This window comes from Metarhizium robertsii (assembly GCF_000187425.2).
Source record: "Metarhizium robertsii ARSEF 23 chromosome Unknown MAA_Scf_1, whole genome shotgun sequence".
Lineage (NCBI taxonomy): Eukaryota > Fungi > Ascomycota > Sordariomycetes > Hypocreales > Clavicipitaceae > Metarhizium > Metarhizium robertsii.
In genome coordinates, this window is record NW_011942149.1 from 4,118,543 (window position 1) to 4,349,300 (window position 230,758).

Consider the following 230,758-nt stretch of genomic DNA (forward strand, 5'->3'; position numbering starts at 1 on the left):
AAGCCAAACTTCTTTGAAATAACAAACGATTCCATTCGATCCTCAACAGGAACATTTTTCACCCCTTCACAGACACACACGTTGCCGCTTAGTAGCTCGTAGACAGTGCGAATTGCCTCTGAAAACTCCGAGAGCATCTTGGAGTCATGCCAAGCCTTGAGCTGTTCACGGATGTCCTTCTTCGCCACGACGCTCGTGCCGATCAGAGGAACTAGAGTTGCCAAGCGGAAATTCTTACCATCGAGCAGGAATTTGCACGCCTCGGTGATACGGTGACCAGCCAGACTTGCTACGGCCTTCTCTTCGCTAGAACCAGCAAGACCAACATTAGTAGTCGACGCTTGTTCCACGAGCTCAGTCCAAAATTGTGACAACTTCTGTTTTCTTGACACGTGGTCGGACCCGGGCTCGCCAGGGTTTGCGGCACCGTCAAATAAAATGCTTGCCAGCTCCCAGACACGCTTCTCGTTGACGTGGCCCGGGTCAGTCATCTCCTGGTGGTGAAAGACGTCTTGCAGACTGCCCGCACGTAGCGTAGCCATTGGAATATCGCCGACTAATCTGATTTCTGTTACTTTGTCCTGAGCCCGAAGAAATTTCTTGGATGACTATCCAGATCAGTATCTAGGTGTATTTTTGGGATGGGTCGGCCAGAAGAGCATACCTCCGCGGAAAGCTTGGCAAGGCGAATGTCTTGCCTGTCGGTTTGAATCCCAGAGCGTTGGAACTGAAGAAGATCCGAATTGCCACGGAAACTTCGCCGCGATTGCATTGTATCCAACGGCCGAGTTACTACCAGCGTCTCGTCGGGACCCCAAGTTAGGCGAGTGGCGTTATGATATGCCTTTTCTTCACTGTTGACGGGGAAATTCTTGTCTTGACGTTCGTAGGGCCACTAATTTGAAAGAAAGTAAAATTTTAGTATTCGATTTATTTCCAAAGCTGTTAAATACATGAGTATCGAGAATCGCCAAATTTTTTCATTCTGACGTGAGCTCAACCCGAAAATTTCAACTGTGGACTAGGGCACCAACCTGAGGAAAGCCTTTGGCTGGCACAGAAGCGCGAAGGTTTTGCCGCACTGGCTTGGGCTTCTCGAATAGAGAATTCATCAAGTCGATGCTTGTCGCGAATCCACGTCCCTTATCCGCTGCCATTTGCGTGCTTGCGAGACCACTTGTTCTCTCTGTTTTCGACATGCTCTTCCCCCAAATAGACGATTTGCGCAAGTCTTGTTCAACGTTGTCGTCTCCACCATCCATCCCTAAGGCAAACTTCAAGGGGGAATCATTCATTTCCCTCAGCAATTGACGGTCTCGCTTCACAGGACTGACTGTTTTCCTGAGCATTTCCATCCAATCATCGCCATCAGCGACTTCGAGAGTCACCGGGCCAACTTGATCCTTCATGGCTCTCATGCGAGCCCTAAGAATGCCACCAGGAGTACTCCTCTTGGCATCCTGTTCATTCTCTGACGAGGTATCGTCGAGCTCCGCGGCAAGATGCTGTCCAATGAAAGACCTCGTCATATCTTCATCCTCGGACAGATCATATTCGTCGCCCCTTTCACTGGCGTAATCCTCCTCCAGTGAAAGCCGAACATCATTGGGCGCCGAATCCGCGGAGCTAATCCCTAAAAAAGACTGCTTGTCGATGTTTTCACGTTCATACAAATCATTTTGTTCATCGAATGCTCCTGGCAAGGCCGCGTTCTGGCGGAAGCGCGGCCGGCCGTCTTCACGGTTTGAGACATCCATGGCAGCGGCGTCGTTGGAGACGCGCTGAGGTGGTGTGGCTAGACCAGGTGGAGGAACCATTTCCTCGTCTGATTCTTCATCAGAGTCGTCCAGACCATACGTGGTGAAATGCTCGACGCCAAAGGTCCAGACGCCTGTTTCCTTATCATAGCTCTCGAAAGTAGTATCTGGGATTCTCTTCAGTCTCTCGATGTGCTTGTTGAATCGCTTGGGATCGCTAGTGATTCTCTTGTCACGGCCACCGCGAGGCCAAGACTGTTCTAGGGAAATCTGGGCGGGAACGTTAAGACCCTTGCCAACAGGAGGCTTTTTAGCTTGGACTGGATAAACGGTAGCCGATCGAGGCTCCAATTGAATGATACCACCGCACAGGTCCTTCAGCTCGATGTTGCTGATATCAACCGGAACCTTGAATTTGATATAGCCAACGTTGTCACGGCCAACCGTAAAGTTATCCACACGCTGGCGCTGCATTCTGTTCATGTTTTGCAGCTCATCTCGAGTTGGCTGCATCCAGTAATCGCCAGGCGCATTCTCAAACCCGAGTGGTGCGCGTGCTTCTGGGGTGGCAGAATTGTCCTCCTCGTGCACGATAGCAAGTTCGTTGCCCTTGACCTGTTCCATTTCTGGGGTCTGTGAACCGTTCGTACCGTTAGTAGTTCTGTTCTGACGGGGAGTAGCCTCGTCAGGCTGAGACTTAGGGGTGTCCTCAGGAGCAGGAAGAGCGTTCCGGACAGGCGTTCCGTCTTCCGACTCAACATTACTAGTATCGAAGCTCACGCGCTTAGACAGCTTGCGAGCACTTCCATTGACTTCAGTCTTATCCTTCTGGGGGGTAGAAAACAGATCACTTCGAATATCCCGATTGATAACAAGCTTCTTGGAGCCCGTGCTGCCATACCAACGAGCACTGGAGCTGGAGGAAAAGGCACCCGGGGCAAGGATGCTGTCTTCGGTATTGAAGTTACGACGGAGGTTGCTCGCAGAGATACTCTTGCTTAGAGAGCCACTAGAGCTCGCACCGAGAAGGCTACGGCCCATGGCACCGGGCGTGCTGGAAATGCTGCTAGCAGGGCTGCCACCAGGCGTGCCATAAGAGCTGTATGAGAACCCGAATCCTCTCTTCTGGGGTGTTGCAAAGCGCGAGGCAGCGGTAGCTGGGGCCAGCTTGTACATTGGGAGAATGGAACTCTTTCGTGGCTTCGAGTTGCCATTCAGAGGCGTAGCGAGAGGTCCAGGGTTGGCAACGTCATTTCCGCCAAGTCCAGCAAACAAAGACGGGCTTCCGTATGCCGAAACATCGCTTAGGTTAGCAGTCAGGCTTTGGGGAGCATTGTTGCTCTGTTGTGTGTTGCCCAGGAGGGAATTGCCCAGAGCATTTTGGTTTTGTTGCTGGTTGGCGCTTCCACCGAACAGGGAGCTGCCCTGTGCTTGGTTATTCTGGGCACCAAAGAGACCTCCCGTCTGGGCAGAGCCACCAAAAAGACCACCAGGCTTTTGCTGATTAGTACTGGCTCCAAATAGGCCACCGCCCGTAGACTGCTGTTGTTGATTGCCGCCACCAAAGAGCGATGATCCGCCTGTCGTCGTCTGGGCAGTGTTGCTTGCCCCAAAAAGACCGCCGCCAGTAGCTGGTTTGTTGCCGCCGCCGAACAAGCCTCCTCCAGACGTTGCATTATTGGCGGCTCCGAAGAGGCCACCGCTGGTATTCTGCTGTGGCTGTTGTGTATTGCCGCCTCCGAAGAGGCCACCGGTTGTTCCAGTCGCTGTGCTGTTCCCAAAGAGGCCACCGGTAGCGGGCTTTTGCTGATTGCCAAACAGACCACCACCCTGTTGATTCTGGTTTTGCTGACCGAATCCACCACCAAAGCCTGTTCCCGCATTTTGTTGCTGGTTGTTCTGGCCACCAAAAAGGCCTCCTCCGGTCGCCTGCGTGTTGCCAGCATTGTTCCCGAATAGCCCTCCTCCAGTATTGGCTGTGTTAGATCCGAAAGCAGTTCCGGCTGTGTTTGCCCCAAATGTAGATCCCGTATTCGTATTCGCGGCGTTGGTGTTTCCGAAACTGAATCCGGTTCCCGTAGTCTTATTAGCAGTGTTGCCGAAGAGTCCACCACCAGCGTTGTTGGTGGTGTTGGCTTGTCCGAAAGCTCCAGTGGTGTTCGAGCTACCAAATGCTCCTGTTCCGCCACCACCAAACAAACCTCCTCCCCCAGCCTGCTGAGTCTGGGTGTTGGTATTGCCAAATAGACCGCCAGCAGGCTTGTTCCCGCCACCAAAGAGGCCACCAGTAGCAGTGTTAGTAGCGTTGGCATTTGCGCCAAAACCGCCGCTTCCAAATCCGGTGCCTGTCGTGGTAGTGTTGCCAGCATTGTTTCCAAAGAGACCACCAGTGTTTGTATTGGTGTTAGTCTGGCCAAAGGCGTTGGTGGTCTGATTGGCATTTGCGTTGGAGCCGAAACCCCCAAAGCCTGAGCTAACGCCAAAAGCACCGCCCCCTGTGGCATTCCCATGTCGGCGTCCCTGTGCGTAGTCCACTAATCGAAGCTCTTCTGATGACCACTTCTTATAAGGTTCCTGGAATAGAATGTTTTGGAAGGAATTAGTCGTGGACGTATTAGGCTCCTTCTCGGTATATGCGTTGAACGGTGTTGTTGCGGTGCCTGGCGGGTCGCCTACAGAACCAGTCGCGAAACCAGTGCTCGTGGTGCCGAAGCCACCTGAGGTCGTATTACCGCCGCCAAACAGGGAATTTCCAGTGTTGGTCGTTGTACCAAAGCCAGACTTGTTCGCGCCAAACATTCCGCCAGATGTACCTCCGCCACCACCAAATGTCGAGCTGGTTGAGTTAACAGCGGTGTTGCCTCCAAAGCCGCCGAAGGCGGACGTTGTATTGGTATTACTCGTGTTGCCACCGAAAAGACCGCCCGAAGTGCTGGTGCCAAATGCAGGTTTGCTTCCAAAGCCGCCACCAGTATTGGCTCCGAAACCACCTACAAAATCCGTCAGTGAATCGTTCGAAAGTGAAATTTGAGTGGACCAGCCAGATCCAAATTCCCATCCCAAGTGGCAGATAGTACATGTGTAAACGTATTCGCCGTCACGACTTACCAGTCGAAGCACCGAATCCGCCGCCAGTATTGCCTGTGTTTCCTCCAAACAGGCCTCCTCCAGTAGTGTTGTTTTGTGCAAACCCGCCAGAAGTGGCTTGTCCAAAAGCTACAGAGCCGTGTCAGTCATCAAAATCGCATCCAGTGTGCCAGGAGTCGTCAGCCTATGCAAGAAAACACTTACCTGATGGAGCATTATTGTTGGACACAAATCCACCGAAACCAGACTGGGCATTATTATTGTTCTGGCCGAAGCCGCTGAAGCCTCCGCTACCGAACGACATGATTACCCCGTATCTATCGGCAGCAGAGCCGCGGGTTTCAGGAGTCGATTCGATAGTTGGGCCTCAAGAGCTCCAATCGCCCGTCTGAGGCGCGATTTGAACTGCAGGCTCTCGGCGTGGAAAGAATCCGATGTTGGTCGCGGTCGTCGAGTAAAAATCACCAATGCAAAATTGGTGTCGGCCTTGATTCCACCACGACGACGTTGATGAAAGTCGAGTCCGACTCGATTGCGTTGTCGCGAAGTTCTGGTCTGGGAGGCGAGGCGCGAAATTAAGCATTCCAAGTCTGCATCTGTGGCCAGGCGGTTCCCAAGAAGTACCTGCCTGCTTCGACCCACTTATTCCTTAGTTTATCAGGCTCTGGCGAATCACCTTCTAGTGAACATCAAAGATTCAATCCCAGCAAAGCCAGGCTGCTAACAGTGGGGCGAGACGCTGTTGCCTGTCGTTCTGTACAACTACGATGAACCATGATTTTTAACTCGTACTTCAATGTTAGTACCACCCTACCTCCAGTCAGTCCTGGACATGATTGGAATTAGAACCAACATTTGAAGCTTCGGTGAAAAAGCCACATGCCCAAGCATTCTTTCCAAGAGTCCCGTATCCCCAGCTGTATCACCTCGTCCGCGGCTCTCTCAATGCCATCTGTGTATTAAATCAATGACGCAAAACGTAGACAAAGCGCAGCTTTGCCTAATTATAGTCCATTGCGTCCATCTCTTCATAAGCAGCAGAGACACGACGGCTGACTACGTCAGGGACCACGCAAGGGGTTCAAAATGAAGGCACAGGAGCTCGTCATGCAATTTGGCGAGTGTGTATTGCAGGAGAGCTAGTAAAAGAGAAAAGATTGATCACGATGCGAAAGGAAAAGAGCTAGCTAGAAGGGCGTAGCAACAATGATATGGTGCCTCACACATGGGCCCTAACAGACTAGTCCGCAAGTCTTTGGCTTGTCACCAACAAGTTGGAGATACAGTGGCAGAATATATATGCCCATCAAAGAGTATACCAAGTTGTGTCACCCTCGAGGCAAATGATAATACAAGCATGATACAAGTATCGTGCAAACGTAATATCTGAGAACACAGTATTAGGCTGCACCAAGCCAAAAAAAAAACAATACGAGACCAAAGAATACACCGGCTGCGCATCGTGGCGCGTCAGACACGCTAACACAATTGGTAATTTACTGAAGCGCGCAGCACCAAAAATGTCGCTAAACCAGCAGCCGAGGGAGCCAATAAGGCAACATAAAAGCTGCCAAATAACCCAATATTGCTAGTTTTACCTCATGCCGGAGGGCCATCAAAAAGTATACAATAATATAATGTAGTATTATGATGGTATGGAGCGCGATAGCCAGGTACCTGATCTGGTCAAATAGTCTATGCCTTCCACTCTGTGCCATACCCATGTGACTTTTTTTCGATAATATCTGCGGAAACTTGTATGATAGAACAGAGGGTTTTGTGGGATCTCGCAGCATTTTCATAAACGTTACTGCCGAGCCCAGAAACGGAGACAGGCCTGCCAGAGGTGTATATGTATATTTTCCTCGCAGCGGAGCGTCGACTCGGGGTAGTATTTCGCAGTATCTGTACCGTGTGATATGGTTCTTGGCATTATGTTGAGGGAGTTATGTGGAAAAGACGAGTAGAAAATGATTGAATGTATTGTTCATAGTATCGACATCTTCCCGTAGTTCGCTTGGTTGCTTTTGGCCTAAACGGGAAGTCAAACTCTTAGAGTCAATTCATAGTCAGCAAGTATAATAGAATATACTAACCGATATCGAAGTAGCTTCAAAATCCTGACACAGCCTGGCACGAGCCTATTGAATGATTCAGTCTTCCTCCATGGAAGGGCCTGCAAGCCCAGAGCATGTCAACCTCAAATTTACAGATAATAACAAGGAGACTGTTGAGGATCATACAGCCACGGGCATGGAACCACACAAGCATTGCTAGCAGGCGCAGTTCATAGCTTAGAGAACTCTCTTGCCATTCAACTTGTCTGTTATACCTCGAGCGCGCGGTTCCGCGCGAAAAGCCTGTGCAGGGGGCATTTTGTATCGAACCTTCAATTCGCCATTGACATCTATAAAAGCCCTCAGATCTACCGCTGGTAGATTGAATACCAAGCACAAAACCGCTCTTCGTAATAGATGAGCTAGCTACATCCTCTTCAAGGCTATTTTCTCTGCGTCCCACCACCTCTGATACTCCATATAGGGAGCTTTCATGCTGACCAGACCAGAACATATCCTCCCTATTTATTGTATTTTCTTCAGCTTCAGAAGCCTTCGCATGTAGTCGCTGCGCCGAGTGTTTCTCAGAAACACTGCTTGGGAGAAACCATCTATATTTATTTGAGTTGGGTAGCAATGAGGACTACAAACTTCCTTCCCCTAGAAGGTGATTCGCTGAATCGCGACAAAGCAGGAAATTAGTGGGTCATCGGCGCGCATAGCGATTTTGGGTAGCACGAATACCCAATACTCTCTCTCCTCTTGGCTGCGAGTCGCGCGTGGTTTCGACCAGGCGCGTCGCAAAAGCTTCCTTTCCCTCCTCGGCGTAATCAGCAAACATCACCAGCCCTTCCACATCAGGCCCGCAACGAAAATAATAATAACAACAACATACACAGCCGCCCTCTTTCGCTCACGTTCCTGAAACCTACAGGCAACTGGTTGGAAGCTAGTTGCTCACGCGCGACACTATTTCTAGCTGCTTCTCCAACCTCGACACTCGCGTTCCGCCAGTGCACTATCTTCAAGAACTCGACTCCTCAGTCCTACAACCATGAATCCTCACGCCACGCCGCGCCCCTTCCCGGGCCGCTCGATAGGACCTAGCTCCCTCCAGCATCAATTCCAGCAGAACCAACAGCCGCAGCCGCAGCAGCAGCAGCAGCAACGGCAACCCCTAGCTCCGCAAGTATCCGCCAACGAAGAATATGCCTCCATCGCCGACGAGGATCGCGAACACATTGACGAAGTCGTGAGTTTTGCGCCGCGAATGCAACTTTGACTGCCCTCCCCGTCATGCCTTTACTAACAAGCCATGGGCCGCCAGTTCGATCTAATGGACATGAAGAAAAAGGGCTGGCTAAACTCGTACGAATTCAAACACTCCCTGGCCGCCCTTGGCTTCGACCTAAGCAAGCCCGAATACTTCCGCGAGCTTCAGTCCTACGGCTCCGTCCCCCCAGACTGGCATGACCAGCAATCCTGCCCCGTCAACAGATACTACGTATACCTCGACCAATTCCGGTTATGTGCCGCCAAGCTTATTGCCAATCGAGACCCACGCGAGGAGGCAGCCAAGGTGTTTGCCATGTTCGACTACGACCAGGATGGGTTCATATCAGTAGAGGACTTGCGGCACCTAGCACAGGAGATCAAAGACGAGCGTACCTTGTCGGATGAGGAGATTCAAAGCATGATTGATCACCTGGATCACGATGGCAAGGGAGGCGTCAGCCTGGATGAGTTCATGCAGATGATGGAGGAGGCCGGGTAGACGAAGAGGCAGCCGAGATTGCAAACAGTCTAGTCAGGTCACGCGCGGCCTTGCAAGCCAGCAGACTGTCTGGTTCAAGCTCATCGCGGTCGGAAACTGTTCATCGCCGAGCCCCAATGAGGAGGTCACGAGGTCGCTCAGAGAACGCCCACGGCTAACATCAACCGCACATGATTTGTGTGCTGCCGCAGCCCTTCAGCACAGAAATTCCCCTTGGGCTACAGGCTCTCGAATGATTCAAGCAGCCAAGATTACATACCTGTTCTTCACCTGAGCAGCATGACCATGTAGAGTCAAAAAGCAGCCGCCATGACAAGGCACCGTCCACCCATTTGGGTATCATCACAGGCGACAAGGCGTTGGGGTGTCAAAGGGAAGTTGTTCACGTCGTTAATCATTGGGCATTGGAAAAGTAGGGAATCACGTTTGCATCAGATCTAGGAGTTTTAATTGGAAAGAGCGCTCTCTAAATAACCCGTTACAAAATAAAAGTAATTTGGGACCACCCTACCACACCTGTGCAAAGCAAGTCTTGCCCAACTCCCCAACACATACAGCCCAGGTCTGACTTCCAAAATATCCTCCCTAGATGAAGATGAATCAATGGCAAAAACAACAGGTATGAGTTTGGGTTTTTGGCTCCAACACGATAAGTAAAGCATTCTTCATTGCCTTTGAGAAAAAGAGAAAAATTCGTGATTTGACAAAGGGGAAACGGTGGGTAATGTTGTAGATGTTTGGTGGTTTTACAGTGTACTGTCACAACAGCATCATCCACTCACTGTAATAACGATACCAACAAAAATAACAAGGGGCGGATCAAGGGCTCAGGAAGTAGATCAAATTAGAATTGAATAAGGTCTTGGCCCTGACCCTGTTGCTGCTGCGGCCCAGCACCAAAGGGGTTGTTGCTGCCCTGGCCGTTGGTAGGCTGGCTGCCGTATGTGACGCTTGGCATACCAGTGAACTGTTGACGCATATATGGATTGCCCGTAGCATTGGCACCAAGTCGCTGAACGCCGGAACCTGCACTGTTGGCAAACATGCCTGGGGCCGTGTGCTGAGCAGGAATGCGAAGCTCTCCAGTGTTGCCATAAGTATCCATGCCGTCTCCCGTTGCCAAGAGATTGTTTAGCTTGCTTTGGTAGTCGTTCATTTCCTTCTGCGGGGGAGGGTTGAGGGTGTGCTGCGGTTGTTGCTGGGGCTGCTGGTGCTGCATCATCGGCTGGTTGTTGAAGGTTGACAAAGTCTTTTGCTCTGGCAAAGCTCCCAGAGTGGAAATAGGGTTCGAGGTTAGCGGGCGGTTGTTCTGAGCGAAAGGGTTGTTTGAGCCTGTGGGGGTTGGCATCAGGGATGGCTGTTGTTGGGATTTGTTGGTGGCCCAGGGATTGTTGCTGCCTGGTTGCAGCGCAGACTCCGAAGACTGTTGAGAAAGCTGAGGCATTTGCTGGGCATATGGGTTGAAACCAGTCGCCTGCGGCTGGAAGCCAGTCATGTTGTTCTGCTGTTGACCATAGGGATACAAGCCCATACCAGTGGGTTGCATACCAAAGGCCTGGTTGTAGTTTGGCTGGAAACCGGTTGGTTGAGATTGCTGATATCCAGTATACGCATTGTTCATGAACCCAGTAGGTTGGTTCATTACAGCGTTTTGGTCGACAGGGTTGGCAAAGAAGTCTACCTGGTTGCCCTGCTGGTAACCCTGGTTGAACCCGGTGTACTGGGGTTGACTTGACGTGGATGGCTGAGGAGGATAGTCATCGAACAGAGAGTTGGCGTTGCTGTCTTCGAGTTCGCGGCGCCTTCTTTCTTCTTCCTCTTGGCTGAGTTTGATAGCTTTGGCCAGATCATTGTCGTCGTCATCATTCCTCCTACTCTCGCGCTTTTTCCTGTCTTCTTCTTCTTGAACCTTGCTAGCCTCTATTGCTAGTCTGTATTCTGCGTCATTTTCATCGTTGGCCAAAGCTCGCCTATCGCGAGGTCGGCGGGACGCTGACGGCTCGGCATGCTGTGGTTCATACTCCTCCACCCCCGTTACGCGAGACTTCCAGTTTCTTCTATTGCTTCGCTCGTCCCTCAGTCGCGCATCGTCCGCAAGTAGGGAGGACAAGTCCTTGGCGGCCACTCGTACTATTGAACCTGCGTCAGTATACCAGCCGCCATTGTAGCTGTCGAAGAGTCATCCTACCATTCTGGCCGACATCTCGACCCTCTTCATCAATGTATTGAAACTCTCTCAAGGTCCTGACAAGATAATCGTTCTGGCGTGCCCAAGTAACAACCAGCTCCGAGCCCTCATGAAGACAGTAATCGAGAACCTTGAGTGCTTTAAGCACGTGTCTCCAGTTCTTGCCCCTGTCGTTCAGACGCCTGTCAAGCATGTCCATGATGTCGTAAAACTCGGTCGACCTGTAGACGGCAAGAAGGTCAATCATGGTTTCGTTGGGTACAAAGTCAACAAAGCTTACGTATTAAACGTCAACTGAGCAATTTCGCTCATCTGAGTACCGGTTGGACCCCATGGATCGTTGCTCGTGGCTGTTAAGGATCGAAGACACTCCATTTAGAAAATAGCGCTAATAATATCACAGGCCGTTCTAGGGAGTCGCTCACCTTCTCTGACCTTGACCTGGGTACTGGAATACCCCTTGGTCACATTCTTGACACTTCGCATAACCTTGGACATGATGGGCGATTGCGGGGCTTGAATGCCTCCGTAGACTTGGCCGTGCTTGTAGGAAAGACGAAAAAAAAAAGGTCGACGGTTCGGAACAGGTCGCGGCTTTGAGTCTGTCCAAATTCACCCCTCACAGTTGTCTTCGATGCTGAAAGACAAAGGGCGGAGACGGCGAGACCGGTTCACACCGTAGAGTCGAAGGCGAGCGAAGTTGGACCTACTGACCGAGGCGGCGCTGCGAAACAAAGGCGTATGAGCTTCGGGTTTGTCCCTCGTCGCAGAAACACAGAAGCACCTCTCACAACAAGCCCTCTAGTTGAAAGACTGGAAAGGCAACCTGTCTCGGATGGCCAAACGACGACGGTTGAAAGGCTCGTCACCAGGAGCCGAAGGGCGGTGGTCGCGGGGGTTGCTTGGTTGCCCCCGTCGCAAGTACAAGCTCGATGCAAGTGCACGTGGAGAGGGAGCTCAGGTGGCCGCGCGACGGACAGAACAAATGATGACGAACAGGCCAATGCCAGCAGGGGTGTTGTGCAAGCTGTGTTGAAGGATCCCAGTCGAGCGCAGAGAGCGGCGGTATGTACAAGGTGAGATTCTCTTATGCTAACGCGGCTTGTCGACAGCGAGACAAAGGAGGGAGTTGAATGGTTCGAGGTTTCAAGCGGCTTCCCGGCCTTGGGAGAGGCGAACCTCAGAGAGTGTCGCAGCACTCAGCCAGCGTTTAAGTGGCTTGTCCTGGCCAAGACTGGACGCTAGACTGTTGCGACTGGGGCCTGGCCGCCATACTCCATCCCTGTTCTCCGTACTTCGTCTGGTACGTGCTTGGGTACCGACGACAGGCCGGGTACTTTCGCCCGTTCGCTGCGGATTACGTACTCGTAGTTGCCGCTGTGTGTAACTACATAATGCTTCGACGTCATTATGGACGGTGCTTATCCTTGCGGGAAGCGGTTTCAATAGGGATGCTGTCAAATTACTGGTACCAGACTTTTTGTTTTCTTTGCACCGAGTCACAGAACTGCACTGCCCTAGCTGGCACGGCTTGCGATTGATCGTCACGACTGTCCGACAAACACCGCTTGACCACCTGCCAAGGATACCTGCCCAGGTAGGTCGTCTCGTTGGCAACTTGGGCGTGGCGCATGCGCATCACGGTTCACCAGATGTAATCTCACCGTCAATTGATTCTTGACACAGGTTCTAGGGCCCCAATGCCGCAAACTCATCCGCCGCTAGTTTACCAACATTAGCGCTGTGCATCCTGCAATGTCGACATGGAGTCTTCAATGCACTACGTCACAAGCGCAACGGCCAATCCACCCCAGCCACATCCACTTGACATCCCATATTTGCTTAGGTCAACTGGTAGTACTTAGAACTTGTTCTACGAGCGGCAAATCGACGCGTACATACATTCTTATGTACACGTAATAGCAGTCGACGGGTGTCTGACTCGCGATGGCGGCCCAACGCCGGGCATGCCGCTACCACCAAAAAAATCTTCAATAAAAATTAATGATAGGTGGCCTTGATTTACGCTCGACCGACTGAGGAAGTTGGAAGCTGCACGTCACCTATTCCTACGACGGTTTTTCTACATGTAGATGTACATACTCCGGAGAACACATAAAAACATTGTTCTCGGGTGGCGCGACCCGCTTAGAGGGATTGAACTCGACCTGACGCTTTTTTATCTCTTAGTAACACGGTGGGAGCACACACACTTCCAGACGGGTAAGGATCACACTCTACACCTCAAAACGAAAAAGGCAATTATGGCATCGCTATTATTACCGTGATTCTTGTCTATATGCAATATAGTTCTGCGTCTATCGTTTATTCAAACCTCAATGAGCGTTGAGCGTCTCCATCATCGCTGCATTGTATCTCCATTGGCCTCATGGTCTAGCTGGGGTATATGTTTATGACTGCCACTTGCGGAAAGTATCCATGACTGTAGTGAAAACGACGAGTAGAATGCCACCTCCGGGTCCGAGACGGAGAACCTGATTGTACGTGTCAGAACGTCATGTGCAAGTGACTCTACAAGGAAATGCGTCTTACCTTTGGCAGGAAACCCTTGTACAGGGCACCAGCGCCTTCTTCCCTGAACACAGTAATGACGGATGGCCAAGCCCAGTTGTACTTGGGAACCTGTCCAGGGACCTTCGGGGTGTTCTGAATTCGGCTCTTGACGACATCCATAGGCGTGTTCAGAATCGTGCCGACCGTACCACCAATGGAACCAGAGATCAAGTCGTTCGTCATCTGACCCTGTTTGGTGCTTGCCTTGGGCAGCATCTGTCGGACCTGGAAGATGCAACCAAAGTAACCGGCGTTCCAGAGAATATGTCTCCACAAAGTACTCTCCAGACCTTGGTACATGGTCAAGATACCCTCATTCTTGACGGTCTTGACAACGCAGTCAACCATGCCGTTGTACTTTCCAGCAGAGGCCTTGTCTTGAAGACGAATCTTGACAAGCTCGAAGGGGACGACGACAAATGATTCAGTGGCACCGGCAGTAGCACCAGTCAGGACAGAGAGGGACTGGTTCATAGTGTTCATGCCGAACATCTTGCGGTAAACCTTGCCCCATTCATCGTTGGCGGCGAACTTTGTAGCACGCTTAGGGGCCTCCATGAGGATGGGAGCCGAGATTCCACGGTAGAGACGTGAGAAGCTATGAAAATGTCAATGCCGTGACTCTCCGTGTTCAGGCTAGAGTCCTCACCCTTCATTCTTGATGATCTTGCGGAAGCAGTCCAACATGCCATTATAAGACTCGGCGCCACTGCCCTTTCCGGTTTGCAGTTGACTGGCAAAGTTAGTTCACGGATCGATGACACGGTCTGGAGGAGGCGGGAACTTCGTACACGCGAGTCTTGACGACATCCAATGGGTACCTGTGAGATGTGCGTCAGTAGGTTGTCATGGGAGGTTTATGCCAGAAAGCAATCCTTGGGACACACTCACATTACCAGAATCTTGACAAAATTCTATGTTAGAACATGATATTTCTCGTGTGTATTACATCGCGTGGAAGGCATACCTCCGACACACCGGCAATGGCGCCTGTGGCATTGTTAGCAGGTTCCGATATATCGGAACATTTTGGGCTCGTCATCAGCATGGCATACCTGCGGCGAACTGGTAGATGAAGGGGAGAGGCTTCTCCTGTGACATGATGGGCCAATGTAGAGGCTTTTCCAGTTATTTTCTGAACAATTGACGGGAAGCCTGCGGGGATGTCACAGGAGCAACTTTGAGCGCAAGGTGCGAGAATGCAAGAGCGAAGTCGGTGATGGAGCGGGTAAATGTTACAAGCGCACTGGTGGACTGGTACACTGCACTCCGTACCAAAGCCTGGGTCCAGCCCGCTTCCGAAATTCCGTTTCACCAGTTGACGTGCCTTTTGCCAGTTCCCTTGATGGCCGCTAGCGCCTTTTTACCGGCTGTAAGCGAACCGATTTCCCCACTCAAATTAGCGGCTGTCCGCGGAGCCCTACCACGGTAATTCAAGGCACGCGAGATTGTCATTTATCTGAATACAGGGTAGGGACGTTTATTTCGACTATAGCATCGTCGTTCGTCGTAAATAATGTTCCTTCCCAACTCTTGGCCTTTGCTGACACAGTTGCCCGTCTCTCACTCTCTGCTTCTCACTTGCTTGATTGCCTACGTCGTGGTATGGGTTTAGACAATCATGAATTGACTGTGATAACGAGCCTATAGGTAGTCTGTGTGCGATCCTAACACTCTTCTGTATATTACTTGCAATTACAGTCCGCGGCAGAATAGATCTATACATATCCATCGAGAAGTATACATTAATATACTAATATATTAAATGGTAGTTCAGAGCGCTGTATTTGGGTACCTGACCTGGTTTTATATAGTTTTGCCCCTTGCTATATAAAACACCAGCCTCCGGTGGACGGAAGCAATGGATTCTTTGTTAACCTGTGCTCTTGAAAAGCGAATACATGAAGGCGTAGACGCGACGACCCAACACCAGGCAGCCATAATTTTCCGAGACTGACTCACCCCGCAGCAGGATCGTGTTTCCCCATTTTCCCTAGTCGGACGAAGTACATACGTACATAAGTATGTAGGTGACAATCAAAGACACATGCAGGGGATCTAGTTCACGTCCTTTAGTAGCTTTGGCCTGCAGCAAAGCACAGCGGGACCAGGATGTGCTCAGACGTCAACGTGGGGAAGAGAGTATCGGATCGAGACGAATTGGTGGCGGGGCAGAAAGAACAAACAATTGTTATGTACTTAAGTAGTATTCGTGGAACCCAGGAACCCAACATAAAATCCGGGTACTTGTAAGTAGAATGCATTGTCTCGAGAAGTCAAGTACTTAAGTACTTAAGTACACAATACCGACTGCCTTCAGTGCACCCATTTGGTAATAGTACAATGACAAGCAAGTGTACAGCGCGCGTCTGACCTTTTAATCCATCACTACATACCGAGTACATATCTTACGCACTCCGCGCTGTTCCAGACATTATTCGTTGCTCATAAATACTTAGTATGTAATCACCCTGGGTTCCAAAAGAGTCTGGTTCGTCTGACGCTTGAAATCGAGCAAATAGGAATGTACCAATACACGCATGTGCGAAGCTTTGTGACCTCTAGCTTAGCACAAGTTGGCAGCAAGGGACGCTATTGGCTGGACTGAGATGTGCACATGTGGGCAAAAAGCTCCGGAGTGAGCACCGGATGCATGTGCAGACTTTAATGTCGAGCTTGTGCGCCCAGGGCTACACGCCACTTCAGCACTCCAATGCTGCGCCTGGCCACTCCCACATGCGCCAGCAAGTCCCCTGTCCCACCAAACATTGAACCAGATTTCAATGTCCACACATGCATGTGCACTCCGGGCCTGCGAACCCCGCTGACGCGCACAATCCCAGCACCAGACACGTCGAGTCTGGTCGGATTTGGAAGCTGAGGCCTGCAGCGACGGAGTGTCACTCTGTTCTTAACTCCATCCTGCCCCCCCGTCCCCCGGCATCATCATCACGACATACTTGGCCTCGCCATAATTTCCCGATAATTTGCATTTTCATTTGCATCTGCATCGGTTTGCCACTCTTCGAAAACTGACCCCAATTCGGTTCCCTTCCCGGAAATACTTTTGATATCCAGATTCCATATCTCTCTCTCGGTCAGCATTTACACGACTACTGTGACCCGTACGACCCGTCGCATAACGTTCTGCAACGACCGACGCCAACAGACACCGTGGCAACCATCGCCGTTGTCATTCCAACTCTCCGGCGCCTCAAATAACACCTTTAAACAAGCCGTGATCCCCAGAGACTCACAGCGAGGTGTCGTTTCAAGCGCTTGGGAGTTACCCCGGCCGTCACGGTACTTCGCAGCTGCCCATGAGTCACCTTGTGTGGAAATTTTATTGGGAAAATGATGTCGAAAAGTTTCGGCGTCTGCTGGCCCCGGCCGGCCCCAATACTCACGCAGTAACGAAGAGTCCTGGGATAGGAAATTCTGGAGGTGGACTTCTAGGCGCAAGTCCCGGTGGCCCGTCCTCGTCTCCTCGGACGACTCCCAAGGCGCGCAAGACTTCGGGATATACATATGGGCTTGGAAAATTCAAGGACGGCGGAGCTATGCTTAGCCGTCATGAGATTAATAGTCGCGACCACGCCGGTCTTACTGTACTCCTACGCGCGGCCTCTTCTACTCATCCGAATGCTAGAGACTTTGTTCAAGCCCTCCTCGACCACCCTTCCCTCGATCTCTATGCCCAAGACTCCGAGAGTGGATGGAATGCCCTCCATAGATCTCTTTACGCTGGAAACATCTCCATAGCTCGAATGCTGCTGGCCAAGGAACGAACTGATTTGACGAACCGTACCAATATATCGTCCGCTGTGAAAGTTGGTCAGCTCATAAAGACAAAAGACCACGAGGGCAACAGTCCATTTGATCTTTATAACTCTACCATCGCTATGCGGTCGTTAAAACAAGATCCGTCTTCTATGAAATCAAATGATGGGTTAGACGATGAAGACAGTGATGCCGAAACTGCCCAAATGTATGGCCCTTGTTGACATCCTTACCACATTATATGGTCTGACATTTCTGTGCTAGGGTTGCAAATGCTGCCTTTGGTATCGGCCAACCTGTCATGGGCGACGAATTTTATGTGTTTGGAAGCAACAAGAATTTATCGCTCGGGGTTGGCGACGAGGATGATCGCCAGTATCCTGAACGCATTGTTCTGGAACGGCCGGATGAGCTGCTACTCAAGTTTCACAAGGAATACTTGGACAGCCAAGACATTGAATCACCACCCAGCCAGCCCGATCTGAACGACATTCCTACCTTGGTACGCAACCAGCGTTTGGCTATTCGAGATATTGTTATGTCGAAATTTCATACTGCTGTCCTGACTGATGACCCAGTCTCAAACCTCTATATTTGTGGTGTAGGTCGTCGAGGAAGATTAGGGTTGGGTGATGAGAACACTCAGTTCAAGTTTGTGCCCGTACAAGGACCATTTATTGATCGGAAGATCCGGCAAGTCGCTCTTGGGCAGGATCATTCTATGGCTGTTACAGAAACCGGCGAGCTTTGGACTTGGGGCCTCAATTCGGATTCCCAGCTTGGCTATGCTCTCCCACCAGTGATGAGGTCCGACGAGGAGCCGATGAGCCTTTCACCACGGCAGGTGTTTGGGCCTTTGAAGAAGGAGATTGTGCAAGGCATCGCTGCATCGGCTATTCATTCCGTAGCTCACACTGGGTCTTCTCTTTACTGCTGGGGTCGTAATTTGGGGCAGCTTGCCCTCATGGATGCTGACTCAAGGTCGTTGGAATTACAACAGATACCGCGCAAAGTTGCAGCATCACTGCTCTCAGCCCCCATCGAGATGGTATCAGCAATCGACAAGGCCACGACGTGTTTGCTGTCCAACTATACTGTTTGGATTTTTACCAATTACGGCTACAATCTGGTCAAATTCCCCTATCCTGATGTCTTCAGCAACCAAAATCTATCATCTAGCTCCTATACACATCGTTATGAGGTGGGCCGCCGTAACATCCGGTATATTGCGTCCGGAGGCGAAACGATAGCTGCGATAACAACTTGTGGTGACTTGTTTACTATGCAGCTGAACAGCAAGATGGATACCAACCAGCTTGCTGGGTCTACGACTAATCCCGTTAAGATCAAGAGTGCCGTTACCAAACCTCAGTGCGTATGGGACTCCCGAAAAGACGGCGTGGCATCTGTGAGTGTTGGTGAACATGGTTCTGTCATCATCTGCACGGAATCGGGCGCAGTCTGGAAACGAGTCAAGCGTGCCAAGGGGAAAATCACGGCATTCGATAGCGCTCTCGATGTAAAGAAGAAGGATTTCAAATTCGAGCGTGTTCCATACATCACCAATTGTGTTGGTGTTCGCAGTTCGACTTATGGCGCTTTTTCGGCTATTCGTAACGACAGCAAAGTCATGTCCACGGACATTAACATCACAAGCCAATCTATATGGGACGATGTGGGCTCACTTCTTTGCTTGAACGACTTTAGAGCTTCAACTCTTGACGCCGATGAGAAGAGATCGAGGAAGAAGTGGGATGCTGTGATTGCAAGAGAAAAGCCAGGATCTGTACCCCATGAGATTTTGCGCTCAGCAAATATCGAACAAGATCTACTTCAGTGGATACAGGTAAACTCCTTTCAGTATGATGACCTCAATATGGAGATTCGAACTTCTTCAAACCCGGACCTCCGACTTCCCGTCCATAGCTGGCTGCTGGCAGGACGAAGTTCAGTTCTTCGTGAAGCTCTATCGACATATCAGTCCAATGGAAATAAGGGGACTCTCACAGATGTAATTACGATCGAGCAAAACAACGACAGGGAGCTCCTTACGTTTATTGGCATTGACATATACACGCTACTCAATCTTATTGTGTACGCGTATTTAGATGTAGTCATTCCGGTGTGGAAGTACACGAAGGAAGCACCCACACTTGCCTATCGCTTTCGCCAGGTGCGAACGGAGCTGATGAAGCTTGGAACCAGACTTAACATGCCAAAACTGGAAGCAGCTGCCCGGCTACAAGTTGGTTTGGAGCCATCCTTGGATCAAAACTTGCGAGAGGCTATAGCGGACCCTATTTTCTTCAATGATGCCGACATGATCATTGAGGTGGATGGAGACGAAGTTTTAGCGCACAGCCACCTCATCTGCCAGAGATGTCCCTTTTTCGAAGGCATGTTTCATGGACGGTCTCAGGGTCATTGGTTAGCTGCACGTCGTAGCACATCTCTCGAGGCAGAGTTGATCTGCGTGGACCTCAAACATATCAACCCGGAAACCTTTCGCTATGTTATGGAATATTTGTACGCAGATGTCGGGGAAGACGTATTTAATAATGTTTGCATGGATACTCTGGATGAGTTTTCGGAGCTGGTTCTCGACGTGATGGGCGTGGCTAACGAGCTGATGCTCGACCGCCTGTCGCAAATTTGCCAAAGCTTGATAGGCAAATTCGTCACAACTCGCAACATCGCCAACCTCCTCAACGAGATCAGCCCTTGCTCAGTCACCGAGTTTAAGGATGTCGGGTTAGAGTATATCTGCCTGCAACTGGAATCTATGCTTGAAAACCATCTCCTAGATGGCCTTGACGAAGATCTTCTATTACACCTGGACGAGGCTGCGCGCAATAACCAGTTGGCCAGGCTTCCTTGTGCGCGCAGTGGGCGGGCTGAGCTGCTACTCCACGAGCAGTACCCAGATTTGGCTCTCGATATTGAAGAGGAACGTCGACGTCGGGTCAGGGAGATGGCGTTTAAACTTGCCCAGAAAGATGAAGAAAAGAAATTATCAGCTTCATATAAAGCACGCGTCGGCAGCCTTGACGAGTCAGTACTGGCGGCCCAGACTCTGGAGCGGTCTCACCACAGATCGAGGGCTGCACAGAATGAACCGTTCAGCCCTCATTTGCGACCAAAGGATTCCATTGCAGACCTGATATTCGACATGGATGACGAGGATGGTCCCAAAATCAGCAGTCCGATGTCACCTGCAGTGTTAGCGTCTCTAGATGCCAAGAACGAGTTCAATTTGGATAATATACCAAAGCTTCCAGAAGCATGGCGAGGTGCCAAGGGCAAGTCATTGGCGGATGCTGACTCCGGAAGCTCACCAAGCTTGGATCGAATTTCGCCCTCCCAGCTTCCTGGACCTAGCATCGAGCCAGTACGCCGAGCGGGCAGTTCTCGTCAACCAATATCCCTGCCAGCTAGACCTGCCAATGCTCCATGGGCGTCACCTATCCTCCCTGCATCAAAGCTGGATTTGAAGGACATCATGCAGGAAGCCACTTCCAAATCGGCGCTTACGGCTGGTTTGGCATCCCAGGCTGAGAAGGCGAGCTCCTCAAACAAGCCACAGGCACGAATGTCTCAGAAGGAGCGCAAAAGACAACAAGTACAGCAAGCCGAGGCCGAGGCTGCAGCAGAGAAGGAGAAGAATAATTCGGTGCCTTGGCAAGCTGTCCATTCTGCAGCTCGGCCAGCAGCATGGAAAACGACACCTTCGACCCCAAAGACTTCATTAAAAGACGCTATGCAATCAGAAAGCGCACAGGGAGGAGGACCGCCGACGTTGTCCAAGAAACCTCTTGTCGCTGCCGAATCCAATCCTCAATTGTCAAAACGGAGGACAGCCTCTCCGGATACCCGTTTCCCAGGACAGTGCCGAACGACCGGCTCACCAGCAGCACCCGCAGTATCGTATGGCCCATCATCTGAGAAGAATCCGCCTGTGACACAATCAAAACCGTACATCAAGCCAGCGGTCAAGGCTGAACCTACGCTAGGAATGAGCATGGCCGACATTATTGGGCAACAACGGTTAGAGCAGCAACGGGTCAAGGAAGCTGTAGCTAAGCGATCACTGCAGGAGATTCAGGAAGAACAAGCCTTCCAGGAGTGGTGGGACCAAGAGAGTCGCCGAACACAAGAAGAGGAAGCCAGGAGGCAAGCCAGAGACAAGGAGAAGGATCAAGGTGGTGGCAACCGACGAGGACGAAAGGGCAGAGGCGGGAAACAAAAGCCGAGCGGAAACTTGGGCGGAGCTGAGAAGACTGACGAAGTTTCTACCAAGCGAACAGGTAACAACACAGGTCCTTCAAAGGGTAGGGGAGGCAGAGCCAGGGGAAGCAAACATGATACCGGCATATAACTGGGATACTTGAGCAATAGAATACAACGGACTATGGCGTTGGCGTTTCGGGGCCACCGGGATCACTAGGTGGATTTGAGATTTCTTGTTTGATACCTGCTGTATGCGCCACAGTATTTGTTTTTACAATGATGTACGAAGCTCGAAGCCTAGAAAACACGCATTACGTGAGTCAGTTTTTTTGTCCTGCAACAGGCAGCAATGCCACAAAAGCATGGAATCCAATTTCCCTCGAATGAGAGGCCAAAGCAAAAGATTGGCCAATGCCGAGAATCGAGCTACGTACGTGAATGACTCTTCTGAAAATGACCTGCTACGCGTCCTACGGTGTGGTTCACAATTGGAGAATCCCTGCCGTCCCGATCGAGAACGTTGTGTGACGTGCAAATCATTAGGGTATCAGCCAACCACCGCGCACACATTCCACAAGTGTGATTGCCGACAATACCAATAAAATATTACAGGGACGGCGGGCCATCATTGAGGTTCACGAGAGGGGAATGGGCAAAGATGGCAGCCTCGAATGGGGGGAGTCGGAGTCATCGCGTTGGAGCAGATGCAGAGATGCCTGGGGTCATGGCATACGGAAGTATTCTGTAGGCAGCCCTCGACTTGCAGAGGTGGTGGCCATTGCCGCCTGCTTCCTGGACTCGGAGCGGGAGGGGGAAGCAAACAGCTCTTGGGCCCTGGCTCGGAGTCCTGGAATGGATGAATTTGTTCTTCTTGTTTTCATGATTGGTCGGTCGGATGGTTTGCTCAACAAGTGAGTTGAGGGTGGTACGGAGTAGCCTGGCCTGATGTGCAGGCTGATCTGAGGAGATGTGGAAATCGTAGAGTTCTTTGGCACCAGTTGACGGGGGATACGTTGACTTGTGGTGGTCGATGGAACCCGGGCGTGAGTGGTGGTTGGCGCCACGGCATTCTGGGATCTCGGGGCAATTTTTGCATGTTGCCTTTGGTGAGGGTGGCCGTCGCCGTGTGCCAACCACGATGTACGATGTGCGAAGGGGACGACGGATGGATCCACCGTGCAGGTTGGGACGCATTTGCCCTTGAGTCTGGAGTAGTTGGGACGTTGTTGCCGTGAATTCATGTTGCTTGACGGGCTCATCGACTCTTTTTGCTAGGTGCGCTTATACCCCTTCTATTTACTGTATTTAAATACCTATCTCTCTGATGGCTGGTCTCTTTATATACGTGGGTAATTCGTGGTAAAATATAGTATTTACCTATTTTACAGTATATACTACTATATTATAATATAAAGCCTGATAGCCAGGTATCTGGTAGGGCGTAAGCGCACCTAGCAACAAGAGTGAGCCCGCCGAGCCATTGGCGTTGTTGCCGGACAGATTGTAGATACGAATGTTCAATGCTCGGGACATTGACGAGATGGAGCCCAGGAGCGTCACTGGTTGGCGAGGTCGTCACTGTTCGACGCCAGTGAGCCTGGGTTCTGATTGGCCCGTCTGTTATCACCTGGCGTTGCGGCGCGTTCTGTGCACACCAGCCTCACTTCAGATCAAGCCTGGCGCCGACCACGGAGGAGTCTTGCTTTGTTCTTTGTCCTACGGCATGGAGTGCTTTGCGCAGACGTACTTGGAGGCATCTGCAGGAGGGTGCAGTGCACACTGTTCGTTCGGACGAAAACAAAAGGAAAATGGACGAGATGCTATTCCTGGGTGCTATTGCATCGCTGTCGAATTGGCCGGTGTTTTCGTCCTTTTCTTACTGCTCACTTGTTTGCTGCATGCCGAATGCCTGAATGGATCCCCCCGTGGCGAGATGGTAGCTAATCGCGCTGGCTAATGACGAAAGCCGTGGCCGTGGGCCCGGCAAGGGTCATCTAGATCACGAGGACCCTTGGACTGACCAGACTGCTCCTGCGGCTAGTGACCTTTGTTCCTCGGGGCTACGAAGTGACATTGATGCAATATTGTATGTACGTTATGTACGGGAGTACGGGAGTACAGCTTGTCTCCTGTCCAAGCACTGGGCCTGCGACTGCATCTGTGCTCGCATCTGCGCTGCATCTGCTTCCCGGACTGCACCGCACCAGACCAGGGGCACGGGCGCCCCCTGTTCCGCTCTCGTTGTGGGCCTCCAGATAATACATGTAGATGCCTTGTCGACCCTGTTGTCTCTGTCTTCCGCGTCGGTGAGTCCAAGACTCGTCTGCATCCAGATGTCGCGCTGTGACACCCACGGCAAACTACTAGGTAATATGCAGGTATCTGGCGTGAGTGCAAGAGGTATAGGTACCCCGGCACCGAGTACCGCAGTAAGCATCTAGGTACCCAGATAGGTTCAAGTACTCGGTCCTCCGTCCTTGAGTACTCCGTACACACCAGATGCTTGACAGAGTTGGAGTCGAGATAACCTAGAACGAGGCACCAGCAAACTCTGCCTGCAATCGCGCTGCCGGCACCCAAGTACCTCCTTACCAAGATTGGCTCCGTCTTAAGTACTTAAGTACTTAGCCTGTGCTAGGAATGCCTGGCGCCACTAGGACTCGATGTCAGTGCTCCATCCTCCGTACTCCCTGGCTCGCCAATCCTCCGTGCTATCTTCTAGGTGCCTTCCAAGTTGCGGATCGCCATCAATCACGGACCCGTCAACTCGACCCAGCTGGTGCCAGTTGACCACTGGCGCACCCCCGGCTTGTCAACTGCCTGGCCCAGTTTGTGGGGTGTGGATTGAGCTCCTCGTGCTGCTACTCGTGCAGGTACTCGTGGCTAACAGCACTCGTGCCTCTTCTGCCTCTGGCACTGGTCAACTGGTGCTACGACTATCGCTCGGCTTTCCTCTGCTGCTGGAGTCTCTTCTTGCACCTCTATGGTATCGCCTACCCGGCCGTCCCTCTCCTCCTCATCTATTCATCGTCATCTGGTCAGCTGGCCCGACAGCACAGAGCCAGCGTCGATATATTTCCCTTATACAGCCCTCCGTCAGGGCCGTCGCCTCTTACCACTCCCAGTCCCGACGTCTTGCTGCACTACTACTACTGCTGCTGCTCTGTACCCATACAGCCATTGACCATGGAAGAGCGTCATCCCGATGCACCGTTCCATTCCTAATCGATTCCCGTCCATCTCCCGCACTGGTGCTCGCCATCTGGCCAGTCCTTCCATCTGAAGCCGAGCTGCTCGTAGCTCGAGCTGAACACCATCATGCATCAACAGGCAAGACCGCCGCCGAGGCCATCTGTGTCACCAGCGTCGTCACCGCAGATCAACCAAATCAACCAAATCAGCCAGACCCGACCCAACACCGCCAGAGATGCTGCGCAGATCAGTCGCCAACGCGCCGGCTCCAATGTCTCCGGAAGAGATGCCATGGCGTCCCCAGCTGTGGAAAACAACCCGGCCATGGGTCCTCCGGCCGATTCCATCAAGAAGCTGGATCAAATCGTCCAGGTATGTGCGATGCTATGTGCTACGTGCCGTACATACGACCATCAAGGCACCATCCCCTTGGGTCAGCCAGTCAGTCTTCAGTCACTAACAATCGCACCTAGAACTTCTTCAACAAAGCCGCCGTCCTCATTCTTGAGTCGAGAATGAAAGTCAAGCCCACTCGTAATGCAAACGGCCAGAGGAAAACGAATAAATGGGTATGTATCTTTGTTATTGATGAATTGGAATAAAGTCCGGGCCCCCGCTAATTGATTTTTTTTTGTTCAACAGTTCCAAATAGAGACGGACGAAATAGATGACTTCAGGGATGAACTCAAGACGTGGAAGACATGCGGGAGCTTAGATCACCGCCCGCCGCCATTGATAATCGAGATATTCCTCGACACTTCAAGTCTCAAAGAGAGTCAGAGCCTTGTCATTCTTGATGATGATGGCAAGCGCTGGGATGTAATGGAGCAGCTGAACTCGTCCGAATCATCCAGTGGCAGCTATCACACTGCTCCAACGTCAAGGAATGCAGAAGTCGTATTGGAACGATGGCGTATAGATCTAAAGACGACAGGAACCCTTCTCACCGATGACTTTGGCCCAATACTGCCCACCATCTACAAAAAAGCCATTGTCTTTTTCCGCTCACTTTTCATCACAACAAAGCTTCTCCCGGCTTGGAAGTTTGCAAGCCAAAGCCCGGCCAAGACATCGCATCCCGCCCTCACTCCTCGATGCCGAATCCGCACCTCAGAACCGGGCAAGTTAGCTACGGGTCTATTGAAGCACCCCATTGATGGTCGACGAGAGCCTGTAACCGAGTATGTGTTTGGCGACCTTGAGGTTCCGGTAGGGCGTCTCAGCACCGCTGTCACCTATCGAAACTACTGTGGCTTTCGGATTGATGATTCCGAGTCATTACTAAGTTCTCGTTTCATGGGGGCCGATGAAAACTTATTCAAGCCTTCAGTCACGCAGAGGACCGACCGAGCGCATGGCCGAGTCGCTGAGGTCGGTTCGCTACGTGATCATCGCCGTGGAACAGCACTGAGCGATCTTCACCAAACTTATGGAAGCTTGTCAACATTCCACGGTGACGGCCCATTGGGAACAAGTCCTTTATCAGCACTCAGATCCATCAAAGTTCCTGGCTCGGATACTAGCTCTCCACCGGCGTCCTTACCCAGGGGCGCTGGGACTGAAGTTGCCCCTAGCTCTTTGCCCATATCAGGCCGCATTTCAACCCCTCGGGCAATGGCCAGTCGACCCGGGGAGAGCTCAAGCAGGAGAACGTCCATATCCTTTCAACCTTTCAAAGCCGGATCACTTTCCGGATCGCCGGTTCCACGACAACCGGAGCCCGAATCTCCTTCGTCGGCACATTCACAGAGTCGCCCCGTGAATTTTCCCATAAGCTCACAACCTCGCAATAGGAGTTCATTGACGGCAGGGATGCCCGCCTCCCTCCGTGGTGGGCCACCCTCGACATCTGTTGAAACACCGACGGTTGGCTCGCCTAGGCCGGCGTCCACCGGCCGATACAGCAGCAGCTTTACACATAGACGAGGGCGTATGTCCATAGGTCGAGCTGGGGACGACGAACAAAACAGTAGCGGACGACAGAGCCTAGCGTCTTCCGTCGCTCAACCGGGATCTGGCTTACTGGCGGAAACAGGGGGCACCAGTTCTGGGTCATTGCATGCTGAGGAGGATGCCATCTCAGATTTCTTGAAGGCTCTGGATAGCCGTAAGACCCTCAAAAGCTTTGAGCCAACCAAACGAGGTGAATCGGCGACGAATCGAACGGTAGCCCAGCTATCCAAGTTCCACTTGATGAGGGACTCGAATAATGCTCTGACAGAGTCCATGACCTCGTCAATGCAAATGCAACGGTCGTCGAGCTCTTCAAGCCGACAATTGACAAGCGTTCCCGGCATGGTTGCTCCAGCCTCCATGTCTGCCTCGTCTTCTCCTGGAAAACCCGTGTCTCCCCATACCCCTCATACACCTGCTATTCCGTCTCGACTGAGTGAGAACTCGATCATTGATTACACTGCCACGGGAAGAATTACTTCGCGAGGGGGGCGGCGGCGGCAAGAGCCTGCTGTGCCAGAACCACGCAGAGAAAGCACTATTACGCAGGAGGGCACAACTGCCATCGATATACCATTGTCGCCTCGCCTAGGATCATACCAGAGGCGCTCAAGCTCAGCAGCCCAGCAGACCCGTGCGGTGATTGAAGATGACGACACGGAATTGGCATTTGCCGGCGGGAATCGTAGCATCAGCCTCGGGGCCGACGACAGAGAGCCTCCTACTCTGAGTATCTTGTTAGGTCGGCAGTTGCAAATGGAGGACGAGGCGACCGGTGGTGAAGGTATTACCGGCAGCCTACGACCGACTGCCGATGTTCAACCGTCAGACGCATCTGCACCCGATGCTATGCAACGTGGGTCTAATGAAGATAATTTGCCTGATGGGTTGATACCTTCGAGCGTTCAATCAGGATCGCTGTTCCCGCGACGTCGGTACGCCGGCATGGGGGCAGCTTCCAAAGCGACACCACCGCAGTCGTCACGGGGGAGCTTCACAGGGTCGCTCAGCCGATTGGCAAGAGCGGATGATGAGTCAGTGGGCGAAGAACCACTTGTATTTGATCTATCAGAGATGGACGCGCAAGGCAGACGAAGCCTAGAAGAAGGACGAGGCGGGGGCAACCCAAGCAACGAACGGGGTGCATTCGAGCCGAGGGGAACGACACGAAGAGGGTGGTAAAAACGGATATTGATCAACTGGATTTCGTCTATTATTTTTGCATCCGCATGAAAAAGAAACATATATCATTGTTGCGTTGGATATTCGCGCAGAAGAAGAACTGGCATTGGTGAATGGATTTCATCTGTTAAAAGCAGATGCTTTCGGGCGTGAGCACCTGTTGTGCCGTGGTTTTTTATTTTGGCGTCTTTGGATTCTGCTAGCATATATATTTATATATATCCCCGAATCGGTTTTGTGTCCGGAAACGGCATTTGAGGAAAGGGGCGATTTGAAAGGACTCAGGACAGAATGGACTATAATTGGAGTTTTTTTTTTTTTTTTGGATAAATGACGTACGGAGGGGAAGGCGCATATACGGATGAGTGGAAGTATGAGAATGGAAAAGAAAGTGTATAGGGACCAAGACGGCATTTTGGGTCGTGCGGCTTCAAGTATTAGCAATAGCGTGGATGAAATATTGGTTGGACATGAAGAACTAACATACAGACGAAGATGCCTACCATGGATAAGACATACGCAGCAGAAGTATGCGACGAAGACATAAAAGAGATGGGGTGCAAAATAATCTGGTCAAAGTATTCCGTATTTCGATCTTTGTCTGATCCAATCTGACACAATGACTACCTAGCTAGGCTATAACGATGCTATACTTGGGCTTGGTGCTTAGATTACGCGACGATAATAAGAGAAGTAGTAATCATATTGTATTGCGTGGCGCAAGATGTGTAGAAGTGTCAAGGATAACAAGATGAATGGGTAATGGGCATGAGACATGAGGCATACGGCATACGGCATACGGCATGTTGAGGCATGGTCATGCGAACCGGTCGCAGGCCTGTGGAGTGAGTGGCGCGTGGCAACCACGTAATGGCGACGGCATAACTTGGGGCTGGTTCATCCGGGAGACATGGACATGGAAGGTTCAAATGCTCGGGCTGAGTGAGTCCGAGAGCACTTGGGACTCGGGAGCTACCAGTGACCCGTCAGCGACCAACTGGACGAGCCACTTGGCTGACGTGCCTGCGAGTAAGCAGCTGATGTGTAGGAGCACCAACACTGCAGCTAACTGAGTGACGTCGTGCTAGCGCAGCAAGAGGCGTCGGGGGCGACTGCTGAAGTACCAGAGTACCTGGCACAGCGCTCCCGACTATCGCCTTGGATATATCAAAATATACTAGCGTCGATAGGGCACTTTGCCAAGAAGCTGTACACTGTACCCGTCAGGCCCGCCCCAGGCCCCATGGCTGCTGGCCTAAAGTCACACCAGGTATGCCGTCACAGCAGCTCAATGTTCAATGTTCTCTTCCGGCACCCGCCCGCTTCAACCTCTCCACCACCAGCAAGCAACTCCGACACCTACAGACCCTCCTCGAATAATCCATTCCTCGTGCTGCTTTACAACTGGTCGCATCCCTATAACAGACACCAGAAAATCAAGGTGCGAGGCGGCGCTGAGCTTCAGCAACCACCAAGCGGACAAGCCGACACCAGTCATTAGCTGCCTCGCAACGTCATCGCCTACCAGCCAGCGTCTCCCGCCATGTTTCGAGCACAAGCCGCCGGACCGTTTGATGATGTCGTCGGTACGCTTCACACGGGGTCCTTTGGCCTCAATAATCCTCCCCTGGGGACCATAGCTGACATGCATCTGCTTCGTAACTCAAAGCCAAGGCGACCGACGAGAACCTCACCTCCGAGGACTGGGGTGCCATCATCGAGGTGTGCGACAAAGTCGCCAGTGATTCCAACGGGTCCAAGGAGGCCGTCCAGAGCATGATTAAACGCCTTGCACACCGTAACGCGAACGTACAGCTATACACCCTGGAGGTATGATTTTCTGCACAATCACCACGCAACAGGAGACGACGCCGTCTCGTGGGTCGCGTTCGCAGCTGACCTGTCCCTGCACCACCCAACAGCTTGCCCACGCCCTATGCCAGAACTGCGGTAAACCCATGCACCGCGAAGTTTCTAGTCGAGCCTTTACCGACGCGCTTCTCAAGCTGGCGAATGACCGAAACACCCATTCCCAGGTCAAGGCCAAGATCCTCGAGAAGATGAAGGAGTGGGCCGACATGTTCAGCAGGGACCCCGAGCTAGGCATCATGAACGATGCCTACCATCGCCTCAAGCAGACCAACCCGACGTTACAAGCCCCCAGCGCCCCGCAGAAGCAGGGCCTCACCGACGCCGACAGGCAAAAGGAGGAGGATGAGCTCCAGATGGCTTTGAAGCTCAGCTTGCAGGAGGAGGAGCGAAAGAAGGCAACACCGCAGGCGGGGCCCAGTACGCAGAGCAGCGGTACCAGCCAGCAAGAATCCGCGCCCGTTCCGGCTGTTTCTGCTGGCACCACGGCTGCAACCGTAAGCAGAGTGCGAGCCTTGTACGACTTCGTGCCGTCCGAGGCTGGCGAGCTCGAGTTCAAGAAGGGAGATGTGATTGCAGTTCTGGAAAGTGTGTACAAGGATTGGTGGCGAGGCTCTCTCAAGGGAAACACAGGAATCTTCCCACTGAATTATGTGGAAAAATTGACGGACCCTACTCCCGATGAACTGCAGAGAGAAGCGCAGATGGAAGCTGAGGTGTTTGCTGAGATCAAGAATGTGGAAAAGCTGCTGACGTTGTTGAGCGCGTCGAATACGGCTCCCCGAGAGGAGGACAATGAAGAGATCTCGGTCAGTTTGCTCTGTCTACACGTGCCGCGTGTGTCCGTGGTGATTTGGTTGAAACATTATGTTAACCCGAACACAGAAACTATACCACCAGACTCTGGCTATCCGACCAAAGCTCATTAAGCTCATCGAAAAGTACTCACAGAAGAAGGGTAAGCACTCGTGCTTTCATCTCTTATCAAGGACGCATAGTTAACCATGATTTATAGATGATTTTACCCAGCTCAACGAGAAGTTCATCAAGGCACGAAGAGACTATGAAGCTCTGTTGGAGTCGTCCATGTCTCATCCTCCTCAACACAGCTACCAGCAGTACGCCATGCGTCCGGCCGCTCCAGGCCAAGGCTATCCTGGTGGCGGATACCCTCAGGGACAGCCGCCTCAGGATCCTTACTACAACCAAGCACCCCCATCCGGTATGCAACCTCGGACTTCCTCAACAGTAGCAATACCTTCAACTAACGTTCCCAGACCACCCTCACTATCAAGCCAGCTCTCCAGCTCCCAACAACTTCCAGTCGCAAGGCAATCCGGCTCCCTTCTACGTCGCCGGAGCAGAAGTGCCATCCCAGGCTCCCGGCGCCCAACCTCAACAACAGCAGCCTCAACAATACCCGCCAAGAGATGACACGCCCAGCCTTGGACCACCCTCCGGGAAGCAGCCGGCACCCGTCAACCCATCCTCACCTCCTCCGCAGTCCTTCACGCCCTACTCCCCGCAGCCTCCTCAGCAAAACGCCGCTCCTTACTCCCAAATGCCCAGCCAGCAACGACCACAAAGCACGTACGGCGCACAGGAACTCGCCACCTCGGTCTACGACTCCCCCATTGCACCGCACAACCCCAATCCCGCACCCTTCGGGCAACAGCCGTACCATTCCTACAACCCGCCCGAGCAGGCTCCTCCACCAGCACCGACGGGCCAAGCGCCGCCTCCGCCGAACTCCATGTCCCCCGCGCCGCTGCAGCCCGGTGGCGCTGCGGCGTACGATGCTCGTCACGGACTGCCTAGCCAGGCAGCACCGGAGACTCACCCCCCACAGCCGCAGTATAAGCCGTACGTGCCGCCTGGCGATGGACCGTCACCGAATGACTATTATAGGCAGGGGACTCCGTACTAGGTGTCTGTATGGGGAGAAGAAGGGGCCGGCTGGTGTAGCTAGTTAATGTGATATGATGTTGACTCTGTAATATCTTTTCATGTCAGATTTGAAAGTACCAAGTGTAGATTGTAGCTGCAAACGAAGTGGAGTTATCGACAGTCTATCGAAGAATCAGAGCTCGGGCGCCACGCCCGCCAATGCCATCCATTTCCTTTGTCAAAAAACCGCGCCTGTCCCGCCTCCCAGTGAAAGAAAACAATACGAATTACAGCCCGTCTACAGATACCAGACCACAAAGTTGTAGAGCCATCCAAGACAGATACCAGGTCGTAAAAGCGTGTAAAAACCTAGAGAGCCCTCCCCGCGTAGTCTTATCATAATCATCATACAGACATCAAACAATGCCCCTGGAAATCACCACCTCCTCCCAAACACGGCACTCTCCTCCCTGACAGGCTTCCGCCCCAACAGGCCTCTGCCTGCACGCTCGCCGGTAGCCTTCCTCCTGTCGTCCAATGGCCCTGGCTGCACGTCCTGATGGTGCCCGCCAGGCTTGAACAAGTCAATAATCTCATTGATACCCAGCTTCATGGCCTCCTTCTTGGCGCCGCCCTCGATCGTCTGTTCCGCCAACTCACGCTTTTTATTCTGCAGGTCAATAATTCGCTCCTCAACGGTATCAGCCACGGTGAGTTTGTACACAACCACATCAACGGTTTGTGTGAGGCGGTGGACGCGGTCGATTGCTTGCTCCTCAACGAACTGGGTGCCAAATGTCAGCTTCTTTCCCGTCACAGGAGAAGGCATATAGTCTTTTCCGACATTCCTGGGGTATCGTATTGGCCAAAAAGAAAAAAACCTACCGGATTCCAGAATGGTTCAACAATAATAACACGCGTAGCGGCCGTCAAGTTCAACCCTAGGCTGCCGCACTTCAAACTGCACAGTAGAACTCTCGTGCTCTGGTCTTCGCGTAGTCGGCGGAGACTCTCTTCGCGATCATCATTCTTCATGCTGCCGTCGTAGCGCGCGTATTCGAAGCCGTCTTTGTCAAGAAATGGTTCGACAAGATCCAGCATGGATGTGAATTGGGAAAAGACGATGAATTTGTGTTCCTCGGCTTCGGCGTGAAGAATCTTGGTCACCTCGCGGATTTTGGCTGATGCGAGGACTTGCGTTTGCTTGCCGGAGCGGAGCCACCCGCCATTATCTTCATCGTCTTCAGAGGAGTATGGTTCTGACTCTGATACATCAGATTCGGAATCGTCATCCTCTTCAGAAGTAGATCCAGCATTCGATGTAGAAGCCCCGGGCTTTGGTTTCTTGTCCTCTAGCGTTTGTGAAGCCATTGCTTGTGTTAGAGCATCCACGGATAGGAGTGAGTCGTCCTGAGCGGCTTCGTCAACGGACTGATAACCATCCTCCTTCTTGGCCGTCTCATCATCAACAACAAAGCTACTCAGATTGCTTTGATCCTTATCGTCTGCATCATCCTCTGAATCTTCTGTTCCAATCCAGTCACCACCACCCTCTGCATTTTCATCTTCTTCGCCTCCGGCCTTGCCCAAATGCACGTTGCCGCGCTCGCCTTCAGGTACAAGCCAACTTCCGTCACCTTCTTCTTCATCATCACTGTCTATGATGGCATTTCTGTTTCGTGGCCTGCGGGTTCGGAGTTTTGGTTGCTCTTCTTCATCGCCCTTGGCCTTGGCCGCCTTCTTTCCTTTTGACTTCTTGCTCCTCTTTCTTGTCGATCTCTTTGGCTTCTTCGTGTGTAGCTCCTCATTGTTCTTGAAATACTCCAAATCATCATGGCATTCGGCACAATTCTCCCGACCCAGCGTAGTATCATCCAAAGTCAGTTCCCTGCCACATATTGAGCACGTCTTCGTCACAATACCCATGCCCGCGAACATATCTACAACAGCATTCAGGTCGATATCCTGCGACTTTTGACTAGAACCGGTAGAAAGGGCGTCCTTATCCTTTTCCAGCTTACCCTCCACCAGTTTGGGGTGATTGCAGGCTTGACGAAGCCGCAGTAGGAGGGTAAAGGCGTTTGCGTAGCTGAGTTTGTTTTGCATCATCATCTCCATGCTTTTATCCGCACGAGCCTCGAGCCGGTCATAGAATTTTCGCTCAGCAGGAGGCAGCTTAGCAGAGACAGTGACCACTTTACGCTCCGTGTGTTTGAAACCCGTTGTCGAAGCCTCGCCAGCAGCGCTTGGTTTGCCACCAGGGTTCAAAGCACCTTCTTTCTTCAAAATCTCCTTGGTGCGTCTCTTCATGAAACAGCGCAGAAGACTGTGTAGTCGGCGAATGGCAATGTGACCTTTGCCATTCTTCATGGGCTGGTCGATGTGCTCCCTCCACTGCTTTAGGTCGTCGTAAGGACTAATACGGAGGAATTTGATCAATGACTGGAGCTCATCCAGATTGTTCTGCATTGGAGTTCCGGACAGACACCAGCGATATTCTGAACGCAATGCACAACATGCCTTGGTAGCCTTGGCATTGCGATTCTTGATGCTATGAGCCTCGTCCAGAATGACTCGCCACCACCGTAGTCCAAAGCAGCCCGCTTTCACACCATTTTCGGCATCCGACGAGGCGCCGTGCTCTGAAACCAGGATCTGGAAAGTGGTGACGACGACGTCGTACAAAGCCAGCTGTTTGAAGTCCTTTGTTCTCTGAGGCCCATGGTGAACCAGAACCTTGAGACCGTGGGATTTCTCAACCTTGTCCTTGATTTCGTGCTCCCATTGCCGAATGAGGGCGAGAGGGGCGACGACCAGTGTCGTTTTTTCGAGGCCCTCAAAATGTTTCTTCCATCCAGTGCTGTCCTTTTGAGGCTTTTGGTTAGTGATGATGAGTGACACACTCTGCAGTGTCTTTCCCAGTCCCATATCGTCGGCAAGAAGCCCGCCTTTGGGCACCTTACCACGCTTCACGGGACCAAGCTCACGGCCTCTCATCCACTCCACACCCTCGACTTGATGGGGCAATAGCTTCACCTTGAGGCCGTTGACCGTACCATCCTTGCCGATAGGACTTCCTTTTTTGGCCTTTTGTGTTGGAGACGGTATTCCTTCACCTTGGGTTTGATGTTGGCTTTGGGAGCCTTTTGGCTGTGGTTGCGACGGCTGTGAGGCCGCAGCATCTTCTGGTTCTTCTTCGTCGTCGTCCTCCATTCCACCTTCCAATAGAGCTTTGAGATCTTCGTTCGCCTTCTTCGGATCGGTGTAGAATACTTCGTCAGAATAGGTAGCCCTCGACTTTGACGGGCCGTTGGACTCGAAGATGGGCATCGCAGGAGGCTTGCGATCTTGATATACTGGTGGTCTGGGACCAGACATCTTGGTGCCTCCAAGGTGATGCTCCGGACGGCTCTTTTGGTGGATGAAAACGTCCGCCTTCTGCTTACGAGACGATACCATTTTCGTAGGATGACCAAATGTAGGGTGGCCGGTACTGGCGTTCCTTGCAAGGCTTAACGGATCCATGCCCTGCGTATGCTGGGACTTGACAGACCCGAATCCGCGGTGTAGTTGATCAAAAACTGCATCGAAGTCGTCTGGAGACTGTTCTCTCTTGGTATGAGAAGGTTGGCCCTCCTTGGGAGGCTGTCGTTCGTTGACCATGGCGCCTATATCTCGAAGCGCCGGATCTGATTCGAAACTGTCTTTGCTTGCAGACGCTCTGGCAGCACTGGTTTGTGCTGGAGGCCCGGAGGAGGAGTTGGGGAAGTCGGGCTTTCCCCAGGAGGCAATGTTGTTCCTGGGTTTAAATGCAAAACTTGCGCCCGGTTTCTGGCGGTCATTGGCAGTCATCGGAGCGTCGTGTGTGAAGTTGGGCACCAGTAACGAGCATTTGCAGGGTTCGTTGTTCACAGCTGCAATGTTTCTTCGGTGTTGGGCGACAAAGTGCCCGTCAACACGCCATGACATAATTGCCCCGGCAACGTTGTACTTGCCTTGTACCCGCTTTGTACCGCCTTCACCCTCCCCGCCCTGCACCAGCAGACACATATGCGCGGAGATACTGTGGCCGACACCAAAAAAGACTTTGGTTCTCCGTGCAATCCGGCGCGTTGCCCACTGTGCTACGGAGTACTGATTCGAGGGATCTGGAGTCTGGGCCCTGTATAGTGTACAGCATATCACACCGGTTGACTTGCTTACCCATGTTGAATGCCAAGGCTGCGTGCGCGACTTGCATATTTTCGTGCTACGTGTATGTCATTTTCGAACCGAAATCAACATATCTAGCAATATAGCTGGGCGTCGATCCTGTGACTAGATGCATGAAGCCTACCTAGTACTTTGGTTGTGGTACCGTAACATGAAGTGAGGCGGCAGACACCAAGTAGGACAGACTGAGGGCTTCCAGAGCAATTGGGGCCATGATTTACCCTCTGGGATTCCAAACCGACCTAGTAGCTCCGACCATTCCCTAATGGAGGGCTGAAACGGTTGGTCACTGTCTCAAACATGGCGTCGCGGCTGTCCATTGTCTCACGCGTAGCCGGCAATACACTTGCAGAGCCCGTATACATCATTTGATAGGCCCGTCAAGTCAACTTGTCGAGGGGTTCTGATTTCTCCCAGGACGAGGCCACCAAGAACATTTGAGAAACATGTCAATGTACTACATCATTTACAACCACACAAGGCGCGTACATAGCATAGATTGGTTGATTATATTGAGACTTGCTTATATGGCTGGTCCAAGCGGCTGCAGCCGGAAAAATTGAGAAGATTGTTCGTCTAAGCCAACCAAGCATCTTGATCAAGTATCTCGCTCCGTATGCATCCTGGCCCCTCAAATCCGCACTTCATAACAAGCCGGCTCCCCGCCTAACAATAACATCATGTCAACGACGAGGGGTCCTCTCATATCGGTCCTCGAAAAGATTTAACCGTAAACCAGCTTGAAGATGTCGTTATAGACGTAGTACTGGCCGCTGGTGTCGCGGCTAAGCTGGAAGGACTGGGTGTAGTTCATGGGGCGCTGCTCCTCATCGACCTGTTACGTGTGTTAATCATAACCATCGAAATGTGCTCTTGGCCCCTCGGTGTGGTTGTTTCATACCAGGAGCTGTCCAGTGACAAGAATGATGATGCCTCCATCACTGTTGGAGGGCTGGGCATCGAGGGTCGAAACCTGGTGCTTGACTTTTTGGAAGGGAAGACCCTGAGTCATTGGTTAGCGCTAATATCCTGTTTGATATCGGAGAGCTGAGGACTGTCGCATACGGCAAGCTTCTCGACGATGCTGTTGGCTCCGAGGGAAGAGGCTGACTCAAAAGTGAGCATGGAGTTTTCACGCTATGAAGATGCGTTAGCGCCTGGCCGTTGTTGTTATATTCGCGCAACAGTAGCTCACGTAGAGAGAAGCCAGGCCTTTGCGGTCGGTGTCGAAGGTGTTGTAGTAGAATTCAATAAATTGCTCTACACCAAAAGGTCAGATCCGAAGGGGGATTAATCGGAAGCGCGCCACAAAAGCATGCTATTATCCCACATACTAGCAATGTCTTCGAAGTCTAGCGTTGAGTGGTTAGCCAACATGTTGGTTTGCTTCCCTGTTTTTTTCCCCTCTCACGACACAAGGGCAAAGGGAAAGGCTTACTGGTGGCCATTTTGAAGGATGGTCGGGCCAAATGAGCCGCTACCAGAGACTAAGTGACAAAGACGAGAAGCTAGAAAGAAACCAGAGAGGCTAAGAAAATCAGATTGTTGGGTTGATCGCAAGATGTGTCCAAGGCGAGAATCAACAACACCAGTATCGGGTGGTAGTGGGGGTTGAGGGGCACAGTGCAGATTTGCTCATTTGACTTATTAAGCGCGGGGCGTCTTGCAGGCTGACGCGCTGTTGTGCTGCAGCCAGCCCAGCGCCTTGCTTTCACAATATGACCCGACAAACACATGAATGGCGGGACAGCTCGCTTAAAGGGGCCGTGCATTTATCCGAGCATGCTTGTTTCCTGCCCCATTGAAAAATTGCAGCTTCGTCTGTCCTCCATAAATTTGTTGACTTTTCTCCTTCTTCTTCAATGAAGCACAACAGTTCCAGGAAAACGCCTTCAACATGTGAACAATGAGTTCTAATTGGCATGTTCAGGCGCTACGCACCGCTTAAATGGTATCCAAACCGCTTCATCCCGTGGTAAGCATGCTCCAGTCTTTGCATTTTATTTTGCTGCACCTTGCTCCCTTGACCCATTGCTGGCAGCCTCTGCCTTGTATGATGACACATTCTTCTTAAGAACGGCCAACTGAATTTTCATGTTGATTTTCAATTTATCAAGCTCAACAGTCTGACTTGAAATAATCTCATCTATTAATTTCCGCAAACTTTGCCTAAGCCTCCTTGCTAATTAGAGACAATTGATAGGACCACCGCTTTTATTTGCTTCGAGACTCCTCGTCAGACACTCTGTTCAAGATTGTGAAGCCTTGATGCATGCTGCCCATCCGGCTCGCCCACGCAATCTGTAGCGCAGCGACTTTGCCGTCCATGCCACGCTTGAATTGGGCCGGATGGCACTGGCTGAACAGAATAGGATTCAACGGCACAGTAACCACCACGGCCCAGTAGTCTCTAGAAGCGTGGTGTAAAACACCAACTCGGGTTGATAGGCCACAAGAATCTTGTCAAGCTTGTCAAGATGAGCTTCGTCGCGGAATGTAAATGTGCCGCAGCCCGTCTCATTGTAGGATCCCCCAGGTTCGCTGATCTTGAAGGACGGAGGGACCATAATGTCCGGGCGATTACGATAAACCTTATTCACGAGGTCCTTGATGTCGCCGCTGATAGCCTTGATTTTGTCTTCCCATGTGTGTCCTTCGAGCAAGTATTCCTAGCCCTGACCGCCCAAACGTAAAACGTACACCTTGTCAAAGTCGAACTGATAATTCTCTGAAATACCAACTTTCTCCTCCATCAAGTGATAAACAACAGTAGCCCCGACCACATTCGACGTCAACGCCGTATTCCAAACGCAACAACACCAACAAACTTGGCATCAGGCGGATAAGCTTGCAGTCCGTAGGCATGCATCCCGTTACTATGCGTAAACACGGACGGCCCTTATACAGCCTCCGCTGCCAACCCAGAGAATAAAAAAGAAATATCGAGGCCGCCCCTAGGAGCCGTAAACCTAGGTAGATTAGGTTTCTTGATATCCTCGTGGACATCCTTGGGCTCTGGGATCGGAGAGACTTTGGGCGCTCAGTGTTGCATCCCTTCAGGTGACTCAATGAAGCCCAGCGCGGCGCCACTTGCCCATTTCAGTCATGAGCTCAGCTTCTTGGCCCACCAAGACACATCCCAATGCTTCGAGTTCAACAATCCAGTCCCAGGTTGGCAAATTCGACACTCGATGGTGAACTCCTCTTCCGCATCGTATTGCTCCGAAAACCACTTGGTTGTGTCTCTAGATTAGGGGCGCTCTCGCAATCACCATGGTACGACCGTTTGTTTCTCTTGGCTGTCCTGATCTTCGGCGCGTCATGATGCTAAAGTAACACCTTCTTAGGAAACCCTTGAAGAGACTGCGCGAGTGATTACCTCGAAACCGGCACAGAGGGCTGCCGTGAATGTAGCGCTTCTGGTTTCGAGTGCAGTGACATTGTTTGGTCTGGCGTCACTTGCAACAGCACTCTTCTTCCAGAACTTTGTGCCCGATCAGTTTATTACAACGCCACTGTATCTCCAATACCAGTATGTCGCGCCCATTTGTCGAGGGGACGGTTGAAAATGCACCGACTGGGGCTGATATAATGGCCGTCACAGATCAGGAACAAATCCGTACGGAGTCGCGCCACTTATATATCCTTCCCCGAAGCTACAGCAAGACTATGATATTTCGCTAAGCTTGTCCATGCCACGATCGCCCCCGAATACCGAACGAGGAAACTTCATGGTGTCCCTGTATCTGGTCAAAGATTCCGTCAACGACTACAAATCTGACTCGAACGGACGAAAGGCTCTCGATGACCGACACTACCTCGAGGCCAAAAAAGTGCTCTTCAAGGCCCGCCGATCCGCATTGATGCCGTACGAAGATCCTATTCTTTCGGTGGCCAAGCGTGTTCTCTTCATGGGCTATTATCTTCTCTTGCCGCGTTCACAGGCTCGTAGTCTTACAGTTGAGCTTGCTGAGCGAGTTAGCTTTGACAAAAGCGCGCTGCAGCCAACAGCCGCGTTTATCGAGATTGAAGCCGGACAGGATATACAAATTTACAGCGCCTCGCTGACCCTGACGGCACAACTACGGGGACTACGATGGTTGATGTTTCATTATCGGTTGATCACATACATGACATTCACATTCTTGTTTTGGGTTTGCGAGGTTCTTTTCATGTGTTTGGCTTGGGCTATATGGAGCGCAACCACGACACCCCAAGATGGGAGAAACAAGGGCATCACCTTCCGAGATGGCGAGGGGGATGACATAGACGACGAGCATGATGACCATCCTGACCGCACTGCGGGCCCTGTTGCTCATGCTAGATACGCAAGAATAAAGAGAGAGCCTGAAATCAAAAAGGAGGAGGAAGATGAAGAGCCGCAAAGATTGATATATAATATACCAATGGGCGAGGCGGAAGCGGATGATGAAGATGGCTTTGACGATGGGAATATTGTCGATGGAAGTGGAAATAGGAGCGATTCGGGAATTGGGACGAGTTACAAAGAGGAAGGCAGTGAGAGCCTTCGACGACGAGCTTCTCGAGATATGTTGGAGTGATTGATGGCACGTCTACTTTGATATGGTTTAGAAAGTTTGTATGATACCCTTAGCTTTCTGTTTTAAAGTAGTTTCAGCCCTAGTGATAGTCTGTATGTGGGCTTTCTTTCGTTTTCTTTTATGCGTTCATGTTCACAGGGTGTGAACCACGAGTTGAGTTTAACTCTTGTCTTGTTTTTCGATGCAGGATTGTGCTTTGTTCCTTTCGTTTCTCTCTTTTTCAATTCTTCTTTGAAAGCTAGGGCCAGACACAGAGACCATTACGAGCTGGTTCCTGTGAAGCCCAACGTTCCCAGTGCAGCCAATCACAAGCTTGATACGGGGTCACCAAACAGACGGGCCTCGGAGCCGGTCAAAGCAAGCAAATAGCCAGCGGATCGAGCCGCACTGCCGGATCAATGGGATGGTGGTCCGTCGAGTTCTGAGACTTGCGTTGGAGGGGCTTGGAGCGGGATTGGGCCAGACACCAGACCTGCAGTGCCAGTCCCACTGCGCTTGGGCAATTCGTTGCAAGTATTCGACCAGATCAGTACCTGGCATCACGTTCGATACCATGATATACCAGAGTACATTCGTGTACAAGCTACAAGACTTTTTGATGGGCTACACATAATATTCTGCCAGAGACTGTAGGTCCAAGTACACACCGTTAGGTACTTAAGTACTTAAGTACCTGCGAAGCTAGCCGCTCACCAGAAGCCTTCCGGAGCAGGACCTGACCCTCAGAACCTCCGAGCACCATTCATCAGTGAGGAGAACTTGACAAGTTGTTGAGCCCAATCGACCCACGGGCAAGGGTCAACGAGGGCCGTCCCCTGGGGGCAGTTCAGTGCCCAGTGCCGCCGGCTCAACTGGTCCGCTCTTGGAGGGGCAGCTCCCAGTGCCGGCTTCAATGTTCATAGCTGCCTGGCGTGTGCAGTCTGGTGCTCCGTTGCTCCAACATTGAATTTGACATTATGCTCCAGTGCTTCATTGCTCCTCTGAGCGCCCAACGCTGTCCACCGCCCAACTGTCAGGTCGAGGCCACAGTGCCCCCGGCGAGCCCTGAAGCCGTCACCCACCAATTTGCATCGTTCAATGTTTGTTAACTGTTCTTGCTCTGTGTGTGTGTGTGTGCGCGTGCGTGCGTGTGACTGTGACCTTTGATTGGGACTGTGGCTGCAACTCGTTCCTGCTCCAGTCGGGTCGGCAACCTTGGCTGCTCCAAATATTTAAACATCTGCCCCAAAATCCATGTCGTTGCGTCCGACGGTTTTACGGTGCAGCAGCCTCGTCTTGCATGGTTTACCACTCCACGTCGTCCTCTTTCTCGACTAAACGACAACGCCAAACGGCCGCTGCACGTCCCGCCTCCTGCTCATTTTTCGGGTTGTGTGCTGTATTGGGGATGGCTGCACGCTGAACGTCACCACTCGGTCATCTTCACAGAGCTCCAATTCTCATCCTAAACTACTCCGAGCTCTACCGCCTCACACCGTCTCCTCTCCGTGAGGCGAGCCGTATCGCGCAAAAACGACGCCCAACGACCCATCCGCCGGCCCGTACCGGTCTCTTGCCATCTGAAGCATCTGGGCGAGACGCGTTGACACTCCCCGCAGTCGGTCATCTCCCACCACCATGCCCTGCTTCAAGGGCATTGCGGTGAGCATTCACGCAAATGGCGCCCCGCTTCCTGAATACGGCATGCAGAAGCAGTCGAGAGTTTCCCGCATCAGTACCTATATCCCCGTGCCTCAGCCGAACCTTACGGCAGATTCGAACAAGCCCGAGCCCGCCAAGTTTGCCATCTCCATCACCCTGCTGACTGCTGGCCTCGCGATTCCGTACTCGGCCCCCAAGCCTACTGACAGCAATCCGTATCCCAAGCCTCAGTATGTGGGCAGCCTCCAACCTGCTTCTGGCCGCGACCGGCCCAAATTTGGTGGCATGGTGAACCCGTATATTCCCATGACGAACTCGGAGAACGAGACGATTGCCGCTTATATTTACTTTGATGGCCGAGCCAAAGAGGAAGTCGCCACTCTCCTACGACCAGGCGAGGAGACGTGGGTGAATAGTCGTTGGGTTCAAGTTCCTGATGCCGAAGGCGGTGGACTGGCCGAACGAGAGTTCTTATTCCGCGAGGTTGGCTTGGAGCGTTGGCTGAACGGGCTTGATCTACAAGGCCATGATGCTGCAGAGAAGCTGGAGAAGCGCCGCCAAAAGTTTGAAAAACGAAGGCGGCGACAGACGCTGGTACAGGAAGCAGGTACAGGCACGGATACCTCTGGTGGCCAAAAGGATACTTTGCGGTACGGTGCGGACGATGCTTCACCAATCGAGGCAGTATTTGATTCCGATTCGTGGTCCGATGATGACGACGAACCCCCCGAGGCAACGGGCCAGATCAAGGTGGCCATGTTCCGAGTCCTGGCCTCTGGTGAAATAAAAAAGGGCGAATATTCCCCTCAGTTTGACGCTCACGACGGCGATGAGGAAACTGGTAATGGTGAAAACGTCGGCGCCGATGTTGAGCACACCACGAGCTTTGCCAAACCGAAAACACTCGATCCCAAGACGATTAGTACTCAGACGGTGACGGGAATAGATGGCCCTGATAGACCTTATGCGGTGTTCACCTTCTTTTACAGAGGTGACAGTACGTTTTTCTCACTTCTAATTTGCGTCTCTTTCCCGACAGACTAACAGTTGTGCTTTACTAGGGCAATTGCAAAAAATCGGCGTCGTGCAGTCTTCAAAGAACCCTCAAGCCACCCCCGGTTCCGCTAAAAGACGGTCTGGTCAATTAGACTTCTCCAATCTAGGGCCCCTTAAGGCTGGCGGGACGGTTGGGTTCTCTGCATTCCGTGATCAGACCACTGAAACGTCCAGGCGAAGAAAGGCACGAAAGAAGAGTAACGGAAATATTGCTGAAGATAGTGACGATGACGACGACGACGACGATGACAGCACGGATAACCTTAATAAGATGGATGATGATGACAAAGATGGCGAAGGGAAGGAAGCTTCTGAGGACTCCAAGTTTGGAGGTGAACTTGCAGATGGTGTCAATCGTATTCGTGTAGGTGTATTGCGGAATGCCCTTTTTTTGCTTTGTATCTTGAACGCTGTTCACTAACAGAGAGACACAGCTCAAGCGGGCGCATTCGGCTGATCCAGACAGCCACTCAACTCCAGAGACCTCTCAGCGAGGCCAGGCCGAAGACAGTCCAGTGCCTCAGGTACCGCCGAGCCTTCAACCACCTAGTTTTGTCCAAAGTGGGAGCGATGTACCCGTAGACGCTCTCATTGGGAGTCCACTGAAGAAGGCTCGACCCAGTGTGGACGTCACGAACACGGGGGAGAAACTGAGCACGACACAAAGTCTGAGTGCGGCCCTAGATGCCGCTGTCTCTGTAACGTCTGCGCCAGCTACAACGTCTACAACGACAACGACAGCACCACCATCCAAGGTGGACGAGGAAGAAGAGCTGTGACCGCTCTGTTTGGACAGCAGTGTGTTTCACAATTATGCTCGCGTGAGAATTGTCCATGATACTCTCACTTGCACAAAGACTCCAAGTCTTTGGATTGACGAGCGCAAGATGTGGCTGCCGTCCTCTTCTTTCCCGGGAAGACAAACGTATCATTATCAGCGACGGCATAGATTTGACACACCAAGGAACCACGAACTATGAGGCATATTACCGATGCTGGAATGAAACCTAGAGTCAAGGACATATAGCCCGCAAGAGTCAGCGGGATTGGCATGTGTTGCTATTGAATTAAATACACCAGGATATGAAGAGATAGTATCATCCAGGCAGTCGCCCAGCCATTGGCCTTGACTTGCTCGAGGTTGGGGAATTGGTTACAGAAAATAAACGTATAGGAACAAATTTAAGCATATCTTGCCCAAGAATGTAGACAATGCTTTGTGTTGTGATTGGGATAGCTGCATCTAAACTTGGAAGGAAGATGAGATGTTGTGTCTTGTTGGAGATGAACTGGCATGTCTTTCAAGTCTCTAGATGATAATCAATCACACTGAAAGCGAAAATCATAAATGTAACATTTCTGTTGGCTCGGATTATCACATAGTCTTCTAGGAATGCAATTCCGTGCTCAGGTTCATTCAGCCGCAACTCGTTGAATTTCCTCATAGAATACATCTAGGTAGATAGTATCTCGTACATGCTCATTCATGACTCCAAAGCACCGGCGTAAAAGGCAGCGAGAGGCATGCCAACACTCTCAACCACGATATTAACCCTGCAACGCGAGACATCGCCAAGTCTTGACCCTAACCAGCATCAAACGATACTCTCTCTCCATGTGATGGCACATAACAGACGATCTACTGGATGCGCAGGTTCAAGTAGGTTGACGGCTCAGACGTAGATGCAGAGGTACTCGACACAATCTCACCACCTCGCCGATCTTCAACAATCTGCTCTATACATAAGACGTCAAGTAAAGCCGGTTCTGAAAAAGAATAGGGATATGCCTACCTTTCTAGGTACTTAAGTAGGTAGGTAGATACGCCACCCTCCCAGATACATGGGCCACCCCTGCAAACGGTCTGGTTCTTTGCGTCAACCACAAAGGCGCTCATGGCGGCGCTCCTCAAGCTGTGCCAGCTGCCTAGGCATTATGTATGTGGAAGCATTATGCGTCATGCTAGAGGGAGGCCGCATATCCCAACAATACGTTAGCTACCTAGGTAGGTAGGTAGCCGATGCCATCATAAATTACTTCAAGTCATATCCCCAGCTCATCAATTATAATCAAAATACAATTTGCAATCTAAGCTCAACCCAGCTATTTCCGTGACCCCAGATACACTATTATTCCCTTGTTCCAAAGCGAGCGTATACCTCCAGCACGTGCCACATACATAACCAACAGAACATATACAGAGCCCTCATCCTGCTCGCAGTGATTCGTCATGCATTCCATACCATAACAATATGTACAACATTCATTATATCTGGGAGTCAATCTAACACGGTTGAAGATAGTTACTGGGGACCAGCCCAACCCGTCCATTGCCGCCATGGACCTCGGCTTCCCACCAGCCATCATCCTGGTGGCGGAGTACGGCCAAGTAGTCGCCCTTGGCAAATCCAAGCTCCTCGGGAATAGCGGCCTGATACATGTACAGAGCTCGAGCTGTTCAAACAATTAGCCAAATTTTCTGTCAGCTTTGGGGAAGAACCTACCGAAATGCAAGATGGGTCTACCATCTCGCGTGTACTGTCTGGAGGGATCAGCAACGCTCTTGCTGCGAGGTCGTGATCCTCCGTCATATAGGTCAACGGCGCCTCTGCCTCTTTGAGAGCCGTAGCGATCATCTCCAGCCGGGGCCAATTGCACAGCCATGTCAGATCCACCACCATAGCTGCTACGAGGTCTGTCATAATCTCCTCTAAATGAAGCCGGAGAAGCGCCTCGAACAGAGCCCCGAGTTGATCCGTGGGGAGATCCCGATCCATAGTAGCCCTGGCCCGATCCTCGCTGCTGAGATACGCTGACCTGGGACGCATTTCGATGATGACCACTGTACGGGTTCGGAGATGCAGACCGGTACCGCGAGTCGCCGCTCATCCGGGGCTGAGGAGATGCGCTGCGAGTGGGTGCCGGTGAGGCAGCCCGAGGCATATCGCTCCCACGAGTCGCGGGTCGCGATGCCGGCGATGCGCCACGATTTCCGGCATTGCCAAAGACAGCACGGCTCTGATCCGTCGCTTTTTTTGTTGCTTCCTTCATAGCCCGAGAAGTAACGGCGGGTGGTGGAACCCCCAGTCGGGAGACGGAAGCTTGAGTATTGTACGAAGGGGGTGCTTCACGACCACTGGATCTACCAGATCTTGGATCTGCTCCCGGACCTGGGGTAGCTATGCCATGATAGTGGTCCGCAGACATCCTAAGTGATGACTGCTTACCCAAATTGACATCCTTCAATTCCGCCAAAGCCATGGCAATGGGGTCTGATTGATCAACGTCTTGTTCACGCCCCTGGCCAGGTCGTCTGCGAGTGTCAGGGGTAGTGACGGGAAGCACGTTCTGACCGACACCCAAAGCCAGGCTTGCATTTGCATCAATAGGCTCAGGGCTTGCAGTACGCTCCTATCGAAAAGTTAATCTCCACGGAAGAGTGTACCCGAGGAAACATAGACTCACCAACTCTGCTCTGCCCGGAGCAACATGCCACGTGCTTCGGTTTTGGGACGGAGCTTGCACTTCTTTGGTGCTTTTCCGGCGAAATGGACTGTGGTTCTGAAAGAAACCACTCTTCTTCTTCAGTACTCGCTTCTCTGGGCTCCGAGTTTCCACGGGTTCTTGCTTCACGGGCGAGGCTTGTCCGCTTGGAGGTTCAACACTGGACAGGGAAGTAGGAATAGAATAGTCGCTGTGAGATTCACGGCTAGAGGGTCGAGCCGAATGTGGTTGTGAGCTGCGGTCCGACTGGGGACCCGGAGGCCCAGTTCGGCACAGCATCGTCATGCCGTCCATAGGATAGGGATCATGAGGGACCGCAGCTAGAGGGCCATGCTGATTTACATCATACTGCGGCGGCTTTTGCTGTCCCTGCCCTCGACGCTGTTCGTCCACAGAGTTTCGCATTGGCGGAGGCGCCTTCTGAGGCGTCACTGTTGCCTCGCGGCTGGTTGGCTGCGGGGGCTCTCTGGGTTCCCTGTGTGCCAAGTTGTTTGCCAGCATGGAGTTTGGGTCGTGGTGAGATTCAAAAGTTGATGGTTGAGGTGAAGAGGATCGGAAGGCTGGGTTGATGCTTCGTGGGAACTGGGCCACGGAGTAATTATCATCCTCAGACACTTCAGACTGGCCATCATTGACATCACCTCGGCAGAAGTTGATGTACTTTGGGGGATCAGGGATTTCTTGGCCTGTTCCTCTCTCTGTGATGAAATGGATGATGTCCTTCTCCACCTCCATGTTCTCAAGTGATAACCTGATTTTCTCGCATGATGCGTCATCACTAACACAGACTGTGGAGGAAACATTGGCAAATGTCCACAGGCTGCTCTTGGTGAAGTCCAGACGCTCCTCTTCGAGGTCTTGGAATTTGTCTGCCGCAGCCTTCCATTCTCGGTTCCACCTGGTTGTAGTCTCCTCCAGTATTTTCACGGCACTCTCGTATTCAGTGTTTGCAGTAGCCAGAGAGATTTGCGTCTTCTCCAGCTTTGCCTTGTTACGACGCTCTTCCTGTCCCATCACCATGTGTCCCTGGGCTAGGTAGCCTTTGATCTTCAAGCACTCTTGCTCATACTTGTCTCTAGTCTGACAAATCGAAAACCATCAGCATTTTATTCTGGAAATTTGTCCCGTAGGTTACGCAATGGCCTACCTTGTTCACCTGTTGCGTCTGCTGAATTTTGGTTTTGAGCAGCTTCTCAACCGTATTTTGCACAATCTTCCGTCTTTCCTTCATGCCGCCCGCAAATGCCGCCAATGGCTCTTCCAACTCTGACTTCATCTGGGCGGCGATACTCTGGTGTTGTTTGGCCATTGACTCCACCTCCACTCTGACAGTATCCAATGATGTCTTTAAAGAGCCCATCTCGTGGGAGCCCAGAGACTTTCGGCTGAGGTGCAGTAGCTTTCTAGCATATTCGTCTTCAATTGATGCGCGAGCTAGAGTTTCTAGAGCATCAGCGCTTACTCAAAGAGGTAGTTTTGAACAATCGTACCACTATAGAACGACTTAAGCTCGTCCGATGTAGTCTTTGCACTTTGCATCCGCTCCAGAAGCGGCCCAACTCCTGCATCTTCCTTACCCCAGAAATTATTTGCAACTGTGATATGAGATCATTAGAGTGGCTTGATTCCAAATGCCGTCATGACATTGCACTCACAGGACAGCGCGACCGCTGGTGCTTCAACGGTTGGGGCAGGCATCTTGCCCGGGTATGGGATGGTGATCCCTAGCGATCCTAATATCTAAGAAAGAAATGATGAAAATGGTCAAAAAGACAGATCAAATAGAAACATGCGATTAATAGTTACACCATATAGGTTGCCTTTCTCTTCGCAGTTGTGTGCTCCAAGAGAGGTGCCGCACTTACAATCGCGGAATGCCGCTGGGATCAATGTTGGGGTTGCATGCCCAGGTAGCTCCCGATCGTTGGCAGGGCAACGCCTCGCATGCTCACGTGATCACTTCAGCCCGAGCTCCGGGAAGCCCCTGCTTCAGGGCTCGGCGGAACTTACCGCCGCTCTCGTGCATCGATTTCTGTACGCCGCCTTGCCTCGACCTCACTGCCCGACAACTATCACAACCCACCACTTAATCACCGCCCTCTCAACATCGAATTCCGCTCCTAGCTGCATCACGTACGGTCTCCCGTATTCTGACGACGACGATCACGATTGTTGAACTGCCGCGGAGCTTGCCCCCCCAAGCTCTCCAATCCTGCAGCATTCCTTCGCGACTCGCCCTCGCCTGCAGCGTTAAACCGCCAGTGCTGTAACGAATTGTTCAGACCGACTCCAGTAACAACGATCAAATCTGCCATCCTAGCTGTAGGATCGCGTCCACCACAGCTTCACCTACGACTATCTTGCCGTCGTACCGCGAACAAGCCTACAAAACGAATCAACCCCCATGTAGGAACTCTCCTGACGGTCCTCTTCCTACGACTATAACGTCCCTCGTCCCTGAGCCTACCTGCCTGCCAAAACTCCACAGGCAGGCGCTCCACAACCAAATCTCGATTGCTGCCAGTATACCTCCATGGTCCCTCCGCAAAGAACGGGATCATTTTCTCCAAATCCAGCTCAGACTCTCCAAACTGGAAGTAATCATTCTCCCCACCCATCGCACGCTGGTGTCCTCAGTGCTGGCGCAAGCCCCAGCACTAGCAGTCCGACAGGGCCCAGCTCTGTGGCGAAGATCGTTGTCGCACAAGTCTACCTTTTACTAAGTACTATCAAGGAAGAAAAGGAGGAAGTCAAGTGGGATTCTAAGGGTGCTCAGCTACAAAAGCTCATCGATGAGAACGGAATGGAAGTTTTTTCAAAATACTTCACCCGGCTAGTTGCCGGAAATGCCTCCCAAATATTTCCCAGCCTCAATCGGCCGGTCACAGGTTCTGGCAATTACCATATCCTTGTAGCCGAAATGCGAAAGATGGCACACGAGCCAGATCAGGCCAGGAAAATAGCCGAGTCAGTCGAGAGTGGAACGGAGGATATCTTCCGGGATTTTGATCTCTCGACATTCATGGATAACTTCAAGCTTGATGCATTAGAGAAGACGCTTCTAGCCTTGGCCTTCAAAACTGGACCGCGCTCGGACCTGAAAACTAAAGGTATGAACACTTAAGCTGCAAAGCAAAAGCTCCAGCAAACACCTATCAATCATACTGTACTGACACAACGCTCTACGGGGCTGATGCGACAGCTGATGCCATTTTGTCTGCAAATTTTTCTACATTTCTGGATATCATTTCGCGTCCTGACATCGAAGCACACGCGGACCTATCCCCAGCCTTCGTAGCTCTCGTGGTCGACCGATTCATACAATACCATCCCCCCAGCTTCAACGCCTCCTCTCGACGTGATTTACAAATTTACGTAACCAAGCGATATCTCAGTGTCGACCAGGCCCCTCCATCTGAAGTTTTAGCAGCGCTAGACATCGGTCGAGTTTTAGCTGATCGGCCTGCGAATGCCCTGGCAAGATACGTTCAAAAGACTGGCTCCGAGTTCACTAGGGACGAAGAGGCTTGTCTTTTGTATCTACAAAGTCGACCTAATAACATCCAGCTTAATTCCGAACAAGTCTCCGCCGCTCTCACATATGCCACAATTAGCCAGTCACCCGATCACGACCCTACTATTCTCGTTTCTGCGCTTCAACGAGTGCTTCCAAAATCCTTTGATTGGAATGAGACGGTCTTGTTCTTCGATCAGCCATCCGCACGAATTTCGTCCTCACAATTCCTTCGACTTTATACTGCATTGCTACCAATTGCAAAAGAATCGAAATACAACTTCGATATCCAGAGACTTTGGGGAGGGTCTTGGAGTGAACCAGAAGCTCAGCTATCTTTTGTCAGTGCGTATGCATCTTTGGCACCAGATCAACTGGATGCAACAACCATTCCTGGCTTGAAGAGAAGTATCTCAATCGAGGATTATGTCAATTCTCCGGCAAACGTGAGAGAGAGAGCAGCAGCAGCAGTCAAACACCCACTAGTGTCTGTCGCTGCTCTCTCCGCAATTTTCAACGTTGCATTAAACTCTGTCCACGCGTCGCAGAGCGTTGAGGCCAAGCGGTTATTTCAGGAAGTCGTTGTCCCAAACCTGGACATCTTCTTGGTGTCTGCTCTTGAGGTTCCACGAGACACTTGGGCCCCAATGGCCGTGGATACTGTAACTTCACTGTTCGAAAACTTTTTATACAAACGGTCCCCTGAGTATGATTTTGTTTTGGACAGCTTGTGGAGGAAGGACAAAGAATGGGTGATTCAACGATTGATTGACGCACATGCGGTTAAACCCGTGGATCTTCCCCTCATCTTTGAACACGCATTGCGGCATAACTGGCTCGACGTTCTGGTCTACCTCCCAAACGGCTTTGGCGTCGACATGGCTGCTTTAGCTCATACCGAGGGCTACTTGGACTTAAGCAACTGGGCAAGCATTAACGCAGAGAGAAGTGTGGAAATGTCTCGGACACTTTTGCAGTTTCTCTTAATCAAAGCAGAATTAGAGATACGGTATCAACGGCCATCTGACAGCCAACCGCCAGCGAAATCAAGTACCAGCCTTCAAGTTCGTACAGTGTCGGCTCTCTTACAAATTCTGGAGGACTTCTTGCCCAAGGCACCCGTGCAAGACCTTATCATGGTTCAGCGTCTCTGTATCACGGCATACCCTCGATTGATCAATTATGGCGAAGGTTACGATGATATTATCGATGAAAATGGGAAAGATGGCAATAGCTTGCCGGCCACAGCTAACAGCAAAATGGAAGATCATTATAAGAAAATGTATGGAGGCGAAGAAGATGTGCGCACCATTGTGGACATCCTGAGGGAATACAAGCACTCCCGAGATCCTTTAGATCAAGACACGTTCGCCTGCATGATCCATGGCTTGTTTGATGAGTACAATCATTATCAAGATTATCCCCTGGAGGCGTTGGCTACAACTGCTGTACTCTTTGGTGGCATTATCTCTCACAAGTTAATATCAGACCTACCATTGAAGATTGGACTTGGTATGATCTTAGAAGCCGTCCGAGATCACTCACTTGACAAGCCAATGTATAAGTTTGGTCTCCAGGCCCTGATACAACTCTACGTCCGTTTCCAGGAGTGGCCAGGTTTTTGCAGACAATTGCTGCAAATACCAGGTCTTCAAGGTACCGAAGCCTTTAAGAGGGCTGAAGATGCTGTCCATGATCATGAAGGAGATCTTGTTCACTCCCGCAATGGAGCTGGCACACCGCTTGCGCTGGCATTCAAATCCGATTCTTTTACGAATGGTAGCTCTGAAGAGCAACCTGGGGCCGACACGCAAGCTCCCGCTTTTACCGCAATTGGCGTTGATCCCATCCCCCCTGGTATTGAGTTTGAAGAACCAGGCGAAGAAGAGCAGGGCAAGATCCAGTTTGTGTTAAACAACATTACTGAAGGGACTATCCAGTCTATGCGAAACGAGTTACGAGAGATGCTTGAGTGCAAGCATCAGCAGTGGTTTGCCAGTCACCTGGTGGAAGAACGTGCCAAAATGCAGCCTAATTATCACCACGTTTATCTGGAGCTTGTTACTCTTCTACAAGATAAAGCGCTATGGGATGAGGTTCTCCGGGAAACATATATCAGCGTTTCAAGAATGTTGAATTCGGAAGCGACAATGCAAAACTCCACCGAGCGAACACATCTGAAGAACCTGGGTGGTTGGCTCGGCTTGCTGACTCTAGCCAGAGATCGCCCAATCCGGCATAGAAACATTGCATTCAAGCAGCTGCTCATCGAGGCCCACGATACGAAGAGGCTCATCATCATCATTCCTTTCGTTTGCAAGGTTCTAACCCAGGGTGCCAAGTCTACGGTCTTCCGACCCCCGAACCCTTGGCTTATGGACATCATTCACCTGTTGATTGAATTATATCATCATGCCGAGTTGAAGCTTAACCTCAAATTCGAGATCGAGGTCCTCTGCAAGGGTCTGAACCTCGACCACAAGAGCATCGAGCCGTCAGGTGAAATTCTAAATCGGCCTGCTTTAGAGGAGTCAACAGAGGTACTGGGTCCCGAGCAACTGGAAGCATTCGAGAATATATCATTGAACGGACTTGGGTCTTCTGTTGGCGCGGGCATATCAACCCAGGCCGTGGCGGCTACTATTCCTGATCTGGGTCCCCTGATCACTATTCCACCTACCAACGAAATGGTTATCAGCACGACACGACTGCACGAAATTGTCCGAAACGCTATGACCCGAGCGCTGCAAGACATAATCCAGCCCGTCGTAGATCGATCCGTCACTATCGCGGCGATATCGACGGCTCAAATGGTTCGAAAGGACTTTGTGGCAGAACCAGATGAGAACCGTATGCGTGCATCCGCGATAAGCATGGTCAAGGCAACCGCTGGCGGCCTCGCTTTGGTGACTTCAAAAGAGCCCTTGCGAGCCAATTTGACCAACCACATGCGCAACCTGTCCAACGAGCATACATCCGGACTTCCTGAAGGCACCATCATCATGTGCGTAAACAGCAATCTCGACCTTGCCCTCAGCATTATCGAAAAGCAGGCAGAGGAACGAGCTGTACCAGAAATTGAGGATATGATTGAATCAGATCTTGAGACCAGACGACGACATCGCTTGCAACACCCCAACGAGCCGTTCTTTGCAGCTACTGTGAACCGTTGGGCAATGACTATCCCAAATCCATTCAAGTTGTCTCCCACCTCGAACGGTCTGAATCCAGAGCAAATGGCTATTTACGAAGATTTTGCTAGACAATCCCGAACCACACCAGCCGCAGCGCCCTCGCACGCTACATCAGCTTCAGACGCAACACGAACTCTGGCCAACGAAGTGCTCCAGGAACCGTACACAAATATTCCCAATATTCCCACGCCTGCAGAGACCCCTTCAATCCAGCATTTAGGCACACAGATGCAGCCTTATGCACCAGTGCAGAGTGCTGCTGCCAACGCCATACCCAGTGGGCGCAATGCTGGTTTTCATCAGATGGATGTTCGGGGGCTGGCTGATAAAGTAAATAGATTGCTCCAGGAACTGCTGAGAGTGGCAGGCGAGGCTCGGGAGGATCACTTCTTGGATCTGCCCAGACCACATATTGTCCTCGACGTTGTTGATGCTCTTGTTCAGTTGATCATCAAGACCTCTCAGAACTCGGAGGAATTTGCCATTTACGCCGCTGAGCAGATTAGTGCGCTCATCTTCCAACAATTCGAGGATAACCTGACGCTTGAAAGTCTGGTTCATGTGTTGGAAACACTTAGGAAAATTTCTGGCCATGCTTTGAATAGCCGTGTGCGTGCCCTTTTCAGCCAGCAGCCGGGATCGAACTTTTTGAGTCTGCAACTCCTTGCTGCGCTCATCCGCACTGACTTGCTTGATTGGAGAAATATTGATATGGCAATGTCCAAGGCCATCGAAGCCCGTAAGGATGGCTCACTCGAATTCCTTGAACACATGCTCGACCTCGCATTACTCAACAACCGGCCAATCGCACTATACGCCGACTTTGTTCGAACACTAGAAACTGCCTGGGCTTGGATATCTGAAGACCCTAACAGTGCCGCTGGACAGAGGTTGAAGACGAAGCTGATGGGCTCAGGACTGCCTCAACCATCCCGTGGCCCTACAGACGCGGAAAGTCAGGGAACAGCCTTCCGACAAGACCAAATGGAGTATGTGTTTGAAGAATGGGTCCATCTCTGGAACAACCAGAACGCACTCGACAAATCCACCGCCGTCTTCATTCAGCAGCTGCAAGCCAAGCAAGTTATTCGGGATAAAAATGACTTTTTCGTCTTCGTTCGGACTGCCATTGACTTGTCTGTTGACCGATTTGAGCATATTCTCCATGCCGGTGCTGTAGGCGATGCATATGTGATGGTGGATGCCCTTGCCAAACTTATCAGCATGTTCATTAGCAGGAACGAGGATGCGTCAACCTCTCGTGCTTCATTCCTTGACTCTGTTTTGGTGTTGATTACTCTAGTTCTCAACCACCATCATGTCAAGAGAGGCGAACAACTGAATCAGAGAGTATTCTTCCGCTTGTTGTCAATGTTACTGCATGAGGTGCACAATGAATCTGAGAACCTCTCAGAGCAGGAACAGCGTAACATGATGCTGAAATTCGCCGCTAGATTCAATGACTTGGGCCCTCTTCGACTCCCTGGTTTCACTTTCGGATGGCTCTCTCTCATCCAACACCGGGTCTTCTTACCCGTCATACTGCAAATGCCGGACAATGCTGGATGGGGCCTCTACGCCAATCTCGTGGTCCAGCTTCTTGACAGCCTAAGTGAACAGTTGAAGGCTTTCAACATTTTGACCGTATCAAAAGAAGTCTATAGGGCAACTCTCAAACTTCTGGTTGTCCTGCAGCATGATTTCCCCGACTTCGTCGCGGGCAACCACGTCAGGCTTTGCGCCAGCATTCCTCCACATTGCACCCAGCTGCTCAACGCTGTGCTCTCAGCGAATCCCCAACAGGGATATACCAAATTGCCCGATGGAAAGGAGGAAATCAAGACATATCCTGGCTTGATTGAAGAAGCCAAATCAATGTTGCAAGAAGGTGGGTTATTGGATTTGGTAGATCAAACTCTCCAGGTTGGTCCTTCGGAAGACGTTGTTGCCCAGATTGCCCATGCCATGACACAGAGCGAGCCGCAAGAAACTGCGTACGGGCATATCGGCGTTGCGGCCAACCCACACGTCATCGGCTCCGTCGTCATTTATATTGGCAACCAAGCCGCCGAACGACTATCCCAAACATCCTCATCGATTTCGGTTACCGGCAGCGAGCCAGAGGTATCAACTTTGTCACTCCTCATTCATGAACTGGCTCCAGAGGCTAGGTACTACCTGATTGCCAGCATGGTGAATCAATTACGATTCCCGAATAGTCTTACAGAATTCTTCAGCCAGGTCCTTCTCTATATTTTTGGAAAGGATCTTAATGATCCTGAAGAGTCAGACATTCGTCAGGAGATTACCCGAGTGTTTCTGGAGCGACTGGTTGGATACTGGCCTCAGCCATGGGGTCTCATGTTGACGGTTTTGGAACTTGTGAAGAACGAAAAGTACATGTTCTTTGACCTTCCTTTTATTAAATCAACCCCAGAGGTACGCTCCAAAACAGCACTGACCCTTTGAGAACCGGGCAAAAAGATTGCTAACCAACGAATGACATTTAGGTCGCAGATCGGTTCGCCGCTGCTCTTCAAAGAGCTTAAGTTGGGGTCACTTTGGTGTGCATGTCACGAGAGCAGTAACGTGCACCCAAATTTTTAATGGAGTAGTAACGCCGTAAAAACTCGGGCGGCGCAAGATTCAGGGAATCAAAGAAGACATCGTGTCCATATTTGTGACTAATTTGAATGGGAACAACGACAACAAGAATAGCATGATTTAGGAATGGATATGACTCAGAGCCGGGTACACACGACTTGTCTTTGTTTTGGGGGAAATAGAGACAGGGTACACAGGGGCTGGAGCATGCTGTAATACCTGTACTAATGTACGATAGACGGGCGTCTGCCATGATGTAGTGCGGAGGTCAAATATCACGGCGTATCATTTTGTTCTTTTTTGGTCAAGAATCAGCATGCGGCGCGGGAGTTGGCTTTGGGGAGGTTGTTTCCGGCGGGAAAGGCTAGCCGGAGCAAAGTAGAAACGCACATACTAGTTGAATTGCAACTCTTTTTTGTCTACCAAGACTGCTCGCGCTACTACCGTGTTCATTCAATCTTGTTTGCGGCTTACAATAAGACGTGCCCACGCATGACCTGAACAGCGGTACCAGCCAGCTGTACATTGTCAATCTTGTCGTCTTTCATCTCCACCTCGACAACAATGTTGCTCTCTTTGCCCATTTCAACGCCCTGCGTGATCTCATATCGCCGCTTGGGAGTAGTCTGCTTGTCTCCCTCGATGCTAAGATAGCTGCTGAGACAGCACGCCGCCGACCCGGTAGCCGGGTCCTCGAATGAATGTTCCATCATCCTTGTCCGAAGCACCTGCACCGGGGAGCCGGACTCGTCCTTCTTCTCCCCCGTCTTGACGAAGTAAAGCCTCGCAATCAATCCCTTCTTCCAACCCTCGTCCAGCAGCTCCTCGGGCGGGAATTCGACACCCGTCTGCTGCACCTTTGCCAGCTGCTCCAAACTCTCCAGCTTGATCAACAGAAAAGTGACGCCGTTGACGATACTAACCACCGGGGCACTGAGCTCCCGCTCGCGAATCTCGTTATCCGCCTGCAGCCTTTCCACGGAGTACAGGTTCCCGGGCCCGAGCTGCCTCGCTGTCTTGGCGTGGACGTGCACGTCGTGCGGTATGCTGGCCTGCACGAAACGCTTGCCCGTCTGCTTCAGGGGAATGGGGCCAGCCTTGGTGACGAGCGTGTCGACGCCCTGGTCGAGGAGGGAGACGGCGGTGCCGATGGTTGGGTGGCCTGCAAAGGGGATCTCTGCAAAGGGCAGGAATATGTCGATGTTGCGGGTCTTGGTGGTTTCAGGGTTGGCGACATCGTGGATGAAGACGGTCTCGGAGAGGTTGAATTCTCGGGCGATGGCTTGCTTTTGAGCTTGGGTGGGAGGAGGACTGAGGGTGGACGGGATGGTGACTACGGCGAGAGGGTTGCCGCGGTAGGGGGTAGTTGTGAAGACGTCGAGGGTGACGAAGGGGAGTTCGGTGGGCATTTTGGGGGTTGTTGAGCCTTTGCTGGTTTATGTAAGTGGGTGTTGTGGTGGTGGTGTGATGTTGAGTGAGATGTGATGATGTGCGAGGTGGCGGTGAATTCAAGTATTTAACCAAGTAAAGAGATGGGATCTAAATCCTGATTTCGGCTCAAGAGATGTCGTGAGGGACAATGTGAAAGTTGAGTCAACCTACGTCACGATTTCGGTCAGTCTCGGCTGATGGCGTCTTAACTGAAGCCATCTCAGCAGCTTCTCCAAGCTGGAACTGTGCAGATTCCAATTAGCCGAAGTTAGCCAGCAAAACCACATCTTATGTACAAGGCGGCCCAGTTCCAGCCTTGGGCCCCCCTCTACTCACGACGATGGACATGCTTATTGGTCAATTCTTCAACATGGTCCTTGGGAGACCCAGCACAAGGGCGTCCTGCAAGTCAACCGCAAGGCGTGTCCTCGGTGTGATGGAGTTGCTTTGGTGATGGACACCGGCAAGAAAGCTCCGCGATTGCCTGGGAACACGTATCGATAAGTCGATAAGGAATTGACATGCGGAAATGAGCACTCTGAACAAAGTTCCACACCCACGAGATGGACCGGAAGACCCCGTATAGGCATTTATTTGATGGGTCGCTGGCCCCGTTCCGCCGAGACCCTGAAGATGTGGGTATTTGTTCCGGCTCGAATCTCTTGAGACGCGGCATGACTCGTGGAGACTCCTCTGCCATACAATAATCTTATGTAAGCAAGTCTCCACGAGCCATTCCGGGTCTCAAGAGATGTGCGAAAGCCTCCAGGTCGGGGCCGTTGAACTGGTGAATAAATGAGGTACTTCCTGGTCGCCCCATTTCTTTGGTGAAAGAGGTGAGCCGACTCCAAATGCATGGCCGGGACCCTGGAACTTGAAAAAGATGCACTCCGAGCATCCACGTCTCGACCTGTTTCTGCAGAAGCATGCAAGCAATCACAGATCGAAACTACTACCATGTTCTCCGTATGCAAGACACCTCTGATCACCTACATATATACATATGGTGGGTGGCCTATATTACTCCTGGTCGATTGAAACCTTTCGAATGCTGCATAAAGCGACCAAGCACATCCGTCCTTCCAGGGTAGGTGTTTAACGTGTGGGAATGAATAAGTGAAAAGAGGGGCCCGCGTATCTTGATGAGGTCACGACTCATGCCAACTCCAGGCCAAGACCAGACCAGACCAAACAAGAAGAATAAATTAACATTACATCGTTGGCGGACGATTGGCGTGAGGAATCGCTCGAACGCCAACGGGCGCAAAAGTATCAATTGATGAAGAATCGATACCAAAAGGAAAGTCGTACTCGGCTTGGGCCAGCTTCGTCAGGTCGCATCCCAGCTCAGCTGGTCTGGGACAATGGCAGGCTGCAGCGACGCAAACAATTGTGAGAGACGTACGAGTGCTCCGTACGGGGTAAACCAGTACCAGGCGGTAGTACTGTACAATGTAACTTCTACTATCGCTTGGGAGGACACCGGGGCGTTATCCGGGACTCGAGCAGGACACCAACGAGCAATCAGATTCATCGCATCGAGCCACCCAGCCACAGTCGTGCTAGCGACATGACGCCAAACAGGACGAGGCTCTTGAAACGCACGCCATTCCCCTGCCTTACCCCCCGAACCGCACATCACTTCCAGATGGTGCCGTACTACCACAGGCAGTTGGTCCCCTTGGGCGGTGAGCGACATGCAGCGAAACATGGTTCATCAGTTACAACTTTTATTTTCAAATGCAGTGCCATGCTGCGGGGTTTATTTCTTTTCTTTTGCAACCAAAATAACAGCAGCTCGTTATATAATCGATGACACGGTCGACCGATGCCAGAATTTGACTCTCGTTGATCGGCGACGTCCTGACGAGAAAAGAAATTGGCATTAGACGAGCCTTTGAGTCCGTTCTGATTGTAGTAATCGCAGAGGCGGTCACGCGATGCGAAGGGGTTACTGAAGCAGCCTGCTGGTCATCTTCAAGGCCAATGCCGCTGCATCGACACTCCTGTATCTCGTATGTGCACCACGTACCAAGATAGTCGTGAACAGACTGTCGAGCTTCATCGGCCAAAATGCCAAGCTCACCCTGAACTGTCATTGTCATGTTTTGTCCTTGTCTTATCCCCCTGGCGTCGAAGCCCCCTTCTGTTGGAGGGACTCGGAAGCTCAATCAGGAGAGCGAGGACGTCAATGTTGTCGGTGACTGCCCGTGCAACCTCCGTACGTAAGTTACATGGAGAACAACGTACATAAGTTGTGTAAGTGGCGGCTGAAGAAAAACAAAGGACGAAATGACCATCATTGCCTCGCAATGGCGGTAACGCACGGCTTTTTTCTTTTGTTTGGATTGACCGCCCTCCAGGGACCAGGCTATCAGATTATGCAGTGACAGGGACACAAGACAGACAATGGCTTGCTCCTACCCTCTCCACCCGCCAAAACTCAACCCAAACGCTTCTTGCGCAAGTGATGGAAACATAACAGGCAGGCAAGCAGGCAGGGTCCCTCGTCCCGCCTGGAATGCGCCTCCCTGTTCAACCCAAACTGGCCGGACAGGCGGCTTTTCCAGCTCACCGTGAAAGGCCATTGGTCCGCCTCGCCCCATTTTTTGTGCCGACCTAGCGTTGACTTGACGCATCGATGGCTGCAGCCCCACTGACGTTTAGCGGTCCCACTTCGGCAAGCTTGCATCCAGCTGCCGGCCAATAGGATGTTAGGGGAAAGAAAAAAAAAAGTTCAAGCTCTCGTGCTTGCCTGCCTTTTCCCAGCCAACGCTGGAAATCGCCTGAGGCTGTCTTCGCCTCCCGTCCCAAATGTCTCCAGGTCCCAATCCTCACCTGTCCCCCATCCCCATCCTGGCCGGCCGGCTGTTCGAATCCCCTCCCTTCGTGTACTATCGAAATCCGCCCTCCTTCTTTATTATTTTTCCTCATCCTGCAACCGGGCAACCCGTCCTGCTGTGTTTTGCATCGTGGGAAGTTCACACTGTTCCGCTACAGCCTCGTTGCATCCCCCTTTTACGCCAAGTATCTTCTAATAGAGAGTCGACTCGCCTTTCAGCTTCGCCTCGCAACTTGGCATTAGTATCAACCCCCCTTTATCCCTCGACTTTTCTTTTCCATTTTTTTTTATTATCCTTTCGCCGCGCAAACACAGCAAGGATGCCGTACAACACGCGTCGCAAATCATTGTCCCTGCCCAGCCTGGGTATACACATTCCCGTGACGCACGCTGCTCGCGCTGCCGCTGCCTCAACAAAGGCCCCGAGAAGACCTCCCTCTCCGTCGTCATCGTCATCGTCATCTTCTCCAGCTACGTCGGCGCATCTTTCAGACCCTTCAGTCGATGCTATGGACTCACATCCAAGCAAGCGCCTCAAGCGATCACACGGTGCCACCTCTGCGCCCGCTGAAGGCATCGTCGAGCAAACGCCTCCTCCTTCGCCCACCCCGGCCACCAGCGTCGACATGTCCGACTTGGACGCGATACGCAAGGTTGATCTCGAGGGTATTAATGATGACATTGTTGAGGCCTCAATTGTTCAGCTGCAGTCGACAGCTAACAGACCGCACCTCATCAAAGAATTGGCGACTGTTCTCACCCAGACATTGTCTTCTGTCCAACAGTGAGTTATTACCCGTCTACTACAAACCTTTTTTTCGTTGGGTCAAATCGCTGACCCCTTTGTTCGCCTAGATCTGCCAATCCGTGCGCCATCATCTCCTCCCGCTTATCCTCATACATGAAACGGCCGTGCTGGACTGCTCTTGTTCCCTGCCCCCTGGCTAAAGAACTCGAGACTGTTCACCCCCGCCGCACGTACTTTTTTCTCACTACTTGCCCGCGACAGCCTCTTCCGGATTCCAGCATCACTCAGCCAATCAATCTCCCTGCTATCGTCTCTCCCTCCGTATCTTTGACCGATGATTCTGGATCTGACGATGTTGATGGTCGCCGAAGAGAGTTGAGTCCTTCCCCTGAGGTAGACCTTTCGTCGCCGGAGTTTGGTGACATGGAGGACGACGTGGGCATGCCAATTACGCCCATGGGTTCTTTCAAAACTCACAATAATCACTTGAGACATGGAAGAGACTTGCGCCGGGACTCTCCGCCTTTGGAAACTGATGAACGCGAGTTCACACAAACTGCAGACGTTCTTCAAAAACGTAAATTTACCCACGACAACACTCCTACTAGTTCTGAGACTGCCGAGCGTAACCCTACTATTGAGTACGGCTATCGCGACGATATGTGGTTCGGCGACCGTGCTCTTCCGACCGCTGCCTTTTTGACCAGTCCGGCTATCAAGCCGAGTCCCTTGTCGACAATGCGCAAAGACGACGATGCTGACAGCTGGCTGAAGCTCAATTTGCTCTTTGAATGGGATAGAACCGCAGAAAGCATCGAGATCGACGAGCTTGACTGCCTGTTGGACACTTGCTGATGACACTATATTCTCGTATTAATACTTTCCCTCCCATATCCACAATTTTAACTTATTGGTTACGTATATTTTGCGCAAGGCGCATGGAGTTATTGGAGTAGGCGGCAATAAAATGAGCATAGCCGAAAGGGTTGGGTCTTTTGACGCCACGTTTTGATATTTATTTTCGTCTGTTGTTGGCCTCTTCAGGAGTTGGTGGTAGAGGTACATGTATATATAGATTGTCTTGAGTGTGATTTTGGAATGATTCAATGTACGAGGAGATGAAGAGAAACAAACAGTTGATTCTCTAGAATACAAAAAGGGGAGACTGGCCTTGGAGCGCAAAGCAGACACATACAGGATCGCAAAATGATATGCCACTCACTGCTTCTGAAATTATTATCTGTCTAATTGTCTACTGTACAAGAGGATCTCGACTTGATCGTACATTTATTGATTCACACACGGACCTACCTCTTGCCCCTCATGCGTAGTTCTACCCAGACCAAAGTACCCATTTGCATGATGTTTGGTCGATCTAGCTTGACTATTTCCAGTCCTGGTGTCCTTTGCACGGCTTCGTCGACAAGCGCTTCAATGTCGCGGTTCCACCAACAGCCGTATTTCTCAAAATGCTTTTCTGCATTTTTATCCAAAAGACCATTGACGAGCCCATACCATCCCTTGCCGTGTTCGAGCAGAATGATGCGACCGGTGTCCGGCTTGACAGCGGATGCCAAATTGCACAAAACCGCGACGGGATCCAACACGGAGCAAAGCCCAAACGTCTGTATAATCGTATCGTACGTCGCGTCCGACGCGGACGAGGACAGCCGCGTCGCACCCGCACCCGCCGCCCGCGGAAGAGGACGATGCGCATCCGAGCAAATCAGTCGCAGCCGATCATCCAGCAAGGACAGCCGCCCGCCCGCGTGGTCCGCCAGCGTCGATCTCCCTGCGCTGGGCTCAGAATCGGCCACTGGCGGGACCGCCGCGACGAGTCGCTTGCGCGCGACGTCGAGCATGTCGGCGGATATATCTAGCCCCGTGAACGAGGATATCCCCCCGGCGGCGGTCTGCTTCCCCGGCGCTGGGTGCGTCCCGGAAAGCGCATCCCAGTTGTAGTGTTGGAGGTTTCGGCCGGTGCCCACGGCCAGTTCCAGCACGTTGCCTTTTGCGTGGCCGGCCAGCTTCTTGCGCAGCTTGGTGATGCCCATCCACCACTCGGGCAGGTCCAGCTCCTTGTCGAATTGCTCGGCATTGTCGCCTGTCAGGGCGGGCGGGCGGCCGGTCGGCGCGGCGTGCTCGCAGAGCGCTTGGCAGGGACGGGTTTTTAGGGAGGCGGCCGCGGTGCCGACGATGTAGAAGCCCAGGAAGCCGGAGAGGAGGGCGGCTCCGGAGAGCGGGAGCCACGAGCGGCGCCAGAGGGACTGGAGGGTATCGCTGGACCGTGAGGGATTCGGAGCACGTCGGGGTTGAGATGGGGCGTTGCGAGGGCTGCTACGACGGAGTTGAGGTGTGAGACTCGGACAGTTTCCTGTAGAGTTGGGGGACAACTTACGGTTTATAGGACTTGGAGAGGCGAGGAGGAGGAGGAGGAGAAGGAGGAGAAGGAGCAGGAGCAGGTGGCTGTTTGCGAGCAGCTTTGGAAGCTGTGCTGGCAAAACGCCTGGGGAGGCAAGTGGCTCTAGCGAAGCCACGCGTGGTGACCATCATTGGTACTGCATGGCTTGTTTTCTATGGGTGACCGGTCGCAGAATCTGGCGTCAGCTTCCAATTCCGGATAGTGACAAGGCAAACGTAGCCGTTTTGCATGTTTTAAAAAAGACGTCAGGGCTGATCCGGATGTGTGAACGGCCCGACGTTTCGGAGCCGATGTGGGGGCAGAACCTCTCGAGGCTGAAGAGGGTCCAAGCTTCACTTCACGGCAGGGAAACGAGGCGCGCAGCGCGCATCAAGGTTGCTTCTTGTTTCAACATTCAGATCTTGACAAAGAACTCGCCCTGGACACATTCCAAGACTAGGAAACGAGAAAAGGGAGGAAAGAAAGATTCCCAGTCACGATATTGTCGACTTGATAGATTTCTGAGCATGTCGGGGCACGGCGACTTGCAGGAGCTGCTGCGCATGTTCACTTCACGCAAAGTTCCCATGATGGCAGCAATGGGTCACATCAAAGCGCTCCAGGCCAAGAACCTAAGAAGGTACATCTGAACACAGACACATTCTGAGAAGCAAGATACCAATTGAAGAAAAAAAATTAGCATTGAGCAAATTGCAGAAGCGCCTCTCTCTGCAGTAGAAGCCGCCATCTCAGACGCCAAACTGGCCAAGTCGTTCCACACAGCGTGCAAAACGCACGGGAAAAAGGCGACCAAGCGTGCTGCTGAGGAATCGACCTCTCCCACCTCCAAGAAACCTAGACTGGAGCCTCATAAACGAGACTTGGACTACAGTTCGATGAGCGCGGAAGAGCTGGAAAGCTCGCTCAGTTTGCCACTAGTTGAGGACGAAGAGACAATTCGAAAGACGACGTTGGTGACAAACAGAGCGCCGCTTGTGCTTGCGTTTGCGGTGGAATTGCTTCGCTTTACCATGCCGGAACAGCCTCCGAGCAGCAGATTGAGCCTGGGTCAGGCGGTTGTGAGTGCAAATTCGAGATCCAAGGCGATTAGCATTGGCATTGAGAAGGCGCCTCCTGGAGGTGAGGAGCAGGTTCCCGAGGGGCAGCCAAAAGTCAGGGTTTTGGGGCGCGAGATTCCAGTTCTGAAAAGGAGCGGATATTCATGGAAATCGGATCAACTAGAAGACGAGACTACAGGTTCGACAGAGGGGCCCAGCAAGCCAGAGTCGTCGTCGTCGGCGGGCGAGCAGAAGGCATGGGTCGCGAGCCAGAAACTGACATCTCGAGCGTCTACATTCGTAGCGCATGCCGCAAGCCTATCTTCGCCTTCTCTTCGGACGGGTTTGATGAATGGTCTCATGACGGATAAACCGGAACTGGAAACAGCCACGCACAACGCATGGGCCTTGCGAACGAGCTATGGCAACTCGCCACTGGTTCAAGAAGCTTCATTTGACGACGGAGAATCTGGCTGTGGGAAGTTTATGCTACAAACCATGCGCGAAGCGGATGTCACGAATACGCTCGTTGTGCTGACGAGGTGGTACGGCGGCATTATGCTAGGTCCAGATAGATGGCGCCTCATGAGAGAATGCATCAACGACGCGCTGTCTTCCCGCGGACGAAAGTCTACGCTGGCTGGGGAAGCACTCTGGGGTCTGGACCCTGAAAACAAGACGCCGTCTCTTACAACGGTGGGGATGCCCATTCACCGCCCCGAAGGCGCGAGGAACTACCTCCTGCGGAGTTTTGGGACGGCTGCGGTTGACGGCGGTGGGAGTGAGACCAAGAAGACGCTGACGGCGGTGAGTGATGAAAGGCAAGAGAACCTGGGGAGATTACTTGGGGCGCTGAGGCTGTTGTACAAGAGCTGGGCTGGCGTATTGCGGAAAGACGAGCTCGATCGAAGAGCCTGGAGCTGGTATGTTTCTGTGCGGCCCGATGTGGAAGCTGGACCATCCGGATGGGGAGCAAAGGGCCATCTGAACTTGGGTAAAATTTTGGATTTGAGGCGGGCAGAAGGAAGTGCTGGGGCGAAGAAGCTTGCAGAGTCATGATCCATGGAGAGTGAGCTGCACCGAGTGTTGGTGATGAGAATCGAGGGTTGGGCAAACATTGGTTGTACTAGTAATTACAATGGCTTGATGGGTATCAAGCCCGTCATCTGCCGGGATACGTACCGTGCTGACGGTATCTGCTGTCAAATGAGAATCCAGTCCTGGGGGGAAATTTTTGTCAAGGACATGTATATTAAGCCAAATATAGAAGCCAGAGGTGTCGGTGAAGATGATGAGCGACACTACAGCTTCAGGTGCGAGTACTATTATTGGAAGCGCGCATTGCAACGTTGAGGGGTTCTAGTGGTGGCTGTCCCTTATCGATAAGCAGTATGGCAACTTGTGCCCGACTGAAGACGCGAGTTGCAGGGACAACTCAGCTAAACTTTCCAACTAAACCTAATCGAGTACCATTCCCACGGTTCAGGAGCCGTGAGTGGTGTGTTGCCAGCCGAGTCCAAGTAAACACAACAAACAGGGTTGTCCAAAAACACAGACTCGAGACGAGCAACAAGCTTGCCTGTCGAGTTGTCAGGTCCAGTTGCACCGACTTTCTGGACTTGACAAGAGTATTTTCGTCTCTTGGTTGAGAAACGGTTTCATTGCGCCCGCCGTATGTGACTAAACCACAGCTATTTGTCTCTCCCTCTTCTTGCCCCTTTGTAATTTTTTTTATTAAATTTTTTTGTTTCATTTATTTTCGGTTCCCCCAGTTGCCAAGGCGCGTCCACCCCGCGCCATCGCGACTCTTGCGTGTGTGTTGACCCCTCGCTTGCTTGCTGGGGTGACGACACCAGACCGTCTGTGAATTTCTTCCTTCTGCTTTTGCCTCACCACCCCCACGTCGTTCCATTCCCCATTCCGAGGGAGAGAGCAAGGGCAGTGGCAAGCTGTTCCATTGTCCATCCATCCGCCACCGACGATACTCCCTCTGCCCGGTCGACGTCGCTTTTGTCTGTTCCTGCGCAGCGACGATCCGCCTAGACGCTGGGCTGTGAAATTAGACCCCGACAGCGCGACCAGCTCTCGACCCGCACTGACTTGTTGTTGTTGTTGTGAGGGAGAAACCCCGAACCGCTTTCAACATGGATAACTATCAGAAGCTGGAAAAGGTTGGCGAGGGTGAGTTCATGAGTTGCACTGGGACGGTGGCACAATTGCTGCAGTCAGCGAGGAGTGGCATGAATTACTGCTGCCCCTCATAGTCAAGCACGATGGACTGACTCAACCAGGCACGTATGGTGTTGTCTACAAGGCGCGTGACCTTGCCAATAGTGGCCGCATAGTCGCCCTCAAAAAGATTCGCCTCGAAGCCGAAGACGAAGGTGTCCCCAGCACTGCCATCCGAGAAATCTCCCTTCTCAAGGAATTGAGAGACCCCAACATTGTCCGCCTGTTTAACATTGTCCACTCCGACGGCCACAAGCTCTACCTTGTATTTGAGTTCGTGGACCTAGATCTGAAGAGGTACATGGAGGCGCTACCCGTCAGCGATGGTGGCCGAGGCAAAGCTCTGCCCGAGGGATCCTCAGCGACCATTATGCAGCTCGGCCTTGGCGAAGTTGTTGTCCGGAAGTTCATGATGCAGTTGTGCGAGGGCATCAAGTACTGCCATTCACGTCGAGTGCTTCACCGTGATTTGAAGCCCCAAAACTTGCTGATTGACAAGGAGGGCAACCTGAAGCTGGCTGATTTTGGCCTTGCCCGTGCCTTTGGCGTGCCCCTGCGAACGTATACCCATGAAGTGGTGACGTTGTGGTATCGAGCTCCGGAGATTTTACTCGGTGGAAGACAATACTCGACTGGTGTCGATATGTGGTCAGTGGGATGTATCTTTGCCGAAATGTGTACCCGGAAACCGTTGTTCCCCGGTGACTCGGAAATTGACGAGATTTTCAAGATTTTCCGGCAAGTTCCCCTCCTCCTCCATTCCACGCCTTAAATATACTCTCAAAACATGAAGCGTATTTTTCATGCGGAATTGGGACTAATTCATTGCGTCATTTAGAAACCTTGGTACTCCAGATGAGGAGGTCTGGCCTGGCGTCACCTCATACCCCGACTTTAAATCATCATTCCCTAAGTGGAAGAGAGACTATAGGCAACCCCTCTGCCAGAACCTGGATCAAAAGGGCCTAGAGCTCCTCGAAATGATGCTGGTATATGACCCGGCGGGCCGCATCTCGGCCAAGCAAGCCTGCAACCACCCTTATTTCGAAGAATACCTCGCCGAGCAGCAGGAAGAGGTTGGGCGCATGAATGGCTACTATAATTAGAGAGCGATGGTACGCCCAGGCGCCGCGGGATGCTGATGTTGGGGCAGACACGTGGTCGGGGGTGCATATGCTATCAGGGAGGAGGCAGGTATCATCTTTGAACGGACTTTCAGGATACGGACACGAGCACAAAATCTGGAGAATGTTGACCACGTAACATGCCAATGAGCAATTCTACGACAAGCAACCTTATTCTCTGTTATTTTCGTTGTCAGATTTTATGCCTTCACCTGGCAATCGGGGCCGGGGCGAGGAAACGCGATGGTGCAAAGTAGCACGAGATGGAGAGTCGTTTGTTGATCTTACGACGGCTTCACGGCTGGCATACGGAGGGTCCTGCCGCAGGGCACTTACTTTGGCTGCTGCGGGTTTCCATGCCCATGATTCTGTCATGTTGTACTCGTTGGGCAACCAACGATGCCATGACAATGGTATGGTTAATGGGGGAGGAGGGGAGGGAGAAGGCCCTTGGTCCGAAAGCGTCGTCGCGATGCGAATTAGTCTTCTTTTGTTTTCATTTACGTACGGAGTAGAGGAGGGCAAACTGATTCTGGGTTCTGGGTTCAGGGATGCAGTGCTAATAGACTCATGGACATGCTCACCGCTACGACTTTGTGGAAATACGCTGTGGCCAAATTGACATGGAAATTTACATACGTAGGGACTATGTATGATGTGTTTCCGTCATGGGAAATTCATGGCATTGATGACATTGGTGTTTAGTCATGGATGTATGGATGCATGTTGTTGAGCAAACGCCTGAAACACCCCAGCTCCGGTAGCCAGGATACCCTGGATGTTGGCCATGGCGACGACGGCAGTACCCTTGCTTGACCGAAGCGATTGGTACAACTGCCGCAGCGAGCGGCTTGGGTCGCGCCAATTTTACATTTGATGTTCCAGGATCATCTAGTGTACGGTGCGTCGTATCCCTTTGGGTGTTTGAAAGTGCCGATTTTGTACCGAACAAGGATATTTACTAATTAAAAATTTTAATATAAGAGATATAAGAATACACTAAGAGATATAAGAATACACTAAAAGATATAAGAATACACTAAGAGATATAAGAATACACTAAGAGATATAAGAATACACTAAGAGATATAAGAATACACTAAGAGATATAAGAATACACTAAGAGATATAAGAATACACTAAAAGATATAAGAATACACTAAGAGATATAAGAATACACTAAGAGATATAAGAATACACTAAGAGATATAAGAATACACTAAGAGATATAAGAATACACTAAGAGATATAAGAATATACTAAGAGATATAAGAATACACTAAGAGATATAAGAATATACTAAGAGATATAAAAATATACTAAGAAATATAAGAATATACTAAGAAATATAAAAATATACTAAGAAATATAAAAATATACTAAGAAATATAAGAATATACTAAGAAATATAAGAATATACTAAGAAATATAAGAATATACTAAGAAATATAAGAATATATTAAGGGGTATAATAATATACTAAGGGGTATTAATTTTTAATTATTTCGCTTTATAATTAAATAAAATTACATATATAATATAAGTATTATATAAGCATAAAATCTAAAATAGTATTAGGCTGTACCAGGCCAAGAATAGTAGGAGACTAGAAAAGTAGACCGTCTCAGCGCAATTAGTACCGCGCCGCGGCCGCTAGCCAAGGCCATCTCGCGATAGCCTCAGTCAAGGCACTCCATTAACAGAATGCTTCTGTTAGAGTCAATCTTTTCTGGTTAAGAGTACCTTGTTGAGGTAGGTCCAATGCAATGAGGAAACGATTAACCTCTGGGTGAGATAGGCGTTGAATACTTTCCCTGCTTCTTGGGCAATTGGGGATCTTAACTCCCGTAAGTACATTTCGAAGCGGAAATAATTCATGGTTTGGATTGATCACAAGATCATATTGGTTTCGTATTCTCACAGTTTGATTGTGTTGTTTTGCAAGTTGAGTAGTGTGGTTTTGTTCCATGGTTCTTTGTAGTGTAACAAATTTATCTTCAAGTGTGCCTACTTGAGTACTGAGTTGTGAAATACGATCATTTGTCTGGCGATGAAGATAGGCATTTTGATTCAGAATTTGCTGCGCAAGTGCATTCATCTGGTGGTGAAGATTGTTATTTTGATCCACGAGTTGTTGCGCAAGTCTATTCGACTCGCGCCGAAGATCAGCGAGTTCTGTCCGAAACTCAGTGTGTTCTCTCCGAACATCAACAAGTTGGCCTTGCACATCAGTGAGGTCGTTCTCCACAGCGGTTAATAAAGTAAGGAGAATGTAATGAACAGAGTAATAGATGGGTTTTGAAATGATTGTGCTGATCAAAGCGGTGTTGCGGTGTTGCGTCAAGGCAGGTGTGGGAACAATAAAGGGAGAAAGAAAGTGGGGGAGTAAAACTTATGTTGTGTGGACTAGGGTCAGCTGACCCTGTGGGAAGTGCAGTCTGGTGAGCTTCTTACGCTGCTCATGCATGCAAGCAGTGAAAAAAAAAAGCACACAAAAGGCCCTTTGCTAACAAATCATTCTCCTAGGTTCAGACCAATCTTCAGGGCCGCGCGCTTATTCGCGCTCCCGCTGGCTGGTTTCATCAAGCGCCCGCCTGGTCGATATCCTAATATCGGTTGGGCCCTTGTCATGGCCAAAAATATGCCCATACATACATCCCTTACTGTCCTTGGCCTGGTACAGCCTAATACTGTTTTAGATTTTAGGCTTACACGATACTTGTATCATGCGTTTAATTTTATTTGACTACAGAGCGAAACAATTGAACATTAATGGAGTGCCTTGAGAGCGATTCTGGTCTGAGCTTAGTTCTTGGCATATTCCAGCAGTAGGAGTGTGGTGCCGAAAACTCCCAAGACTGGTTACAGCAAGAAGTAAGTTGATAATTGTACGTGTACTGTTATAGTTTATTTTTATAGTTACTAACATTAATGATAGAATTCGGAATCCAAGGATGCAGCGCTGGATACAGCAAGGAATTACGAAGCAAATGAAGGGAGCTTCAGATTCAGTCCTGCCGAGGTGCCAGCTGCATGTGCTCATCCGCAATTATGGGCCCCGAGGGGCTGAGCGAGCTTCAGGTCACTGTTGAATTGCTGGGCTGACGTTGATGGACATGGAGTTTTGCATCAATGCTTGGCGGTCCTGAAAAGAGGAGCCTAGAGTTAGTTGGGGTATACGGAGTACGTTGCTTCGAGAGCTGCAGAGAATGAATTAAAAATAGGAGGTTGGCGAGTTTTCGATGGTTGTGTCACTCGTGTGAAGTGACGTGTGTACACTGCAGTGGATCGAGTTTGACTTGGCGGTTATGCTGAAGACGATCGAGGTTATTGTTGCAAGTTGCTATATTATATGGATTTCCTATATACCTAGTTTGTAGAGTATTTTAATAAATAGATATGGACCTAGTTTTGTCTATAGAACACCGGGGACTATATCACGTAGTGTACTGTAGAGACGTACGCAATACCATTCCGAGACGACACTGCTGTAGAACAATTCATATATATACGTACAGTGGTGTACCTCGTATAGACGTGCCCTGCGAATTTCACGACGGCACATGCCCAGGTACCTACTAAGTACTTAAAGTACAGAGATAACTAGCGTCTCTACACTATAAATCAAGTACGAATCATTCATATTATTCTTCACCCCCTACGTACTCCGTAGAGGGCAAGGATATCCGTGCAAGTAGGCACCTTTCCCCCTTCCCCTTCTTATTCGATCCAAAATTTGCGGGGGAAAACCCCAGCGCGGCATTTTACGTCTTTCTTCTCCTGGTGTCAACACGGGGTTCCGGAACAAAGCCGCCAAAATGGGCGCGAGTCGGCCGACGCCGGCACCACCGAGGGGCTCTCTGGTCCCGCGTGGCTGTTGACTTTTGTGGTCTGGGCGTCCCGCGGTCCGGGTAGTATTTGCTGGAGTGTGTGTGGTGGTGATGCTCCGCGGCGGTGTGGGATCGGCGTGCGGCACCTTGGGCGCGAGCACCTTTTTGCTGTTCACGTTGTTTGCCTGGCTTGGCTGCTTGGTTCCGCTGGGCTGGTGACGGGAGTGTGCGCCCATGCATGTGGTCAAGTGTTGCGCAGTCCGGCTTTGGCCTGTTTGCTCGTGGTCGTGCGGGGGGAGGAGGGGCTGGTGCGTGTAGTCTGCTGGGCACGAGGTGTCGATGGAGGTTGTTCTTGGTGGAGAGGACTAGTTCTTCTGTTGCATCACGGTTTCCATGTTGTGTCAATGATGTATTCGCGAACAGCGGCACGTTGGCCACGCCCTGCCAACATTGATGCTCAAGTGTACGAAGTACAGTGGGTGTATATCTGCGACACCAATCCAGCGGGCGGTTGATATTCCTACCACGACAAGAGGCGCATACATCACAACACCCTTAAAAATAAGTTTTCAGGGGCGGTGCCCAAATAAAAAAAAATCTCTAAAAAATTCCACATCTTCAAGACAGAGTACATGTGAACCCCTATAACGCCCCTATTGGATGGAACTCACCGCTGCATGTCTCTGCTGGCTGGGTACAGCTCCTCGGCGCCGCCGCACCAGCCACATCCCGAAAAAGATTGTGTGGCTTTGAAGGAATTTTCCGCAAACGACGGCAAGCAGCCCGGGAAGACATGGAGGCTTGAGGAAGACGAGGAGGGAGGGGCGTGCGGGTTCAACATTGAATGTTCTCGAGCGTGTCCTGGAGCTGGGTTTCAGGGCCATCGGTGGCCGCCCAATCGGCGACCCTGGTCGGAGGCGCACCTGCCAAAATCTGGGGCAGCCCCGGCGGGTTGGCTAATTTAGTCGTGGTGGCTTTTTGGGGAGGTCCTGCGAATGGAATCCCTGCGTTCTGCATCGAGGAGGATGGGGAGGAGGATGGGGAAGGGGGCAAAAGAGTCGAGTCTGGTGAGGGCAACGAGGCGCAAGTAGTATTCCGTAGTATTTGGGATTTTAGAGGGCCAAGTTTGACCAGCGTTTGGTCTTGGGATCAAGTTGGGAGAGGGGCGCTGGTGGAGGAAGGAGGTGGACAGCGTTCAATCTTCTCGGCATTATTATGTGATGGGGATAGGGAACGTTGCTTGATGGCAATATCCCGTTGTGGTGGCCCGGCCGGCGCTGGCGACAAGGCTGCCGCAACGTTGATGGACGGAGATCAATACCTTAGGCGTTACTGTCGATACAAATCGCCGCAATAGCTACGGCATGCTGACCGTCTTTCTTCATCGTGGAGGGCGGTTGTTGGGGTGGGTGATCTGTCTGCCCTGGTCACAATACAACGTCCCGGCTTCTCCCTTAACAGGTTAGTAATGTTCGTAGCGAAACTTTTTTATTAAAAAAAAGTCATCACTGTCGACATGAATGCACAATGCACGCGTGCAAGATGGCAATATCGTGGCGCCAAGTTTATGACCTGGCATCACTCGTCCATACCCCCCCAACACAAGCGTCAATTCTCTTCAACTGCGATGCGCAACAAAAAGGCCTCTCAGAATCATGCACTTACAAAGATCCCCCCCCAAACGAGGCATATGCCAGTCTCGTTATCCCGGTGTCAAGTTTCATCGTGCCCGTCATGTAATGCAACGCTCCAACAAGATGCGCCTCGTTTCCGCAAAGGGCTAGTAGGTTGGAATAAGACTCGCTGGCAGTCGGCAGCCCATGACCAAGATGCCATCAAATGCCATGTGAATGAATGACCAGTGCATGTCACCCCTTCCCACATGCCATCTGGCAAGGTTGGTTCCCTTTTGATTTTATTTAATTCTTTTTAAACGGAGTATTACCAGCATTAAATCGGGGCCGTGGCCATCTTAAAAGTGGGTGTGGGCGAGCCCTGACATCACAGGGCAGGCTTTAAATTGCGCGCTTTGATTTTCGGCACGTCTGTGTTGGCGCGGGCCTTGCGAATGCCGTTTGTGGGATGGCGCTTGACCCAGCGCATCACGGGCACTCTTTCTGCGTGAGACGGGTGAGACCGCTGGGCGGTGATGGAGAAACTCGGGATCGATCCCCTTTAGGATGGCGATGTGGTCTGGTGAGTTCAATGTTGGTGAGATGTTGATGCTGGTGGTGCTTTTGGTGAGGTGATTGGTGAGACCAGTTGACGGTTCAGCGGGGCCTACAGTGGGTGAGGTACGTACCGGACGTGTAAGAAGCATCAATTTTACCATCAATTCAATCTTGATATCATCTCAATAGTACCTAGCCATCGAGCTGTATAGTACTCCGTATAATCTCAATTGATATTATAGCATGGTACTATGCACTTGTTGCATGTGATGCCCCAATCTGTGTCCTGCCACACCGACTGGACGATGCATATCAACTGATGGCTGATGCATGGTTCATGATGGACCCCTTTGATCCCCGCTGCTCGTAGATCATTCATGCGCACACTTGTTCGTGTGTGTTATTTGAGCGCAATGTACAAAGTTCAAAAGCAAAGCACGAGTAAACTATCACGGTGGCATTTGTAATTTTTGCCATGCTCCGGCCGAGATGTATATACACCCTCCATGGATGTACGGAGAACATACGTACCTCGCACGCACCTCCACACATCCGACCCTTTGACACGCCATAGCCCTCCGTGATAATGATATCGCCAGTGGGAGTCGAGGAGTGCGCGCATGTCGCTGCGGCTGAGGACGAGGCGGAAAATAGGGCTGGCTATCCATTCCGAAACGAGAGACACTATTGTTTAGCCTTCCCCCCGCAGCGAGGGGCCCAAAATCATGGCAACAACGTCAATCCAGATCCGGCCCAACTCCTACTTAGTACCTTGCAAAACGTTTCTACAACTCGCATCGCCGAAACGGAGCTCCTCCGACTACGGGATACGCATCCCCCGAAACGAGTTGACCCCCTCTGGCAAAGAACAAAACACCTGCAAAGCACGATCAGTGAAACGAGCTGTGCCGCAAATAGGAACGTATGGGGGGCTCTACGGAGGAAATAGAGCGTTAATCAGCCGTTTCCTGCCCCGACGAAAGGAGAGCAGCATGACTGGGTGGTGGTTATTTTATCCGGGAATCGTTCTTCCCCCCTGCATCGGGATGACAGCCATTTGCCACGCAGGATTCCTGTGGCTCACACATGCCGCGTTTAAGTGGCGGATCTGCGAAGTTACTAGTTAATCCGAACAGACTGACGGTGGCAAAAGGCCCGAGCAACCAGCCGCCTCAGGGGTTCATTTCTCTTTGGCGCCCGTTTTGACGGCGCAACTGGATCTTTGACTTTTCTTTTAATAAATCGGTAGGTGACGTGACGATGGCGATGGCGATGGTGATGGTGACATATGATGATTTTCGCTCCATGGCGCAATTTACAGTGTACCCAAGGTCCTGGACCCATTGTCAAAACGTGCATCGTCAACTGTTTGCCAACAATGCTAGGCCACCAACTTTGCTAGAAGCAGCAACCTTGCATGTCTGTGTTTATCTGTTTGTTTATTTGTTGATTTGACGGCGCGGATTTGCTGCAGAGGACCTCGTAAAATCAACATCACCATGTACACAGCCTCACCCGGGACGAGACCCAAACAGCCCCTTGGCTGATACGCGTACTTTATGTAGCCAGACTGGAACATGGAGCAGGTTTGCCAAGGTCATCGGGACACGGGCAGAAAGGAGAGCCAAACTGCCAGCTGTCCGACGCCTCCTGGGTTGATTGTTGACACCTGAAGAGCATGGGCTCTGTTTGTACACTCGATTTGATACGTTTGGACAAGTTGATGGCGTGGCCAGGGCTATTTGCAGCGTAGCATGGTTGGGCTCTGGTGCTTATCGGAAATTCCGTGTCTTCTTTGGCTGGCTGTCGTCTCCGTGGCAAGCAGAGGCGGCGGAGGACGTGACAATGTCGAATGTACTTGATGTCCATGCTAGGTTCTCACGGTACTGTATGTACATGTACAATGCGCCGTGCAATTTAAATGTTGAGATGGCAGGTCTTGTTTCAAGATGCGTCCCGACGTCGGTCATGGGCCAATGGTTCGGCGGCGCGCCGTGTTTCGTCGCCACGGCCAAGAGCAACGGCAGCCAGTGGGCGCCTCAAATGCGAGTAAGCTTCGATTGTTGCCGCCTGGAATTTGAGGGTCCTGGGCCGAAGTGCGGACTGGACGTCCATGTCTGGAGCACCGAGTGTTTAGTTTAGTTCAGTAGGGGGATATCAAATACACAGTGCTCCGTTGCCGTAGCCCGTTACTCGACTATCAGTACTGGCCATATGTGTAGTCTCCATCTCCGCAGCTCGCTGGGCCTGTGTTGGATTAGTACGGAGCAGTTATTCCATATATATGTACGTGCATACATGTACCGCACATTGCATATTGGGCATGGAAGGTTGCCTGCGCTGCAGCAAGACGAGTGCAAAGTGCAGGGCAAGAGCCGACCAGCGCTCGCTTGGAAACGCTCGTGGGAACTCTTGAAGCCAGTCTTGTCACGTCCTTTGATTAAATTTGTCCAACGTATGCTCAGGCCGTGGCGGTGGAACGACCTTGGTTGGCTGACGGAGTGTTAATAATCATGACCAGGCCGCGCCAAAGCTGGCCGTGGCGACGAGCTGTTACATGTTTAGTGTTCCATGTTCCATTGTATGCTCTGAAGCTGACCGGTAGCTCCATGTCCTGAGTCCTGACATGGCTCCCGAGTCCTGACACAGGCGCGCGGGCTGAATCGATTCGCAGCCGACATCTCGTGCTCTCACCCTCACCCGAGCTCTTGCTGGCGTCAATGGGAACATTAAAAACAATGCCGGCCAAGCAAGGGACCATGATGGCGAGCGCATGCATGTGTATTGGCGCCGGGCCCGTCTATTCTTGTCCCTTGTGCGACCGGCTGCCAGGCCCCCCAGCGAGTAGGAGACGGGCCGCCATTCACTCTGCAGCCGTCCATCAACCGCCGGCTGTTAATGTCCCATTGACGGGCCCCCATGTCCCATCAATGGTGACGGAAATGTCCCCTCTCATCATTTGACCCTTGATTTGTTGTTGACGCCTCCGTACATGTACTTGGGAGACTGAATTGTTGACGACCACCGAGTACGCCTGCAATTGCAATACTTATTCACTCGACCTCCCGTGTTTGCTGTCCGCCTGTTCCTTCTCCATTCATATGCCAGCCTATTTTAATATTCCATCTTCTCCATCGACGGTGCTCCCTACAATTCAGAGCCAACATCCCTTTGACTGAGGAATTCTACCGGCGGGGTCGTATTGAAGGGAGGCTCGACCCTGTTTCTTTTTCGGCCTTGACTTTGCCTCTCTTTGCTGCAGGTTCGGCTCGCTGCATTTGATCATTATTTCTTATTGTTGCTCGCCTTTCCTTTTTGTCACTCCCCCTGCTCACTGGCTCCGTTGCTGAACACCTTGCCCACTTGACGACTGGACGAACAGGTCGATCCACATTGAAGCCGCCACGCACCAGACATCGGCACAAAGAAGACTGGAGTGTCTGGTGATTGTCATCAGATTTGCATACCTCTGTGAGGACCAGACAAACGCCTTTTGACCATCCAGCCTCGATTGCAGCCCAACGACAAACGGCATTGTACGTCGACGCTTGTTGCATAATTTTGTTTCTCTTTCTTTTTTCTTTTTCTTTTTTTTGTCTCTTCGATCGTGCCGCGTTGACGCAGCACAACGGGCAACGCACCATCCGGCAAAGCAACCAGACATTCAACACCTTGACTTGACCCCGCGTTCACTACTACAGTCGACGGCAAACTAGGGATTTGATACGGGAGCGGTTAATTTTATTTTATTCATTATTTCGCCCTCTGTACGTTTAGACCATATTCCTCTTGCCGCTTCCCTCTAGTGGCTCCCGCATAGCAGCTGGTGGTGCGTGCAATTTGCCCGGCCTCCCTTTGTATAGGTTGATGACGGTTGGCGGATTCCAGCGCAGCATCGGCACCCACTTTACAGACGGGAGTTTTTTGAAGTCGAGCTGACCAGGCCAGTCAGGACGCAGGACTCGGGACCCGTCAATCGAGACCAGGGCAGGCGTCAACGACCGCAGACCCCGGAGACCCTGCAGAACATTTAGACTTGACTGGATCAGCATTGACTGTTGAGACCAGAACATTGAACCCTGGGCTCGTCAACTGGTCAACCAGTCCCTAGCTGCCTAGCGCTCCCAAGTGCTGCCAGGCCCCAGTGCCCACTGCCAGCACCAGACTCCCCAACCCCGGCCAGTCACGCACTTGTCAGGTCAAGGTGCCAGGCCTTCTGCACCAGGAACATTGAACCAGCCTCTCAAGTGCCCTCCAGAAGCGCTCTCTCCCTTGCGTTGGCCCGTCTCAACTATTGAGACTCGGCGCAGATTTGCCTCTGCACAGGACAGCTCTGCAAAGCTCTGCATAAGGTACAGAGCACCAGGCCCTGGCGCTTGGACAATTGACCGTTGTTCGACTCGTATATATAACTCTGCCTCTGAACCTCGTCCTCTTTGCATTCGCTGGCCGCATCGCCATTGGTGTTCAGAAAGAACTGCATCTTCAACCAAAACACCTTCAGTCGCTTCAAAAGCTCCTCCGCTCTTTGTGCCACCGCCTTGGATTTAACACCATTGTCCGCTCTTTGCCCTTGTCTGGTTTGTGTGCAACACTGAACACATCATACCACTCACGAATACAAAAATTGACTGCATTTCCCTTTTCTTCTTCTTTTTTCTCGGAGCAACTTGCAACTATTCGCTCTTCTTCTTCTTCGTCTCGACCACATCGAACCATCGCATCGCCCAGCGCTGACCACTCTGACCTCCGGGTGCCGCTCCTTCACCCACCGCTTCCAAGCCGCACCGGATCTTGTATAAACGCATCTATCAAAAAGACTTGACCAGCCACTCCCTCTAATCACTTTCCGTCATAAAACTCTGCGCGTGCGCTCGAGTAGCATCGAAAAAGCTAAACCACGGCTACGGAAACTCGCTTCATTGTCCATTGTTTGGAACAATAGCCACATTGGGGACGCACTGCTCTCTCGTCGACCAGATCATCAGCGTGCAACAAAGAAATACCAAGTCACGGAACTAGCCTTTCCTTGCCCCAGATACAAACCCAGTTTCTTTCTTTCTTTTTTTTTTTTGTTTAATAACGCCTTCCGCTGGATCGGAAGCCCCGCTCATTCGCACACGGAATATTGGCCATCTGGCACTTACCGGTGTGCATCACGACGTTGACGTTGACGCAATCTCCGGATTTCACGGATCGTTGAACTCAAAAAACGGCACCGACAACGCCTCCCTACCAACGGCAAACGGCGTCACCCTTTGGGCCTCGTCATCGGATTTCTCAACTTCCTCAGCCTCACAGCCTCACAGCCTCAGCCGGCACAATACCGTGGGTGCCATTTCGCTGCGACGAAGACCGGAATATATCGAAAATCACCGGCCGCCACAGACACAGCACATTGCTGCTTCAACAGAGAAATTACAGTCCGAATTCGGGACAAATCGAGCCTTGAGCCCTTGACCTTGTTTGGCCTTGGCACAATCTCCAGCCACAACTACGAATCGTGGCCCGCTTTCCGCTTGCCGCTTGGCCTTGCGCAGCTCAAGATAGAAGCTGGGTCTCAACAGCCAATTAATCGTATCTATTACCCCGTAGACTCGTTCAGCACTCGCGGCCTATTTGCCACGACTGTCCAACCTGCGCGTGGAATCCTGTCGCGGTTCCGAGCCTTTGGCGAAGCTATCCGCCGTCAGCCCGCCGTCAGCCCGCTGCATCCGCTTTGCTCCCGCACACGAACGAGTTCCAAAATCCGGCTTGCTTGCCCGGTCGCCGTCTCGCCGTCTTCGCCATCTCGCTCGCATAAGCGGCAAAGCGAAGGCCCCTGGTGACCGATCTCCCTCCCACAGCAACTCTAATTCGACCTGACCCCGGTCGCTCGTCCAAAGCCGTCCAAGCACAACGGCAGCGCCTCGTGTGCCCTGCTGGATCTGATCCCTGTCGGCCTGGCCACTAGCGATACTAGCGATCCATTCGATCACTGATCTCAGGTGCGCCCGTCTCCCGCCAGGTTGGTACCTGTTGCCTATTATGCCCCCCGTTGAGCTAGCCTCTCCCGTACTCCGTATTCACCTGGTCTCCGTGCTTGGTCGAGAGTACTGCACACTGCACACTGCCACCCTGCCGAGTACTGGAGTAGCTTGGCTCTTACCTTACTCTCCGTCATCATAATGCTCTTGCTAACTCTCGCTCGTGCTAGGAACCCAGGGCTTGTCCTTTTTGCTCGCCTGCCCCCTGCAGAAAGCCACAGCGCCGCCCGTGTGGTTTGACGTGATCCAAAGCTGGGTTGTACTCCCACAAGCCGAACCACCAGTCAGTCATCCATCACTTGGTAGCAGCCAACTGGCACGCACCTGCTGGTCCAGTCCTTTAATACGCACCCCACCCCCACCGATCTCCACCCGCACCCCCTTTCGGTCGCACCCCACCCCCTGCGGAGCCCTTAGTGCCCCGACCAGGCCCCCCCTTGCTACGCTCAGCCCCGTGTTCCCAACGTCACCTACTGACGAACGTCCACGGGCCACAGCCAGCTGGTCATTCGCGGTCAAGGGTCAAGGTGTCAAGGCCACATGCGCATGAGCCTCTCGCGCCCTCCATTGTCTGACGTTGAGAAGCCAAATCGCCTTTTGCTAGTCTCTGATATAGTCTCTGGCCTCCCTTGCTTTGCAATTCCCCCCTGCCCTTCACCTGGCAGTACATACGGAGTGCCTGTCCTCGATATACTACATAATATATCGTCCGGTCTTTCCCACCTTGCCGGCAGGCTGCGATCGATCTTCCCTTTCCACCACCCATCCAAACCTCCAACCTTCAACCCCACTTACACGGGAGGTTGCAGCAACAACAACAACACCGGCCTTCGCCCTTTGCCGTTGCTACTCGGCATCACGCTCACACATCTCACAGCTTCACCATGGCGCTGCGGCAGTTGACCTTGGACGAGCTCAACCGAGCCGCCCTCGACCAATTTGTATACCAGCCCGTGAGCCGTGAAATGATCTCGTTCCTCGCCGACGCCGCTCACAATGTCATCACATGCGATTCCACCATGATGCCGTCGGCCTCTTCCAAGCATCCTCAACAGCAACAACACCTTCCTCCCTCTCCCCCGAGGAGTCCCGAATCGCAACCTGCTCAACCCGCGGACAACACCTTGCCCACCCTCGAAGAGTTCATCACCCAGCTTGTCGTCTCATCCAATGTTCAGGTCCCGACTCTCATGTCAACCTTGGTTTACCTGACCCGCCTAAAGTCAAAGCTTCAACCCATGGCCCGTGGCCTGCGATGTACGACGCACCGCATCTTTCTCGCCTCGCTCATCCTAGCTGCCAAGTATCTCAACGACAGCTCGCCAAAGAACAAGCACTGGGCCAACTACACACACATCAACACTGACATGTACAGCTTTGGTTTCAACCGCACCGAGGTCAACTTGATGGAAAAGCAACTGCTCTTCCTCCTGGAGTGGGAGCTGAGAATTTCGGAGCAAGACTTGTACCGGGAGCTGGATTCTTTCCTCGAGCCTCTCCGTGCCCGCATTGCCGAGAGACACATCAGGAAGATGCGCCACCGCGAGGAGAAGAGACGACAGCAGGAGGCAAATGCTCGCTATCCCACTCCTCCTGCCTCTCGAGGCCAGTCACGATGCCGACATGCCAGCCCCGAGACTGTCCGCTCTTCCAGCGGCGGTTCCATTACCCCCCCAGGCCTCACTTACAGCAGCTCGGCCAGCTCATATGCCTCATCCATTACCTCGAGCAGGCAGCAATCCCGGTCTGCGACTCCACTCGAGTCTAACCCTTCTCCCTACATGTATGAGGTTTCGCAGCCGCAGGGCAGCCTCTACGACTCTCCTATCCACGTCGTGTTGGAGGCGGACCCTGCCAAGTCGGTACCTGACCTGGCTGCTTCTGGAAACCGCATGCTTCCGTACGAAATCTCTGTTGAGCAATACCAGCAACTCCAGGATGGTTCTGCCAAGAAGCGACACAAGCGAGGAATGTGGGGACGACTACTCGGCGGTGCTGTCGCCGTACGATAATTCTTCTCTCCAGGACTCGCATCACGTACATACGTTACACGCGTCTTTTGAAACTCCCCTTTTTTTTCCCTCGACGGCGTCGTGTGGCCCCGGGAGTTTTATTTTATTTTATTCTTTTTTCTGGCATTACTATGAAGCATGTAATTTTGAGAAAAGCATGGCGTTGAGGACACATTTTCCGTTTTAGAGCGGTTTCGCTCCACTCGAATCACGGCGATCATATATCACATTTCGCTACAAAACCACCTTCAGATTAAACAAGACATTTCTCATGCTCCCCTTGGCATTATTACCTACCTCACTTAATGCGTCCCACACAGACGTTTGCAGCGTTATCATGTGTACACCAGACCGATATTACACTTTTCGTGTTGGAAGGCTACCGGCGTTGTATGGATTTTCCTATCTTGTCTTTTCTCTTTCTTTTTCTTACAATTCTCATCGTCTCTCGGCCTGGACCAGAGTTACATTGTTGGCATCATTGGGTTGATGTGCAAGGGATTCTAGGAGTTGGGGTGGGTTTCAGGCATGGAAAGGCGGCTGGTCTGGCACTGCCACGCCTTTGGCCTGAGATATCTCTGGTGTTTGGTTTTATCTTTCTGGCTTACGTGTCCGTGGTATACGGTGGATTAGATTGCCTTCTCGAAGAGAAGTGAATACAATGATTATACCCATTCATGTGTGCCGACGTGCTGTGACTGGGGCCCTCAACATGACTCGTAGATGGAGATTACTTCACTGGGACCGGCAGACGGTGGCAATGGAGTAATCAATGCGCACGACTCTCTGATCCTGTCTCACCACCCTCTACGAGTAATGTGTACATGTCTACGGAGTACACGGCCAAGGTCGAAAGTGAAGCGCAATTATGCCCCGGCACCCGCACGACGCGGTCCGCGTCCAATATCACGACCGCAGCCCGGCCGCATATTGCCCTATCGTACGGGCCGCTTCCGAAACCAACAAGGGGTGTGTCGATAAGCAAAAGAACCAAGTCAGGTCTGTTATGGCATTGTTGTTGTTGTTGACCTGCATGCATCGTCGAGTATAGGTTTGAAACAAGCCAAAAGTTTGTGCATGTGTACTATTGCAGTGCCTCTTTCTTTTTTTCTTCTCCCCCATTACCCACTTCTCCCTTGGTGTTTACGATTCAAGGGATCTTTGGTGATTTGCAAGGCTGATGGACGGTTTTTTTTTTTTGCTTTCGGTATCATGGCCCCCTGCTGGGTGAGGATCCCTGCCGCATTGTAATGTACAAAGTAGGCGATTACGAGGCTGGGCTGTTTGACCGCGTGGGGCGAGGATTATGGCATGGATTACGACGGGTTTCATTTTCGCTGGCTGGCTGGCTGACTGACTGACTGGCCTTTACCTTTTTTTTTTTTGCTTTGAGGGATATGCGGGCGGGTGTTGAGGTGATTATCTGGTGGCCTGTCATGACTCTGGTTGTCTGGCTATGCGGTCTCGGCTGTTGCGGGCTGGGGGCGAGATTGGTTACCTACCTACTTACTCCAGTTGGGGTGTCTTCATGATTTTTTTTTAAACTTGTCACCAGTTGACGGGCGGATTCGGGCGGGTTTGCTTTGTACATACGGGTGCGTTGCTAACCCCGGACGGGAACATGCCCAAGATGCCGCTTCTTACTTGCTTTTGCAACTGATTCTTTCTTCCGAGATTTGCGCTTGGTACTCCATATAGTATTATGAATCATACTTGGCTAACAATGATTAATTACCCGATCCACCCGGCCAATCATGCCTCCCCATTGTCGTGATCGATTCCAACACAAAACTACCTAGCTAGGCATTATCATTATACATACACGGGCCGTGATACATACAACATTCCAGCATGTTTGCAGCTCTGCTCGGCTCCTCTTAACTTCTTTATTCCACCACAACGGGGCTGTGTCGAAAGCCCAGCCCCGGCACGCGGGCCCTCAGGCTGAGGCTGCTGAGCACAACGCTGATGCTTGATAGGGCCATGGCGAGTGCCGCCCAGACAGGATCGAGCCTTACGTGATTGCCAGAGCTGGTCTTGATGGCGTACAGGCAGCCCGCGGCGATGGGCACCGCCAACAGATTGTACACGACGGCCCAGCCAAAATTAATCTTGATGCGGCGAAAGACTGTGCGGCTGAGGTCCAGGAGCGTCAGCACCGCGCCTAGGCTCGACGACGCCAGGACAAAGTCTGCGCTGGAAATAGCCACGTCGCTGCCTGAGCCGATGGCGATGCCCACGTCTGCTGTCGTGAGGGCAGGAGAGTCGTTGATTCCGTCACCAACCATGGCCACCATGGCCCTGCGTGTGCTATACCCGTGGCGTCGGCGGACTGTCCTGTGTGAGTGAAGCGTGGCTTGGAGGTACTGCACTTTTTCCGCCTTTTCTGACGGGAGAACTTCTGCGAGGACGTTGGTGTCTGCGATGCCTACCCGTTGGGCGACGGCCTTGGCCGTGGTGACGTTGTCGCCGGAGAGCATCCAGACTTGCGTTCCTCGGGCGCGGAGTGCCTTGACCACGGCCACTGCCTCCCGCCGGACAGGGTCCGAGATGGATAGAATAGCTGCTAGTATCCATGGACTCTGTTGCTCATGCGGCTTGACTGCCACCACTGCCACCGACTTGGCTTCGCTCTTCCAGCTTTGCAATCGGCTGACGACGGATTGGGACAGTGTGACCGAGAGATCGCGCATGAGGTGCTCGTTGCCAACGGCGATGTCGAGTTGCTTATCCTTGTAAGACGCCTTCATTCCTCGGCCGGGCAACTCTTCGATCTTGCCCAGCTCCGCAGATGCTACCTCATCTCCACAGAAGTTGACAATGGCCTTGGCAATGGGGTGACTGCTCTGTTCCTCCACAGCCTTTAACCCGGCGAGCAGTGCCCGTTTGTCCAGATCCTTGACCTCCTGGTGGGGGAAGAGCTCCGAATCCGTGATCTTCGGCTCTCCGCCCTCGGTGAGGGTGCCAGTCTTGTCAAATACCACACAGTCGATTTTGCTGGCCTTTTCAAACGCTTCACCACCGCCCTTGGCAAGAACTCCGTGCTTTGCCGCAATACCGCCGCCAACAAAGATGGCCGTAGGAGCGGCTAGGGCCAACCCGCAAGGGCAGGCAACGACGAAGACGGCAATGGAGAACTGAAATGCAAAGGCCGCGGGGCCGCCTGCCGAGTCTAGCTCCTCCTTTGAGATGTGACCAGTGAGTGCCAGTGAAAACCACACGATCCATGTGATGACGGCAATGAGGGTAATGACTGGAACAAAGTATGAAGTCATTACATCTGCAATCTGCTCCACTGGAGCTCGCTTGGTCTGTCCTTCACGAACAACATCGACAATCTGATCCAGCATGGACTTGCCTGAGGTACCGGTAACACTGATTGTCACGGCGTCTCCCTTATTCACAGTGCCTGCAAAGACTTCGTCGCCCGGTGCTTTCTTGATTGGGCGGGATTCTCCGGTAAGACTGGATTCGTCAAAATTGGTCTCGCCAGTGATGATAATGCCGTCAGTAGCTGGCGATGCGCCATGCGGAACTCGGATTACATCCCCATATTCTAGCTGGTCTATTGGCGTTGTCGTTGTAATTTGACCCCTTATTGGATCCTTCTCCACCAGCACCGCGGTGCTAGGGCGAAGTTTGGCCAAGGCACCGACGGCGTCGCCTGTTTTAGACTTGCTGTACGCTTCTATCAACCGTCCCGCCAAAAGGAACAGTGTCAGAAAGACGACCGAGTCGAAATAGAATCGGTTCTCAGGTACGTGGTCGTCCTTCTTCGCAGCTGCAGCAATCATTTCCGCAACCGATGAAACGTATGCAATGGTGGTTCCTAGAGACATGAGCATGTTCATGCTGCCAAATTTGTAGAACCTTTCGATAAGTGGCGTACGGCTACCGGGTCGCCACATGGTTCGAATTTCTTTGATGGCTCGAACGTGAAAAATATCGGCTGCGAAGAAGTATACCGGGGTCGAGAGTACACAAAGGATAATCGCGTTACGGCTCAAACCTGATTTCCAGGGCTCCATAAGGTATTCCTTTGTGGGATTAGAGTCAGGCACCAAACTCATGTAGACGATACCAAGCACAAAGGTCGGAATGGCCAAAATAAGGGTCAACATCATCCGCCAGAACAACTCTCGCTGATGCTTGGCTCGGATAGCCTTTGACCGCTCTTCCAAAGTCGGGGGGTGGTATATTGAGGCCCGCAACGAGGGATCTGTTGCCTCGATGGCCCTGAGAATTTGTCGAATGGTGAAGTCTGGTGCCCGGGGTGTATATCGTATTTTAAGAAATGGCTTATCCAGCGTCGGAGCTTGGAGAATTTCGATGCGCGAGAAACTCAGGTTGTTTAGCGTCTTGCAGATGCGTTGGGGGCATTTGGGGCAGAATATGCCGTCGATTTGAATCTCCACGTCCCGAGCATCTGCAGAGACGCGCTTCTGCTCCTTTAGGTTAATCACCTGGTCAAGAGCAGCGTCATACCCAAGATCCTCGATGGCATTGACGACATCTTGGATCCGACCCTGCTCCTTGATGTCCACAGTAGCACTATTCGCTACAAGATTGACCACAATCTTGGCGACCCAGGGGAATTTCTGAATCTCATCCGTGATGGTATTGGAGCATGAGGCACAAGTCATGCCGCCAATGGATAAAGTTGCTCGCCATAATTCAGGGATAGCATCGGTGTCGTCGATGACAACCTCGTCTAGAGGGGTGGTAGTCGCCTTGGAGGTAGCCTTGATCAGATTCTGGGGACTGAATGGGGCTAACACGTGGCGAGTAAGTTGTTCCTCCAAAACACGACCGTTTTCATGAGCCGCGGCCGCTGCCGTGGTTTTGCAACTATCGCAGTTGTCCAAATGCGCTGCTGCCTTACCTTGATGTGGTGTCGCAGGAGGTGTCCTAGCTCCCCATAACCTCCACCACAGATCGAGGGCACCACTGCCTCTGCGGCGACTGTCTTGACTTGATCTTGCTTGTTCAGCATCCGATTCTCTGTTTAGCTCGTCAGGCATGGTGCCTGTCGTATCGACGGCACAGATTTCGAAGCCGACATCCTCAAGCGTCTTACCCATGTCGCGAATAAAATCGGCACTTGCATCTTCGTGCTCGACTGTAACGACAGAGGTGACAACGTTAGGGGACACCCAAAAGACTCTGCCGGCATATTCGTCCTCCAAGGTCTTCTTGATCACCGCAACGCATGATGGACAGTGCAAGTTGCCAACAAGAAAGGATGTTGTGATTATCTTTGGCGGCGCCATGTTGTTTCACAAGCGCAGTGTTTGCCCTCACGGAGATGCCAAACACTGGTCGAGTTGTACCACAACGGCGAAAACGCTGTAGATAGGTCTGATTATATAGCAATGTTTGAGGTCAAGCTGTCAGTAAAGTTTGTTGTGGAGAGGCAATGGTGAAGAATGTAGGTACACCGTGTGCAATATGTGAGATGGAACTGTGCCCTGGTGTGGCTTTGTCACTCTTTATCAATCACTGAACCTGTCGTGAGGAGAGAAGAAGCTGCACAGGCTGTGAGACATATGTGCTGAGTGAATTAGTAAAACCAAAGGGCATAAATAGCGCTCTGAAGAGCAGTGCGAGAATGATTCGGGAAGATTCTTGTCAACATGACTGATGATGTACTCCGTACGACGGCTACATGTTAGGGGGTGACGAACTTTGGCGCTAAAATCCGCACAAATCTCGCAGTCACGACACATGACCCCAGCCAACCTCAAGTTGGATGGAACGCATCAATGGCATTGATTGATGTCGACAGTAGAAAGCGGCTCGGTGCAGCTCGGTGCGCCTCGGTCCGCAAGCGAGGTGACATGGATGGCAAAATGAGGCCCTTTTGCGACAGGCAGAACGCAAATTAAACGCATTGGCTTTGCCAGCTACGGCGCTTCTAGGACGTTCTAGATACGTCGACGTTTGGCCCTGATGTAGCCCAGGAGTCCGTCGTATGCTCTAGTTTTCCCTTTGCATTGTCGATGACAGAGCACAGCTGACGAACACGTATGACGCTATTCACTCGTCATGTCGAGCAAAAAGGCCTGAAGCCTCCGCAGTCCGCACCAGATCCAGGAACAGCAAAGCTCGAGCCACATGCAGGTGCAGATTGATGGAGAAGAGATCGTGTGCTATGGCAGTGGAGCTCCACATCTTAGCGTCCAGACCGTTGCCGTTGTCACGGTGGCACAGGCTAAGTCTTGCGCCACCACACAGTCTCCCTTGGCACACAACGCAAAACAAGCGCAAACTTGCTATTACACACCATTCGCCGGCAAAATGAGACGATTTCGCTTCTGTTTGACGGCACGGGAACATGCAGATATTCCTACGGTGATTACGGGGATCACTTGAACGACATACGGTGGACAAGTGGCTCCGTGGGCACTTGACGCACTTGGCCTTCTTTTCATTACCAACCAAGACGATGCTTGGACCTGAGCATACCATGACTGGACCAGAGACGGCATAGAATGATAACATCATTACCTGTCCAAACCCGTCTCTCACTTACAAGTTACGAGCACCAAGCAATGAACCGGAAGCCAGCCTCAATGTCGTGCTACATATTGACAGCCAGGCCCATGCAGACAAGAATCCTATGCAGACAAGAATTGTGCTACTTCTACCTAGACAAGCCCCCCTTAACAAACCTTCGTGTTTTCGCTGTTTGCAAAATTGACTGCAAGAAGTGAAGGCCACAGGTCATCTCACCATCTTGGCACTACCTCTGCCAACGTCAACACTCCCAACACCCCCGGCTCCCAGGTCGCGTGCATCTTGACTCTGGCGCCGGCAACAGCGGATCAATAATGAAGCAAGTGGGCATTGTGATATGCCGATTTTATGCATCATCAAATTCGTTCTGTGAAACAAAATGTCATGGGCTCTTGTTGATGCTGCTCGTAAGACGGCTTTGCGCACTGACGCTGTAAAATTGATATCACAAGAATCTCCCAAGGAGGTGCGCGAACTTTTAATTCGACCTTGACATATTTTGTTGCTGTCTTCTCTCGGCTAGTCTTGGCGAACTTGACCATCAGATACAGCTGGAGGCAAAATGTACTTGGCCATTTGAGGTACCTGGCTGTCGCGCCCTATACGATAATATAATGGAGCCTGCTAGTGTATACATCTTGACGGGCAAATATATCTGCCAGACTGTAGTTCCTTCCCCGGTCAAGACGTACACCCCAAAGGCATGAGGGACACGCTCTCTCGGGTGGGAGTTGTCTGGAACAAGGTAAACAATGCACCCCAGTCAAACGCGCAGAGGACAAAAACTTCTCACAGATTTGATCAAAATACTTCTTCCCATTTCCCCCCGCATGTGACAACTCCATGCACAATTGGTGCGTCTTAGGCCCGTTCATTACTCTTACAATAAATAGCTGTACCATCTCGGCTCGCTCTTGGTGGTGAAGCTCTCCTCTCTCAAAGTTGTCTTGATCAAACAACCCAGAAAACGGCACCCAAGTCATCAAAGCTTTTGAGACCACAGCTACTCTGCCACACCAGATCAAAGAAAAAAAAATGATGGAGGCCCAAAATACAAGATCTTCCGATGTTCTCTCGGAAACAGTCGTCAGCACCAAATCCGTTGAAAAAAAAAATGGTGGCATCCGATGAAAGAGTGCGGTTCGACAGTCCAAATCGTGATAGCCACTATACTGGGTGTTGCCACTGGCTTCATCATATCTACACTGGTTCCAGACAGGCCCAAGCTTCAGCCTGCAGGAAATTGTCCCGTTCCACATCCGGACCCAGTATGGCTGGTAGCTCTTAAAAGCGTCGGTATGATACAAAGCCCTCAAAGAAGCCACAGGTACATGGTTCACCAATATTAACTTCGGTAGTCACACTGTTGGTTTTCTTATCGATGAATCTCACACTCCAACGAATGGCACGAATTGTCACAGATGGGTCGTTTCCAATGTGGTTTGTCGGGTACTTCATCACGGTGGTTGTTTTTTTCATCGTCTGGTGCTGTATTCTGGCATCCTCTATATGGTATCAAATCTTCACAGTAGCTGTTGAACGAGAGCAAGCTGTGGAGAAAGGTATCAGCATTGGCGACAAAGGTGACGTCCCCGTTGAGGAGGCTGTAGCCGACACAGGTGGTTTATACAACGACGATGATCTCTGGTGGATTTTGTTGTTCATGATCAATTGGCACTTCTTTTGGCACTAGGTGAAGAAAACTGAACACCAAAATCACTACTGAACTCTAAGAATAGGCCTCAGCCAGCATCTTCCTGATTCTCGACAATATTGCTAAATTAGACATGGTGGATGTTGCCAAGAAAGTGGGTGTCTTCATTGGCATCACATTAGTTATAGGGTCTAATACTTCACCTTTTTGTAACTACACCCACTACATTTCACACTATAAACAGAATAAAATACTCGTTGAAGAATTCTCCCACATAGGGTACTGCCTAGGGAATTGCGTCATTGGCTGCCAGCCTTTGAATCACAATCCGATGTTGCAACCCGGGCTCGTGGCGTTTCAAACAAAGTTTTCAAGTGTCTCCAGCCTATAGCTTGTCTTAGCAACATGGACGGGTAGTTCTCTCGCCTTTGTTCACAGTCAGTTACACTTGACATGCTCACACGGGCCCAGCACTGCCTTCCATTTCTCTTTGCTGCAGTCTACTCAGCTAGAACACATAGCGCCCGTCACTGCCATGTACTCGGTCATTGTGACGGTTGACTAGTTATCCACCCGTTTCCGAACAACATTAAGCGTATCGGAGGATTCCTTTGCATCAATGATTCTGTACAAGACTACCAACAATGGCAATTCTAATGAACCACAGGACGAAGTTGCGGGTGTTGAGACTTGTGGGGCGCACAACCCAGTGTAATGCAATAGATTCGAGTCTTTGGGATTGACCCAGTTTCTAGAGCAAGATATTTGTCGAGGACAGACGTTGCTAGGCTGAAGGGGGATTTACATCATGCCAATCCATATAGAGGTGTGTCGTAAACGTGTACAGAATCCGGGGTGGCAGCCGACAATTGGGTTGCTATGCAAAAAAGCATATACATATTGCACCTACGCAGAAAAACATGACACCATAAAGTTAAATATACAAGGCGAAATTCCAAAAAGAAAGTAAAGTTTCTTAAAACTAAAAACAACAAAAAAACCACACCAAACACATTGTAACCCAAAGACCACGGTAACGGTGGTTGTCCTTGTCGGCCCAACGCGAGGGACGGCCACCCCGCCAATGAGGTCCAAGAATAATTACAAATCCGGTAAAGTGCCAAGTCCTCGACCCAACAAAAAAAGGAAGGATCAGGCAGAACAAAACATGTCACATTACATCTCCGTATCTCTCTGCCAGGAGCATTTCCATCATTCTAAAATGAAACACAAATACGAAGCATGCATGAATGAAGTCAAAGATGAAACCAGCAGAGCGGGACTCGGCGGAACCTCGCTGTTCGTTCTACCACCCTTCGGTCCCTCGATGGCGGAAGTCGGAAAAAGTGGATCAATCCGGGGACCGCGTGAGGATCTGGCTCTTGCATCATAGGCGCTAAACCTAATCTGGTAAAAATGAATTGCGTGATTCTATCAAAGTATCAACAATTTGGGGCCAGAACCGGGAGAATGCCAATGGCGATAGTAATCGCAGGACACGAATCGCCATGGAAGGGGAGTTTTATGGGCACCGAGGTATGGGCTAGTATGGGTTTGAGCGTGGGGTCGAGACTCGAAAATGGTTTTCAATGCGCTCCTGAACTCGACATCTTTCTTGACCTTTTCCTGTTTCCTGTACACCTGTCTTCGCTCTTGAGGCATCTGGTCGTTTTTGAATTGACGTTGTTGGAGGTATTTGTATACCGAGGGAACTGGATATTCGCCAGAGACAAAGGGAAACTCCTCCGTCATCTGAGCCAGCCTCTCTCCTCCATACGTGACGTCAACGACGCCCTCCTCATCGACAGTCTTGATCAGACGTATTCAAGATGCGTTCTCAACCGCAGGAGTCGACTGGCGGCGCCGTCCCTCCGCAAAAGACCAACTCCTCCGACTTTGAGATCCTCTCATCAGCGTTGCCCTTTGGCCAGCCTGTCCCCTTGGACGCCATCTCCGGCCCTACCTACGTGACGGCTCAGCTCCTCGTGCAGCAGATTGCCTACAAGCTCTCCGACAAGATATTCTCCTACTCTCCGGAGACTTTCGACCTCGACGTCGCCGCCAAGAACTGGGCTGCCAAACAGAACACCAACATTCATGGATACGCCCCTCAGGTTCTCCCTCTGCAGACTAGAACCGGAGCTGGTGCCTTGGGGTTGGGATACATCTTTTCTCCCGACTTTGATGTCTCGAGGAGACACATTCCCCAGACGTTGCTCGCCCCCTCGGGCAGTCTTCAACAGTTACGGGGCACTCTAGACCAACTCTCCCTCTTGTATAGCGTTTCCAGCCCGTTTGTTGCCCACGTCGCTGCGGCCGATTACACCGATGCCGACGGCCTTGTTTCCAATTACGACACGGCGTTGAGATTGGCGGAGGATCTTGGCCTAGGTCTGGTTAGCAGCTCTTCTACATATGAGGCCCAGCACATGTCCCTGTTCTCGACTCTGCTCGCTACTGTCTTACCTACGCTCCATGTCTACGATGGTATCCGCGTTGCTAGAGAAACTCTGCGAGTTGTCGATGCTTTGAGCGAGTCTGGTGTCGCCGACGTATACAACAAGCTTGTGTCTGAGGCGGGCAAGCTCAACTCTCATCTGGACACTGCCGGCAAAGTCGTTGAGCTGTTGAAGCTATTCAACGATGAGCTTGGAACGGTTTACCAGCCGTTTGAATACCACGGCCACGAAACCCCGGATGTGGTTCTTGTTGCCTTTGGCAGCGTCGAAACCCAAGTTGCCAAGCAGACTCTGAACAAGATCGCTGCTGATGGTGCCAGGGTCGGCGTCATCAATGTCCGCGTTTACCGGCCATTCATCGAGGAGGAGTTCCTCAAATCCATCCCTGCCTCAGCTCGCACCATTGCTGTCCTCGGTCAGGTTCGTGACCACGTTGCCGTAGCGGACGATGCCACCCAGTCCGCCCTCTACGGCGATGTCTTGGCCGCCGTTACGTTCTCTGGAAAGTTTGGCGAGGAGCCCCGAGTCCTTGACATCAAGTACACTCCCGCCCAGTCCCTGACTCCCCAGGGCCTGGTAAACACATTGCACAAGGTGTTTGGCAACGAGGATGAAGCCAAGACCTTGCCTTCTCTGGTTAATGCTGAACAATACACTTTCTGGGACGTTGACAACTCAGCAGCTGTCAACTCTCCCGCCGTTATTGGCCACATCCTTTCCAAGCAGTCCACAACTAATGTCTACGTTCACGCCACGTATGATAACCTCACGCAGGGCGGTGTTGTCCGCACGGATGTGCGAGCTTCCAGGAAAGCCCTGGAGGCTCCTTACGACGTGTATGAGGCGGATGTCGCTGTTATTGGTGATGATTGTGTGCTCAAGGATGTGAATGTTATGGAGAGCGTCGCCCACGGCGGCAAGATCATTATCAAGCTGCCCAATTTCAAGGTCGAGGAGGTTGAGAAGCGTCTCTCTGCTGCATTCCGCAAGGCTGTTCAGGAGAAGGACGCCCAGCTCTTTGTTCTGGACACTTCCTTCTCCCCTGCCTTTGAGAAGGATGCTCAGTCCAAGTTGCTTCTTGAATTGGCTTTTCTGAAAGTTGCCCAGCCGGAGCTTTCTCCTGAGATTATCAGCAAGCTGGTCCTTGTTGAAGGCCACCCGCCCACTTTGGAAGAGTGTGTTGAAGCTGTCAATCAGTGCCTCAGTAAGCTTGAAGTGCCAGCTACCTGGGCCGAAGTCGCGGACAACTTTGAGGCTCCCCAGCTCCCCATATCCCTCCAGTCCAACAGTTTCGTTCCGTTCCAGAAGAAAGATGTCGAGGAGGCTCTGGAGCTCCGCGACTGGCAGACTGCCGCCAAGGGTCTCGTCTTCAAGGAAGTTTACGAGACACGCACGGGGCTCCGACCAGATTTGCCAGTCAACACGGCTACTATCCGTGTCAAGGAGAACCGTCGCCTTACCCCCTCCGATTACGATCGCAACATTTTCCACATTGAGTTCGACCTTGGCGACTCTGGCCTCACGTACAAGATTGGTGAAGCCCTTGGAATCCATGCGGAGAATGACGAGGAGCAGGTCTCTGCGTTCATTCAGGCCTATGGCCTCAACCCGGCCGAGCTGGCCCGGGTACCTGCTCGTGAGGATCCTGAGGCGTTGGAGATTCGTACCGTTCATCAGGCTTTGATCCAGAACGTCGACATTCTCGGCAAGCCACCGAAGCGATTCTACGAAGCCCTGGCTGAGTTTGCTACCGACGAGACTGAAAGGAAGAAGCTCGAGGCCCTTGGCAGCTCTGCCGGGGCCGAGGACTTCAAGCGACGCTCCGAAGTAGACATGCTGACGTACGTCGATGTCCTCGACGAATTCAAGTCTGCCCGCCCCAGCTTCAACGACCTGGTCAGGATGGTCAGCCCCCTCAAGCGTCGCGAGTACTCGATCGCCTCGGCACAGGCCGTGACGCCCAACTCGGTCGCTCTGATGATCGTCGTGGTCGACTGGGTCGACACCAAGGGCCGCACTCGCTATGGCCATGCCACGCGCTACCTCAGCCGCCTGCAGCCAGGCGCTGTTGTGACGGCCTCTGTCAAGCCTTCGGTCATGAAGCTCCCTACCAGGGACACGGCACCACTCATCATGGCAGGCCTGGGCACGGGTCTCGCTCCCTTCCGCGCATTCGTCCAGTATCGTGCCATGCAGAAGGCGCAGGGCAAGGAAATCGGCGCCATCCTCTTATACCTCGGTTCCCGGCACCAGCGCGAGGAGTATCTATACGGTGAAGAGTGGGAGGCGTACCTCGCCGCGGGCGTGGTTACTCTGATTGGTGCTGCCTTCTCTCGGGATCAGCCTCAGAAGATCTACATCCAGGACAGGATGCGCCAAACTCTGGGGGATATTGCCAAGGCGTACGTCCAGGACGAAGGTAGCTTCTACTTGTGCGGTCCTACCTGGCCTGTCCCCGACGTGACCAAGGTCCTGGAGGAGGCCATTGCAGCTGATGCCAAGGCCGGCGGGAAAAAGGTCGATCCCAAGAAGGAGATTGAAAAGCTGAAGGAAGAGGGACGTTATGTTCTCGAGGTATATTAGACATTAGCTTTGGATGTTGTAGGGAGGAAGGGGGACCAGCTTTCTTTGCCCACAGGGCCTGATATGTCCACGCCTATAGATTCTGGTAATGAATTATCACATTTTCCATCACCTTTATCGTACGATTTGAGACGTACTTGCCGTAGCCATTGCCAGCATCTTACACCGCACCGCCTGAAAAACAAAAAAACGTGAAACCAATAGCGTCTCCTCGATTGAGCCCGCCATTATCCATCATTATCATCGTCGTCATCATCATCGGCTGCATGGGTACACTGCATATTATAGATACATCCCAAAGGCATCGAGCCTCAAAACTACGCCCGTATGCAGCGCATATAGAAAACCCCGGTTGGCCATCTCAAACCGGGCATTAGCAACAAGAAACATACATACATCGTGCCAAGGCCGCCTTCTTGTCAACCGCGGCTAAAATATTTGCTTTTTGAGAAATTTGCCCCGTCAACAAGCGATGAAAATGATAAGAGAAGAAAACAAGGAAAAGCAAAAAAGGACACAAAACAGCTGAGGCCCCGGTCTCAATGCCCACGGCACATGCGTCATTTGTGTTTGTGCATATTACGCACGCCGCAAGATGCCCATGCTCGGATGACCGTGCTCCGTATTGAACGCCCTTTTACCAGAATGACGGGTCAACTCCCCCGTTCTCAGACACGGTCATATCAGGCCATCTCTGTCTCGCGTACTGTCCCCGTTAGAGGTTCCGAAACCTATCCCTTGTATTCTGTACGGGGTATCATGCCACCAGAATGCCTGATCGCACCATAATACTCAGACATGCCGGATCTTTCCGCTTCTGCAGCATCCGTGATCAATCTGGATTCTGCTGGGGATTCAGAGTCCTTCGTTTGAGCAGCGTTCTTTTGCCTCCATCCCCCCTTTCTTCATTTTCCCCCTTTTCGGTGGATCGAGGCGTTGGGAAAGATAATGGCGTCAAAGAATCGTCGTTCCGCATACGACGTACGTATTTGCCTTGACCATGACTCTTCTTTGTCTAGCATCCAATCACGGTAGAAGGTCCATCACGGTTGAAAATGCTGGTAGGTGGTTTGCCGTTTAACGCTACGGAGCGGCGAGTGAAACGCACGTTCATGGCGTCCGAGCTGCGGACAGTGGCGTTCTTGTTGGGAATGATGATTTATCCTTCCCTCTCCGATAGATGTCTGCTGCGTCAAGCTTTCGGCGACGCATCCGTTGTGGTACACGTGCGTTATTTCGCAGGGCGCTTGGTGGCCATGTGCCTTTGACAGAATGGGCAAGAATGTTTCCGACATGAACCCTCAACATGTTAGCTAGTTCGCCTATTTTCTCAAATTGTTACCTTATTGTGAAATGTAATCTGTAATTGGCTACTGGATATGCTGATGACATCGGCAATATCCCCGTTCGTGCCTGCTTCTTCATTTTCTGGGCGGCGAGTCTCGAGGTGACGTTTAGTCATCGTGACAGCTGACGGCCTGGCATGCAAAGGATGCTTTTGATGGCCCAATTCCACGCAGACAGATGACGGACCGCAAGAGTTCATCTCAAGTTTCAAGCACCGTATTCCTGAATCTTCATCCAATAGGATGCCGCTTCCATATGTACATGTAGCCCTCCCCCCTGGGCCGGATCTCGGACGCCATGTGCCAAACCAAACGCGTGCCAACAACTCAGCCAGCCACAATTATGAAAGCTTCTCAGGATTCCAGGAATCTTCCCACGGGGTTAATATTCCCCCTTTTGCTTGCTTCCAGCCACCAGCGTGTCAAATGTGCAAGGACCAGTTGATCGGCAGCTATTGACACACAACCCCTCTTCACCATCTACTCATTCAAGTTTGGAGTAGAAGTGACTTTTGCCTTTCCAAGTGGCCTCTGTTTACGAGGACAGACAATGCTGGGCGTGGACAGTTTCTAAACGCTCATTGCTTTCCGATCGTAGGAGAACCGTGCTCCCCAATGTCAGTCAAGCATGTGGTTGGGCAAGTCAATAGTCCATTGCCAGTTTCTTTCATTCTTCATCGAAATGGCCTCATGCACAAAACCCAAGTAGACGGCAGCACACGCACAGAGGGCCAGGGCTGCAAGGGGAACGGAGCAGTTGTAGTTGTTGTATTGAAAATTCTCACTCGAGATCATTCGTTCATGCACACGCCAGACAAAGCGAAACCGTCAGGTCCACCACCTATCATTCAGTCTGTTTCCCACAGTAGTTCAGGTCTAGCCCTACCGCACCGATCCCGGCCCCTCTTGAAGCCATGGTTCGATATTGTCCAAATAAAAATAAGACTCGTCGCAAGTCCGCCTCTCTATGGGGGAAAGCCTGTGCAAGAAGGAAGGGGCGGCGTATTCATCACATATCCAGTGACAAAGCTTTTGTATAAGCCTCAAATTCGACAGCATTTTTAAGATGAAACGCAATAGTGAAATTGAAATTACCATAGTGTCCAAGTTTAAAAAAAGAAGGAAAGAAAAAAAAGTTAAGAAACTCCGTAGTATGTATCACCAAAAAAAAGCCGTGAACAAGTAAAGAAAACCAAGCACATTCCGACGCGAGAACTCCAGTATGCTGTTTGCACAGTGCCCCACATTCAGCCTCTCTGAGGTGTAAAGGCATAAACTCTTTGTCTTGTTGCTTTTTTTCTCTTTCGTAATTTTTAGTCAGGTAATTCGCAATGTAGCGCCAGTGTTGTCGCGTTTGTTGACTCTTTCCTCGACGCTCTTACCGCCTCGGAGACAAGATCGAGTAGTTACTGCAACGAACCTCAGCAGTATAGTGCGTGGCCGGTCACGCGAGCCAGTCCTGCAGGTCTCCCACGATCTGATATGTCGGATTGGCTGAATGGCCATCACCGCCTTTTTTGTCCCAAGCCCAACGATCAGCGAATTCGGTCTCAAGGCTGCCTTGCATCATGTCGGCAATGTAGTCTCCAATTACTTGCAAGAACTTCCAGCCATGAAACGAGCCGCCAGTTGCCACGTAGAGACCACGGCTATGCGGATGTGGCGTGATTAGGAAGTCGTGTGTTGGAGTAGATGCGTCCCTGTAGAGAAGGACGTTTCGTCAGCATGCAGTTATTGGTTTATAACGCGGGCCTTCACTAATAACAGGTGGAGAAGTTGGAACAACATTTGGCACATAACTTACCAGCACATGCGGTAGGCGTCAATAGCGACATCCTCCACCTCCTTGCCGTAGAGGCCATCAAGGGTCTTTCTGGCGCGCTCTTGGAAGAACTTGATGAACTTGGGCCCGGTCCAGACGTTGAACGCGCTGTCTTCGGGGGCCATGGACAGGCGCTGCCCGGTCAAGGGGCACTCGACGTAGTTGGTGAAGCACATATCGCAGTTGAATTTGATGGTACCATCTGCAAGAATGGACATTCCTTCGCCTATAGTTTCAAGTCAGCTTGGCAAGCCATTGCAAGCTGGAATGGTGATGGCGAGGCCGTTGCCCTGGGACGCGACAAACCTTTGACCTGAGGCAAGCAATTCTTCAACACGGGAATAGACGACAGCTTCTCCTGCTGGGCGCCCTGGACCTTGGCGTAGAAGCTCACGGCACCGGTTGCCAGCAGCCTGTCGCCGACCTGAAGCTGTTGATTCTCAGGCGCACTCTGTGCCAGCAGGGCTGCGGTGCGTGCCCCGGTGGCAAGCAAGATTTTGTCTGCATGCAGAGTCTCCCCAGACTGCAGTGTGATTCCCGTGCACTCACCAGTGGCACCAATGTTGATCTTTGTCACGACGCCCACGACGTACTCAATACCCTGGTCCACGGCTTCTTGAACGACAGCCCCGAGGGCTTTGTCCGCCTCGGCAAAGCCCACTGCCGGGTTGAAGAGAATCTTGTCCAAGCCGTCAAAGTTGGCAGTGGCGAAGGAGCCGTTCCACCGTTGGCGAACCTCCTTTACAGTAAGAAAGTGTGCCTTGTTCTCAATGCCCATCTCCTTGTACGAGGCAATGCTCTGCTCGCCAAAGTTGGAGGGGTCGGCCCTCAGCATGCCAACCTCATGATACCATGGCTTGTATAGGTCGTGATTTCGCCACATGGGCATGGCCTTCTTCAGCATTTGCATGTACAGCTTGTCAGGATAGTCGTCACGGACAATCTTGTTGATGTCGTGCGAAGCGGCACGAGGATTTGGGAAATTTGTGGTATCAACGAGAGTGACATTGGTGGTTCCTTCCCGTTTGGCCAAGCTCAACGCGGTGGCGGCACCAAAGTTGCCGGCACCGATGATGAGATAGGACGTCATGCCGCGTGCTCCCTTGCAACGACAATGCGAGACGACTTGCAAGTGTGTAGGCAGTGATATAGTGGCGGTGATGGCGAGTAACCGCAACGTCGTATTGACTTTGCACCAGACGTTGTCGCGGAGGTGGTGTAAGTGAGGCAGACGGTGGAGGGTGGCCGCAAGACCGAAGTGATAAATGAATATAAAAGAGCTGTTGCGTGCCACACACTTGATGCTACGACGGCAGAAGACAAGACTTGATGCTTCAACGTCACGAGAGAGCCTAGGGCGTAGCTGGGGTTTTATACTTGGACCCGGGCTTGCTCACCGGTCGAGCTTAATTTGGGGGGTGTGAGGAGATAATGCCACAGAGTGACGATATAAAACATGTGAAGCGGTGACACCAGGATTCATCTTTTGTGACCCAAGGGTGCCCCGACGTGTCCCACCGGAAGTTCGGGGAAACAGGGAAAGGAGAAATTCGAACAAGAGTGAAAATGAAAACAAAACGGCCATGCAAAATGGCCAGTCGGCGGCGCCAGCATCCAGAGCCATCGTGGGCCAAAGGTCATGTTGAGGGACCATGCCTGACAGTGAGAGAACCTTTGACGTGTCAACGCAAGGAGACGTCCCTTCCAAATCCCTGCAACCAATTGGGCCCGCGTCTTTGGTTGTTTTGGGGGGGAGGGAAGAGAACAACAGCGACAGAAACACTGGCGGGAACTGCTTTGATTTCATCCGGGGGAGGGGGGTGGGAGAATCAAGCCGCCATCGGGTGAATTCGCACACATGCCATTGTCCCCGTTGCGTCGGTTTGCTCAAATACACAATGACGACGCAAACATTCCAATTTCCGTTCTGTTTGGCCTCGAGAGACTCGTCAGTTACCACCATAGCACCAACACAAGCACTAGAGGAAAATGGCTGTTCAAGAAAACGCATTGACCCGGTACGATCAAGTTAAAGCGGCGAATTGATGAGGGAACAAGACGAGACAACAAGAAGGTTTGTGGCACTGGCTTAGACGAAGGGGGGAGCCCATGGTCAAAGTTAGAATGGCCAGACCACGTAGTATTATTACAATACAGAGTACTCCATAGTAGTAGTACCTTGAGGCAAGCACAGAGTCGATAATAATGATAAAATTTTGAGTCTAGTGTATGGACAGATCTTTCATGTTTGGGCACAGAGGATGGGGTGAATGCAGAATGTCGAGTACAGCAACGGCTTTTCGCAGCTGTTTCGCCTAGATCCCTGTTCAGGTTGCCAGTCGCGGCAGCGACCGAGAGGCAGACAAAAGTGCGGGTATTTTTCTCTTATTATTAGAAAAAGACAGATTTTTTTTTTAAAAAGAAAAGAAATAAAAAAAAAACCCCCGGCGTCGGGCAAGCATGTGCTCGCTTGCCATGAGTCGAGACCATGACAAAAAGAGCAACGTTAGTTCGCATCAACCAACGACCCAGAATTGGGTCAGAAATCGCCCAAAGAGTCTCATGCAATAAGTTGCAGAGTGCTCCATACGAAACACAGAATCGGTGTAATACGTTCAGCAACAAAGGCAGAAACATGCAATGAATGACTTAGTTGTAGACGCCCGACATCTGGACTGCGTCGGCATCTGATTGGAGATGATGAGACTGAATGTGGTCTGGTGTCATTCACTCCATACATTAGGTACCTAGGTACTTACTTACCCAGGTACTTGCACCAGGTCCCTGTAGGCAACATCACATCTATCCAGATATACATGGGCACTTGGGTAAACACCTTGCAGAGTCTCGATTCTGCTCCCCTCGGGACTGCCATATCGAGTTCCACGTACTCCGTACGGAATCGTTTTAATGTCGGCCTGTTCCGGACGCGGTACTTAAGTACGCTATAGGTACTCACTTTTGGCTACTAAGGACCTGACTACTAGGTACTACATCTAAGCACTTGAGTACCCAGGTACTTGAGGTAATGGTACATGTATCCGCTGCCCGCGTACATGTGCCACTAGGTTCTAATTACTTGGTATCCCATGTTGGCATCGCGTTGCTTCAAGCTGCTTCTTCTTCTTCTTCTCGTCAATCCTTTTCTCCTTCAATTCGATGCCAACAGGCAAGCTGGCCGTCGCTCTCGAGGACCGAGGACCCAGGTACTACTCGACTAGTTCTCCCTTCTCGTCTGGTACCTTGGCTCCTTGTCCCTGCCCTGGCTCCTAGGCTCCGCATCTGTCGTTCGCAGACATGCCCGCCATCTGATCCCCATCCCCATCCCCACCCCCAATCGTCTCTTCTCTCCGCAAACATCCCATCTCTCTCAATCTATTCCGAACTCCCGGACGCAGAACCAAGGGATGGCGCCGGCAGCCCCCACAACCAAGTCCAACAGGATGATCTGAACTGTCTCTGCCAGGCTCCCATCATCTGCATGTACCCAGGCTGCTGGCCCCTTGGCTCGCAATTATGGCCCGCATGAGATGCCTCGTTAGACTGCCACATTTTGTTTGGTGGCCTTGTTTGGTGGCCAGGCGTCCACGTACATGCATCATGTCTGCTCCCCTGGTCGTCTGGCTGCAGCAATAACACTTGATTGCACCGGGGCTCCAAGGCCTTGAGGCCTCAAGGCCCTACAATATGCCTTTATGCCTCCAATGGGCTCGGAGACGAGAGACGAGATATCACGAGGCCGCAGAACGGCGAGAACAGACAACCAGCGGCATGGCCTTTCAGCCGACCCGAGTAGCAGCGGGCGCCTTCACTGAGCATACAACATACATACAGAAAGACGTGTTCGACAAGTTGCATACAAAGTTTACGACGGCACCTGCATGTGCCAACCAACGACGCTCCGTGACCAGTCCCTGGCATGGCCCTTGCGACTTGCGACTTTCTCACAGGCGCCACGCATTACTAGTGCCGTTTGCGCTCTCAGGCTTTCTATTACAATTATGCACCCAAGAGAGATCCGCCTCCCGCCTCCCGCCTCCCGAACATCTTTGCTTCCAACTGTTTCTGCCAGCCACGTTATCGTTGCCCAAAGCCCCTTCAACCGTTCACCGACTGCCACAGCAGCCTCCGATACTACTGGCTGCCGTCCGCCACCCGCCGCTCGCCCGTGTATGCTGATGAGCTGCATCCCAGCCGAGGACGAAACAAGGCACCCTCTGTGTCAGATAGGCCTGCGTATCTTGGTAGTATCTCGGCAGCCCCATCCCCGAGGAGCTACATGTGCATGTTCCTACTAGGACCTTTCCGCGAATATCCAAAAGCGGTGGGTGAGCTCTTGTCTTATTACACAGGCCGCAGCCTGAAGACGAGAGGCCATGAGCTCCTGGTCCATATATGCATACATACATATATATATGTGTGTGTGTAGCTTTGCGTCGTAATGTGTTTGTGGTACTATTACCCACATTGCTGTAATGGAAACTATTCAACTTTGCAGGCTGAATTGTCACTCGCTCGAGCATCTGGGTCTGTTTCTGGTCACGTTTCAGGGCCGTGCTTTAGGCCCGCACCGCCCCTAGACCACGTGAGTTCTCGAGGGAGGAGTTTCTTGCTGAATCAATCTCTTCCATCCTTGCCTTCAAACCTCCCTCGTCTAGCGGCGCGTCGTCCGGGCCACCCAGGAAGATCTACCCGAGTGTTCCATATTTCTTCCATCACTTATTCGTCCTGCTCCGTACCCCAGAACCCTGTCAGTTGAATCACTCACGGGTCACGACTTTGAAGCCCTTTGAAGCGGTGTACACGTCAAACCTACGCCCACGTCCGTGTTCCAACTAGTGGGCGGGGGTTTATAGCCATACGGCCGGCCACTTTATCTCTGTATGCCCTCGAAAGCTTGGGCTCAGACACTGTTACAATATGTCCTGGGATGGCCAAGCCTGTGCGTCCTTCCGTTCTCAGTGTCGTCTACTTGTCGGGCATTGCAAAGTTGCATTCCAACTTACCGCAGTGGCGAGTCGATGGCAGTTGTTCCTTGGGACTAGACGAACCGGAATTCGACCACATGGCACAATGACACGCCTTTCAAACAATGGGGTGGCAATTGGCATATACCCTTGCTCCGTCGCATACCTACCTAGGTAGGTAGCTAGCTAGCGAGCTCTCGAAACGGCTTCTTGCTAATGGGCATCCCGTCCTGATTCCCATGATGCCTGCTGGAATTATTTGCTCGACTAGGACCCGATGTCATTGCAAGCCGTTGATACAGTGGATGACCGTGAGAGGCCACTCTCGCCACAAACCCGGCCCCTTGAGTTGGCTGCTGGCACTTGGACTTCACCGCCGAGTTTGATATCCAGCCTTTGGCTTTCTCCAGAAATCATGCGCAATGCGCTGGTAACATGAGACCATGTGGCCATTCACATCATGCAAAAGACTCGTCTTGTCGGCAGTTTGTTTGGGCACTACGCATCATCTTGCATTTCATCGTACCAAGCCCAGTCGACACACAAAAACACAGGCGCCTCGTTGGTCACTGCCCAGATGCTAAGGTGCATAAGGAGGCAATCATGCTCTTCCTCAGCAGTCTGCTGGCAAGGCCCTTGTGGTCCACAATGCTGTCTGTAAGACATGGAGTGCAGGGTGAGGCTGGCGGTCCGGTCGTACCTACAGTTAGCCTCAAGGCCGGCACACCTCTACCTCCAAAGAATTATACATAAATACATACGTATACGTACTTGTACTACGGAGTACTCTACGATAACCGGCCCCGGCTGGTTCCACGTACTCGGTTCTGCACTAGTGGCGTAGCCGTTACGCCCACAGCTTGATGGCTTGACGGTGTCTGGTGTGTTTTAAAACCCCCGTCCCTGAAACAAAGCGACAGGGATCCCTCGAACTTCGGTTCAAATTGGAAGCACCTGGTCGCTTCCAGCAACCACAGAGTTGTATTCACGGGAAATGGTATTGCATTACTCCGTACTGGCACATACATACATTGCAAGGCATCACTGCAGGTTGGGTAATATTGAAGCATGAACACGCCCAGTTCAACGTGGCGCGCATTCTGTCCCCCTAGTCAAAATTTTTTTTTACCGAAATCCTGCTCAATTGGCCTTGCTTGAACCTTGGTTCTGGGCCTCTTGCCCAACACTGGCAACTGGAAAACATCTGCCGATGATGGCGGCATGACGACATGGTTCGTACACGTTCCTTACTATGCAGCATTTACGGACTGCCGAAACAGGCACACCGACTATTTTCGAAATCGGGATAGCCAGCCGTGGGTTAATACGATACCCGAGAGTCCGGAAATTTTTCCAGGAAAATGACAGATACCGTGGTTCTGAGCAGCGACCAGCATTGTATTTCCCATCCAGGCAATGAGGAGCCCAGCCCGACGCGGGGGAGGGGCGTCATGTGGGATGATGTCCTGCCGTGGACAGTTCGATGCAAAAAAAAAACTAAAAAAAAAACTGACCGGTCAACATTGAAGGGCCGGTGCCAGATTCAAGCATCATGCTAACACATGACAACTGGCAGGCTTTTGTAGCCCCATGACCGAAGTCTTTTTCTGTGTTAGGCTAGCTGCTTACTGATTTGCGAAGACTCTTGGATGCTTCACTGTTGTCCGTCGATGTCTGTCGCGGCGATGGCACGAAATGATTTTCCCTCATGCAAGGCGACCAACTTGTCCTTGCCATCTCACGCACGTACGTCTACAATGGCCATCCGAGCTCGTGCCCATAGCAACTCGGGGGCGTAAGGTCTCGAGTCGCGTCGCTAACATGGTATGACAGACGGAAGGAGCAATCGCAGCAACCGATGGCATCAATTGGGCTCACGATGAAGCCCAAACATCAGTCAAGAAGGACCGACATAAGCTTTGGCCTTTTCTGTATTGCCCCTACCAGTACTCATCCTAAAGCCCTTGATACTGCATCTGGAACTTGTCAAGTCCGAATGTTGCAAGTGCATACATAGGGCTTTTCCCAAACCGCTCAGTTCCGTGGCGCTAACCTATACTAGAAATAGTGAGTGAATTTTGGCCCCCGACTACATAGTAGGTAACTTTCAACTACCTGGTGTTGGGGCAGTTCATATGCTAAGCTTCACAATCATTAATCTCAGGCCTCCGCTTCAAGCCACCATGCCATACTCGGTACTCCGGACTTTAGAGGCATGCGGGCCCAAATGTTGCAGTCGCTGCAAGGAAGATGTCAGGCGCTTATCCAGGCCCCGCTGCTCCGAGTTCCCGGGTATGGGCTGTGAGGCTCCCTTCACCGACTCCGCCCAGATGAACTCGTCTGGCCACACAACCCAACCAGGCCAGGTTAAAAATATGATTTTTGGCAGGGCCGACATGCGCCTCTGGGCCCCTCCATCAGTTCCCCATGCGCTACTAATATACTAATAAGCCCTCCTTCCATGTGGAACACACATACAACTGCCGGGGATATGCTTGTCCACATGGTTCACTATGGTATATGTACTCCGTATATAATCAAGGCCATTGGAGCCCGACTCCTACTCTAGTTTTCAGCACACCCTCCTTCCCCCTCTTCAATTAGGTAACCAAATAATGCTTCACAGTCGTCTTATGTCTTTCTAATCCGTCCCGGCGAGCAAATCTCCGCTTTTTGGGGGGATTGGGGCACCCGGGTACATCACACCGCCAAGGCTTGCGATGCTTATTGCAGTGTTGTCTGTATCCCGCTTGGTTAGAATATTTTCAACCAGGCGTCAAAGTTTTCAGGGGATTGGAGACGCTTCTCGAGTTGAGCAGCGGATCAGGAGAGAAACGTACGCGAACGATGAATTTCTGTCAAAGACGACAAGATTGCCGTCCTTATCAACTCCACCCTTGTCACACTTCATGCCTTTCGGACAGAAATATACCCCTTTGCCTCTTTGTCTGAGGGCCTCCATGTCTATAGATTGGAATTGCTCATCGTCATCAGATGAGTCTTCTGATCCGGATCCATCGCCGCTAATACCGGCGTGGCTCAACTGGCTTTTGTCCGGCAAGAGCTTGCGAGATGTAAAATGTGCCGAATCAGGCTCATGAGCCAAGGATACGGACTCTGAAATGGAAGATATCTTATTGTCACAGAATGGTGAGATAGAAGTCTGCAAAACTTCCTGGCCCCCTCCGTTCATCATGGAGACGTGTGGCCACCAGACTTCTTGGACCTCACGAGAAAATCGGTCACTCAGATCTCCGATTTGCCTATCGGCACGTGAACCGAGAATCGTTAGTTGAAAGGTGAATCGAGGCCTGTACATGCTCATGTCGCGGGTGGCAGTTGAAGGCGTTTGGCAAGCACATACCTCAGCTTTGATAACCCCATGTCAATTTTGGCGAGCTCAGCAAGGTCGGACATTCGACTTTCTGCCCTGGAGCGCTCGTGAGCCCTGAAGGACGCCTGGATGATATGAGGGCCTTTGATAAGCCGCTGTGTGAGTTGGGCCCATATTGCTGCAGTGCGGGTAAAGTATTCGCCAAGATCGGAAACAAGATCCTCCGAATCAGAGGATAAAGGAGGTGGCGTATTCATTTCCATATCTCGAGAAGCTATCTCGAGCTGCTGTTTTACTAAGGAATCCAAGAATCCTGATTGCGACGGAGAGTTCCTCAGTCCAGCCTCGAATAATTGAGAGGTAGATGGGATCGACATGATGTGCATATAAGAATGACCAGATTATATGCAAGCAACCTAATATACCGGGGGTATTCCTAACCTCAAGCCAATAGCTGGATAACACTTCCAACGTTTCCAACGAAATCTTCAAACTTTTGTTCAGTCGAATGTACCAATTTCACGCAAAGGCCACTAGCCGCCGCCTGCCACCTTCAATCCCCAAAGAATAGACCGAGAAAGACACGGCACCATTCGGTTATTCGCCCGTGCACACGATGAAGATCAGACCTACCACAGGCTGACCGCTCTGTCTGCCATGTGGATATGACTTGTTGACTACCAGACAAGTAGTAGTAGTATCAAATATTGGGGCACTCCAAGAGGAACCCAATGTAACAGGGCTTGAACAAAGTTTGACGGTGCAGATGCGGATGCGTATTACGTGCCAAGTGACCAGGCTCTGGCCTTGTAAACGTCGACGCTCTTTACCGGTGAGTGCGTCGCGCCCTGTTGTGTTCTGTTACGTCCCTTTCCGCGACGCCTTCGTAGGATCGTGCTCATACAATAGGTATTGGTATAGGAAATAGGTAGCCAGGCAATACTGGCACTACTCAAAGAATGGAGTGACACAGCACGACGTTCTCGAAGCGTAATCAAGCAGCCAAACCAGTGGAAGCTACTGATAAATTCCTGTTCAACCCTAGGGACGACAGCACAAGCTTGGTTGCGCCGGAGGGGGTAACGGAGCCAATGACGGCTTGCCTTTTTAGGCGCAGAAGCAATGAACGAATAATGGCCCGTACGTCCCCTGTGTAACAGTGAAGGGCGAACGATGATGTCTTGAGGATGATTTGGTCTCAATCGAGGCAGCAGGGACTGGGGTGTGACAAGTAGCCGTCGACAGTCGTTGGCACTTTTGCTTGTGGATGAAGACGTGAGGATGATCCAAAACAATTGGCTAACAAAAAATAAAGTTGAGGGGAAACAGAAAAAGAAACCGCGCCCAAGAACAGGCAGAGATGGCTGGGAGAAGAAGACGAAAAAAAAAGAGACCAGCCTAGGCCAAGCAGACCAGAAAGCAAACCCAGGACGACGACAATGCTCAAAGTCTTCTGTGGCCTTTTTCAGAACCGAATATGAGGGAGCCAGAATTGCCGAAAGGCACTTTCCTTTCGCTCACACGCGATTGTCCGGAAGATGGAATAGTTTTAACGTGCCGAGTACGGAGTAGTTGAAGGTGAGAGAGACAGCAGAGCGAGACTCGGCGGCTCGCTGGAAACTGAAGAACAACTCAGATTACACAACTCAGCGTTCTGCCGCATGGGAAAGAGGGCTATCTACGGAGTAGCTCCTGTTTTATTTCCTGATGTCGCTCGGTTTCCCCCCCTTCACTGTTTCTTTTCTTTCTCTGCGTAATGTGGGCTCGACCCATTCAGAAGCCCAACTGCTCCAAGCGGAGGAGAGACACGGACGAGCGAACAACAGAACAGGGCATTCGCAACGGGCTGGGGGTTACCACAGGCACCTGGCCTCTCAATGCGTAAGCACTTGGGAAGAGGGGGGCGCCAATATTGATACACTGGCACAGATGTCAAGGCATTGGGGCGGCAAAAAGTGACGGACCACGCCAACGGAGTCATCGACGAGTGGTTGAGCCCTGGAATTGGTGGGATGACGCTATGGAGTACAGACACGCAGTGCGCGCTCCGACCAAAAATACACGGGACAAAGTGAGGTGAGCAAAGAGACAACATCGACGACGGAGTGACTCCGGTGCACTGACAGAGTGAGGAAAGAAGAGAAAAGAGAAAAGAGAACAAAGAGGAAAGAGAAAACAAGGCTAACCGTTTTCGGCACAAAACTCGACTGTCAACGCTGGCTGATCGGCCCCACGGCCCGTCAAACGCTGTCCAAAACCTTGCGCCTCCCTTACCTGCCTGTCACCGTCACACAGTCCGGTGGATCGTCAGGACCGCAGGTTCGTGGGATTCTAGCCCTACCCTGGCTCTTGACTGGCTGGCTGGCATGTACTCCGTACATATGTACTAGTTCAACAAGCCCGGTTCGAAGAAGGGACTAGCCGTCCAGCCACCTTCCCGGCGGGGCCTATCCGCGCACCAGGGGCATCGGGGAACATCATTGGGAAGCCGAATAAGCTTTTTGATTGGCTGTCCCTATTTCGTGGCTGGGCAGGGGAGGGCCTCCTTTTTTTTTTTTGGACGATAAACTCATCCAGGAGACCGGACAGATCAGGCCTCCTCGTCACTCAAAAATCCAAAGGGCATTGGACTGTTGATCAATCAATCGAGAAACGCTTCTATTTGTGCTGCCGTACGCCGTACTCCACACTCTGCCAACATTCCATTTTTTTTTCCTGATGCCGGTTTGCTGTTTTTAGCGGCCTCAATCATCTTCAACATAATTTTGTTGAGTAGAGTAGAGCTTGCTGCTCACTCGGCTGTGATCAGAATTTCATATCTTTTACGTTTCCTCGCCGCGGCGCCGGGATGACCTTCCGGACTTGGCAGGCGATATCAGCTTGGCTTACGGAGTAGTGAGTGTATGCAGTACGGAGCACACAGGTAAATTGACCCTTTGGATTTTAATAGGCTGTCAACAACGTGGCCTATGACGAATAATGATCACCCGTCAGGCGTAACAGACATCATCTTACTTCAAGGCTTAGCGCCAAGGGCCATATGCGATACCACGCTATCTCATTTAGCATCTACCATCGAGGCAAACCTTAATATGCGGCCCGAAGTATAAGCCGCGATCTTAATATTGAACGTCACAGGAGGGGATTGCGCCCGCGGGGATGCCGTTTTGTCCGTATTTGCCGCTCTGCGGCTGCCACGAGGAAGCGCCACTACAGGGATGATGTATTTCTGAGCAAACAACGACAGCAAGCAAGCACAAAAAAAAAAAAAAGAAGACGAAGCAAATAGGAGGCATGGCCTACGGACAAGCCAAACAGATGGGGAGGTCCAAGGTGCTGTACGGAGTACCACTGCGGTCTCATCGACGCCAACTTGCATCATCAATGGCGCCTTCTGTCTATGAAGGTGTGAAAGAAAACCGCGAGAAATAACTACTCGAGTCGACCCAGCATCAACTGCACGGGTCCAAGGGACCATTCAAGCAAAACCCAAAGCCACTGGTAATACGTACTGTAGGAGACGAAGCTGTCTCGGCTGAAAGCTATTCGGCTAGACCCCAAACATCCGTAATGGCTATGAGGACAAGAAGCAAAAAGAAACGAAAAGAAGTTGCGCAGCTGTCAACGTTACAGCTGCCCTGGGCAGCCACCATGTCTTGCCCTTGCGGCTGGCGCACTAGCAGACAGAAACAAGCTACAACAGCTAATTGATATCAGGAATGGAAAATGTGGCTTCTAGCCCATTGGACCAGATTTGACACAGCGAGAGTATTTGGAGGCTCAAACGGCCATTTCCCGGGATGTTTACTTGCCTACGTAGGTAGCTAAGTAAGTAACTTGATGTATGTACTACTCCGTATGGCCATGGAGATAGACACTGATGTGTTGTGTAGTACAAGACTCTGTTGCTACTATTGTGATACGGAGTACATACGCGGAAAATACGGAGCACTCCGTACGACATAGCTCGGTACATGGGTGTACGAGGCTCTTTAACAACAATGGCAGTGCCCAAAATGGGTCGCACAACATCGTCTGGAGAAACATCAGACATGCCACTGATCCCAGTCGGTTTCTCCCCTTCGAATCACGCTAAGCAGGGGTCAGGGGCTGGGGAAGCTGGGGGTCACCAAGTAATTGGGTCGTCAATGGGCACTGGCTGGCCCAAGTGCTGTGCTGTGCTGTTACTGACGATGCAGAATGTGCATGGGCGCAGGCATGGACATGGACAAACAAATCGGCAAATGTTGAACTCGACGAGGGTATGGAGTACTATAGGAAAGTACATATGTAGGCTCTTTGGAAGAAAACGTGCGACAGCTTTTGGGGAGAGACGTGCTTGGGGTACTGATGTTTACGGCTGGGTTCTTGGCCAGCCCTGCTCCGTGGTTGTACATAGTCCCGTCGGTGAGTGCTTGTTGAGACCGTTTCTATTTCACCTCCCCCCCCTTGGACGGCATAGGATCTCTTTAATGAGAGCTGCCCTCGATTTTTCGGCCCATCTGTCTTTTCTGGCCAACGATTGACTTGCCGAATTTTAAATTAATTTTGGTTTATTTATTCACTCATTTCCGTCACAAACGAGGAGAGTGAGTCGAGAGCCGCGCGCAGCATACAGGAAACAGTGGGCATCCAGAATATCACATCCCGTAAAGCCGACAAGAAAAGAGGAGAGAGACGACAGACAGCACGGCTCGGCGGAGAAGGCCAAGAGAACGAACGACAGCAACCTTGTGAGATATCATTTTCGTTGTGCTGGGGAGACGACGCGCGACGGCCGGCTTTTGTCTTTGGCCGTATCTGTGATTCCCATTCCATCGCCCATTCCATCGCATCACTCATTGCGCAACTGCACCCGATATCGCCTCTGATACTCAATACTGCCTCCACGGGGGCGCGCAGTCTTGCTTGCGAGCAAGAGACTTTTGCTGTGGGTTTGTCTATGTATTCTCATTCTCACCGCCTGTCACCTGCCTGGGCACACACACACACACACATACTCACATACATGACCCTTCTCCCTCTCTCCCGCCCTCCCTCTCTCCCTCTCTCTCTTTCTCTTTCTTCGCACATCTGATCAATCCATTCCCGGTTGGCCCCCGAGCTGGGCCTCGAGTTCCAAAAACAGGTCGAGTGTTGTTCGTCGCCCAAGTGAGCGAGAGGGCTCTGGAGCGTATAATATTGTATTTGAACTTCAAATGAAAACCGGACTTTTCTGGGGACTGGCCACCTCTAGCGTTCTTCTTGTGGGCAGGTTCTAATGCCTCATTCACGGCTGGCGATATACATACTTAACGTATGGGTACTAGTTATATGTGTCCATGTCCGATACCTTGCCAATATCCCCCAGATCTGACAGGACCCTTGTTCGTTCCTTCCCCATCTGACCGATCTCCTCATCCCTCACATTTCACGTCTGATCTCCTTTCTTCAACCAAATCGGTTTCTCCCTGTGTGGGCTGTTGAAGTCCGGTCCCCTGGTCTCGAAGCCCGTACCTGCGCTGGGTGCAAGTCATGCGCAAATCATTTGAAGTCAAAGTTCCCAGCGACCTGGATGGATCCTCACCTGCTACGGATTACTAGTCTATTTCCCCTCCTTGTCACCGACAGCAGCATGGAATGTTTGCATACGGGGGTACCGAGTACACCGTACCGACATTGAAGACTTCTAAAGTTGTTCATCTCTGCTTTCCTGGTGAGACCGCGAGCCCTAGTTGCCGGGTCACTCAGGTCTGCAGTCGATACGGAGAAGTCCATAGTCAGTCAGTCCATGGTACTCCGTACTTTCAAGGTTATTATGTCACCAAGCTCCGTACTCGGCATGGAGCATCGAGTCTCCCAGTCCCGTGTCCCGTGTCCCATGTCCCACGCTCTCTCTGACACTGACGTCTCTTCTCAACGCATCCCCTGCCCTCCCTTGCAGTTTGTTGTCTGCACACACGCGCAAACCGCTCGACTTACATACGCTAGCCCTGCCTCCGCATCTCTGACCCAGAGCTATCTTTGGCTGAAGACTGATCTTGTCATCTATGTAGTTGATCCGGGAAGACGGCGGCATAGGCGGTTGTTTGGGGTGCGAGTGCTCGATGCTTGGATTTTCGACCACCCTTGACTCCTTGAGCATCCAAAGCCACCCACCACCTCGCGGGATCAGCCGATGAGCTCCTCTCACGTCTCCATCGGCCAGCCGCCATTGCGAACTGGAGTACTACTCCGTACGGAACAACCACATCCGCAGTAATAATTACACAGCGCAAAGAACGGGGCCGGGTGTTGCCCATCAGCTTGACAGGGAAGGCCATTAACACAGCGGTGTCCGATTGGGCACAGGCGATTGATTAACTAGCATCGCGAACCATTTGCCGAAACACTGGACATCCAGAGGACCAGGACTCGACAAGCCCTGGATTCATTTGGAAGCCCGATAACATAGTCGTTATCCCATCCTATCTTCGCGAGGCATTGTGTCGCACCATTCGGGGGCGTGACCCTTTCCGCAGCCTGCAGCTGTAGCTGTTCAGCCCAGCCCCTTGTCAAGACTGGACAGGACAGGCCCAAAGGTCAAGTCGATTTCCACCGATTTTCTCTCCCCGCCCACACCAAGAAGTAACCCCAGACCGCCCATCAGGGAAGACAAGCATCCAAGTTGATCCAACCACTGCCGGCCGCGGGCTGCCAACCAAGGCCAGACTCCTTCTGTTTTTACACCAGACTGCTTAAGCTTGTTGCACATCATCCTCCCATGGGTGACTCGTTGGGCTTTGACGACGGCCGCCTTGCGAAGCGCGTCAGGCTCCTCTCGTCGCCAGAGCTTCACCACAATCGTGAGGCCAAGGCGTCTTCTCAACAACAGGCGCAGCATCCGCCGCCACCCTTGCAACTGCAGCAACGAGAACACCAGCCTTGCTCTTCCTCTTCCTCCTATGAGAAGCAACAGGGCCAACCATCGTCACTGCACGCAGACCCCCAGCCCCAGCATATTCCCCCTCCTCCGCCAGAGTATGTTGCTGCTTCTGCACCCTCCACAGGCATTGCCATGGTAGGTTTACACGCCGCAGACGACTGGAGTAGGAATAATTATAACCCTTGGTCGAAAGAGCCTATATTCGACCCATCATGGGAGTGGCCCGCGTCCGCCACCGTCTTGGCTCCCCCTTCATCTAATCTCCAGCTCGGTGCTTGCAGAAACAGCCTCGAAACCGGGCATATGCCCCCAACGCCGTCGCCGTCGACTACCTATGGAACCTCCCCAGCAGCGGCCAAGGCCTTGTACGCACCCTCAGGTAAGGAGTATTGTCTCTCTCTCGTCTTGTAGTTTCGTATTGGCTGGACGTCAAGCTCGACGCCTGGACTCTATGCTTCGAAACATTTGCCACCTTTCATGCATCGCGCATGACGCAGTGTTCAGAAGGGAAGCTTAGGCTTTCACAATGTCATCACCCCGTCCGTCACCTTGGCGGATAGGGCAGCCTTTGCGTGTATTTATTGGTCACCACACCGGCGATACATCCACCCAGTCACCCCCGTTTCACTCTGGATGCATCGTCCTGTGCAGCGAAACCCCACACCGGTCAGCGAGCATCCATCCGCAGATGATGCATCAACCCTCAGGAGAATCTCATGTTGCCATGTCTTGCCTCATGGACGAAGCTTGTTCTAGTAGTATGGCATAATGCTCCATTCTTCAACAAACATTCATCAATGTTCCCGATTTTGCGCGTTTGGTCTCTCGTCTCGTTCCCGGTAAGTGCCGGGAGCTCTTTGCCTGTCAGAATTGGGTGTCTGTCACGGAGCAGGCACGGGCAGCGAACTATCAATGTCTGTGGCCGTTGAGAATTCACTGTCATATTCCTCCCCATCACAAAGTGGCTCGTTAGAACCTGCACCATATTGACATATTTATTATGCCCAACTCCTGGATGCCTTCACTTCCACAGATACAACTGCTTCTACTAATAACGAAATGCTTCACTGCCTATGCCACGATCTGACACACTATCCAGTCATACCTACGACGTCGCAACTCGACTCTCCTCCTGCGGTCTCTTCAGAATCTCTCTACTCTTCTCGTCCTACGCAATTCGAGGCTGCATTTACACCACCAATTCCTCGACCTTCACTTCCTAGTGACGACTTCCCAGTGCCCTCATCAGGGATCGTAGGCGATGACCATCCCCCTCAATGTAGCCACGCTTCCAGCCAAGCTGCTTTTCATAGTCCCTTCAGAGACTGCATTGGTACCTTTGGACTATACAAGTCTCAGTTCTTTAGCCGCCCTATAGACGGCAAGGTGAATGGGTATATCAAATTCTCCTGGCCCAAAGAGAAGCATGGGAAGCAGCGCTCAATTGGGCGCAAGTCTTCAATTCCCGACGCCACCAGAGTCGTTGAAATTGATGGTTCTACAGAGGCAAACGACGAGTTGACGTCTCAATCTTCGACCTCCTTCATTGGCCCCTCCCCAGTGTCTTCAAAATGTGGGGATGACTTGCTGGAACTGACGGTCGATTTATCAAGTTTTGCCAATCAACCGCCAATCCAAAATTTTACCTCTCATACTCCAGTCTGGTTCACTTCGTCTCCTGTCTCCAATCCCTCTCACGAAGTTGCTTGTATGGGGGCGCCGAAGATGCTACCATCTCAATATGGGTATGAGGCTAAAATGGACGAGACTGATAGACGGTTTTGGATGTTCTGTAAGTATAATGCAATAAGCGAGAAATTCATGTACGAACCTCAACATGCTAATCAATAACCATGAGATATTCGAAACTGGTGTCCGGGTCGCAGTGTATTGGAAGATACAAACCTGTGGCTGAGGGATTTCGCCCAAATGCACAAAAGCGTTGGTGTCCGATCGGCCATCCAGAGTCTAGCCGGCATTTATATCTACGATTATTTGCCCCTGGAGTCTATTCGCAATAGAGTCAACCAACGTTTCTTCGACGCTGAGGAGAGATTTTCCCAACTTCTCAACGACCCAATGACTGCCAGAGATGAATCGCAGGCAAATGAGCTAATCACAATTGCTGTCATTCTCTCCATGCAAGATGTACGTTCAGGTCATTGTCCCGCGGTTTCCCAGTCCGTAAATGATGTGCTTAGTTTGTGGTGCCATTATCTTGAAGATGGTCTCTAATTTGGTGGTAGATCGTCTTAACAGAACGTCGCCTGAAAAAGCCATTTTCCCCCCGTTGGCTGCAAGGATTCCGCCAGGGAGAACAATTTCTTCAAGCAACCGATCATGGGTCGCGATTTTGGAAATCATCAAATGTACAGTCATCATCTTTACGAAACTCGCAATCCATTATTGTTGGCCGCGCAGTTATTTTAGCCCAGCCCATGTCCTCGTTACCCCCTCCACGCAAATTCGACGCCCAGAAAGAAGCATCCCGATTTGGCTGGCTTCTCTATGGTACAGAAAAAGACATGTACCAGATCCATGGTGGCTGTGGATTTTCAAAGAAGTTACTGCATGTGCTTAACCAAGTAACATATTGTGCTGCACGGTTACAGCAAGAACCAGAAAGTCTCATTGTTCCAATGACAGCGGATTATTTGTATAGGGAGCTTCTCCAGATGAGACAATGGAGCCCTGAATCAAAGAGCTGGGAGGCTGCACAATCTGGACCATCCGTCATTGATTGGGTTCGTTCTTTATCAGAGAACTACCAGATTGACACAAACGCATTCATGACAGATGTCACTGCGGAAGCTTGGCGTTTTGCTGCCATCATTTACCTGCAATGTCGTGTGATGCGGTAAGTAGCGTCATTTAGATCCATCAACGGGTGGCAGCAGAGATATTAGTAGCTGAATTATTATAATAGGTTGTCTCGCAACCACCCAGACGTGGTATCGAATTTGGATGACCTCGCAAAATGCATTGCGATCATGCCTACATCGGGAAGCCAATTTACAGCCCAGGCACCGCTATTCCCAGTATTTTTGTTGGGCATGCTGGCAACTACGCCAGAGCATAAAGCCGTTTCAGGGAATTGGTTCGACGAGGTTCTGCAGACCCCCGTAAGGAGTGTAAGTGTTCATCTTCACGCACACCAACTTGGTATTAGTGAAAGTTTCCAATGCTAACGGATTTGGGGGACGATCAAGAGCGTTCCACCCTTGCATAGAGCACTTAAGCACATTTGGGTCTGGATTGATAAAGAAATCCCTGTTGCATTACTACCTCATCTCGAGACAAATCAACCCATCCACCTCCGGCACCCTTGGTGGGAACGACTTGTGACCCTTGTCCAGCAGCAAGAGCAAGAAGTCCTCTGCCTGACATAATTAAAGACTCTTGGTCCAAACAAAACAAATCAATCTATCCCCTGCATGACCCAAATGACAAAAAATTTGTTATCCTTCCTCGGAGCCACCAAAAAAGCACGTCTTCTGACGGATCCGTTAACGCTAAGGCTACTTCCTGGAACTCGGCGTCGCCATTGCCCAAGGCAGGAATGCATACGCAATCAGCTTCGACGCAATCAGCGAAGCTGTTTATGCCACACCGGATACACCGCTGTCGCTATCCATTACAACCGGGGTACCAATCGATTGGATCAAATACTGGTCTGCAATTCAACATGTTAGCTCAGGGCATGCTATGGGTCGGACGGTCTTCGATACATACAGAAGTGGGAGTCTTTTGCTTGCCAAACTTTCATCACCTCCAGTCCCACCTGGGAACACATTCCTTTGACCTTCTCTGGGCCATATCTATGCGCATCGAACCAATCAAATTCTTGGCCAGCCTCTATCATGCTGTTTGTCGCCTCGCACCAGATATCTTTCTTCGCAGTTATCCAATTGCGGTGCCTGGTAGTCGGTTCATCTTCAAGCTCCGCATGATACTCAAAGTTCTTGTCATTGAAGATTTGTTCGCCAATGGATCGGTTCATACCATCATAACCGTTGTCGAAGAATGGCTTCAACAGGTCTTCCCGTTTGTGATATGAATCCCACAACTTCTTTTTCTGGTCCTCATCCTTGGCTGTATGGCCGTCCATTCCGATTAGCATCAAGTCGTCTGGACGCATGACGTCCTTCCAATCTTTCAGATGCTCGATGGCATTGTCCCACTCGTCGTTGCATAAAACTGAACCAAGGGAGAGATAGATCATTCGGCCGTCGAAGTTTTTCTCTCGGGCGAACTTTTGCCCCTGTTGAAACGTCCCCCAAAGACCTAGGATGTTAACCATGGATCCCGGCCCTGAATGCTGTCTGGCCAGTTTTTCCACATTGGTTTCCAGGGAGGCTTTGGATATGTCTAGCGCACAATACGTGATTGGCACTTGAGCATGTTTTTCGAGCTCAACGAGGAGATGGTGGACTTTGCCGGTGTCTCTGGAATTTTCATACAAGTGTCAGCTTGACGGTTCATTCAATCATCCCTACACCAGACATTGGCAGGGACAATGAGGAAGACGGTGTACATACCCTGCACCGATGTCAAGCAAGAATAATTTCTTGCTGTCACGCGCGAACTGTTTTGCGATGTCCTTCCCGTTGGCTTGGAACATGGCAACCTCATCACGGGTTTGGTAAAACTCGTGCTGGGAAATGAAGCGCCTCCATAATTCCAACCCCAAATCGTTATACAAGTATTCATCTGGGAGTACCGGCTTCTTACCCCCCTCGTCCTTCGACTTGAGAACATCTCTCAGACGCGCACCAATATCAGTTGTCAGAGAGCTGCCCCCAATATCAAGGACAGTGCCGTTTTCCATAGTGGATAGGGAACCCATGTTTGATATGGAGGGTCCCGGCTTAAGTTTCGGTGTTGATGTGTAAGCTGGAGGTGTGTGCCAGCGAAGAAAGGCAGACTTTGTCGTGGAAAGGTGTCCAAAGGTCTGCGATATGAGTGTGGTTGAATCTGGATTCGAAATCTTTGGGACGTATGGTTGGGCCTGGGGTTTATATACCTCGCCGGTGGTCATGAACAACTACAAAACAAGAAAGAATACAAATAAGCAACCACCCAAGTGCAGACCTGTGAATGGTTTGACAGGGGGGGCGGTGAACGGACAACGAGAACGTCGAGAGATTTTGATACTGCGCGCCTCCCCGACCTGATATTCAGTGTATGCACAGCACCGTCTCTACCCGGACCAAAGGAGTGAATAAAATTGTGTTATCGTTAGCTCAAATGCCGGAGCAATGCTTGGGATCGTGCGCCGGGCCCCGGCTTTGACGCTCGGTGTCTCAGCACAGCCAAAAACGCTGGATATCGACGACAAAACGGCCACTATCTGTTGGCAGCCGTCTGCGCGTGTGTATGTGCTCGCCACGCTGCATATGCGAAGTATGAAAAAGGAGGCCCCTTGTCGGAGGAGAACGAGATCGCTCCGAGAAGAAACAAATAAGGCTAGAAATGTCTTGCAAGCAACAACCTGGTAGGACTGATGGGTGATGGAAACATGCCACTTGAAGGTGTCGGTGTAAGTGATGGACTCTGGGCATCAAGAACAAGACGTGCGCGCACGGAGCAGGTGTGTGTACGGGATGTGTATTCTCCAAATGCCCTACCCCAAGACCAAGAAATAAAGCCAAATCGACTTCAGGGACCAGCCATTCTTCTTGGTGCCGTGCAAACAAAGAGTGCTGTAGAATGCAAACAACGTCCTTGTTCTCCTTTTGTTTCTGGCCAGGAAACAAGCGGAACGAGACCCGGGACGGACAGCCTTGACTGACAGATTGACTGGACCCGGACCGGAAGAGTCAAGTGCACAGCGTACATTACATTTACATTAGTACATGAGGTAATGCATGGAGGGTGGCATTGGTCGCCTTCAGCCATGGCCATCCATGACACTCTCCACCCATCACCCATGTGCCATGGGTCCTTTTCAGCCACTGCAGCGTTTACAAAGGAATGAATTCGATGTAGGCCGTGATAATAATATTTTTCGTTCGTCAGTGCTGGTGGCGATTACGTGTGAAGCACGGGGCAGGCATGCTGTAAATGTGAGCATTGTGCACCGAGAAGCAGAGTTGTCATGTTTTGCTGGAAGCACGCATGCCGAGAACATGCAACAAGGCCTAGACGTTGAAAGCTACGGCATTTTGAATGTATGTACGGAGTACGTACATAGGATGGAGTATGCTGCTACGAGCTCATGTGTTTGAACAAGATGTGTCGAGTGGGACTGAGGTTGGTCTCGGTCTGCAGACTCCATCAGGCAGTGAAACATCCTCCAAGATGATGCACATCCAACGGGTTTCTTCTCGAATCGACGCCACTTGAGCAGGCAGGCAGGCAGGCCGTGGCCCGAGGCAGATATGGGCCGTCCCGGGCGGGTAGTCTCCATATCTCCTTGTACCATGGTACTCCCGTCCGTCCTCCCGTCCGTCCGTCGGCACAGAATGGAGTCTGGACTTGATCTCGGCGCTGCTTCTAGAAGGCGTGGTGGTGACAGGCACGTATTCCGGCCTTCACTGATCTTGTGTCACCCCGGAAAGCCAGAGGTTGCTCAACAAAAAAACCTTAAATCCGTATATCGATTCGGCTACAGAGTCACACGGACCGTTGAATGCGGAAGCATCCGCCGGGCTGGGTCAGGTTTGGTACACAGCTCACGGCCTGTGGAACAGTATTACAGCATGCTGTCATCAGCTGAAATCCAAGACTGACCGCAGCTGGCTAGGCAGCACTCAGCACTACTCCGTATGACAGGCGATGAACTCCCCCCGAGGTGCCAAAATGGCACGGGCAACCCTGAAAGCCGGCGCACAGGGTTCTACCCGCATTGAAGCCACCAGGCTGGCATCGACAAAGACTGGATTTGTGTTGCGTGTGCCTCGATACCTGTCGTGAGATGTGACTCGTCGATTTTGTCCCCGACAGCCTGGGGATTGTGAGCACCTTGGTGGTGGTGTGCCTCCCGTGGCAATATCTAGTTGCACACGCCCCTTCACGCCGCCCAGCTGGTTCTGCTGTGATTTCTGTCTTGGAGGGTCTGAATATTAGTTATTGGGTTTTCGTTCGGCGCCAGATCCTTAACGGCTTAATGCCAATCCAAGGCGCAAAGGGGCGCAGCTAGATCTATGCTCACTCTTGCAATGATGAGCCTCAGTGCTGTGCATGACCGCTCCATCCCCCGGAACCCTAGTGCTGAGGGATTGGGTGAGGTTGACGAGTGCTTGCCATGTTGGTACCGCCCTGTTCACATTTTGAACCCGAGATGGCCAGTTCGTGACGCCAGCCTTTGCATGTTGTTGACGTCTTCAACAAAGAAGTGGTAGTAGCAACAAGATTGTTGGACCCGGTAGCCACCGTAATAACAGACACCCCCTGACAATTAGTACATGTTTGTTTTAAAGGTGTGGGCAAATCATCCCCACGGGGGTGGGCTTCCGGTCATCGACAGGGCTGGGCTTGTCATGATAAAGGATGACGAATTTGCACCGGACGCGGTGGCCTGTATATGGTGGGTGTGGTGACCGACATTTGCACGGCTTACTCTCTTTCAGACCCTACTCCAAAAGATTTGCTCAGTCACCTTGTACAGTAAATACTAACATCAACCGGTCAGATGTAACATGTCCCAGTGGTGCCAATACCGGGTTATTGTCCGTCCGTCACACCTCCCCCTCTCCCCTGGGGCGTTACGCCATGTTCAGCGATGTCGGGCTGTATTTATGATTTCCTCTATTACCAATTCACAGGAATACTTTGCAAGCGATTGTAACATGCCCAGGCAATAATACCCACATAGGTACTCGAGGTCCCCAGGGCTCTGGATATCAGTTTGTGTGGGTATATTTGTGGCCTAGCGTCGAGGTGCAGTAATGTGAATGTACATTACATACAACAATAAGGCCAACCCTTGTTCAGAGCCGCCCCATACCAGTAGATTAGCAAGCCTGCATTGGACAGTCTCGTTGGTTTTGTCACAGTCGGATAGTAACCGTGTGTTATCGAAATGTGTTCAAGGCGAGGCTTTTGCTGAGGCACAGGGTCTGATCTTCACGGGATGGCAAGACGTGCAACTTTACAGCGAAGTTGGTGTCGCTGAGAACATGTCGGTCCACCCCTTCGGGTCGGTAAAAGCTGAAGAAGACTCAATAGTACGAGACTGGTTCAAAGCCACCTTCGATAACGGCCGGAACGGCTCTAAAATTGGTCAGAGGCGCCAAGCCTAGATAAGATAGCTTCTTGCTAGCCAGAGGTGCCTTGGTGCTGTGTTACGTGTGACTGAATGAATTCCTACGCCGTGAGCCATACTTCGTATGCTGCAGACAGAACATGTGCGGCTTTTGCTGCATGTTTGTGTGCAGCGTGATGGCGCGCTTTGTGCCCCACTGAAGCTGTTTTTGTGAGGGTGCGGTAACCACTGTGATTTGTAGTATATCGCAAATTTTGCAACAGTAAGAGGACGATACGCATGATGCGGCATGTGTAGTAACGGGGAGCAAGGCTTGCTGATCTGAGGGTGCTTTGTTTTGATCCACGAACGGCTTCTTTGTGTCCATCATCCGAGTGTGAAATAACGCCTCGGGAATTGTCGATGGATATTATTCAAGCGAGACATGAAGGCAGCTAACGCCATTTTGTTTTCCAATGTATGTATTGTTGCGGAACAGGGGAACGCGGGAATGGTCGGCGATTATGTGCGCCACGAGCTACTGAAGATGTCTTGTCAGTTAGCCCTGCGCATTGAGATCGACAGAGGAGACGAGTCAGCTACTGCGTACGGAGTACTTTCTCTCTATTTGGCCAAGATGGAGCGAGCGTGTTGGGAGAATTGGACTTGGGTTGACGTGAGGTCTGGTGCGTTTTCATCGAGGTTCAATGTTGTTGTCTCCTTCCTGCCTCCTGCCAAAGTTGCAATCCATTCGAGCAATCTTATTTCTCCGCGGTGTTGGAAGGAGCATTGTAGATTGAAAGTGTTGGCTGAGCGCCGTCTCCTTCCCAGAAAGTTGAGCTTGGTGGATTATCCAATTTCATTCAACTGGTCTGTAGCACGCTCGATCTCTGCGCTGCATGCAACTTACCAGACTATCCGATATGTCGTCGTCCAAGCCACCAGATGCGACCCTCATGTATTCCTCCCAGCCGTACGGAGTACATATTGATTGCATTGCATTGCATCTCCTAGTCTCCCAGCCAAGCCACCGATGCGGGGCGCATCATCACATCGCATCGACAGGAGATTTGTGGCCTGATGTCTTTACGCCTCCGCTGAGTCGAGCTCAATCGCTACCAGTTGCCAGTTGACACACGACAGGACATCAACGCCCGCCTATTGGGCGTCTTCCCATGCAGAACACCGGCTGCACGCTTTCACAGGCACTGCGCGGAATCTCAGGTTTCACAGGTCAGTCACACTTGACAGGTCAAGTTTTGCCCTGGCTTCTTCTGAGCCGGGGCCCGCGACATTACAACCCCATGGCGGGCCGCAAACTTGCTTTCATTCTCTTGATCTATCGACTACTACGTACCGGGCTATGGCGATCTAAGATGGTACTATCTACAAAGGCTGGCTGCAAGGTTGTTGGCCCCGATATGACGGAGTACATAGCTGGGATCAAGCACGCCCCATAGTTTTCTCCGTTCTCGTCCAGCGTCTATCGTGGCATGTCAGGGGTCTTGCACCCCAATAATAGCCAAGACTCTCATTACTCCGATGTCAGACGTTGGTTGTCCACTTGCAGGGCAGTAGGTACCTTGTCCTGCAGGTTGCGTTGGACGAGAAAAGCGCCACTCGGTAGGTCACCAGCTGGGGCAGGCGTTCGTAAGCCACCGGGTTCCAATTCTGACACGCATGCACGTCTTGTGCAGGCACAGCTAGGAGGCCCCGAGCATGCGTGTTGGCTGGCTTCTCCAGATGCTACGCCCTCTCTCTGCCTGAAACAAGCGTTTATTTGGCTTCATACCCTTTTTTTGGTGTGCCGCCTCTATTTAGAAGACGAATAAGTACGGTTTCCTTTCTGAGACTGGATGTTGAATTTGGAATACCTAGGTAGGTATTTGCGCCACCTCTTCTACCCTTCCAGCCAAATTGGTTTGTAGTACAAGTGACGGCAGGGGCACTAATGGATGAAAGGCGACTCCTGGCCTCTGGCAACGGGAGTTTAATTTAATCTTGGGCTGTGCTAATAGGACCTACAGAGCACATTTGGAGATATCTACTCCGCACCTCTTACTACTTAGACGACTCAAGCTTATCACTCGCCGTCAGTCGACAACTGAGAAAAGTCAACCTCGAGCGTCGTTCATTCTCCTTTGCGGATAAGTTCGTCACCATATTGCCAAGAAACTACTGCTTACATGTCGCACATAGTACTGCATGAGAGAAGTATTTATGTATCGCATTGTACAACTCCGACCTATCGCTAGTGCGGAAAGGAGGCTTGTCGACATCGTCAGCATTGAGCAACATTTGAACCTACCTGGTCCGACGGACAGCTAAACTAGTGTGATAACCCCTGCTTAGTACGTTGGGGAACCAGAGAAGATACTACCACAGACGAATAGCGAATAAGATGCACCAAGGGCTCAAGAATCCACCAACTGTTGTATTATGTATGTACTACTCTCCTCGCACAATGTCTGGGGGGTGTCTGGCCGCAGCCTAACAGCAACCCAGCAGTTACTACTGTGTTGATAGTTTGAATGCGTGAAAGGGCTTCGCAGTTTGCATATATTACCTTTCGGCGATGCGAAAAAGGAGGACCATATGCAAAGTGGTTCACTAATGATCGTTCAATTCATTTTGCCTGTCTCAGCCCCGTCCATGACTTTCTCTCCTTGATCTCCGTGGGTCCTTTGTCATATACTTGCCCCGAATTCAGGTGCTTCTGTCTTGGTAATGGCTATGTTGACGGGGAACTATGTGACAACGAGCGTTGAATACATAGACGAGGCAAGATACCGATGTCGGAACCTTTGCATTTGTTGCGCCACAGATAGTCGAGGAAGGATGTACGTGCTTCACACGGTCATCTATTAGATCAAAGCTCAGGGATGGTAGTTATACGTACTTGGCATAGGACTGCGCGGGCCATAGACATAGTCCACATCGACCACGCTCCGTTTGAACTTAGCGGTATCAGGGGAATACCAGCTCCGCATTATGTCCGCCTCGCTTGGGAAGTGTCTCCGTTCAGAAATGTCAGATTTCAACTTTTGGTCCCCTGCAGCGCAAGATTTAACGCCGGGTCCATGACTTGGTTCCGCCAGCGGCATTTCCCTTCTCGGGAGGTACGTTTGATTGATAACCCGATTGATAACCCCGCTGGGCAGAGTGTACGGGCCGCAGCTGATAACTGACCTGGGTAGCCTACTCTTATCCAATTCCAAAGAAGCCGGTTTGCCTGAAGGGAAGCTCGGTTGAATGGTCTCGGTGGCACGCGAGCCTCGCTTGGAATTGAGCGAGATTCGTTTCCTTTTTGAGGGCAGTTTCCGATGACAGAATCAGATTGTCCTGCAGACTCCGACTATTGCTGTACTCATGCATTGGACTTACATATGCAAAGACCCGTATCTTGTCACGGCGTTAAAGACGGGGACAGGCTTCCGTGCCCAATGGCTGGCGTGGCAGTTATGGGAATCACTGTTTTCGACTTGGGGACCAGTCAACACAGGACAATATTTATTGCGAGATGAGCTCATGTCTCTCAACCGCACGTTCCGCAACTATTCTGGCGTCATTCGCGCATTGGCAGCGGGCGGGGCATCGTGCGCCCGCAACTAAAATGACCAAATATATATATAATATGACAAGTCATGGCCACCAAGGCGTTCCATAGCTGCAGAAGCAAGGACGGTACGATGCTGTCATGTGCTTTTTCGATTCTTGTGCATTAGGACTTGTGCCTACGGAGTAGGGCGGGCAAAACGGTCAAGCCAAGAGGCACCAGTGACCAAAACGGCTCAGTCGGTTCAGGTGCCTGCGAAGTTGCCATACCTTTTGAGGACAAGTTCCGTGGTGTGTGACGGGATATCGCTGCGGCCGGATCACTCGAACCTGTTCGGGTGTACACAGAGCTTCCCCTGCCGCCAAGGACCAAGGTGATGGACGACTCCGGATATCGCATCTGCAGGGGGGGCGTCGAATCTCTCAATCGCATCGGGCGGCGACTTTGAAAGCCCATATGTCACTGGCCGCGACGAGGCTGACGTCGGAGGCTATCGCAGCTCGTGAGGAGCAGGCGAGCTGATCTGCAAGTTGGCCAGTAATGGCATTCACCGCTGCCATCCCATAAGAGCACGGGAAGACAGCCAAGGATGTTGATGACGTACCAGAAACCAAAGCTAAAAAAAACGCAGTGGATTCAGTTGTGCGGTGAACCGGGAAACGACGAATGGCTTTATCTCATTGTCCATGGCCGCTCTACATGTTGGGCAGTATCGCATTGGCGTGTGTCAGGCCATGGACACTGGTAAACGATAACGTCTTTGTCCGTTCTTCCAGGGCAAGATAATAAATCAAAAAAGTAATGAGAAACGAGGCGCCGTGTTCGTTCAGAGGAACGAGTTGATGGCTCCGTTTTCTGACAAGTAGGCTGCGGCGTTTGGCTCATAAGGCGGCAGGTAACGAGGCGTATTCAGCCAGAGAAGGCACCAACATCACATGCAGTGTGCTGTAATATAGTATACGTCTTCATGATGAGTCAGATACGCCCTGCCCAGGACTGGACTCTGCGGCAATAATCCGGCAGTCCTGCCAAGGAACATGATATCAGCGTGGGGGGCAGCTCGTTGTCAACGGTATTCGGACAGCCGGCTCGATCCTGCTCTCCATGAATGTCACGCCATTATAGCCTCGTATTGCCCCAGATTGCGACGATTTTCGGTAACACTGCATCGTTTGCAATACCGGCATGCGCTGCCACGTTTCCAGCTTGGCCGTGGAATAGGCTTGCATGTGAACCGTTCAGTCGGGATCACGACATGTTGAGACAACTGCCAGAGGTTGTACACCAGGGGCATGCAAGCTGGGGTTGCATTACAGCGAGTGTACGGGTGGCTGTCAAGTAAGATTCAGTCGTGTGGCCAGTCGGGGAAGATGGGCCTGCGATTGCGACGGCAGCTATGTGATGTGATGTCGTTGATCGACCTTGCCGGAGAGTTGGTGGTGGCTGCCTCCACGTGCTTCTCTACAGATCTCCTTGGAGCAAGCTTCTCGTGTAGAAAGGCGTGAGTTCTAGATGGAGAACCTGGTGGTGACTGATGATGCGTCACCCAGCCTCGCCATATGGCGAGTACGAGAGACAGCTGGAAAAAGAAACGTTTGGGTATTGTAGGCCTGCAACTCAGCGCTGACCACGAGGAATTGGTGTGTTACTTCTACCTAGGTAGTTTGCATATCATCGAAGCCCTTACAGAGACAAGTGTACGAGGACATTGGTGTGTTACACCTAGGTTGTACGTAGGCATAGACAAGTTTGTGAGTAAGCTTACAGGTCGAGATACGTGTCCGTGTTTGAATGCCTTTAGTTTCGTGAGATTCTATGTAATTCTATCTCTTCCATCTGTTGAAGAATAAATCCAGATCTTATATCGATGAATATTCCTTGTCCAGCTTCTCGCTCTGCAATTCCCAGTATTGTCCAAGTTGTCTAATACTCTGGTGCCGCTCAAATGATAACAAAAACTACCGCATATAGGCGTTGCCTATGTGAGGCATTTTTGATACCGCCGCATTTTCGTCGTCAAATCTATGTGATGTGCTTTGCTAACGCATTCTTCACCTATGACTCCCAAACGCCGGGGAAAAGATACTCGATTTTCTTCGCAGCATCGGGGTCTCTACCTTCGGGCTTGGTCATGAACTTGAGACCTCCCTGAGAGTAACCTTCCCATTTCTTGGCCATGACCAAATCACTGTGCTCAATGTTACTGAGCTGGTCCAAAACGGCGCCAACTAAGCGCTTGGCGTTTTTGCCGTTTTGGTGCATGTATTTCATGACCATGTCGACATTGACGTCTTCGAACGAGTGCCAACAGTCGTAGTCGGTGGCCATGGCGATGACTTGGTAGGAGAGTTCGGCTTCTCTGGCCAGCTTGGCCTCGGGAAGCGTGGACATGTTGATGACGGATCCGCCCCATGATCGATACATGTGAGATTCAGCTCGGGTAGAGAACTGAGGTCCCTCTGTGGCAACAATTGGTCAGTACAACAGAAAATGTTTGAAGAGATGGCTTTGTAGCGCTGCTCACTTTTGCGCATGACAGCTACACTTACCCATGACAATGACGGTACCCTTCTCGTGTAAAACGACGCCATCGCCCTCCATGCTCTCTGCGCAACGCTTAACGATAGCAGCCAATCCCGCATCAAAGGGGTCTGCAAAGCCTACATGGCCAACTACACCGCCCTCGAAGAAGGTGAAGGGCCGAATGCCCTTGGTGCGATCGATGACCTGATCAGGGACAACAAAGTCCATTGGCTTGATTTCCTCCTGCAACGAGCCCACGGCCGAGAAGGCGATGACGCACCGCACACCCAAATGCCTCAGGGCAGCAATGTTGGCTCTGTTGGGGACTTCGTGCGGCGCATACTGGTGGTGCAGACCGTGTCGGGCAAGAAAGGCAATGTAGGTGCCATTGTGGGAGAGGATCTTGATAGGCGAGGCGGGAGGGCCCCAAGGAGTGATGGGGTTGACGGCAGCAATGGGTTCATAGCCCTCGAGATGTCCGAGTCCCGTGCCGCCAATGACGGCGATATGGACGGGTTCTGGGGAGAAGTCAGTTGTGTTGAACACAAGCAGTAACAAGTTGGCGACGACACGGGACGAGGGAGTCTAGAATCGTACTGTCGAACGTGGTGGGAAGCTGGGTCATTGTTATGTGTTGCTCTGTGCCCAAACGGTGTGCCTGGCATTAACCGTCCTCAGAAATCGGAAGAGGGATTAAAAAAAATCGAAAAGTTCAAGGTTGTGATGATGTGATTTTGATTTTGATTTCGATTTCGATGGCGGACGGACAACCCCGCCATGGAGGGGCATCAGGGGCACATGTTTTGTTGATAGGCTGGATGGTAACGAACCGGACCGGACTTTGAACATTTGAACATTGAAGCGGCCAGGCGCTAGGGGTCCCTGCAATCCCTGGTAACGCGTGCCCGGGTTTGGGGGAGTTCGGGAGCGGGAGCGGGATTAGAGAAACAAGTTGACATGTTATTTCGGGCTGTTTTCTTCGCTCTTTGAATGTTTGTTTCCCTTGTATAATCTGACATCTGTATTTCATAGCCCGTAGGACGTGTTGGTATTTTCCAAACATCGAATGCCATGTTAGTTGTACTTGGTACTTGAAGTACGGTACTCCGTACCTGGTGCCTACTACGTGCTCTAGGTACTTCGGTACTCTACTTATGCTGACCAATACGACAGCACCGTAATATTTTTTTGCCTGGCTCCACCAAAACTTTTGGATGCACGTCGACCTTCACCCATCACCGGAAACACTAAGTTTGCAAGTGCTGGTTTTGGTCTTGTCCATCGTCAACTGGCGCCTGTTCCTGCCGCAATTATAGCTTGGCATATCCCACGGCCACCATGACACAGCTGTCGGATTATGCCGGGCCGACTCCCGGCAAAGGGGACGACAACGGGGAGTCTATTGAGGAACGATGCTTCTCCGCCGCTCTCATCTGTCTCGAGGGCCACTTCACACAGTCCCCTCCCATGGGACCTCAGACAGCTACTCGCGTGAACTCTATGATATCGAAGACTCTCGAGAAGACCCATACGCTTAGGACAGCCCGGTAAGCATACCTTGCCCTTCGTCCACTCTCGTCATTACTCAAACTCCCCTGGCTGACTGGTTTTGCAAAAGTGAGGCGCTCTCGCGGAATGTCGCCATATGGATATGGCTCACAAGAATATTTGCCGCTGCCATTCCTAGCCTAACCACCAGATCAGTAGGACCTCTGTCCAGCTTGAACGACCCGGACAGGGGCGTGAGTCCTCAAGAAAGCACTGCCTTGATTGTTATGAATCATGCGTCTATCAAGGAGGATCTTGGAACCTTGATCAAGTTGATGCACATTGCAAGGAACTTGCTGGTCAATGCAGAGCCAGAGGTCCCTCAGGATATCTGCGCCGCTGTACATTTTGATCAGATGGTCTATCAGACAATTATTCTGTGCGTAAATGTCACCAGTAAGGGATACGATGGGGAGATTTTGGATGAGACGCAGAGGTTAAAATTGGCTGATATTACAGAACTATGTGAGTCGTCCCCTCTCTTCCTGTCCTCATTGGGAATGGCTAATGTATTCTGGAACTGTTACTGAACTCTAGCTGTTAGATAAAAAGTTATTGGTTACGTCTCTTCAGCAAGCACATAATTGGACTGCCAAGCACGACCGCAACAAAATGTCATTCTGGTTCGACGTACTCTTCGATGAAGATGAAGGCGCTTTTGGCGGTAATGAAGATGGCTTAGGTGACGGATCTGGCTTCCGGCCGGATGTGGCTAAGCAACAAGTCCAGCATTGGCTCGACCGCAACTCAAGAATGTGCGATGCTGCGAGAAAACTTCTCAAGGACTACGCCCAGAACCACGCAGATAAGCCGCCAGGTAACTTGGCACCTATTCGACCACTGGCTTGGAACTGGCTCCCCGAAGGCTCAGTCAACATGCCCGGCGACCTGGAGGACAGCAATGAAAAGATGAATCCCGTCTGGAAACCCGATGAGACTGACAACTTTGAACAGGATAGGGTGTACGGGCGTGTATCTAGGGAAATAGATACTTGGTGGTTACGTGCTCGTGATCCCAACTACGAGCAATGGGTGGTCAGCATGCCATCTGTGGAGCTTGCTCAATCAAGAACCGAACACTGCAAGACGAATTTGATCCATCGGTATGCTCATTCATACAGGGGAGATCACTCACCACCTCCGGAGGCGGCGGACGATGAGCTTTCAGACCATGAGCACTGCCATCATTGCCCAGAATGCCACGAGTGTCACCACCATCATGACGATGAAGAAGATGAGGAGCACGAACATGACCATGACGACGAACATGGATGTGAACACAGCGACCATGATCATGACCGTGACCACGGACATGAACATGACCATGATCCGGAGTGTGAGCATCACCATCACCACCACCATCACCACCATCATCATGATCATGATCACGAGCATGAACATGACCATGATTACGTGCACGACTACGCCGACGACATGATTGACGATGAGGATGCCGATGACGACGAGTCGTATGGCGATGGCCCACTCACCGGTCTCCTCACCGAAGTACCCAATATTCTGGACCCAAAGCAGATTGAAGCCCTTCACATGATCGTCAAGTCGTGTATCCTGGACAACGCCGGGTCTGGTCTTACCCGGGCTGGCGAAAACTTGCAAAAGACAAGATGCAGGATGTTTTTGGCACTCGACTGCGGCAAGTGTCTTTTGCGAGAGCTCCTCGTCTTCATCGCTGTCTGGAACAAGGATGAGCAGTCGCTGATATTCCAAGTCACGACTCAGATCGTCGAGGCTCTTCACCACAGCGCCTTGATCCCGTACGCTTGGAACTGGCTTCGTATTCCCAAGGATATCATATCTCCAGCACAAACTGTGCTGCTACGGCTGGTAAACCACATGTTCCGAGCCAGAGTGAACAACAACACCACCGCCAACAACAGTAACAACAACCCGACTGCTGCTAACACTAGCGCTTCCACTACCAATGCCAGAGATGTCCCCTCGCACGATAAAGATAATTCTCGGGATATCAAGCTCGTCCACTTTTTCTTCAGCTACTTTCGCAGCCGCATTGTTCCCGAATGTGCTGCCCTCATGCACCTGCAGGCCCAAATTCGCGAAGACAAGTGTGATGCAGCCGAATTTCCCGTCGATACCTGGGACATGGAACGTGCTAAGGACGGCCTTGGGCAATACCTCGACTTCCTCACTACTGTGGCTGAAATGATGGACACGCGTGCCAAACTGATTGAATGGGAAGCCATCTACGATCTCATCACTATCCTGAGTGGCCTCGAAGCCGGTGTAGCTAAAAAGCCGTTGATCGAACTCCCCAAACGGTCGCCATCCAAACCGGGATCTTCGTCGCCATCCACAGTATCCTATCCCACACCAACTACGACTACAAACCCCATGGTTGAACGTCCGTATGCAACAGAGGCAGGATCTCCGCCGCCATCTCCGCCGCCACCTGACATGGAAGAGCAAGCTCACAAGTACCCCTGGCCTTGCGTCAAAGGCCAAATCTTCACCATATTGGCCACGCTCCTGCAGCCACCCCCAGGGCAGTCCAGCCCTGGAAACAGCCAGGTTCAGTCCCAGATGGTCAAATATAACGGCATCGTACCATTACTTAATAGCTGTGCGTATGATGACCATAACCCGTTTGCAAAGGAACGTGTAACAATCTGTCTCAAATGGCTGCTAGATGGATGTGAGGCAGCCAACAATTTCTTCAGAGAGCTAGTCAGCATGGCGCCGCAGCCGAACTTGAAGCCTCCGCCGGCAGGGACAGCCGTCTCGACACTTAGAGTGGATGGTATTCAGGGTGATATTAAAGTGCAGGTACGGTCGAGGACGACCCCGCCCGTAGGGAGGGCAGGCGTCGTTGAGGAGGTGGAGGCTTACGAGAAGGATTTACTGCAGAGAGTGGCGGGGATGAGTTTGAATTCAGCGCCTGCTACGTCGAGGGGCAGTATCGAAGATGATTTCATGGCGTAGGCATGTTGGTTGGCATGGAAGTTGACGGGGCCACAGTGACTTGACAAGCCTAGCATTCGCGCTAGTATTATGATTAAGAGAGCATCACATCAAGGCTCGTGCTGCCACCAATTCCATGCACACAGAAAAATAAAACAATAATTGGATAGTATGCCTCAAGTCTATGCATTATATATACAAGACCAACCAGTCGCTCCCGCAAACCACCTACCCAAAAGGTAGCCAAAATCAAAGGTCGAAATATGCATACCCGTAGCAAAAAAACACCCATACCGTACATCAACAGGAGTAGGTACCTAGGTAGATACAGTTATTCAAATGCCAAACCAACAGGTGGTGTATTGTCCGCATCATACGACGAGCTTGCTTCGCTTGTCCACGCCACGACGGCTGCTTGCATGCTCCCTCCAATCCTCTCCCTCGGTTTTCTCGTCTTATTTCTTTCCTTCTTTCCTTTTTTATTCGAGTTTTTGGTCTGCTACTTTCTCTCTTGGGGCAGGATTGTTTCTGGAAAGGCTTCATCTTTTTCGTATTATTTATTCTCGTTTTGTAACAGGGGCAAAAGGTTTTTTTTTTTTTGTTTCCTTGTCTCATGCACCATTCAGCTTGGGCTTGAGCTTGCCCTCAGTCTTCTCAACATGCTCAACAAGATCGGCAATGGTGCAGACCTTCAACCCCCACTTTCTCGCAAAGGCAATGTTGGCCTCGCCCCTCATCATGCCGGCGCGGGTGATGATGGGCTGGCCGGGGGTAGGCTCGCCGTCCTCGACGAGCTCGGCGATGGCGGCGGCCGGGTTCTTGCCGGCCAGGCGGCAGAACTCGACGGCGGCCTCGGTGTGGCCGACGCGCTGGCGGACGCCGCCGGGGGCAGCGCGCAGGGGCAAGATGTGGCCGGGGCGGATGAAGCTCGTCGCGGTGGACTTGGGGTCGGCCAGGAAGCGGCAGCAGAGGGCGCGGTCGTGGGCACTGATGCCCGTGGTGACGGAGTCGTGGGCGGCGTCGACGGAGATGGTGTAGGCGGTGCCGCGGGCGTCCTGGCTGGCCGAGACCATGACGGGCAGCTGCAGGGCGTCGGCGCGCGAGGGCATGATGGGGGCGCAGATGAGGCCGGAGGAGTAGCGCACCATCCAGGCCATTTGCTCGGTGGTGACGTCCTCGGCGGCGATGATTAGATCGGCCTCATTCTCGCGGCCGGGGTCGTCGAGCACCAGGATGAATTCGCCTCGGCCTGTTTGAGAGCGGGCTCAGTTAGCAAAGATTGGAGTGGACGGAGGAGGGCATGGTTAGGATAAACAAGGATGGCTGCGTACGGAAGGCCTCGATTGTGTCGGGGATGGAGTCGAATTGGCTGGCGGGTATCGTGGAGGCAGGCATGTTTGCGGCAGGGTTTATGATTTCTTTTTCTTGAGATGTGAGGGTATCGTGGGGTGATGTTGGTCGAGGTGGACTGCGTGTGGTCCGGCTTGTGACGGAGGATTCAGCGCAGATTTTCAAGGCTACCAAAGTCGGAATCGTCAATGCTGGAGGGACGCTGAGTAATGGCAATTGAGGAGGAGGAGCAACGGCGAGGTTTTTGTCGGGTTTTTTTTTTTTTGTTCTGCTCGCGTCTCTGGACACTGATGGTGATGCGGCTGGCGCGGAGGAATTGGGGGGAAGACTCGGCATCAAGATACATATGTATTCAGTGAAATGCTACCCGGTCCACTGGAACAAGGTTTTGCGGGCCAACTCGGCGTCCGATGTCAATGGCTTGGTGGCCGTGACCGGCCCATGTCGTTGAACTGCTAACATGTTCCATGACTTTCGGCCATGGCACTGGTGCCATTACTCTGGTTTAGACTGGCGGGGGGACTGCATGTACTTGGTACTCTGGACACTGCTGACTCGAACATGTGAATGGGAATTTATCCACGGAACGGCACACGGCTTCAGCCCTTGCTGTCCCCTATGACGGCTTTGCAATGGCATTGGAGGTGAGAGTCAACCTCCAGTCCCGGCTGCAGATGTCTTCTTGACGAGCACAAAAGCCATGCACTGTCCGCTGTGCTCCAGACCCTTTCTGCGTAGCGACGCTGGCTCTATGGTACACGATACAAAAGCTGACGTGCGGCTTACCAAACCGTTCGAGGTTGCGCGCGCGGCATGAGTCGCAACTTCTGCCCATAAGGATGGAGGGGCTCTTGCTCTGTAAGCACCGGCGGGCCATGACTGTGCAGCGTCCAGTCTCTGCTCGGCTCGTCCATGTCTGCTGCTCCAGTCTGCCTCGGTGTGCCCGCCGAACATGCCGCGGCGGGGATGTCGTGTTGTCGTCCGGGGCCGTTGACCGAGGATCTGTCTCATCGAGGCCACCCCCGATTAGGATCCGCGAATAACCAGGCCATGGCGAGGCAACCTTTGTCGCCGTCCATCTCGCACTCACGTCACACTCTCTGTACCAGAATTCGACCGCAGTCACTGCCCGCACTGCAGAATATCGAGCACCGAGTATTCTGCACCGTCAATCGTGCGTGATGCGTCGCCGCTTAAGTAGGCTTCTCTAGAAGGCGCCTTCCAGCGGAAAGTGGGTCTCGGTTCAATCCCTGGGGATTCTCCAAAGGGAATGTTGCGCCATTCAATTGAAGCTCACCACCTCCTCTCAGCCTGCCCTGTTTGTCGGCAACACTTGCCCAACTGTCAATGTCAACAACCTTGAGGGCGGCCCGCGGCGTCCTCGGACTGTCAAGGCCAAGAGCTGCTGCAGCACCTCTACACACGCACAACCAACGGCGGGCCAAACCATCAAGCAAACCCTTCCGACCCGATTCGCGACAATGGCACTCGACCTTCTCGTCCGTCAATCCTGAGGAAGTCTCCCATTTCAACTCCCTCGCCTCCGAATGGTGGGATCCCCATGGGTCATCCCGTCTGCTTCACCTGATGAATCCCGTCCGACAAGACTTCATCCGAGCCTGCCTGCAGTCCCAACCCGACACAAAGGCCTCGAGGCTGAGAGACGCATCCCTCAGCTACCTCGACATCGGATGCGGAGGCGGCATCTTTGCTGAAAGCGCCGCGCGGCTAGCTACGACGAAGCGAGTCACCGCCATTGACCCTACGCCGTCCGTCCTGGCCGTTGCAGAGGCGCACGCGAAGAAGGACCCGTCGCTGAGCGGCAAGCTCCTCTACCAGCAGAGCTCCATTGAAGACCTTGAGGTGCCTCGGGAGCCCTGCGATGCCTACGACATTGTCAGTTTGTTCGAGGTTATTGAGCATGTCGACGAGCCAGGGCCCTTCTTGGAACGAGTCCGGCCGTTTGTGAAGCCCGGCGGCTGGCTGGTCATGAGCACCATTGCGAGGACGTGGGTGAGCTGGTTCACGACGAACCTGGTTGCGGAGCACCTTTTGCGAATTGTTCCGCCGGGAACGCATGACTGGAACAAGTACATCAACGAGGACGAGCTGCAACGTTTCTTCCTGGACAAGGGATGGGATAGCCCTAGGGTCATGGGCGTTGTGTATGTTCCGGGCCTCGGGTGGAAAGAGGTCCGCGGCGGTGAGAAGGTCGGCAATTACTTTTTTGCTGTGAGAAGGAACGGCTAGCCTAGCCATCTGGTCAGGCGTATTTTCCTGATGTGTCTTGTTGAAGCTCAGTCGGGTTGCAAAGGCATACGATAGTGAAACGATATACCAGTGGAATGCGGACGCTCTGACATTCTAGCTCTGCTGGATGTGTCTGGATGTGGCCGCGTGTACCATCACGTCTGTGTACTTTGTGTACTCTCAGTGTACTATACGAAAAGCAAATTAATCCTCGAACATGCTGCATGGTTGGCTGTAACTTTGATGGTGCGATTGGTGCAAGTCGTCGAACCGTGAATGCGCGGCTTGCCGATCTCGCGAGGGTATTAAGTCGGGAGAGGCCTGGCGTATACTTGGTAACTAAAAATTTATCCGAGATGGGCTCATGTCGGAGCCACAAGTCCTGGCCAAGAGCATAGCGTCTAGCAACGAGATTTGGAATATCATCGTGTGCAATGTGCATTTTGGAATTGCACATCTAGAGTGTACAATGTCATGCATCTGATGGCATGGAGCAGCCAGATGAAGAGCACCCAGGTAAGTACTTAAGTACGGAGTAATTGATACTTCATGTACATGTGTCCACTGTCCACTGTCCACTGAAGCAAGACGGTATTATGAAACATCAGCGCCGGGGGCCGTCCAGTGTTGGCTGCATGTGCCAGGCGGTTTCTGGGACACTACATGCACATCCACCCACTGTATACCGCCTAGTGCCGGCCGTTTCAATCGTTAGGCACCCCTGCCTGACCTTCTTAAATTCAGCGTGGCTTCGGGTGTCATTACATGCGGGCGGATCGTCTGTCGCCTGGCGAATCAGCGTGGCGGGTGCTGTGCCTTCTAACCTGCCAACTGAATCCGGTCTTGCAGTTCAAGCACCAGCACTTGAGACCTCAGCAGCATCTCAGCATGGAGTTACCTCTCTCCAACTGAGTTTGACGGCTGACCTTCTCCATCTCCTTGTCTTTTGTTTTTTGTCGCTTCTTGTTCCTTGGCCATCCCCTGCTCCCTTTTTCCTTTCCTTTTTTTTCCTTTTGGTGTCATCTGTCGTCCATCCATAGTCTCTCGCTTTCTTGCTCCTGCGACGCCATTTTCGAATTGGCCGCGCGTCGGAGATAGACGCCAGTACCACGTGTGACATGATTTGAGTCAACGGAAACGGAGCTTCCCCTCTCTCAAAGCTCTGGAATGATGATTGTACGGCTCGCGGCCTTATTGGCAGCCTTGGCCTCGCAGTCTGTGGCCCAATTCCCCGTCTCAGACCGCGATTCACTCAATTTGACCGTAGCAAGGTCGCCTGCCGACAGTAGCATCACCATCTCATACAAGGAGCCACAGGGCGCATGCAACACAGCTTTCGGCCAGCAGAAACAGTATACAGGTTGGGTGCATGTGCCCGGGGAGCAGTCGACAAATCTCTTCTTTTGGTTTGTCCAAGGCCGTCAACGGACCGACAGCTTAACCATATGGCTCAACGGGGGGCCTGGATCGAGTTCCATGTTTGGTTTTTTTGCTGGAAACGGGCCATGTGAAGTTATTGAGAAGGGCATCGACAAATATGACACGATTGCTCGGGAATGGGGCTGGGATCGAGCTTCCAATATGCTCTTCATTGATCAGGTTCGTTTCTACCAACATCTTTTCCGCAATGCCTGAGTAACAAATAACATTCTGACGTTCTTTAAAAAAAATCACCAGCCCAACCAAGTTGGCTTTTCATACGATACACCAACCAATGGAACTCTGGTCCTTCCTAATGAAAGCATGCATCAGCCACCTATCCAGGGAAAAAATGATTCCCTCCCATCATGGACCTACATGAACGGCACCTTCAGCACAATGAACAAAAGCACTACAGCCAATACGACGCAGACTGCAGCCATCGGTGTATGGCACTTGATCCAAGGCTTCCTCACCACATTTCCTCAGTACCAGCCTCAGCCCAATAGTTCAATAGCTGTCAATCTCTTTGCCGAGAGCTACGGCGGAAGATACGGGCCAATATTTGCAGAGCAATGGGAGATGCAAAATCAGAAGCGAACTAACGGGCAGTTGGATGCCAATTCGACGCTAGAGGTCCGTCTTAGTTCTCTGGGTATTGTGAATGGCTGCATTGATCAGGAGGTTCAAGTCCCCTTCTATCCCATCTTTGCCAACGACAACACATACAAATACAAGGCTTTGTCGGACGAGGCAGCGGCGTATTATGGTCGCAGATTCAGTGCTCCAGGTGGCTGTAAAGACAAGGTTCAACAATGCGCGGCCGTGGCCATGGCCCAGGATCCAGCTGGGCAGGGAAACCAGCCCGAAGCGAATCGATTATGCGATGCCGCAAATACAGCATGCTTTGCTCTCCAGGAACCATATAGCAACAGTGGCCGCAGCGTGTACGATCTTGCTGCCCCTTCTCGGGATCCTTATCCGCCTTTGCGATTTCTCGACTACGTCAACCAGGGCCATATACTCCAAGCCATTGGCTCTCCCATCAACTACACCATGACAAGCAATGCAGTGTTCCAGGCATTCCAGGACACCGGCGACTTGGCAAGAGGCGGTAACATTAAACGGTTGGCGGATCTCTTAAACCAAGGTGTCCGTATTGGCCTCATGTACGGCGACCGAGACTACATTTGCAACTGGCTCGGCGGACAAGCTGTGTCTCTCGCTGTTGCAAACCAAACCGGATCTAATTATGCCACGGGGTTCCCTGCGGCTGGTTACGCTCCTATTATTGTCAACGACTCGTACATCGGCGGCCTTGTTCGTCAGTACGGCAACTTATCATTTAGTCGCATTTATCAAGCCGGACACTCCGTAGCATGGTATCAACCCGAGACAGCATTCCAAGTATTTGCACGCATTATGATGGGTACATCAGTATCTACCGGGGAGACCATCTCCCTCTCCTCTTTCAACACCACGGGACCCAACGTAGCTTCTCATGATGAAAAGCTGCCGGCAATGCCGTCGACAACATGTTACATCCGTGCATTTTCAAGTACATGCGACTACGATGCCCAAGATCTCGCTTTCGGAGGCAACGGTACAGTCATCAACGGCATTCTGTACAGCAAATCAGCCGACTGGCCATTGGCCACCACTCAACCTCCATCGTCTACATCCGGGCAACCGACCAGTACAACCATGCCTTTGACAGGTGTGTTTACGGCTACGAAAGTGCCAGATAGTGGAAGCGCAGCTCGTTTATTGGCCTCTGGCATGCTTTGGATTATGATTTCAAGCTTCTGGGTTATACAAGGCGTACAAATTCTCTTTTGAACACTTCACGGACGTTGGATTATAATACATTTGTTTCGATAGTAAACTAGAGTAATGGACAGGGATTGGCTTGTTTTATTTAACCTGCGATACAGATGACATGGCATATTGGGTAATTTTAGCGCGCAGGGTCTTCCGAAAAGCAGATAAGGTACATTGGAAGAGTATCATGGGATTGTCTAGATGTGTAGAGAAGTATCCTCACTCGCGTAATATAACGTCATATAAGACACAGATACTACTCATGTGAGCCAAGGCGACCGCCCAACCTTTCACTGTTATCCCGCAGGGTTGCAATTCGTTACCTAGCATTCATACAAAGAGCCAAATCATCTCAACTGGGTATCATTCCTCGTCATCATCTATTTTATGTAGACAAGCGGTTTCATGTCCTCTCCTTCTTGGGTATTCTCCCAGGCACCCTTCTTTCCTCTCCAAGCACCAGGGAGGCATCCGCGCCAGCAGCATCCTCGTCGTCGTCGACGTCCATATCATCGCGCGTTCGCTGAGTCTGCTTGACGCGCTGGATACGCCGCAGAATAGCTTCGTCAAGATAGAATTCCTGCTGAAATCTGGACTTGGAAAATTTCTGAGCCAAGAGTTAGTGGTATACTCCTATTTTTTTCTTTTTGGAAACAGGAACAAGGACCGGGAGAAAGAAGAGAAAATGAAAGGACGGGTTTGGCCATGCTTACCTGAGAACATCCCGTCTGCGGACACTGAACTTCCCCTCGTGCAGGCAAGTAGCCCAAAATACCCGACTTCTCAAATGTATGCTTGCACTTGACGTTGCTGTACGGCTCCTCCATTTGTCGCAGGGTGAGCGGACAGTTCAGACTGAGCACCTCCCTCGCAACGGCGATATCGTCGTCATCGCCAGCTGGACCGATTGCGCTACGGCGAGTGGTTGCCCCTGGACGAGTCATGACGGGCCTTCCATCGGAGCGGAACCACCGCGAAGCATCGGGCAGAGGGGGTCCGTCTTCGCCGGATGCAGCATCGTGCCAGATCTTTTTGAAGCCGGCGTAGTCGTTGTTGACGCCGTATCGTTGATAGGGTGTGAGCTGTTCGTATTCGGCTTGTTTGGTGGCTCGGCCTTTGCGGAAGGCTTCGAGGGTGCTGGCGACGGGTTCTTCGCCTTGTTGCTGTTCTGGGTCTTGCTCTTCGTCGCGTGCTGGCTCTTGTTTTACGCCCCTGCGCGCGCGGATCTCTGCAGTGTTGGGAGCTATGGCCGTCGCGGCAGTGGTATACAAATCTCCCAAGAGAGCGGATTGGTCCTCTATCTCGGCTCGGCGGTCGATTACATCCCGTATTGATTGCTCGGATTCGTGGGTAAGCTCGTCAACCTCCCTTTCCAGCTCGACAAGGTGTACCTCTAGGCGTTCTTCCTCCGGCGTCTTGTTTGTGCCCTTTTGTTTCCGTCGCTCCTGCAGCAGCTGCAGCCGGTCTTGTTGCGCTCGTAGCCGTTCATGGAGGTCGCCAACGCTGAGGCCAAGGTGGCGCGCCGAGTCTTTCAAGTGAGATTCGTAATGCTGAGTGCCGCGATTGTCCGATAGCTCACCCAGTGCACGTCGGGCATGGTCGTTGAGCGGGCATGAGGGCGGTTGGTACCGGGGTAGCGATGTAGACGAACTGGTTCTGGCAGGGGAGGAGTCTACGCCAGACGGGCGGCTGCGGTTAAGCAGTCGCGGCATGGCAGATTTGATATTGAAGATCAACTGTTCCAGAGGCGTTCTTGTGTCGGGGCGAAGGTATTTCTGATTCACCGTGATTTCGATAGAAAGCGATTGCCACTGTGCCACCATGAACGTTGGTGTGCATTGAAGGAAGAACGCGACAGAACGCGTGGGCCGGAGCTCGGATGGTGGGCACCCGAATCATTGATGCCACCCCGCCACCCGAGGCAGGCACAACCAGAATGTAGGGATGCGCTAGAGGCTCCTTCCGCTCCCCCCATTTGGCCATTTGGCCGTGACACAACATTGAACGAATTTGACACGTTCGTTTCCTCAACAAAGTATGGAGTACTCCGCACCACACGCTGAGAATCATCAAGAAGCTCATGGCAAAGTCCATTTGCCATGCTGGGCCGTTCCCTTGCATCGGGTCCAATCATCGTCATGTCTCATCCGTCTGCATCCCGATTGAAACATCAACAGACAAACACGGCTTTCCAGTGCATACGTCATGCACAATGGCCCTTAGCATGGCTGCTGCTCTAAAATATCCCCTCAAGCTGTTCTTACAATACACTGGGCTTGCATTCACCGTCAGCCAGTACGGAGCACTGTTCGCAAAACCATGACCACCGTCATGACGGAGCATTCGGCGGCTTGCCCTATGGTCTACAACCGTAGGATCGGTCTCAAAGTCCGCGTGGCCCATCTATGGTTTATTCATACTCTTGTCTGACGACAGAGTGGAGACGTGCACGATGCAATATCGAAATCTCGGAAAACCGCATCATCCGCCCTTCGATGGCGCCGCATCAAAGAAATTAGCACAGATCGTGAGACCAGGTCACGGCACACTACAAGCTGCACATGCGGATCGAGACCTGCGGCCTCTCATCACGTCTTCTTGTGCTGACAACCCAATGATGCAGGTGCGAAAGCTCGACCCGTTCCCGTACAACGGGCAAAGCATGTCGACTGGCTTCAGCTCCGGATGGTACGACAGACCAACATGATCGAGCAGAAGGATGGAATCAGGCCGAGAGACATTGCTGGCATCGGCCACGTATCGAGCCAACGCCCTGCGCAATCGGCGAACTGCAGTTGCTGCCATGTTCCCTCCCCCGATCCACACTGATTGCTCGCCACCATGATTTGTGATTCGGTAGTTGCTTAACTGCATTCGCTTGCAACTTGGTTAGATCGCCCTGCGATTCGTTTTTCGGCCCAAGTCTCAGATGTGGACCAGCAATTGGTGCCAGCTACTACCAATTTGGCAATGCCCACTCCCGCTTCTCGATCGTCATGTTTCTCCGTAGCCCACGAAGATCTGGCATCGTGTATTACCCATCACAATTCCATGCCGTCGAGAAGAATGCCCAAGCCTAACCCAACGCCGCCTTAGATAGGCGAATTAGCAATGTCTCTCCCCAACATGTCCCCGTTTCTGGCACTGTTGTGGTTGCGTAACGCATTGACTATACTCCGTGGTTCAATTCCTGTGTCAGCTGCCGCGATACACACCGGGCCTGCCGTCATTCTGGATCGGACACCAAGGAGGTTTCCGCACTTGAATCTAGTATTCTTCCCCATCCGTCGACCGCCTTGCCAAGCCTGAGGTCATTCCACTTGACTTGACAAGCTTGGGTTTCACCTACGGACCAAGCCCTCCGCGAGTTCGTGGTGGATCCTCGCTCGACGTTGTGAGATGTAACACAGCCCCGACCTCTGTCATCACTTGGACAAGTCGGCACATGGCTCTAAGACGGTCTCAAGAGGCTATATTTGCGTTCCAGTGAGTATTAGCCTTAGTATTAAACTAGTGCCTCTGTCACCCCGGGCTCCCAATTTGAATTGCTCGATGTTGCTTCTCTTTCACAACCCTTCTGCAACTTCACATCATTCCAAGATGGCCTCACATGTCGACCTCGTCATGAATCCCTGGGAAGCCAAAGCTCTCGATGTAAATAACAAACCCTCATCTTCCCTGTGGCTGGCAGCGTTGATGCTCTACGATGCTTGTTGCCGAGTGCATAATTAGTTTGCTAACAATGATTTCGTCATAGTACCATTATCCAGCCGAAACATTGCCTTCTGCTACAGGGAGGCCATCCAGTGTTTCTAGAGGCCCATGGCAGGCCATGTCAAATTCCGTTTTCTATCCCGGCCTGTATTCAGCAACGGGCTTCGATATCATGGGCATATTGGTAGGATTCTTCTCGAAGATTTCGTGACCAAGTCGTTACTGACCCAGCCTTAGATGAGTCTAAGGGCCCGACCGAACCCACAAGTTGAAATTGGGAAGCTCGACTGCTCCGTGGCTCTCGTGCTCTGTAACCTTGAAGAGCCTGACGACCCTATAGTGTACGCATCGGATGCATTCTGTGCCCTCACCGGCTATTCACAAGCAGAGGTCATCGGCAAAAATTGCCGATTCCTCCAACAGCCACACCCTAGCTCATGGGACATGTCTAAGAGCAAGCCCAAGCACGACAAGCACGCAGCCTCAAAAATGCGGCACGCACTTCAAGCCGAACAGGAGATCCAGCTACGCGTTATAAACTATCGAAAAGATGGTCGCCGATTCATCAATCGCGTCAGTATTGTACCGGTGACATTAAATGGTTCTGGCTACCGCTATGCTGTTGGGTTACTGAACGATGATTCATAGCCCTAAGATGGATCACAGAAAGATCGCTGACTGGTTGACGTGGGCTCTGTAGAGCGGCCACGTCACAAAATCATCACAGCATCTTGCAAATAGACGCTGAGTCATTAGCCAACAGCATGCATTGATGGTGTTCCAATTGCTAGATTGGAACTGAGCGGAACTTCCTGTTTTCTCCCTTGTCGTATTTGGCGGCCGATATGAAATGGGGCGGGATAGGGCGCCAACCGACTGTTGCACAATCCCTTATTTCAATTGCCATAACACGATAGTTGGAGAAAGGCTCGTAGTTTTCGTTTATCATGTGTGTAGCTGGGATTATAATCATTGTTTAAAGAATAGCGACGGAACATAGCGAAATAATGATGATAGATTACCTCTTATAAGCGATTTGATAAGCCTTTTCTTCTTCAACTTGCCCCTTGTGTTATTTTGACATACAAATCTAGCTTCCAAAGGCGGGCTAGCTTCGTAGTCGTAATAATTTAACTACGGGACAACAGTCTGTCAGGCTTTTCTCATGCATTTCTCAATGAGATATCGTATCTGCTTTCAGGGCATACCTCGACGAAATGGTCAACCTGGTAGAGCAAGAAGTTAGAGATACAGCGAACAGTCCAGATTCTTGTCGTAGTAAGCGAAAGGTGTCTAAGTATTGTCAAAGAGAAGTGATCCCATGCTCCTAGTGTATTATGAGGCATGATATACCATGAATAGCAATACATTTAATTCAATTCCGTAGTCGAGTCGAACGCCTTCTCCCTGAAGGGAAATCAGGCTCTGGCTTAACCACACCCTCTTCCTTCTTTACAATTCTAGTCTTTTGTTTCTTAGTGAACGGCTCGCCACCCTCAACTCCATCCTGTTCAAGCTTCTTTTTGCGAGGGTTCTTTGCAGGCAGCATCTCCTCGTCTGATTCATCTTTGATCGGTTGAGCTTTTGCTCCAGGTACAACTTGACCAGTCTTCTTCTGTACTTTTGGCGCATAGCAGCTCGTCCGGCCACCAACCGTAATAAACGCCAATTTCTCGCCATTGGGTAGTTTACTTGACGATCCCTTGCCTCCTTTCCCCCAGCGGTGATTGAACAGCCAATGTTCTGGGAACTGGTCCGAGTCTCCAAGCTTGTCTACCGCCGTCTGGCAAACATATCGAATGCTTTCGTATAGCTTCTTGATTTCAGCGTCGCTAAAGCTATCGCTGTACTGCTCCGGGTGAAGCTTAGCTTGGTAAAGAGTCTCGTCGGCCACCCAGTTGCCGATGCCACTGATCATGGCTTGGTCTAACAGGAGAGCTTTAACTGGGACATGACGGGCCTGCATCTTGCCACGCAAGTACTCTTCAGTGAATCTATCAGTATCAATGACCGGATCCGGTCCGTTCTCTTTAAGAGGAGTGTGCTTTCGGATATCCGCACCGGGGCAATCAACCAGGCGAACTCGACCAAATCGACGGGCGTCTGTGAAAGCTACCTCCACTTCTGGCTTGCCTTCTGTTTTGAGGTGGAACTTCCAGAATTTCGGTGGCCAAGTTGTAAGCTCGCTATCCTTCATCTTTTTGTAGTAATTTGTGTATGCTGTCTTTTCTCCTCTGATATGAACCCACCCTGTTCCAATTAGTCACAGAAGGTAAACGATGCCGGACATTACGCCTTACCCGTCATGCCAAAATGCATCACCAAGTGAGGCGGTTTATCCAATGTTATCCTACGCATCGTGAGTGTTCCATATCTCACATCGCTAGCCATGCTGGATTGACTTACCAGAAGTATTTCCCCTGATTACCAGCCGAGACGACCTACATAGGCCATTAGTGGCGAGTTGCTGGATTATTGAAAAGCATTAGTTTCTACCTGTTTTCCTCTTAATGCAGCTTCCACTTCAGCTCCAGTCGTTCCCACTTTGCCAAAAACATTGCTGTCATCAATCGCTGACGCGCTTGCAATCTTCCTGCCAACCAGATGGAGGCGAAGGAAGTGAACAATACGAGCAACTAAGGTCGTCGTCAATAATACTTTCTGCATAAGACGACACAGTTTACTAACCTTCTGCAATCTCAGGCATGATGAAAGATCAACAGCGGCAACATCTATAGCAACAATGAGGAGTGTGAAAATAATGGCTCTCGGAGCCAAAAAGTTGCCTCTTGAATTTACGCTCTGTAGAGAACCCCTGTTCTGTCACGGTCCTGACACGAAACCCCGTGATCTGCTTACGTTAGCCAAAGCTACCCACTCCACCGCCATCTCCACAATAAAGTCATTTTTGTTCGCGCAGCTTTTTTTTCTTCCCGACCTTTCTTTTATCTCTTCAACACATTCCGCACCCAGAGCAAATGGTAAGTTTGGCAAACCAGCTTGCACAACCCCTCGTGTTTACTTCCTGATGACAAACATAAACCGCAAACTAGAGTCTTTGACCATTTGGAATGAAAACTCAATTTTTTACACGTCAGTCTGACAGAAGCTATCTTACAGCTGTCAAGATTTCAACAAGCGCACAACTGACGGAGCGAGCATTGTTGCTAACATTCATCTATAGGTTCATCCGTCTCCAAGTGGATGTCGGGACCACGGGTAGACGGACTGTCGTCGCTTCTAATAATTGGTACGTTACATTGTGGTTGTGATATTTCGGTTCCTGATGATCAATTCGTTATAAATATACGCTGGAAATTACCGGCTGAGATCTTTCATTGAAGATATAAAATGGCTATTTCTGATTGTTCCATACAATGCTCTGTTTATGTTGCACAGATGGATGAGGCAATTGCTAACTTGCTTTAAGAACTTTAGACAAGGTATGCAAAATTATACGCACAACACACTGCATCAGCCTTCCATGATGAAGCGGCACTGGGCTCCGAAAAAAACTCATGAGCTAGAAAAGCCACTTTGCGGCAGGCCTAGAAAACCTCGCCCACTGACTCGGCACCTTCACACCTGCTTTTGTCTTGTCGGTCGAGTCAGACGGACTAATTCCTTTATAGTGTCTACTAGGTTACATGTCGTTGTTAGATGCTTCTGTTGAATTGAGCTTGAAGGTAAGCTACCAACACCACATCTACACATGACCTCCTTTTATGATGAAACAGATGACGAGTCTTATTCGAGTTTTCGATGCAGACACCATATTCTTTTTACCATTCATGCTTTCCTGATATACCTCGTATATTATTTACACGTTGCATTATAGTGGATGCTCATACTAACACATCAAAGTATCTTTAGTGGTCAGTATTGCCTCCAATCGCGCGTGCGGTGCATCTTCATCCTCAGCCTGATGAACGCGAATGAAAATGACAAGCATATGTCTGAGCTTCGGCTGCGACGACAAATCATCCGCATCTTTTTCTGACTGCTTTGATCTCTTCATCTTATAATACAATCTTGGGCGTAGAATGTTTTCGCTGACATGCAAAAGATGAGTGAGACTGAAGCTTTGACCACAAAGTAAGTTGTTATTGTTTGACTTCCATCCCTCTATTTATATGATGCTACAATATCACGACGGTCAACTTAGCCATATGCATTGATGACAACGCCTGTGACAAGGCACCTTCCACTGAAATCCTTCCAACTTGGCACTCATTTTGGTTCAAACACGGCCATGTAAACATGGGCTAACCGTTACTAGGAGTAATGAAGTAAACAGGGAACTTGCCTAAGTAGGCAGGCAACTTGAAGGCAGCGGAACCGCGCGAATAACGAATGATATGCAAGAAGGAATCTATCTAGTTTATGATAACGAATGCTTTATGAATCTACATCTCTGGCCCTCTCCCTTTGAGTGAATGTTTGTATGTCACATCCTTCAGACTCGGTACCCCCCCAAATGCACCAAACAAGTTGAACAAGTGTTGCTGGCAGAGTGCTCTTGGTTTTGAAATGCTTGTCAACTTATCCCGTCATCTACCCCAGCCTACCCTCGCCCGCCCCTCTGCTCGTGGGCTGCCACTTTCACGGACGACTAAGTATTCCTTCAGTCTCGGGACCTGTTGGACCTGGAACTGCGGAGGTGGCTTCTGCTCCAACGATGAGACCGAAGAATGCTCTCGGGTCGTGGTGACTGGTTGTCAGGCCAGAGGCCAACCTGCTGATAAGTGGCAGCAGTGGAAGTTGGCTCGTAGCCCGCAGACTGAACCTCGGACTCTGCCTGAGGAAGCGAGGCAAAGGTCCCCCCAGCCTGGTCAGTGGTGGTCGGGGGATAGTGCTCCTCTGCAATCTGAGACAAAAGCAGTTGAGATACATCAAACTGTGCGGTGTCAGACATATTCATTGCATAACCATACTGTCCCTGTCCGCCTTGATAAAGGTCACTATCAGGGGCATAAGTGGCCACTTCCATATATGGGTAAAGGTTGCCCGGTTCAGTGTACACAGAAGGAGATGCTGCTGCCACGTCAACCGATGCAGTCATCATGTCAGAGCTGCTCTCCCTATGCGAGTTGGTCGACACATATTCTCCGTCCGGCGTGATGGCGATCTGACGCCTGCGACTGTTCATTCGTTTGCCTACACCCCATTCGTCGAACTTTTTTTGATATGTTCGAGCACTATACACAGCCAAAATTCGACGGGTTAGCTTCTGATATATGCGCGATTGTCCAACATGCTCCCTCATACACAAGTACCCCCGTGATTTGAAACATGCCATCTCCATCTCAGCCCGGATGGTGTAGTGGTTCAAACGTACTTGGCCTTGAAGTGGTAGTTGTCATCCATCATCATCACCACTTCATCAAGTGTATGCCGCGCATACAGCCTAATGATGATGTCCTTGTACTGGTTCCATGGAAGCGGAATCATCGTGAACAGAAGCGCTGACAACTGGTGGCAATGACGGCAAGGATAATCTGGCAAAAGTGTCCAACGATGAGAGCAAAGTGGGAAAAGAAGAGCAAAAGACCTGTCTGTAGTTGGTCAAGTCTCCAAATCCAACCAGAAAGAGGAGGCCAAAGCAGAATTTATATCAAATCAGACCACCTGGCATCTGTACCCAAGGCTGCCATCCTCCTCCCTCACTCACCTCCCTCGTTGCCATGTTTTCCCTTCTCGCCATCTATCATCCATCGCCATTATCTCCGGTCTGCCACGGTAGGGCGGGAAAACGAGGCATAAGCCTGGCCGGCCGCGACCTGGCCGGCCGCCATAATGGGCCCCCTACTTCTGCACAGAGACACCATCGTGCTCATTCCGCACCCAGACCGACGTCCACCGAGTGATGCAGAGCGTCACATCAACGTCAATTTTCTCCAGACTCCAGCTTCCCATAGGCCATCCAAACACAGCCTCTTTCATACCGGTAGTTTCACAGTATTTTTTCTCTCAACTTCATCCCCCCCTTCTCAATTCGTCTCCAAATATCGGTGAAGAAGCAAAAGACACTCTGAGCGCAGTGATATGCGACAAAATGGCTTTTTTTTTTCGCACAACGCGCTTACCCCAATCACCTCCCCATCAGAAACCTCCGCACCCAACCAAGCACGAGGACAACTCGCGCAACACAAGTAGCAAAAAAGGCCAAGTAGCCATCAAGTGTTTCACGGGGAGTTTAAAAAAAAAAGAGGTACCGGTATCCATGTACCGTAAGCAAACGGAACCCCAGGTCAGCAACAGAAAACCCTCGCACTGTCAGGTAAACCCAAACGTCACAGACAAAAACGGTTCTATTAGCAAGCGCCCTTAAGGCGTTACGCAGCCCTGAATCGCCTCGTGGCAGTGACAGTGACGCCCTCAGCAAAGAACCGTCGTCAAGCTACCGCCGGCCCAATCGACATCAAAGGGCCACGGGACCGAGTTGAATCAGCAAAGGCCGGCAAACCAACACGCCCATTTTTCTCCTCCTTCCAAACAGTGGCAGTGACACACGGCTCACTGTCTTGTCGCCCGTGGTACCACCATACCTCGTGGCGCGACATTGTTGGCTGCTCCATACACCACACCTCTTACTGTTGCAGTCGCGGTTGCATGGCTCGGGTCGTTTTCGTCCGGTCTTGCTCTGCGCCAAAAGTACTCTGGTACATGGGGCTGAAAAGGAGAGAGAGAAACAGTGACAAAGACATCAAGCAGTTGCCCAAGTTCGACCTTGAGCCTGACAGGACCCCTTCGGCGCATACGTCACTTGTACGGAATAAGTATGCATCTTTGACATGTTGCCGATATTGCTCCAACCACCACGCAAACCAGCAGTTGACACAAGCATGTTTGAAAGCAGTTTGCATTATGTAAATTAAGTAGCGGTGTCGATGACGTGAAAACAGCCCAACTTCATAAGCGTGATAAGCGTACCATGGCGTACAGTTGTTTCTCATTCGTCCAGTCTCCCTCCAAATGCAACTATACGTACCCAAGCATCAAGTGCTGCGCCTTTACCTCTTGACCCTCCACCACACACACCAAGTACGTGGATGAGACAACATCCGCAATCCCACAACGGTTTCTTCTTTCCTTCTCAGCCTCACTATGCAACTGTTGGCTTCTTCTCGTCAGGAGGACTCGATACGGCCTCACCGCCAGTCACGCCAGCCTCTTGGGCCTTGTGGCCACCTTCTGCCAGAGCATCCGACTTGCTCTCCTCAGGCGAAGCCACGGCCGGGCTCGTTTCGACCTTGTCGTTGGCCTTCTCACCGGCTTTTCCCACGGATGGGGGGATGGTGGCCGGCGAGGCTGTGGCGGGTGATGACGGGGTAGGTGACGTTGGCTCAGCCGGGCCTGTGGCTCCGCATACTTGCTGGATGACATGGAACCATTTCTGGGCGTCGGCGGCTGAATGAGCCTTGAAGGCGAGTTCTGTGCTGCCGGTGAGTTTGGAGCTCATGGTGCCGCTTCTGTCTTTACCCTTGACGTTGAACTTTTCACCGCTGGGGGTACCGATTACTGCGTCTGGTAGAAAGAGAGACAGCTCCGGCTTGGGATCTACGCGAGAGTCGTCCGAGTCCTTGAACTCGTGAAGCCACTTGGCCGGTGTGACGACGTAGTAGCCCGTCGAGTAGCCCCAGGACAGCTTGTTGCGAGACTTGCGCTCCAGGGAGCCCTCGATCAGGGGCTTGGTCGACGCGTGGTCCATGTTAGGGAACTGGATCGCATCCACGGCACGAGGCGGATCATTCGGGTTGGCCAATCTATCGGAACAACGCTGCGTAAAGTTCTGCCACTCAAAGTTGACGGGGACACACTGAATAGTGCCTAACATGTCGTTATACAGGGCGCGGGTCTTCTCGCCTTGACCTCCAGCAAGTTGGACAAACGCCTCGACGGCCTGCTGGAAGACTTCGATGACGTGTGCCTCAAACGTCTGGAAGTTGTTTTGGACGGCAATCAGGTCGTTGTGGTGGTTGTTCTCGGCAACAACCTGGTTGCTCAACCGGTGCATCACACCTCGGTGGATGACATAAGGATCATCGCCGGCATGGAGCTTGCCACCAGCAGAGTCGTAGGAGGCAGTCTGCTGGCCGAGGAGCTCGATTTGCTTCTGTGTGACATTGCGCAGCTTCTCGACTTCTTTGGCACTGCTCTGAGCACCGCCATGGAGCTCCTTGGCCTTGTGCTTGATTTCCTTGTGAAGACGCTCGAGGATGGGCAAGACAGAGCCCTTGAGACTCTTCTCGGTCTCAATGTTGGTATTGATTTGGGCCTGCGTGTTGGAGCGTATGTTTTCGAAGAATCCTGCGATACCCCCTAGGCTCTGGTCAAAATGATGGCCCTCACGAAGGGGGTTGGAGATGGTCTGCCGATGCGAGTCAGCCGGTACGTTCTCTAAGCATCAGCGCTCACTTGAGGCATGTCGAACCTTCAATGCCTTCTCGTACTCCTTGGCCTGGCGGCCGTGAATCTTCTCGACAGCAGTCACATATTCCTCAAGGTAGCCGCAAGCATGCTTCCATGCCTGCAAACGCTCGGCAAGCAGTCCTGCAGTCTACTACCCGGTTAGTCCATGGCCGATTTCTGCATCAAACGCCAATAACCGGTACAACGGCTTCGCACTCAACAGAGCCCACCTACGGTATTGGGATCAAAGTCGGGGACAGCCTCCTCGGTATGCCCACTCAAGCCCGTAGCAGCGCGCGACGGCAACGTCGTGGAAGCCGGAGAAATGGGAGACGTCATGGCTTCGCAGGTTGGGAGACAACGGTGACAGTTCGAAACGGGCGAGGGAGAACGGAAATCCGATTCAGAGAGCTTCGAGAGGGGGTGGAGTTAAATTAAGCTAGGATACCCAGAAGCGGGACAAGGGTTAGCGGTGAGCAGCGACTCGACGGTGTTTGAGAAGTAAAATGAGGCGCGATGCAAGGTTGTTTGGTTGGCGCCTAAGTGGTGACGGGGGAGAAATGAAATGGACAGCGGTAGGTCCTGCAAGCGCCGTACTCGAGTATGACGATGCAATTGCCGAACTCGTGGGGAGAATGGCGTCTTCATATATGTTGGAAAGGGGGGGTAGAAGGGGGAGGCTAGGGAGCACCAGAATCGAGCCAAGAAACGGACAACGGTCCAGACCTAGGTCACCAGAAACCAGCCGAGGGCTGCCGCAGACCAAGTGTTCAAAAATCAAGAAATAGCTCCAATACCAACATTGAAGGGAGCGGGGGAGCAAATGAGATGCCGCCAGACACGCCATGAGTCCATGACAGAGGGGCAGCCGCCGACAGGACAAGAGTCTCCCGTGCAACAGAAAGCTCACTCACCAATTCGCCGTGGAACCAAGTTGTACAACGAAAAAAAAGAAAAAAAATTACGAAAATGGAAGAGAAATCCCAAAGAAGAACCAAAGCAGATTCCAACAAGTGTCGCGATGTGCCAAATGGTGTTGAACAGCCGGGTCCTCAAACCGTATTTATCAACATCTTGGCTCAAGCAACGGTCAGCAACGGGCCCCTCCCCCTTGAGCATTGCCTAGTAGTACTAGCACGGAGTCCAGCTGTTGTAAATTGTGACGTCAACGGCAGACATCTGCACCGTCTCGGCATCCCAGCGCCCACGGCCCCGCCAGTTTCGTCCCTTGATCTGTAGCGTAGCACACCTGATAACCCCCGCACACAAACCCCCCCGGCGAGTAACAAGACTGCTAACGCCCGCCCCCGTCAGCCCTTCGCTTCCCCCATCATGGCTGTGCAACTTGGCACCCGCATCCAGGGACCAGCTACGGAGTACCCTCTTCTTTTCTTTTTTGGCGTTGCATCTCAGACCCTGCCAACCTGCACAGCTCAGCTGGATCAGGATCCCAAGCGACCAGGTAGATCGTCTCACAAGCTGACGAATGATTAATCGATGGAGCAAGTAGTAGTGCTCTGCACGGAAAACTCCGCCCTTTGACAGAAGCAACACACTTGATGCAGTTGGTCTTGCGTCGTCCGTGTTTCGACCTCATGCGACTGCGTTCCATGCAGCACCAGACAGACCATCAATGGCGTCGTCTGGTCGGCAAGCTCCACCGTCCAAACGTCGCAGATCGGGCCATGGTTATAACAAAAGTACCTACTTACTTGCTTCTCGGCACTTTATAGTTGGGCTGGTGTTTCTTGGCAAGTAACCTTAATTGCACTTTAAACTGCTTTGGTGTACTATACCATTGACTCCATCCATTCCAGCCGATATGGGTCGAGCATATACAACTTGACCCGTCGTCTTCACTTCTACATCAACCAAAACCCGCTCCAAGTCTAAAAAGGCAACATATAGAAACTTGTAGCAGTCCTCAAAAGGGGAGTCTAGCATTCAATCTACTGTAACCAACTCCTGCCCATCATCTCTCGTCATAACACAACTTAACTGAATATGCGCTTCGTAGGGTAGCCCAGGTATCACAATACAAAAACTCTCCTGATAATCCATGGTATTCTCTCTTCTTTGTTCTTCTCTTCTCCCCGCTTCACAAGTATATCCAAGAATCATCTATACCGTGTCCAATAAACCCAATCAACAACGCCAAAGGGGGGAAATGCTGTCGCTTCCCAAGCAACAAAATGCCATGACAGCAAAGATAAAACTGTCACATGCTTCCAACACCATGTATCTTGATAAACCGCTATTGACAATACTTCCAATGCCTCTGCCAGGGGGGCAAGGACTTGGGCCCAATAGAAACAAAGCAAAGATAAATCATAATAATAATAATAATAATAATAACAAACGACGGCTAAAACTTGCAGCCAGCACGCCATGTGACTCGACATGATGGGTCACGAGCTGCCCGAGTTCGCTACAACGCTGGAAAGATTGGATGGTGCACTGGCCAGACCACGGTTTTCACCCGACCGATCCTCGGATATGGTACTCAACGGCTCAGGAGTAATATCTGTGGCCGGAGGAGTGCGAGGCGCATGTAACGCAGTTTGGTAATCCGGAACAAGTCCGGCTGCGGGCTGCGTCCGAGACCACGCCGGTGTCCGGACAGCCGTTGCATAGCTGGGTACACGGTTGAGCTCCGCAAACTCGGCAGGATCCAAGTCAACGTGCTCCGTCGAGTTTCTGCCCGATCGATCCTCCTCGCTATTGCTCCTAGTGAGGTTTTGCGAAGGCGGCTCGGACCGGGGGGCGGACCCATGGTGGCCCGATGTCGGCGACACCCTACCAGAAGGGGAATGTGAATGGACCGACGTATACGATCGATTCCTTTGGGAGGGATTGAGTGAAACGTCGGCCAACCTGGACGATAAGGCCGCCGGCGCTATCGGCGATGGATGGTGAGCCAATGAAGCGAGGTTCTCTGCCGAGCCACTCCTCGACTGTGAATAGAAGGGACTGCTGACGCCCGACTGGACTGCTGGGGTTTGGAAGCCAGAGACATCTACATCCTCATAAAGTTGGTCCAATACATGCTCGCCATACCCCGGTGGTGCTACCAACGCGTTTTCCGTCGAGGGGGCGGAGCTGCCTTGGCTCTGGCTCAGCAGGTTCCCCTGTTCGTCAAAGGGAATGTTGGGTGAGATGAAAATTGATACAGGGAGGGTGGCCCGAAGCTGCAAAGGTTTTACGTTAGCGATCCATCTCACACCACTGCCGACTGACAAAACCCAAGAGGTTCCCGTCCGCACTTGTTCCAAGTCTTAATTTTCATACCTCTGAAATGTGGCCGTCGGGGTTCTTCAGTGCCACAGTCAGCTTAATTTTATGCCTGACCTTGATGCCATGATGGTTCAGATCTTGAATACACTGACGAAGTCGCTTGGGAAGAGGCAATGACTTGACCAAAGCCCAACCCTCCTGACCAGTATCTTGTATCATGTCTTGCCAATGTTCCTCCCTGTTCACTTCGAATCGCCAAGTCGCCACCTCTCGCTCGGTGCGGTGTTCGCGCATGCTGAGACCTGTAGCGCCTTGGATCCAACAGTCGCGAATCTCAATCATTTTTGCCGTAATGTCTCCAAGCTCCAATCCCTTGAGTAGAGGGGTAAATCGCATTTCCATATTAATGGTGCCGCCGAATACGACCGCCTTTTGTGGGATAACGATGGAGTAATCCACCTTGTTGGGCCAGATGTTCTCTACGCTCATAGCATGCAAAAACTCCAAAGCGCCGGGTTCCAGAGTCCTGATGATGCGTAGGTGCTTGTACGCATGCAAGTCGTATGCGAGCTTGCCACGGCCGACAGTCGCCTTTAATCTGTAGGTGATGGAGGCTTCGCGGATGCCCTCTACGCTTTCTGCGGTATCTCCCGGCAGCATAAACTCGAAGGGATATTCGTAGTTGCCAGCGGGAAGAGTCATGCTCTTGCCGTGGGTGCCGACAAAGGGCTGCCATCGATGGTCGAGAATAATGGTGGCCTTGTCAACTTTTTGCCCCGAAACGCCAGGAGCGGTCGATCTATGGTCAGTCCATCTGTGCAGGGAATCCAATGTTAGACTTTTGAATTGCGGCAGGGAAGGTAACAATTTTGCTAGCATCAAGAAAGAAGCATACGATAAGCGCAAGGTGCCCACGAGGCGCAAGTGAATGTCCTCGATGCGCAAGGGGGACGAGAGGCAGAGAACTACGACCCCCTTGAGGAGCTGACCTGAAGATTCATGGTCATTTCCTCGAAAGACAATGAAGTCTTGGTCCAGCCTGTGATTGGAATCGTGTTAGCATGCTAGAGATAGATTATCTATTGTCCGGGATGGCTTGAAAAAAAAAAAAGGCTGATTGCCAGCCAGGGTTTGTTTGGAGGGGTGACTAAAGTGCCACATGGACGAGTTGTGTAACAAGAGTACTAGCACGAGCACGCACGAGATGCAGACTCTCTCATGGCCTCGGCATCACAAGAAGCAGACTCACCGGATATCAAACAGGCTGTAACTGTTTCGCCCCGTCACGGATGCAAACGGCTTGAACGACGGCATGGTCTGGGTGCCGATGCACTATGCAAGCAGGCGAGTGGCGGCGCAACTGGCGCTTGCAATAGACGAGGGATGGATGCCTTTTGCCAGGCGAAGTAGAAACAAGACAAGACGGGAGACGCAGCCGACCAAGTCGCAGGGAGGAGCAGTACCGCAGTAGTATTTCTTTGGAAAAGACAGAAATGAGGCGGCAGACGAGGAATTGAAATGCAGAGAGAGAGAGAGGAGAGCGAAGAGCGAAGCCCGCAAGAGCAGAAGGCAAGGCGACGAGGTCGGCGGGCGGCCGATTTGGTGGAGCCGGTTGTATTATTTCAGGAAGTCGACTTTTTGAGGCCAACCACATGCGAACTGAGCTGGGACCGTCGTATCGTCTGGTCTAGTCGAGTCGGTCGGCTGTCCGTGTCTGGCAGCAACAACAGTGGTAGTAGCACTGGCAGTGGTACCGCTGGCACCGCGCTGCCCGCTTCGCTTCCGGGTCAACCAGAGCTGGCGTCTCTGGGATTCCCCCTGTGGTTATGATCTGTCGATGCCGCGCCGAATGGGCAATCTGGTCTGCTCGTCTGCTCCCACTCTCTGCTGTTGCTGCTGCTGCTGCTGCTGCCACAGTCGTCGACTCACGAACCCTGCTGAATCGGGTCAACGGGCCTCTCCACTCTGGACCCAGATTTGCCAGTGTCACACTCTGCTGTCGCCAGGCCCTGCGTACTCCGTGCTCCGTTGTACATAAAGTACGCCAAACACGCCCGGTATACCCAGGTTCCTAGGCACCATGTGCCTGTGAGCACATGTACCCACGCGGTATCGCAGGTGGCCGATACAGGTGGGGCCGCCCTCTGATCCACTCCAAGATGGGCAGATGGGCAGATGCTTCAAGGCGTCCTGGTTTAGCCTTGGCCACTAGGAGGGCCGCCTTTCCAGAAGGTTGACGTGCTGTCAATTCTCCTGCCGGGCCCAACCTTGAAACCGTCCCTATCAAGGAGGAGCGCTCCGACGGTCCAAGGCAGGGCGATGGGATGGGCCGGTTGACGCCCGAAGAGAGAGGATCCGGTTGCGCAATGCGCCAGTGTCCACCGGCGTGCGATTCAACGCTTGCTAGATTCCAACGCGAACGACTCGCGCTCTCGAGGCAATGATGCGGCGGCGGCGGCGGCGGCCCAGTTAATGTTATTGTGGCGCTCGGCGTCCACGTTGGCCGCTCAGGGTCCAGATGTCTGGTAGATACAAGAAATCGTCAATGGTGCCGGGTGACGCTATCGCAAAGCAGCCAAGCCAACCAAAAAAAAAGGGTATTCGGCTGGCCGATGGGTGGAAATGAGAAGACTGTGTTCGAGGCTAGCAAAATTGTTCGATGGCTGTTGGGCAAGTCTTTGCGGCCATGAACCAGCTGGCATATAAGTACTCGGTCGAGTGACGATGTGTCTTTGTTGGCGCGTGTTCGCTATGGGTGAGTCGTGACAAAGGAGCGAACAACGCCTCAGGGGGAAGCACGCGCCTTTGGTATATTAATACGACTGGGGAAACTTAGACCAAGTCCCAAAAAGGAAGCAAGACCATCTCCAAGATGATTCTCAGGGTCCTCAGGGACGGTGACAATTTAATAGTAAATCCAAGCAAACACGGCATAACGAAAGTACTCCCGAGGTACTCGGTGCCGCATGCAACCGATTGGCGGCCACGAGGTACCTCTCTCGTCCTGCGTACGGCAAAATGTACAACCTCCGAGTGCCGATTGTCACGAGTCCAATCGTCCCAAGAGCTCCCGACGGGCAACCACGCGGGCCCTTGCCAAGCTGTCAAACTAGATGCAGACAGACATTGATGAGGAGAACAAAGACTCGTAGACGCATTTGTCGCGCCATGGCGCCGTCCCTCGACGTGGAACCTGGCCGGAACCTGAAGATTACATGCCTATAGGTAGGTACCTAAGTACTAAGTCGTAGGACGGGCTTTTATGCACAGGTAAGTTAGGTACGGAACAGTTACTCAAATGGCATCAATTGATGTTTGCCTCCTGTCACTACCCATAATGATTGTGCACCTCCAAGGACAAACAACATTCCAGCAGTTCAAATGTTGCAAAATGCATCAACTCAAGATCTGAATCCGAAGGTGCGCACATGTCGCTGCCAGATCCAAGGAAGGTGCAGCTGAGTAATAACTCTAAGTACACGGTGTACATGCATACGTGCCGTCACTCTCGAGGTGAGACAGGGGCCGCTATTAGACGCCATTCAATGTTCAGCCCTGCGTCACAGTCGGCACAGTAATTGAAGCCAACGGCCAGCCGCTTCAACTTCAATCCCGCTCGCCCCGGCGTCCGGCACCGGGCAAAGCATCTTGCGCACCGCGATTACCATAAACAAGACGAAACGAATCATGCGCCAAGTGGAAGCACGCATTTCACCGTCCAAGCTTTGGATGGATGCTCACATCATGGCAAACAGCTCTATCCGAATACCGAGGCAAGTGAGTCACCGCGGTGAGTCGAGCAATACGCCTCCCAACACGACGGTTCCTCGACGCATTCGTAAGCACTTGTCATTCATCGGGGCATGCTTGAGTGCTATTTAGCTTGTCTGGAATCTTGGCTGGGGAAAACCTTCGCGCGCGTTCTGGTTGAGCAGCGGCATTCGTCCCGTCGCGCGTGCTTTTTGCCTCGCAATATCTGGTGCCTCTTATGCTGGCCACCATGACGCCATCAACCTGGGAGTGCACGATGCGACGACCGTGGTATGTCGTCCTAAATACCAAAAAAAAAAGGAAAAAATACAACGAAATAAAAATAGAGAGCTGAGGAGCTGAGGCACCCGCTCCATCAAACCAACACCTGATAGAAGCCGCGCATTGCGCCATCTACGAAATCTCGCCATGGCGGTCAACACGTACATTGTACATACATAAATGGCCATGGATTCACGAATTTGCAACAAGCCTTGGATCCACAGGGCGGACCTGTGCCGGGTTCCATCTTTGATTAACAGGGTTGCAGGGATCGTGATACGATCTACGGTGATAAAAAAAAGTTGTCAAACAGTCCACTTTTTTTCGCCATTTATCTAGATAAAACTGCTCCAAGGCCCTCAGATAAGAGCATGGACTGTGACTTGCTGACCCGGGTGGACTTTTCTTCATCCATCGCATGATGATAATGGCGCAGTATCAACAACGACATGTCATCGGGTTCGATTCGCGGCAGTTTTTGCTGAGCACTCGCTCACGGTGGAAACGTGAGAATTCGAGACGAACCAAGTCACCACGGACGCACCAGACGGCTTTCTTCTGCATTCAGCACAGACCGCCGGGCTCGCCTCGTCTCGTTGAACATTGAACGCAGGTCCTGTCTGGTCTTCTAGAAGCATTCGCCACACCACACCCCTGTCACTCAGGCCAGCACCAAGGCAGGGCCAACAAACAAACTCGACTCGACACGACGCTCCTTTCTCGGATGCTTAAACTGCGCCACTTCCCAGACGGACATGCAGATTGCGTCTTTTCTCCCATAGTACTAGTACTACATACTAGCACATATGTCGTCTCCAACCAAATTGCGCAACATGATCAGACAGTGCATACATCGGCTGTTTGCTGCAGAACACCAAAACATGCCAACAATGCACAAGCACGGGTCTGCCGTTGGAATGGGCCCGGCCGTGCTCGTCGCATAAAGAATAAACCACAAGGTGCCTGGGACAAAGAACCCTTTCCCAGCGTTTCGCTAGTTGCCCGCTACATTCGACTCTTGTATCGCCGCCGGCAAACATGTGAAGACCGGTTCCCGGAAATTTCCCATCTTCCCGCGCCGATCGTACGCATGTACAGGCCGGCAACTGGGCCCAAGGGTCCTGCCTTACAACGCACCATTTTACATGTATGTACATACATACATACATACATACGGCCCCTAATACTAGTCACCACCGCGTCTGCTTACACTTTACCTACTCAAGTAAGTACATGTAAAGTTGTACATATGTGCCTGAATATCTCTCCCCCGTTGGACCATCTTCCAGGATCTGGTATCCACTTCCCTCGTCATGGTGGGCAGATGGAAGTCATGGTTGTGGACTGTACACACAGGTGCCTCGGGCAGATTCGGACTGCTTGGCCGATTTGATGACATTGAGGAGCCAACGTGCTGGTTCTGTTTCCGCATTCGCTGGCCTGGGAATTGTTGAGATTGGGGCCTTCAGTACAGCCAGCCCACGCGGCCCGTCCAGCCCGCTGCCATGGTGGCAGTAGTACATGTAGTAGACTGCCCTGTCGTGGACACCTGCCCTCTTCACAACTGCATCAGGCATTATGAGAAAGACTGGCATTGACTCTCATCACATGCTATTCGGGACCATGCGATCCAACAAGCGGCGTGCAGACACCATTTTCGTCCTCGGTAGTTGCCGGTCGCATTGAGCCACGTCAGAGTCAATGCCCCTGAACAAATACCATCACATATTGGCGAGTCCCAAAGTGTTTGTGACGCCACTACTTCATTGACCATGCATGAATAGCAACGTACAAGGGGTATCAGAACACCACCCATGATACATTTCAATGTCAATCAAGTATTGGCTGCGTTGGCCGGGCTCTACACTATATCCAACACCACCACCACCAGGGCTGTTGTGTCCCCCGTTCTATCCCGCATAGATTCTACTTTACCCTCCTCCCCGTTTACACTGACGCCCCAGGTCTGGTCCATGTTCTGACGTGTCCTGTTTGCGCCTGTTAGCCGCCGGCTGACATTTGGCATCTGATTCCAGGTTTCATGAAATCGATGTCGTCGACTCACCATCTTTGCAGCTTGTGATAATTGCCTCCTCGGTAAAATCCAACCAGCACGCGGGATGAGTGTCGATGACCGTCGTCTGGATAGTTTATCAGCATCAATTACTGATACCATTCATGTTTCTGCATCAAGAACGGCTCACCAAAACTGGCGGCAAGATGGGGATTCGAGATCTTGGCTCAACAGCATGCGAAACTCCATCCCCATACTCGTCTGCCTCATACAAAGAGTTGGATCTCAGTAGAGTGCCCAGAGGACTAGCTGCCTCACTCCGTGGCGAAATGCCAGCAGGACCGGAAACGGAGCCACGTTGTCTTGCGGAAGTCTTCAACACATGTCAGCTTCCCGAGCAATGCATCCCACTGGTTTCAGTCGTGACTCACCTTTGGCCGATGGAGCATGCCGACATTGAAGTCCCAAAGACATAAGCGGCCGTCGTCACCAACGCTCCCAAAGCGGTAGTTACGTTCGTCGCATTTCCACAGGTCAAAAGCCAGCGATGATACCCAAGACTGATGACCCTGACACCTCGCCACCAACGCAGAGTCTGCAGCCGACCAAATCGATATCAAGTCGTCCTGGCCGCCGGTTAGGACGTACTTGCCGTCCGGTGTCCAGCAGACACATGTCAGACCTCCGTAGTAGGAGAAGAACAAGCCCAGTAGTCTGAGCACCTGTCAGCACCAAACCCGCGGCCCAAAGCATGCGAGGGGACAGCTTACTCCTCTCTAAGGTAGTCTATCAATCTCAAAGTTCCATCCTCGGATACCACCGCCAAATGCCGGTTGTCAGGTGAAAAGGCAAAAGAGTTGATGCGCTGATTTGACAACTTCCACGCCGCAACGGGGTTTGTCTTTTGGTTCTGCGAATGCACGGATTTAGCAATATGCATCTTGGTACCAGGTTTCACTCCATTCTGGCCATGACCAGACTCGCTACCATGCACACTAGTCTCGTCGTCCTCGGGGGTAAACTGTGAGTCGTCCTTTTCCTTGTCGTAGACAACCAGAGAGCCATCCATGTGTGCCGCCAAAAACAAGTTCTCCGAGCCTGGAATCCACTTGATGTGTGTCACGGGGGTGTTGTTGATGACGCCCTGGGGACCGCACATTAGCCTCATCACAGCTTATTGACCAGACGTGCCACCTACATTCTTGTTCATGCGCGTATATCTCTGTGAAATGGGTTCCCACCAAATAATTTCCCCGGTTGAGAAGCCCATAATCACGTCAATGTGCGACGCTCCCTTGGTCACCATATTTACGTCATGGCTCAGACAGTGCGCCTTGGTGAACAGAATCTTGGTGAAATAGTCTTGCTGTTTACCAGAGTCAGATGCGGTTTAGATATACGGGACACGCGGCAAATTACCTTGTTTGGAGACGACAAATCCAGCCATTGGAAAGCGCGGTTGATGTTGGCAAAGGCAAAGATGCCGTCGCCGGGTCTATCCGTCATTCTTCTTGATAGGCTCTCATTGACAATAACTCGCGAAATAAAGGACGAATTACTCTTGGTCACATTGTTCTTTGGCTTCTTTCGCTTATTTACGTCTTTGGTTTGTGACGGCACAAGCAACGAGTTTCCCTCGCCGAATGCCGGGGTGAATCCAAGAGTCGCCGAGTTTGGCGCATCGCTCGTAGATGTTCCCCGGCCATCTTCACTGCTCATTCCGCCCTCGGTAGAATACCTAGCATCCCCAGACTGGTCCTGCGAACTAGCTCCGCCCAGTGACAGCGTCGTTGCAGATGGCCCTCTGTAGAAGAATGGCGGAGGCCGGGACTGAATACGGACGAGTGTCATCTTCGTACCCACGGATGCAGGTTGCGGGTTGGTGGCTAGCGGATTCGGATTGACGATGGGGGCCTCGGATGGATGTGGAGGAGGTGTTGCGAGGTGTAAGTCTTCCTTGAGGACGTAGGTGCCTTGAAATATATTTCATCAGCATGGCCATGGCGAAATAGCAAATGACGACAGTTTGAAACGCACCTTCTCCCACTAGAAACTGCCACTCGGGTCCGGTAGGGTTCGAAATGGTATTGTTCGTCTCAATCATGGGCACGATGCCCGTGATACCAGTTGCGCCGTACGGGCCGCCGATGGGATATCGGGGCGGAGGTGGTAGAACACTACAATGGTCAGTTGCGAGACGCTGGGCAAAGCGCAAAGAGGAGCAGAAGGATCTCGTGTCATGGTTATCGCACATACAACATGGTGACGGTACCAATCCGGCGCTGCGTATGATGATACAATCAAAGTGCCGTTCCTCGCTATCTGGTTGGCTCCCGAAGTTGGTTGTCTTGGTCACCCCAATCACCGTCTCCGTCAAATGATGCCGTCAAGCAACGGTGCTATGCAGTGGGGAGTTTGTGACGTCGTTTGCACAGGGCAGGTCGGAAGTCGGGTTGGATAACGGAATGAGCCACGATCCCGAGATGGACTGAGCAAGTCTGAGGAAAGGTCAACAGTCGACAGCCAGGCGAGGGGAAGACGACAGTTGGCTCAGCCCTGGCTGCCCTTTATCCGGAACTGACTGAGCTGGACAACCTGGGGGTTTGCCTGGTCTGGTATTAGCATTGGTGTTGGGTCGACTGGTGACTGGTGGCTCAGAGCCTCGGAGTGCTGGAGAAAGAGTGTGGGGTACGTTGGAGCACTTGAGCGCTCGACTCAACTCCAGACTGGAAGCAGCAGGCGCGACCATTGTTCAGGTTGGGGGCCGTAACGACGGATTCGTGGCTTGGTGGCTTGGCGAGAAGCCAATTGGATGCCCTTTTTGGTCCTGTGTTGCAAAACATGGACCAACAGCGGTCAACGCAAAGGACCAGAACTATCGCGACTGTCATGGCGACCGGAGGAGTGCAAGGAATCATGGAGGGCACAAGGGCGCAGCGCTGCCTACCAGGTAGGGAGGTAGGTAAAGTAGACGGTTCAAACGTTGGTGCGAGCATGGACACATACATCGGGGTATTTCTCCCCATCGGCCTTTATTGCCAGCCCATCTTGCAGAGTACATGTAGCGATGTGGCACGCCACGTGAGAGACGAGAGGGAGTGACAAGGTGCCATGCAGCAACCAGGGCAAGCTACTTAGTATTGACGCGCCAGGATCTGGTATTGATCGACGATGCCGCTGGGCAGCCGCTGTATTAGTATACTTGACTTCTTATGACGCCGCTGCCAACGATTGACAGAGACATGGAACGCCTTCGACGTTGACGTACGGTGGCACCAGACCTTCTCGATAAGGTCGGTTCGGTTCGTCGCTGGACGCCGCGAACGGATTGGCGTATCAGCTCCGGGCTGCTGCCAGGCGGCATCAACACATGGATTGACGTCTTTCGCTCAACTCTCATGTCAGCATTGAATGCACGCAAAGGACCAGACCTGCCTAGTAACTTATGGAGTACTAGGTCCTCAATCGTGCCAGTGGCCCCCCATCCCCCCAACATCGAAGGCACTAAATCCATTGATTGACGAACCGCAGCCCACACCGCTGGCTGGCTGGTTGGCTGGTTGGCTGATAATACTGCAGCACCACTGGCAGTGGTTCCACGACTGCCCAATCTCGCCCAATCCCATTCCAAGGCTCCGCGTGCAATTTAACATGGAGCCAGCTCCTCCCGAACCATTGGCACCGCTGCCACCGCTGACACCACCCAGCAGTGTAATAATAACGCGACAGGCGTCCCAATCTCGCCAACCCATCTTCGCAACCAGCTTCGCTTTCTTCTCTCGAGCGCCGTCAGACGCACCGTGTCTTGCTGGCAGAGATCGAACGATCAATACGTTCGCGTTCGGCTTAAGCTTGTCAAATAGGGAAAAGTGGTTTCCTTTAGCCGTCGAGGACATGGCCTAGCCGTAACTTTGCATCCAGCCGAGGTTGCCGTTGCTTTTACCACGCACTGCTTTGCCTTCCAAGATCTACTGAGCACAGTTCGTTCACCGACCAAATATGACGACAGGTACGCATCACTGCCGAAAAGTTTTCTCATCGGCCCCATTGCCATCTCGAGCATCGTCATCATCTCATATACTAACTTCAGCCTCCACGCAGTTCGAATTTGCGTGTGCGGCGACGAGAGCACGGGCAAGTCCAGCCTCATTGCTTCGCTCGTCAAGGACCAGTTCATGAGCAACAAGATCCAGCCAGTCCTCCCCCAGATCACCATTCCGCCCAGCATCGGAACCCCAGAAAATGTCACGACAACCATCGTCGATACCTCTGCCCGTCCTCAAGACCGAACCACCCTGCGCAAGGAGATCAGAAAATGCAATGTCATTCTCCTCGTCTACGCCGACCACTACAGTTACGAGAGAGTAGCTCTCTTTTGGATGCCATATTTCCGGTCTCTCGGTGTCAATGTTCCTGTTGTCCTATGTGCCAATAAATCAGATCTCGCCGGTCAGGGCAACACCCCTCAGATCATAGAGGAAGAGATGTTGCCCGTCATGGCTGAATTTCGCGAGATCGATTCCTGCATCAGAACCAGTGCTCGAGAACATAAAAACGTCAACGAGGTCTTCTTCCTGTGCCAAAAGGCCGTCACCCATCCCATTGCCCCCCTCTTCGACTACAAGGAAGGTCGCCTCAAGCCGGCTTGCGTAGCCGCTCTCAAGCGAGTCTTCTTCCTTTGCGACAAGGATCAGGATGGCTTCTTGAATGACCAAGAGATGCGGGACTTTCAGGCACGCTGTTTTGATAAGCCTCTTACCAGCGACGACTTGGATAACATTAAGCTGTCCATCTCCAAGACTATGCCCGATGCAAATCTGGAACGGGGCATCGATCAATCTGGCTTTCTACAACTCAACAAGATTTACGCCGAGAAGGGTCGGCACGAAACTATATGGATCATTCTTCGCAAATATCACTACACCGACAGCTTGAGTCTTGAGGACAAATTCCTCCATCCCAGGTTTGACGTTCCCGAGTATTGCTCAGCTGAACTAAGCCCTATTGGATATAGGTTCTTTGTGGACTTGTTTCTGCTCTTTGACAAGGATAATGATGGAGGGCTGAACGACCAAGAGCTCGAGGCTTTATTCTCGCCCACTCCTGGCCTCCCGGCTTCTTGGGTCGACTCATCCTTCCCTTCCTCCACAGTGCGCAACGAAGGCGGTCACATCACACTGCAAGGTTGGCTAGCACAGTGGAGTATGACAACTTTCCTGGAGCCAAAAACTACTATCGAGTATCTCGCCTACCTCGGTTTCGAATCCCCCAACGTCAAGGACGACATAACCGCCGCCCTCAAGATCACCAAGTCCCGAAAACGAAGAAGACGGCCGGGCAGGGTCGAAAGAAATGTGGTTCTCTGTTACCTCATCGGAGCCCCAGGAGCCGGCAAGTCTTCTCTTCTCGACTCATTCCTAAACCGACCATTCGAAGGGCTATATCACCCCACCATCAAACCCCGTCGGGCAGTTAATAGCGTGGAACTCCCTGGTGGTAAGCAGGTGTATCTCATTTTCGAGGAATTGGGCGAGCTCGAACCAGCCATTTTGGAAAACCGGTCCAAACTGGATGCCTGCGATTTGATTTGTTACGCTTACGACTCCTCCGATCCCGATTCCTTCTCCCATATCGTCGATGTGAGGTCCAAGTACCCACATCTCGACGAGCTGCCTTCTGTTTACACCGCTCTAAAAGCCGACAAAGATAAAACCACGCAGCGAAGTGAGCTCCAACCCGACCAGTACACATCTTCGCTCAGCATGAACACGCCACTTCACGTGAGTGTGACTTGGAACAGCATCGCCGAGCTCTTTGTGGCACTCGCCGAAACCGCAACCAACCCGAGCATGGGATTCCCTAAGACAGAAGAGGAAGCTCCCGATCGTACAAGCTTGTACTTGGCCCTCGGAGCCACTGCCTGTGCAGCCGTTGCTGCGGTCATGATTTGGCGTCGTTCAACAAACGCCGCATAAACCACCACTCAATACCAACCCCATACTATTTATCTTCACTCTAGCCACTTGAGCGTTTGGCTACAGCGTTTGAGCTTATCTTAATCTTTCTTGCTGAAAACGGAAAAAAAATCAGCCGAGCGACACACCACTCTTTATTAATACCCGGTGTAATTTTGGGGGTGCAGCTGTATAACAAAAGCTTTTTGGACTTTTATCGAAATGCCGGGATTTTTTTTTTTTAATTGGAGATTCTGGGGAGTTGTCTGCATGGCCAGGAGTTGTCACAAGTTGCTGCAGTTGGGACAATCGGATTATGATACCCCCCTACTCCTACGTCGCTAACCACAGGAAGAGTTTAACAGTATATTCATGATTATAACGACAAATAAACAATCAGCATTTTGGGTATCTTTGCATTTGTCTCGTCACCATGTCTGCCTCTGATCGTAGTCACCCCCAACGACTGACACTTTAACTGGGAAACGTCGACATGAATTGTTTTCATGTAAATTATTCTGCGCTTGCACGGCGGAGCTAAACTTGAAATTACACCTTGTAAAAGCAAAAACCAATATAGAAGCTGGCAGCTTCCATCTCCTCGTCTGACACCAAAAGCGGTCCTCCACCTCGCTCCCTCACACCCATCCTCTCACTCAGGGGTCCCAGTTCTGGGTCATCCTTCTCCGCTTCCCAGATCTCACTAAACGTTCGGTGAAATTGCAATTCGAGATTAAAGTCGTCCGCCAACGCACGGAATGCCTCCCAGGGGACAACATATTCCGGAACTTCTTCTACAGCTTCGTCTAGGAAGAAGTTGTATTTCCAGCCGAATGCTGGCCTGAAAATGCCATCCTGGGGTGTCTTGCCGGGGAACCGGACGCGGTAAATGGAGTTGCCCCATTCGGCGGTAGGTTCCTCCTCGCCCTCTTCCAGCTCACCGTCCTCGGGTTCAGCCGGGGGTGGTGTGGTGGTGGTGGTGGTGGTGGCACCGTCGCCGCCCTTGTCCCTTTGCTCCTTTTCTGCCTTCTTGGCAGCGGCCTTTTCGTTAAAGGCGCGGACCTTCTCGCCCAGCACGTCCGAGTTGGGGATGCAGCCGATGAAGCGGCCGCCTTTCTTGAGGGCTCCTGCGACGTTGCGCAGCATTGTGCGGGCGTTCTCTTCGCACTCGAAGGCGTAGTGCATGGAGAACATCATGGTGACGACGTCGAAGCCGCGCTTGTTCATGGGGGACGGGTCGAAGCCCACTTGCTGGACGATTTCGATGTCTTCAATGCTCTCGCGGTAGCAGTCTTTGACATGGAAGCGGGCGTCGAATAGGCGGGGCGGTGGTCTGCGGTGAGAGCCGCCGCGGCCGCCACGGCCTCGTGAACAGAGGGTTCTATAGCGGTCGCGGGCTTGCTCGATACTCACGTCGGCAGGGTCGAGGCCGACGTAGAGCTGGATTGGTTGCGGCGCCTGTTGCCACTTGTTGAGATCGCCGCCTTTTCCGCAGCCAATGTCAAGAACGAGGAGGTCTTTGCCGCTGGAGCGGCCCATTTCGCGGGAGCCCGGGGTGTGGTCTTCATCGGGGGAGTAGCGCTGGATGATGCAGCTCTTGATCCAGTTGTTAAAGACACGGAGGCCCTTGATCTTACTGTCTGTCGTTCTCCACTGCCTGCCTCTCTCAGGCACGCTGTTGTAGTGTTGGCGAACGACGTCGTGTACTCCTCTCATGTGGTTCTGCTCTGCGGCTGCGGCTTGTTGGGCGGCCTGCTCGCGCTCTCGCTCGATTTGGCGTTGCCGAATAGCCTCGCGTTCGGCTTCGGAGATGCGGGCTCTTGCTCCTGGGCGCTTTTGCTTGCGCGGCTGTTCGGACGGCGAGACGGCGCGTCGTTTGGCAGCTTGTAGGGAATTCGCGTTGTAGGGTTGAGGGAGGTCATCTTGCACCTCGTCTCGGGCTCGCTTCTTGTTTCTGTGATGGGATGGCTCCCCATTTCGAGTGCTGTCATCTCCATCGTAGTCGGGCATTGTGAGCTGCGTCCTCCGTCAGTGGAGGTTTCTTCGTTGCTTGGGCTTCGGTCTTCTTTCAAAGATGTGTTGCGGAAAGTCAATGTCGGAGGCTGACCTCGTGCGAGGTTGGACGTCACAAGAGGGTTGTGGGGCCCAACAGCTGCAGGAAATCCGAGCACATTACTCCGTACGGAGTACGTAGCAAGATCACGTAATTGCGCACACCGAATCCCTACTGGTATAGCAGCAAACCCAGTAGCAAGACGTGCATCGACTGAGTATTGTCTAAGTCGTGTTCTGTGTATTCGGCCAACTATGGTAGTCGTTCTTTTTCCTCGTCGAAGAAAGGCGTTGACCACTCGGCCTAACTTTTCTACAACGTATGGCCAGGAACAAGCCACCAAATTCACATAGAAGTAGCACAAACTAGGTTGCTTTCAACGAAATCGCTCCATGAAAACGAATAGAGCCATCTTCACACTGATTAAACCCCACCTGCAGCTCCCACCCTGAATAATATTAGGAATATATCAATCCATGTGGCATGGCAAGTTTTCAGTTTTCCGAAAATTGCCAGGTCTAGGGTAAGGCTCTTGGAAGACATGGGAGCTGTGCGTGTCCCGCTGAAGCCTTGTGCGTCCAGAAGAGGGCCCACCTAGTTCCAGCCTTCCTTGTGGCTGCGATTCCGACAACAAGACAAGCTCCCTCAAGCCCTCATCACCATCTCAATTGTCAAACCCGGAGTCTGTTTCACGGTCACTCGACTCGGCACCGGACCCTCCTCTCCGTGCGTACGGATATATACATAACAGATTTCACAGTAGCCTTTCTCTTCGTCGTCGGACTTGCCTCCGCCGCCGCCATGGGTTCAGATCCTCAGTACGCCAAATGGCCGTTGCTGCCGTTGTCGCAGCACGTTTTTACCCTGACAAATGCATACGCTTCGAAACCGGCACAAGAAGCAGCTGTCAAGGCACTGCAAGATGCAATCGCCGAGGATAAGATGGCTCCTTTCTATCGGTACTTGGCACACCCTATTGACGGTATTCTGAACGCTGTTGGCGAAGGTGGCGCCCTAGGACCCGGAAAGCCGTTAAGCAGGAAGTCTAGCTTGGTCGGCATGGTTGCCACCAAGGCATCGACAACAAGTGTGAATCTGCCGTGGGACGAGGCTTTGTATTCGAAGCTGAAGGAGGATAATGATAAGGAGTTGGCCGAGTTCCAGAAGGAGGAGGATGAGGCCGTTGAACAAGCTGGCGAAACAGAGGTCATGGCTGCCAAGGGCAAAAGGGCTGACTTTTGGGCCAGAGTGGGTGATAAGGTATGGAGAGTGCTGCTCATTTCTCCTCCTCCATTTTCCCTTGGGCGTGTGGATGGCGCTGACAGCTGAAAACAGGACAAGGCAATTGCTGCGTTCGAAGACGTTTTCGAAAAGACTGGTATCCTGGGCACCAAGATTGACCTGGTTCTGGCCATAATACGTATGGGTCTCTTCTACGGAGACAAAGCGCTGGTCCAGAAACATATTGAGCGAGCCAAGACTCTCGTTGAATCCGGTGGTGACTGGGATCGCCGAAATCGCCTCAAGGCCTACGAAGGCCTTCACCTCCTCACCGTTCGATCCTACAACCTTGCCGCACCTCTTCTTCTCGACTCCCTCTCTACCTTTACCAGCTACGAACTCTGCACTTACTCCAACCTTGTCGTCTACTCTGTTCTTGCTGGCTCTGTGTCTCTAAAGCGTGTTGACTTCAAGTCAAAGGTTGTAGACGCACCCGAGATCAAAGCTATAATGGGTGACGGAGAGGACAAGCTGATGGCGCTGACCGGTGCTCTGAGTGCCGGCCCTGGCGCAGATGATACCACTGGCGACAAGGCACCGCAGGCTGCCTCTACAACAGCCGTCAACCTGACAACCTTGGGATCAAGTTCTGAGCAGCCCGAGGCCGAGATGGCCATCGACTTTAGCCCTCTGGCGCTCTTAGTCAGCAGCCTGTACAATGGAAACTACAAGACCTTCTTTCAGTCTCTCGCCTCGGTCGAGGAGCAGTTCCTCAACCAGGACCGCTATTTGCACGAGCACAAGAGCTGGTTCATTCGCGAGATGAGGCTGCGGGCATACCAACAGCTCCTCCAAAGCTATAGAGTTGTCGGCTTGGAAAGCATGGCCAATGATTTTGGAGTCACAGTTGACTTTCTCGACCGGTACGTCGTAGCTTTGTGTACATAAACTGCACCACAGGAAACAAGCTAACCCTCGATAACAGTGATCTTGCTCGATTCATTGCCGCCGGCCGCATTCCTTGCACTATTGACCGCGTCACCGGCAAGGGCGTGATTGAAACCAATCGACCAGATGACAAGAACAAACAGTACCAGGACGTCGTTCGCCAAGGCGATCAGCTGATTACAAAGCTGCAGAAGTACGGTCAAGCTGTCAGATTGAGGGGCAGCGAGAGGGCATAGATGGAGCGATGAACTTGACTGGAAGAGGATTTTTATTGGCGTATGCTATGTCACATAGGTCGGGGTTTCTGAGTCTGGCTGGACTGATACAGAAAGGGAAGAATAGGGCAAACATGCCACTAGCTGCTGTATGAATATAAATCAAGATTTCTTTGGTAAGCTGCATGGAATATTTGGGCACGATATCTCAAAAGACGTCGGATCTAGGATCCAGCAGCGTCGAAAACACACCAGACTCTTGTTACGCAGCCACAACAACCACTCTGCTTCTTCCCGTTCAACATGTCCCTCAAACGAAATCAGTACACCTGGCCCTCCAGTCCAACCGACGCACCGTCTGCACAGGAATCCACGACGATTTCATCCGCGCCTCCCTTGACGGGACTCATCCCGCCGAGGTTAGACTCGGACACGTTCACTAGTGCCCTGGGAAAATGTGCCCCCCCGCGAGTCAACTTGGTCATGGACGGACCAGTATCACCTGCCCGTGACGGCACGAGCTCCCGTACTGTTGGTGTAATTGAATTTGCAAGAGTTCTATTGTATGCAATTCTGTAGTTGCCCCAGTTTGGTCACTAGGAAGCACCCGTCGACGGTCGAATCGGGTTGAGATATTTGGCTAATGCGGTCCTCTGCCTCGGGATCCGTTTATTCAGATTGTAGTTTATATATAAACAAAAAAACACGGCCCAAAGTCTTGTCACCTCTAGCTAAATGCAGTGCGAGAATGTCCAAGTGCAACTTGTAAATCAAGCCCAAATCAGTGTGCCCTAACTCTCGAATGCTATCCTGAGCCCCTTATATTCCTTGTGCTGAACATGGCTCTCCATCTTAGATTTTTTTTTTTGTTTTTTTGGTTCGCTCACAGGCGTTTACCTGTACTTGTCCATAAACTCCTTGTGGAACTTGACAATACCAGCAACCCATTCCGTACCAGGCGCAAGGAAAGTAGTTCGGAAGTGGAGCGTGCCCTCCTTCTGACCGAAGCCGGACCCAGGAACAACACAGACACCTGTGGCCTCGAGCAATCTCAGGCAGTAGAATTCGTCGGCGGTGCGCTTTTCGGCGGCGGCGGCTTCGTGAGCCTTTGCAGGTAACTGGATGGTGGGGAAGAGGTACATGGCACCTTGGGGCTCAGCACATTCGACACCTTCCATCTGGCTGAAGGCCTTGTGGAGAGCGGAAGCGCGCTCGCGGAGTCCCTCATGGATGCCAGAGTACTCCTGGCTGTAGAGCTCGTATGATGGCTCACCAGGCTTGGGTGGGTTCACCATGAGCTCGACGAGGCACTGGCCGATGACGGGAGCGCAGAGCATAATGGAGACAAACTTGTAGATTTGGGCCTCAACCTCGGGATCGAAGCCAACAAGCTCAAAGTAACCACCACGGTGGCCGCACTCGCCAACCATGCCCTTCGAAATGCTGTGTAGTGAAGCAAGTTCGACACCATCGTATTTGCCGGGGTTCTCCTTTTGCAACTTGCGCAGAACGCTCTTGAAGCTATGGAATTGGCCAATGAAGACGTTGGTCTGGTACACCTCGTCGGCCATGATGACGAGGTTCTCCTGTCGAGCAAAGTCGATTACGGACCTAACGTCCTCCTCGGAGAGGGAAGCACCGGTAGGGTTGCCAGGGTTGATAATGACAATGCAGCGGACATCGAGACCGTCAGCCTTGCCCTTTTCGTAGGCGGCTTTGATGGTTTCAAAGCTGGTCCCCCAAGCCTTGGACTCATCCAGATAGTATGGGACGGCCTGGGCATCCAGAAGGGACAGAGTGGCGCTGTAAAGAGGGTACTGAGGAATGGGAATCATGATACCCGACTTCTTGTCGGCGCAGATGACGTGGAGAAGAGTGTTGACACCAGATGAGGCACCAGTCGAGAGGTAGATCTTGGTAGGGTCAGCAGGAAAGCCATCGCGACCTGCCGAGTGTTAGTATTTCCCAATCTCAGACATATGGTGCTGGAAGAATCCCGGCAAGCGGCGATTGGAACCGGAAACCAGAACGATTTGGCAGAAAGAGGACAGCAAGTTAGAAATTCAGGAAAAAAAAAAAAACTTACGCTCCAGGAAAGCAGCAATGCTCTCCTTGATAGCAGGGGCACCAGCACTGGCACTGTATGCACCAACAGAGCCGACCTGCTTTAGCAACCATTTGGCACGCTCAATAACATCAGTCTTGTAGCCAAGACCATTGATTAAAACGTCCTCCTTCTTGAGAAGTTCAGGGTTTTCCAGCAAGCTGAGAACTTGGCGGAAAAAGGTAATTGGTTTCTGGTCGAGCTGCTGGGGGTTTCCGATGTTGGCCGAGATGACCTGATCAAAGGGCAGGGTGGTGTCACCGTCCTTGAGACGAGCGCGGTACTCCTCGGACTTGACGGCGAGCTCGCCACGAACGGCGTACTGGGCACGCACGACGTGCTCGTTGATGTTATCGCGGGTCAATCTCATTGTCGACAAATGGCGGCGGTGTTGTTGCTGATGCAAATGTAAACGGCGGTGGAGGGGTGATGATGACTTGAGGATGTTTGGCGGGGCACTAGCGGGCAAAAAAAGTTGACGAGGGGCAGCTTCTGCATGCAACTGTGTCAGACCTTGGTTTGGTATTCAGTTTGGAAGGAGAAAGAAGAAAGAAACAAAGCAAGCTGATTGCGTGAAAAAAATAATATTAATCAAGTGTCAAAGGCGCAATGACCAGAACGCTGGGGAGCCGGATGAGCATCTCGAACATGCTGGCACCGGCAGGGACTGACATGGCATGGCTCGACTTGGGGGAGAAACCCAAGCTATTACACGACCGAAATAGTCATTCGTCCCTTTTTCGCCCGATCATGGCGCCACAACATGTCTGGTTGGTACGAAGTACGTTATATCGCGCGTCTCCCAGTGCTGTGGGGCGGTTTCTGGAGCCGGACATCAACCCACGGGCCACGGCCATCAACATCAACGCATTCAGCGGCGCAGTCCTCCGGTGCGGGAGCGGCGTCTGCTGGTGTCTGCCATCAATTGATCTGTGTCATTATCCTCCAGCGGTGGTGTCCGAGACCGGGGACACCCGCGACCGGCCAAGTGAGGAGGGCCCTGAGATGCATTTCAGAGCACACAATGTCGCTCGCTCGTCTCTGTCCAACGCGGCAACCAAAAGAGAATCCAAGCTTGTGGAGGAGAGAAGAAGGGGAGTCCAATCTTTTCGTCTTACCCGAACTGTGGTATCCGGCACGCAGCACAGCATGGCTGGTCCCCCGTACCACTGATAAATGCCTCTGCCTCGTCGCAAAGCTCATTCTGCTGCCGATTCTGGTCCAAGTTGAACCGTGATTCGGTCCTCCGACGTCCAGATTCTAGTGTTGGGCGATGGCTGTGTACGGTGCAGAAAGCCGGAAGGAAAGATTTCGTCGGTCTTTGCGTCGCGGAATGGTTAGTTGCCGAGACCAAAGTCCATGTCAGACACAGACAGGCTGCCCGGGGCTTTTACTCGGTCTAATTTCAAGCATTTTACCCATTGCTACCGAACACTCACTCACTCGCTGACTGGGATTTCAAAGAGGATTGGGAAGTCTGCCACTGAGTATTGCTGCTAGTTACTGTACAGCCCCAGCAATACCTATAGTTACCTACTTAGTAGTAGTAGTCATTAACCTGACATCAAAGGATACACGCATTATGTATTGCTAGTACTCCGTACACGCTGGTTTACTCTAGTACCTTGACACTCCACCCTGCCTTCCTCACCACATGGCGCTCCTCAGGACCGTCGAGACACGGTCTTGTCCTTGTCCTTAGCCTTCTCCCGCCTTGGCACCATACAACTCTAAGACTGCGCCTCGTTTTCTAGATGGCCTGGATTACAGCCCGTGGCAGAATATATTTACCTATTAAGTAATATATATAAGTATGCTTTTTAAGTATTCTTTGTTTTATTTTTAAAGATAACTGATAATATAAGCAATCCAAATATCGTGCAAGCTTGCATCTGGAAACACAATGCTGGGTTAGGGTCCACACAGTCACGTGTGAGGCACTATATCACTGTTGCTATGCCGGCTCCTTCTAACTAGCTCTTTCCTTTCACATCATGATCAAGCTTTTCTTTTTTCTAGCTCCTTTGTAATCCAACTTGTTAGTTGCATCACGAGCTCTTGTGGCCTTTTTTCGTAGATCCCTCCGTGCGGTCCCTCACATGTCGGGCCGTACCAAGCCAAAAACCAGTCAGAAACAAGAGAATACACGGTCTGCGCACCGATATACGAGTATGTTGCAGTATTTTAGAGCATATTAAACAAATTATGGCGTGATAAATCTACTTTTGCCAGGAGGAATTCTATTTTTAATTACACTAAAATATAGTAAATTATATTTATAGTATTAAGCATAAAGCGTGACTGGTAAGTACTTGGTCTAGTCAGATCCTTTTGCGTCCCACTAATATTCACTAGAATATAGTGCCACCAGACTTTTTACAACACCCAAAAACCCTGATCGAAGTTAACCTCAAGCTGGGTTTACACTATAGAATATTACAACGCTACTCTGGGCGGCGCCAACAGCGGTACCGGACTAGCTTGCAGACCGAAAATGCGCCGGCCCCGTCTAGGCTATGGCTGTAAAGAAAAATCATGGTAGTAGGTTAAGCCTCCTTGGTTTTTCTGAAATCAGCTGCGGCCATGTGGGTATATGTGAAGATTAAACAAGTAAGGGAGGGGGGGCGCCGGCCAGCTAGCAATCAGGACAATAACGTATAAATAGTACAACTCTTCTCCTTTTTGGTTGATTAAGCACTCGATTTATCGGGCCTCGTCATCGCATATGCTTCTGGCACATGATTCAATATGAAATATCACTGGCTTTTGCCACTCGTGTGGCTCTGCATCAGTTCTGCCATGCCGGTATATTCCAAATCGAAATGGCTTACCGATGCTAGTTCCAGTAAGTTTGCTGTTTACACCCCAGCGGTTCATCTCAGTTACTTATGCTGACCACCAACAAAGAGTATGTTGTTAACGGGACGGCGATCCCCGATATTGACTTTGACATTGGAGAGTCGTATGCCGGTCTGTTGCCCGTAACGACTGAGCGTGATGAAACGGACCAGTTGTACTTTTGGTTCTTCCCTACCTCCACCAGGGAATTCGGGAAAAAGAAGGAGATTGTCATTTGGCTAGGCGGTGGTGTAAGTCGCCCACAATTTCCACACGACATGGCAGCTGGCCTCTTGTGGCATCAGCTAGTAACTCATCTGCTCTTAGCCCGGCTGCTCTTCCCTCTTCGGCCTCTCCCGCGAGAACGGTCCGTTTCTGTGGAAGCCTGGCATGAAGAAGCCGCTCAAGAATCCTTGGGCGTTCAATACCTTGACCAACGTGGTTTGGGTCGACCAGCCTGTGACGACGGGGTTTGCCAGGGGCAAGGCTACCGCGAAAAATGACGACGAGGTTGCAAAGCAGTTCCTGGGCTTCTGGCAGAACTTTGTCAACGTCTTTGCCGACATCAGGCGGTACGACATTTATATTGCGACCGAGTCGTACGGCGGCATGTACGGTCCACACATTGCCAAACACTTTATCAAGAATCCGTTCTACATCTTCAAGGGTCTACTGATATACGACGGCATCATGTTTGACCGCCACATTCAAACCAACGTGGTGGTGAACAGCTTCACAGACATGAACCGCGACAACTTGCCCGTTGACGAAGAAACTCGGCAGCAGTGGCACAATACTGCCCACGACTGCAACTTCACGTCATACGAGAAGAAATATCTGCAGTACCCTCCTCATGGCCCGCAGCCCACACAACTCCCTGGCTATGAGGAAGGCGCCGAAGGGTTTGTCTTTCCTCGCCAGGCCTGCGTTAATTTTTTTACCACCGTCTTTGACAAAATTACGGAGGTGAACCCGTGCGCCTCCATGTACAACATCATGAGCAAGTGTCCGCCTCAGTTTGACCCCATCAAGGGCAGCGACGCGCCCTGGTTCGACCGACAGGACGTCAAGGCGGCCATCAACGCGCCTATGGATGTGGAGTGGGTGCCGTGCCGGGACAAGGTCTTTGCAAACGCGAGAGACGAATCGCCTCCGTCTAGCCGGGATGTCTTGCCGTTTGTTATTGACGCGACGCAAAACGTCATTATTGCGCATGGCGCCATGGATTTTTACCTGCCAATGAATGGTGTCCTCTTGGGAATTCAGGGCATGACTTGGGGTTACGAGATGGGATTCCAAAAAGCACCCGAGGAGCCCTTCATTGTTCCAAGGTACAACGACGGGCCTGCTTCCAGCAGCTACGCGCACGACTTGCCGTCTGGCACGGGCGTCATCGGCACAACCCATCATGAACGCGGTCTCACATTCGTGGCTACCAAGCTGGCGGGCCACGAGGGTTCTGGCGATTCTCCCGCCGGTGCCTTGCGCCATCTTGAAAAACTCACGGGTTGGGTCAACGCCTTGTCTTCCCATGCGCCCTTTACACTTCCGGAAATTCGCATTGTCCCGCAACCTCCTGGGGAGGTCTCCAAGGGCATTGTTCCCATTCCCTGTTTTAGCAGTAGCTGTTGAGGCTCCAAGTAAACGGGACCGTATTACAATGGAACTGCGCAGTGTGGTTAGTAAAGCAGAGGAGGAAATTCTCGCGACTCGGATGAATGGGAAGCGACGCCGAATCGAGGCGGGTCAGCTTCATGCATTATCAAATGCGGCCCGGGGCTTTCGGATGACGGATCAGCGAGGACCTTGGCGTACACCTGCGGCTGCATCTACGTAGTCTGTGGCAGAATATATTTGCCCACGGAGAAGTATACACTAGTATACTATAGTATTGATGATATGCAACGCGATAGTCAGGCACTTGGTGTCAATGGTCAAACACGTTTTGCCTCTCACTGTACAATCTGCCTCCTTAGTAGCTAGGAGGTGAGATTTGAACATGGAGCCACGGCACTCCCGTGCTGTCGTGCTGCCGTGCTACTGCCGTGTCGTGTCCGCATCTGGGGCTTCGTTGGCCATTTCACTATTCGGGGGAAGAAAAAGACGACGAGGTCTGGTCGAGATGCCGTATCACCTCCAAGGGGCATTATTCGCTTCCGCCTGCTTCCGCCTGCTGTTGCCAAGTGCCAGTGCCTAGGTATTCGCACCGGGTGTAGACGGCGCGTTGGAGCCATCCCGCTGCCGAATGCCGCCGATCCGACGACCCAAGCAAATATTGGGAGCGGAAGCTACCAGACATGATGCCGTTTCCAAGCCGCCTCCTGCAGCCCGCAACCCGAAACCCCGCCGTGTTTAGTCTTCTCGGATTGACAGCAAGAACCCTTACCCACCCAGCCTTCACCAGCCAGCCGGCTCGGGGCCACCTTTCGCCGGCGAGCTTGGCCCAGGGTCCCGATCTTTTGCCTCAACAGCTTCCCAACTGCACGACAAATCACGGGCCAGATTCCCAATCTATCCGCCGCTCACACATCAATCACCCCCCTCATCTGCAACAATGGCCAAGAAAGGTATGATACTCCCTTTGATTCGGCTCCTCTATCCCTCTGCATCGATTGGGTACAGCTTGCTCGCCGAATCAAGAGTATTTTACTAACGTCTACATTCTTCACATCATAGCCAAGGCGCGATTGATCAATGTCCGTCTTCTCTCCATGGCCATGACAGGTTTCTTTTACACCTTCAAGAGACCACGAACGGCGCCTCTCATGGGCATGATGAAATACGATCCAATCGGTACGAACACGACCCTCTCGCATTTCGACTACCTACCAAGTGACCGGCTTAGAGCAATTCGCTAACGTATTCTCGCGACCATGCAGTCCGCAAAAAAGTTCTCTTCCTCGAAACGAAAAAGAGGTCAAAGTAAACAGGCCAATACGTCCAAAAATTACAGTTTGACTATTTCCAATCATTACCTGCCGCAACCGGGGTTGGATTATAGTATTTGCTGAACCGTCCGGGGCAGACCGATTGCGCCGGCGCTGTATATCACACATGATGGGCATTTTTGGAGTTTGGGGATGTGCTTGCAGCCTGCTGCGGTAATGAACTCATTTCCGCACTGTACGATTATAAACTATTTTCCATGATCTAGATACATACATCTATACCACGAAATCTCACATGATACCGACTTCCAAACTGTGAAGCAAAGCAAAAGTCGACGCCCTGTGCTACATGGCCCCGTTTTATACGTCGAGTGAAGGCATTTGAAGTTGGATAGGTAGAATCATTAGCTGGCCTGGTGAAGTTTGATCCCGTCGCCATGAATAATTTCTGGGTCGCTGTACAACTTCCAGTCCTGTGTTTGCCCTAGTTGTTGAGTACGGTTTTTGGTGCCTTCAGGTCTTTGTCCTTCGACAAACCCATCGCTGGGTCCTCGATACTAATTTCATTCTTCAAATCACTTATCAATTTGACGCGTTTGAGTTTTGGACATTCGCCGCCATCTAGCTTGAACTTGCGTTTCTGCGATATGACTTGACTGGGTACAACCTTGAGATGGGGTTGAAAGTCTGTAACTCTTGGTAGATTAAAGAAAGTCTCTTCTGACTTGTCTGTAACGAAACCAGAAGAGATATCGGCTATTATTTTCTGACTGGCCGCACTTGCACTGCTGATAGTCGTGGTTGTCTTTCTACTCTCTAGTATTGGGCCTAATTCGGTTTCCGTTTCGTTGCTCTGGTGCTGCGCAGTAATCGATTCTTGCGATGAGAATAAGCTATTTGCCTTCAAAATGGGACGCACTGCCATCGAAATTCTTCGTCGCTTCTGCTCCTGTTCAATGGAAGGTGGTGACGAGGGAGAGTGAGCTTCAGTAGGGCTTTGAACTTGAACTCTCTTTGGCCCGAACTCTGAATTGTTATTCTGGGTTGTAAGAACCTCATCATTATCAGTACTTAATATTCTGTCGTTTTTTGAGTTTTCGCTGTGGTTGTAGTTTGGATCCATTAGTTGACCGGGTTGAAGCTGGTCTATAGTCCGTGGCGGAGTGACCACATTGCTATTAACCTGAGGGAGATTGATTCCCAACTGTTGTTTAACCCAAGTTTCCTGTTTTCCAAGATCAGTCGATGCAGAATCAAGCATGCTGCTGACTCGTGAAAACTTTGCCAGTTGCTCGCTACATCCATCAATCTGCGATGGCAACTGTTGAAGGGTTTTCAACTTTGATCTAATTGAGTCGACTATTTGGATATCAGAATGCCATCTTTTCTGAAGATCGGTAGTTTTCGAGACTTCTTTCTCCAGCTGCAAAATCTTGTCTTGCAGAGATGCTGCTGCGTCATTTTGTTCATCGTGCTGGCTAGGTTTCCCCTGGTTCGCCACTCTTGCCTCAGACCGTACCAAGTGTTCACTTATTGAGACAACAAGGCCTTCTAGGCCAGCAAGTAATCTCTGGGTTTCTTCAGGGCTATACCCGGAATTCAATCTCTCCAAATGCAGGTTCTGGTCCAGCGAGGGCTGAACGCGGCCTTTGATTTGCTGCCATGCAGCTTTAGTCTCATCGTCTCTGGTTGCCATTGTAGTGTTGAGGGAATCAAGTTTTGAAAGGCACGTGTGTCCAGACGCAATTACGATTTTCTCCAAGTCCTCAGTCCTGTCATTACCTTCATTTAGCAGACGAAAAACATCTTTTTTCCATGAATCTCGCTCCGCGTTGACGACGTCCCGCTCTTTAGTAAACCATGTGGTCATTTCTTCACCAATGTGCTGGCAAAGCTCTCGGTTTGAAGTGACATCACCATGCACAGTGTCAAGTTTCCGGATAGAGTCGTAAATTTCAGCTGAAAATTGGTCTTGCATATTTGTCTGCTGCTTAGTCAAGTCGCTCAAGGCAGTACGCATGAATTCGAGTTCCGCCTGGCAGTCATTTCTGATACCCACGAGCGTCTCATATGTGCAGCTTTGTGCGCCACCAATATCGGTAAGTGCAGAGAATACACTACAAATTAGTATTCGAAAGAAAGGGTTAAGAAGAGTGCTCACTCCGTTGAGATTAGCTCGTGGAGACCTTCCACCAAGGAGCTCATGCCAATCTCCTTGGACGCATTGCTTGCAAGGCCCTTCACTAGTACTTCGAGATTTTGTAGTCTGTCCAAAGTCAGTGACAAATATTGTGAACTGAATTCTACTAGCTGACCTGCGACAAACGCTTTCAGATAGCTCAAGCTGCTGAGCCTGATCAACAGTATTTGCAGAGATCGATTCGTGCAATGACTTGACAGTGTTTACTAGATCTTGTACCTCATCGCTTTGAAGTGGTTTCACCGACATGATTTGGTTCCGTAGGTCGCTCGAAATTTGCCTCTCGGTACAAAGAGCTTGCTCCTGCGCCGATATTCTCTCCTGGAGACGCGCGATCTCTTCGCCTCCTGCCGTGATGTTAGTAAACAAAGAACATGTCATGAGAAGTGAAATATGGATTCAGCTGCATACTGGCTTCTACTTCTTTCTCTAGGCTAGATCGCAATTCGTCCAAGCAGTGCTTCATTTGCTCTCTCTTCTCGCGACTATTGGTGAGAGCTGTTTCGATTGCCTTTGACTCAGCTACTCGTGTTTCATTTTCCTGCCGAAGTTTTTGGATCGAATCATGATAGAACTCTTTGGCTTGTAAAAATAATCGTTGCTGTTCTAAGATGGCCTCGTTGAGTTTTGTGCGATAGGTCCTGGATTTTTCGGTGAGAATAGCGTCTCGTTCCTTCGTCGAGCGTAATTCTTCTTGCGTGGTGGAAAGCCTCTGTGATAACGTCGAGTTTTCGAGTAGAACCTCTGCAACCTTCTCTTCAGAGTGTTTTAATTTTTGCTCAGAGTCCTTGCGCCCGGCCTGTTCATTGTCTAACTGATGGCGAGCTTCCGTTAACTTGGCGTACTGTCGACGAAGATCCTCTCGTAGCTGGTCTATTTCCAGTCTAGCCTGAGCCTTCTCCTCTTCCGCAATATTGATACACTCGTTCCAGTGCTGTGCGACTTGTTGCATAAGCATCTTCTTTCGCCCAGGTTCTTGTTGAGATCGATGCTTGTTTACGCCGCTTCTCTTTCTGGAGATGTTGCTCGTGCGGGAGGACCCCGAACGATGGGAAAAATCTCCATCGGAAGCATTTGCACCAAAAAGCTCTTCTGGCTGAGGAATCAATTCATGGTGTTCGTCACTGAGTGGATGGCGTGACTTGTTGGGTGTGACACGGTATGGACCTTCTAAGTCACCACAAGTACTGACGGATGATGGACGGGGTTGGCATTGGTCTTTTCTTGTATTGGTGATATTTGTTGGGCGGTCCCCACGAGAGTTGTCCTTGGAGTACCTTGCATTGACCAATATGGGCAATTCGTCGGATAGTTTCTTTGGGCTGGCTTGAGCTGACATTGTTAGGTTTGGCAGACGATGTTTGGCTTGAACCGGCTTTTTCTCTTGCTGCTTCCCTGCAAAGTCATTGATTTTAGGACGATTCAGTGCTTGGTGTTGCCAAAGAAACCCGGGGTCTTCTTGGACAGGACACTGGTCCACAGTATTCATGGCAGTGGAAGAGAAGTAAGGCGCCTTGTCAGTGTGAGCTACAGGGGCTTTTGGAGACATGGTAAATGGCTTTGTAGTCCTGAGTGAAGGATTCGGCTCGTGTATACTATAGTTTTGTCTTGATGGAGGAAATTGACGGTGTTTAAGGTAAGGGATAAAGTGTGCGTTGTTTGACACGAAAAAAAAAAAGGATTGAGGGCTCCTTCCCTTAAATGTTCTATGGCGGGCAGGTGCGAACCGTCCGATCATGCTCCTGCAATATCTCCTCGGCTTGTTAGGTAGGCTTGCAAAAGAAAACAGCCAGCAGTAACAAATGCTGTTCCCCTGACTAAGCTAGGGTGTTCTGTGTTGGGGGAGTACTATCAAAATCTACTTGCATGGGAGATATTCTGTCCTATGCTAAATTAACTTGTTTTGTTCTCGGCGCCTTTGGACAAAGTAATGGTGCTGCCAATGTTAGGATACGAAACGATTCTCATGAACACACCAGGCATCCTTCAATCTGGAAACGACATATTGATTATAAAAAAGCAGCACTTACGGGAGTGATAAGTCGAGTACTTTCTGGATGCGCCACTGGCTTTCCACCACGTGGGTTCTTGACGCTCGCAGAGTCGGTGAGGTCCAAGTCAGGATGGCGACGTAGGATCTTTGGCAACGTGATGCTGGCTACCAAGTACAGGCTAAAAATAGCAATTTCATGGAGCGTGGTGGACGATTTGGCTGGCCCTTGCGTTAATTTGAGTTCTCTTTATCGACTGCCTGACGGTGAGCCAAGCTTTCACGGGACCTGTTTCTCATGTCGGCGCTTCATGTCGTACTGGAAGCTTCAGTAGCACGACATTGCACACGCCAACTCGCCAGGGGTTTTCAAAATCGTCACACCTTGAATTTAGGCCCCTGCTTCTTGTCCTGGTAAGAATAGTGACGACAAGGTTGGCCTTTCAACCTCCAGAAGAAGAATGGGCACTATTGGCTTCCCATTGGCATCCCATTGGTGGGTCGACAGGGGAGGGTGCTGGTGCTCGGCGCTTCGCTCCCACAAAGAGCCAATCGTCTGGCTGCCGTGGCTTGAGCACGTCTCTTGAACGTCTCTTTTGAGTGTCGGCCCATGAAAATCGGAGCTAGGGTCCGTCTTTAGCATCCAATGAATTCCTCGGCGGCTGGTGATACAACAGCTCACTGCCGGCAGCGCATGCAGGATACATCAGCGTCTCGGTAATGAGGGGCAGTTCAACGGTACGGCGCACGGAGTCTGGAAGAGAAAAGGTTGGGAGAGCCTGTGTTGTCGCAAGTTGCGCCTTGCCCATTTATATTTGGGTTAATCGCCTTATCTGCTTCTGTTTTATACAATAATATTCTGCCCTGCTACACCAAACGATACTCGGATATCACAATAACAGTACTGAGCGCTTGCATCTTCTTTCCAACACTGGCTTATGTCGCCATGGCTACTACGACTCACCCGTTCCCATTGCCAACATATGCCAACCCTGGCTATGACGGCACCAAGGGAGGAGACATTGGCAACGGAGGCGACAGTTCCACGAGCTCCATGGGCATTTCGACCGGCGGCTTAATTGCTATTGTTGTCATCGTTTTTGTTGTCGCTATAATCGGAGGTATGCAATATTTTCCCCCACCCGGCTTGCCGTCGCTAACCTCCAAAACCCCAGTCTGCACCGCGATCCTGTTCTTCATTGCTAAGAAACGCGAGTGGAAAGCAAGTGAAGTGCTCAGACATTCCGTCAAAAAAGTTGTCGCTGCCATCACGCCCAGACGAACAGAATTCCCAAACTCGGTGAAACGATCAATGAAAACATCGAAACGAGACAGGAGCACTTTGAACGACGATGATGTCCCCCCTACACCTCGGCTTCGTCCAGAAGACCTGGAAAAGGGACGTGCGTCAGGCAAAGTACAAAGCAAGTGTCCAAAGTAGTTCGCCAAGGTGATATAGGCGGCTGGGATGATCGGTATGCGAATTATGGAGAATGACCATGAGGATCTATTGGGATATCTGGAATTTCAGCAATCAAAAGATAGCATTGTGACGCGGTTGTGGTACAAGACTTCACATTCTCCTGAATGTGTTGGAGCTGGCACTCCTCCGCTCGCCTCTTTGCTGTCGTCGAGGGGATGGCTGGTCTTGTTCTTGTAGCTTCTTCTTTTTCGACTCAGGAATAAATGTAACCTGGCGCTCGCCGCCGATATCGCCATGCCGTGCCTTGGTGACCCGTCCTGATTTCTGTATCCGCGACCCTAGGGCGGTGTCTCTCAAAGGCTGACCTTCGTTTTGCGTAGATGATACCCTCATCGTTATGCCATTACCGGATTTGCTCGAATTACGTATCTCGTCTTCGCTTCCAGATTCGTCATCAGAGTCCTTGGCTTGGTAACGGGTTGGAGCCTTAGGATCCACAGGCTGCTCAATTTGTGCACTGGGGTTGAGCAGCTGGAATGTCTTGCTAGTCTCGTCCACCACGAACTCTTCATCCTCGAAGACCGCTGCGAAACGGTCGTCTCCCAAAATACCGGCATTAGTGTCGACCTGTTCTCTGTTCTCCTGCTTCTTGAGAATCTTGTCAACCAATTTCTGGTTGACCTTGACCTTCTTGGTGCCCCGGATTCTACTGGCACGCTCCTTCTCGACTTTGTCCTTGACGCGTTTCATTCTCTCTTCTTCCCAGGCGTAGGGGTTGACAATCAACTTAGCTTGCTCATAAAGCTTGGAAGCGACAAAATATCCGTGCATATATGGCCGCAGGAGGTTCGTCTTGCCGATCAAATGAGCTAGACTCAATTGTTTCAATTCTGGCAGAGTCAAGAACTTGTAGTTGTCGTATGTCTCGGTATGTACCTCCTCTGCCATTTCTTCCACCATGCTGTCGAGGAATACGCACCATTTCGGTGCTGGACCAAGCTGAGGGATGAAGAATGCGTGTTGTTGCTTGCCCTCGTTAGCAGTGAGGAGCATGCCGGTATTTTTGCACCATGCCACATCATTGATATCCACGACAGGCTCGACTGACGTCCAAGGCTCGCCAGTTGCCTCATCCCAAAGCTTAATGATGCGCTTATCGGCTGACATGATTTTCTTCTCCTGTGACGAATTCGTCATGTGAAAGAGTTTCTTAACTGGGAAGCCATATCCGTGATCCTTCTTGAGTAGAGCCACCGGACGGCGCAAATCGAAGAGTTGAACCATGCCAGTTGAAGAACCGGTGGCGAGAGACAATCCTGATGAGCTGAAATCTAATGCCGTGATCTCGCCGTCGTGCCCAGCTAGCAATGCGACTCGGGATTTCGTCCGTGGGTCCCAGAATTCAACAGTGCCTATAGACGTCCCAAATGCCATAAGATTGTGTGTGTTTTCTGCATTTGCGGCGACATTGACACTTCCAACGCCAATACCACCCTGCAATCCGCCTCCAGTCAATTCGTCGTCACCGCCAACCTCGATTTGGTATGACTTCATGAAACGCCCCTGCTCCAAATTCATCCGGAAGACTTCGCCTTTCCCTTCTGAGTCCAAACCGACCGCGGGAACTAAAGCTTCCGTAGCATGGCGATCGTAAAGCACACCACGCCCGTATCTTGGGAGTCGGACCTCGTAATGGCACCCCATTGGCGTGTGGAATTCGAGTCTTCGATCAGTTTGGAGATGTAACGATTTAGAGTAGTCAGAAGAAAGGAGAACAAATGAATGATTCAGAGAATTTGTGTGGCGGGTAAAGGACAAAGAAAGCTGTGGGAGGTTATGAACATGTATCTGCGGTTTGTAGGTGCCGGTGCTCATTGCCCATTCTCCATCTTCGCTCACCCGAATGCAGTTACTAGCTTCTTCGAATTCGAAATCCTGGAGGAGTTCAACGCGGTTCTGATATTCCGCATCATTTTTCAAACTTCGCTTCCGTCTGCGAGCAAGCCAGTCTGGGAGCGGTCGGGCAGTAGATGCACCCGAGATTGTGTAGACAGGGACGGTCCCGGGATTGGAGAGCTTCATGGTGAATGGGTTGAATGTTTCCGGATCATCGGTATGCTTTCTGATATCCTCGATATCTTTGCGAACGTTTGCGTGCGTCAAATGGACGGCAAAATTGGTTGGTGTCTCGTTCCGCGGAATTTGCGTCAAGATAGTCGAAAAATCCCACCAACGATAACGATATCAGAAAAAAAAAAATCAAGGTGACAGTCCCCGGTGAAGAATTGATAAGTCCCCACTGTTCTCGGTGAAGGACCCCACCGACGGAGGTGAGTGTCCCAGATGCTAATGGCACTTTCCCTGTCACCGTCACGCTAGGAAACAGCTGAGGCACTCTCACTGGACACCCCCAGTTTTCGTGAGACCCTCCACTCTTACGACGTCAAAGTTACCACGGGGCAGCGCAACACCGCCTTCGCTTTGACTTTTCATCTTCTTTACGGCAGCTCCTCGGCCCTGGACCTTTACATAACAGGGATTACTGCATATTGTACCTCAAGCTTCCTTTTGCGGCGCCAATCAAACCCTCAGCGACAACGCGGCTCGTTTCTCTCCGATCCGAAAGAGGTATCGCGACCTGGGCTCAGCGGGCTGAACAACCACCTCCGCTGAGATGGAGCCAGTGAAGCTGCCGGATCAGGGAATCGCATGTTGTAAATAGGATATTTTCTTTACAAACCAAAGGGCTGCGAAGCAAGACTGGCCTCGTAGCCAAGCTCTTGGACATCTCCGCTCCTGTTCGTCTCACCATTGCCGTTCTGCTCGCTGGAACATCTAACAATTCATGTGGTATTCATAGGCTAGTCGCAAGCGCCTCACAAACGAAGTAACCGAAATGGATGCTGCCGAATATGACACAAATATCCTCGTCGTGGTGCGTGCATGGCCGAGAGTCCCACCATGGGGGTTACGAGAACTAATCTGTGTGACAGAACAACATCGCTTCGATTTCCTTTCGCGTGTACGAACCGTCTTCAGACCAGTCCTCGAGTTTTGGCCTGGCGGCCATTGATATTGAGAACTCTTTAAGAGAAAAAGGTCACATCGTTTATTACGACGCCAGCAGACGGGGTATATGGCACTTCAGAATAGTCGGCAAGGAGGGAAGTGATGAAGTCAGTAGTCAAGAGCTAGATTCATCTCTTAGCTTGCGTGGCTACTCACTGGTTGTAGGAGAAGAGGGGTCTTTTGAGCCAAGCAGTCTTCCGAGGCCTCGATCACAACAACCACAGACAGGACATACACCTACCAGTTCAACTTCAAGCGCGTCTGCTTTGGATCAGTCGCAGCGCTATGCGCCAACTGCGACATCACATCTTGGGCCACCTGGACTGCAAGAGCAAGACTCAAAGGGGTACACTTCCGTGACTGACGCGAAGTTAGTGCAGGGAGGTTCATCATCTCCCAAAGCTTATGAGAGCTTCGTCGTCGCGACCCTCTTAACGATCCAGTCAGCCTTCTGCCGCCACACAGATTCTATTCCTCTAAACTACCGAACCGTATTACTCTCACAGGATATTCTAGAAAATGATGGGTCTTTCGATGTGGTCACAGAAAAAACTCCTACAATCGGTACATTTAGCGCCTACCTAACAACCACAGGTGTCCTTGTAGTTTGCATGGGCATCTCAATATGTCGAGGTTTATTGTCCTATGGCGACATGCTCAACCAAGCTTCGGACATACCTGGACAGCAAATTCTTGCGGCTCCATTTGGTGTGATTGCCAGCAACCAGCCCGCTGCCCAGTTTGATGGTGGTACAGCGAGTATGGCTCAAACACCAAACACACAAGCATTGAGTCTTCGAGGAGCTCCAGATATTCACAATTCGCTTTGGAAGCAAGCATGCCTGAAATTTTTGCAACTCCGAGGTGTTGCCCAATCAAAATTAACAGATTGTTTCTGGATAAATTTACTCATATCCAAACCCAAACTTCAAGATGCAAAGAGCGATGTTAAGAGGTCGCCAATGCCTAATTCTACCGTCACGATTCCTTGGCCGAGCCCGCTGTGCTTTAGGAAGCGCCCTGTTGAGGTGTCATCCACAAGTCGAGTGGGTGAGACAATACTTCGGGGTCATGAAGAAAGCCACGACCCTTTAGGTAATGCACAGTCTTGGTTTAGTTCCACACCTGAGCGAGACGAGAAGATATCCAAAAGAAAAGCAGAACGGGTGGCAACATCAAGTGAGGGCTTCGGTGGCGATTCTAGACCTACAAGGCTAAATGGGCAGTCTCCTCTAACATTGAGACGGCCGAGTACAGCCGCAGCCGGCTCAATGTATCCTACTCCGCCTGACGCCTTACAAAATGCAAATGGAGTAACGCCCTCTCTTGATGGTACGCTGTCAAGCCCGGGAAATCCTCTGTCTGCCGCGGCTGTGCCAGAAGTCGATAACAATGGGTCAGTCTCCATGGCGATGGGGGACTCTTTCGAGCCTGTACGAGATTTCTCAGAGTCTAAAAGGCAAAGGAGCGACAGCAATCTTCTTGGCGAAGCTGACCACATGTTTGGCGACATGGGCCAAGATATGTTTGGTGATAACGACATCACAGAAGCTGACTTCAACTTTTTTGATGAGGAGCCCGAGGACATTGATCTCGAAGCTGCGTTGGATGAGATGGGCGATGCAACCACGGCCGCAATTATTGGTGCAGAGGAGCATACAGCTGATGAAGAAATATCGAATTCCAGGGAGCCTATAAAGGAAGAACCAGAGACCGAGAAGGATGCTGGTGGATTCACGAAACCCGAGCTGCGCCACGCCATCAGCGTACAAAACGATCATGCGATGCCGCGAGGAAGAGAAAGTCGGCCCGTTTCCATGAAACGAGAGTCTAGCCCATTCGACCCTCATACTGTTTTCAAACGAGTTTGTGCATCATTGGCGGCAACTGAAAAGGACGGCACTATTGCCACAGACACCAATCGCATGACCAAAATATTTGAAAAGATGGACTTTGACCCAACACTTCCTATGATCAACAAGAAATATGAACAAGGTGGCCAATTTGACTACAGCATGAGCACAGCCGTTGGAAATTCAAGGCTGGACCATGGCGTGTTGCCGGAAACCGATTACTTAAAGCGCCATGGTAAGCTACACAGAGGATCGCAAGAGCACAAATTATATACGAAGTCGCTTATGGGGCCCCTTTCCGGCCTTGAGCGGCCGATCTCTGGCCGTAGCCCTACAAAATTGGACACACAGATGTCGGATGATGAACAAAGCAGCACTGAGTCTGACCAAGACGACTCTAGTTATACGAGTGACGAGCCGACGTCCCCACCGAAGTCTAGTGTAAAGCAGGCGCCAGTGGAAGAAGATGCTGTTTCACAGGTGACCTCTTTAAAGGAACAAGATGTGATTGAGGAACCGGACCATCAACTTGCGATTGAGCTCCCTCGTCTATCCAAGCCTGAAACACCAGAGTTGCCTCTTTCGATGCTTTTTTCAGATCCTGAGCCCCTTGCCCTGGAGCTCTCTCTTGGTGATGAGGATCTAATACAGGCAGCCCAAATATTGACCGAACAGGCCGCCACAGGCTCCTTGGATCTCTGCAATACCGACCGTCCCGCCAACACCTCGATAATAAGTCAAGGCCGAGCAACTTTACTTAGTGACTCCAGGACAGCACTTCAGCAACTTCGAGAGGCTCTCTCTGTCTTTCTACGGGGCGTGGAGCCTGTTCGCCTCAAGGCATTTTTAGATATTCAAGATGTACTCTTACAAGGTCAACCCAGGATGCAACCACGTCCCATACCTGGGAGAGACGCGAATGCCGAGCAGATCCGCCCCAGCAATCTTTATCAGATTCCGGGACCACATTTGGAGGTTCGCAGGTCAGATGCAAAACTCTCAGTCCTGCCCTCAGCTGTTGCATTTTGGGAAAGCTTAGGGCTGGCGCCATCTTCAGGCAGCAAGGACATAACCGCAGTCTGCGTTTTTCCGGGATGGAAGGGGATGGCCGATAATGTCAAAACATTTTTGGGGCGGATCAAGAGTGTTTACGAAGTTCTGAGACTCGGATCTTTCGAGAACATGGCCCTAGCGTCAGACATGGATTCTGGCGTTCTCCCGTACGAAATGGACCGTATTTCAACTTCTCCCGATGCCACATTGACGGGGCACGGCTCAGCTTTGATAGGTACCATGGAGACGTTGCGAGCTTCACTTTCCAACTTGACTGTTTCGGACACGAACGTTGTTGTTTATTTCGTCTATTCCCCAAATAACCCTGGCACCATAGTCGAGGCCTGTGCAGCATTTCAGCGTTTCTTTGATTCATATCAGAAGGACTTGGCTGCAAAAAAGGAAACTGCGACAAATGAGCTCGTTCTACAGCTCGTCTCGTCTGACTTGCTATCTTCGCCAACTTCAGTGGTGGTCACTCCCTCTGTCGATCTCGTGAGGCTCTGCATGGAGACGTATGACCGGTGTACCCTCTTTGGCGGACCAATGCCTGCCCCAGCCATTCGGCTAGAACAGCCTCTTCCACGAATCATTGACTTCAAGCTTAACACACAACCTTCCATGTCTCTCATCAGAGAAAACTCGTGTATTCACGTTGCTTATGCTCAGACTGTGGATGGGCGTTGGGTGACGACTGCTTGGACAGACGATCGCGGTAACCAGCAAGCCACTGCCTCGTACTGTTTGGGACGTAAAGGCAGACCACTGTCCACGTCCATGAGTGAGGTAGCCTATGAGATCTGGCAATCTACTCTGGACCTAATCTCGGCATGGACAGTGCACTGGCGAGTTATAATCACGAAGTGCGGGCCAATGGATCAACAAGAAATCGATTCGTGGGTCAATTTGGCCCACACAGAAACCAGGCTCCAAGTGACAATGATCCTGATGACGGTTGATACAGATCCGTGGCTACAGCTGGTTCCTCCTGTAGTCAAGCTACCACATGCGTCGGTGCCTTTCTACACGACGCCAGTTTCGACGCCGCAGGCGAACATCGTATCGCCAGAGCAAAGTGCCACTCCAGCAACTCCAGCGAATGTGACTGCTGCAACCCCCGGGGGAGGAGAAGCGGGAGCGGACACCGAAACTGATGCGATTCTTGCCGATGTCACAGACCAGACTTGGGGGGCCATTGTTGGCCACCGACTGAATAATTCCTTGGGCGTAACGGACTTGTATCCAGCGCTGGTCAGCGGCTTCCTGATTAAGAGGACAGGCGCGCGAGTTGAAGACGTGCCGATAGCCATGGAAGTTAATCTCATACACACGGAAGCCTTCCCGAGGTCATACGAACCCCTTTTGAGGGAAATGCTCAGCTACTTTAGAGGGCTTGCGACCCTATCGAGAGCTAGGGGGATGGTGTCAAGAGAAACGGATGTTCGTCCATGGCATATTGCCGCAGCTGAAAAGGCTGCCCGGGCCATGTATCTTCTCATGTGATTTTGTAGCCCAAGTCGGGCATTTGATATTATTCAAGCAAAGAGTCACGACATGTAGATGAACGAGCATTGGGGGGGGGGGGGGGGGGGGTTGTTTTATTGGCGAATTGCATGGCGTTTTGAGGGCTTGCACAAGACATTTTTTTGTATGAGTCAGTTTCGAGGGAGCAGGGGGGAGAATTCACGGATACGATGTGAATGTACAAAAAATACTTTAAGCTAGGGCATGATGATACCCGAAGCCTGTTGTGTTTGTAGAAACTGTGATGTCGGTTGATGAATACATACGTTGGCTCAGGCTGCGGTGGTCCATGAGATTGACAGTCGACATCTCAATGTTGGCGGCCGAGTCTCCCACAATGACGCATCGGAACCAGGATCATCGAATTGACTCAACCATGCAACGCCAATGAATGCTAAGCTATGCCGCAGATGAGTCAACCTTGCAACTGAACCATGTCGTCGTCGGTGTCTTGCATCAGCCCCGATCTGGTGTGTGGCAAAGTCTCGGCAAGGGTAAATATGGAGCACCAGTCGAAGTTGAACCTCGCTGAGCAAGACAGGACTCGAAACGGCAGACAGCTAAACCACCGGAATCTTCAAACCAAACGACTTTGGCTTTATGGGGAAAGCATTCACTACCCTCTCTACACGCATGTATCCCATACAATGGAACCTGCGTCCCTGACAAGTCTCCCAGATGACTTGCTGCTCGACATTGTCGAATACCTCGACACGGCCCGAGACACATCACATCTCGGGCGAGTCGCCAAACACACGCACCGTCTCGTCCAACAGGCAGGATGGAAAACGTTTGTCAAGACGAGATTCCCGTCCTTGAGGGTGCCACACGGCAACGGGTGCTCATGGAGCGACGCTGCCGATACAATTTCCTACCTCGACCGATGCTGGGACAAGCGCGCCATCCAGCTCAGCCTATTCAGAACCCAGCCACGGCCGCGGACAAAGGACGCACCTCGACAGCCGAGGCAGGCGATTGACTTTCATGGCATTGTTGATGCTCATTACATGCCGTCCTTGGATGAGGAGGTTGTTGCCTGGGGGGCCGGTGAGGATCTCCATGTGCGATGGGGCCGCGATGCCACGCAGACGTGGAAGAGCGTCCTGGGGGCGAGCATGAGCACGAAATACGCCCCCGGCACGGGCGACGCCACGTGCTTGAGCATCATTGAGAGGCGTGCCGGGCTTCCAGAGGTTGTGGTCGGGCGAGCGAACGGGGACGTCCAGGTTCTCTCGGCCGCGAACAACAAGTCCTTTGGCCAGCCGACCCAGACGGTCATCAAGCTGGACGGGCGGCAAGACGCGCACCAACAGACGCCGTTTAGCATTTCCCCGGGCCGCCTGGCCGTCTCCTGCACGGAATGGCAGCCCGACACAGACATGCTGGCGACCTGCCGAAGCTCGCATCTTCACCTGTACAACATCCCCCCTGAAAGGGACGCGGACCCCAAACCACTTGCCTACCATGACTTGTCCAAAGACCGGCCCGGCAACGAGGAGTCTCTGATTCGAGACATCAAGTTTCTGGGAAGGACCAGCATCGCCGTGGCCCTGGGGGCAAGCTCGCAGCCCATTCAGTACGGCACCATCCGCCCTACGGGGGTGGACTTTGTGCCGGCGTCACGCAACCCCGACGCATGCGACAGCCTAGACGGCAGGCTTGAGCTCACGGCACCCGGGGAGGTGACGAGCGTGTGGTCGATACAGGCGGTCGGGCACAGGGCAAACAGCAACCTCCTCCTGAGTTCCTGGCACGACGGGTCCTTCCGGCTGATGGATGTCCGGACGCCCTCGCCCTACGACGCCATATACAGGGACAATTTCCAGCCATACCACGCCGGCGGGCCCCTGCTCGTCTACGGAACCGAGAGGTTTGTCTCCGGGAACAACACCGCCCCGACACTGAGGCTCTTCGACTTCCGCTTCCCCAAGCCGTACTTTCATTCCACGGCCCTGCCGTGTTCGCCGCGCGAGCCACGGCCCAGAGTCGCGTGCTCGTCCGGAAAGCCGCTCGACGACAGGACTGCGGTTTGGAGGTGCGAGCCTGGGAGTAGTCGCCGGTGCAACTGGCACGCGGCCATGGAGTCGCCCTGCTTCAGGCAAGACACCACCCTCTGGCTGGGGCACCGCGGCATGGACCGTGTCTTCTCGCTGGCAAAGGCGTCGGATACATCAGACAAGTTCTACCTGGGGCTGCGGGGAGCCATTGCGGAGGCGCAGCTGGTTTTGGAGCAGGATGTCCCTACTCGCCGGCAGAGTGTGCCTCGCTGTCCCGCCGGCTGGCGAGTGTCTGCGGCGCCAAACGCAGCCATGGCAGACACAGGCATCAGCTTGTCCACGAGCAGTGTGCACGGGGGGGCTCATGGGGATTTACACAACGGCATGCCTGAGATGCTGTACCACTATGATGGGTCGCAAAGGAAACAGGGCCTTCGTGAATTACTAGAACCCCCGGAAGGAACGCGGTTTGACACTGCTTGGCGACAGCAGGTGGCGGCTAGGCATAGAGGACACTGATCAAGGGAGTTGTAGAAGCATCTCATATTGGAATGGGCGAATTTGGGCCTTTTTTTTATGACACGGGGCGTTTGGGCTTAGATTATACGCTGAACATTGCGGCACAGGTGGCAGAGTGAGGTAGAAAGGCGGTATAAAGTAAAAGACACGGTTCAAATCAAAAGTGTATTGGTGTATTGTATATAGAGACGGCATTTCGTTAAACCGCATGTAAAGGAAATCTTACAACTTGGACTCGGGGACAATAAGGGCTGATCTCTCCTTGAAGGCTTGCTCAGCTTCCTTCTCAATACGCTTCACCAGCACATCACACGTGGGGACATCGTGAATGAGACCCATGACAGGGCCGGTGGTCCAGACCTATCATCACCGCAAGTTAGCACACAAAACGAACTCCCATGACACACATGTGAATGGAACTGGGTTTGTCCCAGCGGGAGGGTAAAACATACACCGTGCTCTGGGTCACCATTGACAAACACCTCCTTTCCTCGTTTGCCGCTAACCAGAGGCGCGATTTCGCTAAACTCGCCAGATTGGCTCTCCTTTTCAATCTTGAGCGCGTCGAGGGCAACCTTGTTCTTGAACAGGCGGCTGGTGTTGCGCCACCTTCTCAGCAGCAGAGTGGTGTCGTGCTCATCGCTCTTGACAATGGCCTCTTTGATGTTCTGGTGCACCGGTGCCTCGACAGTAGCCATGAACCGTGTGCCCATGTTGATACCCGACGCACCAAGCAGCAGGGCAGCGGCCAGGCCGTGGCCATCGGCAAAACCGCCACTAGCAATGAAGGGGACCTTGAGGGTCTGGCGGGCTCTGCCGAGCAGAATGAAGTTGGTGATGTCGCTCTCGCCAACGTGGCCGGCACACTCGAAGCCGTCAATGGACAGGAAGTCGACGCCAAGCTTAACGGCGCTCTGGGCATGGCGAATGGTGGTGCACTTGTGGAGGACAATGATGCCGGCCTTCTTCAGCTGCTTGATGACAGGGCCGGGAGAGTTGCCTGCCGTCTCGACAATCTTGATACCCTCGTCAATGATGGCCTGGGCGTAGGCACCGTAGTCCGGAGGGACCATGGCGGGGAGGAGAGTGATGTTGACGGCGAAGGGCTTCTTGGTAAGGGTGCGGCACCGGCGGATTTCGTCGCGGAGGGCTGCGGGCGTAGGGAAGATGAGGGCCGTAATGATGCCTAGACCGCCGGCGTTGGAGACGGCCGAGGCGAGGTCTGCGGTACCAATGTGCATCATGCCGCCTTGGACGACGGGCACTGCGTAAAACGTTAGCACTTGGGGCGTCTTGTGGGTGACACGAGGCATGTGAGCGGCACTGCCATGATGGCCGTGGTGAATAGTTGCTCTCTGAAGCCCCAGAATTCAGAAGACACATACCGCGGATGCCCAGCCGCTTGGTCAACTCGGTAACAATAGGCATGGCCGCTTCGTTACTCGGCGTACGGGTTCGTAATGTTGCTCGATAGTGAGGATGGCACCGAGGCTCGTGACGACAACCAGATTGCTATCGCAGCAACTGTGGTGGTGTTTTCTTATGCCGGCAGACAAGCACGCTAGCTCGAGTGTTTATAATGGTGTATCAAGGACGAAAAAGGCCAAAAAATCTATATCTAAAGGAAAAAATAGACAGGAATCTCTCAGGTAAAATACAACAGCACTCTAGGGACAAAAGATCTGTGGTCTTGTTGCGTGACCGAATGACCACGGCAGTCCTGCTTCATTATTGGCCCGAGCCAGCTAAGCCGAGGTTGCGACAGGCACAACTCCACATTGGCTCCAGCCGACGCCGCATCCCCAGGTGGGCAAGTGCAGTGAGACATGGACACGGAAGGGGCACGCCGCACACGCCGCACAACCAGACGCCAGGACAGCCAAGCCCCACCCCTTGCCCAGGCACCCTTTTCTACCATTTCCATCGGCCATCTCACATGCTAGCGGATTTCGGACCATCTACCATTTGCGGAGGACCGTCCGCCTACTCCAGATCCCCAATAACCCAAGACCGTTCGCCAGGCAGGGCTTTTCAGTAAACCCCGAGCCTGGTTCACTGGCTCGCTCCCGGACTTGATGAGGAGATCGCATCCGTGATCCCGTCGGCAACCCCCCGCAAATTGCATCATGATACTACACATCGAATGGACCCCGGATCTCGTTTGCGAGCCACGACTGATGCTGGCAGTCGGCATACTGCCTCAGTTGTACTCGGATACGTTGGGCCATCTCGTACACTTTTCCTGCCATGCTACGGAGAATCCAGTCTCTAGTACTAGCAGGGACCATCGCTTTCGCACTCGGCTAGCTCGCAGATCTTATCGTCCAACATCGTAGATCCATGGTCAAAGTTTTCCTCACGACGAGAACCCATACCGCACCATGTGTTGTGTCAATTCTGCAAAGCTCGTCTCAAGAAAAGCATAACCGGACGTCACTCCAAGTGCCGCATTCGCTCCATGATATTTTCATGCCTCGGTCCGGTACTCCCGACATGCAAAGTCTGTCCTACAAACCATGATGGCGGGGGATCTGAGTTCAAATTAAACAAAGATAATGTCCTTCGGTTTAACCGTCCGGCAGACCCCGCATCAAGTTACGGCCAAGTAGTAATTCAAGGGTACTCACCGAGGCTAAACCCATGAGAGTGATGCTACTCCAACGCATTATGAGACTACCTTGACATTAAGCACCTTGGCCGCAATCAAGATCAGAGCCCACGAGATTTCCTGTTACTTTTCGAGAGAAGAAAATCCATCATTCAAACATCAGCTCAGGGCACAATATAGCGGACAATGGCCGTCGCCGTGCATTGCACCACATGCGCATATATGATATGTCACGATCACATTTAGTGACAATGTCCTAGATTTGCGTTATAAAAAGGCAGAGACTTGATTTCAACAGCTATATCCCGAGTTCCCGCAGTGCCATCCACCGCTACATGTACCCAACGGCTAAGAGCTGGACGTCATGGTCTGATTTATTAAAGGTCCAAGGACGCGAGGAAAACTCAATCACGGCCAGAAAACCACGGAACAGAGCCAAATTTTATCAAATAACCTGGACCCTTCAGCTGCGATATGCCCAACTCCCTTGCTTCATGCCCCGAGCCGAAGACAAGCATCATCTTCCTATTTCATTACTCTACTCCAGTTTTCAGTTTCGTATCATTCATCCAGTAAAAGCGGCCCAGTGCTAATATCCATGGAGAATTCTCGTGCCATTGTGGTTATCTTGGCGCGCTAATACGGCTCATCGACTGCCTTGGAATCGGAAACTGCCCATGAATCCCGGAGATATACAGTCGAGCTAGCTCGTCGCACTTGATGAACAACTAATGTATCAAACCTGCCATCTCGTGTGCCAGACATACGACTGACATTGCATGGAGAGAATACTATACTTCTATGGCTCCGCCATAGGCCCACGCGCGCAAGACACAATGAATCCCCTGCAATGCTTCGACTCGTACACCTTCTTTCCTCCGCCTCATAACTCGTCAAGTCAAAAATATCATGAATGATCCTTAAGTTATGCCAGCTTCAGGCGCCATCCTAGTCATAGAGGGGTTACGTTCTCGCGGTTTGTCCACAAGATCAGCATAACCATCTAGGCTTGCGCCCATTACTTTAACCATGTCAAATATATGCACTCCTTTGAAAGTTTCTGCCCATAATCGAACGACAGCACTTGCAAGTTGCCTCAATTTTGCACCGTCGCTAGCCACCATTTCCATCGGCCCAGAAATCGAACTCGGCCCAGCAAGTGAAGGATCGATGGGAACTGCGAATTCCGTTTCATCTAACATTCGTCGAATGTACTCTAAGAGATTCCTCTCTTCCAGTGATGGTGCTGGGTCCGATGGTGTTATTGCAGATAGCGTGACAAGCCATTTGGCTAGTAAAATCGCACATTCGAAGTTGCAGACTAGTATTGGTCAGTTAATACGAGCGCTGAAGATAGCTGTAGCTGGCAAGATACGAACGTGAATGTTGTATGCTCCACTCAGCAGACTTTGCTCTTGCAACGTAATTGACGCCAGCCTTGACAAGCATAGACAGGACATGAACGGCCTCAAACACGGCTCGGTTTGGTCTTGAGCTGCGATGTAACAAGGGCGTACTGTCCAGTGCCGATGCAATCATCAACGAGTCTCTTGTTTCAAGAGCACGGCTCGGAGGGACGTCCGTATGTAAGCGAATATACGCCAGCCGTAGAAGAGCGGTGGAGTTGAATGCAAGCGATCCCCCCGAGCTCGGGTCAGTGTTCATTGAATGTCCAGACTCTGCAGCCCGAAGTTGGTGACGATGTCCGAAGCTAGTCTGCCACACTCGCAGTGCCTGCGATACCTCCTCAACATCCTCTGGTTTCAATGTTCGTTGAACATCATATGACGAGCCAGCGGCAAACGATGTCTGTTTCAAAAGATATATGTGCTGAACTAAAGCATGGATTAATATATAATGACCAAGAGACGAGAGATGGTTTGGCAGGCCTTGGGTAGTGCGACCGAATAATCGTGAGAAGGCCCCGTGTACCGTGATATCGGCCATAGGAGTAGTCTGCCGCAGTTCTTGCCATTGCCAAGCAGATTCCGCTCTCCAAAGTCTTGATCGTGCTGGCATGTACAAATTAAGCTCGGCGGTAAGAAGTAGTGGCGGTATATCATATGCTGTGCTACAGAGGTTAAAGAAACAGAAGGCGATTAGTTTTGTTCGATTGGCCCCTTCTAGTCGTATCCACGTGTCCCATTCATTGAGAGACGACGGCCTGGTCTCTACGTTCAGACGTTCCTCGCGGATAAGAAATGCCAAATTGCTCTGCAAAGACAAAGCTTCTTGAAGAATTGTTTTGGCCCCCCACAGGCCAACGGCAAACAGAAGAAGGACTGCCTGGATGGTTTCGAGCCTAGCTCCTGGCGTATTGGGAGAGCTGGGTAATAGTTTAGCTGAAATTCCGAACCAGTGAAAAGCCGTGACTTCTAGTGCATGTTGTGAGAACTTACTATGGCTCGCGATGGGTATCATGTGTAACGGTTCGTTCGGATTGGGCCGATGCAAAAGAGTGCCTATAGCTTATGCTAGGGGACGGTCGTGTTGAGTGAGGGCTGTAGGATGCGGCTGTTGGCAGCAAGGCATGTACTTCGGAGCTGTGCCTCCTCCTAATTTGTTCCATTGCAACGGTTTTAGCCGCATACCATAACGCATAACCTCTATTGTTCTCGAATCTGTACTGGGCACCAACTGCCAGTATTGCCAGAAGCAACTCCGGAGCCATGTCGACAAGAGCCAGAGTGGGTAAATGCAGAAATGGTAAGTGGTCGTGAAATCCGCCGATGTAGCCCTCGAAAAATCGTGACAGTGTGTGACGGGACGGAAAGATGAAATCATTTGGCAAAACAGCCGAAAACTCATCGAGATGACTCTTCATTATATTATAATCTGCGACCGAAATTCGGAGTAAGTTTGTTCGTAACGTGTCTTCATGCAACCGCTGCCCTGTATCAATCGGCTCTCGGATATCAGGGGCTAGAGAACCGAAGCGAGAAGGGAACTGTGATGAAGGCCGAGAGTTGCCTCTCGGATTCACTTGTCCGGGTGCTCTTGCCCACATACTAAACTGTTGATCGGACTCAAAATGCGGGGGCAAAAGACACGCAGAGCCAGCGATGTCATCCAAGAAAAGGTTGTAATCGTCGTAAACGGGTTGCGGAGGCTGGGTTACAAAGCCTGACGACAACATAGGTTCGGATTCTTCGTGACGAGGACGCTCAGAATAACCTCCCATGGGTTCATCGAAACTTTTGACTCTGGCATGATGAATAGTCCCCTGCTGCGACATGTCATTTAGCATCGGTGATATCGTATTAACCTCTGTTGCCAAAGCAGCATCCGAGAGAACGTCAAGATTACAGGCGACAGATCGTGGAGTAGCAGCATGGGGATCTTGTGTGAGGTGGTGGTGGCCAGATCCAACTCCTGGGTTGACAGCCGTGTGATGATATGCCGCCTGATGCTGTGACGGCTCTTGATGTTGAAGTGACCCATGTTCATTTATGGAAGCTGCGTGCAATCCTATAGGTTCTGCGTCGATATGGTTGTCCGAGATTGATGCTTTATGGGAGGTTGTGCTAGAAGAGGCCCTTCTTTGCGGCTTGCTATCTTTGTTTCCATCATTAAGGTGAACGAGTTTCTCGTGCCTAACGAGAAGATCACTGATGTCCATATAAGTATACTTCTTTCCGAATTATGTGCGGGATAGGGTACAAGACAAGTCAAGTTGGTGAAAGGTGAATACAAGGTAGTGATAATGCATATATATGTGGGTATATAGAATGGGTGTACGTAACAGAGAAAGCTAGAGCAGGAACTTGTGGAGTAGGAGTTGGAACAGCTCACGTATACTACTACAAGACACCGCTTGTGCTCTTGTGTGCTTGGTTGTTTGGTGTTGGCGCAGGTGCCGGTGAGGGGGGAAGAGGTATCAACTACTGGTGCATGTCTGACGGGCGTGACCATGACGCTCGAGGTGTGCAGGTGGCTCATGACTTACCGTCGTCCAAACGTTTTCCCACAGCGGTCCCAGGTGCAACCAAATGGCTTCTCTTTCGTATGAGTTCTTTCGTGCCGTTGAACGTGTTCAACTCGTCTGTCATGGTTCATCCCGTTGACGTTAGCATAACTTTCTCTGGAGAAGTATGGAGACGAATTGATTACAGACCTAAATTTTTTGCTACAGTATTTGCACGGTAACGTTTTGGGCTTCTGGCCACGGTTTTCTGCTGGTTCATCCAAGGCAAGGCCAGCTCCCTGCACATGAGGAATACCCTCGAGACTGTGGTGTATAGGGAGCATAACGCCTAGGAAATACACGAGTATGACCAATGCCTTTGACTTTGCATTACTCCCTCCGCAAAGGAGGGTGAATATTACACACTCGGAATTTTTGGAGATGTTGGAGGAAAGAAAGGAGCCTCTGTGGGGTGCCACTGAAGCACAGGACTCAGGAGCCTTGCCAAGTACGTAGTGGACTCGCGTTGTCGGAATGTAAAGATACTCTGGGTTGTTTCCGCCTTCCCCGTCGTGATTCCTCGTGATTCCTCGTGATATTCTGTGCTGATGATGATAGGTGAGGAGATCCTTTCCTGAAGCCGAGGGTAGGGAGGGTGTGAAGAGCAACTCGCTAGGTTGCGGAAGGCAATAGCCAATTCATTGGATGACGAGAAGGGCTGGGGAACCAAGCAGGGATTATGACACGAAAAGGCGGAGAGGGAGCTCTAGCCTAGTCAAGACTGTTTGACTCAGCTGAATGGTCGCGTTCTGAAGAAAAAGGACTCGTACAGCTTGGAAATAGATCTGTCAGGATGGGGAAGAATTTGGAGAGAGTGGAGGGGGGACAGCGCGGTCCTGCGTCAGGGCGATGAACAAAGCGGTTACGGAGATGGCACTGCCGACATTCGATGCCAAACAGGTTCGCAAAATCAGAGTATTGGCCAAGGGCCCAGTTGATCGATCAGCATGGGGAAATCAGGGAACACTTCAGGAATTTCCGGAGGCCGAGACGGCAGGAAATGCCTGTCCTTGACTTAGTTTGATGTTGGAGCAAAGCCACCAAAAAATGCGGTGCAAATACCCATGCTCGTGCCCTTGCCCATGCGACCATGCGTATGCCTACACTCAAATGCCAAATGCCATGTGCCAGCCTGGGGGTGGCAAAGCTTGCTTCCAGATTGGGTATAAAGAACCATCCACGACATGAGGCAAGCGAGACGATGTTCTCGGAAGGTCGTAGGAAACGCGTTTCAACTGTCGCTGTTTCTTGGATGCGGAGAGCCGGGGCCTAGGCATCTTTGCTGCAGGCTGCAGCCGCCTTGTCTCCAAACACGAACAATATCCAAGCTTCATGTGGGGGCACAATCGGGTATTCCCCCCATGGGGCTAAACCTGGGGTCAACTCCGCATTGGAGAAGGTGGGTAGGGTTGTTGGACCTATTAAGCCACGGCGTGCGTTCTGGGACCAGGACAGCGATGCAGGCATGCCTCACTTGGCAACTCGCAACGATGCCATCCACTTGTGCTGACCGCACTGACGGAGCACATCATAGCCGCAGCCAAACGGGTCTCGGGAGACAATGGCACACCGGTGACCGACCTCTGCAGAACTGCTCCAATACCGGCGAGCCGGTCACAGAGCCGGGCTTGCATAGCCCGCTCGTCTTTGCATCCTCCATTAGCGCCGTCGGAAAGCTAAATGTGCGTCCGTACTGATGATTCCCCATGTAGTGGCGCTAGTGTTGCGTGGTGCTCTGGATGGAGGCTCTCGGGAGCCTTCCAAAAACCGACAATGATTTAGCGCATAGGAACAATGGAGAAAAGCTGGGCGTTGATGAGGAACCATGTTCTATTACTGAGGCTCTCTGGTGCCCCGGCCTTGCGACGAAACCGCTACTATTCCAATTTCCGACACCCCGACTCTACTGAGGTGTGTCGATCGCAGTACTACTTTGCCAGGTTAGCCTTTTCTGCAAGGTTTTATTATTAGATGGCCTGTGGAAGGGCTGGTGCAACGCTCCCCTCCTCTGAAAACGAGCTATAGCGACGGGGTAGACAACCATTGTAAGCCCGTTGATAAGGGGCGAATTGAGACTGGCGGTTCGGGCTCACAATGCAGGAGGTCGTGTGCTGTCCTCGCCCACTGCGCTGTTCTTCTTTCCTCTAAAGACATCTCTAACGGCGCCCTAAAGGCAGTTGATGTTGATCAAGTCTTGGCCCTGGTCACAAACACATGACGCCGCTCTGATATTACTGTGTCATCGCGGCTACTGTAGATAGAGCAGGGGGGGCTTATGTCGGTCGGGCCGTTAATGTTCAAACAGTTAGCTGTGCCAAGATGTGATATTGTAAACAGTTAGCTGGTACATTCTGAATCTGCGGGCATATTCTGCAACATTACTCACAGTCTCACACACTGCAGATTGCGTCGACCTCGTTGTCATAGCGTGGGGGGCCAGCTGCCCAAACCTGGCCTCTGAGCTGGCTGAACCAAGATTCTCTTCTGAGTGGCAACCATGAAGGTTCATTCGGTTCCAATCACGTCATCCCACAGCCTCATGTTTGGAGCATGTCGCAGTTTAGATCATTTCCAACGTCAGCCGGGTGTCCTCGACGCTCGTTTGGTTTTTGTCGCAGCTGTTGTAAGAAGGAAACGCGGGGTTTCTGCGGCTAGGCATTGGCGGCAGACCAGCATGCGCGTGGCCGTCGTTGTAAGTTCAACTTGTAACGCTCCGACGATTTCAATTTGCTGCGTGTCCCAATAGTCTCAAAGCGGACGCTGTCAGATGGGAATCAACAGGCTTAGCGGGCGTGCAGGCCCCGTAGCCCCCAGCTAGCACCTCGCAGCTGCAACAACCAGCCGACACGAGGAGCCTCAGATCCGACGTGGGTATTTCTCACATCGGTCGGTCATGAGGCGTCATCTCAGAATCGATCATTTTCAGCGCCGTATAGTAAAGGATTCGACATGGTTTACGTTTACGAACTTCCCAAGACGAGACAGGAAAACACATGGTGTGGTATCGGTCGAGTCATGTGAAGCTGGCAATCGCTCCTTCCCCCATAGTGTTGTAAACCTGCATGTTGTGTCAGTTTGACTCTACCTAGCTTCGCGCGCCGAGGGGTTTCTTGGTGACACTTGCCACATACATCATCCATCACAAGACAGCTTATCAGAATTTACTTCAATTTATTGGACTTTGAACCTGCCTATAACAATTGAAAGCCTTTCTTGTCATAGCTACCTCTAGGTAGGTAGGTAGTAGTATGCTCCGACTACAATCAGAGGCCACGCACCAAGGTACCTACCGACCTGGTTTTTAAGAATCCGTTAAAAGCCACGATACACTCCTGCTCTAGAATCTTACCTACAATCATACAGCTAGCAAATTCAAGTTGATTTCAAATGACCGTGCCTCAGACTGCCACGTCCGCAAGTCCATATGTCCACAGAATACAATTGTATACCTTCCCAATGCGAGAGGGGAGATACAATATGCGATGCATGGCTCGAGACCAGCATGGTCCCCATGCATGGGAAACAGCGCAGAGAAGACGAAATGCGACCCCAAAGCCAACACACGACCCCTCGCATAGCATTCTGGCTAAACAAGCTAATAATAACTACCATGCGGCGCAAGAGCCAATTCCCCCCTGACGACTAAAACCTGGTACACGAGTGTACAGGAGGAACAGAAACGTTGGCGTGCTTGCAACCAAGACTTCTTCGAATCTATTCTCGATATGGATGAACTGGCTAGGCCGGGCAACTTTTTCGAATCCAATATGATATTAATATTTTTACCAACGTGCTTTTCGTTGGTGAGCTAATGAACGTCTCGCGTAGAGTAAGTTTTACCGCCAGGTGCATAGTTTGCCGTCCCCGACGCCCAGGATTTCAAGGTCCTCTTCCGTCAGTCCATCTAGATGCGGTTTTCATACGTATTTGCCTAACCCACGCTGCGCATGTCTCATGATTATTTAGCGTCCGATAAACATGGCCTGTCACCATCAACAAAACCTGGCCTTTTCAAAGCGTAGGTGCTAGAAGGTGAAAACCAATATACATACGTCATTGATGAACATTCCCCCGTCCATTACCCAATATTAAAGATTGAATTGTTTCGGTCATTAGTCAAGTGAAATTACAAGCATGATACGAGTATCGTGCAAGCCCATTACCCAATATACACCAAAGCTTACGGTACTGTGGGAATGTTGCACAAAAATGCGCACCTATCAGGTCGGTACATTTCGGTAAGTATGTGTTCTATTTTGGCAAAAATGGGTGGTGGCCCTTTTGCAATCAATCTCGCCATGACCGACTTAAACCGCTAGCTCTCACACCAGTACCAATATCACGTTAAAGAGAGATGCTGCCATGGCACGGATACCGATCAGGGGAAAGGACATTATTCTGTCGAATTAAAACACATATTGTTGGACTATGCTATAAAATGTAAGCATACACAAGCCCAGTCATCCAATGCTACTCCTTAGGTATCCTCTGTTTGTCCCGCGAGAGCCTAGTAGCCACGCAAGGTTACGGCTGTACGGCTGGCAACATGGACTACTCGAAACGCTTGAAGCTCTTGGTGTACAATAAATATATGAACCATGTAGCCGGAAACTAAGAATTATGACACCCCCGTATGTGAGGGTTCTAAATACAGATAGATCCCTTTCCTATCTAAACCATCGTGTATACTTGTTCCAAGTAACCTCCCTCCCCCCCTTTTTTTTTCTCCCAAAGAAAAGTATTTTCCTAGCTTATTTCCACAGAATTTGAACTCATGGTCGAATCCATCGCTCATCCCTGTAGAGAATATCCGACGTCACCACTCTCGCTACCCAATTTAACCAGTCTGGCACGCATTTCCTCTGCCCTCTGCCTCTCACCATCGCTCAGCTTGGAAAAGTCAACCTTATCGACATAGCTACCAATGCCATGCTGTAAGACGTTACGGGCACGGAGCTTACTACCACCAGAGTGGCCGACAGAGCCGTGTAAAGTGACACGGTCCTTTTTCGAGTCATAGACGCCACGGTGGAGGATATTGTTGTTGTAGAAGGCGATGTCTCCGGGACCCAGTTTCACAACTAGCTGCTCTGGTAGAACTTTCTCAAAAGGATCAGCACTACGCTCGGTCTCGGTTCGAGGGCGCTTGTGAGATCCGGGGATCAAGACGAGAGACTCGTCCTCCCAAAGAGCAAAATTGTACTGCGCGTGAAACGCAGGACGGCCGAGACGTTCCATCTCTTCCTCGGCTGAAGCCTCGGCGGGGATATCGTCACGATGCCACCGAAGCTCAAAGTCGCCGTCTGGTCGGACGAGCATGTTGAAGAGCTCCATCACAAGCTCGTCATCGTCGCACTGGAGAAGTTCACGGACGATGCTCAAGATTTCTTCAGAGAAGTACTGACGGGTGAAGATCTCGTGGCCGGGCAGGTCGGGGTTCATGAGATGCTGGACACCCCAGATGCCCTTCTCTGGTGAAAAGGTCCACGGCGGGAACTGCTTGCCAACGGTCCGAATGTGTGGCCATTGGCCAGACCTTCCAAGCTTCTCGACCCTTAGACTGGCTTCACGGAGTTCTTCGAGCTTCTGGCCGGCGACAATGCCTCGAACAACAACAAATCCATCTCTCTCCAGGTCAGCCAGACGGCCGGTTGACTTTTGGGCGGGCATAATGACCAGACAGACTGGATGGCCTGTTTTTTTAATTGTTAATAATGATACAATGTGGGGTTATCTCCAAGAGTGTAGGAAATGGATACGGAGTAGATATTGCGGGGTTGAGAAGGGGGAGAAAAGTCTTGGGTTTCCACAAGTTCCGTCTTGGGAGTGGGAGAGGAGCAACTAATATACACGGGGAAGAAGAAACGGAAGACGGGGATCATATTCGTATACCATATCTCCAGGCGACGACGGCTCGACCCAGAATTCCGTCCATGCCACGACCCGACGGGAGCCACACTAGTTGGGGATTTGCCGTCTCGACAATTGACGGTGCCTTTTTCACACAAGATGGTCTGTTCAACGGCTGCTACATTTGTCTATTTCTCCACAGTCAGAGAAACCACAGTGCTAGAACCTCGCGGGAGTGACGACAACTGCCAAAAAGGGTGTCGAGCACGGCCTAAAGGAGCTTTGTTTCACCGTGTCCAACAAGCCTATTTGCTGCCACGAATTGGCCAGGCCGTCATACGGTTCAGCCGCCGTATAGTTATCATCATCTCCACACTGTGACTTTCGGCGTAACGTATCATTCAAGCCAAAGGCTAACAAAACATCTCCACACTCTTACTTACGTATTTGACCCTTTGTACGTCTAGGGCGGCATACGCTCGGGTGGCTTTGCGACTAACGTACGGAGTAGATTGATGAAGCACGATATACAGTACCATGTCATGGAGATGGCCAGGTGATGATGATGTAGTCTTCAGTCAAACATTGTAGTGCTTTTCAAAGGATTATTGACTTTTCTCTTTGTTGCTCTTCATATTTTTACTATCCAGTATTTGTTCGCAGTTAATCTGGGGCCCTAAACTCGCGAGCGTCTACAGAGTCATGTATCAGCCACATGGCCACCAAAACAAGAACCTTTCTACACGATCAACTATTACAATCCTCAACCGGCCACCGCACTATGAACCCCTTGACAGTCTTTTGCACATCCAAGTCCCCCGGATCTCCTTCAAAGAGGGGCTTCTCCAACTTCCTCTCGGAGACCTGCTCCACCTCGAGACCCGCGTTCCGAGCAACGTCGAAAAAGCCCATGTCCAGATCTTGCTTCCACGGGCGGTACGACGTGAAGAAGACGTAGGCGGCGCTATCCGGCGACGCGCGCATAGTCTCCTTGATGGTCTTGACGAGAGCCCCGTGCTCCGAGTGTCGGAACAGCAGATCCGCAAGGACCAAGACGTCAAACCCGCGTTGCATCCCGTCGCCACCATCGCCCTCTTGACAAGCAGGCGCAAGTCTAGCAAGAAGGGGCTCCGGGTCGGCGCCCCAAACAAACCCAGCGGCGTCGATTGTCCGCGCAACATGTCCCTCGGGCTCAACCGTCGCGTTGCACTCGTCAATGTTCTTTTGCATGTTGGCGACCAGGTCGGGGTCTGGAAAATCCGTCATGACCACCTTCCTGGCTCCCAGGATGCCCGCGACCAGCGACGGCAAACCGGCCCCGGCGCCCAGCTCGAGGACGGATTTGCCCTCGACCCTCGAAGGGTCCTGCTCGAAGTAATCCGATATGAACTTGGCCCCATTCCACAGATGGTGCGCCTCTGTGGGACTGTGCCCGACCAGATGCAGCGTCACTTGCTTTCCATTTTGCATGCCAAAGATTTGTTTCGTAGGCGGTGGTGAGGGCGGATAGTAGTCCTCGGGCTCATCCATCAGAAACCCCGTGCCGTAGGCCTCGTCTCCCTCCATGGCCGCTCACGTCAGACGACGAGCCTGGGCTCCGGTTTGTAATAGTATGTCGAAAGCCGGTTCACAATCTCGATGAAAACGGGACCAATCCTGGCACGTTGCCGATTCTTTGCCCAACGTGACACAGCAGAGCCTGGGGGAAAAGTCCCGAATGTACGGAGTACATACAGCAGCACTTCCTCTGTATGTATGTATGTGCGTCTGGATTCTCTCAGACTAGGGTCCTGCACTGTAGATCACACCGGCCGGTTGTTGGTGCACGAAACAAGCCTCATTAACCCGCCAACCTGGGCTGCCGAAAGCCACAAAACTTGGAATGAAACCTTGGGTCCTGTCCGAAACTGGTTACCGACGGGACTCTAAGAAAAGAAGAAGAAGAAAAATCAACGGGCTGTCTGTTTGTCGTGCCACAAGTTATTCCGTTTGTGTCAAGACTCGAGAGACATTTGCACAACTCCATACTCGCAGGGTGGAAAGATTTTGGTCCCAAGAGAGTGGAGACGACGGCCAACCATGTCCCTCTAAACCACCAGTTTCTAACTGGCAAGTCCGCAATGGAACCTTTGGCTGCGGCGTGGCTTTTATCCTTTATCAGATGAGAACCATTTGGGAGGCCGTGATTGGGGCGGATAGAGAAACGCAGCAGACTAGATCTTGTTACTACTTAGTTACTACATACGGTCTGCTCAACCTAAAAGGGGAGCATTTTAGGCGCCTCACTCTGTTAAATGTCACAGTACATGTGCAGCTTGTCAAATGGAACATTGCACTGGTTCGCCAATATCCTGGAAACGGCGAACGCCAAGGTTGCATTTTGACTCGGTTCGTCCTGGGAGAAGTCGCACCGACGTTGCTGACGAACGGCCGACGAAGCGGCATGATCGGCCCGCAACAGCTTTGCCGGCAAACCACCCACACCAGACGTCAAAGCCAAGACGAACGTACCGATGCCTTGATAAGTAGTTTCACGCCTTCAGTGACAGGGAAGAATAAGAGATCAACCAAAGGCTAGATCCAGATGATGGCAGGCAGGTACAAACCCGCTCATTGGAGACCAAGACCAACAGTCATTCATGCACACACAGCTCATGCAGTCTTGAAGCTTCAACAAACAAAACGGCCCGTCTGCACAACACAAATACAGTCCAACACCATGAACCGTTTTATCCAAATCTCTGCTTCGCCAGCTCCCGCAGCATACTGACCGTGCCCTCCTCTCTCTCCTGCCACGCCCTCCTCCTCTCCTCCATCTCCTCTCTCTTGGCCCTCTCAAACTCCTCCCTCTGCACCTGTCTTTCCGACTTGCGCTTATGCTCCTTCTCCTTGATCCTCTTATACTCCTCCAGCTCGTCCCCCCCGCCCATAAGCTCCCTGTCATCGCCGGCCTCCAGCCCGGGGCTCTTATCCCTAAACTGCCTCATCTTGTCATTCACCTCCTTCTTCTTCTCCAGTTTCCGCTCGCGCGTGCCCGGTTCCGCGCGGGGTACCAACTCCTCCAGGCGCTCCTTTTGAACCGCCCTGTCCGCCTTCCGAGCTCGTCGTAGTTCTTCGCGGTCCGCCGCCCTCTGCTCCTCCGCAAGCTCATCTCGCAGCGACAGGTCCTGAAACGTCGGCGCCCTCGCGCCCACCACCTGGTGCCGGGGATCTGACGACGGCAGCACCGGGCCGTAGTCTTGGTCGTCGTCGCTGTTCCCAGCCCGAGGTGTCGCTTCTTCTCGCCCCGTAGGAATCTTCTGTGACCGCTCGTCTCTCCTCTCCTCCCCGCTTACATCCCCCTCCGGTCTTGCATAGTTGGCCGTGCATTTCACAAACATGTCCGGATCGTACCATCCCTCCGCCAGCTCGTTCCTGTTCCATTTCCCGACAAAACTCTTCCATCTCCCCTTGGCCTCTCGCTCGTCCATGTCCTCCAGATACTTCTGCTTCTGCAGATCCAGATAGTACGCAAAAAGCGGCTCAAAAGCACGGTAATCCGACTTGGACAGCATTCGTGCTGAAAACGGCAAGTCTACAGGGCCGGAGACGGCTTCCGATGTGTGGCGAGGCCGATTATGCTCTCGGCGGTGATGGTGGTGCCTGTGTGACCGGTGTGTTCGATGCGGCTCTCTGTCTGGCGATGCACTGCGGCGCTCGGATCTCCTGGTTGGCGACGGCGACATCGCTCGGGATGGCTTATCATCATTTGATGGGTTTCCATGGCGATCGTCGCGGCGGCGATACTCACGATCTGGATGGGTGCGGTGCGTGGACATGGCTGCTAGGGAGCTGTTCGCCGGTCCGCTAGATATTCCTGTATCTCTGGGTGCTGGGTTTTTATTTTATATAATTCCGTTTATATTGATGTGTTCCTATGCGGTCCAGCCTCCTCGCGTGGAATTTTGAGCAAGTCGTAAGTCGTCGGTGTCAGGTGATGAGAGTGAACGTTGAAAACTGTCTGACGTGAAGCTCTGATGAATATGGCAATTGTCCCACTTTTTTTCCCGGTACACCTAGTAGCTAGATAAGTCCTTGGTCACGCCAATTGTTCAACCATTTGAATAAGCCACCTCAAATTTTGGCCAGATTCGATCAATTGATGTTTGAGCTTGATACTCCTGTCCTTTATAAGTTTTCAGTAGGTTTGGCACACTGGTGAGCCGTTCTGAGAACACGGCAGCACCCAAGCTATTCGCACTAGAAATCGAAGTCAACGAGGAAATTGAAGCAGCAGTGTTTCTTTCCGACAACTACGCCCCCAAGTATTTCCTACAGCCTTCTACATTATCCACATATTTTCCCTCAATGTGAGGCTGCTAATAAATGTACTCTGGAACTGTACCAAGCAGGTGGGTCTGCTAGAATATCAGATGATCGTCTTCACGATATCAAGCTTGTAGAAGTAGCCCGGATATTTGTGTAAAAGCACAATCGTCTACAAACACAGACGGGGCACACATTTCGTACCTGCATATTAGGGCCATAAAAGACTTCAGGAATGTTTTGAGTTGAGCAGAGCTTCTCTTCTTTCATTTTCGTCTCACGCCATGGCATGTTTAACCAGTCCGCCTCTTTCTATAGCCCACCATGGTCTGGGGTTCTCGGGTATCTACAACAAAATCGGACAGCCCTCATATATGTCCAGTCTCCTAATCTCTTCCTCATAATTTTAAGTACACCGTCCTTCCTATAAGCTTTCAAAGTGCTGACATTGGTCAATAGCGTCTCGCATTTATCGTATCGCTGCCATAGTTGGCTATGTATAAACATTTATAAGTCATCGTTTTCGTTAGTTTATGTTGCAGTATCGTCGGTGCTTGGCGCCGGATCGGTGTTATTATGAATCGTGCACCCAATACACTGGCAGTCATCACCACAGAGACAGCTTGACGTCTCTCCAGCGCATGTATCGCCAAAGGGGTAGCTGACGAAGAAAAAGTCGCTAGCAGACAAAGCCTGTTCCTCGCTCAGGCCGGAAGCCGCATCGGATGGTGTTTGGGGGGCCGCAGGTGACCATGTTCCATCGCCATTTGTCTTGATCGGGGTGGTAGTCCCGTTGCAACTTGTCTTGGTCGATTCCTCCGTCTCTCCATTCGCGCCGTTAACACCGTTAGTCTGGCCATTCAGGTGAGATCCGTTGCTGTTTGTATGGGCATGTGATTTTTGTGCCTCCTCCATCATGGAAGACCAAGCAGAGCGTACATAATTTTGCGTTGCGTCGTTGTAAGGGTGGGCTGCACATCCAATACACTGGCAGGCATCGCCGCAGGTGCATTGATGTGACGTCCAAGATGATCCATTCGGTGTAGGCGGGGGCTGTTGCATTGGCATAGGTCCTGTCATGCCAAATGCCTGGGCCCCTCCGTGCTGGAAAGCCATGGCGGCCATAAGCTGCCTCCATTGCTCGGGTTGAAGCGGTTGCAAATAAGATCCATAATGCGGGGGGTAGTTGAATATATTGGGCTGGGCATAAAAGGGATACATCCCATTTGCCATAGCCATGGGGTGTTGAAAGGGTGGAATTAAAATCCCGTTTGGTGGGAAAGGTACGCCAGGCGGAGGCATGATGCCTACTGGCTTTTTTTCTTGACCAGATGAGGATGGTGTGGACGAACAACAGCTCTTTGCTTCAGGTTCACGACCGCCATTAGCATTGACGCTCGGCGCAGGCACTGAAGAGGCATCATCCCTATGGCTTTTGACACCATTGCTCCCTCCACAGCAGCTTTTCAACGTCTCTGATTCTGGCTTAACAGAACCATTTACCGAAGATCCATTCTGACCTATAGGGGTCACTCTCATGGGACCGTGCGGCATCATAGGAGCACCCATCGCGTATGGAAACATGGGGAACATGCCGGCCTCTGTCCCAAAGGAACCTTCACTTGGCGTCATATCCATGGAGCCGTAAAGTGACGCCTCAGACATGGGCGTCGAAGAACCGTTTGGAGTGCTCATTTGCGGCTGGTTCACCCCACTGTAAGGCGGCAAGACGTTAAGTTGGCTGGCGTCCATCCTCTGAAGTCCTGCGATATCGATGGACTGTTTCCTACTCGGCCCTGCCTTTGCGCCCTGCTTTTGGACTCGAAAGCCAGCGCTTCCGAATTTGGAGGGGCTAGGAGGTGTCGTCGCACTGCTGCTGCTGCTCGGTGCGTCCTTCTCCGGCTTGCTCTCAACTACTGCGGCTGGATCTGACGTTCCGCATCGACATTTCTGTTTCCTGGGGATGGCGGCGGTGACGGCGGCACACGAGCAAGGTCGCGATGAAGGGTGCGGACAAGAGCTTAACGGGCGGCCAGGTTTCCGTACTGGAACCATAAGCCGTTCATTAGCATGCGTGCACTTGGTTGAGCGGTGGCCACGAATGCAAGGCTCGCTACATTATATGGCGTTAGCTACTATGGTGTGGGCAACGGGGACAGTTGCGCAATATCGGCAAGGCATCACCGACGCGGCGGCTTTGAAAGATCCAGTAGCATACGTACCAGGCCATCTTCTGCCCATTTATGAGAGGCATTTCAAAGTCGTTTAGTTGAGGAAGTCGTCCGGAAGTTTTAACTCTGTAAAGATCGCGACAAGGGAGCCAGGGCGGCCGGCAGTTAGCCGGCGTCCGGAAACTTTACACGTCGAGCCGACAGAGTTCGGATGCGGCATAGAGGTAGTCGGCAGCTTGCCCAAGAATGCGGTGATACACTGCGTTGGCCGTCGTCGTCGTCGTCGCCGTCGTCGTCGTCGTGAGTAATTCCGGCTCTCGAAATTGCCTCGAATAGCCCGACAGCTAATAAAATGCGCTCGGCAGAGACTCCCGGTCCGGGGTGCGCAAGAGATGAGGGAAGTTGCGGACCGACGTCAGGATGCAGAAACGATAACCAGCCGTCTCCCTAGATCATATGCGAGACACGGGGTCCCGGGGAAGGATAGTAGAGTGGTGTTCAAAGAAGCAATCGACGCCTCGTGGCTTCGCGGAGTCAAATCCGAGAGTGGGCGGCAGTACATGTAGCAGATGCTGGTGGGATGGTCAGGCGAAGCGTTGGCGGGCGTTGAGGAGTTGGGAACATTGAACCGTCGACATTTGATTTTTGAAAGCCAAAACTGCCAGTCAAGTCCACTCAGGCCCACCGGCCGCTGCCCACCAGAACGATAGTGCCTGCCAACATTGAACCCAACTGTAATTGATCAATTAGTCTGGTACTCCGTACGCACTTGGAAACATCAACTGAAGAGCCGTCTCCAGGGGGGCATGCGCCCCACTTGCGGGGCATTTGAGCCGAGTCTGTGGTCGTGGATAAGAAAGACATGGGCGGTTCAATCTGCACCAGACACCACCAGCCTTCGAAAGCCCTCCGCATGGCCAACTTTATCATGTTGCAATATCAGACACAAGCAGTACCGCATAGTACGTACAGAGCCTGGAACTCGGTACTCGGTAGGCCTGGTCCTCGTCAAATATTGAAGCAGCTGATCGGTCCGTGGCTGGTTATCTCAGTTGAGAGCTCTCATCTGGCCGCAGCCCCGGTGAACCCCCCGCAGAGCCTACTTAAGTACCCTTACATGCAGGACGTGCGCCAGGCCCCAGCTGCTCAACCACATCACGCAGTTTTGGTACTACCATTAGACCCAACATTAGAACGTTGACATTGGAACATCAAACACCAGACACCACAAACTTCAATTTCGAGATCCATCAACACGCCAACCACCTTGGCATACCCACCGAGTATACATACAAATTTACAGGTGCGTTCTGCACTGGCCACCGGCGCCCACGCGCTCATCCAGCAAGGTTGGTTATCAAGCCCACCAAGGCCACGATCCGTCTGGGTTATTCACCAGCCGTGACACATGCCAGCCTTCCCCAAGCCCGTGGCAGCCCCCTTTGAAACACCCGCGCTTCTCAGCCTTTGTGGCAGGTCACTGGAGCCACTGGAGTCGCCTCAACGCGAATGGACCTTGGCCGAAAAAAAAGCTCGAGCACTCCATCTATCTTTAAAAATCTTCGTATGATGCGATATCCAGGCCGATTGGTTCGACAGGCACAGACCGCATGCCTCTAGACCGACGGGTACAGGTGTGGATTACAGCTGCACCATGAGATGCTCCCCGTCAACAATGATGGGAAACGACATGTCCTGTTTATCTGTTTGTGTGTTTCGTTTCACAGAATTGAGAAGCAACGGACATGAAAAGACGAGACCCTACCACTCTCCTCACACTCAGATCGAATGGGCAAGACGTCGTGGCTCAGGAACCCAGACTCAGTCAACAGATTCAACGGACCGGACCCCTAGTTGGTTAATATGGGCCAAGCCCGTACACGCTGCACTATTGTATACAGATGTGTACTAATAATGTTGGCCTTTCGCCGCAGATTTGCAGACTGCAGCATCCCGAGCTTCGAGATGGTGTGCTCCTCCGAGCATGATTTGACGGCGCTGTAACCCACTGTACCACACCCGGGCAAATATTGCGCCAGAGGAGCATAAGCATATCCGTTTCATACCATCTGTTGCTGCATCAAGAAACTGCCTGCGTATCCAGACAGTTTGGTTCCGAAACACCTTCCTTGTATAGCTGGCGATGGAGGGACATCATCTCCATGTGTGTGTGTGTATGTGTTCGGAGTATTGCCAGAGTCTCTCATCAAAAGAAGCAGAAGAACCAACCAGCCAGCAAGTTTCCCACAACCTCATCTCTTCACCAGAGCCAAGAAAACCCATCGGTCCCCGTTGCCCTTTCCCATCTCTAATACATATGCCGTGTCAACAAGCCATGGCCAGGTGCCCCAAGGTGAGCAAGTTTCTATTGGACCGTTGCATTCAGGCCGACCGGCGAGCCGTTTGCCGCAGGGGATCCACACCCACCAGACACACGTCGCATCTTTCCTCCAGTCCTGATCCCAGCCGCGCACGAGTAATAAGCATTCGTTTGACTTCACATCAGCTACCCTCCGGCAAACAAAGCTGTAATTTTGGGCGTTTACAGCGCCACAGCTTCAAAACGGGTTTCCATTTTGGGAAGCGGACAAGGCCGTCCCTTGCCGATCCGTGCAGACGACAAACTATCCGTCGTAGCACCACGGCAGAGCACGGGTTCTAGTCGGACATGTCCTTATTCAAACATACTACGTACATACATGGGTAATATAAATTCACTGGCCCGATTCTTTTGGCTAGGCCGTCTCGCTGCTTGGTGCTCATGCAGACTCCATTCCCGTGCATGAGTTCGTCACGACATACGACTGGTGGATTAGAACAGACGAACTGGGGGAAAAGGAAGCGACTGAAAAAGGCCGTTGAGAGACACAATCGGACCGCGCGGTATGTAACCCTTTGGATTGGCATCGGGCTTCTAGAATGGAACGCTCCAGGCAGACGTGAAACTGTCTGTACAATGCCGCATTACTTTGACGCTCTTGGAATATAATAGTAGTACATACATAACGAACTGACCCCATGGTTCCATCTCTTTGGTGGAATATCTTTTTCATCGCGGCTCTGATAGCAACCAACTATATCGACGCCCCGCAAACTAGGCTTCGTGATGATGATGAAGATCCTGGGAATATATCCCCGTGGCTAAAGGCTCTCGTCTGCTATTTCTCCTCGCTCGACCCGTCCGAGTCGGCAAACATATCCACGGCGCGCAGTCGCTTCCGCTGTTGCGTTCGGCCCGCGGATACCTGATTACCACCAACACCTCCATTCTCATCCTGGCTCTCTGCTTGCGATGGTGCGCCCGCCGCTTGGCCCCCGCCTCCATCTTGATCCATGGCTTCGGCCTCCAGCTCGTCGTCGTCAATAGGATCCCCCGCAACATCATCCTCATCAATAGGTTCCCCTTCCACATCTTCATCGTCAATAGGTTCACCCATTACGTCATCCTCATCCAGAGGCTCCCCGTCAATGTCGTCCTGCGCCGTGGAAGCAGGCACCACGCTGGGCGGGCTTGCTGCGCTCCTCTCGCGCTTTGCGGCTGGCAGCGCCTCAACCGTCTTCCACTTGGTACGAGTGGATGACTCGTCGATTGTATCCTCGGTCTTGAGTGACGGTGGCGATTCAAACGTTTTAACAAATAGTTCCTGCGACTCTGCCGGAAATACGCACCATCCCTCCCATAGATTGAGCACGAGATTGATACTCCTTTTCCACTTTTCTGCGCGTAGGCGACCCCATCCGAGCTTCTCCGCCAGCAATCCTAAACTTTCAAAGAGTTTGCGCTCTCGGAGGGCAGTCTCAAATAGTTGTCGGAAACGCCAGGCGTGGCGGACGCCGCTTGTAGAAGATGAAGACAGAATATCGCTTACCACGTACAGGGCCACCAAACTAGCGCTGCTTGTGTCTGGGCCTTCATTTGTAGATCCCTCTTCCGTCGCTGTTCCCGGATGGGTTGATCTCGCGTCTTGCTTCTTCTCGGCGTTGGCAGCTGTTAACGAAAGCGGCTTCGCAACATTGGCGACAATCATATCAACAACCTCATCTGCGCCGCGGCTGGCATGGGTAATGGCAAACGTTGTGACTCGGGCAATGTCTCCTTTCCGCAGCTTGCTAAGCGTAGTCGGTAGTCGCGCCAGGAGATGAACAAGCTTGGCTTTATCCAACGGGTTCAGAAACGTCTTCTCGGCTTCGACGCCATTGTTATTATTGTCGCCGGGGCCCTCCTCCATGTCTTCATCATCTGATGAGTTGTACTCCGGATCCGATACAAGCTCGTCCAGAGAAGTCGTGTACTCAAAGACCAAGCTCTTATCTGGTGATTTCCAGGCATGGCCACCGTCGAACAACGGTACATACTTTCCTTTGACTTGGCTAAACTCTGAGCCTGTGACGACCTGCCAAAGCCTCCACCGGTACCAGATGCCGCCTTCACTCCTGGCATCCCATATCCAAGCCCACCTCTCCTCCCGCTGAACGTCAGGTCGCGACATTAGGAGCGCCTCGAACTCTGGACCGTGTTCTAAAACCCCTTCAATCGTCTTGTTTATCAATTGTATAGTCCTGACATCCTGTGGCGGTCGTACGGGTACGTGTAACAACTGCGCCCTGTTGACTCCAGCACCAACCTGCCCGTACGAGGAGGGAGGTGCGAAACCGCGGTGAAATCCTTGCTGATGATGGCTGTACTTGTCCCGGCCTCCAGACTGTTCAACGGGCTTTGCTCCGAAAGGATGAGCACCAGACGTCGAGGATCCCAGACTGGGGAGATTGGCCGAAGCTGCCACGGCCGAGGACAAGTGCCGATGCAAAGACAAGTAGTATCCGTAGCCAAGATAGCGATTCTGCAGCGTGCTCACGGCGGTATCCATTTCATTCGCGGGTGTTTCCTGCGAAAGGGTGACAATGGCAACCATGCATTTTCTTTCCGAGCCACCGGGCCCAGCAGGAGCAGGCGGCTGGATCCTGACGTTCTCGACATTGAGACTATCCGGTATAAGCGCCTTGACGACCGCCTGCGACGTCCCCGGCGGCAAGTTGGCAAGCCTGAGCGTAGGTTTCGACGTGGCCTTTTCTTCGGCTCGATCCTTCACATCGCCCATGTCTTCGTCCTCGCTCGCGTCAAAGGCCTTGGCAACCGACGTCGCAGCCGGGCCGGAATCCGGCTCCTCAAACCCCAGCAATCCCGACCGGTCCCTGGAACCTCCTCCCTTGAAGTCGTTAAACGACCTCTTCTTCGTAAATGACGACGGCGCCGGTCCCAAGCTCCCCGGTCCGCTTTTTAATCCGGAAGACACAAAGTGCCGCCTTGAGACGCCGTGTCCAGGTGGCTGTCCCCCAAAGCCGGGTCTCCCTCGCGAAGGGCCCCCAAAGCTGCTCGGCGCAGTCGCATCGCCCCTGTCGTCGTCGTCATCGTCACGATCGAAGCTCTTTACAAAATCGGCGTAAACGGCAGCAGTTTCGGCAGCCTCGCGCTTGCGCTTGGCCTCGGCCTCGGCCTTTTGTCGTTCAAAGGCGGACTGCTTGGTGGGCTTTTGGAGTTTCGCCTCCAAGTCTGGGAAGTTGGGGAGTCCCTTTCCGGAAGACATATCGATTGAGCTTGGGAAATTGCGCTTGTCACCTCATGTTTGGGTGCTGGGTACAGATCTCGAACGGCGTTTGCCGCAGTCTCAACTGGACCGGGTTTGGAAGTGGTGAAGTTGGTTGTGCTGTGACGGAGCTTCGCCTCTGATGCCGCCCCGCTACATGCATACGTCTCTCTGTGTGGCGCCACATCCGTCCCAGGCACACATCAAAGTTCGCCATGACGCTGGGACGGCAAGTACTTAAGCAATGCTACGCAACGCGGGTCGGTGTACGGAGTACTGTATGTACCTAGGTAGGTTTGGATATTCAAGGAGGAGTCTTGTGATGCTTCTTTCTATATTACATACTGGGCTTGCATCTTCTATAGCTTTGCCACCTTGGCAGCGGATTTCTTGCCCAATTCCTCCGCCAACACCATGCCAGGATCTCCTCCACGACTTCCATCCATCGTGACAAGACCCTTGAATTTCCCATTCGTTTCCTTCCCAACAGTCTCGTCGTCGATGTTCTTCCATTTCCATTTATCGCCAAGCGCACCGCCTTGGCCCTGCATACAGTCCAGCACTTTGTCACCTAATATCGGCAAGAACTTGTATCCATGACCACTATCTCCCGTAGCAATAAACAGGCCCTTCCATCCAGGATGCCAGTCAACCAACCAATCGCCATCCTTGGTATCAGAATACCAGCACAGCCTAGTTCCCTTCCAACGTCTCGACTCAAGACCCTTGATTGGAGAGAGTTTGGCGAGGCCACGTCGCAGATCCGCATCTGCCTCGTCTGGCAGACGGGCAAGACCACCGTCCCGGCTTGTTGACGGTCTCGAGGTAACAAAAGAAGGTCTTTCTGGTGACGGGAACAGAGGCAAGGCATTGTGGACCGTGACCGGGTTCAAGTAGCCAAAACTGTGCCGAGCGACTTTTAGAGTATTTTCTTGTGGTGGGATGATGAACAGTCCAGATGACAGGTTCAGAGCAACGGGTTGCTTGGAGAGCAAGGCAAGTTCTCGGTCACTGATGTCAATATATCCCAGCACATGGCCCGTCGCCTCAACTCGTCCTCTCAAGTCAACAAGAGATCCCGTCCAAGCTCCGGCGGCAACTAGAACAACATCACCGGTAACAAGTCTGCCATCCGTCAGCTTTGCCCCAATGACCCTATCGCCTTCGCTGGCCAGGTAGTCGACTTTTGCATTGACAAAATTTACCCGCCCAGTCGCCTTTACCCGTTCATACAGCCATTTCATCCCCCGTCCGGCATCGGCCCATCCGGACAGCGTATTTAGATAACCCCAATCACCAGGGTACGTGTCGGTTCCCAAGCACTCGTTCAGGGCCTTGGTGTTCTCCAAGATCTTGATCCTGTCCGCGGGATATCCGTCCCTGGCAGCAACGTCGACACAATTTTTCCAACTCTCCTTGGTATAATCCATTCCAGACTTTGTTCCAACTTTGAGTTCCTTGGGTTCATATGCCGTCAGAACAAAACCTGACTCGGTATAACGACCTTGGCCTCCTAGATCATCATCACCCTGCTTCCTCCATTCCTTCTGAGCCTCAGACGCAAAGGCGGTGTAGTGAGGGTCAGCGTAATCGGCCCTTATGATTCTGGAGGAGTCGACACTGGCGCAGTCATCCGGGGGGAATTGACCGTTGGCAGCATCGTCGACGATTGTAATGGAGGTCTTGGCAAATTGTGACCTTTTTGTGATTGCCCAGGCGGTACTAAGGCCAAAGACACCAGAGCCGACAATGAGGAAAGAGGATGGTGCAGTTTCCATTTGCTGAAGCCGAGCCTGGGGGGACTAGATGGTAATGTTAATTAACGCCTTGAAATGCTTTTAAACTCATTGGGGCTAGGATAGCAAAACAAAATTGGACGAGATGAACAATATGACTCATGAGCCAAGTAGTTGATGTCGGCTCAAGAGGGGGGCCGGAGGGGAATACCAAATCTCGTGTACGTAATAAGTGGTCAAGTGTCACGGACATGGAGTACGGAGTATACATACAACCAGATAACTAAGGTAGGGGGTGGCCTCTGCCAATGGGGTGTAAAAGCTCCGGTGCCACGGGCTGTACTTCAGTACCCAGCAATGGGCGGCCTACCTGGTGTGTACTTGAGTACCTAGTGGGTACCCTAAAGGCTGGTGTTTTATTGACTCAACATTGAACCTCACCAACCTCATAGCCATTATATATCATCCCAAAACAAATTGCGACCCCGGAATCCTCCCGTGGCCATTAAAGCCCGAAGAGAAGATTTGTGAATTTCTCCGTTGGTGCGAGCCTCCAAAGTCCTCTTTGATTCCCAGCCGACGTCCACTGTGAATATTATAGCCTTGGCACCAAGACGTTCAACCTTTTGAAAGGATTTCCGCAAATACGCCGCGGGCTCTACCGATGTAGATGTGTAATAATTACTGATCGCCCGAGACTAGACCATGACGAGACAACTTACAGCCTGGACTGTGCCGTAATCTCCAGCTGCTTTGGTTAGATTCACTTTTCCTAGCTGGTGGCCGAGCTTGGCCATGGCCGCCGGCGTGCTATAGATGGATAGTTGGTTAGTTATTCCCAGCAAGGTCGTGTTCGTCGAGCCGTTACAACATGTCACGAAGCATACGAGGCCGGAAGAAGTAGCAGCGCGGAACCACTATATTTCCAACGTAGGCCATCTCCCTCGCAGCTGCGGATGCCCGTATCCCAGAACCAAGCTGGAGGCCGGAGCAGAATCGCGAGGCTTCTTGCTCAGAGAATCGTCTTACGAGATCAGAGCAGACATGGTTTTTCGGACGAGTTCCCGTCGCTTACGGACGCAAGCAGTGTATGTACTGATTCTGCCAGACGGTGCGGCCTTCCGGACATGTCCACTCCAGCGCCGCGCCGAACTCGCTCTCGGCGGCCCTAATTTCTATCACAGAGAGGCAGTCATAGTCTTTCCGGAGTGGAGGACTCAGGAGCCGATTATCGGGACAGCGTTGAAGTCAACTCTTTATCCACCCACAGCCTTCTACTGATGGATAGTCGCTTGGCTAGTCGCCAGTGCCGTGGTATGCGTGACAAGTACCGAATCGAACCAACTAAGCAAGAAAATGAAGATATTACCACCTTGGCACCCCCGACATCATTGGACATTGCGTACACGAGATCGAAGGCAGCACATCACAAGCTTATGTATGAGTCCTTGTTCCGGCGACAAGAGTGCATTACTACCTAACACTGAGAGCCACGATAATGCAAAGACCGCATATTCCGCGGGCCCAGGCAGTTTGTACTGTAGACACTGCAATGGCATCACGAGCTCCCCAAAGCCCGGATACGCCGCCATTTTCTCGGCATGCACAACGCAAGCCTACTTTTTCTCAAAAAACAGTCGTCACTGGAGACTAAGTATGTCAAATTCCAGTAACCTTGATCCTCACCTTCTTCTTCTTCTGCTTCCATTCTTGCGCAACTCAACGTTTCCCCTGAAAGCATTAAGGTGGTTGTTTGGAAGGCGCACCAATCCGAAACTTACCACAAGCAATCTATGTAGTGTCGCGGGATGAGTAGTCTTCTTTTACCTGAAACCAAATCCATCGAACCTAATATGATAACAATAAACCTCCCCTATTGAACCTTTTGCCAACGCCGATGCAATGCTTAATCAAATGATACAGTCGCAACTCCGTGACACCTGATTATGGCCTATCAAGTGTCCAGGAGTATCTTAGGTAAAAAGTAAAGCAATCATGGTATCGTGACCAATGGTCTAGTCGTACATGCGGAATAAAAAAATATGTAAAGGGTGTTGGTACACCAGGTGGATGATGAGAGCGCCCTACCAACCGGATGCGTCTAAACTTTTCGGAAGTCTATACAGGGTGTTTGTTAGTGCCAAAAAACGCCAGTGGAATACGATACGAGCACATAGAAACGAACCTTGCAACACAGGGTAAATCATCTCGAAGGCCTGGTAAATCTCCTCTCTGACCTTGGCGCCGGTCAAGACAATCTTGCCGCTGACGAAAATAAGAAGAACAATCTTCGGCTTGATCATGCGGTAGATGAGACCAGGGAACAACTCAGGCTCGTAAGAGCTGAAATTGTGATGGCGAGAAGCCAACCCTTCCAGACGAATGGGAAATTTGATGTCACAAGAGCCGACAATGTTCTGGATCTTGAAATCCGTGAACTTGGCGTTGAAGCCAAGCTTCTGAATGATGCGAGCATACTTTCTTGAAGCAAGCTTGGAGTCGTCCTCAGATTTGGCACCAGTGACGACCATCTTTCCACTCGCGAAGATCAAAGCCGTGGTCTTGGGCTCACGAATGCGCATAATGACGGCAGCAAAACGCTTTGGGTCAAATGTCAGCATCTAATGTACTTCAGACGGCAACATTAAGCCAGGATGTACCTTTGGGTTGTACTCCGCATTTCGGGCGTGCAGGGCAATCGTCTTCAGGTCCAAACGGCAATCAAGATTGACCGTGGCCACGATGTTCCTTAAAAAGTAGCACGATAAGCGTCACTGAGCACAACAAAAGCCCAATCACTCAAGAGTATACATACTGCAATGTAGGAGTAATGCCACTGGGACCTTGCGTGGCAGAAGGCGTCGCGGCAGGAGTCGCGGGAGTCACCCCATTTCCGTTGGCTGCGTTTTGGCCATTTGCTGCTGGACGCTGCATGGCGTCGCCATTACTTGACGGCGGTGTCAACTCATTGGTCGCTCCAGGGAACGACAACGAGCCGGGCGCAGTGAAGGCCTTTGCCTGTGCGGCGTTGGACGGATGTGTCTGGATACCTTCCATGTTGGGAGCGGTGATGATCAGACACACGAAACAAGTTGCGATAGAAGCGCTGAGCAGAACTGCTTTATCACGTTAGATCTGGGGAAAAGGTGGTAGATGAGACGAGAAGCAACCACGGGGTTGATGTATCAGGACTGCGGCTCAAAGAGAGTCCAGGTCGGCCAGCAACGTGCCGGCTTGTGGACAGTCAAGATCCCGTTTGGCCCCCAAACTGTGAATCGTGGAAAGAGAACAAATACAGATGGGGCAGAAAGGGAAGAAAGGGTGACTCTTACCACTCGTGGGAGATGAACAAGTGAATGTCTCCCCTACAGAATGGTGCTCAGACAATGGGTTCTGATGCGATGCGACAACCACGCGTGGTTCAGAATGCAACGCAAAGATGGATGGATATAGGTCGAGGTGCTTGGTCGTATGGACGGTCTCAACCAGGGTAGAACCCGACTTGTTCACTTCAAGGCAAGCTCGAATCTTGTTTTAAATCTCTTCTAGTTGTCTACGCACTCGCAACGACCCGGTGGCGACGACAACAAGAACGACGAGATTTCGCTTTTCTGTCTTCGTCGGCGACCAAGAGATCGGTTGCGACAAGAGAGGGTAATGCGACGGGCTTAAGGAACGTATTTCAGTTCGATTTTATTTGCCTGTGGTCGCTGACAAAACGTCGGGCGCCGTCTAACCTGGAGAGGATGCTCGATCCAGTTCGCTTTTTCCGAAAGAACCACGGGCTCGCTGCGATAAGGAGTGAGGCAGGCGATTTTGCCGAGTTCGCGGACAGATCGTGCTGCAGGTGTGAAGAGGAGCTGCGATGCGACTGAAGCGTCCAGCGATGCCAAACAACTGAGATGACAGCTGAGAAACTGGAGATCGGAGATGGGGAAGCGAAGCGGAGCGAGGCCAACAACAGGTGAAAAGTGGGGCGCGACGTGTGGGAGACTTGGAGGGAGGATGAAAAATTATTAAATGGTGTGGCCGACGTATGTGGGAGGTACGTAGGGCCAACCGGTCGGGACTTCCGCGCAAGAGCACGACAAGCGGGCTGGGGGGAGGGCTGGGTACTTATAATTTTGACCAGCGACTGAGTCTGCTGTTCTCCCAGGCAACAGCAGGCCTGTGGCGTTGCCGCCGGGAAGTTTGGCCTCAGGTTAGCGCACGCGCTAGGATCAGCCTCATCCAATCAGCGGCCGGGAAAGTGGCGATTTTATCTCCTTTTTTTCCCACCGCGCAACCTCAGATTGCTTGGGGTGGAGCCCCTGAGGTACCGCCTTATCACAGCTCGGCAAGCAGTACATACATGCACCTTGGCCGCTGGGGAATGTCCGCAACTGGAGCGAGTGCAGACAGATAACGGCATCGAGACGACATCTGGAGCCCAGCCTGGCCCAGTCCAGCCCATGCAAATCCGCAAATCCACTGGCTGCTGTGGTCGGGGGGCCGAGGTGGTCGAAGTTGGAGTGGACCGCGGCCAGGAGATGTACATAGCCTCCAATCCCAAGCGGCGGGCTCGGAAATATTGAGGCATCACAGCGCATCTGCACGCTGCGACAGCCAACAGTGAGCGTTGGTGCTCTATCGAGCTGCTGACGGCTTACTCCAGAATGCAATCCTAGATGCCGAGTCTGTTGTATGTACTCCGTATGGAGTACTCCATCTCTGGTCGTAGACCGGGGGGGAGACGGCTGGCAACGGGGAACTTTACAACATCGAACATCACCTGGCCTGCATAGATATTACGGAGTGCATCGACTGTTCTGTTCTGTCCAGAGACGAGAGGGAGAATCAAAATCTTGGCCATGAGACGAGAAAGGACAAGAAGTGAGAAGGGGGTTGGAGCCGCATCGTGTCCCGGTCCATGCTCCCCCCCCTTTTCGTACTCCGTAAATATTCACCTGGATTTTGGCATCGGTTGATCCTCTATGACCCAACTGAACCCCAACAAAGGATCTGGTCAGCGATTCAGTCAACCAAGTCGTCTCGTCCCGCGCTCCGTCCACCCAACCAGCCTCTCTCACCTCACAGACACACAACCAACCCGCCCGGCCAGCCCAACTCTTTTCTTCTTACCACACTTTCCTCCATGTTCCATCGACTTCCCAGCCCAGCTGTATCATGCTGCTTCAACTCTGCGACTGTTCGGAACAGCGAACCGAACGCAGGCACATGATGCTATCAGCATCACTGCCACCGTCATTATTGCCTTCGCCGTGGGAGTTCAGCATGCGTCGACATTCGAGTCTCGAACGGCCGCCGGGCAACACGACGAATTTCGACCACAGATGACCAGAACATTGCTTCGCCCGCATGCACCGACCGATGACACTGTGTCACGACTAACCAGCCGCCCGCTGGCCAGTCTGCCAACAGGGACTGCTGGACAAAGGGGGCTGAGCGCGTGGAGCTGTTCGCGGCGTGGACCAGCCCCCTGATCCACTTGATCTCCATGAAATTGCCTCCAAGGAACCCTAGCCAAACACCCCCCTCTCACCCTCGCACAAGAGACATCGCCAAACCAACTTGCTGTGGCTCTGAAACATCCACTTTCCCCCCCTGTGACGCTTGCCGGGTTCAGGTTACGCGTTCTTTCTCCTTTTCTTTCTCTCATCCTTTCTTGCTTTCTTTCCACGGCTCGGAGAGAAAGAGAGCGAGGAGGATAATAGAGGTACGTTGGCCGCTTTGGCGCACCGTCGCCTGCCTATTGTTGTCAGAAAGAGATTCCTTTGCGCAGCGGCAGATGCCAAGACAAACGCATCTGAATCGCTCAACGCAGCGATTCGCGTGGCTGAAGAACGCGGTGTCGGGGAGTGGCAACACTTCGCGTCGCACCCATTGAGACGAAGTCGCGACAAGGCAAATTTTTCATCTTCCTTTTTTTCACCCTTACTGCAAAAAGGGGGGGTAACAAGTGTCGGGTACGTTTGTGTGAGTCATGGACTTGTGTCCAACCATTTGGCTTGTGCATTGCTTGTTCAGGAGGAGGCTGGACGTTTGCGGCTTCCTACTGGCCAAAGTGCCAAGTATCTATACCCGAGCCTCGTTTTCTTGTCTTCCCATCCCGCCAGCATAGAGTCGACTATCACGGCGTGGTGACGCGTATTTTGAGAGTTGCAAGTGGCAAAAAAATCACCTACGGGTCTTTGAATGCCTTGCGCTTGTCATGGCGCCAGTTTGGTTGCGTTTCGGCACCCCGAATAGCAACTATTTGCACACGGCACGCTGCTTGTGCAAAGTGTAAAAATTTGATGATCCAAGGATGTTGAAGTAGAGAGACTTCCCGCGCACACAGACCCGCCCGGAGGGTTGGCCCCTGGAAGTACTGCACTAACAATTATTTTTCCCTGGTGACCTCGCAGAGCCGCTCGGGGAAAAATTCGAGCCTCCGCTTCGAGACCAAGACCCGACCCTTGCAAGGTAAATTGCTCGGCGGGCTCGCTTTTTTGCTAGGTGCCCTCACGCCCTGCCAGATACCTGGCTATCAGGCTTTATATTATTATTAAACAATATGGTACTGTATATTTTACGGTAAGTCAACATATTCTACCACAGATTTTTTATTTAGGTATTCAAATATACATCGGGAGAGTTTGAACACGAGAAATACCCTACTTAGGTAGTGGGGGCATCAGCGCACCTAGCAAAAAGCAATCCTCCTTCCAACCGACAAACAGACAGACACGGAGCTTGGACCCCTATCACACAGACGTTCGGTTAATCTACTAATCTTACATTACGTCAATGCCTCTTTACCGCGCAGGGTTTCTTTTGATTAATTGACTCGCCATCTTCACGTCCAAAAGAAAGAAAAAAATAAAGGACCCCTTTGTACTGGTGAGCCCAGCAAAGGCATTACTTTGTCGGCACTGAATTTGCGCCAGCTCAACTGGAACGGGACACGTGGCCTGACTTTTTTGTTTCTTTCACATCAGCGTCAACATTCAGCAATGTCAATCAGTTCTCGTCGAGCATTCCGCTGCTGAAATCCGGCAAGAATGAATCCTGGCCTTCTTTTTTCTAGTACTTCTCGTTTTGTACCTAATTCCTAGTCATATGTACAAAATGGTTGATGGTTGCCTGGCGGCCAATCATGCATCTACTTGAACAAACGATGAAAAAAAAAATTATGCAAAAGGGGGCGGAATGGGTTGAATCAGGTATCATGCACATAGAAACAGATCAAGTCATGTAGTATTTGGGTCCTTCGCCACCTTGAGGAACTTGCCAGTTGATATCTTGTTGGGGGGCTTTGATGTCGCACGTCTTGCAGTGGATGCAACTGCAGAGATGATTCGTTAGTACTACTTGTTTATGCCTCTGGAGTGCGCGCCAGGTCTGAGATGTGGCTTACTTTTGGGAGTTGATTTGGAAACGGACACCGTGGGGTTTTGATTCATCCTCGACGTATTCGTATACACCGGCCGGGCAGAAGCGATTTTCGAGACCTTTGAAGGGGGGGTAGGCCTTCTCGGTATGCGCATCCCAGTCCTTGACTTGCAAGTGGACGGGCTGGTCTTCCTCGTGGTTGGTTCCGGTTCGGGAAACGCTGGTCAGGATGTCAAAGGAGATCTTGCCATCGGGCTTGGGGTACTCGATCTTGGGGAACTGGTCGGCGGGCTTGGTAGCCGCGTAGTCGGGCGTCTTGTGCTTAAAGGTCCACGGAACGCGGCCTTTGAGGATGAATGCTTCCAGGGCAGAGTACAAAACGCCGCCGATGGCTCCGAGCGGTGAGTGGAACGAGGGCCGCATGTTGCGAACCTCTTTGAGTTCCTTCCAGATGGGTGATTTGCGGAGTGAGTCTTCGTAGTCGTAGAGGAATATGGTGCCTTGGTCGCTCTGGCTGAGAGCGTTCCAGGCGGCCTCGGCGGCGAGCATGCCGGACTTCATGGCGTTGTGCGTCCCCTTGACTTTGGGCACGTTGATGAAACCTGCCGAGTCGCCAATGAGGGCTCCGCCGGGGAAGGCTACTTTGGGGATGGACTGGAATCCGCCTTCGACGAGAGCGCGGGCACCGTAGGAGATGCATTTGCCCCCTTCGAGAACGCTCCTGAACGTGGGGTGCTGCTTGAGTTTCTGGAATTCTTGGTAAGGTGACAGCCATGGGTTTTGGTAGTCGAGCGAGACGACGAGGCCGAGGCTGACCATGTTGTCGCCAAAGTGGTACATGAAGGAACCGCCGTAGACGTCCCTGGGCAGAGGGTAGCCCATGGTGTGAACAATCAGTCCCTTGTCAAACTTTTCGGGGTCAACTTCCCAGACTTCCTTGATGCCCAGGCCATACGTCTGGTGCTGGCTGTCCTTGCGGAGATCAAACTTGTTGATGACCTGCTTGCTCAAGCTGCCGTGGCAGCCCTCTCCAAACATGGTGACTCTGGCGTGAAACTCCATGCCTCGCTCAAAGGTATCCTTGGGCTTCCCGTCACGGCCAATGCCCAAGTCATTCGTGGCCACGCCTTTGACGGAACCATCAGAGTCGTATAGGACCTCGGCAGCTGCGAAGCCGGGATACACCTCGACACCAATCTCCTCGGCCCGCTCGGCCAGCCACTTGACGAATTGGTTGAGACTGACAATGTAATTGCCGTGGTTGTGCATCTGTGGCGGTGCCAGGACGGGGAAAGAACTGTTCTTGGTCAGGATTTTCATCTGGTCCTTGGCTGCGGGCGTCGCGTGCTCGAAGCGGTTGGGGTTCTCCTCGTCGAGCCAGTCGGGGATGAGCTCATTGATGGAGCTGGGCTGGATAACTGCGCCCGAGAGAATGTGCGCGCCCATATCGCCGGCCTTTTCGAGGACGAGGACTCTGAAGTCCTCGTTGCCGGCCTCGTTGGCGAGCTGCTTCAGCCGAATGGCGGCACTCAACCCCGCAGGTCCGCCACCGACGATGCACACGTCGACCTCGTCGGACTCGCGCTCGATGGAGGCCGGGTCGAAGGAATCGTCCTCCTCGGCGTCGTATAATCGTCGGCCGGCGGTGAACAGTCGCACGCCGGCCAATCGCTGCAGGGGCACCGGCCGGGTGGTCGCCATGCGAGCAGTCCTTGACATGAAGCCGATCGCGGGGGCTGCGCGTCGGGGCGTCCAGCGCGCAATTGATCGTGCGCTGCGGTGGACGCATCTTGACACTGGCACGGGGGCCGACATGACTGCTGCTAGGTGACTGGTGAAAGTCCCTGTGGTGCACCTGGTGTCGTTGCGTGAGCGGTGTCTGGTGTTTCCGGGACTCAACCCAACGTTCGTTCGGCCTGGGTGTGGCGAGCGACGTCAAAGATAAGCCGGCGGGTGAAAGCTCTCTGACATTAGCTGCAACCCAATTGGTCGATTGGTTCGAGTGGGCAGCTTGTGAAGCCGATCCAAGCCGGTGGTCGGTACGTTTTCGGTACGAGCCCGCTGTGCTGGATTTGGCAGTGCCTAGGTCCTACGGAGAAGTTGGTGCGTGAGGCCGGGCACAAGAAAATCCACGGCCAAGGAATTGAAGGGATCGGTAGAAGCGGGTTCCTGGCGAGTTGCCGCGCAAAAAAACTTGGCTTATGAATTGTATACCGTTGAGCCGAACATGCCAGTAGTTGCCTTCAAGGTTCTTTCTGTGCGCCCCCACCTACCAGAGCTTGTATGTAGGGTAGTCTCATGGCGAAGCGAATAACTACTTAAGTACGCTTAACTAGTCAAGAATGTCTACTCCGTAATTGGGAGTGAGAGGTGTTGATTGGGGTCTTCTTACGGCCTGCGGGTTACTGTCTGCATCGTGGATGCTGGCTGTGCGGACCATGTTAGGTTGTTCCTGGCGGTCGGTGTCTGATGAATCCCCCCGTGGGTGAGCCATGACACTTGGACACCCCACATCGACTCTTTCTGTTTGAGATACGGAGTCATCGGAGCACAATTCCTACATACACTGTACAAGACTACGCCACCGGGGACATCCGCAAAGTTCCTTCAAGGTCAGTGCTTCTTCAACTGCTGTTCTATGATAGGCCAGAAGCATACTCGCCGCATGGCACGCATTGGCAGAATAATCCAGCCTGTTCATTCTGGCAACCCTCCCATGATCAGTAACGGTGCAGCAAATGGCACCAACCAAGGCAGCATACGAGGAGACCAACAGTAAATGCCAATTGGCAAGGCAGAGAGGCTCACCGATTGCCCAGTACGCCCGTCGCACTGCAGCCAACATGCAAAGTATCACCCACCAGCTCTCTGTGCTTGGCCTCAAGCCAATCTCTTTTTCTGAACAATGCGGGGAATCGTCTCGGGTACAATAATGACATTATGCAAGCCAATCTTGCCGTCATCCAGACCGCTCAAGCAATATCAAGAACCAAAGCTCATGTACGTTCCCCGCATGGCACGCCTAGCATCCATCCTTGCCATCGGCATTA

At 51.8% G+C, this 230,758-nt stretch overlaps 57 protein-coding genes across 57 annotated transcripts in view; 23 read left to right on the forward strand and 34 right to left on the reverse strand.

Annotated features, from left to right (window-relative positions):
* Nucleotides 1-5,148, reverse strand: part of MAA_10704 (uncharacterized protein) — a gene marked incomplete at both ends in the record, with an annotated part of 6,317 nt that extends 1,169 nt beyond the window's left edge. Inside the window, 6 exons of the mRNA XM_011412422.1 lie at nt 1-608; nt 665-895; nt 1,035-1,200; nt 1,276-4,747; nt 4,866-4,973; nt 5,049-5,148. The exon at nt 1-608 is cut by the window's left edge and continues 994 nt beyond it. Of these exons, the coding sequence (XP_011410724.1) occupies nt 1-608; nt 665-895; nt 1,035-1,200; nt 1,276-4,747; nt 4,866-4,973; nt 5,049-5,148 (4,685 nt within the window). The remainder of the gene's footprint in view (nt 609-664; nt 896-1,034; nt 1,201-1,275; nt 4,748-4,865; nt 4,974-5,048) is intronic.
* A 2,807-nt stretch (nt 5,149-7,955) lies between these two features.
* On the forward strand, nt 7,956-8,675 carry MAA_02280 (ef-hand 2; the record flags this gene model as incomplete). Its single annotated transcript, XM_007820278.1, has 2 exons — nt 7,956-8,153; nt 8,229-8,675. The coding sequence occupies 2 exons, from the start codon at nt 7,956-7,958 to the stop codon at nt 8,673-8,675; spliced, it is 645 nt and encodes a 214-aa protein (XP_007818469.1).
* An 844-nt stretch (nt 8,676-9,519) lies between these two features.
* MAA_02279 (Epsin-lik) lies at nt 9,520-11,361 on the reverse strand (the record flags this gene model as incomplete). The annotated part of the gene is made up of 4 exons (XM_007820277.1): nt 9,520-10,814; nt 10,864-11,084; nt 11,144-11,213; nt 11,289-11,361. 4 exons carry the CDS (start codon nt 11,359-11,361, stop codon nt 9,520-9,522), a joined length of 1,659 nt encoding a protein of 552 aa, XP_007818468.1.
* A 1,913-nt stretch (nt 11,362-13,274) lies between these two features.
* MAA_02278 (Mitochondrial substrate/solute carrier) lies at nt 13,275-14,538 on the reverse strand (the record flags this gene model as incomplete). Its single annotated transcript, XM_007820276.1, has 7 exons — nt 13,275-13,358; nt 13,417-14,035; nt 14,087-14,170; nt 14,229-14,258; nt 14,329-14,351; nt 14,405-14,427; nt 14,493-14,538. The coding sequence occupies 7 exons, from the start codon at nt 14,536-14,538 to the stop codon at nt 13,275-13,277; spliced, it is 909 nt and encodes a 302-aa protein (XP_007818467.1).
* A 2,219-nt stretch (nt 14,539-16,757) lies between these two features.
* On the forward strand, nt 16,758-21,592 carry MAA_02277 (uncharacterized protein; the record flags this gene model as incomplete). The annotated part of the gene is made up of 2 exons (XM_007820275.1): nt 16,758-17,425; nt 17,482-21,592. 2 exons carry the CDS (start codon nt 16,758-16,760, stop codon nt 21,590-21,592), a joined length of 4,779 nt encoding a protein of 1,592 aa, XP_007818466.1.
* A 3,170-nt stretch (nt 21,593-24,762) lies between these two features.
* MAA_02276 (Autophagy-related protein 13) lies at nt 24,763-27,771 on the forward strand (the record flags this gene model as incomplete). Its single annotated transcript, XM_007820274.1, has 3 exons — nt 24,763-25,008; nt 25,110-25,205; nt 25,279-27,771. 3 exons carry the CDS (start codon nt 24,763-24,765, stop codon nt 27,769-27,771), a joined length of 2,835 nt encoding a protein of 944 aa, XP_007818465.1.
* An 803-nt stretch (nt 27,772-28,574) lies between these two features.
* Nucleotides 28,575-31,567, forward strand: MAA_02275 (SH3 domain protein; the record flags this gene model as incomplete). Its single annotated transcript, XM_007820273.1, has 8 exons — nt 28,575-28,800; nt 28,962-29,212; nt 29,273-29,357; nt 29,441-29,601; nt 29,694-30,449; nt 30,526-30,598; nt 30,656-30,862; nt 30,918-31,567. 8 exons carry the CDS (start codon nt 28,575-28,577, stop codon nt 31,565-31,567), a joined length of 2,409 nt encoding a protein of 802 aa, XP_007818464.1.
* Nucleotides 31,568-31,963: 396 nt separating this feature from the next.
* Nucleotides 31,964-35,577, reverse strand: MAA_02274 (SNF2 family helicase/ATPase; the record flags this gene model as incomplete). Its single annotated transcript, XM_007820272.2, has 2 exons — nt 31,964-32,311; nt 32,413-35,577. 2 exons carry the CDS (start codon nt 35,575-35,577, stop codon nt 31,964-31,966), a joined length of 3,513 nt encoding a protein of 1,170 aa, XP_007818463.2.
* An 886-nt stretch (nt 35,578-36,463) lies between these two features.
* MAA_02273 (nuclear transport factor 2) lies at nt 36,464-37,187 on the reverse strand (the record flags this gene model as incomplete). The annotated part of the gene is made up of 6 exons (XM_007820271.2): nt 36,464-36,574; nt 36,641-36,742; nt 36,805-36,876; nt 36,935-36,999; nt 37,074-37,091; nt 37,178-37,187. 6 exons carry the CDS (start codon nt 37,185-37,187, stop codon nt 36,464-36,466), a joined length of 378 nt encoding a protein of 125 aa, XP_007818462.2.
* A 1,825-nt stretch (nt 37,188-39,012) lies between these two features.
* Nucleotides 39,013-40,301, forward strand: MAA_02272 (SH3 domain protein; the record flags this gene model as incomplete). The annotated part of the gene is made up of 3 exons (XM_007820270.2): nt 39,013-39,015; nt 39,087-39,271; nt 39,344-40,301. 3 exons carry the CDS (start codon nt 39,013-39,015, stop codon nt 40,299-40,301), a joined length of 1,146 nt encoding a protein of 381 aa, XP_007818461.2.
* A 1,617-nt stretch (nt 40,302-41,918) lies between these two features.
* On the forward strand, nt 41,919-43,777 carry MAA_02271 (Beta-lactamase-type transpeptidase fold domain containing protein; the record flags this gene model as incomplete). Its single annotated transcript, XM_007820269.1, has 3 exons — nt 41,919-42,939; nt 43,004-43,362; nt 43,433-43,777. 3 exons carry the CDS (start codon nt 41,919-41,921, stop codon nt 43,775-43,777), a joined length of 1,725 nt encoding a protein of 574 aa, XP_007818460.1.
* A 1,505-nt stretch (nt 43,778-45,282) lies between these two features.
* On the reverse strand, nt 45,283-48,200 carry MAA_02270 (cell division control protein; the record flags this gene model as incomplete). Its single annotated transcript, XM_007820268.1, has 6 exons — nt 45,283-45,452; nt 45,503-46,409; nt 46,464-47,582; nt 47,650-47,936; nt 47,993-48,097; nt 48,158-48,200. The coding sequence occupies 6 exons, from the start codon at nt 48,198-48,200 to the stop codon at nt 45,283-45,285; spliced, it is 2,631 nt and encodes an 876-aa protein (XP_007818459.1).
* An 835-nt stretch (nt 48,201-49,035) lies between these two features.
* Nucleotides 49,036-55,759, forward strand: MAA_02269 (CCR4-Not complex component, Not1; the record flags this gene model as incomplete). The annotated part of the gene is made up of 3 exons (XM_007820267.2): nt 49,036-49,612; nt 49,705-55,649; nt 55,721-55,759. 3 exons carry the CDS (start codon nt 49,036-49,038, stop codon nt 55,757-55,759), a joined length of 6,561 nt encoding a protein of 2,186 aa, XP_007818458.2.
* A 525-nt stretch (nt 55,760-56,284) lies between these two features.
* Nucleotides 56,285-57,223, reverse strand: MAA_02268 (phenazine biosynthesis PhzC/PhzF protein; the record flags this gene model as incomplete). The annotated part of the gene is made up of 1 exon (XM_007820266.1): nt 56,285-57,223. One exon carries the CDS (start codon nt 57,221-57,223, stop codon nt 56,285-56,287), a length of 939 nt encoding a protein of 312 aa, XP_007818457.1.
* A 3,184-nt stretch (nt 57,224-60,407) lies between these two features.
* On the forward strand, nt 60,408-61,690 carry MAA_02267 (mucin; the record flags this gene model as incomplete). Its single annotated transcript, XM_007820265.1, has 2 exons — nt 60,408-60,871; nt 60,943-61,690. 2 exons carry the CDS (start codon nt 60,408-60,410, stop codon nt 61,688-61,690), a joined length of 1,212 nt encoding a protein of 403 aa, XP_007818456.1.
* Nucleotides 61,691-62,142: 452 nt separating this feature from the next.
* On the reverse strand, nt 62,143-63,385 carry MAA_02266 (ubiquinone/menaquinone biosynthesis-related protein; the record flags this gene model as incomplete). Its single annotated transcript, XM_007820264.1, has 2 exons — nt 62,143-63,172; nt 63,234-63,385. 2 exons carry the CDS (start codon nt 63,383-63,385, stop codon nt 62,143-62,145), a joined length of 1,182 nt encoding a protein of 393 aa, XP_007818455.1.
* A 378-nt stretch (nt 63,386-63,763) lies between these two features.
* On the forward strand, nt 63,764-65,353 carry MAA_02265 (Ribosomal protein S5 domain 2-type fold protein; the record flags this gene model as incomplete). The annotated part of the gene is made up of 2 exons (XM_007820263.1): nt 63,764-63,876; nt 63,937-65,353. 2 exons carry the CDS (start codon nt 63,764-63,766, stop codon nt 65,351-65,353), a joined length of 1,530 nt encoding a protein of 509 aa, XP_007818454.1.
* A 1,085-nt stretch (nt 65,354-66,438) lies between these two features.
* On the forward strand, nt 66,439-67,295 carry MAA_02264 (Cell division control protein 2 (Cyclin-dependent protein kinase); the record flags this gene model as incomplete). Its single annotated transcript, XM_007820262.2, has 2 exons — nt 66,439-66,475; nt 66,559-67,295. 2 exons carry the CDS (start codon nt 66,439-66,441, stop codon nt 67,293-67,295), a joined length of 774 nt encoding a protein of 257 aa, XP_007818453.2.
* Nucleotides 67,296-80,558: 13,263 nt separating this feature from the next.
* MAA_02263 (cyclin) lies at nt 80,559-81,686 on the forward strand (the record flags this gene model as incomplete). The annotated part of the gene is made up of 1 exon (XM_007820261.1): nt 80,559-81,686. The coding sequence occupies one exon, from the start codon at nt 80,559-80,561 to the stop codon at nt 81,684-81,686; it is 1,128 nt and encodes a 375-aa protein (XP_007818452.1).
* Nucleotides 81,687-83,572: 1,886 nt separating this feature from the next.
* Nucleotides 83,573-86,956, reverse strand: MAA_02262 (copper transporting P-type ATPase; the record flags this gene model as incomplete). Its single annotated transcript, XM_007820260.1, has 1 exon — nt 83,573-86,956. The coding sequence occupies one exon, from the start codon at nt 86,954-86,956 to the stop codon at nt 83,573-83,575; it is 3,384 nt and encodes a 1,127-aa protein (XP_007818451.1).
* A 4,729-nt stretch (nt 86,957-91,685) lies between these two features.
* Nucleotides 91,686-94,898, forward strand: MAA_02261 (alpha subunit of assimilatory sulfite reductase; the record flags this gene model as incomplete). The annotated part of the gene is made up of 1 exon (XM_007820259.1): nt 91,686-94,898. The coding sequence occupies one exon, from the start codon at nt 91,686-91,688 to the stop codon at nt 94,896-94,898; it is 3,213 nt and encodes a 1,070-aa protein (XP_007818450.1).
* A 2,790-nt stretch (nt 94,899-97,688) lies between these two features.
* MAA_02260 (sarcosine oxidase) lies at nt 97,689-99,156 on the reverse strand (the record flags this gene model as incomplete). Its single annotated transcript, XM_007820258.1, has 3 exons — nt 97,689-97,944; nt 98,049-98,292; nt 98,373-99,156. 3 exons carry the CDS (start codon nt 99,154-99,156, stop codon nt 97,689-97,691), a joined length of 1,284 nt encoding a protein of 427 aa, XP_007818449.1.
* A 6,662-nt stretch (nt 99,157-105,818) lies between these two features.
* Nucleotides 105,819-106,744, reverse strand: MAA_02259 (uncharacterized protein; the record flags this gene model as incomplete). Its single annotated transcript, XM_007820257.1, has 2 exons — nt 105,819-106,344; nt 106,398-106,744. The coding sequence occupies 2 exons, from the start codon at nt 106,742-106,744 to the stop codon at nt 105,819-105,821; spliced, it is 873 nt and encodes a 290-aa protein (XP_007818448.1).
* A 6,365-nt stretch (nt 106,745-113,109) lies between these two features.
* Nucleotides 113,110-116,660, forward strand: MAA_02258 (uncharacterized protein; the record flags this gene model as incomplete). Its single annotated transcript, XM_007820256.2, has 6 exons — nt 113,110-113,650; nt 114,371-115,063; nt 115,130-115,419; nt 115,518-116,128; nt 116,198-116,402; nt 116,481-116,660. The coding sequence occupies 6 exons, from the start codon at nt 113,110-113,112 to the stop codon at nt 116,658-116,660; spliced, it is 2,520 nt and encodes an 839-aa protein (XP_007818447.2).
* Nucleotides 116,661-116,870: 210 nt separating this feature from the next.
* On the reverse strand, nt 116,871-118,117 carry MAA_02257 (DUF323 domain-containing protein; the record flags this gene model as incomplete). The annotated part of the gene is made up of 3 exons (XM_007820255.1): nt 116,871-116,944; nt 117,004-117,716; nt 117,810-118,117. The coding sequence occupies 3 exons, from the start codon at nt 118,115-118,117 to the stop codon at nt 116,871-116,873; spliced, it is 1,095 nt and encodes a 364-aa protein (XP_007818446.1).
* An 8,950-nt stretch (nt 118,118-127,067) lies between these two features.
* Nucleotides 127,068-128,160, reverse strand: MAA_02256 (Purine phosphorylase, family 2; the record flags this gene model as incomplete). Its single annotated transcript, XM_007820254.1, has 3 exons — nt 127,068-127,471; nt 127,562-128,053; nt 128,133-128,160. The coding sequence occupies 3 exons, from the start codon at nt 128,158-128,160 to the stop codon at nt 127,068-127,070; spliced, it is 924 nt and encodes a 307-aa protein (XP_007818445.1).
* Nucleotides 128,161-128,873: 713 nt separating this feature from the next.
* MAA_02255 (Ataxin-10 domain protein) lies at nt 128,874-132,041 on the forward strand (the record flags this gene model as incomplete). Its single annotated transcript, XM_007820253.2, has 3 exons — nt 128,874-129,082; nt 129,154-129,548; nt 129,628-132,041. The coding sequence occupies 3 exons, from the start codon at nt 128,874-128,876 to the stop codon at nt 132,039-132,041; spliced, it is 3,018 nt and encodes a 1,005-aa protein (XP_007818444.2).
* A 590-nt stretch (nt 132,042-132,631) lies between these two features.
* Nucleotides 132,632-133,415, reverse strand: MAA_02254 (synthase; the record flags this gene model as incomplete). The annotated part of the gene is made up of 2 exons (XM_007820252.1): nt 132,632-133,269; nt 133,352-133,415. The coding sequence occupies 2 exons, from the start codon at nt 133,413-133,415 to the stop codon at nt 132,632-132,634; spliced, it is 702 nt and encodes a 233-aa protein (XP_007818443.1).
* Nucleotides 133,416-134,717: 1,302 nt separating this feature from the next.
* On the forward strand, nt 134,718-135,620 carry MAA_02253 (hexaprenyldihydroxybenzoate methyltransferase; the record flags this gene model as incomplete). Its single annotated transcript, XM_007820251.1, has 1 exon — nt 134,718-135,620. One exon carries the CDS (start codon nt 134,718-134,720, stop codon nt 135,618-135,620), a length of 903 nt encoding a protein of 300 aa, XP_007818442.1.
* Nucleotides 135,621-136,790: 1,170 nt separating this feature from the next.
* On the forward strand, nt 136,791-138,878 carry MAA_02252 (carboxypeptidase S1; the record flags this gene model as incomplete). The annotated part of the gene is made up of 2 exons (XM_007820250.2): nt 136,791-137,219; nt 137,298-138,878. 2 exons carry the CDS (start codon nt 136,791-136,793, stop codon nt 138,876-138,878), a joined length of 2,010 nt encoding a protein of 669 aa, XP_007818441.2.
* Nucleotides 138,879-139,263: 385 nt separating this feature from the next.
* On the reverse strand, nt 139,264-140,683 carry MAA_02251 (chromosomal organization and DNA repair protein Mms21; the record flags this gene model as incomplete). The annotated part of the gene is made up of 2 exons (XM_007820249.2): nt 139,264-139,467; nt 139,574-140,683. 2 exons carry the CDS (start codon nt 140,681-140,683, stop codon nt 139,264-139,266), a joined length of 1,314 nt encoding a protein of 437 aa, XP_007818440.2.
* Nucleotides 140,684-142,460: 1,777 nt separating this feature from the next.
* Nucleotides 142,461-143,222, forward strand: MAA_02250 (PAS domain containing protein; the record flags this gene model as incomplete). Its single annotated transcript, XM_007820248.1, has 3 exons — nt 142,461-142,514; nt 142,618-142,758; nt 142,812-143,222. 3 exons carry the CDS (start codon nt 142,461-142,463, stop codon nt 143,220-143,222), a joined length of 606 nt encoding a protein of 201 aa, XP_007818439.1.
* Nucleotides 143,223-143,949: 727 nt separating this feature from the next.
* MAA_02249 (DNA glycosylase/AP lyase, catalytic domain protein) lies at nt 143,950-145,281 on the reverse strand (the record flags this gene model as incomplete). Its single annotated transcript, XM_007820247.1, has 5 exons — nt 143,950-144,824; nt 144,875-144,924; nt 144,981-145,015; nt 145,071-145,210; nt 145,263-145,281. The coding sequence occupies 5 exons, from the start codon at nt 145,279-145,281 to the stop codon at nt 143,950-143,952; spliced, it is 1,119 nt and encodes a 372-aa protein (XP_007818438.1).
* Nucleotides 145,282-147,198: 1,917 nt separating this feature from the next.
* On the reverse strand, nt 147,199-148,025 carry MAA_02248 (uncharacterized protein; the record flags this gene model as incomplete). The annotated part of the gene is made up of 2 exons (XM_007820246.1): nt 147,199-147,709; nt 147,913-148,025. 2 exons carry the CDS (start codon nt 148,023-148,025, stop codon nt 147,199-147,201), a joined length of 624 nt encoding a protein of 207 aa, XP_007818437.1.
* A 1,654-nt stretch (nt 148,026-149,679) lies between these two features.
* On the reverse strand, nt 149,680-151,325 carry MAA_02247 (PH domain protein; the record flags this gene model as incomplete). The annotated part of the gene is made up of 3 exons (XM_007820245.1): nt 149,680-150,945; nt 151,009-151,134; nt 151,221-151,325. 3 exons carry the CDS (start codon nt 151,323-151,325, stop codon nt 149,680-149,682), a joined length of 1,497 nt encoding a protein of 498 aa, XP_007818436.1.
* Nucleotides 151,326-153,394: 2,069 nt separating this feature from the next.
* Nucleotides 153,395-155,534, reverse strand: MAA_02246 (beta-arrestin protein; the record flags this gene model as incomplete). Its single annotated transcript, XM_007820244.2, has 6 exons — nt 153,395-153,713; nt 153,787-154,002; nt 154,044-154,174; nt 154,275-155,019; nt 155,116-155,259; nt 155,470-155,534. 6 exons carry the CDS (start codon nt 155,532-155,534, stop codon nt 153,395-153,397), a joined length of 1,620 nt encoding a protein of 539 aa, XP_007818435.2.
* Nucleotides 155,535-160,113: 4,579 nt separating this feature from the next.
* MAA_02245 (WD domain-containing protein) lies at nt 160,114-162,527 on the reverse strand (the record flags this gene model as incomplete). The annotated part of the gene is made up of 9 exons (XM_007820243.2): nt 160,114-160,250; nt 160,318-160,393; nt 160,457-160,639; nt 160,698-160,980; nt 161,037-161,410; nt 161,465-161,632; nt 161,686-162,239; nt 162,304-162,443; nt 162,523-162,527. The coding sequence occupies 9 exons, from the start codon at nt 162,525-162,527 to the stop codon at nt 160,114-160,116; spliced, it is 1,920 nt and encodes a 639-aa protein (XP_007818434.2).
* A 1,390-nt stretch (nt 162,528-163,917) lies between these two features.
* Nucleotides 163,918-166,241, forward strand: MAA_02244 (secretion-related small GTPase; the record flags this gene model as incomplete). Its single annotated transcript, XM_007820242.1, has 2 exons — nt 163,918-164,099; nt 164,150-166,241. 2 exons carry the CDS (start codon nt 163,918-163,920, stop codon nt 166,239-166,241), a joined length of 2,274 nt encoding a protein of 757 aa, XP_007818433.1.
* Nucleotides 166,242-166,769: 528 nt separating this feature from the next.
* On the reverse strand, nt 166,770-168,230 carry MAA_02243 (mRNA cap methyltransferase; the record flags this gene model as incomplete). The annotated part of the gene is made up of 1 exon (XM_007820241.1): nt 166,770-168,230. One exon carries the CDS (start codon nt 168,228-168,230, stop codon nt 166,770-166,772), a length of 1,461 nt encoding a protein of 486 aa, XP_007818432.1.
* An 844-nt stretch (nt 168,231-169,074) lies between these two features.
* Nucleotides 169,075-170,678, forward strand: MAA_02242 (proteasome regulatory particle, non-ATPase-like protein; the record flags this gene model as incomplete). The annotated part of the gene is made up of 3 exons (XM_007820240.1): nt 169,075-169,533; nt 169,609-170,417; nt 170,480-170,678. 3 exons carry the CDS (start codon nt 169,075-169,077, stop codon nt 170,676-170,678), a joined length of 1,467 nt encoding a protein of 488 aa, XP_007818431.1.
* Nucleotides 170,679-171,550: 872 nt separating this feature from the next.
* MAA_02241 (alanine transaminase-like protein) lies at nt 171,551-173,131 on the reverse strand (the record flags this gene model as incomplete). The annotated part of the gene is made up of 2 exons (XM_007820239.1): nt 171,551-172,602; nt 172,744-173,131. The coding sequence occupies 2 exons, from the start codon at nt 173,129-173,131 to the stop codon at nt 171,551-171,553; spliced, it is 1,440 nt and encodes a 479-aa protein (XP_007818430.1).
* Nucleotides 173,132-175,560: 2,429 nt separating this feature from the next.
* Nucleotides 175,561-177,231, forward strand: MAA_02240 (Peptidase S10, serine carboxypeptidase, active site protein; the record flags this gene model as incomplete). The annotated part of the gene is made up of 3 exons (XM_007820238.1): nt 175,561-175,606; nt 175,669-175,850; nt 175,927-177,231. The coding sequence occupies 3 exons, from the start codon at nt 175,561-175,563 to the stop codon at nt 177,229-177,231; spliced, it is 1,533 nt and encodes a 510-aa protein (XP_007818429.1).
* A 1,740-nt stretch (nt 177,232-178,971) lies between these two features.
* Nucleotides 178,972-182,236, reverse strand: MAA_02238 (uncharacterized protein; the record flags this gene model as incomplete). Its single annotated transcript, XM_007820236.1, has 4 exons — nt 178,972-180,604; nt 180,649-180,753; nt 180,803-181,034; nt 181,099-182,236. 4 exons carry the CDS (start codon nt 182,234-182,236, stop codon nt 178,972-178,974), a joined length of 3,108 nt encoding a protein of 1,035 aa, XP_007818427.1.
* Nucleotides 182,237-183,623: 1,387 nt separating this feature from the next.
* Nucleotides 183,624-184,118, forward strand: MAA_02237 (uncharacterized protein; the record flags this gene model as incomplete). Its single annotated transcript, XM_007820235.2, has 2 exons — nt 183,624-183,798; nt 183,853-184,118. The coding sequence occupies 2 exons, from the start codon at nt 183,624-183,626 to the stop codon at nt 184,116-184,118; spliced, it is 441 nt and encodes a 146-aa protein (XP_007818426.2).
* A 132-nt stretch (nt 184,119-184,250) lies between these two features.
* Nucleotides 184,251-186,182, reverse strand: MAA_02236 (WD repeat protein; the record flags this gene model as incomplete). Its single annotated transcript, XM_007820234.1, has 1 exon — nt 184,251-186,182. One exon carries the CDS (start codon nt 186,180-186,182, stop codon nt 184,251-184,253), a length of 1,932 nt encoding a protein of 643 aa, XP_007818425.1.
* An 814-nt stretch (nt 186,183-186,996) lies between these two features.
* On the forward strand, nt 186,997-191,578 carry MAA_02235 (Mediator complex, subunit Med13; the record flags this gene model as incomplete). Its single annotated transcript, XM_007820233.1, has 2 exons — nt 186,997-187,035; nt 187,094-191,578. The coding sequence occupies 2 exons, from the start codon at nt 186,997-186,999 to the stop codon at nt 191,576-191,578; spliced, it is 4,524 nt and encodes a 1,507-aa protein (XP_007818424.1).
* Nucleotides 191,579-192,246: 668 nt separating this feature from the next.
* On the forward strand, nt 192,247-194,115 carry MAA_02234 (F-box domain, cyclin-like protein; the record flags this gene model as incomplete). The annotated part of the gene is made up of 1 exon (XM_007820232.1): nt 192,247-194,115. One exon carries the CDS (start codon nt 192,247-192,249, stop codon nt 194,113-194,115), a length of 1,869 nt encoding a protein of 622 aa, XP_007818423.1.
* A 222-nt stretch (nt 194,116-194,337) lies between these two features.
* On the reverse strand, nt 194,338-195,543 carry MAA_02233 (Aldolase-type TIM barrel; the record flags this gene model as incomplete). Its single annotated transcript, XM_007820231.2, has 3 exons — nt 194,338-194,475; nt 194,568-195,379; nt 195,501-195,543. The coding sequence occupies 3 exons, from the start codon at nt 195,541-195,543 to the stop codon at nt 194,338-194,340; spliced, it is 993 nt and encodes a 330-aa protein (XP_007818422.2).
* A 2,100-nt stretch (nt 195,544-197,643) lies between these two features.
* MAA_02232 (uncharacterized protein) lies at nt 197,644-200,342 on the reverse strand (the record flags this gene model as incomplete). Its single annotated transcript, XM_007820230.2, has 3 exons — nt 197,644-198,044; nt 198,103-199,049; nt 199,123-200,342. The coding sequence occupies 3 exons, from the start codon at nt 200,340-200,342 to the stop codon at nt 197,644-197,646; spliced, it is 2,568 nt and encodes an 855-aa protein (XP_007818421.2).
* Nucleotides 200,343-205,478: 5,136 nt separating this feature from the next.
* Nucleotides 205,479-206,357, reverse strand: MAA_02231 (phytanoyl-CoA dioxygenase; the record flags this gene model as incomplete). The annotated part of the gene is made up of 1 exon (XM_007820229.2): nt 205,479-206,357. The coding sequence occupies one exon, from the start codon at nt 206,355-206,357 to the stop codon at nt 205,479-205,481; it is 879 nt and encodes a 292-aa protein (XP_007818420.2).
* Nucleotides 206,358-207,284: 927 nt separating this feature from the next.
* On the reverse strand, nt 207,285-208,103 carry MAA_10705 (nucleotide binding protein; the record flags this gene model as incomplete). Its single annotated transcript, XM_011412423.1, has 1 exon — nt 207,285-208,103. The coding sequence occupies one exon, from the start codon at nt 208,101-208,103 to the stop codon at nt 207,285-207,287; it is 819 nt and encodes a 272-aa protein (XP_011410725.1).
* A 1,163-nt stretch (nt 208,104-209,266) lies between these two features.
* MAA_02230 (RNA helicase HEL117-like protein) lies at nt 209,267-210,355 on the reverse strand (the record flags this gene model as incomplete). The annotated part of the gene is made up of 1 exon (XM_007820228.1): nt 209,267-210,355. One exon carries the CDS (start codon nt 210,353-210,355, stop codon nt 209,267-209,269), a length of 1,089 nt encoding a protein of 362 aa, XP_007818419.1.
* Nucleotides 210,356-211,373: 1,018 nt separating this feature from the next.
* MAA_02229 (copper-sensing transcription factor) lies at nt 211,374-212,897 on the reverse strand (the record flags this gene model as incomplete). Its single annotated transcript, XM_007820227.1, has 1 exon — nt 211,374-212,897. The coding sequence occupies one exon, from the start codon at nt 212,895-212,897 to the stop codon at nt 211,374-211,376; it is 1,524 nt and encodes a 507-aa protein (XP_007818418.1).
* A 3,274-nt stretch (nt 212,898-216,171) lies between these two features.
* Nucleotides 216,172-218,598, reverse strand: MAA_02228 (coatamer subunit protein; the record flags this gene model as incomplete). The annotated part of the gene is made up of 1 exon (XM_007820226.1): nt 216,172-218,598. The coding sequence occupies one exon, from the start codon at nt 218,596-218,598 to the stop codon at nt 216,172-216,174; it is 2,427 nt and encodes an 808-aa protein (XP_007818417.1).
* Nucleotides 218,599-218,957: 359 nt separating this feature from the next.
* MAA_02227 (fructosyl-amino acid oxidase) lies at nt 218,958-220,376 on the reverse strand (the record flags this gene model as incomplete). Its single annotated transcript, XM_007820225.1, has 1 exon — nt 218,958-220,376. The coding sequence occupies one exon, from the start codon at nt 220,374-220,376 to the stop codon at nt 218,958-218,960; it is 1,419 nt and encodes a 472-aa protein (XP_007818416.1).
* Nucleotides 220,377-222,435: 2,059 nt separating this feature from the next.
* Nucleotides 222,436-223,391, reverse strand: MAA_02226 (TATA-box binding protein; the record flags this gene model as incomplete). Its single annotated transcript, XM_007820224.1, has 4 exons — nt 222,436-222,452; nt 222,520-222,934; nt 222,995-223,082; nt 223,150-223,391. The coding sequence occupies 4 exons, from the start codon at nt 223,389-223,391 to the stop codon at nt 222,436-222,438; spliced, it is 762 nt and encodes a 253-aa protein (XP_007818415.1).
* A 4,170-nt stretch (nt 223,392-227,561) lies between these two features.
* Nucleotides 227,562-229,523, reverse strand: MAA_02225 (electron transfer flavoprotein; the record flags this gene model as incomplete). Its single annotated transcript, XM_007820223.2, has 2 exons — nt 227,562-227,661; nt 227,734-229,523. 2 exons carry the CDS (start codon nt 229,521-229,523, stop codon nt 227,562-227,564), a joined length of 1,890 nt encoding a protein of 629 aa, XP_007818414.2.
* Nucleotides 229,524-230,758: the final 1,235 nt, after the last annotated feature.